The sequence below is a fragment of the Ochlerotatus camptorhynchus genome, unplaced genomic scaffold (assembly GCF_037179485.1).
Source record: "Ochlerotatus camptorhynchus isolate MF236.1 unplaced genomic scaffold, CSIRO-AGI_Acam_v1.1 ptg000021l, whole genome shotgun sequence".
NCBI lineage: Eukaryota > Metazoa > Arthropoda > Insecta > Diptera > Culicidae > Ochlerotatus > Ochlerotatus camptorhynchus.
Window position 1 is genome coordinate 1,380,979 of NW_027040513.1, and position 288,358 is coordinate 1,669,336.

Sequence of the window (288,358 nt, forward strand, 5' to 3'; positions counted from 1 at the left end):
ACCGGTGATGTTCTCCAGTACACAACGAAAGGATCCCCGAACGCAGCTAGCTATCAAGGCTGCCCTCAACCGCTGATTGGATTTAGTAGCTCTTCTTTTTTTCGCTTTGGGCCACCTATGCCAAGCGCGTCACCCTCCAAACCAATCGTTAAATGCGCAAACGATGATCCAGAATGAAGAGGTACGTCTGTTTGTCTGTGCTTTCATCTTAAATCAATATGTAAATCTCAAAGTCATCTGAGAATCCATCATTCGATCGAAGTCCCAATTATTTTTAAAATATTCACTGAGAATTCCAATCTCACTGAATACCTGACTTTAAGAACTTCAATTATTCAGATCGATAATCTAAATTACTTTATCTAATATTCATCTTTATTTAAAAAAAATGTCATTGTAAGCAGTCGAAACATATCCAATTACATCTAAATTTATGTTCAATACTCAAATTCGTCTGATTACCCTCCATTTGAAAATCGTATCAATTATAAATTCTCATTGAGTAGCATTTTTTTGCGTACCAGCTTCATAAACGCGCAATGAAAAGCCATAGCTTCAATTATTAGGTATATCATCCAATTCTTATACTTCTAAAATGTCACTCTTGACTGTCTATTACATGCTTCAATCACAGACAAACAGACGTAACACTTTGAAAAAGTTTTTCTTGAAAACATAGTAGCTCAAAACATAGGTCCTCAGTAACGACATCTCTCTGGTTTCTCGCGGAAAACAAGCTTGCTCGCTAACTCGCAAACAATATTGCATAAAAGTTCTATAGAATGTATAGAAACGTCCTAGTGATCCGATGCCAGCGCTGCGGCGAGTAGTTCGCGGAACTGATAATATTCAAATTAACCGTTAAATACGTGAACGAAGATACACAATGAAGTGTTACGTCTGTTTGTCTGTGCTTCAATTGTTCAGAAAGATCATTTAATTGTGATACTTGTATTTCATTTCAAGTCTTCTATTCAAAATTTACTCTAGACCAGCTGGTAAATATAAATTGTTACTGCAAAGATGTTATAACTTAAATTAATGGGGGATAAAAATATCCCGACATTTTCCTTGTAACATTTTCAAGGCAAGCTCTAGACACACACGTCAATGTTAATCAAAGTACATACCCAAAGTCAAAAAATCCTCTATGAGAATGTTCCAATTCTTAATAATCAATGAGTAGCTTATCTTCCTAGCTAGAATTTTACTGCACCAGGTGGGTCAAGATTATATGGCGGATCAAAACCCCTGGTTCCCACTGACCTTTCAATGGGTCCCCATGGTCGATTGTTCAACACAGGCGAGTTAGAGTCAGTGTATAAGAGTCACGTCAAGAGTAAAAAAGATTGGAACTCGGTTTTAGAAAGATTCCCTTCCCTTTCAACTGGCAACAGAGGAATGCTACATCAACTTCAAATGACTTCTACTGTGTTACCTGACTTAAAACGAATATACGTTGTATACGACTACCCCGAATACAACGTATGACTCGTCTAATTTTGCATAACATTTGCAATGTAAAATTAGACGAACTATACGTTGTATTCGGGGTATGGTACAATAAGCTGATTGTACCTTTTGAGTTACCTCTATGGTACAACGGTACTAATTTGTATGTCTGTCTGTGGTATAACACATCTCAATCATTTATTCGTATATCGTAATGACGTTTGGTAGTGAATGAATCTTATTCGAAAGCATCAACAAAAGTAAATGAACGAGCTTCTGATTCTTATTTGGCGATCTTTTGTGAACCGATTGCAATCAGCATTTTCAATCATTCTCGTTTATTTTAAGCAATCATTGAAGGTATGTAGTGATAAACATTTTCAACTTTCTTTAAGTTATAATGAAAACTCTTTTTAAGATGAAGCGGACAAAATCTTGGTGCAAGCCAACCCAGAAGGCACTGCTAAGACTGATTTTTCCGGAGCAGGACGGTCAGCTGCAGTGCATTGCTGCAAGCAACTGCAGTTACGAGCAGTGTACATACAATCCCGGGAACTTTAAGCGGCATGTGCATGCTCAGCATCCGGCTGTTTACGAAAGGTTGGGGTTCGGCACTCCAGTAGCAGACGGTGTAGATTCAGTGCCGCTAAAGAAAAAAAAAAATCAAAAAAGCTGCTCGTGGAATCGGACAGACGTTCTATTATTCTGGGTACCCTTCAGCTACTAACGACAAGCAATACCGCTGGTATTACAGCGAACCGGAAGAATATCGGTGAAATTATTGAGAAATCATCGGAGTTGGCACGGCGACAAATAAAAAAAAACGTGGCAAAAGGCCTAGTAAGCCTTAAAATTGACAGCGCCTCACAGCGACACATCTTTGCCATCAACTTACAACACTACTGCGACGGCAAGGTTGTGATTAGAAATCTCGGTAAGTGGGAGTATGTGGGAGTTATCCTTAAAACAGCAAGCTGAGAAAAACGCTATTGAAGATTCTTTTCTCCTTGGGTTCTTGTGGATCGGATAACATAGTTTTGTTATTTTTCGCAACATTTTCTGAACAGTAGGAATTTTTTGTGTAGATTGTAAAGTGATGGTTCTTCAAAATCAAGCCCAATGTACAGCTCATTTTCCCAAAATGCTAATGGAACTGTAATGCCGCACAGGCTATGATAGGTCTTCTATTTTCTCATCATCCTGACCTTTTGATGGAATATCACAAGGACCTCTAGTCCACTTGCAGCAATATCTGAAAAACTTTATTTTAATTTTTTATCAGTTGTAGATCTTCAGTCTACATTCGGTATTATTTTAGTATTAGGATATTACGAAGGACCGCCTTTGATTTTTTTTTATGAAAAAATGTAGATCTTCTAATCAGTTGTAGTCAATTACTGATCATTTTGACAGTACATCGTGCAAATCTTAATTCATATATTTATTTACTACAGCCGTTAAAGAAATGCACTGCCGCCAGACAAAAGAGAACATGAAAAATGTTATTCTGGAGGTTCTCAATCAGTATGGCATTGACATCAAACAATTATATTCGGTTGCTCATGGCAACGACAGCAATTTGGTGGCTCAAGGAAATACTGGAGAAGTGCAGCCTTGAGAATGATCTAACCATAAAATTTATTATTAAATTTATTATTTAGGCTGTGAACCATTTGCCGAGTTAAATTTAACTCGTAGTTAAAAGTGACATTTCGAAAGTTATTTCTGATGTTCGAAAATCCCCGTGCTGTCGATCGACCGGTTTTCGAGCCATGGTCGTCAAAATTTAACTTCTTGTCTGTCAGAAATAACCATGCTCGGATAGCAGGGTTAATCGATAACTTTCCATCTGTCAAATTTTAACCAAAAGTTAAAAAAAAATTGCCAAATGGTTCAGAGCCTTAATATGCAGCTCGTCAATCCATAAGTGCAACGTGTGTTCGAATATGCTGACGAAGGAGGCTGCAGCGGTGATTACGAAGGCGAAAAATTGGACATTGCAGAAAATTGTGACAATACGGACGAAGTAGATGATGATGATTTCTCGGATGGGAAGAACGGCGATGACAGCTTAAACGTACAAGCTGATGTTAAGAACTACAGGGGTTCGAAGGTATCCTCGACAGCATCCGTTGTGCTGCCCACACTGCGCAACTAGCAGTTTGGTACGTAATGAACCCATACAAAAACCGAATTGCCAAAATTCAAAAGTTGGTAGTCAAGCTGCGTCGTGTTGATTACCACTCAATGTTCAATGAACCACACCACCACTGGAACTGCCAGTACAACCTTTGCTACTACTCCCTTTATTCAACGCCCAGTGCCAACGACATCCCGAATCATCGTTCCATCTGTACCATTCACATCCATCAGCCAACCGATCCAGTATCCAGTTGATCGACCTGTAGTTAATAATCCGACGTCAGGTGAGAACACTAACGGTTCTTCACAAGTTTGTAGCATTAACACTCGATTAAGTTTGGCATACGCAGCGACACCACCGTCAGCAATGACGCTTATTAATAGTAGTAGGAATTGGTATTACCTTACAAAGTTTCAACCTCACGAAACAGAAGCAAACATAATCAATTATATTGCTCACTATACCCATTGTGAACCTACTCTAATAGCTTGCCATCGACTTATCCGCAGTGGTGAAGATAGACCATTGTCATTCTTGTCGTTCAAACTCAATATTTCTTCTAATATTGAGCAAACTTTGCTTTCGGATAGCTTTTGGCCAAATGGAGTATCCATAACTCCTTTTTTAGACCGGAGATCCAAAAGTCACAAACCGGTTGGCACTCGAAAACAGGCTCGTTCGAACCGCCCTATGCCTATCGGCTACAATCAATCAACTCCTTCATTCCGACTACAAGATGCTCCACGTTTTCAACCCCCAAGGCCTACCACAACATCAACTCCACGACAAGAGCTTCAACGTCTTCAACCCCCAAAACCCACCACAGCTCCACAGCAAACTCTACCACGTCCTCCAAAGCCTCTGCTTCCCAATATCAGAGCCACTCTGGTATAAATGGATTACTATGTTACTATCAAAATCTTGGTCAATACGAAACTAACGATTTTAAATTGGCTCACTACTTGACTAGCCTATTGGTCCCAAGCAAACGATTAACGTACCCCATTCTAGTTGAAATTCTAGTACTACGCAATGTTTGTTTTGATTCGCTATGAAAGTTTGACAGATAAAATGAGGGGTTATTGGATTTTACTATGTTTCGAGGGGTGAATCGATTAGCTTGGGACCGAAGAGAGTACCAGAGCTTAGCCAAAAAATTTTGCACGTTTCTTCGGGACCTTCTAGTCTTCTTTCGTCGTAGCTTACGCCATAGATCAGTTCACCCCCAACATAGTGTGTAAAAGTCCTGTGTACCCACCCTGGTCCAACAACCTTCTTAAGCGCCTGAAGTCGGTTAAAAGATCGGCTCTTAAAAAACTGTCCAAGAATCGTAACTCCTACATACGGTCGTATTACCTCGCCTGCAACAGTAGATACAAACGGCTAAACAAGAGACTGTTTCATACTTATCTGCGTCGAATTCAACGTAATTTAAAAGACAATCCTAAGAAGATCTGGTCATATATCGACGAACAGCGGAAGGAAATAGGACTACCTTCAACCATGAAGCTCGGCCATAAAGAGGCTTCTTCTCTTCCGACCATAACTGACCTTTTCAAAGAACAATTCTCATCAGTATTTACTGACGAATCATTTGACCTACATCTGGTGACTGATGCTGCAGCTAATGTACCTCCCCGCTCTGCCATTGGTCCTCATCCACGGATATCACATAATACTGTTGAATCAGCTTGCGCTCGGTTGAAATGCTCACCAAACCCCGGTCCGGACGGCATACCATCTATCATCTTGAAGAAGTGTAGTTCTGCTCTCTCGCATCCTCTAGCTATTATTTTCAACCGCTCGCTCTCATCCGGATCTTTTCCTAAAACATGGAAGATATCATTCGTTTTTCCCGTGTACAAAAAAGGCGATAAACGAGAGGTTTCAAACTACAGAGGAATCGCTGCACTACGTCGCTACGTCTAAACTATTTGAGCTGATTGTCCTCGACTTCCTCAAGCATCATTGTCTCAACTACGTTTCCGCGACACAACATGGGTTCATGCCGAAGAGATCCACCTGCACCAATCTGGTTCCATACACGTCCTTTATCATCAAGACTATAGAAGCTCACAAGCAGGTCGATGTCATTTATACTGATTTTTCAGCTGCTTTCGATAAAATCAACCATGAAATCTTGATCGCAAAGCTTGAACGGCTTGGTTTCTCTGGTTCGTTGCTAGATTGGCTAAACTCTTATCTGGTTGGTCGTTCAATGTCGGTCAAAATTGGCAATACTATATCAGAACCATTCCATGTCACATCTGGTGTTGGCAGTCATATTGGACCATTCTTATTCTTGCTGTACCTGAATGACGTCAACCTAGTGCTCAAATGTTTTAAGCTCTCGTATGCCGATGACTTCAAACTCTATTATGTAATAACCTGTGAAGAATATGCACATTTCCTTCAGAAAGAACTTAACCTTTTTTTTCAAATGGTGCGCAACTAATCGTATGAGCTTGAATGCCAACAAATGCTCAGTAATTTCCTTTGGACGTAAACGTTCTGTCATTTCATTTGATTACACCATTGCCGGAATATCTCTAAAGAGAGAATCTACTGTTGAGGATTTGGGTGTTCTCTTAGATTCGAAACTTACTTTTAAAGATCATGTGGGATATATAACCTCCAAAGCTTCTAAATGCCTGGGCTTTATTTTTCGTGCTGCAAAATAATTCTCGAATATTCTCTGTTTGAAGACCCTGTATTGTTCTTTAGTTCGATCTACATTGGAGTATGCAGTTGTGGTCTGGGCTCATTACTATCAGAACAACGTACAGCAAGTAGAAGCTATCCAACATACACACCTAAAAATTTTCGCCGAGATTCCAACAGCCGAGTAGTTCTGCAATTTGTTTTGCTGAGATTCAGTAAAACAATTGCCGAGACTCAGCTAACAAATAACTAATTGCTGAAATATCAGCTAACAAACAGATATTTTGCAGATATATCAGCCGAGGTAATCGGCTGTTGGAGATTTTACCGAGCTAGATTAAGTGTGTAAGTTTATTCGCTTTGCTCTTCGACGTTTGCCTTGGAATGATCCATATAATCTCCCTAGATATGAAGATCGTTGTAAATTAATTGAACTTGACCTTCTGGAGGTTCGTAGGAATGTCACTAAAGCTTGTTTCATATCTGATGTGGTTCAATCTCACATTGATTGTCCTACCACAAACGAAGTGACAGACGGAGCGGCTCGAAAACTTTGGTGACTAACCTGCTATTGTAATTTTTCAGTGTACCACATGGCAACACCACTACTACTGGATTGTACCACATGGCAACACTACTACTGGATTGAACTAGCATTTTCACCAAATGTACTAGAATGTTTTGGTTCTATCTCTTTCACTCTACTCAAAACTGAAATGCATAAAAAAATGACAAAATGATACGCACTCTTTGCACACTGTCAAAGAATCATTGTACACAAAATCAACTTTGTGCAAAACCAAAACAAAAATACTATCCCATCTGGTGGATGATGGCAGAAGCTTCTAGGAAAATTCTCTTACAGCTAACCACATTATTTTAATTGATTTCTTCGCCAGTTAGTCGTCTGTCACTTCGTTTGTGGTCCTACAGTGGTACGTGAGTTGAATTTTGATATTCGTCGTCGTACTCTCAGTTCTCATCAATGTATGCGTATATCGACATTCCGTACTAATTATGGCTATAATGAGCCTTTAAGTAGTATGTGTCGTGTGTTCAACCGTTGTTACCATGTCTTCGACTTTCATCTGTCACGTCCCATTAATAAAAATAGGTTCCGTGAAGTGCTCAGTTAGTAAAATATAGGTAGCAGTAAGAATTAGAATAAGGTCGTATTTTGTTTAGTCTTAAGTTAATAATGTATCATTTGGAATGTACTGTTCTGTTGATGCGAAAAGATGAGGAGGTTTTATGCCTATTTGAGAAAAAAAGCTTTTAAAAGCTCCACTCAAATGGGCTTTTCCTTGCTCCCAATAAAGAATAAATAATAAAGAATAAAACACATGACGCCCATCTGCCTCCAATTGCAAACAATACCAGATGGACAAGTACGTATACCTCATGCTGAAATCGCTACCAGAAACCATTTTTCAATTTATTGAAAAGTAGCTTTCCGGAAACAGGTGACATTGAAATTCAAACATTATCATATAAATATCTATATGATAAACCTAAACATTAACTAATTTCAGATTTGACTAGACACTGGCAGCACCGACAAACCGACATGACACTTAATTCTGACTTATGCCCGAATATCATAAACGGCCTATTTAAATGTGCAGTGATCCGAACTGTCAAAACCATAGGATTTTTTTATCTAGATAAAAATAATTTGTCCAGAATAGATCAGACACGAACGAATTCATAACTTTTGCATGCGGGGTCATGGCTTGGCTAAATATTTCCCACGAACACGGAGCCAGATGTCATTAGTGTGCGTTGGTGAGAAATTTTATTGTTTTTGCTATGGTCATTCATGTCGGTTTGTCGGTGCTGGCAGTTCATCGCTAATTTCTGCGAAGCGTTTGAACCCGCATTCTTGCTTACTTTAAAACTGCAAAAAGAGCATGTTCTTCTGTCAGAGTTTTATGCATGTTGGCTGTTATGCCAAGCACAGCTTTCCAAGCATACTACCAAGGTGCTTGCAAAACGTTTACTGGAGGCTTTTAAAATGCGAGCGAAGAAATTGATCTGTTCCATGCAGTTCAAATCCTATATTTACCTTGACCCAAGGTTCAATTTTCTTAAATCACAACGAATTTCATCAGAGGACAAAGAAAAGATGATTTTCGGCAGTATTTTTGTTTTAAAATCAATTTCAAAAAGTCTTAAACATCCAAAGTGTTTAAAAAAAAATATGAAATAAATATAATATTTCAATTGAATGTAGTTTGCTTCCGATTTGGAAGTTCTCGACTCCATTACCGAATGTATCGGATTCGGTTCTCGGGTCGGTCCGGAGTACGTGAGCTCCTAATTTCGAAGCAAATTAGATTCAAATGACATATGTTATTTCATGTATCAATCCCACACATTTTAAATTTCGTTTGGGTGTTTAAGGCTTTTTAAAATTTATTTAAAAAAATATAAACCGGCTAGTACTGAATGTAACGAAAATCAGCCCCAATGCATTTAATTTCATCAACATCAGATACTTGAAAGCTCAACGGCGCCGGTGGTGTAGTGGTAAGCGTGATTACCTCTCACCCCAGCAGGCCTGGGTTCAATCCCAGTCGGCGCCGCCGGGATGTTCTGAGGCATAACATCGCTGATCACGCCTTCCTTCGGATGGGAAGTAAAGCCGTTGGTCCCCGGTTCATGAGTTGATGGGTCGATAGGTAGGGTCCAGGTGTGGGAGCTGCCTTCCTGGCACGTCGGTAGCATTGGTGCTCAGCACGGAAAACAATATCGACGGAAAAAACAAACCAAAGGAAAAAAAAAAAAGATACTTGAAAGAGAATCATTAAAGTTAATGCGAATGAATGATTTTTCCCACCCTTGCACTGGGGTTTTGAAGTCAATGGAATACAATTTTCGTCCGAGCATACCATGGCTGGATATTTCAGTGTTTAACGATTCAATCGCTGTGAAATTTTTCGGAGATAAGCTTGCAGGCAAATTGCACCACTGCTTTTGACCATATTACGCATGACGAAATTTTGCTACGATACGAATACGAATTTAATCAAACGTAAAATTTGACGTTCTACAACTTTTCCGCCGACAGCACAGTTGTTATTATTTTATTTCTAACACGATTTCATTTCTGGCTCACTGTGAACTGCTTTAAAGTGTGTCTGGTGTAATTAATTTAATTACAGCGAATTTCTTAAAAGCTAAATTTCTATTTTTGTTTTACCAAAAGAGTGATGCGACCGTTTATGACGTTTCCATTCATGTTTACTCCTGCAATCAAACTTCCATTTCAAATTCCAACACTTTCAGCTATAGCTCAAAGCACTGCTGGAATTTGGGTAGCACCCGTCGTAAATCATCAAGAGGGTTCGCTTTTCGACTTGAATCGATCGCAGCGCTCCACCGGTGGCTGTCAAAATCAGATCATTTCGGTCGAAATTTTCAACCACTTTCGAGAAATGAAATCACTCAAAAGTGGCCTTTCCCGATCAGTTTTGATTGCTTTGCATGCCTAATTCGATCGATCGGGCTTCGATGCATGTGAATCAAAGGAAATTGATTGCTGTGCGGTGCTATTAAGGCTCAATTGATGGTAGCCCGATTGTCCGGTTCTCGAATGGATCCCATCGGGTACCACCTGAATGCGATTCGAGCAGGTACAACGACAGAGCATGCTCGAAATGCGTTCGGTTCCGATCGGCATCGTTCGGGTCGTGATCGGCAAAATATGCCCTATCGGAAGGTGGGATTTGGTGTGAAGTTGACAGAAATATTGGAAAATTAGCTTGGAATTTTAGATTTTAATGTCTAGAGATGTTTTGGTTCTATTGGGGCGATGTTTGATGTTTAAGTGAGAGGATGAAATTGAAGTCTATGTCAATTGATTGTTTTTCTTACGCTTTTAGCGCTTCAGATCAAGTTAATTAGGATTGTTTGTGCGGAAGCAATAATCGAGTTTCCTCTAAAGATGTGAAACTTTAGCGAGACTTATGAATGGAAAGTAGTAAATCAATGAAGTTTGCGTGGTTTGGAATCAACTTTGGCCCAAAAATGTTCAAATTTTGCATGATTTAATTGAAAACAGCTGTTTTAGACTCCGCCCCTTTTGAGGAAATTCGTTCGTGCCGGTTCGGTGCCAAACTGCCGATAGGGCACAGCAGGAAAGTTACCAGGGAGGGGATCCTTCAGTTCTAAATTTACCATTTGGAATATTTCTTGAATACAAGTAACGACGATGTGCGATGTGATTATGTGTTGCAACAATAAAATAAAAATGTTCTCTCTGAATCAAATTGCACATGGCGGCCATAAAACACCATGGAAGAAACTCTCCGTAGAAAATAGACCAAAAACAGGTAAAATATTGCCGTTTCCGGACTGATTCCGGGCTTGGATTGGCGCTAAAGTGTCGCGCTAGCGGAGAAATGTGAAGTTTAGTGAAAATTTCGGCGAATTTCGGTGAAATGTGGCGAATTAATTTTTCACTTTCGGAAAGCGAAATTAATCATGATTTTCCTGTTCCCATTTTTTTTCGTTGTGTGCTGTTGCGCTACTAATATGAGGGGCCGTGCGGAGCGCTACCGAGCGATTCTTCCGGGTCCAATGATTTCCATGGAGATTTAATTCATAGTTTAGTCAGTATTTTTAATTGAAAACTGTTGATCCGAAACTTAACTAACTCGTTAAATCTGTTTATTGGATTTAATTTCGGATATATTATGAATTTAGGGACAATTAATGACTCATTAAACTAAATTGCATGAAATTATGGCGGAATTCATTGGAAATACCATGGAAACGGGTGGAAAAGGGTCGCAAAAATCGCTCATGTTCTAGTAATATCGAGTGATGCTCCGCCACCAATCGGCATCGTAACAGAGAGCGCCTCGCACTGTGTGCTGTAGAGTGATTTTTGAAAACCAGCAGACACATGAACTCTCGGGATATCGAAGAGCATAGTGTGGATAGTGGAAGAGTGTGTACGGACGGAAGGAAGACAAGAGTCGATGTCTCGCGTGCGTGTATTGTAATGGTGGTACGGCGTCGGACATACGAGTGTGCTTTGCGGGACGCGTGTTGGCCGGCCACTGCCGCCAGAGAGGGCACGTCGAAATACCGAAACCGATGACGACGGAATACGGTGGTTGCTTGATGTTCGTTCTCTCGTTTTCTCTTGATATGACTCTTTTCGGTGTGATTTTTTTTTGAGTTTGAGCATTCGGGTGAATACACAAAGTATTACGTTGAGTGGAGTGGATATATGGGATATATGGACGATTATCAACGCTGTTTCGGATAAAGTATAGAACAATTATAAATTTATTTGATTTTTAAAAATCTTGGTTGTAAAAAGTGTCACTTTCAGAAGTGAATTAAATAGTAGTAGTATTTTTAAACTATCAATTAGAACAGGTTTTTTTCAAATGTTTATGAAAGGTTACAAACGATTATTCAAGTATAATTAGCTAACACATTTTGAGTTTTGAATACTCCTAATCCTTTGTAATATTTGTATATTACAATTTGTAACTCTGAAAATAATACACTTTACTAATATTCCAGTGAGGTATTTAAAAGTTCTCAAGTTGAAAATAGTTATATTAACCGTTCAGCTCAGTGTATGAATGTTCAACTGAACGGTATTACGACGCACATGTGTTGAATCATTGCCCTAATACTACGATATCCGACTCGCTTCTTATGCCATCCGAGACAGCCGTCTGGTTAAATGCCGCAGTACCGATTCCATGGCATAAACTCTGGTTGGCCCGGTATGACTAGGCATGTAAGAAAGGGAGCTTACAGCAACGGTAACTTTTATGCGTTTAAAAAATGGTGAATACCTTTTCTTCGCTAATCGTTACTCTAATAACTGCGCAATGGAAAGTGAATATGTGATGATATCGATGAGACACAGTGAAATTTGACACCCCCGTTCTTTTGTGTGGTGTGGTATCGGTGTATGGTGGAGAACGAGCGAAATGGGATAAAGCTATTTGGCGTATCACGTCAGCAGCGTGCCTGCAAATGGGGTCGCATCCGCTATGGCGATTTAAATTGCGAATTGAAATAGGGCATGGTGAAAACCGGTGCAGCTGATCGGCTTTGCCAAATTTGGTTTCGTTTTCTGTAGGCTTACTTCAGGAGATAATTGTGACTGCGGGACAGTGTTGGGTGTGCAATTTGAAAAAAAGTTTTGCATTGAATTATGAAACCAACTTGATTATTTTACGGTTTTCGATGGATGAACCATGTATTTTAAAGGGCAAGACAGTTCTTGCTTATATAAGTGGATTAACCTGCATTGTATAAAAAGCTGAATTAATCCACCTATGGTGAGATTTGACCCTTCTTACATCATCACTCACAAAACCATAAAGGCACTACGTAGAAAGATGGGCGCTGCCACAAGGGCAGTCTCCCTGTGGACATCACTGACTGGCTTCCAACTGTCAGCCGAAAAATGCACACTAGTGCACTTCTGCTCTCACCATCTTGCCGTCCTTAACACTCCTGTCTATATCAATGGTACAGCTATTCCCATCAGGAGGTCAGCCCGTATCCTCGGAGTTCGAATTGACCGATATTTGACCTTTTTCTATTTTTCGAAATTCTAGTACTACACTATGTTTGTTATGATTCGCTATGAAAATTTGACAGATAAAATGAGGGGTTCGTGGATTTTCCTATGTTTCGAAGGGTGCATCGAAAAGCTTGGGACCGAAGAGAGTACCAGAGCTGAGCCAAAAAGTTGAGCACGTTTCTTCGGGACCTTCTAGTCTTAGAGTTACCTCTATGGTACTACATGGTACTACCAACAATCAATACGAAACTAACAATTTTAAATTGGCTCACCACTTTAGTAGCCTATTGGTCCCAAGCAAACGATTAACGTACCCTATTCTAGTTGAAATTCTATTACTACACTATGTTTGTTTTGATTCGCTATGAAAGTTTGACAGATAACATCAGGGGTGTGTGGATTCATGCAGAACATGCAGGGGTGAGCGAAATAGCTTGGGACTGCTTGGGACCGTTGTTCTGGTACTGAGTGAGCCAAAAATAATAATGATTTTCTTCGGGACCTACTAGTCTTAGAGTTACCTCTATGGTACTACCATAGAGGTAACTCTAAGACTTGAAGGTCCCGAAATAACGTGCTCAACTTTTTGGCTCAGCTCTGGTACTCTCTTCGGTCCCAAGCTAATCGATTCACCCCTCGAAACATAGGAAAAACCAATAACCCCTCATTTTATCTGTCAAACTTTCATAGCGAATCAAAACAAACATTGCGTAGTACTAGATTTCGACTAGAATGGGGTACGTTAATCGTTTGCTTGGGACCAATAGGCTAGTCAAGTAGTGAGCCAATTTAAAATCGTTAGTTTCGTATTGATTGTTGGTACTACCATAGAGGTAACTCCAAGACCGAAGGTCCCGAAGAAATGTGCTCAACTTTTTGGCTCAGCTCTAGTACTCTCTTCGGTCCCAAGCAATTCGATGTACCCCTCGAAACATTGGAAAATCCACGAGCCCCTCATTTTATCTGTCAAACTTTCATAGCGAATCAAAACAAACATAGTGTAGTACTAGAATTTCGACTAGAATAGGGTACGTTAATCGATTTGCTTGGGACCCATTAGTGAGCCAAGTAGTGAGCCAATTTAAAATCGCTAGTTTCCACCGGTTGGTACTACCATTCAACCTTCTAGTTACTCAGACCATCTGCAACCGATCAATTAACTTCAAGGAGAAGACAGCTGGCTCAGATGAAGGAGTTTTCCTCCAACTCCTTTCAGCCATCGCCAATCTGGAGCTCCCCCCGGTGTCTAGCATACATTGGTGTGGAGCCAGAGATTGGAACCTGCCCTGGCTTATTATCGACATGGAGATGAAGAAAAAGTTCAAGGCAGGATCCAACTCTACGGCACTTGTGAGATCCGTTGCAGAACTCCAGAGAACCAGATACTGCTACCACACTATCCGTTACTTCGATGGATCGGTTTCCCGTGAAGGGGTTGGCATCGACACAACGGGCCCCCAAATGTCCGTACTTCATCGACTTCCAGACCAGTATCTGCTTTAATTGCTGCTACCACTCGCTCAAACAAGCCTATTGCCGTATCTACGGCCTCCGCAAGTGTAGTTCTAGCCCTCAACTCAGACTCTATCAAGCACTCATGGATCCAAGCCATTCAGCGGTATGCCCCCAGAAACACTACATTTGTATGGATTCCGGATCACTGCGGCATTCGTGGTAATACGGAGGTGGATCATCCAGTGGCTTCTGGAAGACAAGCCGAACTGTTTACCAATTGGTTGCCAACAAAATCTGGGACTTATGGTCACATACATGGTCCCAATCAACAAGCATTTTCCTTAGAAAAGTGAAGGCTGACACACGAAGATGGGAAGACCCCCCTGGCCACCGAACTCAGGTTGTCCAGAACAGGCCATACCCGAGTCTCGCATATCATTTCAAGGAGCGGCCCGTTCCGGAAATTTTGCGAGCTCTGCCGCACCAACCGTTCGGTGGAACATATAATCTGCCACTGTACTCAATACGAAGGCTCACGAGAGCTGTACGGCATAACGGGCAGCACTGAGTAACAACCCGACTAGAATCACAGCATTAAGTACTGAGGTTGCCAATGTGCTGTCTTTCTTCGGAGTTTTGATTGCTAAGTTGCTGAGGATCTTGCTTTGTTTTGCGATGTTGGGTGATAAGAGAAAGTCCATTTCTAGATAGAGCTGGACTTAGGGCCTAACAGCTTTTGTAAACAATGGCTTCTCTTGATGATTTCTAGAAATTTAAGGCTGGGCCACGCAAACCAACATCCTCATCGGGTAGAGAAAGACTTCCCCCATCCGACGGTTAGGTTGGTCTGCGTGGACGTGCCTTGAATTCCTAGAAATCATCGATAGAAGTCATTATTTACAAAAGCTGTTACGCCCTAAATCATGCTCTATCTAGATTTGTATTGCGGTGGTCGGGATTTTGGCAGGTTTCATATTTGATCGAAGAGGCCGGCCTCGCGGAGGAAGCCCATTAAACTAGAGGAAGCCTCTTATAGACCTCCTAACATGATAAAAAAGGAGAAAAAAAAACTTTGTAACTAGATGAGGTCCCTTCTGGATCCCACACTATCTTTTCAGAGACGAACCAGCCAACGGCTGAAAGTCTCTATAATAAAGAAATGAATCAACCTTTCTTCCATATTGATGTAATGTGTTCTATGATGGGTTTTGTTCCTTGAAAGGGAACTGAAAACTTCCCAAGGTGCACCCGGAACATGTCCAGGTGTGTCTAATGTGAACCTGACCTTTTAATATAACCACAATTGCACTTGTTTTTGAATTTTCATAAGAATTTAGGTGCCGCATGATGGGTTTTGATCCAAGTCAGAAACTGGTGGTCCTGGGCACTTGATATAATCATCATTGCAATTCTTGTTGAGTTCTCATGTGATTTGAGGTGTCGCATGATGGGTTTTGGTCCAAACCAAAAACTGGCCACTTCCCCTGGGGTACCCGGAAAATATCCGTATGTGTCAAATTTCTTCCTGAACGCTCAATATGCTAACCATTGATCTTCTTTTTAAGTTCTCATGTGATTTTAGATGCCACATGATGGGTTTAACATGATTCAGGCCGTTTCTAGACTCTCGACACATATTCACCGGAACATGTTCCGGCCATATCTCCGGAATCAGATAACTGATTACAAAAATATTCTTCTATTGAACCACAATACTTTTCACTTGGCGATTGTTGCGTCCTATTCGGTTCAGAGGTCGACCGGAAGTGGAAAACGAAGGCTTTGTACGAGGATCTTTTCATTGAAGATCTCCGTGTGGATAGGGGCCCCGCGGATCTGAACGCGGACGAGCTGACGTTAGGGAGAGCATGTTGCACGACTATGCCGACGAAATTGGAGCCAAATAACAGACTGGTGGAACGAGGCACATAGCACCCTCCCTAGTTGTCTCAGAATCTGATGACGTGTTCTGCGAGCAAGAACAGAAGCAGATAGAGAGGAACGTAGAGGAGTAATCCATGCGGCCAGGGCCGTACTTGAATGAGAGATAACGCAGAGCAAGTCAAACTGTTCTAACGAGCTGTGTCGAGACGCCAATGCCAACCACTGGGGCGACGCATACCGTGTCAGAGGTCCAACGACGCTCGCTTGAATGTGCACAGAGAAGCTAAAAGTCATCGTGGAAGGACTTTTCCCGAAGGACGACCCAACGACCAGACGGAGAGGGAGATAACGTAGAAACCACAAACGATGAACTCGTAGCAGTGGCGAATGGATTGAAGGTGAAGAAAGCTCCCGGTTTGGAAGGAATCCACAACGTGGCGTTGAAAGCGGTGATGGTACTGCTGAAATGCCTGGACGAGGTTCACTTCCTTGACAGGTGGAAGATACAGAAGCACTGGGGGGCCAGTGTTGCTGCCGAAACCAGGAAAACCGCCGGGGAATCCAGCATCGTATAGGTATATATGCCTGCTGGATACACCCGGAAAACTATTGTAGAAGATCATCCTAAACAGGATGACGAAATGCAAGGAAAGTGAACACGGATTGATGTAGTTCGGATTCCGGAAAGGGAGATCAACGGTGGATGCAATTCGGACAGCAGTCGAGAGAGCCGAGGAGGCATCCAAACAAAAGCGGAGAGAAGATCGATATTGCGCCGTGATAACAATCGACGTCAAAAATGCGTTCAACAGCGCCAGCTGGGAGGCCATCGCCGAAGCGCTGCATAGAAGAAGGGTCCCTGAGTACCTGTTCCAGGATCCTGAGGAGTTACTTTCAGAATCGGGTTTTGGTCTACGAGACGGACATGGAACAGAGATCGATTAGGATCACGGCGGGAGTTCCAGAACGCTCTGGAACGGGATGTACAACGGCGTGCTAACTAACGCTGAAGTTGCACAAAGGAGTTGAGACCTTTGACTTTGCGGACGACGTCGTCTTGACGGTAATACATGAGTAAACCGATGTTCGGTTATTCCAGCTTGAATTCATTTTTTGTCAACCGAGTTTTTTCGGTAAGTTTGACAGATTGTTTGAAATGAAAATTTAACAAAAGCTCGGTTGTTCCTTCTTGAACCAAACAGACTAGCGAGCGTTCAGCAAATAAAAATTCGGTTGAATTGAACCGAGTTTGGTATTATTTTAGGTGTGTACCATAGGAAAAGTGGACAGAATCTGTCTTGAGTCAAATCTCATGATGCGATATGTTATCTAACATTCTAAATTGTTTAGAAACAATCATAAAAATATAGCTGTGACCTTGTGTTATAGTTTATTTAATGAAGTCATCATTATTATTCTAATGGGACTGATTTGCCATTCCTTTCCGTTGTCAAGTGTCGATAATCGGTTGCTGTACGTGACGAATAAGCATGGAATCATTGTCCGGTGGGGCCTGGCCAAGCGAGAACGGTTGGTGGTGACAATAAAGGCGCAGAACACGGTCGTTATTTCGCAGGGCATTTCGAAGGATCTGAAGTTTTTGGCGGTGGCCGATGAGATCAAGAGGTGGACGGAGCGACACTGGAGACACTTTGAGTGGACAAAAGATAGAACTGTCTCGAAAACGCTGCATTATTTCCGAGGGAAGTGATTACTCTATATGCATTGGGAAAATTGTGGAAGAATCGCAGTTGGTGTGCAACTGTCTTCCCAGCTTGAGTGTGTTACGGTTACGAATATTTCGTATTCTCTCACTGGTAATCATACCTTAAAAATGTTGCTATTGATAAAAAAAAATCATCTGGATAACACTGGATGAATTAATCAAAATTTCAAACATTTACTGTTTGATTGGAAGCGTCCAAAACAACTGGAAGAATCTAGTTTAAACGGGAATGTTGGCATCACTGCATTCATCACGAAACGGTTGCTTTCCAAAGTCGACGACGCATCGATCGAAAGAACTGCTGATGAAGAAAAATGAGGAGAACCACACAATAAATGGTTGCTGCCGAGTAAACAGACGATCGCGTGACACACATTGAGAGTGGCCTGCTTCTGTCGACAGCCGAGTGAACACTGTTTTTAAGGATTAGTGTCACAGGTGTCACATGACTTTTAACTTAAAATACGTTTGAATAAATCTAGCTTATTTTTGTGAATAGAGCAAACTATGTTACGTTTATAATTACTGTATTGTATAATAATACTAATTCAAAATTGATAAAAATGCAGATGGTACTGTTCTGGAGTTCTGGACTGACTTGCGTTCAATTTTGGGCAGTATTTTTATTTGATATTCGCAGTGTGCCTCATTTTGCATGTGTGTGGGTGTGTTCGGTCGTTTAGTTAAAGCCGCGGCATGACGTCAGTTGACAGCTCATTGTTGTGTGCGCGTTTCTTCTGTTTCCTTCGGACCGAATTCCTCCGCTCCGCAGCGTGTTCATAAAAGTGCGTTCGATCCTTGCTATTTTCCGGATTTTTTCCCCCTATATTTTCCAATCGAAAAACAAAAAACTCATCCCACTTCCTTCCGCAGATATCCCGCCATCAGAGCATCGCAAAAGCAGAAGAAGGAAACACCAGAACGCACCTGATTTTGGGGGCTTCTACCGGGAGCTACCTCGGAACGCCGTGTTCGTTTTCTCCGGCGGCCGTTCCAGCCCCAGTAGCCAGATCATCCGACGGTGAATAGACTGCGTAAGTTGCAAGCAGCCAGCACAATGACCACAACCCGGGAGGACGTCCTTTTGCAGATGGGCGAGGTACGCTTCAAGAAGGGCGACGGAACGCTCTACGTGATGAACGAGCGTATCGCCTGGATAGCGGAGCACCGGGATACGGTCGCAGTGTCCCACCGGTTTCAGGATATTAAAAGTAAGTTTTGCTTGTTGTCCGATTGTTTTTGGATGGTTCTGATTATTTCGGACACTTTGATTGCAGTGCAAAAAATCTCCCCGGAGGGCAAGCCCAAAATTCAGCTGCAGGTGGTTCTGCACGATGGCAACAGCTCGACGTTCCACTTCGTCAACCGGAACGGCCCCGCTGCACAGATGGCCGATCGCGACAAAGTGAAGGAATTGCTGCAGCAGTTGCTGCCGAATTTCAAGCGTAAGGTCGACAAGGAGCTGGAGGAGAAGAACCGGGTTCTGACGGAGAATCCGCAGCTGCTACAGCTGTACAAGGATCTCGTCATCACACAAGTGCTGCCTAGCGATGAGTTCTGGGCATCCTACGCGAAGCAATACACGGCCAAGGATCAGAGCAGCAAGCAGGATATCGGAGTGTCCGGAGCATTCCTGGCAGACATCAAGCCCCAGACGGATGGCTGCAATGGGCTGAGGTACAATCTCACATCGGACATCATCGAGTGCATCTTCAAGACGTATCCGGCCGTCAAGCGGAAACACGCAGAGAACGTTCCGGCCAAGCTGACCGAGTCGGAATTTTGGACCAAATTTTTTCAATCGCACTACTTCCATCGGGATCGAATCGCCGCCGGTACCAAAGATATCTTCACCGAGTGCAGCAAGATTGACGATCAGCAGTTGAAGCAGTCGGTGCAGGAGAATCTCGGCGATCCACTGTTGGATATTCGGTCCTTCGAGGACAACACCCTGGAGGAGGGTTTCTGCAGCAGTGCCGCCTCCAGTAGTAAGCAAACTGTGAATAGTGGCAACATTGTCCACCAGAGCATGATCAAACGGTTCAATCAGCACTCGTTCATGGTGCTGAAAACGTGCACAGATGTGAAGACGCTCAACCGGGGGATTGGATCGATTCTGAATGCCACTCCCGGGGTAAATCCAATGGTCAATGGAGAAATCAATGGCATGAAGGATAAATCCAAAGGAGTCTTGAACAACAACAACAATCTTATCAATGGATTTAGCAAGAAGGAGAAACGAGCTCACGAAAAAAATCACATTGCCAATGGGGACACCAATGGGACTATTTACCATGGCCCGGAGGAACCCTTCATAGAACCAACGATGAAACGTGCCCGTATTCTGGAAAAGATCCACTACGACGATCTGGAAGACGATGATGAAGCGAGCAACCAACCCAAGCAGCTGAACCTTACAAAAATCGAACGCTACCTGCATGGCCCGGTCCCGTCGTCCGGGGCGGCCAGCAGTGGTAGTTTTCACGATACTCAATCGGACTACGGTCTGCACGATATGGAATCGGTCAATGCGTACATTATGCAAGCTACCGAATCGTGGAACAATCGGACGCCGCACAAGGTGTTGGTCAGCGCCAAATCGGCTGTGAATGCCCTCGGAGAACTCAGCCCCGGTGGGGCACTGATGAGGGGCTTCCAGGAGCAGAGCTTAGCTCGTAAGTATCCTCTTTGTTCGGTTTTAAAGATAACCCTTGCTATTAAGTGTTCAATCGTGATTATAAGCTACCCCAGATCACGGTTGGTCAAAGGCAAGGCACAGCAAACTTCAGCTTCCACGCGGACTGTGCTTTCACATGTTGCCAGGATCCGTACTCAAAAAAAAAAGACAAATCACTATGAAGACATTATCTCCCATTCCTTTTATTATTAAACCATTCACTGTGACAAAACGGATTCAGAAAATTAATAGCTATTATTTCTCGCCGCCTCCCCGCAGAACTTGTGCCTCCCGATATCGAGAAGGAAATCCGTAATCTCTACCTATCGCTGCTGGAACTGTTGAAGCACTTTTGGAAGTGCTTCCCGCCGACGACGCCGCAGCTCGAGGCGCAAGCCGTGCGGATGCACGAAACGTTGCAGCGATTTTCGATGGCGAAACTGAAGCCGTTTGAGGTGAGTTTTTTTCCTTCCCCTTGGTTTAAGGTAGGGATTTTTTTCCCTTGATTTGTTTTCCGTGCTGAGCACCAATGCTACCGATGCCAGGGAGCCAACTCCCACCACCTGGACCCTAACCCTATCGACCCATCAAACTCATGAATAGGGGACCAACGGCTTTTTACTTCCCTTCCGAAGGAAGGCGTGATCAGAGATGTGATGTCTCAGAATATCCCGGCGGCGCCGGCTGGGATTGAAGCCAGGCCTGCTGGGGTGAGAGATAATCACGCTTACCACTACACTACCGGCGCCGCTGAGGGTAGGGATGATCTCGTTTTTTGAATTGTTTTTTTAAGCATTTTAACCGTAGAACCGGTCATGCATCCTCCATCCCTTAAAAGTTTACTGTACACTGAGGCAAATAGACCTAAGAAGTTCATAAGGCTCGACTTGTCAACAACATATATGAATTCCATAAGCTTGACTTATGAATGATTTTCGGGCAACATGAGGTAGCTCTTATACGCCTTTAACCATTTCATTTTCCCAAGCGTTGAAAGACGAGTGATCAACACACGGGTCCCCTAACCTCAACGTCCATTTTCCGGTTCCAGTCTACGCCGGTTTATTATTTTTTGTCAATATTATTTTTTATAAGGCAAATAAATGAAGTTCACACTCATTTCTTATGGCTAAAATTCATATGGGTATTTCTTATTGAATTCTTACGTTCTTTTGCTTGCGTGTACAGTTCACCGTGATTCAGGCTATGAACCGCGTTTGACGGTTCGATTGGAACTTTTGACTTTATTTCTTGAATTTGTGTGGTTTACATGTATTCCCGCATAAACGCGAACCATAAATTGACCTTACCTAAAATGTTTAAAAATTGTTTATAATCCCTGCTAAACTTTAACGGAAATGGTTATGGAACTTTACATGAACGTTTAATGATAAAGTTTCAACCTTATGTATTATGGTTTTTTGGAACTGGACCTTACAAATAATGGGTTGTTAAGAACCATTACCGTTCAAAATTCTTGTTTTCTCCATACATTTTCGGAAAGAGAACTATATTAGAACCTTTTAACTTATGGTTTGAGAACTTTAATGGCAATGGTTATGGTAGTCAGTAAGGTCCACGAATGGTTTTGTAACATCGATCAACTTTATGTGGAATATATCGCGAATTGGTTGCCTGTAATTTACTGATTACTAATTCACGATATATTCCACGTAAAGTTGAGCGATAATTCAAAACCATTAATGGACCTTACTGACTACCATAACCATTACCATTAATGTTCTCAAATCATAAGTAAAAACGTTCTTATATAGTTCTCTTTCTGAAAATGTATGGAGAAAACAAGAATTTTGAACGGTAATGGTTCTTAACAACCCATTATTTGTAAGGTCCAGTTCCAAAAAACCATAATACATAAGGTTGAAACTTTATCATTAAACGTTCATGTAAAGTTCTATAACCATTTCAGTTAAAGTTTAGCAGGGATTATAAACAATTTTTAACCATTTTAGGTAAGGTCAATTTATGGTTCCAACTGCCTTTGGAAGTGTCTTACAGCTACCTGTGGAAGTGTCTTCAAACTGTTTTTGAAAGTGTCTTCCATCTGTCTTTGAAAGTGTCTTCCAACTTCCTTTGGAAGTGTCTTTCAGCTGCCTTTGGATCTGTATTCCAACTGCCTTTGGAAGTGTCTTCCAACTGCATTTTGAAGTGTCTTCCAACTGCCTTTGGAAGGGTCTCCCAACTGCCTTTGAAAGTGTCTTCCAACTGTCTTTGGAAGTGTCTACCAGCTGCCTTTGATGTGTCTTCCAGGCGCCAGTGGAAGTGTCTTCCAACTGCCTTTGAAAGTGTCCTCCAACTGCCTTTAGAAGTGTCTTCCAACTGCATTTGGAAGTGTCTACCAGCTGCCTTTGAAAATATCTTCCAACTACCTTTGGAAGTGTCTTCCAACTGCCTTTGAAAGTGTCTTCCAGCTGCCTTTGGATGTGTACTCCAACTGTCTTTAGAAGTGTCTTCCAACTGCATTTTGAAGTGTCTTCCAACTGCCTTTGGAAGTGTCTTCCAACTGCCTTTGGAAGTGTCTTCCAGCTGCCTTTGGATGTGTACTCCAACTGTCTTTAGAAGTATGTTCCAACTGCATTTTGAAGTGTCTTCCAACTGCCTGTGAAAGTGTCTTCCAACTGCCTTTGGATGTGTATTCCAACTGCCTTTGGAAGTATTTTCCAACTGCATTTTGAAGTGTCTACCAGCTGCCTTTGATGTGTCTTCCAGGCGCCAGTGGAAGTGTCTTCCAACTGCCTTTGAAAGTGTCCTCCAACTGCCTTTAGAAGTGTCTTCAAAATGCATTTGGAAGTGTCTACCAGCTGCCTTTGAAAATGTCTTCCTACTACCTTTGGAAGTGTCTTCCAACTGCCTTTGAAAGTGTCTTCCAGCTGTCTACTTTATCGACTTCTACTTTACCGACTCTAAAAATGAATCGACAAATATAGGGGGAGAGGTAGCTCATCGATTCTTCCGGTTCGCCTCCTAGCATCGTGCTATAAGGTACCAGGCGATAACCAGGATAGTTGATCGATAGCTCGATGACGTCATTTCGTTGACGTATGCAATGGGAAATTCTCATAGCAGGCGTTGACGATGGGACGTTGTCGAGTTGTTGAATAGCAACTATCGTGGTAACTCACCGATTACCTGTCGATCTGCCAAATTTGGAAAGACGTCTGCATTGAATTGTCTCATATAATAATATTCCACCCACTATATCACAAGAAATTGCGAGTAGCTGAGTGGAATGGAGATAAGTTAAGCATTGGGTACAGGACCAAGTCTCCCCTAGGTGGTGCCAAAAGATGAGCGCAATAGAATCATCAAGTTGCCATAAGGCACGAAATGAGACTATTGCATGGCTGGGTAGTCAAAGTCTTCCATTCGTTAGTCATTTCAGGTGGATTATAACAGGTTTAGGTTTAGGGTGGGCGTTGGCCAGATTTGGATTTTTCAGATATAATCCTGGATAGGACCCTGTCATTGAACGTCGCGTGAAAGTGGAACTTAATGAAGGCCTAAGTACTTTTTCGTAGTTTTTAGTTTTCGGATTTGAAAGATCGTCGGTTCCAGTGGCCTGCTTACTGAGCAGAAAAACGCGGTCCCAGGTCCTTACATATCAAAGAGATTTATGGTAAAATCGCTTGTGTATCGTGTATTTTGCGAAACTCGTTGTTGCCGTTGGTTCCGGGTTTGAATGGATACACAAATTTTAGCAACGGTATTATGTGATATGAGGGGCTCGGTGGCCTTAGAGCAACCGTTTTTGCTTACTGAGCAGAACATCATGAGTCTAATCTCAGGCCCATCTACATTCAAGATTCGTCAATCGTTTTATTTGTTAATATGACTACATGGTAATAACAGCAACTCGGTGATTAAAAAGGTGCTCGTCTGCCTAGTGGCAAACGTTTTTTCTTACTGAGCAGAAGACCGTGGGTTTAATCCCAAGCTCCTTCGCGTTATATGATCGTTAGGACATCAATTCAGCTTATCGTTTACCAAAACGAACCCTGCTGCAAACCCAACCCTCTTATCCAACATCCCAGTGATTCCTCGTGGAAGTGCAGAGGTGTTCTCGGCTTCCATCAAAGCGAGTGTCATGTCAACACAATCCTTCCCATTCCTTTCTTGACCTGTGTTCGGGCGCGGCCGGCGCTGGTATTGCCTAATTTAAGATCACCAGTTTTTACACATTGAGGATGATTGCTAGTTCCAAGCATCGTCTATTGGTTCTCTGTGTAATTACAGCTGATCTGGCAGTAACAGAGTAGCAACCGTGGGCGGTCAATCAAGCTCAAGCTCAAGCTCTAAAAATGAATTGACAAAACAAAACTGCCAGAGTCCAGAGCTTTCACTTATCTTTGGGGTTCGACTTGGGATTCGATCGTGGACTGTTGGGGTGTGCTGCTGCCGGAGTCTTCGTTCGATCTCACTGATGATGATGATTTCATTCTCCTGCGGTGGATAAATTAATCAGGAAAGGTGAAAATATTTTCCTCTTCCTATGCCTCACGGTGACAATTTTCACCCTCATCACTCTTTTGAGGGTTCCCATATTCACCGACAGAGGCTGATACAATCGCTTAGTTTCAATTGGATTCGCCAATTGTACCAGACTTATTTCTGATCAGGACAAACACCTTCTAGAAACTCGGAAGAGCAACAACAGAGGGATTTTCGAACATTATAATTTATTTTCGAAGTGTCAAATTTATGAGAAAATTCACCAAATTTCGAGTAACATTTGAAATGGGCCTATGTCCAAAACGTAAACAAATCGGATTTTGATACCATTCTTAAGCACCGCTTGATAGCTACTAATCGTGTAGGAAAGTTCAGCGTAATCGAGAAAAATCATTAAATCATAACTCGATTTTCAAAACGGTCGATCAACGAAATTTTTCGATTCATTATATTCACGATGAAACGGCCAACCATTAATTTATTTTATTTCATTAATAGCCTACACACTTAATTTTTTTTTTACAGAAATCTGGCTGTGTTCCTTTTGGTGAATTTTTACTTAAATTTGACAGATGGAAAATTTTCAAATAAACCTGCTATTCCAGCAGACTTTTTTCTGAAAGACAAGGAATCAATTTTGACAGATACTTTCTCGAACATCTTAATTTATTTTCAAAGTGTCAAATCTAAGTGATTTTTTTTTTCCAAATGGAATACAGCCTTAGGCTGTGTGTTGTAATTTCGGAATTTTCTCTAAAATTTGACACTTTGAAAATAAATTATAATGTTCGAAAATCCCGCTATTGTTGATCTTCTCATTTTCGAGAAGGTGTTTGTCAAAATTGATTCCTGTTCTGTTAGAAATAAGTCTGGTACAATAGCAAGTTTATTTGAAAAATTTTCATCCGTCAAATTTAAGTGAAAATTCACCAAATGGAACACTGCCCTTGACATTTCTTTTAAATCTTTTTATGCTAAAACTGTTCATTGTTGACACTTCATAAAGCCTCAATAGAACAGAATATTCTTACCGGATGTTTACAAGCGCGTTCATACCACACCGATAGGGTGCCCATTTTATCCCAACGATTTTATTTCTGTTTCAAAACGATCATTTCTTAAATCTTCTTTCATAAGATTCAAAAGTTTGATTTCAATGTTCAATATGTATTCATGATGTAAATAGGGCGTGAACCTATCCATTTGGTTAAAAAATCATTCGAATTTTCCACTGAATTTGGTATCATTAGTGCTTTAGTGCTGATTTGCTTAAGGTGACCAAACTGCCGACTTTCCCCTATATCGAACTCTCTTTATCCTGCGCCCTGCGGTTAATCTTTGTTGTTCTTTGTCGGAGTAGAAAGTTACGATGGTATCGGAATTTAAATATGTTTAGATGCATATTTATGAAGAAAACTAAAGTCCGAACTACCTATCGAAATTAAACGAAATTTAGTATGTATGTATGTATGCATGTATGTAAAGGATACCACTCGCTGTTGCAAGGCACAGCCCGAGGGGGAAGACGGCTTTTATTTGAGTAGCTCTCAAATTCTCTTTTACTCAGAGTCGCTCAGAGCTACTTCGGTTTGCTCTGGGATCTGATCTTATTTGCGACGAAAACAGAATTAGTATGGCATATAGACTTTGAAATCTGAACATGCAAATGTTAGTTCGGATGCAATATTTGAGGTTCATGGAATCCCTCTACTTCGCGTTTTCACTGGCACTTTCCATCCAGAAGTCATACAGGTGGGCAAATTTAATGAGATGCTTGTTTCTTTGCAGCAGACATGTAGCTTAATTTTGAACTTTGTCCATTAAGTAGATCGCCAGATGTGTGTCCGTGAAATTACGAAGTGGTTAAACCAAATTGTGTGGAAAATTGATTCCGTTAATACTGTCCTCGTTTTCTACCAGTTCATAGAGGTTTTGGCTATTTTCTTAAATCACTGTGGCGATGACTTTCTGCAGGACACTTTTCGTTTTACAATGGTAATGAAATTGTCCAGGATCTTGCCACCGTAATACTACTGAGCATCCAGATGCTTAGAATAAGCGAATAGATCGATAAACCCTTCGAGCAATCAGCTCCGGTGAAGACATATACTTGAGGATAAGTCCTGCGAGTTTCAAACTCCGATAAATGTAATTGCTTGGGCTGCGCTGTCAAAACAATCGAGATAATACAACCGTTCATCAGAGAGCAAGAGAGTTCCTCAGAGTTACTCTGGATTGCTCCGAGTTTCTCACTGTCTTCCTCCTCGGCACAGCCTTTAGACAGTGGACTGTCCACCTCGTATGACTTGATCAGGTAGATACCTGGTTGTATTCAATTTACCATTGTATGAAGGGTCAAAAACGGAGGGTTGAACCGTGAGCAGAGACACGTAAGTGTGATGCATAATAAAAAAGGTAGGTATGCATTCGACGCATACCTGCATTTCTACATTCTGCATTAGAATGAGTGAAGATTGCAAACTGGGATTTTGCATAGAATTTAGTCTATTTAGTCTACTTTTCATTTTAGAAATTAGACTGAGCTTGTTGAGCAATGGTTTCATCTTTTTTTTTGAAAACTGCATTAGAATTGAGTCATAAATTAATGTATTCATGCACACCCACTATTAGCAGCGTGTTGTAACCCGATTTCCATTTTCTCTCCCCTCCCTCCCAGGACCGTGCCATGAGAGAACTGTTGCCATTGGGCGCGTCACTGACGCAGCATTTAAATCAGCTCCTGCACTCGGCGAACCGGAAGTTTGGCACCTGGCAGGAACGACAGCGCCGTTCTCACAGGTAGCACTACTACTCGTCGTCCTGTCCGTCGCCGGCATCGTCCGGGTCGTCGGCTTCTTCATCACCGGCACACCACAACCACCAACACCACAACCATCATCAACCGTTGTCGTCGTCGTCGTCGTCCAATCATTACCACCACAACAATGTCCATCTATTTCTCTACGGTTCGTCGAAGCGGCGCCATCACAAATAGCAACCAAAATGCAGCAACAACGGTCCTCCTTGGGGAGATTCGTTCCGCATTATGTGTCATTATGATTCCAATGCTGGAGAAAGCGCAGAATGCGAGTAAAACCCAGAGTTAGATTTATATTTTTTCCAGGTATTCAGCGAAAACTATTCTGTTAAACAGTGGAAAAAGCAAGTGGGCGATTAAACAAAACATTCTTGGAAAAGTTGTACTGAAAGATAGTGATTTAATCATTACACAACACAAGTAGAAGAGATGAAAGGGAACGAAATACATATAATAGGAACATATGAAACAGAGCTAGGGAGACGAAGAAAGCATTAAAGGTTTAGTGATATTCAAAGGAAAATAATTACAAAATGGAAAATGTGATCAGTTCTCGAAGAATTGGCCTTTTAAACTGGTGTTTTGATTTTCCTAATCTCGTTAATAAGTTCGGTTTTTAGTTCTCCAAACATCCACTGTTTCCTGCTGCCTCACTCACTCTGATAAGGAAAAACTATTTAAAAAAAAAGTAATTAAACGGAAAAAAAAATCAAACGACTGAACCTGCCTTTCGAGTTAATCGGGGAAGAATTTAAAATTTCCTAAAAAAATTGGATCAATGAAGATTTGTTGAAAAATTCGAGTTGGAACAGGAGATCAATTACAATCCTCAAATTACCACTTCGTCCTTGTTTTAAACTCTGCGTTTAATTAATAGCTGATAGGATAATAATCGATTAACACTATATGTGAAGAATGTGTAGGGATTAAGGAGCTATTTCACAGCAGTTATTTTGTCGTAACTCTTATTTCGTCTTCGTTAAATAATTGGTTCGTTCCCTCGACTGGTTCCTATAATAGTAAATTTGCGGGATTTGTTTTTTCGTTATTTTTTTTATGTCAAAAGTGTTAAATTTTTCGGTTCGTTGAGATGAATAAAAGACGCAGATGTATATTTTTTTTTTGTAATAAATCAAAACAAAATAGCTTGAGATTTTGGGAAAGGAAAAGCGTACTACGGGAAATTTGAATAGTCTGAGGGTAAGAGGTGTGTGAAATCGAAGATAATAATCGATGATAGGCAACAAGTAAAAGAAATATGTTTGGTCTGGTTGATATTGAAGCAAATTGAAAAATGTTTGTACAGTGGGAAAGTTACTTGGGAAGGGGGTCCAGAGCAGAGAGTGATGAGAGATAGGAAGCAAATTAAATAGAAATAAACTGATCCGAATGGATGAAAGTAATTAACGCAAACAACACAATTACACAAACATGTATTCACCAGTATCGTTTATACGACAACTGAACACAACAAAATGAAGATGAAATTGATAGAACACAAAATATAAAACAAACTAAAATATTAAAATTGCGGGAATACTTTTTCGAAGATATCACACAGCCCCACAAAACGATGGGTTTCAAAATTTATCGGCAGAAGTGTGATGATAGGTCTGTCAGCATTATGTGTATCGCTTTATCGAAGTTTAATAAGTAACTTGAACGAAGAATTAATGCCCACAAAACTGTAGTGCAGAATGGTGTGCTGAGGTATTTCGAAACTGTCAATATCATGCGAAATAAGTCCGCGTCTTCACCAGTGTGTGTCGTTGTATTAATCTGATTGGTACAGTGTCTTTATATGAATAACCAAATTTGCTAAATGCGATATCAATGCGAATACTTCGAATAATTGTTTGTATTCTTTTTTCCTTTTATTTAACGTCGGTCTCTGTTCCGCAATCTACTACCAATCACCGACGGACATTCACGGCAATCGAATGTGCAGGATGGCAGCTTCCGCACCTGCGTAGGATATCGCACCCATTCAAACACACATGGGCCAGGACCAACGGCTTTACTTCCCTTCCGAAGGAAGACGAGACCAGAGATATTTATGCCTCAGAAAAATCCCACCGACCTTGGCTGGGATTGAACCCAGGGGCTTATTATGGATGTCACTTCACGGTGAAAACTTGTCACTTGTCATCACGGTGAAGTGATTCCCATTTGATTTGTACGGCAATCACGGCTCTTATTATGAGTATCACTTCCTTATCACCGTGTAGTGACATCGGTAATAAGGGCCCAGACTCATTGGGGTGAGAAAACAGTCACGCTTACCACTACACCACCGCCGCCGGCTAAATAATAATGGTTTGAAAAATATTAAGAGGTACGTCTCAAGCGCCTGCTCTCAACATAATGCGAGTACTTCCATAGTGCTTAGGGGTTAATCTACGATGCTAGAAATTACTGCTACGTATGACTAGAAAAACTTGCTCATGTAAGATAGAAGATGCAATCTGATACTGTAGAACGAGGAGAAGTTAATCACAAAACCGTTCAATTTTCCTTTCTCAGCAAACTTATTTGCTCATAAGAAATTCTTCAGTATTTTATTAAGTAGTTGTTAATAGTTCTCTTGCTACGAAAATCAGGGAATTCAATGTTTGGCCTGGAAACTCAGAGCATTTTCATTAAATTCAGGGAAATATTTCTCAATCCTTATTCATAACTGCATTACAAACTATATTGATATCACCAATCATGTAGGAAAGCGAAACAGACGGCTAAGTCCAGTTTGGTCCATCTCACCAGGTTTTGTACGTAGGAAGTTATTGAAGTTTGCGGGCTTAGCATTATATTCAAATTCAAGGTTTAAAAATTGATTTTGAATCAATTGAGTTTTGACGAATTCCGGATTTATTAGTATTTTTAATATTCTAATCCTGATAGATTATCAAGGTTTCGCGCTCATGAAATTTTTTATGATTTTGAATTTTGTTTTGTTTAAGCCCCCAGTCTTAAAACAAAAACCAAGTTTGCGGGTCATTTGAGATTTATCGAACTTTGGACTTGGAAACAAATTAATTAAGATCTTGGAATATGGAAAAAAAAATTAAAGGCTCAGAGCAAAACAAACTTTTAACTCAAGATCCCGGATTTAAAAACAAAATCACGGACTTTGAAAAAATATTAAGAAGATTCCAGACATAGCAACATCTCGAACTGGGAGCAATTTCAAAGATTTTCGAACATGTAAACAAATTCAATATCTCAAATTAAGAAGAATGTTCAATCTCCTCAATTTTCCTTTTTTTATGATCCTGAACTTTGAAAAAAATATAATAATCTCAGAGGTTCTAAACTAAGAATTATTTTCAAGATTCTAAATTAAGGCATTTATAATGTTTCTTTTGAAGTCCTAGGGTTTGAAAAATTACTTTAAATATAATAAATTGAGATCAGCTTAAAAAACTCAAACCAAAATTTGAGTTGTATGACTTGAGAAAATCGATCCCGGATTTGTGCAAATTTCCAATAAAGTCATTTAATATCTAGACGCACCAAAAAACGGATGTATTTCGGAACCATCTTAATGAAATAAAAATGTTGAGTACCGTAAAACGGGGCAACATTGATAGTTTTTTGAAGTTTATTCTAAATATTTTTTACATCAATTAATGTTTCTCAAATTTTATTTTTTTTTAAATAAGTACTGACGATCCTAGAGTCAATTCGTTAGTAATATATTTAACGAAACTTATTGCATTTGCACTATTTTTTTAGTTTTGTGACTGAACATCAGTATTTTGATTTGGGGTTACTTTGATAATGCTTGTTACTGTTGAGATTATTTAACGTAGATTTTGTAACATATTAATTAAATGTTTGTTTGTTAGTAGGTTAGTAAAGTAAATAATTATAAATGTTAGTAAATGTTAATGCTAAAAATTGATAAATACTCCGGAGTAGCTAATAATAAGGACATAATTTGTTAACACACTTCACACCACAACACACACTACACAACAGCATGAAGTGAGCCAAAAAGGGAAAACAAGAGTTGCCACAGATACCGGGACTGGACACGTCAAAAAGGGAACATGAACAAAGGGTATGGCAAAAGGAGGGTCAAGCTACCGGGTAATAACTTGATAAGCGTCTTTCTTATCGAGAGCTTCGAAGCGTTAAGTTTGCTATCCTCCATAAAAAACAAATCAGAGATAAAGTTAAAGATAAAGAAGTTTATTTGAAATCACCGTTACCAAATTTGATTTGGATGTTAAATAGGAATCAGGGCCCATTATTAACCGCCTGAATTGTCCAGAAAGTTATCCGCCATTCCGGCGTGCGATTGGACTTCTAGCGCCGACGTCTGAAGGAGTGTGATCCGCCAATCCGGCGTACGATCCGTCCCTCTAGGATTCAGCGTAGGCATTACCCCGAGCCTCAAGGCAAAGGCGACATTCCCGCAATTCGAGCTTGCATCCGGCCGCATCGTGAGACACTACCCACATACACACACACAGTAAGTCGAAATAAAAGAACTAATTAAAAAGAGAGAAAGTGCTTTCAATTCCTTGATCGAACATTCTGTATATACCTACAGCCGACCCTGAAGGATCTTCTTTCATGCTCGAGCTAAAGCCACCACAAAAGAGGTTGTTGTAGAACCCACCCTCAGTGATCCCCGTTGGCTAGACCAGGGATCGAGGGCCTAGCGAAGTGTTCCGTCTGACCGCTTTTAACATGCTCGATGAATGTAGAAAAACATGCGTGAATCTCAAACAATTTAGTTAAATAAATATGAAACATTGAATGAGTATATAATCAGAAACACCATTAGCAATAATAAGACAACATTGCATTTGTGATGGCTGCATCAGAAATACATTTCATACGTGATGGTTTGAGTGCTTTTTTAAACAGACAAAAAGCAAGAAAATTGTTTTTCAATATGTTTGGCAAACATGTAACACAAACTATATAAACATTATATGCGATATCAAGGGAAACGCCCTAAGCTACAATATGGAACCGATGTTTCTAATTCAGAAAAAAAAGGTAGATAGTAAATTAAATAATTATATTCTACTATCAAAGTTATCCGCATAATCAAAGATACCCCGTTTTACGGTACCTAAAATGAAGGGCATTTATTACACTTTAAAGGAAAAATAGCGAACAAAATTATTCCGATTTGGTTTAGATGAAATCTCGAAATCTCTCTTCGAATACCACTCATCAAATTTTGGACACTCTGTTGGCTAACCTGAGCGGCCGTTTTGTTTCATCTCTGTCGCATCCCGAGCTACCCTTCCACTTTTCCTCAACTTCTGTTTGACAATTGCCCAATATTTCTCAATTGGGTGGAATTGAGGGCAGTTGGGTGGATTGATGTCCTTTTCGAAGAAATCCACCCCGTTGTCTCGATACCACTGTAGAACTTCTCCGCTGTAGTGGCAGCTTGCCAAATCAGACCAAAACTTTACAGGTCCATTGTGAGCCTTAATGTATAGAATAATACGTTTTTTCAGGCACTCCTGCTTGTACATTTTGGAATCCTTAGTCTTGTTTTTCAGGAAAACATGCTAGGGACATCACCTCGACCAGTGGCTTTATAGAACTTTTGTCCGGGAAGCCGAGGGGGGCGACACATCTAAATCTCAATTCTAGGTGCTCAACATATCTCACACTAGCGAATCAATCTTCGAAAAATTTCTTTCATTTCTCACATCTACTTGCATCGCACATCATCTTTTTGCAACAAATCTTCAGAATCGTCATCAATCTTCTTTCTATGTACTCAGCGTGCGCGCAGCTAACCACAGAAAAATACAATTTTTCCTACATCGTAGATAGAGTCGCCCCCCTCGCGGGAAGCTGCCCATATAATCCATGTTTACGTCCGTTTCGTCGTCCATGAGGATGCATCCTTCGTACTTTGTAAGAACCTTATTGTACAACTTCCGGGCACGTCTTTTGGTAACTAGATTCTGCTTCAGTGTCCTGTTTGGTTGCTTACTGGCCCGAAAAGATCGAAATCCTTCTCGCTGACGAATCTTTCTGACGGTGCTTTGGCTGGCATTGCATTTTTTGGCGATATCATAATCCGACAGCCCTGGGCTGCCCTAACCGTTCTCAACACCTTCAAATGCAGCTTCCGATTATAGTTCCACTACGACGCTTGCTATGATCCTGCCGATCGATAGTATGCCGCTCACGCAAACGTTTTAGAACACTGCACACGGCGAGGCACACGGTCTTACTTACTTACTTAAGGGTCCTGTGCACCACCAGCGGTGCAAAGGGCCAACGTGAAAGACTTCCATCCTGGGCGTCTGCTCGCTTTTGCCTTGACCTGGGCCCAGGTCAGATTCCTATCGACTTGTTTAATTTCTTTATTGAGGCTCCGCCGCCATGAGCCCCTGGGTCTGCCTCTGCTGCGATCCAGCGCTTGCTTGCAGATTTCGTTTCCACCCCGTCGAAGTGTGTGGCCGACCGACCTCCACTTTTGCTCTCGAATTTCTGTTGTTATCGGCTTCTGATGACATCGACGATGGAGCTCGGCATTCAAGATCCAGTTGTGAGGCCACCAGGCACGAATTATATACCGCAGGCATCGCTGATACACACCACGTCTCGCTGGCGTATAACAACACAGATTTCACGATCGAGTTGAAAATTCGGATTTTGGTGGGTTGATTTATCTGGTTGGATCTCCATACGTTTCGTAAACTCGCAAAGGCAGCCCTATAGCCTTCTTGATTCGTGCACGTATGTCGCTCTTGGTCCTGCCGTGCGACGCTATTTGGCTGCCAAGATATTGGAAACTTTCGACCTTCTCCACTGCTTGCCCCGCTACCATAAAGTTGGAAGGGTTGCCCGTGTTGATATCCAACGATTTGGTCTGGTTGACGTTGATGATGAGACCCGCCGCAGAGCAGCGTTCGGCTAGGTCATTGAGCTTACTCTGCATATCAGAGCGCCGTTGTGCTAGTAGAGCAACATCATCAGCCAAATCGAAGTCGTTGAGATGCTCCATGGTGATAGCATAGAGATAACTCTAAGACCACTGGGTCCCGAAGAAAATCATTATTATTTTTGGCTCACTCAGTACCAGAACAACGGTCCCAAGCAGTCCCAAGCTATTTCACTCATCCCTGCATGTTCTGCATGAATCCACACACCCCTGATGTTATCTGTCAAACTTTCATAGCGAATCAAAACAAACATAGTGTAGTAATAGAATTTCAACTAGAATAGGGTACGTTAATCGTTTGCTTGGGACCAATAGGCTACTAAAGTGGTGAGCCAATTTAAAATCGTTAGTTTCGTATTGATTGTTGGTGATAGGCTGCCAAAGCAGCCCACGGTTCGGTACACGGTCAATTGCACCTACCATGATCTCGTCGATTACGATGAGAAACAGTAGCGGTGATAGTATACATCCTTGTCTCATACCAGCGACTACCCGGATAGGGTCGGACAAGGCTCCGTTATGCAGAACTCTGCACGTGAAAGCCTCATACTGCGCTTCGATGAGGTTGACGATTTAATCCGGGACTCCCTTGCGTCTCAGGGCGCCCCACAGATTCTCGTGATTGAGACGGTCGAAAGCTTTTTCGTAGTGAATGAATACCAAATAAAGGGACTCTTGGAATTCATTGACCTGCTCCAGGATGATGCGGAGCGTGACAATATGATCCACACAAGATCTTTCGGCACAGAATTCTGCCTGCTGCCGTCGGAGAGTCGCGTCAATCTTCTCCTGTATCCGATTCAGGATAACTTTGCACAGAACTTTGAGAACAATACACAGTAACATGATGCCTCGCCAATTGTCGCACACAGTCAGATCCCCCTTCTTTGGGACCTTCACTAAGACGCCCTGCATCCAGTCGGCCGGAAAAGTCGTGGTGTCCCAGATATTACGGAATAGTTTATGCAACATTTGTGCGGATAGCATGGGGTCAGCTTTGAGCATCTCTGCTGATATGCGATCGACCCCTGGAGCCTTGTTGGATTTCATGCTTAGGATAGCTGCTTCAATCTCCTGCAGTGATGGGGCCTCGGAATTGGCGCGAGTGATGCGCCGCACCCTAGGCGGATCATGCCGAGATGTTGATGGCTGGTTGGCCGTCGAAACTTAAAGAAGTTGTTCGAAGTGCTCAAACCAGCGTTTCAGCTGGTCAGTGGGGTCGGTAAGCAATTGTCCAGTCGTGTCCTTCACTGGCATCCTCGGGATCATCCTTGCTCCACTCAGGTGTCGTGAGATATCGTAAAGGAGGCGTATATCGCCAGTGTTTGTGGCTTTCTCCCCTTCGTCGGCCAGGGAGTTCACGCACGGTCAATCTAGTCAATTTCAACGACTTCACTATTTTTGAACCTGACCTCGTTGGATTTTCCAAGATGGTGTCCAAAATTAATTTTCAGTTCGCGGCTTCCATCATGTATAGCTTTTTTTAAACAAAATTAATCATGACGATCTGAAAGAGGAAAAAAATTTCAAAACAAACTGCTATCAAAACATTCCAGATCCGACCACAAGGAGCACTGCAGTAAAATGAACAGTGCGTCCAGATATTAAATGACTCAGGCTGTGTTCCATTTGGAAATTTTTCACTTAAATTTGACACTTCGAAAATAAATTAAGATGTTTGAAAATCCCTCTGTTGTTGATCGGCCGATTTTCGAGAAAACGTCTGTCAAAGTTGATGCCTTGTCTGTCAGAAATAAGTCTGCTGGAATGGCAGGTTTGTTTGAAAATTATCCATCTGTCAAATTTAAGTGAAAATTCACCAAATAGACCTTTTTGACGTTTACTCGTCTTTCTCTCAAAGTTAGCCTCATACCCTGGACAGACTATGGCTTATATCATGTAATATAGGCTGTCTTGCAATGAGCACTCATACATAGGATTTCCAGCGAAAACTAGATGTATGAGTGCTCATTGCAAGACAGCTTATATTACATGAAATGAGCCATAGTCTGTCCAGGGTATCAGGCTGTGTTCCATTTGGTGAATTTTTACTTAAATTTGACATATGGAAATTTTTCAAATAAACCTGCTATTCCAGCAGACTTATCTCTGACAGATCAGGACTCAATTTTGACAAACACCTTTTCGAAAATCGGACGATCAACAAGAGAGGGATTTTCGAAGAGTATAATTCGACAGTGAGCATGCATAAGGGCCTATACGCGATGATCGATTCTCTTCGTCGATTTTCTCTTTTGTTAATAACTCGCTAGATTTAACGTTTCTCGGTGCGTTTGCTGTTGCTTTTGATAGCCAATACAACCTGTTACTACTCTGCATTGAACAAATTCTTGAAAATAGTTTCGCTTAGCTATAGCAATGCAAAGAGAAAATCGATGAAGAGAATCGATCATCGCGTATTCGCCCTTATGAATGCTCACTGTCGATTTTATTTTCGAAGCGTCAAATTTAAGTGAAAATTCACCAAGTGGAACACAGCCTCAATAAACTTTATTCGTACACGGTAAGAAACAAGTACCCAACGGCCAGTTCACTTTTAGTTACTTTTGAGTTTGTCTCCTTTCCTGTTGTCAAAAACGGAGGAGCAAAACCACTCGCAAAACCACCCAAAGAGGGGTAGTGAAGTGTGGGAACTCAACATTGAGTATAATTTATAATTGATGTACACTGGAGTCGCTTTTTACGCGGTTTTTTTACACGGTTTTTTTTACACGGTTTTTTTTACGCGGATTTCGGAATTTACGCGGTTTTTTTTACGCGGATTCCGGAATTTACGCGGTTTTTTTTTTACGCGGATTTTGTTTTTTTTTACGCGGATTTCAGAATTGACGCGGTATATCGCTTTTTACGCGGTTTTTTCTTACACGGTCTTTTTTTACGCGTTTTTTTTACGCGGATTTCGGAATTTACGCGGTTTTTTTTACGCGGATTCCGGAATTTACGCGGTTTTTTTTTACGCGGTTTTTTTTTACGCGGGACATATCACCCGCGTAAAAAGCGACTCCAGTGTAATATACAAATAGAAACAACTACACTACGATTAAACCCAATAAACATTTTAAGCGGAATAAGAGCTTTTTCAGGCAAAAATATGCTTTTTCAGCTATAAGATCAACCGGTGAACACGAGGGGGACGACTCTATCTACGATGCAAAAAAGATTGTGTTTTGCTGTGGCTAGCTGCGCCAACGCTGAGTAGATAGAAAGAAGATTTATGACGATTCTGAAGATTTCCTGCAAAAAATTGATGAGCGATGCAAGTAGATGCGACAAATGAAAGAAGATTGTTCGAAGATTGATTCGCTAGTGTGAGATTTGTTGACCATCTAAACTTGAGATTTAGATGTGTCGCCCCCCTCGGGTGAACACTCGTGTTGATTTCAGTTACCGTGTGGACGTAATTTGTGATTAGCCCGGGACATGGGAGGGTTAAATCTCGGATGCAATACAACCTCCACTTAAGCGCCAGGCAAGCTTTATCTTGCCGCGAAGGAGCACGTTTCTCAAACAAGAATCCCGTACCCGGCTGCGAGACCTCAGGGCGAGTCCTTAATTGTTGCCTTAACCCACGGCCGAAACTTCAATACCCGAACTTCAACGAATAATGGACCTACCAAACCAATTCAACTTCCAGGGTAGGTAGGTTTCCTTTGAAGGTTTGCCTACCCAGAGCCTATTCTACTCGTCCCGACACCGAAAACTGTAACGAACGTTCTCTCTCCACCAAACTTAAGAAGGTCATACGTCTGAGGGAACCTACGCTACATGTGGGTCATAATTATTCTTCGCTAATGTGCCAAATCAAAAAAAAGCCGCACTGGTGTAAAACTTATATAATTGGTACAACGTCCAGGCGTTCTAGTAGTAGGGTTAGTATGGTACAAATGTTGGATCGATCTTACTTGTTCTTCTTTTCTGCTACGGAATTCCGGCACCTATATTCGTCCCACGACGTCCTACGGTGTCCACGGGGCCTCCTGCGAGTGCACCTACCGACGATATCACACGTGCGAATTCAATTTTTCGGTTGGCCTCCTGTCGGCAACTAGCCGCAACGTATGTTGCTCGAGCAATGGATAGCGAGTGTGACGCTTAGGTTGCCACCTGTCGGTCACTAGGAGAGACCATGTGGTGAATGTGTGATGACAATGGTGACAGCTGTTCGAGGCGGTGATTCCCGACAATGATGGTGCAAGGTTGTGCATTATTTATGTACAGTCTAAAGAGCCTGAATTTATAAAGAGGCAACATCTTATCTATTTGACAGGTCTTCTGCTCGATTGGAATGACTTTTCCTATGACTTTGACAGACAATCGATTTTTCCAATTTTGACATGTCGTCTCTTTATAAATCCAGGCTCTTTAGTACAGTCCATATATTTGAAATGACGTTTCAAACATGTGCTGCACTCTCATTGGTGGAAAAATGGCAGCACAGCGATAAAAAAATCGATTAGTTGTTAATCGAGTAATTAAAAAATGGGACATCTCTGATTTGGGTGTGATTGTTTTGATCAAAATTTGCGCAAAATTTCATCTCTACCGAGGGGGCAGCAAAACCACAAAATTACCTCGAATACGGGGGGTATTCATTGGATGAAAGGGACCGTGAAAGAGGACACTAAAATAGAAAGTTTTTCTTCCAACAGTTTCATCTTAGTATTCATCTTTGGTTATATTACACAACCGATGGATTGACCTGGTTGCAGCAGTTTGGATGTAACACAGACAAACAGACATAACACTCGTAAGTTGTTCATCGAACAAGCATTTAACGGACAATTTAAAAGTATCGCAGTTGGTAGTACCGCCACCTGTGGCGCGCATAGTCAATTCCGTTGCATTTGACGTTTACACACTACCGCCATCTGTTCAGTGTACTACCCACCACAGTGTGCTCAACAGATGGCGGTAATGTTTTAGCGACGATGTTTTACAGTGAGAATTATTCAATGTGTTATGTCTGTTTGTCTGTGGATGTAATATTCAACAACTTTTTTTTCTGTGTACTATTATACAGTAAACAAATAGGATCATATTTTTTTTAACTTCCTGAAGTGTATTAAATTTTCCCTTGGAAGTTTCTTCCAACTTTCCCCGTAAGTTATTTTCCGGCAGGTGCCGGAAAGTTAGTTTGACTTTCCTCGGCTTCGCTCAAAATGTTCTTCTTCTTCTCCGGACAGTTTTTTTTTTTCAAATTTCCCCGGAATATTGTGCCAACTATCCTTAGAAGATGCTACCGGTTTCCACCGGAAATTTCTTTCGACATCCCTCAGAAATCTCTTTCTTCCGAATTTTTTCCCCAACTTCTCCTAGAAGTTTCTATCGACTGCCCCGTAAATCCTCTGGCTTCCGACTTTCTCCAGAAGTTACTTCCAAACTATCTTATAATGTCTCCAGGAAGCTTTTTTTTTCCAATGTCTCCACGTATTTACTTTAAACTTCTACCGGAACTATCGATCGAATTCTCCCAGAAGTCTCTTTCGTCTTCCTCTGGAAGCTTCCTCCGGAGGTTTTTCCGACTTCTATTGGATGGTATTCCTAGCTTCTTCTGACTTCCCCTTGAAATGACTACTCCTGGAATTTTCCAGTTCCGAAAGTTTGTCCGACTCTTCATAAAAATTTCATCATCCAGAAGGGTTCCTTCTTCTTTCTCTGGAAGTTTTTTTTTTTCCAGCTTCCTTCTAATTCAAACATTTCCCGAAAATTCCTTCTGATTTCTGCTGGAAGTAGATTTTCCGTTCTTAGTCCAAAAGTTCACCTTAAAAAGGCAAAAATGGAAACATATTATAAAAATAGGAAATACACACTTAATCTAGCTCGGTAAAATCTCCAACAGCCGATTACTTCGGCATTTACTTTTGCTGATATCTCTGCAAAATATCTGTTTGTTAGCTGATATCTCAGCAAAATTTTATTTGTTAGCTGAGTCTCGGCAATTGTTTTACTGAATCTCAGCAAAATAAATTGCAGAACTATACTCGGCTGTTGAAATCTCGGCGAAAAAAATTAAGTGTGTACCGATAAATACCGATTTTTTAAAACCTTTATTACCGATACCCTAATAAATAAATACCATATACGAACTGTATCCCGGATGGGTAAACTATCTCTCAAATGGTTTGGATGATATCCCGAACACGTCGTTAAGCTCTCTTTTATGAATCCTTTAAATTTGTCGAACCTCTTAACGGAATCCCTTTATGAAAAGCTTTGAGTGTGTTGTTTATTTCCTTTAAATTCCGTTATTAATTGCTTATCTTTTGACAGATATGCGTATTTCGTCTACTACTTGCAGACTTCATCAGTGCCAAGTACTCAACACCACCGCAATTATAACGGAATTTAAAGGAAATAAACCAACACACTCAAAGCTCTCTTTTATGGTTATTTTTATTAGGGTAAGCTTGGAAACTATCTGACAACGCTGAGCTGAAGAATATTGATGAATCGACAAATTAGTTTCCCAGCTTTGCAAGGGGTGGTTACCAAAATGCTGCCAGCCACAGCATGCAGGCTGGGTAACCTTTGGACAGATGTGGTGCGTAGGTGTGTGTGAGGAGGGAGCGAAATTTATTTGAGTGATCCATAAAATAGAGAGAAATATAGAATGAGAAACTCTCTCTGTTAAATCCAGGGTTGCCATTATTTCATGAATATTGAAAGTGAATACACGATGAAGACTTATGTCGTTTTCGTTTTTGCGGCGTAGCTACACCGGTGCTACACTGCCGTACACCGAAATATTTTAGGGTGTAGATATAGGATGCACCTTTGTTAACAAACAAATTGTGTTGAGCTGTCAAAGACTCGCGCTTATTCCTGCTTACACTACACCAGTGCTACACCGCAAAAACGAAAACGACATTAGTCATGGATGAAAATCAGAGGCCGAACGAAGCGATAATATATTATGTTTGTATGAGAGAGAGAGAGAGCTGTACCGCTTCCAACTTGTATGAACATGAACATGTGCCCAAATGATTGAACCATTCCACAAATAGTTTGGATGATACCTCAAACGTCGATATGCTTATTAACCATACATTGTTTTATTAGGAAAAGTCAGTCGTTTCGTCTTCCAAAATTAAGCCTCATGTTTAAAAAAATCTCAATCGAATAAATGTCATTAAGTTTGCAGATTTGGGGGTACAGGGATTCATTAAAAATCATGGAACATGAAGTTTTGATAGTTTTATCAGGAAAGAGAAAAAATATTGTGTAATTAGTCCTAATTCAGGATATATGGCAACCCTGTCAAACGAATGACGATTCTCTTCTCTAGCAATCCCTTCTTTTTCTGTTTACAACTCGCGAGTCGCGGTTTTCTCTAGCAAATCGAGCGAGCTCCGTTGGCCGCCAGTCTCCCGTTCGAACCAGCCAGTGCTGCATGTGTCTAGTGGATAGTTCTGAGATCGTTGTCGGTGGAGTGTTTCGGCCGCGCCGTGTGTGGGTTTTATATGGTGGAATATTGTAAAGCAGCAACAACAACAACAACGAACAGTAGCAGCTGGAAAGAAGAAGCAGCAGTGCAAAGACTCGAAGCAAAGGTTAGCATAAGCATAGAGCACAAGCTCCATCCGGATTCTAACTAACGGTACTGCGGTGGGCGCGCGGAGGTGGTCAATCTGGATGTCTCGTCGATCGTAGTGATTTTTGGGCGGTGAAAAAAATGTCATCGGAAATTTTTCGTCGATCTGGCTTGTGAATATTCTACGGTGGTGGTAGGCAAGGGAGTGCGGCACGAACGAAGAGGATGTTCCAGAGATTTTCCTCGCACTCTCGGTTTGAGTCAGTGTGTGTGTGTGTGTGTGTGCATGGTGGTGAAGAAAACTGCGGTTGCTTCGGGAGATTCCCTGGATGTTCGTTGGTGTGCATGAGTATTAGTGCGTGAGGTTACCAGTCCGATCCAGCTTATAGAACAATAATAACAAAATAACACCAAGGTCTGTGTACGAGTCGACAGCATAAAACTGGATTATTTTATATGGTAGATATCATGTATCTACGATATACAATAATCCAGTTTGGTACTTTTAGTATTATTTTTGTCATCGTGGACAATATCGGTCTGTTGAAGTTGCTGCAACAATGTTGATTATGACAACGAGTGAATGAAAATAATTTTTTTGACAGTTTTTGCCGTGAAGCGGAAGTGTATATCCATGTACCTAGTGCTGTTTGTGGGTTTCTTTTTCCTCTCTGGTTCGGTTGTTGGCATATTCTTATGCTGCGGGATGGTGAACATTGAGCAGTGTGCCTGTTCGTATGCGTGAGAATTATTTAGTCCGTGGCCCATTCAATTATCTGACTTGGATCTCGGATCAGCATCAGACATTCTAGGGGCTAACAAAGGGTAAGGATATAGTGAAAACTGTCTAAAGTCCTGGAATGTAAAAAAAAATGCAGTAATTAGAATTTAATCTTAGAACTACTACGCCATACCTCGATATAACGTAACTTACTTTTTCATTTCGCTACGTTATTATACGTATCGAAATTACGTTATATCGAAGCTATGCAATATTTAGGAATAATAATAAATAAATGGGTTCATAGCTACCTGAGGAGTAACGAATGCCAATTTTGTTTACCTTGTAGGTCAATTAAACTTTCATGCGTAAATTTGATTCAATGAAAAAATACTCATACATTTTGATCAATTCGACAGTGAGCATGCATAAGGGCGAATACGCGATGATCGATTCTCTTCATCGATTTTCTCATTGCATTGCTACAGCTAAGCGAAATTTTTTTTCTAGAATTTGTTCAATGCAGAGTGGTAATAGGTTGTATTGTCTATCAAAAGCAACAGCAAACGCAGCGAGAAACGTTAAATCTAGCGAGTATTAACAAAAGAGAAAATTGACGAAGAGAATCGATCATCGCGTATACGCCCTTATGCATGCTTAATGTCGAATTGTATGTTTCTTTGCAAAGATATCTTGGTGAATCAACCATAAAGGTAACAGCCGCAAAAGGCTGTCTTCAAAGAAAAGTTGTATCTTCTCTTCTATGGTTTCTAGCAGTATATGAACTTCTCATTTATTTTGCATCGCTAGGATTTAACGTTATTGAATTTGCGGATGATATAGTTAATTATAACTATTAAATCCGCTGAAAATTTGATGCAACCGTTCCAAACAGAATGCAGACGGCATTGCATGTAACTACGTTATGGTGTAAAAGGGAAGGACTACACTGAAACAAAGACCATAGTTAGGTATACTATTTTGCAGAAAACACTTATTTTCAGTATAACTACGCTTAATGCCGTTAAATCTACCATGATTTCAGTATAGTTGACTAAAAATATAATCAAATTTACTACCATTCTGTCAAAACTACTATGCTTACTCAAACGGCATAGTAGTTTTGATAGAAAAAATAGTAAAATTAAATGAATTTCGTTTCTGCACAAATCTATTGGTGGGAGTATTTAATTTAAACCATCAATATAGTATTTTTGCCAATGGATTTTGTTTCTGTGTACAAATAAAGCCATCAAAAACAACAATTGTATCTTTTACAAAAAACGAAGTCTTATTAAAAAAAACCTTTGGAAGGAATAGAATCACAATTTATGTGAGAAGTTAAATATTTAGGTATAACTTTAGATAGTAAACTCTATAGGAATGTACATTTAAAGCAAGTTCAAAAGAAAGCAACCAGTGCTTTTTGTATTAGTAAGAGGACGTTTGGTAAGACATGGGGACTCAAACCGAAAAACGTTGGATATAAACCAAGAATAAATTATGCTTCACTAATTGACCACTTTGTCAAGCAGTTTTGACGTGACGTTCTACCAGCGATTTCACAAAACTAGACCAACTAATTTCTATTTTTTGTGAAACGCAATAATGTTGGCTACTTTTCTCGTGGTTCTAGAAGGAAAAATCTCAAAATATTAAATAACATTTAAGTGTTCCATAGCGTCAGTTTCACGTTATTTTAAAAGTACTCAAATTTGGGTAGAATGCACCCAGTTCGGCCCCACACTGAATCTTCCCAAAAAAATGGGTAAACTAAGTTGGGATTGGCAAGTTGACAAATGAACAACATCGACCTAGATCGATGAATGCCTAATCTTAATAAATTCCCCTTCTCTTGCAAAACTTATCCAATTTCCTTTCGAAACGAATAAAATCTCAATAAAGCATAGAACCACGACTAAGAGAGCACCTATTCAAGTGTGGGAAATAACAATCTGCCTCTCGGAGAACAGCGGGTCAACAAATATAGCAACGCGATAGCATCCGACAAGCGTTGCTATCTGTGAAATGACAGTTTTATTTTTTTCATTTTAAAATTTTTTAAAATCACATGAAATGATGATACCTATATGAATGAATTTGGAAGTGTTCACTCAGCTGTCGAAAGAAGCAGACTAAAGAGGCTGAATTTATAGAGAGACGACATGTAAAAATTGGAACAAGTGTCGAAGTCATAGGAAAAGTTATTCCAATCGAGCAGAAGATCTGTCAAATGGATAAGATGTCGCCTCTTTACCCAATTCAGTCTCTTTAAAGCAGACCACTCTCGATGTGTGTCACGCGATCGTCTGCTTACTCGGCAGCAACCGTTGTGTGGTCTTCCTCATTGTTCTTCATCAGCAGTTCTTCCGGTCGATGCGTCGTCGACTTTGGAAAGGAATCGTTTAGTGATGAGTGTGTGAGTGCTGACCACGTTCTGCGTTCATTTCTGCAAAGGAAGCGCTCTGCTCCCCGTTGGCGATACTGTTATACAATAAAACCACTGGAAGCGGATCCCGTTTTGATGGAGGAGACTTATTGGACAGCGGAAGATAAAGTGTTTGTTGTGTTGTACCTATTGACTGTAGTTTTAGGATGTTTGTTATATAGTGAACAAGAATCCTCGGCTCTGTAAAGTCTCATAAAAGATCCTAGAAATTTTCTTAAGTTCTCTGGAGTTCTCTGAGCTTCCCTAAAAATCTTGGATTCTCTTAAAGATTTTCGATGTTTTTTTCTGATGTTTATGGAATTTCCCTGAATTTATCGGAATTTACTCTTACAGATCTTCAAACTTCCATGAACGTCTGAACTTTCTTGAAGTTCTTTGAGCTTCGCTGAAGTTATTGCAACTACCCTTAAGATCTCTGAAATTCCCTAAAGCTCTCTAGCCCTAGCTTCATTGAGGAACTTGAAACTTCTTTAAAGTGTGCACAATTTTCCTCACTTACCTAAAGTTTTCTGGATATCTATGTAATTGTTTGTTCACCATCTTCGACTACGTACTAAAAAACTAATTTAATCTGAACATTTTTCGTTTATTTGTTTATTTGTATATTGAAAAATTCAACTGACAATTATTGTCTAAATGAATAAAACTTAAACTAAATAGTTACGATCAACGGTACGGAAAAGGCCGAGTAACCGATGACGAAACACGCCAGCTGATACATCGAAGTTGAACATATAAAAGAAGTTGTTGAATTGCCGGCTGATTGCTCGAATTTGCTCGTGTTGTGTATAATTTCGGTGCCGTGGTTCCAAAAACAGAAAGTCGCGTTGACGAAGAGGTCTCTCAGGGGCATACATATTTCGCTGAGCCAGCAGTGTTGGACAGTCAATGTCACCCGTAAGCAGCTTTCCAGCGAACATAGCTTGAGCGACCGTCCGTCTCATCTCTAATGGTTCGATTCCCAGGAGACGGCATTAGAGGTGAGACGGATTCGTTGGGTCACGCCAGTTGAGGAAACGAAGAGCATATCTCACAAACTTGCGTTAGACGGATTCAATTCTAGTGATCCAGCTAGCATGGAAAGGGCACCAAACAACTCAACTTGACTCCAATAAGGATCGTACAAGCGAGCAGTAGAGTGACCTGAGGCAAAGCGGGTCACGGAACTCGTCAGCAATTTTGAAAATAAATCCCAATTGTCGATTAGCTCTGGAGATGATGTCATTGTAGTGGATTCTGAAAGTGAGTCTGCTGTCCAAGGTAACCCCGAGATCCTTTATGTGCTCTACACGAGCAAGACAGCGTCCGTAGAGAACATAGTCAAACATGATTGGTTCGATTTTTCGGTGATAGGAAATAATGTTACATTTTTCGATGCTTAGACTCATCAAATTTCTTGAGCACCAGTCAGCAAACATACCTAACATATTCTGGAGATCCCAACAGTCCGAGAGACTTTTAATAATTTTGTAGATTTTCGTATCGTCTGCATACAAAAGGTGTCATCCTGATGGTATCAGAAAGGCGACGTCGTTTTAAAAGATCGAAAACCTGTCCTAGGTCCTAGGTTACTGCCTTGCGGAACTTCCGAGTTGTTTGAGAAAACATCCGATTCCGACGCGCCAATCTTAATCCATACATATCGATTCACCAAGCAAGATCTGAACCAATCCACAGCCGTTGACGGGACGCCAAGTATCTCCAGCTTGGCAAGCAAGATATTATGGTCCACCGTGTCAAATGCAGCTTTTAGATCCATATACGCAGCATCGACTTGCCATCCTGAATCCATGGATTGCAAACAGTTAGAAGTAAACTGCACCAGGTTCGTGGACACGGAGCGCTTCGGGTAAAAGTCGTGTTGTTCTGTATCGATTTCATTTTTGCAACACGCGAACAGAGCATCATCTATGATAATCTCGAACAGTTTTAAACAGGCACACAGGGAGGTGATTCCACGATAATTTGCGACATTCCGTTTATCTCCTTTTTTGTAGACTGGGAACAGACTATACTTGCCTGAAATGACGAGCAAACAAGTCGCCTTTTTCGCCGAGTCATTCCCGAGAAACATGGAACAAGGCAACCTGGATTCCTTCCGCTTAGAGTTGACAAACGACCAAAAACTTTTCGGATTCGTGCGAAGTTTCGCTTCAGTGCGTCTCACGTGTCGATTATAGAGAAAACGATTGTAATTAATATTCTAGCACTAAACTTATTTTTGGTCAAAATAAAGTCAAATTCGCAGGGTAACCCTATCCTTGTCAACCACATATAGATGCACCGTAGCTAACGTGATTTTGACATTTTTGGACAATCTGACACTTCGAGGCATACTGACAGCGGTAAAACTGAAGGAGGTACGACAGAACAAAACAGCTTACTCTTTCACACTTGCATCGCAGTGCTGAATGCTAGAAAGAGTAGTGAGCTACGACGAAATTCTTGATTGCTGCCCTCGTCGTTACAAACATCATTAAAGGAACGCAAATAATAATTAAAACAATTATTGAATCCAAACTTCGTTCTGTGGAAATGGAATTGTCAGTAACGGGGGATTACGGAATCGTCGTAGAGGAGTCTTGCCCGGAATCAGTTCCAGAAGTTCGGAACAGTCCACGTTGCCTGTGATGAGACCGAAGATAAACAGTCGTTGCAATTAATCATATTGTCGAGCAGTTTTGAGACGACCTTCTACCAGCGATTTTACGGAAATGAAACAATAAATTCCAGATTTTTCAAGCATATTACAAATAAGACCCTATTTTCTCGAGGTTGTAGAAGAAAAAATATCAAAATATTGTTCCACGTTAAAGTTCGAGTGGTAAGAAACGTCATTTTAAACTGCTCGAATGATATAATCCATTTGAGGCGTCTGGCATGGACGAGAGGGATGCCAAATCAATCAGCCTGCATCGGTCGGGATAACTAGGAAGATTGAAAGGTCCTTTACACCGGAGCTGACGCAAGGCAAATCTTATAAAACTTTTCTGAATCCGTTCAATCGCAAGGATATGTGTAGCGTAAAATGGAGACCGAAGCATATTCTAAGATGCTGCGATAGAATAGCATCTCTTCTTCTTTTCCTTTATTTAACGTCGGTCTCTGTTCCGCAATCTAGTGCCAATCACCGACGGACATCGATTACCATCCATTGACGGCAATCGAATGTGCAGGAAGGCAGCTTCTACACCTGCGTAGGATATCGCACCCATTCACCATTCAACACACATGGGCCGGGACCAACGGCTTTACTTCCCTTCCGAAGGAAGACGTGACCAGAGATTTTTATGCCTCAGAAAAATCCCACCGACCTCGACGGGGATTGAACCCAGACCCATTGCGGTGTTGGAAAGCAGTCACGCTTACCTCTACACCACCGGCGCCGGCTAGAATAGCATCTTGAGACAATAAACATCGGTGAAACCAGAAACATGACGACAAATGCCTTAGCAGTTACGATGCTTATGTGTTCGTTAAACCTTAGTTTCTAATCGATCGTAACACCTAGATCACAGATTGAATTTGCACGTTCTAGAGAATCCGGTACAATTACTAAATTTCAAAGATTTTCTTAAAAGTTTATGCAGTTTTCATGAAGCTATTTCAATCACTTTGAATATCCTGAAGTTCACAAACATTTCCAGAAGTTTCCCTTATGTTCCCGCAGTTTGTTTATGAAACTTACCTAAGATTCTCAGTATTTCTTTTCATTCCTCAGCCTTTCTTGGAGATCTCTAATGTTTCCTAAAGTTCACGGAGAGGGAACGACACACTGCCTCATCCATCCTCATTCCACATCTATTTTGTCCTACCATAATTCATGGTGTCTATGCGCATTAATTAAGATCGAATTCTATGGAAAAAAAATATATTCAAGGAACTTCAAATCTCGCCATCGATTCCAGATCACATTATCTACTAACAGTCCCCATTCAACGCACAAACATTTACCATATGGGTCAGATGCAGTATCAGCTAGCTTCAAGACTACATCCCTGCCAACACTGCCCGCAATTGCTCAATCAGCGTACGTACTGACCACTGAATATATCAAAGTTATCCCCATCCGACTGCCCCCATCGCTCTCCGCTCTCCAGAGTTTCATCCCCATTCAAAGTCTCCTCATCCAACAAAACAATCCAACATCGGCGAAGGAAATTGAGAGAACGAGAGTGAACCAGTTCGGATAAATAATAATGCTCCCGTGAGCATCATCGCCAGAATCATACACCACCAACCAATCAACCAACTAACCAACCAAGTCTTCCTAATGGTATTCGTTGAGGAGCAGGGAGATGCGATCTTGTTAATAGTGATGTGAGCGGAACAGTTTAGAGCAGAGAGCGGGCAAACGACTGATTCGACTGAGGAAAGATTTAACCCCTACACACAAAAGGCAGGGCTCCTATTGGTACGTAGGTTAGATACGGTTATTATGGTTTATATTTTCACTGTTCCCTACTGAGTGAGAAGGGACTCGGGAAATAGTATTCTAAATTAGGAAGAATGTAGGTGAAATATTTGAGATTTTCGGTGCCGTCTCCCGGTGCGGTGTGGTACACAGGGATCCGTCCCGTTTCTCTGTGTGAGTGTCGCGGTAGACTGGTCTAGTGAATGAAATTGATTACTTTTTCAAAATGACCTATCAGCTTTTGTAAACATTGTATCGTTAATTTGGCGTAACTGGCAGCTCGCTCACGCATACCAACACTACCATCAGACAGGGGAAGTTTCCCCTACCTGTTAGTATGCGTGTGCAGCTCGCACACAGTTACGCCAAACTGACGATCAAATGCATTGTTTACAAAAGCTGATACGTCCCATTGAAAAAGTAATGGAGAAATATCAAGGAATTCATTTTTGAACCTGCAAAATTAGGGAATCTCAGGAAATTGAATTAAATTCAGGAAAATATTTATATATTACAGAAACTTATTAATATGTATGACTGACTTCGTTAGTTTCAAGCAACTTAATTGCTCGGTATAGTTTGAGGATGGTTTTTCATTTCAAGTTTTAAATAGAGTTGCGAAATTGTGGTTGTTCAATGATTGATGTTGCACTTTTGCTTTATGTTGAACTTTTGCAACTGGGAGCTTTCCTGAAATAAAAATCCATTTCCGTAGACGCCAGACGCTGTTAGTTGTTGCAAAATTTAAGCTGCTAATGGGTGTATGCGTCTCTTTATAGATGTTACACCTGATTGCGTCTGACAAAATTTAACTTTTGGGTAAATGCAAGAATGACAAAGAGTTAAGCTGGGTTTAGACAAGGCAAGTAATTAATCAACTCAGTTGAATTTAATTTGCTTGAAGAGTTGAGCCTGCTTCAACTTTTTTCAATTCGAGTGAGTTGATCAAGTCAGTTGAATGGCGAAACCATGCCTGAGTTGATCAATTGACTTGCCTTGTCTAAACCCAGCTTTAAGAGGAGATGCTGATTTTTTTTTTCTGAATACTTCTAGTTATTGTTTCTTATTGTGTTCTTAAAGGCTTGATTAGCTCAGAGAACTAACTTAATGAGAATTTAGGAGAATGGTCTTGCTTGGGAGGATTTTTTTCATTACTTGGAGTAGCACTTTTATGATTGAATAATGATTCAAATATGCGTAGACAAGTATTGCCTTGACAGCTAGAGTGGCTTTATTGAGTATTCTAGGTCTTCATTTGAAACCTGCTAGCTCGTAAAATAAGCTGCTTAGAGAAGTTGTCGTATTACTTTAGTTGCTGTTATTGCAATTTAGATGTAATTAACTTGCAGAATTTTAGAGGTGAAAGCGCTGTTTTTACGATTTCGCACTGGGGGAATCCGCCCGCGAATTAGCTTTTGGTTAAGCGTATTATTCGGAATATTTTACTTGCAGAGCTGGGTCTCAAAATGTGCTCAGGGCAAAACAAATATAATGGAAGTGAAAACAAGTGTTTCATATGTAAAATGCAGAGTGACCAGTGAACCGGGAAAACCGGAAAAAGCTGGGAATTTGAAGTCACCGGGTAAAAAAGCGAAAGAATAAAAAATTTGGAAAAATATACCTCGTCCTCTTTTCAAAAACAATAAGATTTCAAGACCCTTGGACTGGACTAGATTTTCTGGATACAGTCACTTTGAAGAACTAAAGATTGTACTCGAAAAAATGCAACACTTTCTTTTGTGTATAACTTGTTATTGCATAGATAAAACATTGATGAAATTTTGAGTAAAACTAGTTTAGAGTGAAATGTTACAAATCTCGTCACAATCTGTCAAGTGGTTATCGAGATGGCTTCCAAGCAAGAAGTGCTTCGACAAAAAATTATGGGAGCGTTGGTGAAAAATCCAGGCCAGTCCCACAGGTGGATCGTGAAACAGTTTGGAACTTGGGCAAGACACCTTTCGATCATGAGTATAATCGGAGTTAATTTTGAGTAACTCTGAGTAACTCGCATTGCTCAACAACATTTACACATAGCAACCTGGTTGTTGTGTTGAAACCGATGCTTGTCAAGCAAAGATAATTCAGTGGCAACATTTCAAAGGAGCGTAGTTGCATTTGTAAGTTTGTAATACATATTTCAACATTTTAAGCGGTGTCCTTTCAAACTAAAGCTTCACCGAGAAGATATTTCGGCAATGGAAAGACAATTGCACTTTCGTATAGCACGCTGGGAATAAAACGGATTCTGATGGACAATGACAAGAAGGATTCAGAACAGTCCCAGAGGGATTCTGGACAATCCCTGGAAGACTTCGGACAATCTCTGGAAGGATTCCAGTCAATCAAAAGAGGATTTATGACAGTCTCCGGAGGGATTCCGAACTAGCCTAGGGGTGATTCCAGACAATTATCAGAAAAGATTTCATACACTCTCAGTACGGCTTCCGGGCAATATCAGAGGGGACTTCGGGCAAACCCAATAGGGATTTTGGACAGTCGAAAGGACGATTTCAGTAAAAATTTAGGGGCATTCATGACAGTCCAGAGAGGACAATCGCAGAAAGGATTCCGGATTCCAGACAATCTCAGGGAGGACTACAGTCATCCCAAACGGAGGATTCTGAACAATTCTAAGTAGCATGACAAAAAAGAGACGTGGCCAAGAAGGTCAATTCTTCCGGCTGATTCGTCCAGCAGACAATGAAGCGGGTCAGACTTCATGCCTTCAAGGTAAGAAAGGCGCCTAACCGAACCGATAAACAGAATACGGTGGCCAAATCCCGCGCCAGGAAGCTGTACCGCGAGTTGTTGGTGCAGCCGAAATGCATAGTAATGGACGACGAGACGTACATTAAAGCGGCCGCCAAGCAGATCCCCGGCTTGGAGTTTTTCATCGGCAAGTCCCGCCTGGATGTTCCGGAGAAGTTCCGGAAGAAAAAGGTCGACAAATTTGCCAAGAAGTACTTAGTATGGGTGTGGCAAATTCAGCAAGCCGCACATAACGACCGGCACCATCAACGGCCAAATATATATAGAAGAATGCCTCCAGAAGCTGTCCTTCCTCCGGTCCCACGAAGGTGACACTCTGTTTTGGTCGGATCTGGCATCGTGCCATTACGTGAAACTGGTGATGGAGTGGCACAAAGCCAACGATGTTGTTTTTGTGCCGAAGGAGGCAAATACGCCAAACTCGCCAGAACTTCGCCCAATAGAAAAATTCTGAGCGATTATGAAGGGCAAGCTCCGGAAAACAGGGATGTCTTCAAAAACGAAAAGGATTTGAAGAAAGGGTGGATGAAAGTGTGTAAGAAAGATGGCGCAAATGTTGCACAGGATTTGATGGGTAGGTGCGGGCATTTAGCCTAGGAAAGGAGGTTGAATAAACCAACTTTGCATAAACATAGCTAATATGTGTTTATTTATTCCCTGAGAGTTTCAAAAGTATCCGACCTTAAATGAATTTTTGATGATCATTTTTGTCTGTTGCATTTTTTTCGAGTACAGTCTTTATGTATATCTGAGGAAAGTAATAGCTGATAAGGGTTGTGTTGTCAAAAAGGGTAGATACTGCACCTGGATTTTTTTTTTAAATTGCTAGACAATCAGGGAATTTTGTTTTCTTCATTGAGTCGACACCCTGTAAGATTCATGTTCAGTACAGTGGACCCCCGGTAATTACATCGTTTTTAATCTGAACACTTTTTAATTTAAACCCCGTTAATCTGCACGCCCTGAAAACTAAAAATTGCTCAAACGTCATTTAGTACATGGAATGGAGTAAAACGACATGAAACGATGTAAAACGGAACGCAGAATCAAAAGAAAACAGAAATACTATGGTTATACCATAGACGTAACTCTAAGACCAGATGGTCCCGAAGAAACGTGCTCAACTTTTTGGCTCAGCTCTGGTACTCTCTTCGGTCCCAAGCTAATCGATTCACCCCTCGAAACATAGGAAAATCCACTAACCCCTCATTTTATCTGTCAAACTTTCATAGCGAATCAAAACAAACATTGAGTAGTACTAGAATTTCGACTAGAATGGGGTACGTTAATCGTTTGCTTGGGACCAATAGACTAGTCAAGTAGTGAGCCAATTTAAAATCGTTAGTTTCGTATTGATTGTTGGTACCGTCGTATTGGACGATCTTACAGGAATTTGACCAACCGTTGCTGGAGGGAACCCATTTTAGCCATTTTGACTGTCGTATCGACCCTCTCAACCGACCATGGTGTGGAAGAACTCTGTGAAGCTATTCTGGACGAAACTACGAGCCGCTGGAATTTGCGCTACGAATCGGATGAGATAAACTTAGTTTCATGGTGCAGACAGGTGCAGGCAATACTCACAGCATTTTTCCTTGGAATCCGAACCCAATGTGAAGTCCAATGGAGTAAACAAAGAAGTCAACCTTAACAACGATTGGCAAAACGTCAACTCTCGACAGTGATACCGTTTTATATTATGTCGATTGTATCCTACTTATCAACGTTTTTCCTAAAGAGCCGAATAGTGTGCCATGCTGTGTTTCGGCACAGTGTGCAGAGTTGATTACCCCTTGCTTTAAACGCAAATTTCCCGAGAATCAAAAACACATCCAATCTAACACCAGAATTTAATAGAGCAAACTTCCTTTATCGAATGGCATCCCATCCCACAGTTGTGATCACTTGTATGCAACTTATTTCGTGTTGGATGGACGTGTGCTGTTTGGGATTGTTAATATGCGTGGGTGTGTTTTAATTCTCGAGAAAATTGCGTTCAAAGCCATCGCTTACGTTTAGTTGTTCCGCGCCTATTTCAATTGTTGGTCTAAAAATATAACGTTTGAGTTGTAACATTTGAGAAAATGGGACGATGCCTGATTTGAACAAATTTTATAAGCATTGAAATGTTTTTAAAATTTCGAACATACCAAGATCCCGAGATTGAAAAACTTTATTCGATCTAGAAGCTTAATTTAGCTCAAATCACTTTAATTTTTTTTTTCTTTAAAAACGAAACTTGATTGTAGCTTTTGGATGTGTACCATGTTCCTCAGAACTACTTGAATCTATTTAAATAATTATCAAATATATTATTTAAATTCGCCATTGGATCTGTTATTGGTTGTACTATGTATTCGCCATACCATATACCTATCAAATTTTAAATATCATTACGAACAACATGCTGCATGTTCTCGAAACTTTTCAGCTAGCTTTTAAAACTTATAAATTAAGAAAATGTGAATGGGAGTCTCTATAACCATACCACTTTAGCTCGAATAATGGTGGATTTACATAGGAGAAATGGCTCTAATGTTGGCCTATGGATCTAAGATTGGGCCCAACGCTAAAAATCTGCTATTTATCAGTTTTATCTAGATGAACGCGGCGGGACGGTACTAATGGATTGCTGAATTTATGTATGGGCCCAAATTAGGGGTATTTAGGCCGACATTACATCCAATTCACCTATTGAATATTTAATATTTAATTTTATTATTTATTATATGCTCGGAAACGAATAAATAGTTGTTTCCTATAACAGAGGAAATCATTGCCAATTATTATAATTGCGATAGTGTTTTTAAAATAGTAGAATCCAGAGGAAAAAATGGTTTCCTTCTAGCTTTCAGAATCATAAGGATAAGGGCCTAACTGCGATGGTCGATTCACTTAATCGATCTTCTCTTTTGATAATAACTCCGCAGGATTAACATTTCTCAGTGCGTGTGATGCTCGGTGTGATGTTGCTTTTGCTAGCTAATACAACAATTTACTACACTGTATTGAAATAATTTCGGAAAATTGGTTCACTTAACTGTGGTTTTGCGAAGAGAAAATCAATCATTGCAGTTATGCCCTTATGATTCTGAACGCTTGACTTAGTAATCAAACCATAAAGTTATAATTTTCCAGAAAAGTGTAGTAGCAAAAATGTGGATGCACCTATTAAACTTTAATCAGGATGCTTCATTTATCTTTTGTTTAATTGATTAAACCCTAAATTTTTCAGAAAAGAAAACGACTGAAAAATCAGACAATATCAGGGAATTTATTTTGAATCATTGAGTCGACAGTCCGTTCTAGGAATCGTTAAGATATGCATAGGAAGCAGTTATTTTTAAAGTATGTCGTACAAGCGTTTACACGTCGAATTTCGACGCGATTTACGGACTGGCCCTCCCCCGGACCAGTCTGTCGCCCGGATGTATGCGTGTGCGTTCAATCCTCGTGCTCTCGGTCTGCTGGTTTGGTCTCTTCTATACACGCTGGCTGACTGACTGACTGACTGCTGGTGGTGAGCTCGCGCTGCTGAGCTACACTACTCTGACTAGAGTGCTCCATATATTGTCATCTTTTGGTGTGTCTCCGTCGGATGGTGATGCGTTGTGTGTTCCTTCGAGTTCGACTACCCGTCGTGATACGATAATTCGTGGTGGGATCTCAACCGGATCTGGACATTTAGAATAACGTTTCCGGGACTAAAAAGGGAACCGAAAGAAAGTTCATCGAATTGCAGTGGATTGGTGGTGGGTAGAATGAATTCGGGATGAAGAAATGCCTCACCAAAATCGACGACGACAGTGATTGCGACCTCCGCCCCACAGTGCGTACGTGAAAAATTTTCCTCTAATTTCTAGTGTTGCTCTTTTATCCGAATAGGTGGTGTATCCCGAAGCTGTGCGTTCCCAAGGATTAGCAGCAGTGTTTGATCGAAGTCGATCCTAGAACGTCTCTAGGAATACAAAACGAGAATGGAACCGCGAAGTTCCACAGCGAAAGTGCAAACGGGTGGATTTTTCAAAGTTGGAGGAAAATCGAATAGATTGTAGCAGTTTTTCCTCCCTTCCTACTGCCTCCTGCCGTCCTCTTCGTGTGGTCCTCCGGGTTCAGAGCGTAGTACAAGTGACAAGTGAGCCAGAGAGTTTTCTTCACTGCGAGTTGAGGAAAAATGTCTGTATGGTGAACGACGAAAAACGACTCACGAGATGTGTTGAAATGTGTGCGTGAGGGAAACAGGCAAACAACGGCGAGTGTGTAATAATAATCACGAAAAAAAAAAGTGCACGGAAAATTAGCAGGGTGTGTGTCGGGCAAGGAAAACCCATGTGTTGGATATGATTTAGAAGGAAGAACCAGACGAGACAGAGCACCGAATCTGACGACGAAAGCGAGCAGAAGTGAAAATTGGCAAGTTGGAGCAAAAGATAATCGAAAAGTGAAGAAGATTGACGTCCGAGAACGAAAAGAAGAAATTTCGGATGGTGGGAAGATGCTGGATTAAGCTGCTCAATTGGATGGGAGGTACGTACCATTGAATGGTGGGAAAACTGATTGAATGATGGGATTCGGTTTCTGGTTAGAATGTGGAACGAAATCGGTACCGTTGCGTTATGTGGGAATGTGCAACAAGTCGGTGGATTCCGGGGGGGGGGGGGGGGGGAGGAAACATCTGGTTGTTTTTTCTTTTCTTGATGGAATCCGCCTGTGGTGACGTTTGTTGAAAAGATTGTGTGCGGTGAAGTGAAATTTTAGACGTCACTCTAAATTGGGTTGGGCAGAATGTTCTACTGGGCGGGTGGTTTATATGAGTAATATCTTTTAATGTGAGGCTCGGCAAGTTTATGCTTTACAGCAGGACAGGAACACCGTATCATGAAAACTTTGATCTTCAAAATGTTAGGAATGTTTTTTTTTTAAATTATTTATAAAAAAAGTAAGAGGTTGTACCCAAGACACGACCATAGATTTGACGTAGGATTACGAAAGGTAGTTTTGATGTCACAGCAAAAGTAAAGCAAATATTGAATTGATTTCATACACTGATAGGCAAAATAAAGTGCCCACCCCATCATTTTTGAAATTTCTCTCATTTATTTGGTTCAAATTCAAATAAACACACCGTAGTCTGTTTCGATGTCTTACCTTTATTATTCTTTTAAAGTTACACCTATGGAATACTGAAAATATAAAGTTTTACTTGAAGTAAAAGAAAATCAATTTGGATTGAAAAAGAAAACAGTGACAAAAAAAAGTGCCCACTTCAAAAATCGGTATGTTTTCGATAAGTTTCCATCGGAAAACCCCTCGATTGTTTTTGTTTTGAAAGTTTGACATGTATTGAAGCAAACGGGTGGAACTGGTGCATTTGTACACGTGATCGCATTTGAATCAGTTGAAAAAAATGGAGGACGTAGTGATTTCGAAAGCAATTCCCGTGTGTATCCGAAAATTGGTTGTTCGTGATGTGCAAAACGGTGAATCGCACCGGTCTGTCGCTAGGAAGTACAATATCAGCAAAACAGCGGTCGGGAAAATTCTGCAGAAAATGAAATCGTTCGGATCAGTGGTGGATCGCCCTGGCAGAGGCAGGATGCGCAAAACGGATGCGAGAACGGACACCAAGATCATGCGTGAAGTGAAGAAGAACCCGAAGGTAACTGTCCGCGAGATCCAGGAGGCTCTTCAGCTAACAGTTTCCAGTCGAACTGTTCGTCGCCGTCTCGTAGCACAGGGGTTGAACAGCAAAGTTGCTCGGAAGCGCCCATTTATCAGCAAGGCAAACAAAGTCAAACGGCTTAAGTTTGCTAAGGAGCATGCTGATAAGCCCCTAGAGTTCTGGAAAACGGTTCTCTGGACGGACGAATCAAAATTCGAACTGTTCAACCGGAAGCGACGGGTTCGTGTGTGGTGTAGATCGGGTGAGGAGCTTCAGGAGCGCCACATACAAGGCACGGTGAAGCATGGAGGAGGAAATGTGATGGTCTGGGGGTGCTTTTCGTGGGGTGGAGTGGGAAGCCTGGTGAAAATCGACGGGATAATGACGGCAGATTCCTACATCGACATCCTGCGGGAAAATCTGGAAGTTTCGCTGATCCAGACGGGCCTTGAGGAGAAATTCGTATTCCAGCAGGACAACGATCCGAAGCATACTGCCAAGAAGACTAAGTCTTTCTTCCGGTCATGTCGAATTAAACCACTGGAATGGCCTCCACAAAGCCCGGACCTCAACCCCATCGAGAATTTGTGGGCGATTCTCGATGCCAGGGTTGACAAAACTGGTGTTACCAATAAAAATAACTATTTTGAAGCCCTGGAGCGCGCCTGGGAAGAACTAGATCCACAGCACCTGAAGAATCTAGTGGAGAGCATGCCGAAGCGCCTGCAGCTGGTCCTGAAGGCCAAAGGAGGACACATTAACTATTAGGCTGGTATTCTTTTACTTTATTTTATGTTTTCTGGAGTTAAAATGCAGTGGGCACTTTTTTTTGTCACTGTTCTTTTTTACACCCATTTTGATTTTTTTTTCTTCGAGTCAGTCTCTTCTTTTTATCTGGTATTCTATAAGTGAAACTTAAAAAGAATATAAAGAATAAGATATAAAAAATACTACAGTGTATTTACTTTAATTTGAACCAAATAAATGAGAGAAATTCAAAAAATGATGGGGTGGGCACTTTATTTTGCCTATCAGTGTATCTCGTTATCAGTGAAAAAGTGCAACTTCTTTCTCCTTCTTCAGCGAATGGACTGCTCAGTGGGCTGCAGCTTGCGCTTGCGGACAGTTTTTCGTCGTATAGTGGAGAACAATCTACAATGCCACGCGCCGAAAGCACTGCGACTGCTGCTTATCATAAACACAGTTCGGTTAGACCAGAGTGTGTGTTAGGGAAATCGCTTTTAGCAGTCAATCGGTGATAATTTTCATTATTATAGCATCAGTTGCACATTCGTGCAATTTTCAATAGTGACCTTTTGAATTGTGATAAAGTGTTCATTTTAGAAGATTCGTAGATGACATGTCAATCAATTGGCTTGTTTAGAATTAATATCCGTCCGCTATTGACAGAGTTATAAGTGGTCACTCTTCGTAACGCGGTCAATTTTGGTTTTTTTTTAAATTGCACCCCCAATATATACCCCCCTAAATGCATTTGGCATAAAGTCGTTTGACTTAAAAGTAATTTAGCATAATAGCAGAGGGTGGTCAGTGAACCGGAAACAATCGGGAATTCGACGAAAGCAGCGGGAAAAATCAGTAAACCTCAATATATGATCAAGTTATTACGCCAGAGTTTATTTATTCATTTATTTTTTATTCTCTACATCAGACTTTTGTTGCCTAAATGAAGGTTGATGGGGAAAAGTATATTACGCAAGTATTTGCGCAAATAGTCGTAAAAGCCCCATATCTTTTCGAAATACAGGTAACATTATCAAAAAAGACACAATAACAGACAAATTATAAAAAAAAACACCCAATAACAGGGCTGGTAGCGAGTCACTTTTTTTTCAAGTCAGTCACTCTTTTTTTTTAAGGCCAAGTCATCAAGCCACTAAAGTCACTTTTTCTTGTAATCAGTCACTATTTTCAACTTTTTTAGCGTGAATTTATTTCTAGATTGATTATTCTTTGCGTTGTGACGTTTAATCGTCTTTCTCTATATACATGATGTCTACTCATTTTTCTGGATAAAATTACCTGAGTATTCCAAGTAAGTAAGTTCAAGATCTAAAAATATGCAATGTCTTGAAGTTTCGTATTCCATGTATAAGATCAAAATTTTCAAAGTGCCAGAGTTAAGTAAACAAATAAATGATTTATTTCAAGCTCGTAATTAACTTTATGATAGATAAGAGATTTCCATTCAGTTCCATTAACTTTACAACAATTGTAGGCACTTTGAAGAAGTTCTGAGGAATGAAAGGAAATGCTGAGAATATCAGTGAAGCTCTATAAACAAACTACAGGAACATAAGGGAAGTTAACACGCTGAAAATATGGGAAACTTACTGGAAGCTGTAAGAACCTCAAAATGGTTCTTTTAGTATCCGAGACTTTTCAGGAACTTTTATGAAGTTCCTAGAATTTCAGAGAACTTCATAGGTGTCAAGCGAACTTGAGAAATTTAGAAAACTTAAGGAGTATTGTGCAGTTCTTAGCACCTCGGAAAAGCTAGATAGAATCAAAATCAATAATCATTAATTTAGATAAATTCAAGATAGTTCCATGATGTGCTGAAAAACAAATCGAGAACCCTTCAGATGTTCCGCGAATTTCAAGGAAGTACAGAGACCTTCAGAGAATTTATGAGTCCAATGAATTTCAAAAAGATGTTTACGGGAATTCTATTTATTTCCGAGCAGAACCGAGATCTTCAAAACAACTAAGAGCTTTATGGAGACTTCGAGAACATCAAGACAGGTCAGAGAATCAAAAGGCCGGTTCAAATAATTTCAAGGAAATATAAGAAACCTTAAAGAAGATTCGAGAAACTCAGTGAAATTCCGAAAACTTCAGCAAAGCTCCGAGAGAATTCTTGGAAATTTTATGAACATCATGGAGATTTCAAGAACTAAAAAAAATGCGAAATTAAGCTGAGTTGTTTAGAGAACATTAATGAAGAACTTTTAGCAAGCAGCGATATCTTTAAGACATTCCAGAGAACTAATTATAGATATTTCTAGATAGTTTAATGATATTCAGCGAAATTTTTAGTACTTCGAGGACGATCAGAATAATCCCATTAACTTAAGCAAATTTGCAGCGACTTGCAAGGAGTTCCGTGGAATTATAGGGTATTCCATGAATTCTATGATTGATCTGAATTGTCAGAAGCGTCAGGGATTTATCAATGTATATATATATATATATACTAAACTTCAGGTAAGCATAGATAAGTTCAGGGAAAATCGAGTGTTAATAATTGTTATAATACTTAAGGGACATTTTCGAAACTTCAAGACAATACTGATAAATTCAGGGCAGTCCAGAGAACTTTAATGAAATTCAGTAATCGTTTAGGCACCAGGAAAGTCTAGACTATTGAAGAAGTTTTAAATTAATGTCGATAATTATTATGAACTTCAGAAAAATCTGGAGAACTTCAGTGAAAATCATAGAACTATATTATTTATTTCGTTCTAATTCCATGAAAATTGCGGGAGCACAAAAGTTCCATAAATTTAGAAAAAAAAAAACTTAAGAAACTTCACAGAAAGTGGTCTTTAGAAACCAAAAAAAAAAGTTATTTTTTAAGTTTATTTCTTACTGAAGATTCATCCACTGTGAATTTTTAAAATTCAAAATGTGAATGAAAATAACGAGAAAAACTAAATGGTTGAATTTTAAAATTCATTATTTTCTTTAAGATATCCTTAGTAAGAAGTTTTTTTTAAATTCTTTGAGATTTCCAGGTATTTTGAGGAATCAAAAAATTTCCTGCGGATTCCCGGTTTTCCAGATTTTTGAAGTTAGTAGACACCGTGACTAATACCGTGGGTTTGGTTATAAACTTTCTATTGAATCTTTCGCTTTAAAGGTTCATATCGTACATAAGTGTTTATGAGATAGTAATTGAATAAGTCTAAAAAATTATGCGCCTTCTCTTAGGTCACTTTTCAGTCACTTTTAATCACTATTTTTACAACTATAAGTCACTATTTGATCACTTATTTATTCAAGATGGTCACTAAAATCACTATTTCTGACAGCAGTGATCGCTACCAGCCCTGCAATAATAATAATAATAATAATGGTCTTAAGCATAAACATTAATCTCGTCCTATGGCATGGAGTTGTCCTTAGATCCGTCAAGTCAAGGCAGTCATCGCATAATTATCGGGAACAAAAAAAAAAGGAATCAGGTAGCAAAATTGCAACAATTTTCTGATTGAAAGCAGTAGCATGTGTCGAACCGTATCGTCACCTATACAGCAGACTACGTTTAATCCGGTGACGAAAGGTTTCCGCTGTGCAGTTGAAGTCGAAAAAAGCATAGACTTAATTGAAACGTGAAGACATGAATTGTACTGGATCATGTAATCCGTAATAAGCTACTCGGGGTCCGAGATGCAGGAAACTCCTCGATCGTAGAACTCGTTCAGGTGCATAGATTTCCTGTTTAATCTTCCTCCTACGTTCAAGAGTTTCAATACCCAGGAGTTGGCAACGATCTTCGTAGGGTGAAAGGTTCGCTGGATCATTCCAAGGAAGGTGGCGAAGAGCGTAACGAACGCATTTTCTCTGAATAGATTCGATCCTCGCTATCCAAACTGTTTCATACGCACACCATGCTACGGGAAATGGCTCTAATATTGGCCTATGGATCTAAGATTGGGCCCATCGCTAAAAATCTGCTATTTATCAATTTGATCTAGATGGACGGTACTAATTGATATTTTTGGTTTGCATTTATATATGGGCCCAAATTAGGGGAATTAGGACCGACATTACATCCCTTTCCCCTACTACACCAAATTCCAAGATCGATCGCACTAGATATTGTATAGATCACAGGTAGGATCCCGAAACTCATCAGAGATCTTAAATATGAATCCGAGTTGCCTGTTAGCTTTGGCTATGATATTCGTGTAATGTAGTTTAAATGTCAAAGCAGAATCAAGTGTAATTCGTAGATCACGAACGTTGTCCACATGCTGCAGAGGTTGGTTATTGATCGTAAAATTGAATGCAATAGATTTTACCTTGCGATGGAAAGTGATGATATTGCATTTTTGAACACTCAACGTGAGAAAATTCCTAGAGCACCACTCTTCGAAACTATCGTTAAGGTGCTGCAACCGCAAGCAATCGGTGAAGCATCGGACAACCACGTACATCTTGGCATCATCTGCATGGCATGACCGGCAGCCAGTTGGAAGTATCGAATCGAGAATAGCAGCGGTTCCAAATTGCTCCCTTCAGGAACACCTGAGTTGTTTGAAAAATATTCCGATTGAGCCGATTTTCACACAAAGCTCTCGATTGGTAAGATACGATTCAAACCAACGAGTGAGTCTTTGAGAGGCACCGAGCTTTTCGAGTTTGGCAAGTAGAATTGCATGATCAACCCGGTCGAAAGCAGCCTTGAGATCCGTGTATACGACGACCATCTGTGCTCCTGCCTCCATGCTTCGTAGGCATAGGGAAATGAAAGGAGCGAGGTTTGTTTTGACCGAACGTTTAGGCATGTTGGTCAAGAGAAATGTAGTTTCAACAGCTGACAAATAAAGCATCGTTGATGATTATCTCGTATACTTTTGATCAGGCACAAAGTGAGGTAATCCTCCACATTTCGCTTATCTCCTTTCAGCTTCTTCTTTAGCATAATTTCAGCTTCTGGATGGCAGCGTCGACGAGGTCCAATGTGACCGAGGAAATATCAAAGCTGAACGCGTCTCTGGGAGTATCTCTGATCCCTTCGGCAAACTTGGCTTAACGATGCCGTTGAGTCGTTGAAAACACTCTTGAAATGCTCTGCCTGTAGATTAAACTTTTCTAAAGAAGTGTTGGCTTTTTAATCGCATAGATGAATCTCAATCGGTAGTTCATCCTCTTTCCTTTTTGTCTTCACAAACGTCCAGAATAGCTTGGGATTACGCCGGAGATTGGTCTGCATACGTCTTGAGTACGGTTGTACATTCGATAATCATTACTTGCTAACGAAAATAGTCGCTTGGTGAATGGATTACGGGACTGGCTGTATTTGCGAAGAGCCTTCGATCTCACACGCTTCAAGTGTCGTAATCGAGCATTAGATCATGCCGGTTTGGGAGCAGAGGCATACAATCCAATATTAATCGGCTCACAACTTCGTCGAAGTAGTTAACGGCTTCATCAACGGACGAACACAAGTAAAGCGACTGCCAATCTACCTGTGCCAGTAAGTGATTCAATGCAACGAAGTTAGTTCTGCGAAATTCCAGGCTTTGTACATCAACGGTGTCTTCATAGAGAACAGGAGCTGATCGATTGATGAAAGTTTCCCATGCTGGATAATCGGCGTCTGATGTATCAGAGACTCTGATTCCTCGGCAACACTGCATTCTAGTGCGGCGGCTTCGTCCAAACAAGTCCTTACTGGTTGTAAGTCGCCAAATGCCCATGGCTTGGCAAACTGCCGCTGGATGAAACTTCGAACCGAGCTCTGAATTACCACTGTTCCTTTCTCTTATGGTGCTTCTGCTGTGCCTTCCGGATGATCGTGATATGGTCCTGTTTCTGCGATACACCACCGTGATTATGCTGCGGCCGTCAACTGCAGTTTCCTTTAAAGTAGTACATCATTACATACGTGTGTTCTTCGGTTTCTCGTTGGCTAAGTCCATAGCGGCTCAGGTGTAGAATTTGTTAACATGGCCGTGGGAATGCAAAGAGAAAGTCGACGAAGATAATCCGTCAGCTTGATTTGTTCTTCGTCTTCCTGACTGGTTTTCACTTCGATTTCGTCCGGTTGATTGTTGATGGGTTTGAAGTCCGGACGAGGATCGCACTCACCGGAAACATTGGTAGTGGTTACTTCAGCGTCCTCCACCTCTTGGGCTTCGGAAATGACGGCGGCTGTTCTGGCTCAACATTCTGCGGGGGTAATGGTTGGTAGCGTTGCCGGAATTGGGTGTTAATCGGTTGTTGCCCCACCGGGGAGATGTTTTCTAAATCGGAAACTGTAGCGGTGGATTTTATTGGAGGGGCCACGGTTGGAATATTGCTCACCACGCTATGTTTGATGTGCTGTGATGGAATCTTCACGCTGTAGCTAACTTGCATGGTGCTAACGAGAAGGGGATCGGAGTTAGTTATTACCATTTTCAATGGGACTGCTGTTACGACTACTGGGATCGTTGCATTACAGGTGAAATTCCAGAGGTTTAGAAGAATACCTATTTGGAGAGCTTGTTTGATCACCGATGAGCTGTTGAGGAGGAAGGACAACTGCAGAAAGCTGGCTGGAACTGTAAGTTCTTGCTGGTAGTAAGCAGGCACCGGAACAGGTTCTTCCATAATATTCCAGCTATTCAAACGCCTCAGGATACACTTGAGCTTACTTTGTTTACAAACAAAACTGACGTCTAATATAAGAAGCATATCCATACAGGGAGTAAACGGAGTAAGCAGAGAAAAAAATCGATGATCGTCGATTAAATATTGAGGTACATTGAGCTACTCGTGAGATACTCGCTGCAAAAAAAGCAACTCAGAGTAATACATGTCTCACCCCTTGGTTCCGAGTCTATTAGCAGTTATCTGCTTGTTAGAATCAACACTAGTTCAGTTATTTTTTAGCATCCAAGCAGCCATATTTTAGCTTCCAATAAAAGTTAAAGTATGTGAAAGTCGTGCTATTTTCTGATCCTAAAGTAAATCAAAATTAAATAAAACAGCAAACAAGGTTATCTTCCATTTAATTCTACTTAATTAATTTTGGTATCCATGGTCGATACGTATTTCGACTACAATGTACAGTCTTCATCAGTGTCATTACTCATCAGTACTCATCCTCTATGTAAAAATGTCACGATCACCGATATAAAAATGCAACTACTACGTGCAGAATTGGAATCTACCTAACTAATAAAAACCAAAGATTTAAGTAAACTAAAGGAAAAAAATCTAAACAACTCTCAAATAAGGAAAAATTCCAAACCTGAGCGAGGGGAATCTGGGGGATTATATTTGGCGCAGCGGTTTACTTTTACTTGCAGAAATCAGAGCTTTCCAAATAGTTGTCCTGATTTTTTTTTCTGGAAAACAAATATGCAAAGGGGCTTAATAAGTCTTCACACCCAATTAGTGTCATTTGGAATCTGAGAGAGTTAGTGTGAAATTCGTCTTGGGTATGTTGGACAACATCAACTTGGTTTTCTTCGGCTGAGTCCAAAACTGCGGACAGTCTCCGTGTCTGAGAATGATTTTATTGTTATATAATATGCAATCATGATAAATACTTTTTGTAACTGGACATCATGACTAACATTCGAAAAAGGTCTAAAATAATGGTAATTAGGGAATTAATAAAATTACCGATAACCTGAAACTAACTTAGGAAAAATACAAAATATTCCATTAAAAATGATGCGCAGAATCCATTTTCGGAATTTACTTACTTAAAAATACAAAATTTGAATATTTTTTCAAAATATGTTAAAAACAAATACTAATTTGAAAAAGGCTTGTGCATTTTACACCAAATTTGAGGGCATAACTTCAGTTTTCTTCACACAAAAAAAATTAAAATAGGGGTATTTTGAGAAAACATATAATTTAACAACTATACATGATTTCACAGTGATTTTTCTTTCAGTGTAATTTTACGATTTCTTCGTAGACGTCATTTTGATCAAATATACCGTTTTCAAGTTAAGATTCAAAGTATTTTTTTATGTTACTTCATACGCGAAGTTTGCGATTTTCAGAGTTGGTTGGAAATGCTATCTAACATGAAGCTTTAGTGTGATAATTTATTAGCTAGAGAATGGTCTTTAGAAAAGGGTAGGTAGATAGTTCCGTTAAAGTACGGCAGTATGAAAATTGAATAGAAGTTGAACATAAGCGAAGGGTCATTAATGCGACAGTACAAAGTCAAACGCACACATTTTGCCTAACCCGTACGATGTACGTGGAGATTTGAAGTATGTCTTCAAATCTAAAGGCAAAAAGTGTGCGCTCGCCTTTGCTCATTATTGTCTGCGGCTGTGGAATAGTTCTAAGAAAGTGTATTCAAACGAATTCTAAGAAAATTTCCAATAAAGTTTATGAGACTGCTACAATCGGTATTATACTCGGATTAAATCCCGATCAAGAATGTCTGGCTGCATTGATGTCGACATCAGAGTTGATCAACACGACTCTAAGCAAACACTTTGCAGATCATCCAAACAGGGAAGGCACTTAACGTTAATCCGAGTTGAAGCTTACCGCAATTAGAGAATTCTGAGTGGAATTTAGAGGGAACTCCGAAGATAATTCCATGCGAATTTCAGAGGATACTAAATGTCAATTGTAATGAGAGTTTATTTAAGGAAAATTCTTTAAGAATTCATAGGTAATACATTTCCAGATATTTTTAACGAAATGTTTGAGAAACTCATAAAGAAATCCTGTGAAGAACTCCAAGAGTATCAAGATGATTCCAACATGGAAGTTTGTTCGCGATCACAGAGTAAAAATCAAGGTAAATAAAATTCAAAATTATGCGATTTCGAATTTCATGCTTATAAAAGTTCTCTTGATTCTGGATTTTAATAAATCAAATCTTTAAGATTAGGGGAGCTGTTTTGTGAGTTCTCAGACCAATATTCCAGGCTTGGAAAAATGTTCAAGATTCTGGACCACGAGAAGCTTTCAAGATTCAAAACTAATGGAAATATTCGAATAGCATATTTTTAACGTATTCTAGAAAAAGTGAGCCGTGAGTATTCGGCTCAACTCCTACTAGACATAGAAATAAGTGAATTTTGGTACCAACAAAGATCAATGATTTATTGGCTCCGTAAAGCTAACGCGATCCAAACGAACTAGATAAAAATAAAGATTTCATTGATAACCTGGAAATTTTCCGTGGAAGTCCTGGAAAAACCTGGGAAACTCAGGGAATTTTATTTAGTATAATGAGTAGACACCCTGCCAATCTTTTTTTTTTTGAAAAAAAGAAAGATTTTTGTCCATTACAAATTAGAACTATTGAAGAACTATTCAAAGTGAGTTTTCCAAGAGCCGTATGTTGATTCTTATGTAAACAAATATTCAAACGTCAATTTGTCGAAACTCTTTCCTACGCAAACTTACACCCCTTTCAGGTAGGGTATAGTATCCCCAACATTATGTTAGATACCGATCTTTTAAAATTCAATTTTGTATTAAGAGAATTTTAGAATGAATTTCCGGGGTAACACCAAGGTATTTCAGACAAAATAAAGGAAATTTTAGAAAGGACTCCAAGAGACTTCAAGCCAATTGTGTGAGTTAAGTGTAGAATTTTTAAGTAGTTCTGTAGAAAATTACAAGACGAAGAGGATTCCAGGATCCGTGAAAAATACCCATGGGGTCCCGAATGATGAGGGTACAACTTTTTAAACGATTCTTAGAATAATTTTAAGGAAATTCCGAGGATAATTTCTAGGGCATCTCGAAAGAAAATTCTAGAGAATTTTAAAGACATTTCCAAATAAATTTCAGAAGAATTTAGAGCATGATAATGCCGAACAAAATTTTAAGACAGTTCTGAGGTAATTGCTCGGAAATTCTAAAGAGAATTCAACCGAATTTTAAATAGAATTATGCAAGGAAGTTTCAGTGAATTCTTAGAAAAAGCTTTAAAATTCGAAGCAAAAAGATGAACTTCATGTTTTTTTTTTTTGATTTTTGGAAGCAAATGATTCTAAACGAAATGCTTGAGAATACTCCAATAATTTCCTGTAAAGAGTTTTGAGTGAATTTGCTAGGAACGCAGAGCCAAATTCAACCCTGAAAAAATGCTGCTGTTGATGAAATGCTGCTAGTGATCCCTTCGGCATTCGGTTTATACTTAATTTTAATGTTTATCGCACAACCGGGAAAATTACCGAAATTCCGGGTAATATTCGGGAAAAAATCGGGAAATTGCTAATTAGGTTTCACTGGTTACCATGTGTAACGACCGTCAGTTGCAATGGCTTGTTTAAATTAAAAGAGCTCGGTGGCCTAGTGGCGATCGTTTTCGCTTACTGAACAGAATGTCTTGGGTTCAATCCCAAGCCCCTTTACACTAGTGCTTTAAAAAAATCGCATCACTTTCTAAAGTGAAGAGTGTGAGTTCATAGAAGTTTTATTAATAGTTAGGGGGATCTTCGGAAGAAGTTCTGTTAAAGCGTAAGTAAATAGAGATGACATCACTTTGCTGAGTAGTAACATTTGTTCTCGTTGTTCAGTTGTTTGTACTTGATAAGGTTTTACGACTGGCGATCTGGGTTTTTGAATATTAAGTTACCACTGTAACGGTTTTCAACTTCAAAATTTGTTAGTTACTAGGGTTAACTACCCCATTTCCGACCTATTAAGCACAACCCGCACTTAGTCTTTCTTAATCTAGCGTAGTTTAGCACCAAACGGAATGTTATTATAACTGATGGCTTCCAAATTTATTTCCCTTTCCGTATGTACCGTAAGATTTGATAAAGATAAACCAATCGTTGAGATATTGTCAAAAGTCTAACACTGCTTCTTGACGCCAAACTCGGCCTAACACATTGAAACGCCAATGAATTCACTTCGGCCTATCGGATGAAGATAAAAATTGATTCGGTCCAAGCGCTTCTTTTGTTTTTGGGAATAATAAGTGCAAACCTTCATGTAACGCGTTCTCATTGGCTTCGTTCCGTAGCTTATTAACTAAAGCATTGTATTAAACGCATAATTGACTTGTTAACTCTGAAATCATGGATTTATTGAAGTTTTCTGCTCGATAGGCCCAAAATGGGCGATTTGGCCGAAGTAGTTTTCTACCCTATATTTAGTCAAATAGGGGCTTATGTGTTTATTCATATTTGATATTGATAACCATTTTATGTGAATGTGACTCGACGCTATGTCGATATTGGAATCATGTCTTGAATTTAAATCTTAAAGGAAAAGAAAATATGTTCTTATAGATACATACGCTAACGAGGTTCCTGTGAATCGTTCGCAATCTATTTATGAATTAAAGCCCCGCCGTAGTACTCCTAGAGCACTGTATTGATAACAATCGACTGACAAATATTTTCATTTCCTCTATTTACAGGCAAACCATCGCGCGCTAGTGTTGTGTAAATGCCCAAAGCAGAAGCAAAGGAAGAAGACGCAACAGAGGAGTAACAATAATTCCAAATGTGTACGAACGCAATCGGGCGTAGCTGGAACAGAAAACCGTAGTGAAAGTTTACACCCTTTCACTCCCTTTTTCCCCGCGGTGTTCTCGTAGTAGCCGTGGGTGTCCGTTGTGTCGTAGTCGTGATCGTCGGCGCTTATCGGCGTCGCGTTTTTGTTTCCCTTTAGTTGCTAGTTGTGCTTTTTTTTTGTTTTTCCTTTCGTCGTGTTCGGGTAACTTGAAACTGCAAACTGAAGCACAATGTCCAGCTGGGCGCAACGGATGCACCGGCGGGCAGCGACCCTGGGCAGCGTAGTCACATCGTGTGGCCACCCGGGATCGCCCTATCCGCACCGGTTAGAGAAGGTTAAGTTCGGCGTTCCGCTGGACGAGGTATGCAAGAACGACATTCCCGGCCCGCTTCTGGTGCTGATACTGAAGCTGAACAAGGAGGCACCGGTTCTGAAGGACGTGTTCCGAGCACCCGGTCATCAGGGTGCAATGAAGAAGCTGATCCACTTTCTGCAGCAAGGCCGGCTGGTCAACGTGGACAACTACTCGGTGTACACGATCGCTTCGGTGCTGAAAAAGTTCCTCCGGAAGATTCCCGGAGGGGTTTTTGGCCGAGAGGGCGAAGCCGAACTGTTCCAGATCGTGGACATCGACGATGAGCAGGTTCAGCAGGAGAAGATCCACAAGTGAGTAGATTCATTTTGTTGAATGAAGCTTATCAGTTGCTTCGAGTGGGGGCTAGAGGGTGAGGAGAGACTCAATAATTACCCACGCTTGGCTTAATCTATGGTGGCAAGATAAGCCGGCTCGTGACAAGAAGCAGATTTATGAATGGGTGTGGAGCGAATAAACGTGACTTGTAGGTATTTTGAGCTATATATGGAATTTAGATTTGAAGGTGCCGCCAAGATGAATTGACAAGAGTGATTGAACATCTATCAGTATAATGCAGGTTGCCTACGAATCACGTTGTTTATTCCAGCGTATTCGCATAGCTGCGAACCACGTCTACACCGTAAAACATCAGATGGAAGAAGCATTCAACCATTCAGTAACAGCTGTTATTTTTTTGCTCTCAAACGAATAATTTCTAACGTTCCAGCCACCACGGCTCCATAAGCATTGCAGCATTGGCAAATGGCAAAATCTAACGGTCGACCAATAAGTCCGACAACCAACTAAGGAGGTTTAATTTCCAGTTCGACGCGCGTGCAAACTGCTGCTTATAAATGCAAATGCTGGCTGCAGCAACGCTTCACTTCATCTTGCCTTGCCCTTACTTGAAGTTCCTTCAGGTCGAACAATACCGTCTCGGGGTGGTGGAGGCCTAGATTCTACACCGAAAACCTTCAACTTCAACAGTGCGCGCACGCTGCACAGAAAAAGGGGTCGTCGTTCGGAACACCATATTGCCCCCGAAGTCGAAGCCCATAAAGGCAGAGCTCTATAGAAGGAGGGTCTCGGTGTTCCTTGCGCGAGAGCCTAGTCAGTGCAGTGGGTCAGAAGACGGCGCGCTCGGCGGCGGGCGGGAGTATTCAATTTAACGAAACCATCGCGGGGTTATTGTTTGTGTGTATGTGCGCAATGCGATGGAATTGGATGTGACCAACGTCGATAGTTCGCCCCTACCAAGAACGATGGCAAACCGGCTGGCTTCATGCTGACTGCGCAATCAGCTGTGGTGCGTGTATGCAACACCACGAAGTACAACTCAAGGGAGCGAACGAGAAGTAAGCGAAAAATGAGGTTAAAAGTTTATACACGGTTCTATAAGACAGGGCACGGGGGGAGGGGGACGAAGCACCTCCAATGAAACAAGACACGATCGGAAAAAATAAACAATCAATTTTCCAAAAAACGCGCACCACTTTGAACGATTGAGCTGGGAATTGCAGCCTGTGCATAGATTCGGCTCCGGTTTAGACACAGACAGTGGGTACACTGCACTTTTGCCTAGGTGAGATATTTCGAAAACACACTATGTGCTACACTATGGCGAGAAAAAATGTTGCTCAATGACCTAAGTAGGGAAGAGATAGAAGAGCGCACGCGTCTTGTTTGCTTGCTTGCTTGTTTGCTGGTTGTTAACGTTGGCATACTTTTTGGGCCCGATTCACGATCATAGATATGGCCACAGGAGGAGGGTCTTCTCATTGAAATGGCACAGTCGTGATTGCAATATTGACGGCACACTCCGCTGCGATGCTGCAGCATGTGGTTTTGTGTGTTGTTCTTCGTGGGGACTCCTATTTTCAAAGAACAGTCCCAAATCGTCACGTTTACAAACATGCTTTGTTTAGAGTGCACTTTATGGTGGTGTAGTTTTATATTGTTTGGCGCGATTTGTTTGCATTTACTTCCCCCTACAATGCGGGTTGTAATGATAACAACGGGTGTAATTAGTTCAACGACTGTTTCCTAATTTATGTACGGCACGTAGGTGCTATCGTTTGCTAGATTATTAATAAATAATCGTTGGAAATTTAGACTTTCGAAATACTGCGTAGCCAACGCTTAAACTGTATTGAAAATAGACTCGAAGTCAGAAGCAACAAATCAAGAAGTTCGCAATCGGATGTCAAGTATCGTAAATAGGAAAGTAATAATCAACAAATCACAAATCAATCTGATAAGACATCATTGGAACAATAAAGCAATAACATAAAAGAGTCACGAAATCAAAAGGACACACATTTATGAAGTCAACAATTCACGAAATCAATCAATCCAGAAATCCCATGATTACACAATCTGAATTCCAAAGTTTAAAGGACAGTCCCAGAAGGTCCTATAAAATTCTAAAGTGCTCCTTTTTTGCATTTTAATTCCTAGGGACCACAATTTTGCTTTAACCATTCAACTGATACCAACTTTGCCGAAAGATGTACAGTGTTAGAAGGTTTCTAAAAAAAGTTATAGCTGTTCAAAGATCGATGTTTCGAATTCAATGCCAAAAATCACTTTTCTTGCTACACTGCCGGTGTACCAATGTAAGACCGATTTTTTTTTTTTTTTTTTTTTATTATAGTCACTTTAACACTCTTGGGTCATTCGTGACTTGTCCGGGGGTGAGATTTGAACTCGTGACTTTGGCGTGAGAGGTAAGGATGTTAACCACTACGCCGGGGTCGCCCCCGGTAAGCCCGATTTCAAGCTGAAATAATATCGGAGTTTCTTTTCTTATCGATTTGGTATTTTCAGATGATGAATAACTCTGTCTCATAAGCGTAGTTAGAAAGGAGGGCTTACTAAAACCACAGTCCCTCTCACTCAAGTCAATGGAAGTAAAGCTTCAAACTGAATTACATAGTTGAAGATGCTAATTTCAAATGACAGACTAAACTGGTAATTTTTATACGATAGATAAAGAGATGAAAGTATAGAGTTGATAGTTCCGTTAGAGTACGGCAGTGTGAAAATTGTATATAGAGAGTAGAAAGCGAGCAAGGACAACTTTTTAGGAAGGTACAAATCGATTTGATCATCTCTATTTACCAAACTCCCCCGTTGGAGAGGGATGGTGAGGGGTATTCCACACCGCCACCACTGGCAAAAAGAGATGATCACCGACACGCTCAAGTACCGACGATGCGTTTGAAACAGTTCTATCGATGTTTACCGCACGCAAGTTGTTATCTGAAGGAAGGCATCCAGTCGTAGGTTTGGAAATTGCAGCTATTGTTACCTCTACCAAAAAATTTGTTGAATCTAGCTGTTTTTTGTAAACAGGGACAATCGTTTACTGTAAATTTTTAATAGAGCAATTGAAGAAAATGCTCTGCATTGGTATTGTGGTAAGTGGCATTGGCCAAATTTGGATTTTTCAGATACAATCCTAAATAGGACCTCGATTATTCAATACTCTAGTAACCTCTGTCACCATATTTCATTATGATTAATAATCACTCAATGGGTAAAGTATAAAATTTGGAGTGAATTTGAAAGAAAGGGAACTTGGAGTGTAGAGCGCACTGCCCACTGGACGATCCTGAAGCCTGACCAAGTGAATGGGTTATCGATTTATTAGATTGTACCTACGTCATTTCCCGGAAAACTACATGGGCAATACAGCGCATATTGAAATAATTGCATTTAAATGGATCATTGATCACCGGAGGTTCTGAGAGCGGCCAATGATCCATTTGAAGTTTATGGTAAGTCTATTAATGAAAAACCACGAAGAAAGAGCTTTTGCACAACATGTTTTGATGTAGATTTGTAATTGTTCCCCCGAGGCATTCCTGTTGGTCCGAAAGCAGCCAATGTGGTCATTGAACCCTTTGATACTCCGAATACGATGCCTCCGAAAAACGTGTAACGGCAAGTTTGCAATGACATAACTTAGCCATTTCTTAATGAATTTCAAAAATTGTGGTATCTTTAGAATTCCTAGGGTTTGTAGATGATTTTGATTGAAATAGAGTCGTCTACTTTTTTTAAAAAGCGAAAAGAGTTGTTACACGTTTTTTTGAAAAGTGTGTTTGTAGGGTTTTGCAAGTGGTGCAAGATCTGTAATTTAGATTAATGGGCACAAATGTTCACAATTAGCCAGAAAACAGTGATGGTTCCTATGTATGGATCCTGGAGACAACGGAACGGTCCTCAAAAAATCCGGAACATCCGTAACAGTGGTCAATCCATGAACCTGATCCTAGAGCTCTGCGGTTTTTTTTTAAAACATTAGGAACTGTGATATAAATAAATATTTGGGGTCGTGACATAAACAAGTACCTGGATGGCCATGAGACCGTCCTCCGAAAGATCCGGAACATCCGTAAAAGTGGTCAATCCATGAAACTGATCCTAGGGCTCCGCAGTTTTTGAAAAACACTAAGAACTGAGATGATAGAATGAATTTGGGTCATGGAACCAGATGGTCATCGAACCGTCCAGCGGAAGATCTGGAACATCCGTAAAAGTGGTAAATCCACGATCCTGATCCTAGAGCTCCGCGTTTTTTAACATTAGGAACTGTGATGATAGATAGAATTTGGGGTTGGGACATAAACATGAAGCTGAATGTTTATGGGAACGTCCTCCGGAAGATCTGGAACATCCATGAAAGTGGAAAATTCACAAAACTGATCCTAGAGCTCCGTGGTTTTCTTGAAAACGTTAGGAACTGTGATATTAGAATGAATTTGGGATCGTGACATAATTAAGGACTCAGATGGCCATCGGACCGTCCTCCGGAAGATCCGAAAAATCAGGAAAAGTGGTCAATGTGTGGAACTGATCAAAGAGCTCCACGTTTTTTTCGAAAACACTTGGAACTGTCATATATAAATTAATTTGCGGTCTTGACATAAACATGTACCTAGAAGGCCATGGGACTGTCCCTTGCAAGATCTAGAACATCTTTTAAAATGGTCAATTCTCGAAACTGATCCTAGAGTTCTAGGTTTTTATTTTCGAAAGCATGTGGAACTGCGATATAAGAAAGAATTTGGGGTCATGACATAAACATGGACCCAAATGGCCATGGGGCCATCCTCTGGTAAGTCCAAAACATCCGTAAAAGAGGTCAATCAATGAAACTGATCCTAGAGCTCCACAGTTTTTTTTTCCAAAAACATTAGGAACTGTGATATAACCCGAAATTGCTTCTATTATCACAGTTCCTAATGTTTATAAAAAAACGCGGAGTTTTAGGCTCAGGATCGTGGATTTACTACTTTAACGGATGTATTGGATCTTCCGCTGGACGGTCCGATGGCCATCTGGGTCCATGACCCAAATTCAATCTTATATCACAGATCCTAATGTTAAAAAAAACGTGGAGCTCTGGGATCAGTTTCATGGATTGTCCACTTTTACGGATGTTCCGGATCTTCCGGAGGACGGTCCCATGGCCATCCAGGTACATGTTTATGTCACGAATTAAAATATTTTTTATATCACAGTTCCTAATGTTTTCAAAAAAAAAAACCGCAGGGCTCTAGGATCAGGTTCATGGATTGACCACTTTTACGGATGTTCCGGATTTTTTGAGGACCGTTCCGTTGTCTCCAGGATCCATACATAGGAACCATCACTGTTTTCTGGCTAATTGTGAACATTTGTGCCCATTAATCTAAATTACAGATCTTGCACCACTTGCAAAACCCTACAAACACACTTTTCAAAAAAACGTGTAACAACTCTTTTCGCTTTTTAAAAAAAGTAGACGACTCTATTTTCAATCTTGTTGCAATCAAAATCATTTACAAACCCTAGGAATTCTAAAGATACCACAATTTTTGAAATTCATTAAGAAATGGCTAAGTTATGACATTGCAAACTTGCCGTTACACGTTTTTCGGAGGCTTCGTAGTCGGCGTAAAGTTTTTTACCCACCGTATTCGGAGTGTTAATATCCATCAAAAGTCTATTGATGGAAAACCACGAAGAAAGAGCTGTTGCAAGGCATGATTTGGTGTTACAATGCAATTGTCCCCTGCTGAAGATTCCCCCGTGGGCATCCCGGAGGTTCCTAAAGCGGAAAATGTGGTCAATGTGCCATTTCAAGCCTATTCATGAAAAAACATTAAGAAAGAGGTGTCCTAAGGCATGTTTTGGTGTAAAAATGCAATTGTCCCCTTCTACAGGTTCCCCCGGGGTATCCAGAATTACATCTCAATATCAAACGCATTATTTTACTCTGCAAGCGCTGTAGTCTCGATATTTGTGTTTCATTGGCCAGACATAAAATGGAAGGACTAAAGTCTAGATGAGGAGAGATGATTGATTTGTATAGCTGTATTTTACTGGAAATAGTTAAATCGTTTTTCAGTCGACATAGAATTCCATACTTCTTGGCAATTTTCTTGATGACATTGTCAATGTAAGAGTTGAACGTTAGTGTGTCATCAATAATCACGCCAAGATATTTAATCTTCCGAACGCGTTCAATAGCCTCATCATCAATTACAACAGAGACGTGCTCATTTACTCGATTCCGCGAAATTACCATAAATTTAGTTTTACTTGTATTCAATTTCAACTGCTTATACTTCAACCATCTACTTAAAGAACGCAAATTTTCATTCAAGTGTAAAACAGCATCATATAAATCCTTAGCTGCAATAATAACACAGTATCATCTGCAAAAGGATTAATGTCGCAAAATCGTAAAACATGTCGCAAGTCATTGATATACTTAATAAATAACAGGGGCCCTAATACACTTCCCTGGGGCACTCCAAGGTTATTCCCGACGGGACTGGAAACAGAATCATTAAAAACAGTCCGTTGAGTTCTGTCAGACAAATAGCTTTCAAACCATTTATATGCAGTACACTGGAGTCGCTTTTTACGCGGGTGATACGTCCCGCGTAAAAAAAAACCGCGTAAAAAAAAACCGCGTAAATTCCGAAATCCGCGTAAAAAAAACTCCAGTGTACTCGTAATTCCAAAGCGCTTGATTGATCTCAACAATAAGGGCCTAGAAATTGTTTCAAAAGCGCGTTTAAGATCTAAAAAAACAGCAACAATCTTTACACTTCAAGTTATTTTTCCACTTCGCTAATACCAAATTCAACGCGGTTTCACAAGAATGACCTTCCCGATATTCCGATTGTTCTGGTATCAACAAACTAATCCTTATTAAATACTCCAACAGCTGGCCTTTAACAACAAGTTCTAAAATTTTCTCTAATGTGTGCAATATGTTGATGGGACGAAACTCTTCGGCTTTAGTCGTTCCAGCAACTTTTTGACTAGGGACCACTAAGGATTCCTTCCAAATTTGTGGCACATGTCCAGTTTGCAATGATTCATTAATAAGGTCCAGCAAGATGTGGCCAATGACATGAAAGCCATCTTGAATAACTCTAGCATTAACATTGTCTACTCCAGCCGATTTTCCTAATGAAAAACAAATAACTCTAAGTTCATCTAATGTAATTGGGTGAAAACCTTCAAACCTACAACTACTCTTAACTGGCTGTTTTATTTCGTCAGGTTCATCGGCCAATTCAATGGATTGATTAATCAATGAAACACTGTCTACAAAATAATCATTAAACTTAGATGCAATTACCTGTTCTGACTGCTCTAATGGTGTAAACTTGCAGTTGTCCCCTGCTACAGGTTCCCTCGGGGGCATCCCTGTGGTTCCAAAAGCGACGAATGTGGTCAATAAATCCATTTAAAACCTATCGAAAACCTATTGATGAAAACCCATGAAGAATGAGCTGTCGCAAGGCATGTTTTGGTGTTAAAAATCAATTGTCCCCTGTTACATGCTCCCCCGGAGACATCCCGGAGGTTTCGAGAGTGGCTAATGTGGTCAATGATGCACTTAAAGTCTATCAAAAGCTTATTGATTGAAAACCACGAAGAAAGAGCTGTCGCACGGCATGTTTTGGGTGATTAAAAGATCTGACCACATTCAGAACCCTCCATCAGAACCGATTCCAAGGAAGTGGCCATATCTCAGTTGATTATAGGCCAATTGTAGTTCTTGGCGTATCATTCGCTTTGGAAATGGTTCTTCTTTCTGTGTATCTACTGAAAATATCGATTTTTAACCGGTATCCTATGGAAAATCACATCACTAATTCAGCATGTTAGACAAGCCCTCCGGAAGCCTGGAATATCTCCGGCATCTGGTGGCCATGGTTATTTCCGTGACTACATCGACATATTAGTTTTCCAGTTGAATGCTTTTAGAGGCATTAAAATTGAACCAAATTTGACGAAGGTACAACACTCTGTATCTCCCAATTGAAGATCGATTTTTTTTTTTTCATAACCGGGAAAAATCGGAAATTTAAAAATTGTATTTGAATAGACACCCTACACTGCTGCCGTATTTCGGCCTAATGGTATTTGGTCAAATGGTCACTTTTTACAAGCCAGTCATTAAAAAGTCTCTTTTTTCAAGGCCAAGTCACTAAAGTCACTTCTTCTTGCAATAAGTCACTATTTTAAATGTGTTATTTCAAGATTAATCATTCTTCTGGATAGGCCTACATTTTGTTCTATTTTTGAAAAATAAGAAGTTTACGACGGTATAGAGTTTTTTTTTACGTTTAATCGTTCTTCTCTATCTACAGCGTGTCCAATCATTTGGCTAAATAAAGTTCCCTGCGCTTTTCAGGTTTTTCCATAACTTTGGCGGATGATTTCCGGGTTAATAATAAGAATGCTATTTATTAAATGCGTTAAATATATGTTTTTAACGCAAACGTTTTTAAGACATGAGTATCAGTTTTAAAGAAACAGCTTTACTATCAAATCCATTAAATGTTGAAGTTGAACACTTACTTCATTTTAGTAAGTCTAAGATCACAACATTATTAACGTCTTGACGTTAATGTGGAAACTTTAATGAAGTTCTATTGATCTCAGAAAACCTAGATCTAGAGATCTTTGGGGAGTTCCAGAAATCTTAAGGGGAAGTCCCTGAAACTTTAGCCCAGACTATTGAGTTGTTTTAAAAATCTATGAGCGCGAGTTTAGACAAATTCAGGATAGTTCCATGAGGTGCTGAAATAAAACCCATAAGATGTTCCGAAAGATTCAGTACAGAGACTTTCAGAAAATTTATGCAAACTTAAATATTTCAGGAATTTTACACAAATCCAGAGAATTCCAGGGAAGTTTAAAGGTGTTTACGAGAATTCCATTTATTTTAAAGCAAACCCGAGATCTTCATTCAGAGCTGGAAGCAGGTCACTTTTCAGTGACTTGGTCACTATTTTGAAGCCAGTCACTAAAAAGTAACTTTTTTACACCTAAAAGTCACTAAAGTCTCTATTTCCCTAAAAATAGTCACTAAAGTCACTTTTTCACAAAATGTTTAAATTGAGTACTTGGCACTAAGAAAGTCTACAGTAGTTTTAACAAAATATACATATCTGTTAAAAAATTGAAAATTTTAACCAGGGTGACCAGTGAACCACAAAACGTTAGAACACCAGAAAAAACTATTGGGAAATGCCTTCAATTTTGATTTAAAAGAGAATTTTAAAGGATTCTAGGGCAGACACCAAGATATATCAGAGAAGAATACCAAAGTACAGACTACGAAAGTCTTATGTAAAATTAACTGTTCTGAGGACCGATTTCTTCATATTCGCTTAAATCTTAAGCCAGGTTTACCTATATAGTAAAACTTGGCTTAAGACATACGGGCGTCGCTTTTGATTACTGTTTAAATTAATAGAGACTCAAAATTCAGCACCGAATCAATTTTGGAAATAATTCTAATGTAATTGAGAGTGCATTTTAACGAGAGTTCTGAGAAGAATTCTATGATGATTGGATGAGGATTCTAGGTCTAATTATAATAAGAATTCAAAATTAGTTCTGAAATGACTCTGATGAAAATTCCATGAAAATCCCGTGAACTCCAAAGATGGTCTCTGCGTATAGTTCTAAAAGAATTTTGGGGTAATTTCTGACGATACTAGAATTCTAAAGAGTTCAAAATAAATTCCGAGAAGAATTCAAATGGAATCGAATTTTGAGGAAGAAATTCTGAGAAGAGTTTCAAAGTTTGTGATGGATTTTTGTTTTGAGAATTCTGAGGTAATACTATGGGGATTCTAAGGAGAATACGAATTAAATGCAAGGGAGATGTCCAAGATTATTCTAAGCAGAAATTTATTAAACTTCTGAGGTTAATTGCATGGAAATTCTAAGGATGAATTTATGGAAGGAGCCTTCTACTTTAACTAATCATGTTTTATAACTTCATGTGTGAATTTAACGATTTACGTAGTCGGAGATGCTTAACGTCAAATATCAGACTTCAAATGGAGATTTTATACGACCGAGGAGGAGATTCAATTATAGAGTTGATAGTTCCGTTATAGTACGGCAGTGTGAAAATTGTTTATTAAAGTAGAAAGCGAGCAAAGGACAATTTTGAGGAAGGTATGAATCGGGTAGTTGTTTACGTCAGATGGCGACTTGAGTGTGAAACAATCAATAGAACTGTTTCCGCACATCAGAGGTACATGAGCAAATCGCTGATCATCCCTTTTGCCAGTGGTGGCAGAGGGAAACACCCACACCCCTCACCATTAACGGATGAGCTTGGTAAAGGAGATGCTCTACCCTATTCGTACCTTCCTCAAAATTATCCTTTGTTCGCTTTCTACTTTCTATATACACATTTTACGCTGCCACACTATAACGGAACTATCAACTCTTTACTTTCATCTCCTCATCTATCGTATAAAATGTCCACTTTAGTTCTGATATTTGATGTTAAGCGTTTCCAACTACGAAAATGATCTATTTCCAAGAATTTTGTTGATTGTTCTGCAAAGAATTTCAAGAATGCAATATTATGTTTGTAATAACTTATTTGCTTCTAAGTTTAAGAGAAGGGGAATTATTCTAAAAATGTTCTTGAGATCATTCTGAAGAAATTCTGTGAAAATTTCATAGCAAATTCTCAATGTTATTTACCTAGGTATATCAAATATTTAGAGATTTCGAACGCAGAATCAAATTCAAGATCATAAAAATGGGAATTACTATTTATTAGTCATCATGTATAACGTAAGCAAAAGTAAATTATTCAAATCACTTCAAATACTATTCACAGGAGTTTCCGTTGTGAGATTCGATTAAATTAGCGGAATTTATGAAATTTGATATTGAGTTCCATGACAAAAAAAGTTTATTTCAATATCAAACCGTATTTGAATTTCTATGGTACCATATAAATGGTTACTTATTTAGTATTTACAAGTCACTATTTGGTCACTATTTCCGTAATTTTAGTCACTAAAGTCACTACTATTATATCGCATCAGCGCTACCAGCCCTGTCATTAGAGTTGAGAGTTTTAAGGAAGCTCCGAGAACATCAAGACCGATCAGAGAATTAAAGGGCTGTCCAAAAAATGTCAAGTTAATTGCAGAAATCGGAATTTCCGGAAACTTTGGTTTGCTCAGAGAAAATTTCTGGAACGCAATAAAAATTGTATGAACATCGGGAAAATGTGAGAGTTTTTCAAGGGCGTTTTATCATGGAAATTTCAAGATCTAAAAACATCGAAAATTTAGATAGGTTAATTAGAGAACATCAACGAAGTTCCATTAATTAACAAAGGTCGAAAACTTTTAGCATGCACCGATATTTTTAAGAAATTCCAGAATACTTCTAAGAAATTTAAATATTTTTAGATTGTTGCGAGTTACAAGGAGTTCCAAAGAATTATGGGATATTCCGAGAATTCTATGATTGATCCGAAAACTTTTGAAGCTTGAACATTTGATTAATTTAGAGAAATTAAAGTAAGCATAGAAAACTTCTTCCAGGGAAAATTTGTGATTTGCGGAAAAGTTCCGTGAGCGTTTATAAACTTTATAAAACCTAAGGAAAATGGTAGAACTTAAAGGCAATAAAATCAATTCCAGTAAAATGGTTGATTCTTTTAAAAAGATACTAAGGCAAGGCAGAGAATTTAAAGGAAACTGAGAAATATTTTGGGCAGTTTTAAAAACATTAGGAAACTCTAGACTATTGAAGAAGTTATGAATTAGTTTCAATAATTTGAACTTCAGACAAATCTTGATTACTTCAGTGAAAATCCTAAAACTATATTAATTATTTCGTAGCGGAAGCCTAAAGAAGTTCCTGAAATTTCAGAATAACTTTGAAAACTTCACAGAAGTACAAAGATCTTCAGAAACATTTCGAGAACTTCATAAAAGTCTATGGAACTTAAGGAAAGATCCGAGAGCTTCAGGAACTTTTATGGACGTTTCGATAGCATCTCAAATAAGTTTAGTAAATCTCCAAAAAACGAAGGGAATTTCAGGGGAGTTCAGTTCTATTAGTTTCACTAAATTAGCGGGAAATTTCAAGAAGTGTCCAGGTTTTCAGAGAACTTTAGAGAAGTTAAAAAATTTATTGAGGTTTTCACTTAGGTTCAGAAGTTCACGCAAGCTTAAACATTTTTAGAACAGGTTTATTAAATTCATGGTCGTACAACAAGTTTCTTAAGATCTGCAAATACTTTAGAGAAGTTTCGAGAATTGATCTCGCTAATAAAGCTCTAAACAAAAAAAAAATCAAGGAAGGACAGATCTCCTTAGAGCAGAGATATTCCAGAGCAGGGAAATCACATAAATTAAAAAAAATATTTCGAGAAATTCAGTGAATTGTTAAAACTTTAGAAAAGAATTATGATCGTTTGGAAAATTGTGGAAACTTTAGGAAGTCCTAAATGGTTTAGAGAAGTTAAAAGTTGAAGGGTCTGTGCCTAGGGGCACGAACGGAAGCTTGACGTAGGAACGCTAGTGGACGGAACAAATGTGAACATTCAGTTCTTTTAATTATAATTTTATATTATAATTATATTAACTTTTTCCGTTTTTTATTTGTAAGCGGATCAAATTTGTAGTATTTATTTCAAAGAGAAAGTTGATGAAGAGAATCCAAGGGACTGTCAACTTCAGTATTTTCGATTCATCTACCCGACTTTAAAAGGTGTATTTTGATTTTTTTGTTATTTTTGAATTTTTAAGTTTTGTGCATTTTGGTATTAAAGAGTATTCAATTAACCCCTCACAGGATTTCCTTCCGAATTATATGAATGGGGCGGGGCGGAAAGTATCGTTTGTGCAGTATATGTAAAAAAGGAGGAACTTCGAGAGATTGAACTCGTGAGAGCTAATTTTCTCACAAATTTGATTTTATTGGCTTTCTGGGGACTGAATATACACCCAAAGCGAATTATTCCCAATTCTCTCACATTCTATAACACTTCCTACCAGCGTGTCCTGGAAAATGGTCGGACGATGATTAATCTCACCAATACATTCGGGCCTACAATTCCACACCTTCTATAGAGACCAGGTTGAGCCTTGATAGCTAGCTGCTTGTGGGAACTGATGACCTTGACCAATGTCCAAATAATACTCTTTAACAAATTTTTGGTGGCCCTGAAAAGGACCGACGCACTTGGCATAGATGACCGACCCACAGCGACTCACGAAGAGCTACTGATTCCGATCCATAGCATAGCGGTGCAGCTTCTTCCTCCTTTGATGGTTGCTTGTGTGGGCTCTGCAGCTCGCTGCTTGCAGGCAGCCTTTCGTTGTTACTGGAGAACAATTTTCAACGCCACACGCCGAAAGCACTGCTACTGCTGCTACTAATTTCGACGACCGAACACCACCACACAGTGATGTGGTCGTTGGGAGCGTGTGGTTCTGAGGATGGCGATGAGTGTGTAAAATATTACGCAATTCCATCCTCCCTATTCGCACGCGCCCGAGGATCGGAGGCGATTGCCACTTCGACTTGTTTCGTCTACTTACTACTCTCTGACGACTGTGCTGGGGAAGCAGCATATGCATGTAGGTAATTGGTGGATTTGTTAGTTAATTCGGCGCTTTTGGACAATGCTGGACATTTACCAGTTTTTCAATAGTTTCTTGTTGAAAATCAACATTTATCGATGCGTAGCCATATTTCTGATCGATTGGTGATAAAATTATTGAAATTGGACCAGGGGCAGCTGAGTTATTAACGTTCAAAATCTTTCTTAATTTGTTACATGTTCCATTTTCGGTTTTCACAAAGTGTACCCCCATATAGAAATCAAGCATCAAGTATTGCGAGCATCAGGTTAGATTTTCAAACTACAAAAGAACTTCAAGCCAGTTCAACTAACTTTAGGAATATTTTGGGAACTTTCAAGTAGTTATGAAGACCTTAGAATAGTCCATTCCATATTCAAAGGAGATTTCTCATGAACATTCGCTTGGAGTTTACTATCTTAGGCTTAGGCTTCACATGTAGTCTAAAATTTCTCAGAAGTACCATGAAATCAGATTGCAGTTGATGTTTTTCTCGTGGATTTTGTTTTTTCCCAAAACTCCCGTGGAAGCTGATGAGCCTTAAAACTTAACAAGGAATTTGACTCTAGATTCTTGAAAATTTCTTGAAGTACTATAACTTTCCAGTTCAGAATTTATAAAATTTGTGGGATGCATTTCTAGAATATGAGTTTTAAAAATGTATTTGTTACTGTGTGAATGAAAATAACTAGGACTATTAAATGGTTTTATTTTAAAATGCATTCTTAGTAAGAACATTATGAAATTTCATGAGTAATGATAAAATTCCCTGATACTTCCAGGTATTTTCAGGAAAAATAAAATTCCCTGCGAATTTACGGTTATTCAGGTTTTTTTCACGTAGTAGAAGCTTGCAGGTTTAGTCATGAACTTTCTATTGAATCTGTTGCTTTAAAGGTTCCTATCGTAGGTCACTTTTTAGTCACTTTTCTACAACTTTAAGTCACTATTTGGTCACTTATTTCTTCAACATGGTCACTAAAATCACTATTTTTGACAGCATTGCACAGTGGTCCAGAATGCAGATTTAGGTGGAATGATATGTTTTGAGCCTGAAATTGAAACTTTAGACTAAAAGTCTCTTCTACAAAGTTGTTCCTTATAGTTATGCCCTCATTTTTATGACAATGAATTCTAGGATGGTTCCTATTATCATTAAAATCAAAAATCTAACTTATTTGTTTGAATAAATTAAGGTATACATTCTTCGGCAAAGTTATAGCTGAGCTCGGCGAAAGATATTGACAAGCTTTGTGCGGCAAAAATGTGCGCCTTCTTAAGATCTAAAAGTTATTTGAAGACACCTTTGCTGAGAAATTCGACAGAAGCAAACTAGAGCAAAACAACTGCTTTTTAAGAGACACCCTAGCTCAATTTAAGAAAATAGCTCCAAATCGGCCAATTTAAGAGATACAAAAAAGTTGTTTTCTACAAAGTTGCTTGAAATTAGCTCAGCTATAACTTTGCCGAAGAATGTATACCTTAATTTATTCAAACAAATAAGTTAGATTTTTGATTTTAATGATAATAGGAACCACCCTAGAATTCATTGTCATAAAAATGAGGGCATAACTATAAGAAACAACTTTGTAGAAGAGACTTTTAGTCTAAAGTTTCAATTTCAGGTTCAAAACATATCATTCCACCTAAATCTGCATTCTGGACCACTGTGCATTGATCGCTACCAGCCCTGCATTCGGACTAACCCCCACCCGGATAAACGCGAACCATAACATGACCTTACCGAAAATGGTTAAACAATGTTTACAATCCCTGCTAAACTTTAACTGAAATGGTTATGGAACTTTACATGAACGTGTGTGATAAAGTTTTAACCTTATGTATTATGGTTCTTTGGAAGTTATTCTTACAAATAATGGGTCGTTAACAACCATTCCCAGTAAAAATTGTTGTTTTCTCCATTTTCGGAGAAATATGGTTTGAGAACTTTAATGGTAATGGTTAGGGTAGCCAGTAAGGTCCATTAAAGGTTTTGTATTATCGGTCAACTTTAACGTGGAATATATCGCGAATTGGTAATCAGTAATTTACAGGCAACCTATTCGCGAGATATTCCACATAAAGTTGATCGATGTTACAGAACCATCTATGAACCTTATCAACTATCATAACCATTACAATTAAAGTTAAAATGGTTTCTTTCCCAAAAATGTATGGAGAAAACAAGAATTTGGAATGGTAATGGTTCTTAACAACCCATTATTTGTACAATTCACTTCCAAAAAACCATAATACATAAGGTTAAAACACTATCACACAAACGTTCATGTAAAGTTCCATAACCATTTCAGTTAAAGTTTAGCAGGGATTATAAACCATTTTTAACCATTTTCGGTAAGGTCAAGTAATGGTTCGCATTCATGCGGGCAACCTTTTTTCCCCTTATTTCAATACCTTATTCGATTATTCAGGTGCCGCTCCAAAACCAAAATGAAACGTTCATTTGGAAGTTCCTATCTTCTAGATTAAACACAGAGTAAAGCAAATGGCTTGATAATTCTGCCAATCGATCATTCTTTCGCCAAATCGATAATAAACCGTCCAGAAATCCATCATATAACAATTGATCAAGCCCACCGCCACTACTGGCAACGACATCGTACTGTCACATGACGTGACATATTCCATTAAGAACCGACCCTAATATCGGCCCCCCGGACAAACTCTCAATTCAATCCTTCATTCAATTAGCCGCGAACCCCACACTCTAATGGAGCATAATTCAATTTCAAAACTTCTCTACCTCACAACATTCCATTTCGGGCAGTTGCACACAGGGAGGGCAACCCCTTTTCCGTGATGGAGTTCTATCGTCCGTTCTTACGCCCTGCCAGCCTCAGCGTTTTGTGCGCTGTTGACACATTAGTGCCATAGGGCAGCAAACTGCTTCGGCATAAGCGCCCATTTCCGTCATATCGCGCAGAAACATCAAATAACGGGTGTTCAATAAAAAATGAGAATGATTTCAGTGCCGTCCAGCGCTCTTGTGAGAGCATCGCGACTAAGTTGCGTCGTACGGCTGACCAGGGCCCCTTCTACAATATTCATTAACGTTTTTTTGAAGAATAAACATTATGTTTTTAATAATAAATACTAAATGCATGGAAAAAATTTTTTTTTACTAGCTATATGACTGGAAAAAATTTCATTTTTTATTGAACACCCATTGGAGAAGGGGCCCTGGTCAGCCGTACGACGCAAATTAGTCGCGATGCTCTCACAAAAGCGCTGGATGGCACTGAAATCATTCTCATCTTTTATTGAACTCCCGTTATATCAATAATTTTGATGTGAAGGAATGAAGCGGTTTGTTACGGTAGTTTAGTTCAAAAGCTACTTAACAAAGTCCATAAGAACGCATAGTATGAATATTTACATCCATTGGTCTCAAAAATAAAAGAAGCAAATCATTTCTTTCTGCCTTCATCCGAGTGCCGAAGTGAATTCAATGACGTTTCAATGTGTTTGGACGGGCTTGAAACTCGTCTGACGGATTTGGAATCAAGAAGCAGTGTTAGATTTTCAACAATATTTCAACAATTTGTGGCTCATTACCAAATCTAACGGTACGTATGGAATTAAGAGTCATATTTGATAGAAACAGTTAAACTGATTGTTGTACTTAGTACGACGGAAATGAGACCTTAACCCTATCTCCAGTTTTTCTCTGGCTCTGGTTCTCGATACGGACGGGGACCCCACGCACACAACCGTCCGAGCAAAAGTAGTTTTGATACAATTTATATCACATTACGCGACCAGAACGCACGGTTTCGCGTATGAGCGAGCACACAGGAGGTCAGTGCACTTAAAGGCGGCGGCTTGATGGTCGTCGTTGGATGGATTGTTGTTAGTTGTTGGCGTTTGTTATGGGACCCGCCCGGCATGACATTTGCGCCCCCTGGTTTGGCCCAGTTATTTCTCTTTTTTTTTCTGCCGTCGTATGCGAGCGTTCAGGTTTTGTTTTATCGTTTGTTTGTGTTCCTCCGCCTTTGCTAACATAACTGCTTTTATAGTGGAGGAGAGTCGACGGAATGCGCAATCATTCAATCTGTGTGTTTGGTTGTGATGACGACACGACCAATGGACGAGATATGCGAAGTGCTTTCACACTATCAGAGTGACAAAGTTTGCAGTAAACAATTTGATGGTTTGCTACATGATGCTCCCCGAGAAGAGCTAAATATTATAAAAATAACAGGAAAGTGTTTTGGCAACACTGCTAGTTTCCTAATATACCATTCGAAAATGATTATTATCTTTTACTTTCATGAAATCATAGTCATCGCTCTGCCAACACTGATTTCCCCGCTAAACTAATCGATTGATCGCTAGAAGAAAAAAAAACCCGGAATTTTCTCACCGCTGGACACCCGTCAACATCTTGACAGTCTCGGCCAATTTGTCGACAGCTCATCTCTCTTCGTGGTACACAGTATTAAAATAGCAATGCAACGCTGCCAACTGGATTACGACGACGACGACGACTCCGACGGCCGTACTTTTCATGGCGAAGGAGCATGTTTTACAATGTTGCCTTTAGCCAATAGCCATAAACAAATTCGCACACGATCCACACGCGTGTCGTCGTCTACCGTTGCCACCGCCGTCGACGTCGTCTCGCCCAAATCCAGACTAGACTAATTAATTTAGGAAATTTTAAATTCACACCCGGGCTATCCGCGATTTGCTGTTGCCTGGTTTGGTTGCTCGGTTCGAGTCTTCAATTGGGACGATGGCATATGTTTGGATTTGTGGTGTATAGATTTTGCACTTCGCATACCTACCAGGCAGCGGTATTATTCAATTAAGCAGATCTTGGTGCAACGTCAGCAGCAATCGAAAATGATCGAGAATGCTGCTCGTTTGATGGATGAAGTTTCACTTTTTTCGCTCGCGTAGCACTAATCTGGGGCCTCTCTGGCTGGTGTAATGAAGTGGAAAGTCCCTGACGATCGCGATGATGCTGATGGTGATGAACGTTGGAGGAAATGCTTAATTTGCTCTCCGGAGTCCGCGGCGATTGGTTATATGTTCTGGCGGTATGGGGAGAGACAGAGATAGGAACAGAGAGAAGAGTATCGTCCCACGGATTGCCAGAGCAAGGTTCAATTTGGATGTAGCGTTTCATGGGCGTATACGGCTGGAGGAGACTGAGAGCGAAAGTTTTTGCCGTGATGAAACTGCTTTTTTTCTGGATTGAAAGTGAATGTGAAATTCAGAATTCAAAGTTATATGAGCGATTATGATGCGCCATTCGTTTTGTTCGTGTATCGTTTTTCATTTATGGTTCAAAGATTAGCGCTGATAACACTGTGCAACACAACTTTCTAGGACCGATCAATTAACCGGAATTAACCGGGAAGCGAGAACAACCGGGCTGAGATGAACTAGCCTACGGTAAAAATCTCATAGATAAAAGCTTGTAAAAAAGAAAACAGCTGGGAAATAACCGGGAATTTAATTGGGACCATATGTTTTAATGTATTAATTAAATTATGCTGTATTAACAATTCGATGTACGACATCTAGAATATTTCACTTAGAATCTTAGATTGGAATTTTGAACTTTTTCTTAGTACGGGATACCAAAAAATTAAGTCTAAGATCTTAAATCAATTGCAATTTTCCAGAGTTTCGGAATTTCTTAAATGATTCCAGTTTTAGTAGACCAGGGTCTTCAAATTTGTTACCAATCAAAGTATCAGAATGTCATAAAAAAATATTGAATAATCTTGGACATGAATTTCTGTGTATTGGATCTTGTATAATTTCAATAACACATTCCATAACAGATTGGGAGTTCTGTTCTTAACACTTTAGGAATTCCATCCATAAATCTACGTTTATCTTCGTATTATTTATAATCCTTGCCGTAATTTCTTTCGAATCCTCTTGTACTATTCCTCAGAAATCCCTTTGGAATTGAGAATGTATGCTTCAAAAATTTCATTGGATTTCACCCCAGAGTTCCATGGGAATTTTCCCCAGAATTTCCTTGATATTCTTATTTATTGTTTATTTATTGTTTATTGTTTAGTAAATCATCTGACAAACAGTCTTAATGAATATCTAAATTATGTTCAATCTTCTTACTCTATTTACAAATTGAGGCGTTGACATACCAAAATTGAACGCGGATTCAACCGATACAAACAAACAAACCATTGCAGATATAGGCTGGTTATAACCATACAGAGTACGATGAAATCCCGGCTGCATCAGGGACCGCTGACTTAATATCCTACCTGTAGCACGATAGGAGGTGATGAAGGAGCGATAGAAGATAGGAGCAATCGACGTCACCGTTGGTTGAATAATTTAACGACAAACGTAGCTTGTTGTAATTTTCGTCTTCGATCAAGCGTTTCAAGACCAAGCTGGAAGGTTAGACGGACCACGCCATGGTAGATTCCTGAGAGCAAGCCGTATGAACCTTTTTTGGACTCGCTCGATTCATGGAACCTATGTAACGTCGTTTGGAGCCCATACGAGTAAAGTGTTTTCGAGAATCGGTTGCACGATGGAACAGTATAGCGCTTTTAGACAGTGTGGATCCGTGAAGTCCTTGGAAATTTTGGAGATAAAGCCAAGTTGACGGTTTGCCTTGGAAGTAATCGATGCGTAATGGGAATGGCAGGAGAGCTTTGAATCCAACACAACACCAAGATCGGTCACATGGTCCACCCTATCAAGCATAGTATATTTGATGTGGTTATTCATAAATTATCGGGTCTTTGGAACGATGGAAGGTCATCACGTGGCATTTTGCGATTCAAAGGACACCAGTGAACAAACATGTTGAGCAACATTTGCAGGTGAAGACAATCCTCGATGCAGCGTACAACCACATATATCTTTAGATCATCAGCATATATGAGCTTGCATCTATAGCCAAGTGAAGATGCAACGTCATTGAAAAATATGACAAATAGTAACGGCCCCAAATTGCTTCCTTGTGGGACGCCGGACGTGCTTGCAAATGGCGATGAAACACAAGATCCGTGCTTAATATGCAGCACCCTTCCAGTCAGATACGATGAAAACCATGACACCAGTCTATTCGAGGCTCCCAATCGTGATAATTTCCTGAGTAACATTTTGTCGAAAGCTGCCTTCAGGTCCGTATAGATTACGTCTACCTGCGCTTTTTCTTCCATAGCCGTAAAACAGGTGGTAGTTAGATCCAACAAATTAGTAGCTACGGACCTGCCGGGAATGAATCCGTGTTGATCGGTCGAGATGTGGGTCTTTGTATATGATCGCTATTATTAAAATGGGTTTGAGAGAATCGCTTGGAATTTTCTTGTCATTCTCTTTGGAATTCGCATGGAAAGCTCCTTTGAATTGAAAATTTGTTTAGGATTTCCTGAAACGCTACTTATTTTTTTTTGACAATAATTATCAACATTTTCTTGAAACTATCTTCAAACTGGCTTGAAATTCTGCATTTATTTTTGTTTAAAATTTTATTCAGAATTAAGTTCTTTTGGAATTATTACCGATATTCAATTGGGGCTTTCCTTAGAATGTTCTGATCAGGGGTCTACATTTTCGAAGCCCTAAAATGAACTCGAGATTTGTTTCTTTCATACAACGTGTTCAACGCATCATTTCTATAACGCCTAGCTAGACTATCAGCACGAAACGAAAATGAAAAAGAAGCACGCCAAGAACGAAAGGCTGGCTGTGGATTTTTTCGTCTTTGCTTTGCTCATCACTTTCAATGAAAGTAACGTCGATTTTATAGTTGAACGAAACCTCATTACGGATTTCAATTCCTTTCACCGACACTTCATCGCCGCTCTTTCCATTTGTTTAATATACGTTATACACCGTTTTGTTACTTTTCTATAGATAAATATGTGGATGGAAGATAAATTAAACGTATTACGTGTAATCTTCAAGTGTTTTCACGTGAAAAATGCTTTAAGTATATATTTTCATTTTCCGTCATATACGTCATGAATCCTCTGTTGATGCGTGAAAGACGAAACTATCAAAATAGAGCGGTCTTTCAGTCGTCCTCTTCATCGAAGCATGAAAGAAAGACCAATGAAGCGACGGGAGAAAGAGAGACAAGCGATAGAAAATTTGATTGTAGACGCCGACTTAAGTTTTAGAATGCTGCGAATCTGTTCGACTTCAGTCGAAAAAGAAAGCAAGCAGTCTCTTCGTCGCATCGATTTTGTCGATTGAAGCTGATATTGTGACACCCTGGCTTTGATTGTTTGATTTTTGGATTAACCTTTAAGAGATTTTCAGCTGTAGGTGATCGTTAAGGGTAGTGTTAGAATTGTATCCACATCATTAAGTTTGTCGAAATGCCTTCAAAGTAGCTTTAGAATTCCCTGGAATTCTACTTATAGTCCCTATAATAGTATCTTCAGGACTACTTTGAAACTAACCTTTAGTTCTTCTGACTATTATTTAGAAATGCTTCTCAAAATTTCCTAGAACTTCTTGTCAAATTTCATTACAATTGTCCTCATAATTCATAAAGAGAGTGAATTGAATTTTCAATTGAGATGATTTTCAGATTTTTTGCCTTAACAATTAAATCCTATAACTTTTTTTTTAGTGATACCTATTGCTATAATCAGCCGGTATTTTTTTGCCATATTTTGCTGTTTATAAAAATCCGGGAAAAAATTGGGCACGCGGGTAAAAACCAGGAATTTATTTTTTTTTAAATCCAGTGGTTATCCTATTAATACGTCACGTTTTTAGGGGACGACGGGATAAGACGGCTACCTTGTAGATTATTTAAACAATCAACTCTTTAAAAAAAATGATAGAGAGTTCTTTGCTATTGGCGTTGTAAAGCACATTTTAAATTGATAACAAGTGAAACGTCAACATGCACAACAAAAACAAACATTCTTTATAATATGCGGTATTACCAGTGGCGTTTCCTTAACCTCAATCTACCTGTGCAAAACTCTCAAAACATAAAAATTATCAAAATATTGCTTGCAATGGATAGATATCGAGTAAACTAGAAGATTAAGCGTATTTTTCAACCGATTCGAGTATGAATATGGCATTAAATCTGGTTTTGAAAGTTGGTGCACAGGTGAAAAGTTAGGTTACGGAACGCCACTGGCTATTACAGAAGCTGTTACAGTTTGACTTGTATCGGGTCTGGGATGGGTTGGAATGTGTTATGCCTGGTTGAAACTGAATGCAGTAAATAACAATATTTCGTTTCTGAAATATAGGGGGAATGGATGTAATGTCGGCCTAAATGTCCCTATTTTGGGCCCATACATAAATTTAGCAATCGACTAAATTTTCAAAAGCGACTAAAAATATCCATTAGTACCGTCCCAATGACGCGTTCATCTAGATAAAATTGATAAACAGCAGATTTTAGCGATGGGCCCAATCTTAGATCCATAGGCCAACATTAGAGCCATTTCCCCTATCAGACTTTTTCGAAAACATTTGTACATCTGTCATCAGTATGAATTCGTGATATGGGGGCCTCGGGAGATCCACCGAAAAATCCGGATCATCCGTGCAAGCAGTCAAATCATAAAACTAAGTTCTGGATTTCCAAGAAGATTATGTTTCCGGCATTATAAGTAAGACGATCAAGGCATTCCAAATGGTGATGGTGCACAGGTAAATTTGGAATTATCTCACTGCGCCAAATCGTCACCTTCTACAAGGTTAGGACATCTACGTGAAGTCCACCCACAGACTAATGTTGCGTAGTGAGAAAATTCTGAACGAACCAACTCACAAATTAGAAGACATTGGTCACCTGGACAACTTTTCCGAAGACGGAAACTTTCTAAATAGTAAAGACCTCAAAAGACAATTTGGATAATGGAACATATTTTGTTAATACAGATTTTTATATCACTTCATGTGATGAAGTCCCACGGAGCCTCATTGATTGGGACATCATATAACATTTTGTTGAGCCTACAGAAAATCAAGACCCAATCCGCAGTATAACTTGGTGACCCCATAATATTTTGTCATTACAACTGTTTATCATGAAGCATATGGGGCGCCACAAAGCTTTTTGGGTTCAAAAAATTTAGTCGAGACATTGTCCAATAGCTCGTTTAATCTGTAAAACGTCAAGATCTGAACTCCAGGACAATTTGGAGAATGGAACATATTTTGTTAACACCGGTATATGCCTCACATGATGTAATGGGGCTCTAATTTTTTAAACTGCTTTCCAAACCATCGCACTGTTTTGTAGGATGGGAATTCCCTAGTCCTGGAGTCCATTCCCTAAGCTTCTACGAAATGTCCTGAACTTCTACGAAGTTCGCTGAGCATGTACAAAATTGGCCGAACTATTTCAAATCCATTAATCTTTAGCGAAGTGCCCTGAAATTAACAGAAGGTCCCGGAACATTTTTATGAAGTGCCCTGAATTAACGAGGTTCCCCTAACTTGATTCCCACTTGTATGAAGTTTCCATAATTGTTACGAAGCTCCTTAAATTTCTGAGAAATTTTCTGAAGCTCTACGAAGTTCTCTGAACATTAAAGTTCGCTGAGATTTTACTAATTTAACTGAACTCCTATAAAATGCACTGCATTTCTAGAAAGTCTTCAGAACTTTTACGCAGTTACCTGAACTTCTACGAAGTATTTTTTAAAATTTTTTGGAAGTTTCCCGAAGATCTACGATGTTTCTTAACATTCTACAACGTCCCGTTGTAGATTCATGCCTCCCAAAGCATAGCTAAAATGGAAGAGTGATTGCTTGCGGCCAAATGAAATAACCGAACATTTGGACACGTTCAGTGACATTCGATTAATATGGCACCGTTCAGCGAAGGCTTCCAGTTGTTGTTGCAGAAAAAACGCGTCTTGTGGTTGCTTAATCATGTAGTAAAGCTTCAGGTCATCGGCATACGAGAGTTTTAGGCATTTCAAGATGAAATTGACATCGTTCATATACAGCAAGAATAGAAACGGCCCCAAGTGACTTCCTTGGGGAACACCGGACCAAACCGGAAAGGAGGGCGAAACTGTTTCGACCGGTTAGGTAGGATCGAAGCCAGGAAAGCAAGTTACTGTTCATGATTTGCGTTTGATGATTCATTTTATCAAACGCCGCGGATAAGTCTGTGTAAATAGCGTCTACTTGTTGACCATTTTCTATTTGGCGGATCACGAACGAAACGAAACAAGTCAAATTAGTTGTCGTCGAACGGTTAGGTATAAATTCGTGCTGATCAACCGAAATGTAGTGTGCGTAGTTCTGAACCAGCTTATGCAGAACGATCACCTCAAACAGCTTAGAAGTGGCGCTCAACGCAGCTATGCCCCGATAGTTCGAAACAATCCGCTTGCAGCCTTTCTTGAAAACTGGGAAAACATACGACTGCTTCCAGCAGTTTGGGAATACACCAGTAGCCAAAGATAGGTTGAATACTCTTGCTAGTGGTGTTGCAAGTGTATCCGCGCAGCATTTGAGGACAAGCGATGGAATCCCATCCGGACCACATCCCGTGGAGGATTTTAAATCCTTTCCGGCTGATATAACCATATCGTTCGTGATCACGAACTGTAGCCCAGAGGCCGACAGTCGAGGAACATTTCTGGTGGCGACGGCTACATCATGCGGGTCGATGTGTTCATTAGTGAAAACATTGCTGAATTGAGAACGGAACAGGTCGGCGATGTCAGTGGTGGAATCAGCTTCGAACAATCCGTTGGTCATCGTAGAGGGCAGTCCGGATTCCATCCGTTGGTCATTGACGTAACGCCAAAAACTTCTGGGATTTGTCTTGAAGCGCCTTTGCAGATGGTCCTGATATGCGTTGTACAAACGATTATTAAGTTGGTTGTATTCAGTGCTCGCCGCCATATATCTCGTTCTCGTGGAGTCCGTGCGATACTTGCTATGTCGTCTGAGAGCTGCCCGCTTCACGGTCTTAAGATGCTTGAGGTCAGCATTTGACCAGGCTGGCTTAGCCGGCTCGTGTCTAGACTTCACGGGAACGAACTGATCGATGGCATACCACAGGATACCAGATATGGTCGACGCAGGAACTCGTTCATGCTGTTGAAGTCAGCCTTTCTGAAATCATAGGCGATGCTTTCAGAGGTATCTTGGAAGCGTTGTTGTGGACTTATCTTGAATTCCATCAGTACAGGAGGATGATGCCTGCAGATTTTAACGAGCGGTGATGGAGCTTGCATAACTGTGCTGTGCTCGCAAAGTTCCTCACTGACGAAGCATAGATCAAGCGTACGATTGTTTTCATTTGCAATTCCACTCATTTGTCTGAGTCCAGCGGTGCTATACGCATCAACAGCTTCCGTGATGACAGGGTAATCGAGGATCGTGATGTAATCGGGTACAGGGAACCATGTGGACTACGCTGCCAAGAGATCGAGCTCAAGTTGAAATCGACTAGGATGATAACGTTGTCTCTTGGTCCTAACTGCGAAACCACCCAGTTAAGCGAATCGATATGCTTTTCGATCAAAGATTCATCGTTTACTCGATCAGGGGGAATATACACAACGCATAGGTAGAGTGTTGCATCGACAGTGGCAATTGCGATCCATATTTGCTGAACCGCCGAGCCATCAGGAGGGTCGAGCGTACGGGATTTAAAACTCGAGCGAACAGCCAGCAAAACACCACCTCCAGTGCTTTTGTTGCTATTCGAAGGCGACCGGTCTTGTCGATAAACGGAATATGATTCGCCAAACAACTGATTCGTTGAGGTAAAGGGTGATACGGTCAAAATTTGGTCAAGGGAAAACGCGTGTAAATCGGTGAAATCGTTTATTTAAAAAATCAAATTAAATTTCTTTTTCAAGTTCAATTAGTATAAAATTCAGGAAAAATATTCAGTTAGGCTTCCGCTTTTCCAAATCCGAATTGCCGGGCCTTACGCTTGACCCCTGCCATCAGATTTTGTACAGCCACCTTGTCCACCTTCTTCGCCGCAGAAAGCCAGTTTGCCTTGAACTGCTGCTCGCCCTTAGCAGTTTTTTTGGTCTTCTTTAGGTTCCGCTTGACAATAGCCCAGTATTTCTCAATTGGGCGGAGCTCTGGCGTGTTGGGAGGGTTCTTGTCCTTGGGAACCACCTGCACGTTGTTGGCGGCGTACCACTCCATGGCCTTTTTACCGTAATGGCAAGATGCCAAATCCGGCCAAAACAGTACGGAATAACCGTGTTTCTTCAGGAAAGGCAGCAGACGTTTATTCAAACACTCTTTCACGTAAATTTCTTGGTTGACATTCCCGGAAGCTATGAAAATGCTGCTTTTCAATCCACAGGTACAGATGGCTTGCCAAACCAGATATTTCTTTGCGAACTTTGACAGTTTCATGTGCTTGAAAACATCTGCTACCTTTCCCCTTCCTTTTGCCGTATAAAACTCCTGTCCCGGAAGCTGCTTGTAGTCGGCTTTGACGTAGGTTTCGTCGTCCATTACCACGCAGTCAAACTTCGTCAGCATCGTCGTGTACAGCCTCCGGGATCGCGCTTTGGCCGTCGTATTTTGTTTATCATCGCGATTTGGAGTCACTACCTTCTTGTAAGTCGATAGTCCGGCTCGTTTTTTGGCTCGATGCACGGTTGTAGACGATACACCCAGCTTATTTGCGGCATCTCGGAGAGAGAGGTTAGGGTTTCGCTTGAAACTACCGGCAACTCTCTTTGTCGTCTCAGCGGCTTCCGGTTTTCGATTTCCCCCCGATCCAGACTTCCTGGCTGTCGACAAACGTTCCCCAAACACTTTAATTACATTTGTAACGGTTGATTTGGCAACTTTTAGCGATTTTGCCAACTTTGCGTGCGAGTAGCTCGGATTTTCGCGATGCGCGAGCAAATTTTGATACGCTGCTCTTCTTGCTTGGACGGCATTTTGACAACTGAAGAGTGAATTCCAAAATCAAAATAGGAGCAACATTCTACACACACACACCTTCAAAATGAGGGGTGTTCAGGTTTTTTAAATGCAAAATTGAAAGAAATACGTCAAGTTGATATTGACCAAATTTTGACCGTATCACCCTTTATGTCCATTAAGCCAGGTTTCGGAAAGTGCGTAAACATCATAGGAACCGTCGCTGAAGGTCAATTGGTACTCGGCGAGAGAGCTGTTGATCCCACCAAAATTTTGGTAGGACATCAGGACATTCGAAGAAGCAGGTGCAGCATTACTTGCTAGAGGCGCAGTCCTAGGGATTGAAGATTCGTCAGAGCGGGGATTGCCGTTACTAATAGGATACTTGCCATGATAGGCAGCTTGGAAGACCCCATCGCCAGCGCTAGACTCAGGGTCGGGACGACTTGGATGGCAGGAACGAGAGAACTGCGACAGGTTTTCGATGATGGCTGGAGGCGCGACTGAGCTAGGCGGGTCAGGGGCTTCCGTACTGCTTTGTGTCAGGCGTTCCGGGTTCGATGGTGGTGATCTTGGTTTCGTTGGAGAATGGTGTGAAGACGAAGCGTAGAAAAGTGGTGGAGGACTAAGTGTCGGTGTATTGTAGCCAATAGTGTCCTCGACGAGACACACGTTGGAAACGGAATGTCGATCAGGTAGTGAAAGCATATGATATTGAACGTACTTGCCTGGAAGAGCAGGCTGAAGGACCTCAACTGGAGACTCGACAACAGGACCGCGACGACTAAGATGATGGATTTAAATAGGATTTACCACTTCCCCGGGGATACCCGGAACATGTCCGGGTGTGGCCTACATGGTGTTGGTCACTCATCTTGACTCTTATTGATCTTATTTTTTTAATTCTCATGTGAATTGATTTATCGCATGGTAAGTTTGGCACGTTTATGAAAAGCTTTGGTCTGATGAAGACCCATACTCACCGGAATATGTTCCGGTCATTGCTCTGGAACCAGCGGAACAAATCCAGAAACATTCAATAGCGTTATATGGAACCATGGTATCTTTCTACTGTTCAATACTGTGCTAAACTAATTCGTCATCGTCATGTGACTGACTTGCGGTTATTTTTCTCATTAATGTTAAATGTAATCGCAAGTCAGTCCCACTCAGATTTTGGCCATAAAATAAAAACTTCACGATGTTTGGGTAAACATAGATGCATTCTATCAAATTGTACGTTTATTTTTAAATTTATCCCTCCAAAATAAGTGTCAAATCAGAAAACTTGTAAAATCTTTGAACGCCGTTGGCTCATTTCCAGTTTTTTCACAGATGGGACTGACTTGCGATTATGGGCAGCGCATCCTCCGCAATCAATTTATCACCCCCGCACTCAGCTTCATGATTGATTTATCGAATGGAATTATCAAGCGAGGGAGGCACTTGAAACAGTTGCACATTCACCCTTTGCGTGGTGGCATTTTGCGCTTTGTTCGCATCGTCGTGAATCAACGCAATTTCAAGATTCCGAAATGTCAGTTAGTCAGCTGCTGGCTCTAACGACCGCGCGCTCCGACGAATACGGTCAAGCGCACAATAAATCCGAGCAGTGGCAGCAGTAGGAGAGAAGCAATCATAAAAGCAAAAGTGAAACAAACGGCTCCACCAAAATGAAGATAAGAAATTTAATAATTGCATCAGCATTAATAACAAACACAATATTGCACCGTCAGCCAGTCAATCAGCGAGTCAGTTCGGAGCTAAGGCGGCAGCCAACGGTCGTCGGTGGCGGTGAATGATAATTGTCTGAAGCAATTCGGATATACAAAAGATTATGCGCGCATGTAGTCCACTTTCGATTGCAAGATTGTGTGGTAGGTAGGCAGGTAGGTATTTGAAAATCGATTTCGATTTCGTTTGCACTTTCGGAATTTATGATGCTCGTTCGACGATCGGCGGCCGCGGCCTGGCGGCTCCTTTCACCCACTGACTGACGCCGAGAATGTATACACTGCCTGGGGTGGTGGATAATTACTTTGTTTATACGGGGTTGTGTGTCAATTGGTGTTAATTCGATTAACGACTTGTTTGAGTGACCCAGTTGATGATGGTGGATTTCGAGAAAGTGGATTGATTCGAACCCAGTTGGAGTGTCCTGCGACTTGAAATTTTTGACAAAGTTCAACAACCGACCTAGCCCGGAACCAACTAGACGCGCGCCTCCCGAACAAGTGGTTTCGCTCATGCAGTGCAATTGAGAAACCAACAAGTAAAATGAAAGGATGAAATTCGCATGATGCAGACACATCAGCTCTATCACCAGCTCGAAACCCCTTTTCCTCCGCGACCGAGCGCGAGCGCCATTCTGGCTCGGTCTCAAGAGCCGTCGTACAACAACAACCTGGTGGGATGGGATGTCAGCATCCGTCAATCAACAAATTCATCTACCCGACAGTGCACCGCCCCGCACCAACAGTGGTGAACCTGTTGATCTTTGCGATCCCTGCCTGCCCAGCGATGAAGGTGGCGAGCGGAACGGAGGACGAACACGAACGACGACGCGCGACTTAGACAAAGTACACATTGCCGATGATATGCTGATGACATGTAACAGAATATACTATACCCCCATACTAGCCAGGACGGCCGGGCAGCAAGGCTATATGGATTTAGTATGTTAGTGCCAAGTGGATTCAATCTGGCGCCAATCGGGGATGATGGTCCACGGGAAAAGTTTGACGACGCAGGCAGCTACCATCTTTCGCTATAGCAAATGGAGCAGTAGATTCGTTGTCATCAACGATTGGTTTCCATCATTCAGAAAAAAAAACCGGTATGATAGAGTTGTTAATGTCGGCTGACTGAGTTATACAGTGGGGATTTAGAGTGATGGTTGTATTTTCTGAAAGTTCGAAGCTTGAACAAATATTTGATCTCTAAAAAGTGTGTGATGCATCCGGAGAAAGTAACGTTTTGGATTATTAGACAGTGCCCTTTTAACGAGAAATCTGATAGTGATGGGACGTCCGCCGATGCTTCTTTCGCAAAGAAGGTTAGGGCTCAGGTCATTGAAGTCACGAATGACTCAAGGTGTAGGTGAGATATGATTACTCAAGATGACTGTAGGTGAGATAAACTCCATACTTAGGAGTGAAACCTGCCTTTTTCATAAAAATTACAAAGGAGTCTTGTCACTATCAACAAGGCATAAAAAGTAACAAGGACTAAGATGTGTTCCTTGGATTACTGAAAAATTCTGGTCCCCTAGTTTGAATTAGCCAGGACTAGGAATCGGTGGTAGATCTTACATCCCGTAACGTACAACGAAAAGGTGATCTACCCACGTTACGGGGCAGAAGCTGAAATACGTCGGTGAAGCAGCGGTCCCGAAAGCTGTATACGAATCTGCTCACAAAGCTCAACTGTGTCGTAATGGACGACGAAACTTATGTGAAGGCGGATTTCAAGTAGCTTCTAGGACAGGAGTTTTATACCGCATCAGGAAAAGGGAAGGTGGCTGAAATGTTCAAAACCATCAAACTATCGAAGTTCCCGAAAAAATATCTCGTCTGGCAGGACATATGCACGTGTGGTCTAAAAATCGGCATTTTCAATACTACGGGAACCATCAATCAAGAGATCTACGTCCAGGAGTGCATGGAAAAGCGGCTGCTATCATTCCTAAAGCAACATAATAGACCTGTGCTATTCTGGCCGGACTTGGCGAGCTGCCACTATGGGAAAAAGGCAATCGAGTGGTACGATGCGAACAACGTGGTTGTGGTACCCAAAGACCACAACCCTCCCAACAGCCCAGAACTCCGCCCTATCGAACGGTATTGGGCCTTGGTCAAACGGAATCCAAAAAAACTAAGTCCATGGAAAACAAGCAGCAGTTAAAATCTTACTGGTGTTCGGCGGCGAATAAGGTCGATGAGAGCACTGTGCAAAATTTAATGGACGGGGTTAAGCGGAAGGCACGGCAGTTGGGATTTGGCGAACCAAAAGAATAAACGAACAACAGCCCGGATTTATACACGTCACACTACTGCACAATAGACTATCTTTGAGAGATCTTCGAACGCCGATATCATTTTGGCAATGGGCGACTACAACCTTCCGTTTCTGAGTTGGACTTTCAACGAGGACGTGGAAATGGCTCTCACAGAACCGATGCTCGCTAGCGGGCTAATCCAAGTCAATTCACTGTCTAATTTGAATGGAAGACTGCTTGACTTAGCCTTCATCAGTGATCCGGATAACGTTAACCTTCTTGAGCCTCCGGTCCCTCTACTGGATATCGATCATCATCATAAGCCATTCATCTTACGACTTGATGCCAACTGCAATCCACCCATGATATCGGACTGTGATTCGTATCCACCTGAATTGGAATTCAGGCACTGCGATTTCGGCTCGTTGAATAATGAACTGTCCGCTATCAATTGGCAATATATTCTGTATGGTGTTTCTGTCAACGCTATTGCTAACCAATTCTACGACAATCTGTATGAAACACTCTATGCGCGAGTTCCTCTCCGGAGGCGTGTTACGAGGTTAACCTCAGTGCAACCCTGGTGGAGCCCTGGGCTACGTAATTTGCGGAACGTATTGCGTAAGTCGCGCAAATGCTATTTCAGTACCAGAACCAACGAGAGTAAAAATAGTCTCCGATTAATCGAAACGAGATACAACGGACTGTTGAAGTTTAGCTATGGGGAGTACGTCCAGCGAACGCAAGCGAATCTGAAGCAGCACCCATCGGCGTTTTGGAAGTTCGTGAAATCACAACGGTCTGATAATCGTATTCTGGACATAGTTGTGTTTAACGGGATCGCTGCTAGCTCCCCTGTCGATGTTGCTAACTTGTTTGCGAGCTTCTTCCAATCAGTTTACAACACAAATTCACCACCTCTAAATCCTTCAAGTTTCGATCGCATCCACGAGTACAACCTGAATATCCCAACGTTCCGCTTCTCACCGGACGACGTTATGAAAGCCTTGAATGACCTCGATGTTTCTAAAGGCCCTGGGGTAGATGGTATTCCCCCATCTCTGCTCAAATATTGCGCACGCTCACTCGCTTCTCCGATCTCCTGCATATTCAACCGTTCGCTGAGCGAAAGATCATTTCCCAATGTTTGGAAGACAGCTTCAATTGTGCCAATCCATAAAGCGGGTAATCGAAACCGAGCTGAAAACTACCGTGGAATATCAATTCTCTGTTGCATTAGCAAGGTCTTTGAAACCTTAGTGCACAATGCTCTGTACAATGTGGTTCATCCTATAATATCGGAGTTTCAGCATGGGTTTGGAATTGAGCACTCTTTAAACGGATTACTGTGAACGGAGCAAAAACAAACTGAACCGCCTTGGCGGAACGCTCGACTGAGAGTGATACCTAGGAGCAGCGTTGCCAGGTCATTTTCAGGAAAATCTGGACCAGTTAAAATATAAAATCTGGAAAAATTTGGAATGCTTTAAAAAATCCAGTTTTCAACATAATGCTATTGAAATCAAAGTGATGGGCCAATCTCCCGTAAAAATCGGTCAGAATGATCATCTGGAATTTATTTAAAGTACTAGAATGATTATGAATTACATGTTTAAATAATTTTCATAAAGCAAATGACTTGTTAGCATTGCTGAAATCATCCAAAAGTTGAAAAGTATTGACACAGTGTACCGAAAAAGTTCAAATATCCATTACGCAGTGTTTCAAAAATTGAGTCAAATGTGGGTAAAATACTGCAGAAAATATGTTAATAATTGTTTTTTATACAGTAACTTTTTTAAAAAGAATGAGAAGCAAAGAATCAAGCAAATTTGATGGGATGGATTTTTTGACTAATAGTCGATGTAGTCCTTAATATTCGATGCAGTACCAGAATTTAAAGATTTTATTAGTTCTAAATAGTTCTAATATTACCCTGAGGTTTATCAGATTTAAAATTTAATTCTTAACATCATACTACACACAACACCCAGTAGACCAGTAGGCCATTTTGATTTGAAGTAAAATCAACCTGGCTGAAGTGGGAATCAAAGTCTAACATCATGGTACTCACACACAGTTTACCTAATCATTTATGACATTTTTGGTTAGTCTGAATTTACTTGGCACTCTTCCATTGGAATCATCCTAGAATTCCATCATACTTCTTTTCTATATTCCCCTAAAATAATCTAAACTTTTCTAGCATTACCTCTTGGAATCTTTTATAAATCACTCTCCAATCCCACAATTCCCTCAAACTGGTAATAATTCCCAAGAATTGGCACAATTTTGCGTCCATTTTACTCTATGAAATTCTTAAAATATTCTCCATAATTTCCTTGGTACACTCTTCAGAATAACCGTCACGCTCTTCTCAGAATCATCCGATAATTCCCTTTGAACTGCTTTGTAGGTAAGGTTGGAATTGTTTTGAAATCCTACTCAGTATTTCCAATTACTCAAGTACTTTGCCAAAATGGTTTTCAAAGTTTCCAAGAAATTGCCCATAATTCCGTTTAAATGTCTTAAGACTTTATTAAAATGAATCTCCATAGAAACATTGGACAGAATTCCATTGAAATTATTCTCACGATTCGTATCAGCATACTCCTTAAGTTTCATCATAAGAATTTCCTATGATTTCTCTTCGGGATTGTGTTTCCTTTATCCACAAAATCTCCATGCAACTGTCATCAGAGTTGACAAGACAATTGACACCGTCTTCAAGCAGAGGTTGCACAGACTGAATATTTAACACTAGACAACGGACAACACATCACACCCAGTAGACCAGTAGGGAAATTTGCAGGTAGCCAAAATTTACAAAAGCGGAAATCGAACTCTCACTTCGTGGCACTCACAATACGCCTGAACGACGGGTGATGTCGCACGACCACGAAGCCCACAAGGATGGATGGAACTCTACTCAGAATTAGCTTGAAATTCTCGTTCGATTTCACAAGGAATTCACCTTACACTTCACTGTGAACTATTTTCAGAATTACCTTAAAATTCCAATAATGTCTAACGTTGATGGACTTTAATAAAGTAGCAAGATTGGCTTTTTATTTTATGATTAGATGGTAAATCAAGTGCAGTGATATTTTTAAAGCAGCATGCTTAAAAAATCTGGTAAAATCTGGAACATATTTTAAAAATCTGGAAATATACGTGGTCTGTCTGTGTATCTGGCAAGACGACTAAAAATCTGGAAAGTCAAGATAAATCTGGAATACTGGCAACGCGGCCTAGGAGTCAAACCCGCTTTTTTTTCATACTAATAACAAAGGATATTGTTTTGTCATATCACCGAAGCCGATTGTCGAAATCAGGGAAAATGTAATTTAGCAAAAAAGGGTGCGAGAAAGGTGAAAAAAAGTGTCCATCGTGTTTATTTCAGAAAATTTAGCCTTTTTGATAAGCTTTCAAATAAACAAATGTTTAAGACTCTTAAAAATGTTTTGTTAAATCCCACTATATTGAAGATTTTACATATTTTTTTTTAATTTTTGACGAAAATTTGTGATTTTTTTTTCAGTGTCTTTTAAAAAATGCTATTCAGTTTTAAACAACTTTGTTTCAGACGTCATTTCAATTATATAAGCCATTTTCGTGCTATGATTTATTGAAAAATGTCGAATACGCCATTTTGAAAAATTAGGCAAACTTAGTTCATTGCCACCAGGGAAAAATTATGCGAAGTTCAATGGAATGTGTAGCGGGGAATATGAAATCTATTGGACCAGTTGGCGTGGAACGATACGATCCCACGGGGTCATATATGACCCCCACACAAAATTGGCTGTCAAAATCACTGCATTGAATTTTATAGATTTTGCCTCACTGAATCCAAATATGTACTCAGATTTCATGTAACACGTACAGTTCTTGAGAAAAACGTATTTTGTATTTTCAAGGATTTTTTTTTCATCTGTTCTGCGAGTGAAGTTGGATTCAGGGCTGAATTTGAGGGGGGAAAGGGGGCGATTGCCTCATCGGCCATGGAGGCTAAGCAAATATTGTTGAGTTTGTTGGTCACCAATTGTTGAGTTGAGATAAAGGATCTTTCAGCAAATTAGCTTTGTTTAATTGAAAATTAAGGTCAATGTAGTCATCGATAACTGATGAATGGCTGAACATCAAAAGTAACTCTAAATTGGATACCGTTATTCTGGGGCAAATTCATCACATAAAACGTAAATATGGAAAATAATTCTTACAAAAATAAAGTTCTCTGAAGATACCGAGAACCTTTAAAAATTAAGACAAAAGCACTAGGACTTTTGTCCTGCTAAATTCCCATCCTACACCATAGTGCAATGGATTGGAAAGTAGTTTTGGGGGCTTTTGTTTGAGCTCATGGAACTAAGTTTAAATTCGTGAAACTTTGGGAAAGTACCGGAACCTTCGTAGAAGTTCAGGCAATTTCGTAGAATTTTAGAGAATTTCGTTGAGGTTCAAGGATTTTCAGTTAGATAATAATACAATTCTCTGGATATTTTTTAAGACTTGATTTAGGCTTTCAATGTTGATCATGTACTATACTATAGATCTGCACCTGTTAAAAAAATCAAATGTCTTTTTCAAAGATATTCTTTTCAATATAGGCAGGTTGATCAGGAAGTATTTAAAAGATCTCCATCTGATCGAAGATCTCAATAAAGTTCTCTGAATATTTCTTCAAGGTGTCAAGTATCAAGTATTATTATGAAGATCTTCAACTGTTCCAAAAATGTTAATGACGTCGTCATTATAATATATAATTTTTCAAGGCTTCAGGTTCATCAAGATGAAGATCTCAAACTGTTCTCTGGATATTTTTTCAATGCTTACTTTTAATCTTTTCAAAAATTTAAATAACATCCTCTGAATTTGCCCTGATCAAGAAGTATTTCCAGGAAGATCGTAGATTTCAATTAAGGTGATACGATACGTCACGCTTTTTTTTGCTTTTTTTTTCTCTCCTTTCTATGTGTCAGTGAATTGATTATCATTGATGCTGTAGTGGTGTGAGTGTACATCATGCACTACCGCAACTACCGTAAACATAGCTTCTAGAGTTCATTATTATCAGGTCGAATGTGTAAATGTTAATTAAAAAAATAGAAAGGTAAAGAATAGCCAATATTATCGACCTACCACTTCCCCTTCCTATAAAGAAAATAATTATGCGCCTAGCCACCAAGACCAACATGTCAAGTCATCATAGTAGTTAATTGATTCAACATCACACTTTGTACACTTTTGTTACATACGACCTGTCCAAAAGTGATTCCAGAGCTCAAACCTGCGGGTACACGGTAAGAAAAAAGATCCTAAAGTGACTCATTTTCACAAATCTCGGCACTATATTGCAGGAAGCCAAAAGTAGGTAATGTAGGTAAATTAGTATGGAATTGACAATTCTCTTCTACCCAAAAATAGTTAGTTGTACCCAAAAGTAGGTGTATATGATTATACTCAAAGTCAAAAGTAGGCAAAAATGAACTGGCCGTTGGATATTTTTTCTTATCGTGTATGTTTTTGTTTTAGAATCATCCTTTTGCCGCCTTTTGCATATCAGCTGATTGCTTCGAGCAGTGCACTCAGAACGACACATATGTTTTCTATAGAAGATTTCTAGATTTATTTACTTTCATTTTTTGTCTTGAGAAACAAAATTAGAAATTGTTTTAAACATTTATTAGTGATTGTTTCTAAATTGAACACATTTTAAGCACATTAAAAAGCAATAAAAGCATTGTTTTTACACAATTTGATTCAATTAAATCGACAACACTGGATACGATGATAAATGATTCGTACACACACCTTCGCAATGCGGTGTGTAGAAAAAAGGTAAACAAAACAGTTTCAGCTTGTAAAATTATTCGCGGCTCGCGTTTTTAACGATGCAAATGATATTATTTAAGCAAATATCGTCTTTAAAAGTTAATTAACTTGAAAGTGCTTGTAGAAGCACGTGTCGTAATTGTTTTAAGTGTGGTTCTGAGAAGTGAAAACTAGTGAAAACAGTTATTGAAATTTGATGCCCTGGGCAGAACAAAATCGACTGATCGTACATTTTAATGCAAATATTACCAATGCGTGAAGGAATTGGCAATATTTTGGTGGAAAAGTATCAAAATATGTATCCAGATCTTATTCATACAATTCAGGCCCATTTTTTAAGGTATGTAATTAGTAATTTACTGTTTTGTAGGAAGATGTCTTTCGTACGCATACCAAAACAAGTTTATTTAATGATTGTAGGGACAGCCATTGTGGAATGACGTGCCGTATCACCTTAAGTTCCCTGGCTGTTTTTCAAGGCTTCAGGTTGATCAAGTATTGCTGTTCGAAAATTGAAATGTCGGCCCGTCAAATATTCTGTCACTTTGATTAGAAAGTATTCGAATGATCTCCAACTAATACAAGACTTCAGTGAAGTCCTGTGGATATTCAGATTGATCAAGTATTATTTTGAAAAAAAAAACCGGTTTTGGTTGCTTTGTTTATAATCAATATTTTCAAATCGGAATATGAAGAGCCTACATCTTCATTTATATGGTAAATATCTTCACATGTCCGCTTAGTGATTAGTGAGAATTCAAATGACATTTCAAATTTGACCACATGACTCTCAATGAAGCGAGATTTATATGAAAGGTCAACTATGCGGGAATGATTTTCAAATTTCAGTTCTTCAAAAGTTAATGGCAATATCTGCCCGCTCACAAATAGAAAAGCACAACATCGACACTACACCTTGCAGTTCAATGACACCCGGTTGAATGTCGCAGTGAAGAAAGAAAATCACCGAACCCATCCGATAATCGTTCTTGCAATATATAGCCAGCCTTTCCCTTGAAACAGTATACCGACCGCTCTCCGTATGGGTGTATCTCTTCTCCATTGACCCTCGGACTTGGCTGCTCGTGTAGCTCCATATACGGAGAGTAGGTCGAGCCCATATACATGCATGCATGCATGCAAACAAGCATAAAACTATAAGCATGAATAATAAGACAACCGCACCAGTCACCACAGTGGCACGTACAGTGAAAGCCCCCGTCATCGTCCAAGAGTGTGACCATCGCTACCAACCGGCACTGCCGCCGCAGTCGTCGGTGTTTGGCAAGAAAAGTGAAACCGGAAAATTAGTCACTTTCATGGTTCACGGTTCCGATGAGCGTCTCCATCGTTGTCTTTGCCTTGTCCCGTACTCGAAAAGCTACTGCTCTTCTTAGAGGGTGTCGTCGATCACGATGGCGCTCTTTAGCATGGAGCCATCCATTGACTTGACCTGATTCCCTTTGCGGCCTATGATCACGCTACTGCGGCTTCTCGGCACCCAGGCAAGCTCCACTCGAAGCCGGCATCCGATTTCAGAATCCGATAGGCTGGCCTTTTTCGGAGAATGAATTGAATTGTGACCTTTCCCTTTCTTGGTTGGTTGGTACTTTCTCCCGGTGCGAGCATTTTCGATACAAGTGCTAATCAAAATCGATTGAGAAATCTTCGGCCTCTGTCGTTGGATGCTTCTGTTTGGTCGCGTCGATCTTTAAAGGTTAACAGTTCAATCTGTGTTAATTCCATTGATTCACTTTCTATTTCAGAGAGTAATTGTATGCATTATGTGTTGGGAGCCTATCGTGCCTCCATTTGCCACAAAACTACAGTTCCAGTTGCCTCAAATGGAGCAGTGAATCACATTAGCGAATTACTGGAAACAAATGATTCATGAAATGAGTGCGCTGCTTCTTTTATTATTTCCTTCAACGGCCCGAGAGGTACCAATTCAAATAGACAAGATTACCGTGTTTGAAATGTGTGAATAGGTCCAGCAAATATGAACAACCGAGTGAACGTGTGTCACTGTTTTGGCGCTATTACTGACGCCACCCGCGGCCGCCGTAAGTTATGTTATGTTATGAAATCTTTTCCGGCCGCCGGAAACGTGATTAACTCGCATTTTTGGGGGAGACGTGTAGTTTAGTAGTTTAGCCGAAGAGCGTCTAATGTGATGAGCACAAGTGGTTAACCTTGATTTTCAGTTCGCTAGTGTCAATACGATCGTTTGGCTGGGTGTATAATCTTATCAGTGACTGTTCTTGTTGTGATTTTTTGGTTTGACTACACCTACACCGGGCGAGTGGAATAGAGGCAATCTGGACATGGATTCGTCACGTTTTTGATGATATAAAGATATCGCGGGCACACCGTTGACGGGAACATGATGTTCGAATAAGTTTGTCCGTCTTGGAAGCGTTTGTTTTGCTGTCATATCTAGGAACAGGAAAAGATTTCAGTCTACGAGTTGAGTGTTTGGAACTGCCAATATTAAAATCAGTAGAATAATTCTCCTGCATTCTACTGCGGAAAATTGATGAAAGTTATTCATTTGGAATTTATTGGACTGTTTTCATCCATTAAACGAAGCGTTATTCAATTGAAAACAAAACAATTGGCAAAAAATAAAACAATAATGATCCATTGCCTTTGACGAAAGTCAATTAACGATCATGTTGCATAGAAGAGGTATAGCTACTCTTCAATTCAAGTTACTTGCGGACGAACGGAGCTTTGATATTCTGCAAACCAACATTCTAACAAAAACTTTCCCGAACACACCATTTACCTAAAACGAATGGTTCTAGTGCAAACATTTCTGTCGCACTCAATACGGCTTTGGGACCATTGTGCAGTTTCCGTCCATGTATAATCTCAACCGAACGACGACTAGGTATCATTATCACATTTGTCCGTGCAATCGATTCCGGTTGACCTCAAGCGCAATGCCACATCTCGACATTCCTTCGCCGTCAGACGCAACGCCACTCACACTTTTCTCTAATCTAGACCAATTTAGTTCCAATTTGTTCCCCTTCACCCGTTTGGTCATAAACGGTTAGCAGCGGAATTCCAACCGTGCTGAGAGACCGCAAAAGGTTCGAGTCATCAACGGCGGTACACTTGGAATCCAAAATTTACAATCGATTAAGGTGAGCCGCCGCCGGCGCAGCCGCCACTGCCTTACGCGGCGGTCGGTATTGGGCATCTTGGAGACGTGCGTCGTGAAAGAATTCTACCCAATAGATTCAGTCCAGCCGAATGAATCATAGCAATTCTCTTCCCAAAAGCAGCTCAATCAAACCGAGCACGTTCGCGCGACGGATTGTGAAATCTGTCGGAATGGCCGGGGAATTTCATGTGATCAATGTGTGTTATGCGAGTGTGGCTTCGTTGAATCTTGATCCAACACCGCTATTGTCTTGCGGTGGTGCGCCTTCATAATAAAGGATTGTCCTTTCTTAATAATTACTTTATTATAACTAAAGAGGTGGACGTTGTAATCGACGCAGCGATCCTTGATCTGCGATGCAGTCGGTATTTTCGGTTACTCATTCGCTTTTGATTGATTGCCATTGTCTTGGTTGGTGATTCAATTTGATTAAAATGTTAGTTCGACTATGTAACATTTTAGGATGTTGGAGAAATGCTTCCCAAGAAGAAAGCTAAGGGTAAGATTAATCCAGGTGTTATGTAACCAATTAACTGACTCGAAAGAATGTGTTGGCATTGATAACGCAGTCTAACTCATATTAAGATAAATTGCCTGTATAGTGGTTTTGTTTATGACTCTCTTGATAAGTTATATAACATATAGTCATCATCTTTACAGGTCATCAGAGGTCTATTGAAGTGTTTATAGGTTTACACTAAACAGTTTTTAAATAATAAAAAAAAAACAATTTAAGCATTCCGCTAACAGCCCTATTTCATTACTTCATTATTATGTCTACCAAGTCTTTGGGAGTTTTTCCTTATTAGAGAGTTGTATAGATTTTTCTCCTTTACTTTATTTAAATCTTTGTTTTTTTTAGTTAGGTAGGTTCCGATTCTACACATTGTAGTTTCATATTCAGCGCCATTAGATTTTTTCGCAAATTTTCTCACACACAAGTCTCTTACCGATGATTTGTGCTTACCTCTCAGTATCTTCTAACTTTCTTCTAGTTATTGTTCCTTATTGTGTTAACAGCTTGATTAGCTCAGATATCTAACTAAATGAAGATTTAGAATAATGGGGGCCTCGCTCGGGAGGATTTTTTTTTAAAATTATTTGGAGTAGCACTTTTATGATTGAATTTTGTTTCAAATATACGTAGACAAGCATTGCCTTGACAGCTAGAAAGGCTTTATTGAGTATTCTAGGTCTTCATTGTATACCTGGTTAGCTCGTAAAACCAGCTTATCAGTGATGTTTTAGTAGAGTAGTGTTGCTGCTATTGCAATTTAGATGGAATTACCATTTTGGAGGTGAAAGCGCTGTTTTTACGATTTACCACCGGAGGAATACGCCCGTGAAATAGCTTTTGGTTAAGCGTCAAAATATGCTCAAGGAATAACAACTATAATGGGACAAGTGTTTCATATGTAAAATGCAGGGTGACCAGTGAAAGCTGGAAATTTTAAGTCACCGGGAAAATCCCGTGAATTTAGATGACAAATCTGGAAAAATATACCTCGTCCTCTCTTCGAAAACTATAAGATTTCAAGACCCTTGGAATGGCCTAGATTGTCAGGATACAGTCACTTTGAAGAACTATTAAGAGAATTAAAGAATAATTCCAAAATAAATTTTAACCAGATTTTAGAATGAGTTCTAGAGATAACACCAAGGTATTTCAGAAAATATTTTCTAGGCAGCTTTAGGAAAAATCTCCAAGTGTGAAAAGGATTCCTGGATTTGTGAAAAATACCAAGAGAAGTGAGTTTTGATGGTACAATTCCAATATAATTCTGTGAATATCTTTAAGGAAATCCCTAGGATAATTCCAAGCGCAATTCCAATGGAACTGCTAACGAATTTCAATGAGAATTCCATGCAATTTCCAGAAGAATTTAGGCGAGAACGCCAAGATGTTTCTGAACAAAATTTGAAGACTATTCTCAGCGGGAGAATTTTCCCTGCACGATGGCGTTGGCAAGGAAGGGGGATTACAAGTCTTGCTCACAAAAACAAATGGACCCTTGTGAATTGCTGGTCGAGAATGTGAGATGAATTGCATAGGATTACTGCAAAGAATTTCAAGCAAATTAAAAAAATGGAAGCTCCAGTGAATTCTTAGGGACTTCCAAAGAGGATTTCAAATTTATTTTAGTTGAATTCTGAAAGAACTCTGTGAAAGGAAATTAATATAAAGGAAGCGCTTCAGAACAATCAAATAAAAGCCTGTAAAGTTTTGAGCGAATTTCCATATACAAAAAGACTTCGAACGTGTCGCAGATCCAAATTCAAATCCATCAAAGGTGCTGCTGTCTTAGAATTTACCCATTTAACCTTTCAATCGCATTTAGCTTTGTGCTCAATTCAAATGTATATCGCTAAACTGCGATGAGCGGGGAAAAATCGGGAAATTTTTATTCGAGATTTGCTGGTCACCATGAAACTGTAGGAGATCTGGATGAATTGATGCCCCTAGCCATGAGTTCGGAAGTATTCCGAAAATAACTTCTAAGGATGAGAAAATTCGAGCTAAGAAACGGATCATGAACCTGCTGAAAAGTTTGAGCGATTTGAGCCTTTTTGTAGATTTATATCGAGATGGTTGCAGTTTCCTTCACACATCGCTATCAATCATAGTAACTTCTCGGTTACTGCTTGAACTGCATACCTGGCGTTTACCACGTTTAAAATGAGTCAGTCTTTTTTGGATTCTATAAAATGAATTCGAACGCTTAATTCAATTTGAAATTGTGCTGGACCACTCTTCATGGTTTATTATTTCTTGAAAAAATGTCCAGAAAGCACTAATATATCTGAAGGAAAGTAATAGCTGATGGGGTTTGTGTTGCCAAAAACGGGTAGGCACTGCACTTGGAATTCTATTGAAATTACTAGAAAATCAGGGAATTTCAGAGAATTTTGTTTTCTTCATTGAATGTCGATCCCGCTATTGATCACCTTTGCATATTTCGGAAGGTTGAACTGCAACAAGGCTTGTAAGGTGTGTTTATACATTTGATGAATTTATGCTTGTCTTTGAAGTAGCTGGATGACATTAAGGATGACTGCAGATCACCTCCCAAAATTATGAAAGTTTGAACTGCAACAGTAGAGCGTTGAGATGCCTATGGAATTTTTTTTGATGACTTTGAAGTCGTAGGATGACTATAAATCTCATACTGAAATTATGGGCGGTTGATCTGCAACAACAGGGCGTTAGAGGAGTCTTAAGGAATGATTGTTTGGATAATTTTGAAGTAGAAACATCGCGTTAAGGGTGACTACACATCACCTTAACAAATTATGATAGTTTGATCTGCAACAGCAAGGCGTTTGAGGAGTCTATGGAAACTTGGACCAAGTTACTTTGGTGATTTTTTGATGATTCTGATTCTGATTAGGATTGTACTAATACTAGACTGTCGAACCACGGGTAAGGAAGACCATTGAATCGTAAATTATATACAGTCAGGAATCCTTATTGCCGGTATCCCTTATTGCCGGGCTATCCGCGAATAAGGATACCCACAGCTTATGGGATTTTCACTAATAGGGGCTGTGGTGGATTATCTCATTTGTTTCAATATATAGAGCTATTCTGTCTTCGGCAAAGTTGTTGTACTGGGATAGACCAACAAGCCTGTGTCATTGAATTCAGGTGGGAACTACGCCGCTAGAGGCACTTCACTTTTTTGTTACTTATAACGGGCGCTATAATATATGGATCTTAGGTCTAACATAGAATATTCTGTGATCCTGGCCATATAGAAAATTACTGTCTTGAGCAAAGTTGTTCAAGTGACCAAGTCCTTTCGGATGGTGACCATTTTAGTTCAGAACTCTCTCACTACGCAGCGATAGTGTGCACATCAGCTTGCTATATAAGCTGTATCTCAAAATACTGGCCATATAGAAGGTTACTGTCTTCAGCAAAGTTGTTCAAGTGATAATGTCCTTTTGTAATGTATGATATCTACACGTCGTTCCATATCCAAAATAAATACCCATATTTTGTAATTTAACAGTTTTTATTGAACCTATGCCCGCCAGCTTTGATCCCAAAATGGCGACTTGAATTGATATCCAACCTCTACACGTCATCCCCTCTCCGAAATACCCATTTTGTAGGGTATTTGACAGTTTTTCTTGAATCGATGACGCGCGGCATACAGCACTAGGGGGTGCTAATATGCCGTAAAGGTTCTTAATAAGCATTGCTTCCATAAAAATTGAACTTATTGTGTACTACAGTAACTATTTGTGTACTAACTGTAGACTGCCAATGAATATATGGGAAAAATTTGACCATCAAATTTCGCTAACAAACCATATACAAAATGTTTATTGCCTCGAAAAATGACCCTATGCAAAATTTGAGCTCAATCGGAAATGATTTAGGGGTGGCGCAAACGCGTCAAAGTTTGACTTTTTTCACTCTCAAAAATCTCATGAAATTTCGGAAATCAAAAAAACTTTTGATGCCAAATGTCTTAAAAATGCATAAAACGTCGAGATTTGGTGTTATCAAGAAAAAAATTTTTTTTTCAAAAATTGACTTTCTGGGACTTGAATTTTTTCATGATTTCTATATGGAATATAGAAGATTGATGAGTCGGCTCTTCTAAAACTGTTCACAATTGTCTCCAACCTGCTTATATATCGAATTAAACCACCATTTAGGATCTAATACGAAATAATTCACTAGGGTGGTCCAATTATTCTTCATTAGGGTGGTCCAAAAACCAAAATAGGTATGTAAAAACCATTACTTTTTACCAAACGCATGTATCTGAAAATATCATCATGTTGGGTTTTAGAATTTTTAAGAATCCAAACTTCAAAACATTTGATGATATTACTTTTCAGTATCGACCACGTAAAATAGAAGCATAGACAGACATAAATCGTAGAATAATTCCGAAAATTGTACAGGACAACCGTTAGTGCTGTTTAGTTTACAGTACAATCTGACGAATGTTCAATGACTTTTTAACATATCCACCTGATACGGGACAACCCTTTATTAAATTCCTACCCTATAGAGGTGCCAAAAAAGTACCCGTATAAATCATATTGTTTATCTGGCTTCCTTTTGGGTATTAATTAAAAAACACACACTAACAGTGTTCTCCTACAAGCAAACAACGGTCTTAAGTACTTATTTCTACGTAAACTTTTCCACCTTTGCTTTTTCTACCTATGCTTTAAAGGGTGATACGGTCAAAATTTGGTCAAGGGAAAACGCGTGTAAATCGGTGAAATCGTTTATTTAAAAAATCAAATTAAATTTCTTTTTCAAGTTCAATTAGTATAAAATTCAGGAAAAATATTCAGTTAGGCTTCCGCTTTTCCAAATCCGAATTGCCGGGCCTTACGCTTGACCCCTGCCATCAGATTTTGTACAGCCACCTTGTCCACCTTCTTCGCCGCAGAAAGCCAGTTTGCCTTGAACTGCTGCTCGCCCTTAGCAGTTTTTTTGGTCTTCTTTAGGTTCCGCTTGACAATAGCCCAGTATTTCTCAATTGGGCGGAGCTCTGGCGTGTTGGGAGGGTTCTTGTCCTTGGGAACCACCTGCACGTTGTTGGCGGCGTACCACTCCATGGCCTTTTTACCGTAATGGCAAGATGCCAAATCCGGACAAAACAGTACGGAACAACCGTGTTTCTTCAGGAAAGGCAGCAGACGTTTATTCAAACACTCTTTCACGTAAATTTCTTGGTTGACAGTCCCGGAAGCTATGAAAATGCTGCTTTTCAAGCCACAGGTACAGATGGCTTGCCAAACCAGATATTTCTTTGCGAACTTTGACAGTTTTATGTGCTTGAAAACATCTGCTACCTTTCCCCTTCCTTTTGCCGTATAAAACTCCTGTCCCGGAAGCTGCTTGTAGTCGGCTTTGACGTAGGTTTCGTCGTCCATTACCACGCAGTCAAACTTCGTCAGCATCGTCGTGTAAAGCCTCCGGGATCGCGGTTTGGCCGTCGTATTTTGTTTATCATCGCGATTTGGAGTCACTACCTTCTTGTAAGTCGATAGTCCGGCTCGTTTTTTGGCTCGATGCACGGTTGTAGACGATACACCCAGCTTATTTGCGGCATCTCGGAGAGAGAGGTTAGGGTTTCGCTTGAAACTACCGGCAACTCTCTTTGTCGTCTCAGCGGCTTCCGGTTTTCGATTTCCCCCCGATCCAGACTTCCTGGCTGTCGACAAACGTTCCCCAAACACTTTAATTACATTTGTAACGGTTGATTTGGCAACTTTTAGCGATTTTGCCAACTTTGCGTGCGAGTAGCTCGGATTTTCGCGATGCGCGAGCAAAATTTTGATACGCTGCTCTTCTTGCTTGGACGGCATTTTGATAACTGAAGAGTGAATTCCAAAATAAAAATAGGAGCAACATTCTACACACACACACCTTCAAAATGAGGGGTGTTCAGGTTTTTTAAATGCAAAATTGAAAGAAATACGTCAAGTTGATATTGACCAAATTTTGACCGTATCACCCTTTAGTATAAAAAAGGATGCGATCTGAGGATGTATGATCAATCAGTAGTGCGTTTGAAGAAGGCAACAAGCAGTGAACTGATAGAGAATAGTACGACAGTTTGTTAAAAATGGTTGACATTTGGCTAGTTATAGTATATCTGCTGTCGTTCGGCCATTCTGTTGACTTGCCGACGTATAGTGAAGTTTTTCGTAAATACATATTTCATTTGCGTGCTGAAAAAAAAGTTGTTAGCCTTCCTAACAATAAAGGAATTAAAGGATGCTTGGAAGAAAAAAAAACTCAACACATTTGGTAAATGACATAAGCATAAAGAAAAAACTGTTGCTATTTTTCAATACCTGGAAAGACTTATTAAAATGCAAACTTAGAATGGCTAAGAAAGACGTCGAAAAAAGGAAATTTTAATGCAAAAACCCGTGAAGGAAAAGCAGGTGATGCAATATTTGCAAAAAAAACAGCGGGTACAAGTTCATCTGTAAGAAGAAACTGAGGTTCATCATTGACGTGGAGACTGGAATCACAGAACTTCGAACGTAATCAAGGACGGACAGGAACAAAGTCGCAGCAACGAAAAGGAAATTCGCATTGAAAAGAAGTTCTATTACGTGAAAGGAGATAAAGACGATTACGACAATCAGATGACAACAAAGATCAAAAAATTTAGGAGATGAAACTACTCTGCATAGATACAAATTTAATAGAAAATTCAGAACAGAGGCTTAAACGTTAATTAAATGTTAACGAAAACAAAAAGTAATCAGACATAAGACCCATTTCAAGAGAGGTGGGAACTCTGTATGCTCTTCTGGGAACGAGTGCAGCTATTTATATGATCAAAATGGATGCCTAGGTACCATAAGTATCTTGTTCAGGTATATGTTGTATTGATACAATTACTAGGTATGAAAATAAGGGATTGTAAAGCTTCTTACCTAATCTAAAACAGGTAACGATGATTGAAACAGGTAGACGCAGGTGGTGCCTCTATATATGCATTTAGATTATTATTCGAAGTCCCTCCTTTTTTACACATTCTGCACACAAAATAGCTCACCCCTCACAGAATTTCCCGCCGAATTTTATGTATGGGGCCGGGCATAAAGTATCTTTTGCGCAGAATATGTAAAAAATGAGGGACTTCAAATGTTAAAGCGAATGCATATATAGAGGTACCAGACATGTTTTGTATTGTCAGGTACTCTATTTTGTAATCTGTGAAAGGGAAATCACAAATCGAGTGTCAACAAAATACATGGCATGTTGAGAGATTGAGGTCGTGAGAGCAAATTTTCTCTCTGAAATTTGAATTTTTTGACTCTCTGGGAGCTGGTAGTAAATCAGGTAAAACTGTACGGGGAAAAATCATTTTTATTTTATTGTAGCTTGTTTAACAATAATTTCCGGGAAAAAACTGAACGACAAAGTCCCTGATTCATTTCTTTAGGTTGTCGTTCACTTATTTTTTACCCGAAAGCGAATTATTTCCACTCCTCTAAATGTTTATATGGGGATTTTTATCACTTCCTACCAGCGGAACAGCGCCATCTCTGTGGAAAATGGTCGTACAAAATGATTAATTCGTTTTTCACTCGGCTTTCATTTTCAAAATCTCGAATTTATGATTGATCGCGAATATCTCGTGATTGGAAAAATTTAAGCAAGAAATTCCTCCAATCAATTTTCGCTTTTTTTATTATCTATTGAACAAACCAAAAATTCCGTGCATTTTGTGTACGTAAATGCGTAATTTTGTCATCAGGAAAACAAGGCGATTCCGTGATGGGGAAAGTGGTTTCCCTAACACAGTCGCCGAATATTGATACCAAACACTGAGCTTGCCAAACGGGACCGATATTTATGCCTGTTGGTGAAAATTTCGAGCCCCCTATTAAGAGCATTATGCCATTGCTTAAAAAAGCATAAACGTAGGTGTAGGTACCGTCCGGTACACAGTGGGACGAATTAAAAAAAGTGGGACATGCCTATTTGCGACGAAACTATTGAGTATAGCTTTTTGTTGTATTGTAGAATGTTTCTTTATTTTTTAAGTACTTTATTTTAGTAGTGAAAATTTTTGGTTAAGGAGGGTATACACTCAAATAAAAAAAATTAACTTTTTTATGTCTTGTTAAATTCGATGAACACCTATGTAAACATTGAAGATGAAGTCTTTTTAAGAAACTTTGTCCAAGGTGTAAACTTTCTATCTCTCAATTGGACGAAGTTATAGAGTGAAAATGGACTACAAACGGTAGTACCCCCTTAAAAAACGTTTTTTCACCATAACTTTTTTCTTTGAATTTTTTCGATTTTTGAATATTCTACAAAGTTGTAGGTGCTTAGAAAATGCACATTTTTGCAGAAGACGGTAAATCGTTATCTCTTTGTTGAAAGGATTTACGCCTGTTTTTACAATTTGTTTACACTATCTTTAAGGGGGTCTACCTTGCAGGTTAGCAGGTATTAGCCGCTAATGACAACGTCATTTCATTCAGCAACTTATACCCTACTGTTTCATATACAATTCATAGGGGGATCCAAGGGGATGCTTAATAATTTTTTTAAAAATGTACCTCAATGTTTTGTTACGTTTTGCTGTTTTCATGAAGATTTTTCCAAGTATGTACATACATGAAGACAAAAAACGTGTTGTTTACCGTTAATTATGACAAAAGGAATCATTATGATGAACATTTGCACTAGCTATCACTATTAAATGGCAATTAAGCAGGTGACAAAACATTTATTCAAACTCTTTTGATACTTGTTTGGTTACAATTTGTATTACAGTTGATCGTTCTCCTCCCAATCTTCATCGCTGGATGAACATGGCATCTCGTTTTTTAAAATACTCGGTTATTTCAAAAACTTCAATGCATCTCCCCTGAATGGAATGCTTTTCCTTCTTGGAATCTTTCGCATTGATGAAATCAATGGGTCTGAAGACACCATCAGTCGGCTTAAAATGTCTTAATTTGTGGCTACACTGTTGAATACAAAAACAAAACATAAAGCATAACTATGATTAGAAAATATAAAAATCACATATCTGTACCGTGAACATTTCCTTGCCTGATGTTCTCGAAAGTTTTCGATGTCCTTATTTCGGCATTCTCTTATAATGTCTGCGCCGTGAATCAGGAAAATTCCAGGATTCGTTAGTGTCAACATCAATTACGGGATTTAAACGCAAATAAGTTCAAATAAATGTGTTACCACCTACTGTATTGCCATTTAATATTGATAGCTAGTGCAAATGTTCATCATAATGATTTCTTTTGTCATAATTAACGGTAAACAACACGTTTTTTATCTTCATGTATGTACATACTTGGAAAAATCTTCATGAAAACAGCAAAACGTAGCAGCCAACGGCTGAAAGTCTCCTTAATAAAGATATAAAAAAAAAAGAAAAGCAAAACGTAACAAAACATTGAGGTACATTTTTTGAAAATTTATTAAGCATCCCCTTGGATCCCCCTATGAATTGTATATGAAACAGTAGGGTATAAGTTGCTGAATGAAATGACGTTGTCATTAGCTGCTAATACCTGCCAACCTGCAAGGTAGACCCCCTTAAAGATAGTGAAAACAAATTGTAAAAACAGGCGTAAATCCTTTCAACAAAGAGATAACGATTTACTGTCTTCTGCAAAAATATGCATTTTCTAAGCACCTACAACTTTGTAGAATATTTAAAAATCGAAAAAATTCAAAGAAAAAAGTTATGGCGAAAAAACGTTTTTTAAGGGGGTACTACCGTTTGTAGTCCATTTTCACCCTATAACTTCGTCCAATTGAGAGATAGAAAGTTTACACCTTGGACAAAGTTTCTTAAAAAGACTTCATCTTCAATGTTTTCATATGTGTTCATCAAATTTAACAAGACATAAAAAAGTTATTTTTTTATCTGAGTGTATACCCTCCTTAACCAAAAATTTTCACTACTAAAATAAAGTATTTAAAAAATAAAGAAACATTCTAGAAGACAACAAAAAGTTATACTCAATAGTTTCGTCGCAAATAGCCATGTCCCACTTTTTTTGAATTCGTCCCACTGTGCGGTAGGCTCAGATTATGTGATTGACGTGTTTTCCCTAATATATATTTCATTTCCGCACCGCTATCATCTCCAAGAACATCGACCAAAAATTTTCACAGTTCTGAACTAGCTTCCAAGCTTCCAACCCATCGGTCCTATTGAGGACCACAAATGACTGATAAAAGAGTGAACTAGCTTGTATCCAAGACATATCGTCCAGGATTGGCTTGTAATCATGGACATCGACAGAGCACCTCAAAAACAGAACTCTCAAATTGCTTCCGAATTTCAACCTATCGAAATTTTACACTGATAACGAGTTACGGAATCAATTTAATATTTACTATACTTTTTCTGTGACATCATAATTACCTTTCGTAATCTTGGATACAACCTGTTACCTTTTACCATGAAAATACATTATTTTAAATATATAATTAATTCCCCAAATTATCCCGGAGATAAGATTTAGAAGTTCAAAGCCGCCGTAGTCCAACAAATTCGTTGGACTGAAGAAAACCATCGCATTGCTTAGACAAAATGCCAAAAATATCACTGATAGCAGACGCAGAGTTTGCCCAGGAGTATTCAATTAAATTCCAACATTTTCTGTACAGCAGATCAATCGAATATGAAACGGAAACTACTCTGTATACCTTGTGATGTGACCAGTGATGTTGAGTACTTGGAACTGATTTTTTTTTTTTTTTTTTTTAATCTTTATTTTAGAGATTTTTAGCCTGAGGCTAGTTCATCTCTTACTTGGAACTGATGAAGTCTGCAAGTAGTAGACGAAATACGCGTATCCGTCAAAAAATAAGTAATTAAAACGGAATTAAAAGCAAATAAACCAACACACTCAATGCTCTTCATAAAGGGATTCCGTTAAGAGAATTTTTAAAAGAGAAATTTAAAAGATTATGCATAGATACAAATTTAATAGAAAATTCAGAACAAATAGAAGTTTAAAAAATTGTAACGAAAACAAAAAGTCGAGATATAATCAGACCCAGATGAAATCGTGCACAGAACAGACAACGAGTCTCAACCAAACGGATGACCACCACGACGCCATTCATCTTGGTTCAACAGCAGTCACGGAAGAATAATTGACACAAGAAACGTTTAACAAAACCACAAATACAAGGCGCAATGACAAAGATATTTCCAACATCATCACAGGACTTCGAACATAATCAAGGACGGACAGGAACAAAGTCACAACAACGAAAAGGAAATTCGCATTGTAAAAGACTTGAAAGCTAAAGCAGTATATTACGTGAAAGCAGATAAGGACAATTACAACAATCAAATGACAACAATGATCAACAGTGAACCCCTAAATAAAAACACCTCTGGATATATAAAAATTTAATAGAAAATTCAGAACAACTTAGAAGCTTAAACCAATGCTAACGAAAACAAAAAGTCAAGATGTATTCAGACATAAGACCCATTTCAAGAGAAGTTGGAACTCTGTATGTTGCTTTTGGTAACGAATCAGGCTATTTATATGATCAAAATGGCTGCCTAGGTACCATAAGCATCTTGTTCAGGTATATGTAGTATTGATACAATTACTAGGTATGAAAATAAGAGATTGTAAAACTTATTACCTATTATAAAGCAGGTACAGATGATTGAACAAGGTATACGGGCGTTAATGTATGTAGGTAGTAAAAATTATGTTTTTGAGTAGCCAACATCGAATAAAGCGATGACGACATGTGGAATTTTTTGAGTGTACGGGCGCTGAGCTTTTATCGCATCTGTATTGTTTACGATTCAATGGTCTTCCTTACCCGTGGAGTGAATTTATCTACGCCGTCCAATTTTAGCTCAAAGTCTCTCCCTCGCTCGCTCTCTGTCTCTCTTCCCCACTTGGAAATGCCCATCAAAACACCTATCGCACAACACGCGAACCCCTCCATGATGAGAGCATAGATTTCCGATTCGTTGTTTATTTATTGATTATGAATAGCGCAAAATGTGTTTATCCCAAACTCAAACATATTCCCTTCCGTTTTCCACAGATTACTTATGTCACTGCCAGGCCACACGCAGCGTCTGCTGGTGCTGCTGTTTGGCACCTTTCGGGTGATAGCCAGCAATTCGGAACGGGCCGGCACCGGAATGACCAGCGAGGCGCTCGGGGTCTCGGTGGCGCCCAGCTTTTTCCAGTCCTGCGTCAGCGACGGCAAAACCGCCCGGATGGAGGACGTACTGCGGTTTAAGGTAAGCGCGCCGTTTCTCATCCCCATACTCTTCTGTCCGTAACGTGTTGGTTGTTTCAAGTTTTTGTCTTTCTAACGTGATGAGTGTTGTTGTGAGTGTCGCTTAGATTGCATTCAACGGGAGGGAGTACGATTGATTCGACTTGCTATTTCGAATCTTCAGTCAGTCGCGAATCAGAATCGATGAATAGAATAGCCTCCATACATGACTGGTATGCTGGCCGTTGCAGTTACGTCGACAACGGCGAACAGTAAGAGGTGTCGCATTGGTCACACCTTCGCTTGCTCCACCGACGAGTGCCGGGCAACCTTTATGTAATAGATCTAGGTACTGACATTCCTACAATGCGTTGCAATCACCACTGGGTACGACTCAGGTTGCACGCAACCAATGAAGCGTTCGGCATAAATGAGATTCTTTTTTCATTCCAGTGAAATGGATTCTGTCTTAAAACTTCACGAAATTGCTCTAATTAGGCCGATAATCGAAGTGTTCAGATGTGTCTGCTAGCAAAACGCACAACCACCAAGTCGATTGGGAAATGTACGACTCAGCGCCCCCTAGGGGGGGAGGGGCACGGCACAGTAGTAAAGTGCACTCGTTTACACGCCTCTTGGCGAGATGTGGTGAGATGTTAGTTTTTTCGTTTTCAGCCGGTCCAATTTGTACTGCTCTGTTCGGTTTTTTCATCTATCTCGCGGTTAAGTTTGATTGTTTTTGCCGCGTGCAGTTGCTCGATTGGGTAACATATCATACACAACGCTTTTATGGTAGGTTGCGCTGTTGTTAACACAGATCAGGAGCCGGATGATTTAATAGATGATTTCTTTACACTTACACGATTGCGGTGGATTTGCAATACTTATTTAATAGGGTGATAGTGTCGTTGATAAAACGACGGAGATAGAAAGATTGGTATACGTTGGAAGATAACAACACTAGCATGAGATGAGAGGAAAGAGCTCACGTTTCACAATAATCAGTGCTATCTCAGAGAATAAGTCAGAAACTTAGGGAGGATAGTCCGAACCTGATTTGAAGTCTATTACGCTGGGTGGAAAACTAAGCAGTGATTGTCTTTCAATTAATTCGGAACGCGAACAAACGATTGAGGGACGAGTTGATGGCATATCCAATTGACAGAAATGTGGAGATGAGTAAATGCACTAAAGTCTGTTCCTGTTAGTATTTGGCCGCTTCTTTTTAATTACTGTAGCGCCTCTACACACTTAGAAAAATTCATGTAAATTTAGGTTCTCTGAGACTGACATATACGAGCGTCAATTCTCACATAAAAATGAGTTATAATAGACGCGAAATTCATCTTAATCGAACTTACTTTTCGTCGAGTAACAAACTTTTCAGTCTCGGAGCACTTAATTTTACATGACATGTTTGTTTACATCTCATTCTTTATGTCAAAGATGGATTCCGTCACTTGTAAAATTAGGTATTTCTAAGTGTGTAGTTGTCGTAGCAATCAGCGTTTTGATCCGGAAGGATTGTTTATTTAGAAGTGAAAATTTCATCAGGATTCATATACTTGTTCAAAAGTTATCGAATATGGAACGTGACAGACGTGAAAAAATTCTGCACACTCACGTGCAAAATCCTACGTGGTCAGGAGGAATGATTGCAAAGGCTGTCAAATTTTCAAAATCGACTGTAAATACCTGGGTATTGCGAAGTCTGTCGGTTTAATTTTTCAAGTGAGCAAGAAAACATCTTGAAAATCTTTCGAAGATTCAAATTGTTTTGCTGAAACAGCTCACGAAACCGTATATAAATGCTGTCAAATGAACTCTTAGCTCCTCCTCCTCTGCTCCACACATAACGTATACATTGTGTTGGAAGTGCACCTGCCCACAAAGCTCACATGACTCTTATAAAGTTTGATTAAATTCTTGCCGCAATTCGTAACCCAGTATTGGCATTATTATTAATATTAAATAAAAACACTTATCAGGGTTCTGAATTTACGAAATAAAGAAAAGAAAATGAACCCCCCCGCAGAATCGCTTCATTTCGAACAATATCATGTTCGTGTAAGTCATCGTGTTTTTTGTTATAGAGTCACGATGAACAAGTGCTTCAGTTCATTTCATTTGAAGCAAATACTTGTTTCAATTGACGCAATGAATGACTCGAAAACTGCTTCCTTCGTTTTTTCCACTTTCACTTCAATTCGGGGCTCATTCGACTTGTCACGACCTGATGACGCAGGCATCAACATATAGTATCCGCACAGGCAAACAGACATAACATCTCGCAAGTTGTTCATCGAACAAGCATTTAACGGTCAATTTAAAAGTATTGTAGTTGGTAGTACCGCCCAATATGGCGACCATCGGGTTTCACAAATAATGTCAAATACCCTAAGATCTGGGTATTTTCGGAACGGCGACGACGTGTAGATGCTGAAAATCGACATTCGATGCCATTTGTAGGCTATTTGACACTTCTTCTGAAATCTGAAGTCACCATCGATTTCTAGCTTCTAGATGTCACCCCGATTCCTAAATAGCCCACATTAATCGGTATTTGGCAAAATTTCACAGTTTGTCGGAACCAAAGCCGCCATCTTGGATTTAAAGACGTTGTGACATCAATTTTCGTCATCTATGTCTCATCCCCATTCTTAAAATAGCCATATTTTAGGGTATTTGACACTTCTGAAATCTGAAGCCGCCGTCTTGGATTACAAAATGGCGTCGGATATTGATTTCCAATTTCCAGACGTCACCCCGATTCCAAAAATACCCGTATTGGTGGGACGGCATCAGCATTTCCCATTTTTTCCGAAATAGGAAGCCACTATATTGGATTTCAAAATGACGTCGGAAATTGATTTCCGGCTTCTAGACGTTACCCTGATTCTAAAAAAAAAACGTTTGTATGATTATTTGATAGAATTTACAACTTTTTCTTGAACCGGAAGCCGCCATCATAAATTTCGAAATGGCGTCGGATATTGATTTCCAATCTCCAGACGTCACCTCGATTCCAAAAATACCCATATTGATGGGACGGCATCAGCATTTCACTTTTTTCTGAAATAGGAAGCCGCCATATTGGATTTCCAAATGGCGTCGGATATCGATTTTCGATCTGTAGACTTCATACCGACTACAAAAATTCCAATATTGATGTGTTTTGGACTGTATTTCCACTTATTCGTAAAACGGAAGCCACCATCTTCGATAACAAAATGGCGTCGGATATCGATTTTTATCCTCTAGTTGGGCAGTCCAAAAGAATCCTGGGATCTCCGGTCGTGATTTGGCGAAAAGGTTCAGTGCGGCACACAGTACAGTTCGGCGAATCTGTATGCGAGAAGGTTTCCGGTCGTACCTTGCCAGCAAACAGCCCGACAGGACGCTGAAACAAAATCTGGTTGCCAAAAACCGTGCAAGGAAGCTGTACGAGGAACGAGCAAAAATGGACTTTGGACAAATCCCTGGCCAAAATTTTTACTTTGCTAAACGTAAAGGGGATGCTCCGGATAAATTCGCTCGCAAGTTGATGATTTGGCAAGGCATCTGCAGTTGCGGGAAGAAAACAAAGGTTTTTTCATCACTGGAGCGACTATGAATGGACAACTTTACAAGGAGGCCAGACTTAGCCAGCTGCCATTACAGTCGCGATGTCATTGAATGGTATAAGCAGAATAATGTCGATTTTATTGAGAAAAGTATCAATCCAGATTTTCGTCCCATTGAAAAATTTTGGGCAATTATCAAGCGCAAATTGAAGAAATGTGGCAAAACAATCAAAACACCATCTGATTTGGAGAAGTGGTGGACAAGGATGGTAGATGAGGTTGAAAGTACTAGTGTGCAAGACATTATGAGAGGTATTGCACGAAAAGTTCGAAAATTCATCCGAAAAGCTGACGAATAATCCCTTAAAGCTAAATAAAAATCTAATCCTAAATGGAACAGACTTTGTATGGCACAGAAAATTGAAGCTAGCAATATTAATTTCCTAGAATGCAAATCGCCTCACAGCTTAAGGATCCTATCAATGAATAATTTTTTTTAGTTGTTAGAATGCTTGAAATGTTTTATTCGGGTCATTTGGCCGAATACTGATTGATTTCAAAAGAACTTCTAATAAGTAAAAAAATGAAAAGTCTGTAATTTTATAAGACCCTCCAACGCCCATAAATCACAGGGCTGGTAGCAGGTCACTTTTAAGAGACTAGGTCACTATTTTAAGGCCAGTCACACCAAGATATTTCAGAGAAGAATACCAAACTACACACTACGAAAGTCTCATGTAAATTTAGGTGCCTTGAGGGCCGATTTCTTCACCTTCGCTTAAATCTTTTTTTTTTTTTCCTTTGGTTTGTTTTTTTCCGTCGATCTTGTTTTCCGTGCTGAGCACCAATGCTACCGACGGCAGCTCCCACACCTGAACCCTACCTATCGACCCATCAACTCATGAACCGGGGACCAACGGCTTTACTTCCCATCCGAAGGAAGGCGTGATCAGAGATGTTATGCCTCAGAACATCCCGGGGGCGCCGACTGGGATTGCACCCAGGCCTGCTGGGGTGAGAGGTAATCACGCTTACCACTACACCACCGGCGCCGTTATCGCTTAAATCTTAAACCAGCTTTACCCATATTGTTAAAACTGGTTTAAGGCTTAGGCTAGGTCTGGTGAAGTCGTCACTCCAGACTACTCATTCATCATAGTAGTCTGGGATGCACTGGTATATGATCTCCAAGCAATAAATGACTGGTTCGATTGATTGGTTCGAAAACTAATACATCTTCGCCACACCTAGGGCTAAGCGGAGGTAAAAACATCGACCGCGAGACTGACAGTTTTGATTTTAAATTATTAAAAGCACAAAATTCAGCTCCAAAACCAGTTTTGAAGGAATCCCATTATAATTGAGCGACGGGCTCCAAATGCATTTTAACGGGTTTTCTGAGAAGTATTATATGACCATTGGATGAGGATTCTTGGTCCAAATTCTAATAAGTTTTGAGATTTTTTTTTTTAAATAGAGCTCTGATGAGAATTCTAAGGAAATCCCGTAATTTCCACATGTCTCCAAACGCTGCGGATAATTCTGAAGGAATTGGAGGAGAGAATGCTATAGAATACGAAATAAATTTCAGGAACAATTCAAATGGAATCAAATTTTGTGGGTACAAGCTTTATGCAATTTTTAGAATATGTATTCTGAGATGGATTGTTGTTTTAAGAATTCTGAGGAGAATACGACTTCAACAGAAAAGTGCACGATTATTCTGAGCAGAAATTTATGACATTTCCAAGGTCAATTGCAGGGGAACTCAAGTAACCAACAGGCCCGCTAATTCGCCTTTTTGCAATATAAGGCTAATATGCTGTAATATAAAGCTTAGCATGCCCTATGTTAGCCGTGTATCAGCCTTATATTGCAAAAAGGCGAATTAGCGGGCTTGTTGGTTACTTGGGCATTCTAAGGAGAATTCAACTAAATTTGAAATAGATTGATGGAAGGAACCTTCAAGATATTCCAGGAAGAATAATTGAAAAATCGAAGAGTTAAGCTTATTTCAGAGGCAATTTATAAAGAACGGAAAGGATTCTAAAAATGTTTGTGAGAACATTCCGAATAAAATTTGTACAAAGTTCGTAGCGAATTATCAAGGTCAACGTACCTAGATATCTACGAATATACGAATGTAAGTTTTTAGTTGTAGTAATGATCTATTTAACCTAGTGGCTCATTGGTTTATACATTAGTTTAAATACATATAGCACAAACAGTAAAATTTACAAAAGTCCGAGAAAATACGGAAGATTGCAAATTGCTATAACGTAATGAAAAGGAAATTATTCGAATCACTTCAAAAGCTCTTAGTATGATATTCCGTTGAGAGATTCGATATGACTAGAGGAATATATGACCATGCGGGGGTGGCTTGGTTCGATTCCCGGTCTGGTCTAGGAATTTCTCGGGTTGGAAAATTTCTCGACTTCCATGGGTATAGAGTATGAACGTACTTGGCTCAAGATTATACTCATGTAAAAATGGTACAGGCATCGAAAGCTCTCAATTAACAACTGTGGAAGTGCATTTAGAACACTAAGTTGCGAGCACGCAATAAGCTAATATGCGCTAAGCAATTAGCTTGAAATGCGAATAAGAGGAAGAAGAAGGAAGTGCATCTAGAACACCAAGTTTAAGAGCACGCAATAAGCTAATATGAGATAAGAGATACGCAATAAGCTTGAAATGCAAAGAAGAAGAAGAAGGAGGAGGATAAGGAATGTCTGAAAAGTAATTTTACTTTGCATGACAAAAAAATGAGTTTATTTAAATATCTAACCGTATTTTAATTTCTGAGTCTCCAAATAAATGTCGTGTATATATTATTTAAAAGTCATTAAAGTTCCTACTATTATATCGCATCAGCACTTCCAGCCCTGGAACCGTTAAAGTAAACTACTTTTGATTTATGGGAAATTGTTTGTGCAACTAAAAGATATGTTTATGTGAACCAGTTCATTTTGCCGATTCGGTTTGAACCGTTATATTCAATATGTTATGCATTGATTATGCTAATTTTGCTTTGTGTAATTTCCTAGAAAATACAGTTGAGCACTCATAATCCGATTTTTGAGTACCGGTTCCATTAACCGATTCAAATCTAAACCGAAAAAGTGTTTTTTTCATTATGTTTATCCCTCAAGCACATATCAGGGAACCGTTGAAGTAACCCATTTTATATTTATGGGACACTCAAACATGTTTGATTGAATCGGTTCATATTACCGATTCGTTTTTGAACCGGTAAAATCCATTCTATATGTTACGTATTTCTTATGCTTATTTAACTACATGTACATTCCCAGAAATTTCAGCTTATCATCTATAAACCGGTGCTCGTGAAACGGTTCATTTTATCGATTTAATCCTGAACCGGTAAAAACCACTCTATATGTAATGTATTCCTTATGCTTAACTTTTACATACTCGACCTGGGCTGTCGACAAAATAAAAAAAAATCTTGAAACAACATCTAAATGTCCATAAAAGGTTGGAAATTGCATAACAGCAGGTAGTCCACCCGGAACCCGCACCTTTCCGGACATATTCCGATATTAATCGGGGTCGTGCCGCGGGATTTAGTGGGAAAAGCGATATTTTTAAATATCTTGCGTTAAAACAGCAAGATTTTGATGAAAGATATTTGAATACCACTAAATTTAGCCTTGTGAGTCATTTTTGATTTTCGCCACCACACTAACGAAGCATACGCTACTTTCGGACGGATTATTAATGTATAAATCTACATTGTCATTTTTGGTTTCAAACCCCACTTTCTTTCAATAGTTTTGTAGCATGCCCACAGGGCACTGGTTGCTTTGTTAATTACAGAATCAAGCTGAGCATTCCAATTCAACTTGGCGTTCAAAATAACTCCTAGGTATTTGACCTGTTCACTAAGATGGATCTGCTCTCCTTCAAGATTGAATTCTTTTAGGTTAACCTTCCTCTTTCTAGTAAAGGGGATGATTACGACTTTTATGCACCAAAATTGGGTAAACTTTAGGGCCTCTTGCATTCTTTCAGAAATGATAACGTCAAACTTTCCTCTTACTATAATGACTATGTCATCCGCAAATCCCACAGCTTCGAAACCTTTTGCTTCCAGGCTTCTTAGAAGATCATCTACAACTAAAGACCACCACTGTTGTAGATGAGCTACCCAGCCCAGAAGTGATTTCCCTTTTTGCCAGCATAGTCTGAACCAAGTTGACGATGCGCCTATCGAAGTTAGAGGAATAGGATGTGTTATCAAAAGCTCCTTTTATGTCCAAGAAAGAGCAGAGTGCAATTTCTTTAAGGGGGTAGTACACTTTGAACGTCCAAAAAGTAAGGCATTTTCGTTAATTTTTTTAAACAATAAAACACTCAGGGAGGGCAAATATGTTATAACCCATTTATTAGTCATCCTTCGAACTACAATTTGTATTTTTTTTAACTCGTTTGGCGTCTCCCCGTGGCCGGTGCACCAGGTCGCGCGGGCGTCCTCGCGCGGAAGTCGGAAAACGGCGTGGGAAAATACTCCTTTCCTTTCCATGTGATCCTGGAACATAAATCGAACAAAAATTCTGATTAGTAATGAAATTTAGGTTAGAAATACCTAAAAACCTAGGCGATATCCAAATTTGATGATAACTGGTTAGAGTTATTTCCCACGCCAGTATGAAAAACCCCGTTTCGAGATAAACGCGTTAAAAGATTTCAATGCTCTCTCAGCGCGCCGGTACATGTTTTAGGAAATCGCTTCGTAAAGCGGTAAGGAATATTCTGGCGGACTTGGAGTCTTTTCTAAATTAAAGTATACATCCCAAGAAACATTTTAAACCAAAAAAAATGCATTTTTTTTGAAAAATCAAAGTGTACTCCCCCCTTAACTGATTTAACTGATTTTTCAATTTTTGTTACTAAGGTATGGAGAGCAGTAATTGGATTGATACGCAAACTGAAAATTAGATAATGGATGCGTGAACATGTAAGTTGAATTGATGAAATCATTCAACACCTTTTTCATAGTCTTTAACAACATTTATGAGAGACTGATGGGCCTGAATGATTTTGGATGCGTTTTGTCGCACCTCCCATTTTTTGTATGAGTATAGCTCTTACTAATCTCTATTTTGATGGAATATAATTTAACTTTATACTTGCCTTAAAAATCTTAGTTAGAGCCGGAATCAGCACTGCTTCACCCTTTTGAAGTAGCACCGGGAATATTCCGTCCACACCTGCAGATTTAAAGGGCTGAAAAGATCTCACCGCATTTTCTACTCTGGCCTCAGTGAAGATTCTGGTGTGGTGTCTACTGTTGTTTGAGACTCCGAAGATGGTTTTAAATGCTTCAAAAGCTTATGAGATTTTAAAAATGAAGACATAGGGGAAAGGGATGTAATGTCGGCCTAAACTCCCCTAATTTGGGCCCATACATAAATTCAGCAATCGACTAAATTTTCAATAGCGACCAAAAATATCCATTAGTACCATCCCAATGACGCGTTCATCTAGATAAAATTGATAAATAGCAGATTTTTAGCGATGGGCCCAATCTTAGACCCATAGGTCAACATTAGAGCCATTTCCCCTACTTATTGAGATATTTGAGTTTTCAACACTTTTTTGTAATTTTTACTCAAAATTACTTATCACAAAAAATACCATGCACAAAACTCCCGAAAGGAAGTCTGCCGAAACCTCAAGGAAAATTCAGCAGACGCTTCCACGGGATGCTAGAAAGCCTTGCAGAGGAATTCTGAAGAAAGTTCCAGTAGAAGTCGGGTACCAAAGCAAGTCAAAAGAAACTTCTGAGAGAGTTAGAAGACATTGACAGGGGTAGCCAGAAAGGCCTCGGAAGAAGCATCCGCAAACTTTCAAATGACGTCGAATGAAATTTTTGGGAATACTCGAAAGAGACTTCCGGTGGAAGTTGGAATGAGCTTCCTGTATAACATAAGCTTCTGGAAATAAACAATCGTTAAAATCTCCCGATGGAAGCCAGGTGAGTTTCCAGCGGTAGTCAGAATCTTCTAGAAGAAGTTGTATGAATTTTCTCGAAGTAAGCATGAAGAAACTAGCAAGACATTCCCGGGGGATGCCCGAAGGACCTGTGGGGGGTGTTGATAGAAACTTCCGGAACAAATCGGCCGAATCTTCCAGGGGAAGTTGGTAGAAAATTCAGGGGAAAAGTTGGATGTAAGCAATACAATATAATTTAAAAAATCTTCTAACGACCATATTACATTGATTAATTTCCTTTATTATAGAGACTTTCAGTCATTGACTGGTTCATCTCTGACCAACCACATTACAGAATTTCGTCATGCAGTGAAACATTACAAATTCTGTATGCAGCTATTCCATAGCAAAACGATAAAGTGGTTCCCAGAATTTCGTAAAAAATGGTAGTTTTGTTCCTTATCGCAAAATATTAGACCCGTATTTTTTTTAAATTTTGTTTTCGGGTGACCATTTACATGTTAGCGTGGTCCAAAAAATCGATGTTTTCAAAAATGATTTTTTTTTCAAAATTTCAAACTTTTGAACCACTGGGCGGATTTCAAAGATCAAAATATCAAATGGAAGTTAATTAAAAATACTTTTAGGAAAACTATAACGATAAAATTGGGATTTTGTATTGTAAAACATTGGTTGTATTTATTTGTATGGTTTTCATCGTTTGTAGACAGAGGGTGCAATACGTTTTTATATTTTTCCTTGAAAATTTAGGTCTTTTTACGCATCATTTAAAAAAAAAATCAGCGATTTGTAAGTTATGTTTAAGTTATCAAGTTTTGGGTTTTCCCTCAATACTCCTATGCGACTACCATTCGTCTCCATTGATTTATAGCGACTGTAACATGGTTTTCAACTTAGTTAAAATTAATTATATTTCTATGAATGTAGTTTTGCGAGCCCTGTACTCTCAATTAAACTTTGGCCACATTAATCATTTCCAATTTTACATGTTATGTAATTTTTATATCATAAAAACATATCGCATCGTGGTTAAACAGGACGTATATACATGCCCTTAATCGTGCGAATCTATCACTGTAATTATCGCTAAATTAGCTTTTCCTCGATGCGGGCATAATTAACCAATCACAACAAATCACCAACTAAATCCAATTAAAAATCCTGAAAAAAAATAACACCTTTCCATCGATGTATACACCGACCTTATTTGGCAGTCCGACGGCGGGTGGCTATCAATTATCACTTAGCGCCTGCTGGCCGTTCGCTGGCTGGTAAAGGTAATAATTTCTCCTGAAAATTTTATGCATCACTGCGAATCGATTACAACCTTTTCAAGTGCCAATCATCTTCACCATCACCGATGGTTCATGGATTGCAACGCTTTCTTCGATGGTTTTTAATGCAGCACTAAGAAGCCTGTGAATAATACAAATCAAAATTGAACACGTTTTCTGCAATTCAACAGCTGCGGCGGTGCGTTTAATAGCTTGAGATGGCAATAGATTTGATTTTTTTCTTATCTGTGGCAACAGGAAGTAGGTACAAGCCAGTGCAGTGATTTGGTTGTGCTGGTTTTGATTTCAAACTTGAACTATCGCTTTTCCCAAAATTTCGGTTTGTTCTAATTTTTTCTGTGTTGACTGATCTTGCTAAACAACGGTGCCGGTGGTGTAGTGGTAAGCGTGATTACCTCTCACCCCAGCAGGCCTGGGTTCAATCCCAGTCGGCGCCGCCGGGATGTTCTGAGGCATAACATCTCTGATCACGCCTTCCTTCGGATGGGAAGTAAAGCCGTTGGTCCCCGGTTCATGAGTTGATGGGTCGATAGGTAGGGTCCAGGTGTGGGAGCTGCCTTCCTGGCACGTCGGTAGCATTGGTGCTCAGCACGGAAAACAAGATCGACGGAAAAAACAAACCAAAGGAGATCTTGCTAAATGCCGTGGCGATCACGAGTAGTTTGTCGTGTTATAAAAGTTTGGTAATTTTCTTTCAAATTCATAATAAACTAGATGAACTAGATTCAATTCAGAACTTTCTTCTTCCCAGAAATCTTAGAATTTCTAAAAAAATAATCTCAAAATATTCATGAAGTGCTGCTCCGGACTATCTTAAATTTTTCTCCAGATTTTTTCCAGAATAGCATTGGAATGGACAGTGCAATTCCTTTAAAATTCCCGAAATCCTAAAACACTGAACATTCTTCGAGGCAAAATTTAGAATCTTGGAAAATTTTCACAATCCCTCATTTGAGTATTTTATCAGTTTCAGATTGATGAAAAAATCCAATTGAGCAGGTCTACGCTAAATGACGAAACGAAAAAACTCGTTCTTTTCCGATTTGCATAAAAAATTGCATAATTGTGTGTTATGGGTAATCATTCAAATTTTTACAAAAATTCGGTTATTTTGCATGTGATCAATAATCAATTATATGTGACCTGTCAACGATCGCAAATCAAATAGCAACCGTACATGATTTAAGATAAATTATCTATGAACAATGATTTTTAAACAATCATTAATGAACAACGAACAAATTAATCATCAGGCTACCACCATCAAAACACATCCAATGACTAACCCTCAACGATCACTGGTAGAAAATGAAATATTCGTAATAAGTAGTTACTGACTAATTGATCCAGTTTGGCAATGCCACCAAGTTGCTTAAACTGTTTGCTCTTTATTTGGCACTTTTGGCCATTTTAAAACAGCTTCTTTCTAATTTGAATCATTTAAGCAATGCGTTGCATCATGGTTGTTGGCACTCATTCGAACATAACTCATGCAAATGTGTCTACCATTTGCGAAAAAAAAAAAAAAAAACAGAATCCAGCAAACTTAACTAAGCATGACCAACGCCAACAAGCTCGTTTCAGCTCACATAATTTAAGCATTTTCTCTCAATAAGCCTTCTCGTCCCTTAAAATGCGCACCTACAACCTCCCACCCTCCCCGCACATATTTATAACATTTCCACATGGCTGTGTGTGTCAGTAATGTCGGCTCTAACGGACCGAACGAGAGTGAAACAATGCCCATTTTTCCTACACTTATCCACCCAACCAACGCGCGCGGGGTCGTGCGCTTGCATTCGCGGTTACGATTTGCAGTTTCCGGAATCAATTACGACGACGACCGAGAGCCAAAGAGGGTTGCCGTGGTTGAGTTCCTCCACCTCTCTCTGAAGCGCTATTTTTATTGCTGTTTGTTGTTGGCTATTACGAAAAGCCCTGGTCAGCTGTGCCGTCGTCGGTGGTTAGCTCATTCGCGAAAAACAAAACAACATCGGTTACGCGATATTTCCAATCATTTATTATTATTAAATGCCCTTTTTCGGACGGATGGGTATATATAGGTGATTGCGTGCATATAGACATATGGACGTGTAGGCAAATGATGCAATCGTAATGGCTCAGTGGGGAGATCTCCAATTCCGATAAAGAGAGCTCAACAAGCGAGTTTAATTTGGACCAACAACGAGCGTCGATTTAATCTTGATCTTCTCTGCTTCGTGGTGGCAAAGCGCAATGCAAGACAACTCAGCAACAAGTGGTCGAACAAACCGAACGAAGGAAGGAGGCAAATTTGTGCGTCAAATTGCCCATGATTAAGCTCGGGCCGAATTGGGCATTAGTTCTGGTTTCGGTGTCACGGTTGTTCCGTTGTCGGCAACGTCGTCATTAAGTGGATTAATTGATGATTTTGGTGGTAAATTGTAACTGGTCGATGTCTGAACCGGGGTCTATTCGAGCAGTTGTTTTGGAATTGTTAATCCTTCGCCGACGAGTGGGTACGTTGGTTAATCAAATAGCGGTCCACAATTGGTAAATTACAAATATTTCCCAACAGGTATAAATACGAATAGTGAAGTTGAGGACGTAGTTTTGTTAGCATACAATTTGCTCAAAAGAGATTAGCTGATTAATGTTATGACAGACTTAAAACATGTATATATTAAATTACGATACCCCGTTTGACATTGGACGTTTAGTCGAAATAATTTGTTTGAAATAATTTTGCAGCATGTTAATTTTGGCAAACATAATTTTGAATCGTAAATAATGAAATTTTATTCAATGGAGATCAATATCAGAGAAAAGATCTACAAAGACAATGAGAGAGAGAGAAGGATTAGTATTTTCCATTTAATTCCACTACTGTATTTGCTTATCCTTGACAGATACGCGTATTTCGTCTACAATGTGCAGACTTCTTCAGTGTCTTGTACTAATACTCGACTGTCAGTATTAGTACAAGACACTGAAGAAGTCTGCACATTGTAGACGAAATACGCGTATCTGTCAAGGATAAGCAAATAAAGTAGTGGAATTAAATGGAAAATACTAATCCTTCTCTCTCTCTCTCATTATACAGGTATTCCACTAAGACGCCCACATTCATCAGGATCTACAAAGATGTTTAACGGGAAATGTTTTGTTTTTTTTTTAATTGGAAAAAGACATCGGAAATCTTATAAAAATTTCATGTTAAGGAAGATGCACAAAAGACGTAGCATTTTAGGGCGGCTAGCCATACAGAAAAAATACGCTACTAGGGGGAGGTTTCATGTAGTACCAACTTATCTTCCTCTTCCCCTGGTAGCGTATTTTTCTTTTTTATTATTATAGTGGTTTTTAGCCATTTGTCATATTTGTTTGCCTAAGCCATTAGTCTGATATTTAACAAATATTTGACCAACAAATATTTGACCAACAAATATTTGACCAAATACTACAAAACGGTTATTTGACCAGCTATTTGTCAAGCTATTTGTTGACGTATTACATTATTTGCAGTTGATCAAGTTTATTTATTTGGCCATTGATTTGATATTTTATTGGTTTAATTTAAGTTGCGTAAAGAACGCGAATTTTGCTAATCTCAGGCCTAATCCCAGATTAAAGATCATGTGATCCATATCAGGTTCTGGGTCCACTGCAATCGGTTCTAGAACAAATTTTCTGGAGAAAAACTTTCATGTGACAAGTAAATAATGCTCATATCTGGTTTCTTCGTTTGCGGATATCGAATCAGCTCCTTCAGAATCAGTTCCGAACCATATTTACAGAAGATAATGGATTCATATGATGTGACGCAGCAAATGCATCATTTTTTACAGGAATTTGTTCACAACTTGGAAAAGGCCATACGTTCAAAGTTAAATTAAAACGGTGAGTACAGCACCGTAGTCATCAGGTGGTGACGGTGGCATTTGCCTCAAATTAAATACTTAGGTGCGGCAAAATTGCTCTAATGAACTTTGAACATTTACAAAATTTCATTTTGGGAAAGACTTTGAACCTGTTCTACGATTTTTTCGAAATATCTTGGCAAACAAAGTTCCCAAATCTTTCCAAATTAAACCATGCAATTTTAAGATGAAGCTCTCCATATAAATAAGGATAATAACAATTTAAAAACCTACTCGAACTGCGATCGATAATATTTAATCTAAAATATAATTGAAGTTGGCCCATGGGCATTTCCGAAAACTTGAAAACTTATTTTCAGATCTCAGAAATAGCAAGGTTTTGTGATTAATAAAACTATAATCTTTTAAAAAAAATACAGGATGAGATCATGGATATTTCACCTCAAATGTAAGTGAAGTTGGTTCATTGGCATTGTACATTGCAGGAATGACCAAATGATCCATTCAGCCTTGGTGAAGGTCACTTGTCCATATAAATAATCTCATAGATTAGATTAGGTTAGAATCTCAAATCATAGAAATAGGTCCAATGACGTTTCTCAAAAAAAAAAAAAGAATTTTTCTCAGATCTCAGGCATAGGAACCTTTCTACATGGTTCTGTACTGAGAAAAGTCAGTTCGTCATGATTTTTTTTTTATTAATTTCCTTGGCTAGAAATAACAAATATCTCACCACAAATATATTAACGACACGTCCAGAAGCACCATTGGTAATTTCGGAAACTTACACAAAATTTCCGGATCTGAGGTATGGTGATAGTAACCATAGTAACGGTGAAGTTACCAGTTACAATCCGTAAAAGCGGTGCCGGTGGTGTAGTGGTAAGCGTGATTACCTCTCACCTCAGCAGGCCTGGGTTCAATCCCAGTCGGCGCCACCGGGATGTTCTGAGGCATAACATCTCTGATCACGCTTTCCTTCGGAAGGGAAGTAAAGCCCGTCCCAAGTAACAAATCTAGAGCTGCTTGGCTATATTCAAAATTTATAAAGGTTTTATTGCAGCTGCAACCATTACCTACAGCTTTATGATGGTCATATAAAGGGTGATACGGTCAAAATTTGGTCAATATCAACTTGACGTATTTCTTTCAATTTTGCATTTAAAAAACCTGAACACCCCTCATTTTGAAGGTGTGTGTGTGTAGAATGTTGCTCCTATTTTGATTTTGGAATTCACTCTTCAGTTGTCAAAATGCCGTCCAAGCAAGAAGAGCAGCGTATCAAAATTTTGCTCGCGCATCGCGAAAATCCGAGCTACTCGCACGCAAAGTTGGCAAAATCGCTAAAAGTTGCCAAATCAACCGTTACAAATGTAATTTAAGTGTTTGGGGAACGTTTGTCGACAGCCAGGAAGTCTGGATCGGGGGGAAATCGAAAACCGGAGGCCGCTGAGACGACAAAGAGAGTTGCCGGTAGTTTCAAGCGAAACCCTAACCTCTCTCTCCGAGATGCCGCAAATAAGCTGGGTGTATCGTCTACAACCGTGCATCGAGCCAAAAAACGAGCCGGAATATCGACTTACAAGAAGGTAGTGACTCCAAATCGCGATGATAAACAAAATACGACGGCCAAAGCGCGATCCCGGAGGCTGTACACGACGATGCTGACGAAGTTTGACTGCGTGGTAATGGACGACGAAACCTACGTCAAAGCCGACTACAAGCAGCTTCCGGGACAGGAGTTTTATACGGCAAAAGGAAGGGGAAAGGTAGCAGATGTTTCAAGCACATAAAACTGTCAAAGTTCGCAAAGAAATATCTGGTTTGGCAAGCCATCTGTACCTGTGGCTTGAAAAGCAGCATTTTCATAGCTTCCGGGACTGTCAACCAAGAAATTTACGTGAAAGAGTGTTTGAATAAACGTCTGCTGCCTTTCCTGAAGAAACACGGTTGTTCCGTACTGTTTTGGCCGGATTTGGCATCTTGCCATTACGGTAAAAAGGCCATGGAGTGGTACGCCGCCAACAACGTGCAGGTGGTTCCCAAGGACAAGAACCCTCCCAACACGCCAGAGCTCCGCCCAATTGAGAAATACTGGGCTATTGTCAAGCGGAACCTAAAGAAGACCAAAAAAACTGCTAAGGGCGAGCAGCAGTTCAAGGCAAACTGGCTTTCTGCGGCGAAGAAGGTGGACAAGGTGGCTGTACAAAATCTGATGGCAGGGGTCAAGCGTAAGGCCCGGCAATTCGGATTTGGAAAAGCGGAAGCCTAACTGAATATTTTTCCTGAATTTTATACTAATTGAACTTGAAAAAGAAATTTAATTTGATTTTTTAAATAAACGATTTCACCGATTTACATGCGTTTTCCCTTGACCATATTTTGACCGTATCACCCTTTACAATGCAAGTCATGGAACATTTTATAGCTATCTACAGAACCTCTATAAAGCTTATAAAAAAACCAACTGATGCTTATGCTATTTTCACTTATTAAAGGTTTTATGATTGCTTTGAAGTATAAAAAAAGCAATATGAATTGCCATTATAAAACCCAAAAATAAATCCTTATATTGCTATATAAGTAAGCGCAATAAAGCTAATTGGCCATGAAACAGTTATTTTAAAACAATTATAATCATTCAGTTGCAACTTGTCAGAAGTGTAAATGTGCGGTTTATTTCTACAACATAGAAAATATTCAAAACATTCCGGTATTTCCAAGCAGAGCCTAAAGAAAATCAACAAGATTGTTAGCATGAGCCCATTTATTTGCTACAGTCAGCCGCAAACCTTCGTGAATAACTGCAACCAAGAAAAAAAAACGCCTTCTTTTTACAAGAGCAATCAATTTTTTATTTGAGGGCATATGTATATTCCTATCCTATGGGTGCAACCGATGAATTTTACAAACATTTGGAAAAGTGTTGAATGGTACATTAACCTTTATGAAAAGTTATGCGTGATTTCAACTTTTTTGTCCTAGAACTGTCACCATTCCTTGTATTTCGACCAATAGAATGGTGAGGAAGCACACTCTTTATAGCTTGTGAAATGCATAAAAAAAATTAAAGAAAAAAGAACATGTTCCACTAAAATGAAGAAATTTAAAAAAACAACAGAATATACCTCTCTCAAATGTTGATATTTTGTTTATCGAGTATTGCTTAATTTTTGCTGAAAATGTCAGGTTGCGATTTTTTGCGCTTTGGAAGATATTAAAGTTCAAAAATTGTGTTTTTTTCGCTTTTTCAACAATATCTTTGAAATTTGAAGCTTAATCCAGTATGTTTCTTCACAAAAGTTATTTATTTAATGCCTTTGCATAAGAGAAAAATACAACAATATATGGTTGTAAGCAGAAAAACCGAAACAGAAAGAAAAAACCCATATTTTCGACTTTTTTTTAACTTTATATAACTTGGAACCGGTAGGCTGTGGAAATTTCACGTCTTTGAAAGAGCTGTTCATTTTGTCAAGATAAACAACTTTGCCGAAGAGATCAAGTCTCCAAAACGTCAGAGAAAGAAGTTAGATTGCGGTGCCATATTTGCGGAAGAGTTTTGAACTATTTGTTTAAGTCAATAGATGGTCCTTATTATGATGAGAAACTTTGCCGAAGGCACCAAGTCGTGAAAATGATTCGTTTCGGAGTTATTAATTCTGCTCCGCTAGATTGCATTCCTGACCCAGTGTGCAATGTAAGCATTAGACATTTTAAGAAATTGCGCTTGATGTTTTTCTTTCCTGCTCTCCTCTGTCGCCATATTGTCATTATGAAAATGCCATTAGCCTTGGAATAAAGTCCAAGGAATTTCAATAAAATAATGGCTAAATTAGATATCCGAAATGATTTCCAGTGTGCATTGGTATGAATTTATTTATTGAGATCTATTTTCTGTAAAATTAAGATGATTCCATCAAATTAATTTGATTTCTGAAACAATATTTTTTGTTAACTTGAATTATTTTGGAGGCGCATTTATTTAACGCTCATATTATCCCAATATACACGATAAAATTTCAAGCGCATATGTTTTGGAACTTCTAAAAAGTCATATATTTTCTTTAAGATTTTCACTAATGTCGCCATAAAACAAAATTGATTACATGGTGATCTTGACACCAACACTCAAACCTATTTTTACCGCTAAAGATTTCCATATGGATAAAAAAGTTTCAGCAGAACAGAACAACAACAAGCTAAATGGCGGTTGCTTTGATGCAATAAAAATTAAATTGGATTTATAACTGATTTTTACCAAAGCATAATAAAACTGCTTGGATACAATATTACTCTTAAAGAGGCTATGAGAACCTTTTGTAGAGTATGAGGCTTTCTGACAAAAGGTTTTAAGACAGCTTTATTGTGATTCTTAAACATGCTTTATAAACCTTGTCAAGAGTGGTCCACTAAGCTGTAAGACGATCTTATAGCGGTTATCAAAAGGTTGTGCTGGAGATATTAATTTTATTGACGGTTTTATAAAATTGATCTCAAAAACCACTAATAGAGTGCAATAAAACAAGAAATGCTACTTGGGTTGGGTCCCCGGTTCATGAGTTGATGGGTAGATAGGTAGGGTCCAGGTGTGGGAGCTGCCTTCCTGGCGACGGAAAACAAATCAAGGAAAAAAAATACATTCCGTAAAGTATGATCCAAACGAACTTACAAGATCCGCAGAGGCACCAATTCTTCCTAGACGTTCCAGTAGCATTCCTTGATCAACTCTATCGAAAGCTGATTTCAAATCAGTGTATACGGTGACGATCTGAGCACCAGCATCAATGTTGCGTATGCAAAACGAAACGAACTCGACAAAATCTGTAGATGTTGATCATTTGGGCTAGAAACTGTGCTGATAGAAATGTAATTCTTGCCACACAACGCCAAGCGCACAACGAAGTTATTCTGTAATTCTTGATGTTCTGTCGATCCCCTTTTCAAATACGGGGAACATGACTGACGTTTCCAGCATGCAAAAAACTACGCTGCCGTAATGATGTGTTTAAAAGTGTCATTAGAGGGACAATCAACTCTTCGACACATTTGTTTACGTAGGATTACGTCTTTCGGCAACATATTGGGGGTGCAACCTAAAAAAAAACAAAATCGACCGCGTTAGAAAAAGTGGTCAACTTTTGACCATTTATAACTCTGTCAATAGAGGACATATTTTAATGCTAAACAAGCGAATCGATTGGAAATATTCCTACAAATCTGCTCAAATGAACACTTTATCAATTTTCAATAGGCCACTATTGAAAATTACACAAATGTCCAACTGTTGCAATGGTGATCAAAATTATTACCGATTGCCTGCTAAAAACGCTTTCCCTAACACAGATTTCAAAATCGATTTCCTGGTATAAGGTTCTTTACTGAAGAAGTTAATTTGTCCATGTAAAAAAAGTAAACTACATACAATTTAAATATTTTCTTGGGCTGCCATCATTGAAATTTCATTCCGAAAATAAATAAAAGAGATAATATGAGTGCTCGAAATTTTATACTTTTGAGCGAAGTCGGCCTTTGAGAGGGCCGATTGGAAATAAGGGTCTTACGCGGTGAACCATAGATTTCGGTCTAGTTGTCCAATTTTTGTTCCAAGGGGAATAATCTCACCTCCTTGGAACCTAGGGCCCCATATATGAGGATATTTTATGAGTCAATTGAACGAGGGTTCTCTTTGCACAAAACACATTTTTAAGGAGTATATCTAGATAGAGCTGGAATTAGGGTGTAACAGTTTTTGTAAACAATGGCTTCTCTCGATGATTTCTCGGAAGTCATGGCTATCCCTGGCAAATCGACATCACCATCGAGTAGAGGAAGACTTCTCCTACCCGATGGATATGTTTGTTTGTGTAGGCGTGCCTTTAATTCCGAGGAATCAACGAGAGAAGTCATTGTTTACAAAGGCTGTTACGCCCTAATTCCAGCTCTATCTAGATATGAGAGTTCTGATGACTTGCCACCAGGGTTACTTCCACTCACTTGCTATAAAAAAAATGTTTTTCGGAATTATGAAATCATGAAATAGAATAATGCAAATTAGTACTTGTAAGTTACAAGAAGAGGTCGTGAAGTATGTGTTTGACTCATAAAACCTGTCAATTTCGCTTTGAGGGCGTCACAATCAGCGGTCTTATGATTCGTGAGCGTTCACTCAGAGTGAGTGCTCACGAGTCGTAAAATCGCTGTTTGTGACGCACTGAAAGCAATATTGACAGATTTTATGTGTCAAACATATACTTCACGACCTCTTCTTGTAACATACAAGCACTAATTTGCATTATACTATTTCATGATTTCATAATTCCGAAAAACATTTTTTTATAGCAAGTGAGTGGAAGTAACCCTGCTTGCCACCTATATGAGCCATGCATAAAGAGCAGCGAGTTTGCTCCGTAGTAGTCGAGTACCTATCATGCGCATGCTGCTATCAAGTGGTCGAAAGAGAGGTAAATATGCTTCGACCATTTTGAAAATGCATAACCACAGGGTCATGCAGCTCAAAGTAGAGGAGGTTAGTATTGAGGAACTATTCCCGTTAATCATAGGAAGCCTCGGGTCCCTATGGACTTCCTTGAGAAGCCTAACGGATATCCCAGTAAAGTCAAAGGAACTATCCGAGAAGTCGTATAAACGCCTCCAAGCTCGTTTTGTTTGCATCAAATAAATCCTTTTCCACTTTATTTTTTCCCAAACAGATTTCAGGAGAACCGCTCCGGCATCCGGGAGGGACTTTGATCGATTTATAATATAAAATTCGTTTGAAATAGTATACCGTAATGCATCATTTTCCCCCTACTCGACCTTTTTTTTATTATTATAGTCACTTTAACACTCTTGGGTCATTCGTGACCTGTCCGAGGGTGAGATTTGAACTCGTGACTTCGGCGTGAGAGGTATGGATGTTAACCACTACGCCGGAGTCGCCCCCCCCCCCCCTACTCGACTTGATCCAGAACTGATTCTGATGGAACTTGTCAGGGAGATAAAAAGTCCATATGTATTGATGTGTCATATCACATAAATCGTCTATTCCAGTGGTCAAGTACGATCACAACAATCGACGATTATTTGATGTTGTTTGCTACTCAAGAATTTCAAGAGTATCAAATAAATTATTTGGCTGTTTTCAGCAAACATGTTTGACAAAAAATAAAATAGCCATCACACTATTTGACAAATTGCCAAATAAATTTGTTTTCAACCTAAAACCGAATAATCCTTCCGAAAAAAAGGAAAAACTTCTATTTTGAATCATCGGCAATGCTATTAACCGAAAAAAAACCCAAAGGCAATTATTATGGTAAAATAGAACGAGCAGCTTTCTAAAGAAGGACAGGATGTCGACTACCTGGAGAAACCTGGAAAATCAGGGTATCTCAAGGAATTCCATTTATGACGTAGAAACTCAGGGAATCACGGAATTTTCTTTACATTCAGGGAAATATTTCTTAATCTTCAAACTTTATTCACTTTTTTTTAGAAAGCTTAAACTTGAACGATATAAATCTAGGGAAAAGTGCAATTTACACATTCTAGAAAGATCCAAGACATGGACCATTTCTTAGAGGAAATGTATTTCAGTTTCAAGGATTCGTACTTGGGAAATTTTTGAAGATTGCGTACTTAGATTTTTAATAAAATCCAAGGCTTAACAACAAGTTTTTGAAATTGATAAAATGATCTGGAATTGCCACTAATCGGGGCAAAATGCGCCCTTGCTGGGGTAAAATGCAAGCTTAAAAAAATCTTTGATGCTGGGTAGCATTAGTATTCGTTCTAAGATCGAGCAAACATCATGTCGCAAAATCTTGAATTATTTTCATAGTCCATGTAGTTGTATTGTACTTTTTTTTGCGGACTTGTAATATGGAATCAAATCAATTCCAAGACCGGATATTAAAAAGAAAGAAAAATGTATGTCCAAGATCATAAAATGTTATTTACGTTTCAGAAGCATTTAAATCGTTCTAGGCTGTGAACTTACATTAAATATATTAATTTTGTTTCATTTCATTTGTTTGTCCGAGAGATCTAGAATTTTTAAGCGTTGAAAAATTGGTTCAAAATCCCTAAAATTTATCCCACATTCAGATTTTTAGTCAAAATTTTCTATTTTCCTCGTTCCAGAATTATAAGATTTTTTCTTAGACTGTTATCTAAAAAATTTGTGTAGGTTCCAGAGCTATGTAAATTTGAGCTGTTCCACAAGTTTCTATATCCGAAATCTTTAAAATTGATTGTCTAAAAATTGTCAAAATTTGCATAGTTGAAGATGCTAATTTCAAATAACAGACTAGAGTGGTAACTTTTATACGATAGATGAGGAGAAGAAAGTATAGAGTTGATTGTTCCGTTAGAGTACGGCGGTGTGCAAATTTTATATAGAGAGTAGAAAGCGAGCAAGGACAACTTTTATGAAGGTACAAATCGGTTTGATTATCTCTCTTTACCAAACTCCCCCGTTGGAGAGGGACGGTGAGGGGTATTCCACTCCCCCCCCCCCCAATGTTCTGCAAACAAATTTGGCACTGTATGAGCATGACCATGAGCATGAGGATGATAGCTTGGGACTAACAATCATCCTCAATATGTATAAACTGGTGATCTCAAACTAGGCAATACCAGCGCCGGCCGCACCCGAACGCAGGTTCAGCAAGGAAAGGGAAGGTATGTGTTGGTGTGATACCTTGGGTTGGGTTTGCTGATAAGCTGAATTGATATCCTAACGATCCTATAACGCGAAGGAGCTTGGGATTGAACCCACGGTCTTCTGATCAGTAAGCAAAAACGATTGCCACTAGGCCAAGGAACTCCTTTTATTACAACACAACAATGATTGATTTGTTGTTACTCCAATGTATTCACCTTAACAAATAAAAGGATTAACGAATATGGAGGGGCTTGGTATTTATCTCACGATGTTTTATCAAAAATGGTCGCTCTAATGCCACCTAGCCCCTCATATCACATCACCGTTGTTATTGCAACCATTCAAAACCGGCCCCGACGGTGGCGTTGATGACAATATTAAGTTTCGATAATCAAGCGATGTTACTATAAGTCTCATTAATAAGATAGAACCTGGGGGGATATATTCAAACTCAAAATCGACGGCGGTGCCCTTTCCATACGAGTAAACCTTTACGACCGATGATCTGTTAAACCTGGAGAAAAAAAAGCTACGAAAAAGCGCTTATGTCTTCATTAATTTCTTCTTTTACGTGACGTTCGTGTTTCGATTTGGTAACAGAATCCATAAAATTTCAAATTTTTTTGGCGACTGAACCCCTTACATTACAAAGTAATTTACGACTGTCTCTCGGCCAGAAAAAAAAATTGGGAATGTTTTAAGTAAAAATTACAAGGGAATGTCAGAAAGAATCTTCTGTTTATTTTAGGGAAAATCTGATAGGAGCTTGGTATTGGGGAATTGTTCAACGGACAATCATGATAACATTTTAGAGCAAATTCACGCCAACTGACAAACTGATTTTATTTTACTCTCTGAGTTCTGAGTAATTTATCAATGTAGATATAACATAGACAAAGGTTGAAGACTTTCAGAATCCAGAAAAACTGTTTTTTCATAGTAACTGGAACACATTTTAGGTCATTGTGACTTGGTTCAGGACGAGATAAGAACTCGTCACTTTTAGTGTGTGAGTACGTCGAGCAAGTCCTCAGAAAACATGCTGCCGTTGTAATCATGATCAATTTAACCTAGTAACCTCTTCGATATAAAATGGGAAGCAACCATGAAGTTTATAATCGGTATTTGCAGGTTACTATGAATTATTTAAGGAGAAGCTTACCGCCTTAAAAAAAATTGCTTTTTGATTTTTCTAAAAATGTTGGAAAAAGATATCGAAAATCTATAAAAACAACCATTTCCTTTTTTCTAAAGAAAATTTATGTACCTATTAAAACTTTTTTTCTATGTTATGGCACAAAGCTGGACTCAAGAAACCTCAAAAATTGACGTTTCGGTTTTGTGGACCCTAACAATTTGTTTTAATGATGAGATAGAAAAAATATTTTTCAAGAATCTATGAAAAAACTGAGTTTTTTTAAAATTTGGATCTTTTTCCAATATTTTTAGAAAAAATTAATCTAGCCAGAATATTTGTTTGTGGGTTGTAATCATTTCCTCAAAATCATTTCATTCCTGCTTTCTCAGAATAGAAAATAAACAAAAGGAAGATAAAAAAATAACAGTTTTTTTTTTTATATCATGACAAAAAAAAATGCTGGTTAACTGGTCAAGGTCAATTTGGCAGTGTTTGGCAGTATACATTTTAAATTTCGTCATGCGTTGTGTCCTCGATGAACGGAATTGATAAGAGTACTGATACACCTATTAACTAGTAATAGATGACGCATTTCTATTGTTGTTAGTCATCAATATTTGTCTAATCCTTTGATATTTTTGATATGCTAGATTTCTGATTGCTGATCTTCGGTTTCTTTCAAAATTTCAATACAGTTAACTGATGATTCATCAAATTAATGAGAACCTACGAATCCTTACATTGTGTTTACTGATAGATTGCCAATTTGGGATTTCCTTCATACAGATCAGTTACCAAACAATTGATACTACCGATGGTTCACTTTCGCACCATCCATAAAGCACCACAGTTAACAAATTTCATTTTTTCCCCCTGCAATCAAACCGAAACAATGTGCAATAATAAAAGTGACGGCGGCGGTGCATTAACTCACTCAACACTCGGTCACGCTTTTGCTTTCGATTGCAATGAAGCCCCTTCTCATGTGCGTGAATGTGTTTGATATGTGTATTCGATTTTCACATGCTTTTGATAGGATAATTTTCGGTGCTTTTATCGATTTGCTTCGTTGTTGGAAATCTTTTACTTTTTATTGCCGAAACTGCAAATTAGGGCCCAGCAAACTGTTTTTGGTTTTGTATTGTTTTTTTTTGAAGGATTAATGTTTCAGTTGAGGTGGAATTTCTGAGAAGGCTCGGCGTGTAATTTTATTCTTTGCAGCCCGAATTACTTCACATTTGTAATTTTTTTTCAGTGTGTATTTTTTTCTGAAAGGCAATCTAGTTTCCTATAATTTTGTCTCAGACGTCATTTCGTTTTAGGTGATCCGTTTTCGTGCAATGATTTGTTGAAAAACATCGAATACACCATTTTGAAAAATTAGGCGTGAGTCAAAATGGCCGAACTCCGGCACAAAGTTGGTTCATTACCCATAGTGAACAATTGTGCGAAGTTTCATGAAATTCGAAGAGGGAAAAATAAAATCGATTGTCAGTTGGCGTGAAACTGCTTTAACACGAGATAGGAATGTTTGGGTGTTCAAAATCTATAATAGCGTTTATCTCCAACAATACCGCATAATTCAAGATTTTAGGCGTGTTTTGGGGTGTGAAACCTTTAAATGGATACGTCTCCTTAAATAAGGCTTATTTCGAGATTTCAGCGTGTTCGGGCATTTAGAATTTGTAATCGTTTTTATTTCCGTAAATATGGCCTAAACCAAGATGTTATGGGTATTTATTAGGATTTCAAAATATTTAATTGCGTTCATCTTTAAAACTAACGCATAAATCAAGATTTTTTTTTTGTTCAAAATCTTTAATCGCATTTATCTCCGTAAATAAGGTCCTAAGTCGAGATTTTGAGGGTATTTTTGGGTGTTCAAAATCTTTAATCCGTTTATCTGGGAACGCATAATCAGGGTGTAGTTCTTCGGCAACAAATGTTTGCAATTTAGCAAAGTTTTTCCAAAAGTAACTGCTACCCACTTACCATCTAGTGCCCCACTACTGAGGAAATGATTTAAAAAAAAAAAAACCGGTTCGTAATTCATTACATAAATTCAACCCGGGCGCGACAGGTTCGCAATTCTGACGGAATTGGCTCTATCGTGCACGACCTACAATAGCGCGAAGCCATTCATCATCGCAAGCAACCCGGTCATATTATTTATTGCACAAAATTACACCGGGACACCGTGGTTGTAGTTTTCGGTTTGTACCGGGTGGCATTGATTTAGTGTGCCCTGCAAGTGAAAGTTTAAACGGTCGGTCTATAAAAGTCTCCAACCTAAATAGAGAAGCATCGTATCGTTGTTGGGACAGGTTGGGCCACACGACACTGATGTAAAAAAAGCAAACGACACTGATGTAAAAAAAGCAAACTAAACTAAACTAGCCGACGATACAAAAGCTGCACGTAGCACCTGTTTGTATTGGAAAATACGGTGCAGTGCACGCATCTTTGTTTGAAGAATGTATGACAGCGTGTCGCATTTCATTGTGGTGGGTTTAGTCAATGCGTGACTGAACAAATTATGCTACAAATAGCGAACAGAACTGCTATGCGGCGGAAAACAGTAGCAAAACAAAAGAAGCCGGCACATTATTCGAAAGAAAGTGAAGAGAAATGAAAACCACAGGCAGCGCCACCTACAATAACAACAACAACAACAGTAACGACGAAGTCATGCAATGGTAACACTAATTGCTGTATATGTTTATCCTCGCCCATCGTCATCGTCGTCGTGGTCGCGGTCGTTTTGGATTAAGGAAAATGCGATTCTCTGTTTACCGCCGTTAATACATTGTATGGATCCGGCGGACAGATCTATTCGTCCAAATAATGGCTAGGCAATTCGCTGTTCAATGAGTAGAAAACAAGATGTTTGGTTAATTTCATACTTCATTTGTGCTTGGGCTTTTGCAACTTGCGGAAGTGGTTTGAGGGAAACGTTTTTTATTTTGCAACACGGGATTTATTGAAGCTGAACCACTTTTACCTTAATTTGCTTACTACCGTAATGCACCCGAATTCGGACTAAGCCCTTAGATCCGAACACTTTTAAAAGTTGATTATCAATGCCTATCAAAAAGGCACGTAAATTTTTACTTACCGGATTAACGGACCGTCTGGTATTCGGAGCATTACGGTATTATCGTAACTGTTTAGCGATTGCTATTTCTACAATTTCTATTGTTATTAATTTTTCATTCTTTTTCACTTCTTTCTTCAAACCGCACCTAATTTGAATTTTGAACCCAACAAAAACAAACACGTATGTACCTACTTCCTGGAATCGGCCGAACGCGTTTGCCAAATACGAAATTGATACTAACATACCAAACCTACACTGACTCTAAAAAAACAAACAAACATCAACCACTGAACAGGCGGAAGTGAATGTAAGTTTATTGTTTGCATCGCTCCGAAGAGGAGCTTTTGCTAGTTTCACCTTCTCCCCTTGCATCTCCCGTGTAACGCCACTGGCTGTGTTGAAGAATGTTTTTGAATGTGTATAAGGAAGTACCTAGTCTGCTTGTATTGCTTGTCTTATCTGTCCTGTAGCTTCTTTTTTTTCTCCTAGATCGTAAACGGTGATAATCAGATATGAATATCAAAAAGACGTGAATATTACTCGTGACTTAGTCCCACTGTCATTTGCTTCACTATTAAACTTATGCATGGCTTTGATGATCTCATCACTTGAGAATAATACTGATACTTTATATCCGTCTGTGCTGTCTGTTCCGTTTATCAGTTTTGATGTGATTCTTTGCAAAATACTACTTCTGCATTATGCTTTATTTATGTTACGTATTATGGGTACAGTCTCCATATCTCGATATTGAAGGGACCATCGAGCTATAGAATTATCGACTTATAGAATTAGCAAAATATTTTTTTTATCGTCCATAATTTAAAGAGTAATACCGAAATACTCCATTAACTGGAATACCTAGCGTTATTTACTCATATGATTTCGAGAAATGGTGCAAGGATACATTTATGGAAGCTCTGAGAAGTTAATTCATGTTATTAAGTCAAAATACACAACACACATTTGATTTGTCAAGATAGCAAAGGTGCAGTTCATTTCTGGATGTGGCACTAACGCCCTGAGGGTGTCCGGCCATTAGACCGAATGGTCATTAGCCCAGACTTAAATAAATTTTGACGAGCTTCCCTACACAGTATTCTTTTTAAGATTTTAAACACTTAGATAGGGGATTGATGAACGCGTCATTGGGACGGTACTAATGGATACTTTTGGTCGCTATTGAAATTTTAGATTGCTGAATTTATGTATGGGCCCAAATTATTGGCATTTAGGCCGACATTACATCCATTTTCCCTATTTGTTCTGATTATTTGGACTTTTTGTTTTTGTTAATTACTTTATTTGTACAAGCTCAATCGAATAAACTTTACAGAGCCAAGTTATCATTGTTGTTATACATTATAAATGGCTTAGATCTAAAATTAAAGGATTTGAACCAATTACTCGCAGATTTGGACGTTCCAGAATTTTAGACTTTTCTCCATGTCCTGAATATTTTAAAATATACCTACTTGGGTCTTAATTTTTTTTTATCCAGGATCATACCATTTTCTAAACATGAAATCTCCAAATTTATGAATTTCTTAAATATGTCCTGGATATTGATTCATTCTTTTGGCCAATATATCGAAACCCAAAATCTTTGTTGGAATTATCCTGATACACTTGGAAATATTTACAGGATTTTTTCAGTATTTTCTGCAGAATTTGCTTGAATCATCTCAGAATACTCTTGAAAATCAACTGCTAAACACTCTTTGAGTTCAGCCTACAATTCTCTTTAAATTGTGAATAATTAATTCAGTATTACCTAGGAAAATTCACTTGGCGTTTTCCTCAATTTGTATTATCCAGAAATTCCTATGTAGTTTTTCTGTGAATTCCTTTTTAGTTTTGCCCAGGACTCCCATAAATTATTCGAAATGCATGGTTAAATCTTTTGGAACTCTCCTTTGAATTCTAAAAACTATCACCGGAACATGCTGGCAATTTCCTTGAAATTTCGTACAAATCATCCTCGGAATTCCATTCTCAGAATTTTCAATGAATTCATTTCCGGATACCCTTTGAATTTTACTCCTTCCCTTGAAACTCTGTTCACTTTGAAAGCTTCCTAAGAATTCGCTGGCAGTTAAGTAACAAATTTCCCATCAAAAGTGATTTTCAGATTTAATTGTAATCTTCCTTTTAGCATACTCCCGAAGTATTCTCCGAAAATTTGCATGGAATTATGCTCCGGATTCCTTTTCTCCCTGAAGCTTCTTAATATTATTCTCAGAATTTCTTCGGAATTCTCGCGTCAATTTTCAAAAGGTCCTAAGTAACAAATGTAAACAAATCGAGTTAAGCAATACAAACTACTGCTCTTCTGTCATTGTATATGATGCAAAAATACCCATCCAAATTTACTTTCATTTATTTAAGATAATCGTAGGTCAAAAAATGTCCAATGTATAATTTGAAATGATGGGTACATGATTGTTACTTCGGTCATTCGGACTGCCTAACATGATTGGTGCTCATTTATTAAAGGCGGGGCCAATTTAAAGTTAGGTACTCTATTCTGAAATCTGTTTAAGGGAATCTAGTATCATGTAGAACAAAACGTCCAATGTAACACTCATTGATTATGTCAATTGATTGTCAATTGAATTTTCTTTATTCTTTATTCTTTATTCTTTATTGGGAGCAGGGGAAAGCCCATTTGAGTGGAGCTTTTAAAAGCTTTTTTTTCTCAAATGGGCATAAAACCTCCTCATCTTTTCGCATCAACAGAACAGTACATTCCAAATGATACATTATTAACTTAAGACTAAACAAAATAAGACCTTATTCTATTTCTTACTACTACCTATAATTTACTAACTGAGCACTTCACGGAACGTATTTTTATTAATGGAACGTGACAGATGAAAGTCGAAGACATGGTAACAACGGTTGAACACACGACACATACTACTAAAAGGCTCATTATAGCCATAATTAGTACGGAATGTCGATATTCGCATAAATTGATGAGAACGGAGAGTACGACGACGAATATCAAAATTCAACTCACGTAACACTGTAGGACAATCTATGTGAGATTGAACAACATCAGATATGTAACAAGCTTTAGTGACATTCCTACAAACCTCCAGAAGGTCAAGGTCAATTAATTTACAACGATCTTCATATCTAGGGAGATTATATGGATCATTCCAAGGCAAACGTCGAAGAGCAAAGCGAATAAACTTCTGTTGAATAGCTTCTACTTGCTGTACGTTGTTCTAATAGTAAGGAACTCAGACCACAACTGCATACTCCAATGTAGAGCGAACTGAAGAACAATACAGGGTCTTCAAACAGTGAATATTTGAGAATTCTTTTGCAGCACGAAAAATAAAGCCCAGGCATTTAGAAGCTTTGGAGGTTATATATCCTACATGATCTTTAAAGGAAGTTTCTAATCTAAGAGAACACCCAAATCCTTAACAATAGATTCTCTCTTTAGAGATATTCCGGCAATGGTGTAATCAAATGAAATGACAGAACGTTTACGTCCAAAGGAAATTACTGAGCATTTGTTGGCATTCAAGCTCATACGATTAGTTGTGCACCATTTGGAAAAAAAGGTTAAGTTCTTTCTGAAAGAAAATGTGCATCTTCTTCACAGGTTATCGGCATACGAGACCTTAAAACATTTGAGCACTAGGTTGACGTCGTTCAGGTACAGCAAGAATAAGAATGGTCCAATATGACTGTCCTGTGGAACACCAGATGCGAAAAATCGTCCGATGTACAGCTTGACTAGTCAAAACATCCTATGAGGTTTTTTTTCTATATTGTTGCATGACATGCAATGTCAAATTGTAATGTTACCGTTTCTACTGAATTTTCAACGTTATTATTCACTGACTACATAAAAAATAGTATTGAAAAATGTATTGTTTTTGAACAGTTAAAATAATAATCTGTCGAACTTCAACTTCGATTTACTCAAAATATTGGATATGTTTATGTTACATTGGTCTATTTGAAAAGTGACGCGAGAATTCTTCTTTCAATTTCCTTCAGAATTCCTTAGGAATAAACTTCAGAAATTCGTAGAAATTCACAATGAAACTTCTTTCGAATATTTTACAGGGTTTACTTAGGTATGTTTTCCTCGCAGTTCTTTCCAGAACTGCCTTGGAATGAGTTCCTTATAAATTATCACACAACTATGCAAGGTTCTTAATCACGATGTTTTTTTTTGTTGAACTTGTGATTATTTGAAATACATAGGAAACAGGTTCTTAAAAATTTATCCATGTATAATTATTTTCAAGTCCAGAATTTAAAAAAAAAATGTTGAAATTAATGTTTTTTTTTAAATAATATCCATGTTTCAAAACTTGAAATTTGCCTTAGACGGTTTTGCTTGAGCTTACTTTTCATATTAAAAAAATAGAGTTACATTGCTTGCCTATCGTGTGTTTTACGTAAGTTGTTGTCGCAGTCGTCGGTACCGGATTTGAATGGTCAAAACAATACCTCAATCATAGGTGGTGTCTCGGTGGCCTTAGAGTGAACGGTTTTACTAAGCAAAATAACATGGAATTTAAGGCCCCTGCGCATTCAAAATTAGTTACGCCCTTTCTTTCTTAACACGAACGCACCAATTTGATACAGCGTACCGTTTGCCAAAACGAACTCTGCTGCAAACCCGACCCTTTTATCCAACATCCCAGTGATTGGTCGCGGAAATGCAGAGGATTTCTTGGCTACCTACCGAGCAAGTATCACGTCAGCACATTGTTACCCATCTCTTAATTAATATGCATTCGAACGTGGCCGGGGCTGGTATTGCCTATTATAAAGTTTGAGGGGCCTCCCCTAGCTCAGTCGGTAAAGGTGCAGCTACAAGACAAGACCACGCTGGAGGTGGCTGGGTTCGATTCTCGGTCGGGTCTAGGAATTTTTCGGGTTGGAAAATTTGTACTTGCCACACAATTATACTAATGCAAAAATAGTACAGGCATCGAAAGCTCTCCATTAATAACTGTGGAAGTGCATCTAGAACACTAAGTTGAGAGCACGCAGTAAGCTAATATGCAATAAGTAAATAAGCTTGAAATTCGAAGAAGAAGAATAAGAAGAAAGTTTGAGATCACCAGTTTTTACACTTGGAGGATGATAGCTCCCGACGAGAAGGAAATAACAATTATTTTACCCTGTGTTATTTTGTTATAGGGAGCGGGGCCTCATAGCCTAGTCAGTAAAGCCACGGTATTATCAAGCCGGAGGCGGCGGGTTCGATTCCCGGTCCGGTCGAAGGAATCTTTCGGATTGGAAATTTTCTCGACTTCCCTGGGCATAGAGTACCATTCCCATGTAACAATTTTGGTTTTATAAAGGTTCTGGAGGCCATGATTTCAACTTGTATCATGCTTTAAAACCTCGATAAAACTTGCAATGTTTCTTGGGCTGTGCTTGCCACACAATATACAAATTCATGCATTGGAATTGGCATCGAAAGCTCTCAATTAATAACTGTGGAAGTGCATTTAGAACACTAAGTTGAGAGCACGCAATAAGCTAATATGCGATAAGCAATAAGCTTGATATTCGAAGAAGAAGAAGAAGAAGAAGAAGAAGAAGAAAGTTATTTTGTTCCACAGGTTTATGTAACAACTGTTGTTACAATTTAGATCCCGGATGTAGTTCTTCTTTTACTTTGTTCAACGTCGGCCTCTGTTCCGCAATCTAGTGCCAATCACCGACGGACATCGATTGCCATCCATAGACGGCAATCGAATGTGCACGAAGGCAGCTTCCACACCTGCGTAGGATATCGCACCCATTCACAACACACATGGGCCGGGACCAACGGCTTTACTTCCCTTCCGAAGGAAGTCGTGACCAGAGATTTTTATACCTCAGAAAAATCCCACCGACCTCGGCTGGGATTGAACCCAGGCCCATTGGGGTGAGAAAGCAGTCACGCTTACCACTACACCACCGGCACCGAACGTAACGAACTTTTCAGTCTCGGAGCACTTAATTTTACATGACATGTTAGTTTACGGGGGTTATTCCGAGAGTCGAAGTGACTTTTCTCACTTCACCAGTGACAAAAGTCACTTCGACTCTCGGAATAACCCTCTACGTCTCATCCTTTGTGTCAAAGATGGATTCCGTCACTGATGTATGCAGGGTGACCAGTGAACCGGGAAAAAGCCAGGAACTCGAAGTCACCGGGAAAAAAACGGGAATTTCAATGACAAATCGTCCTCTCTTTGAAAAAAAAAATATGGACCTTGACAAAAAATCAAGACCATTGGACTGGACTACACACTTAGAAATACCTAATCTTACCCGTGACGGAATCCATTTTTGACATAAAGGATGAGACGTAAACAAACATGTCATGTAAAATTAAGTGCTCCGAGACTGAAAAGTTCGAAAGTACGTTTGATTAAGCTGACGTTCACGTCTATTATGACACAGTTTTATGTTAAAATTAACGCTAGATTTTCAGGATACAGTCACTTCAAAGATTCGAAAATTGTATGATTTTTATTCAAAGAAACTTTGAGCAGATTTTACAATGAATTCTAGAGATAACAACAAGGTATTTTAGGAAAATGTTTTTGGGAGTTTTGGGATGAGGTCTAAGAGAGTATTTATTATAATCCCAAGTCAATTGTGTGAGTTCAGCGCTGTGGAAAATTCCATGGCGATTATGAAGAGGATTCCAGGATCCGTGAAAAATGCTAAGGAAATCGTATTTTAACTATTAGGGGTTCAACTCAAAAGGAATTGTGTGAAGATTTTTTTTAGGAAATTCCGAGGATAATTTTAAGGGCTTCTCGAAAAGAATTTCTTGATAATTTCATGGAAGATTCCAAGTGAATTATCAAAAGAATTTAGAGGAGGACTTCAGAATAATCCTGAGCCTAATTTTAAGATAATTCTGAGGTGAATTTCATGAGAATTCTAAGGAGATCTCAAGCGAATCTATAAAAATGGAAAGATGCTTCAGTGACCTAATAGAAAAAGTTTAAAATTCAAAGTGAATCTAAGACGAATATCATGATTTTTTTAAGAAAAGTTTGCAATCATTTTTCAAAGTACTGAATAACTTCAAGAAAGTTCGGAAAATCTTTATACAAATTCGTAATCAACAAGAAAAGTACTGAATCATTGCGGACGGTTTGTAAACACTTTCAAGTACCGAATCACTTTTTATCAAAATTTGTAATCACATGTTCATGTACCGGATCACTTTAACACATTTTGTAATCACTTCAGAAAGTACTGAATAAGGGAAATGGATGTTATGTCGGCCTAAATGACCCTAATTTGGGCCCATACATAAATTCAGCAATCGACTAAATTTTCAATAGCGACCAAAAATATCCATAAGTACCGTTCCAATGACGCGTTCATCTAGATAAAATAGATGACTAGCAGATTTTTAGCGATGGGCCCAATCTTAAATCCATAGGTCAACATTAGAGCCATTGCCCCTACTCCATAAAAGTTTGGAATCACTTCAGAAAAGCTCGCAATCATTTCGCAAAGTATTAAATCACTTCAGAAAATTTCGGATTCACCTTGGAAAGTACTGAATCGCTCCGGAAAGTTTGTAATCACTTCCCCAAGAACTGCATCAGTTGGAAAACAATTTAATCACTTAGGAATGCACTGAATCACTTCAGAAATATTTGGAATTACTTCAGAAAGTACTGCATCACTTCATAAAAGTTTGGAAAATCAACCGGATGGTACGGCATCATCCCAGAATGTTTGTTATCGCTTCCAAAAGTACTGAATTAATTCGGAAAATTGTGAATTACTCTAGAAAACATTGAATTAACTGCAGAAAGTACTGAATCAATACAGGAAAGCTCCGAATCTCTTCGGATAGTAAATATAAAATCTCTTCAGAAAATTTTGGATTCACTTTGGAAAGTACTGAATCACTCCAGAATGTTTGTAATCACACCGCAGAACTAAATCATTTCGAAAAAAAAAAAAATTAATCACTTATAAATGCACTGAATCACTTCAGAAAAAGTCGGAATAGCTTTGGAAAGTACTGAATCACTACATAAAAAGTTTAAAAATTCACTCTGGATGGTACGGCTTCATTTCAGAATATTTGTTATCACTTCCGAAAGTACTGAATCAATTCGGAACATTCTGAATCACCCTATTTTTTTTTTTAATTAACTGCAGAAAGTACTGAATTAATGCAGGGAAGTTTCAAATCTCTTCGGATAGTATAAAATCTCTTCAGAAAATTTTGGATTCACTTTGAAAAGTACTGAATCAATCCAGAAAGTGTGTAGTCACTTCCGCAGAACTGAATCACTTGGAAAACAATTTAATCACCTAGGAATGCACTGAATCCTTCAGAAAAAGTCGGAATATTTTTGGAAAGTACTGAATCACTTCAGAAATATTCGGAATTACTTCAGAAAGTACTGAATCACTTAATAAAAGTTAGAAAAATCACTCCGGATGGTACGGCATCATTCCAGAATGTTTGTTATCACTTCCGAAAGTACCGAATCAATTCGGAAAATTCTGAATCACTCTAGAAAAGTTTGAATTGCCTTCATAAAGTACTGAATCATTACAGGGAAGCTTGGAATCTCTTCGGATAATATTAAATCTCTTCAGAAAATTTCGGATTCACTTTGGAAAGTACTGAATTGCTCCGGAAAGTTTGTTATTACTTTCGCAGAACTAAATCACTTCGAAAAAAAATTTAATCAATTATAAATGCACTGAATCACTTGGGAAAAAATCGGAATAACTTTGGAAAGTACTGAATCACTTCCGAAATATTTGGAATTACTTCAGAAAGTACTGCATCACTACATAAAAGTTTGAAAATTCACTCCGGATGGTACAGCATCATTCCAGAATATTTGTTATCACTTCCGAAAGTTCTGAATCAATTTGGAAAATTCTGAATCTCTATAGAAACGTTTGAATAACCTTCAGAAAGTACTGACTCATTTCAGAAAAGCTCGAAATCTCTTCGGATAATATTGAATCGCTTCAGGAAATTTCGGATTCACTTTGGAAAGTATTGAATCAATCCAAAAAGTTTGTAATCACTTCCGCAGAACTGAATCACTCCGAAAACAATTTAATCACTTAAAAATGCACTGAATCACTTCAGAAAAAGTCGGGATAACTTTGGAAAGTACTGAATCACTTCGGAAATATTTGAAATTACTTCAGAAAGCACTACATCACTTCTTAAAAGTTTGAAAAATCACTCCGGATGGTACGGTATCATTCCAAAATGATTGTTATCATTTCCGAAAGTACTGAATCAATTCGGAAAATTCTGAATTACTCTAGAAAAGTTTGAATTAACTTCAGAAAGTACTGAATTATTACAGAAAAGCTCGGAATCTCTTCGGATAGTATTAAATCTCTTCAGAAAATTTAGGATTCACTTTGGAAAGTACTGAATTGCTCCGGAAAGTTTGTTATTACTTTCGCAGAACTAAATCACTTCGAAAAAAATTTAATCAATTATAAATGCACTGAATCACTTAGGAAAAAATCGGAATAACTTTGGAAAGTACTGAATCACTTCCGAAATATTTGGAATTACTTCAGAAAGTACTGCATCACTACATAAAAGTTTGAAAATTCACTCCGGATGGTGCGGCATCATTCCAGAATATTTGTTATCACTTCCGAAAGTACTGAATCAATTTGGAAAATTCTGAATCACTCTAAAAACGTTTGAATAACCTTCAGAAAGTACTGACTCATTTCAGAAAAGCTCGGAATCTCTTCGGATAGTATAAAATCTCTTCAGAAAATTTTGGATTCACTTTGGAAAGTACTGAATCAATCCAAAAAGTTTGTAATCACTTCCGCAGAACTGAATCAATTCGAACTTTGTTAACTTTGGATAGCACTGAATCACTTCAGACAGTTACAGGGCTGGTAGCAGGTCACTTTTTAGTGACCTGGTCACTATTTTGAAGCCAGTCACTAAAAAGTCACCTTTTACACCATAGAGTCACTAAAGTAACTATTTCCCTAGAAATAGTCACTAAAGTAACTTTTTCACTACTAAAATAGAGTGAAGTTTAAAAATATCCACAAAATGTTAAAATTGAGTACTTGGCACTTAGAAAGTCTACAGTAGTTTTAAAAAAATATACATATCTGTTGAAATTTTGAAAATTTTAACCAGGGTGAACCGCAAAACGTTAGAACACCAGGAAAACTATTGGGAAATGCCTTCAATTTAGATTTAAAAGAGAATTCTAGGGATGACACCAAGATATATCAGAGAAGAATACCAAAGTACAGACTACGAAAGTCTCATGTGAAATTAAGTGTTCTGAGGATCGATTTCTTCATCTCCGCTTTAATCTTCAGCCAGGTTTACCTATATAGTTAAACTTGGCTTAACACATACGAGCATCGCTTTTGATTATTGTTTAAATTATTAGAGACGCAAAGTTCAGCTCCGAAACAATTTTGGAAATAATTCTAATGTAATTGAGAGTGCATTTTAACGAGAGTTCTGAGAAGAATTCAATGATGATTGGATGAGGATACTAAATAAGTCCAATTCTTATAAGAATCCGAAAATTAGTTCTGAAATTTCGGTTAAGGTAGCTCTGATGAAAATTCCATGAACATTTTGTGAACTCCAAAGATGGTCTCTGCGGATAGTTTTAAAATAATTCTGGGGTGATTTCTGACGATACTTCCAAGAGAATTCTAAAGAGTTCGAAATAAATTCAGAGAAGAATTCCAATGGAATCGAATTTTTAGGGTTCAATCTCAAAGGAATTCTGAGAAGAGTTGTTGTGTTGAGAATTCCGAGGAAATACTATGGGGATTTTAAGGAGAATACGAATTGAACTTCCAATTGAATGCAAGGGAGAAGTCCAAGATTATTCTAAGCAGAAATTTATGAACCTTCTGAGGTTAATTGCATGGAAGTTCTAAGGATGGATTTATGGAAGGAGTCTTCAGATAGTATCTAGAAGAATCAATAAAAAATCGAAAATAATCTACATTAACTAATCATGTGTTATTACTTCATTCGTGAATTTAACGATTTACATAGCTTCCTTAAAATTGTCCTTTGTTCGCTTTCTACTTTCTATATACAAATTTCACACTGCCATACTATAGCGGAACTATCAACTCTTTACTTTCATCTCCTCATCTATCGTCGACTTTAATTCTGATATTTGATGTTAAGCGTTTCCAACTACTATTTCCAAGAATTTTGTTGATTGTTCTGCAAAGAATTTCAAGTATGCAATATTATGTTTCTAAAAGCTTATTTGCCTCTAAGCTTAAGATAAGGGGAATTGTTCTAAAAAAGTTCGGCCAGCAAACCGGGAAAACCGGGAATACCGGGAAATATCCGGGAATTTGAAAAGAACTCAGCAATATTGCAAATTGATTTTTGTCGTCTCAATTTCAGATGTAAGGTGCATGGTCCTTAAAAGAAAATATTGAAGATGCTGGACTTTGGAAACAAATATTTGTTATAACCGAACCTGAATAATAATTCGGGGTTTTAATTTTTCGTTTTTCAAAAATCTCATGATATCAATTCCAGAATTAAGTTGGAATTCTGCTCTGAATTATCTTGAAATTGTTCAGAAATAAACCTAAAAACACTCCGCGTAATAATTACCGTTGAATTCTTTTTGGAATTGCATTGCAATCTCTTCCAAGAATATAATTGGAATCCTTTTTAGAATGCCCTTGAGCCTATCCAGAGACTTTTATTTCTTTGAAAATCTTTTCAAAAATTAATTTTAACTCTATTGAAAACAGCAGAAATCTTTCGAAAATTTATTTAGAAACCCCTTGGAGTATTTTAAAGAATTTCTTTATATTTATCAGCAAATTTTTTGCAATCAATTTTGTTGGAGTTCTGTGATGAATCTTTCGCACTAGGGTTGAAATTATTACCAGAACAATCTGAGAACTCTGTTTCTTGTTGAATTATGATCATAATTCTCTTCAAATTTCGTCATAATCGTAGGGATTTTCCGCAAAGTTTTGTTTTTCACAACTCCTTTTAAATCTTCTAAAATTACCTAACAATTTAATTTACAACTTGCATTCTTCTCCACAGAAATCCTTCTGAATTCATCTAACAATTTCTAAGGATTTCATGTCAAAATAATTCTGGAAATCTGCTCAGAACTTCTCCATCGAAAACTGTGTGGAAATCCTTCTCAATATTTGTTTGAAATCAACACTTTGTATTCTTTTAAATTTTACTAAAAACTCCAGGGTTTTCTATACGCTATTACGCTGGATTCTATTGATTGTTATGTAATATTTTATAACTCTTGAAATGCTTCCAAGTCTCAAAGCATGACAATTATGACTCCACGACTCATAAGTATGATTTTTTTTAAACTGTGATCTTGATTTTTTTTTCAAAATCTCACATTTTAATTAGTTTTTACTCCAAATCTTGCATCACAAAGATTGTTATTAATCACACATTTTGAAAAAAAAAGTTCTAGTGTCAGACTCTACACAAATTTTAATGCTCCAGAATCTTGGGAATCTTCTTTAATCACTTTTTTTTATCTTGTCAGTAAATTCCTTTCAGCACGTTCTTAAAAATGCGTTCATTTTCGTTTTGTTGTTGTTGTTGAATATTAACAACCCGGAATTTTTTAAGATTTAAACCGGGAAAACCGAGAAAAAACCGGGAATTTTCAAAATGAAAATTCACTGGCCACCCTGTTATTGAGATCATTCTGAAGAAATTCTGTGAAAAGTTCGTAGCAAATTATCAAAGTTATCTACCTAGATATATCAAATATTTTGAGATTTCGAACGCAGAATCAAGATCATAACAAAATGGGAATTACTATTTGCTAGTCATCATGCATAACGTAAGCAAAAGTAAATTATTCAAATCACATCAAATGCTCTTCACAGGAGATTCCGTTGTGATATTCAATTAAATTAGAGGAATTTATCAAATTTGATTTTAAGTTCCATGCGTATTGCAACGCTTTGCTAAGCGAGTCCATACTGATGACGGGTAGTGTACATTGTAATTGCCATATGGTTCATTTGATAGAGTTGATTATTTGATTTCGCAGTGTATTTTTCCATCGAACTTAAGGATGCGTATCTGAATCAGTAGAATTTGCAATCGTTCCTTTTCTCTGTGACAATGTGGGGCAAATGTGCTGCAACCGATGAACCGGAATCCAATCAACCTCAATGAAAACACTCTTCCTGCATTCCAGTCGCCAGTTTATAGAATGTTCTAATAATTGCGCGTTTTCCTACCTGTTCGTTTGTTTGTTTGTTTGTTTGTTCTTTAACTCGGTAGCAATCCTACATTGAAAATATTGTGAATGTCGTGTCTGTAGCGTGCATTCACCACGCTAAACTCTCGTAGTTGCTAAAACCAGTCACTCTTATTGAAGTTGTATCCGCCTACCTTCTACTATTAATTATCATACATGACACTATCCCCACAGCCAGTTGTAGTACACCACATACTATAGACTGTAACGGTGAAAGCAAACTACAACCTTTTAGCTTCACTTACCTTACTATGTACAACCACTCTCTGTGATTGCTTCTTTGTACCACATCATCACCGTCATCATTGCGAATTACCTCGTCATTGTTTCTTAGCGTGTAGATGCACCAGCCGGGGGTCGAAATGGTTCTAAATTTCGCCACCTCTAAAACCATCATTGTACTAATTACTGTTACTAATTTGTTCAACACTTCATTTTCTCCCCATTGCAGGTGGCGACCCGGATCATGAAGCAGATGATCGAACAGTTTGCGGCGTGCGATCTGTTCGGGCGCGACAACTACGAGTACTATGCCCGAGTGACCGGGCGGGTCCTGCGGGTTCAGGACGAGTGGATCTGCTCGTTCCGCTATCCACCGCCCCCGAGGGGGAAGACTGCCCAGCAGAACTATGCATGTGAGTTGCTTGCGAGAGTTTCGGTTTGGTTTCCATTTGTTTTTTTTTTCTTTTCGTTATTATGATTGTATTTATCAGTTTGGTTTGTTTTCGAATTATTCAAACAGTTATTTGTATTTTGTTTTGGTTTTTGATTTGTACATTTTTTCTATCATTTGATTGCTAGAGTGCTGCGTTTATCATAATGGTTTTATATTGATTTAGTTTTTTCGATATCCTTTGTAGAATTAATAATAACTCGTTTTGATCTGATCCAGTACATAACTAGAACAAGAGAAACAGCGTTCTAAGACTGCAGCAACAATACTAATGGTGATTTATTTGTTTTCTCTTTTTTCGTTTTTCTCTGTTTCCTGTTCCTGTATTCCTATCTTCTGTCACTGCTCTCTATGTTTCATTCTCACGCATTGTCTGGACTGCTCCGTAACATGTGTAAACTGCGCTTATCCCGAGTAGTAAAACTAGCTTTAGAAACCGAGAAAACCTGGCTGCAGTGTGAATGCGAGCGGTGGGGACTAAGTACGTTCGATAGCGTCTATCCTAAGCGATGATAACTTACACTTTAGTCGTACAAAAGTCGTAACAACTACTAAGCAACTCTATTAATAATAGCAGTTACTGTGTCGCTGTGTGCCACATTTGTTCAACTGTATGTCCATGCGGGTGATGTGCCTCTCTGTCTAATCGATTTGTTTTGTTTTCTTCTTTTTTCTCTTCCCCACAACGTTCCTTCCTAAATCGAATCAATCTGTTTCTGTTTATTCGCCTAACTTTGTGTGTGTGTATTCATGTTGCCTAACACCTGGGATCATCTTCGTCGTCTGCAAAATACATCACCACCATCATCATCACCATCATCATCGCGATCATGTCATCGCCGGCAGTCGCACAAGAGGAGTCCCATTCGACGCCGGCCCTGTTGACGACCGGCGGCCCAAACGTCGGCAACTCGGCCGTTTCCCTAGGAATCATTCCAGAGCACTCGTTGCTGGAGTCCTGCGCGCGACTTTCGGTGTCGCTCGAGGGCCCGGGCATCTTCAACGTGCAAAAATCCAGCTGCTCCTCGTCGTCGCACTCGTCGTCCTCGACGACGACCCGGTCCGGCTCGCAGCACCACATGACCCTGGACGAACTGCGGGCGGTCAACCGGTACGCCGAGAGCACCAAGAGCCTATCCTTCCTACCTCAGGTGAGGGTCATGCACTGATTTTGAGTACCTATATTCTACTTAACCATAACTGAGCATATATACAGTATATTTACAAGCAAAAAAAAAAAAAAAACAAGTACTGAACAATCTCCTCTACACACACCCACGCATAAATCAAAGTTGATATTTAGCGAGTAGCAATTAGGCTTGACAAGCACATAATGAACATTAAAATGTACAATACCGATTCACATCTGGGTTGATTCTGGAGAGAACGCGCTTGTACGGAAAGATCTCCCAACATAGTTTTGTTCTAAACTTAAATAATAAGATATTAGTCTGCTGCTTGACAGGGTCTTCTAACACACCATTCGGTTTTTATTCCACTGACAAGTTTGAGTTTCAGTATTCTCTGCTTTCGTTGCTAGCTTTTACCCACCTGATCCTAGTATCTACATAGGTTCGCTTTTAATTACGGGTGCCGAAGGAGACTGCGCTTACTGCTTAGCTTTTTTTTGTTTTCCTACATTGGCGTTCTTTTTGTATTTCGTTGGTTTTGGTTTGCGCGGCGCAATAATAGAGTTGTTGTAAATTTGTAATAACTAGATTAAGCATCACACGGAACCACCAGATTTGCTCACTAAACACCTTTTTTAAAAAATATAATAATAGTAGAAAAATGCAAGGTTTAAGTAGTGTAAGACCGGAGAACGATTGAACCAAAGCAGTTTGGCTGTAGTTTGGCGCACGTAGAAAGATTTCGAATTGATTCGTACGATAGGGTAAACCATTAGAAGGTGATCGCGAGCGAATGAGTAAAATTCGTAGAAATGCAGATTCAGTATTTTTTTTTTCTCTTGAATATTTTCAATGTACTTTAATTGGATTTTTTAATACTGCACAATAAAATTCCTGTGTTTGATCATGAAAGATAAAAAGATAAGCTTTTTCTTTGTTTTAGTTACGTTACATATTTTTTTTTTTGGTTTAATAACCGAATAACTTGTAGGTTGTACTAACATGCGATTTTGTGGCTAATGGTGCCATTCACATACAGAGGTCTCTGGATATCGGGTTGGGTTACGTAAGAATCTGGGAAATTGGTCAAAACAACTCTACGGGCAAATCAAATCTTCATGCTCAAACCGCTTTTAGATTACAAATAGGGGAAATGGATTTAATGTTGGCCTATGGATCTAAGATTGGGCCCATCGCTAAAAATCTACTACTTATCAATTTTATATAGATGAACGCGTCATTGGGACGGTACTAATGGATATTTTGGTCGCTATTGAAAATTTAGTCGATTGCTGAATTTATATATGGGCCCAAATTAGGAACATTTAGGCCGATATTACATCCATTTCCCCCTACATAAGCTGAATAAATTAGGCAGAAAAAACACTGATATGGGAATCCTGATAAATGAGGGCGTCTTAGTGGAATACCTGTATAATAAGAGAGAGAGAGAAGGATTAGTAATTTCCATTTAATTCCACTACCTTATTTGCTTACCCTTGACAGATACGCGTATTTCGTCTGCAATGTGCAGACTTCTTCAGTGTCTTGTACTAATACTCGATTAATTATAATAATTATTAAATATAATAATTATGATTCCTGATGAATGTGGCCATCTTTATTATGATGTACAGAACAGTGATGCCAACATTCCTGTTTAAACAGGAATCATCCAGTTTTTTTGGACGCATCCAGCCAAACAGTTAAGTTTGAAATCTGACAGTTTTTTTTTTTTTGGAATTCATTCAGCATAAGTTTTCCATTATTAGTAGCAAAATAGTTCGAAGTATGGCCTTCGATTTACGAAGAAAGGGCTTTAGAACGGTTTTTTTTTTCAAATGCTGATCGGTCCTTTTCTATGGTTGCTCCAGAGTTTACCTTTTCCCCTGGTTTTTTGTTTGTTTTCTATATCTTTTTCTCTTCCATTCTCTCTTATTCTCTCGTATTCTCATATTTACTCACGCTGCATAAAGCACTGCAAGACTGATTGTGATAGATCAATATGCAAGCGTAAGTCCATATGCGGGAACATCGCTATGCCATACATCTCGAGAACCAGTGAAGATATCGCAAAATGGATAAAAAAAATGTACTTATGGTTAACAAAATCACGTGTTTACTTATAGAAGCAAATGTTTTATTTGAAAAAGTTCATCGTTCGACATTTTGGACTTGGATTCCTTGATTCCTTCCACCTCTAAATGTCAACGAAAAAAGTTCAATTTTTGATATGTTGCTTAAATAGTCCCAATAATCATTTTCCACATGGGAAAACATGTCCCCTAACGATTTTGAAAAATAAACCCCACCCTAATGGGACAACCTCGTTTTGGCATTTTTTACGATGTTTTCTGAACAAAACATGTTACTTGTAGTGCACAGTGTAAACTGCCGATAGTTTACAATCGACTCTAATAGTCAGTGTTGGCAAAATCAGAAATCAATTGATATTTTTCCGCTCTCATGCGCTCGCAATATCACGCGTGATATTGGAACAAAATATCATGCTTGATACTGATTTTACAAGCTCCTTTGATATTGCGAGACTATTCGCAACGTGCAAAAATCAAGCTGAGAGTTGACTCGACACAAAAATGATTCCGTTGCACATCGTGTTCTTAGAAAGAGAAAGTATAGTTTGCTATCTCTTTTTACTCTTCACCAATGGCAGACACGAAGTGACTGCTGCCAGCCGTTATGAAAGTTTCGGTTGCATTCGGGTGTAAAGCAAAAATGATGAAACTCAATCTCACCACAGTTTGTTGAGATTTCCAGCTGATGAGTTTTGTTAGCTTGATATTCCGAGCTGCGATATCACAGCTTGTACAATCAACCGCAGTTGTTTGCTTGTTGAATTTTGTCCACGAAAATCAAGCGGTATCTTGGGCGTTGGTGAGATTTGATTTTTTGATATTTTACCAACACTGCTAATAGATAACTAATTTCTGACAAAAATCAATATGGGGCTGTAATGCTTTAGAGAACTACTTCGGCATAAGCGCCTTTTTCCGTCGTATGGAGCAGAAAACATAAAAAAATACCAATGATTTTGACGTGAGTCCATCACCAATGACGTGAGTCGAAGACTCGATCATGCGTTTGGTTCAAAAGCTACAATACACATAATATGAATATTTACATCCTTTCTGCTCAAAAGAAGTACTCCTAGCGAATCATTTTTTTCTGTCTTCATCCGTATGCCGAAGTAAATCCCATGGCATTTTAAAATGTTTGGACGAAATTAAATGTAATATGATGAATTTGGAATCAAAAAGTGGTGTTAAATTTTTATCAAATTGTAAACAATTTATCAAACGTTTCTATGTGTACCTTATAAAATTATAAGGTACACATAGAAACGTAAATCAATCTAGAAGTCATCTTTTGTCGAAACATTCATTCTGTTGTTCAAATCCGATCGAAAAAGAAAGTTGTAATTCGGGTTGTGCTAAGTATGACGGATATTAAATCTTAACCTTATGAGTTGTAAAACAGAGAATTCATTTAAACATTGATTTGAAAAACCGGCAATTGACCTGGTATTTTGATCATCCTATTATTTGCATCCACCAAAAGAAAGAAATTTTCAAGCACACGCAAGCTTCAACGAAGACACCAAGCGTGTAAAAATTGAAGCAAAAGTACTTGCACATTTTATTTAAATTTTTCGTGCCGCGCTGAAAGCTTTTTTATTTTGTATTTCCCATGAAAATTATCTAAAGAGACTTTTGAGCTTGTAAAGACGCATATTTTGTTAAAAATATCTGTAACTCTTTTTATAACGAAGTTATATCCAATTTGGCATACTATTTAAAAAAAATATTGAAGTCTAATTGATTTCATATGATTTTAACAAAAAACATGTCTCATTTTTTTTTGTTTAATTCAATTTATTTATTTGGAAGGCTCAATCGCGTTAGCTTTACGCAGGCAATATTTCATTATACTATTATTAAGTTGTGTTTTCTTTTAATTCTACTAAAATGGATAAAATTTACAGTAAGGTATTTAAAGTAGGATTTAAAGGAAAAACAACGTAATAAGGTATTTAATTATTCTATTAAAACACTCATTAATCAATTTAGAACATCTAGCAGTTTAACGAGAATTACTTGATACTACGTATATTAGGGATGGCGACACGCGGTTTATTCGAGATTAGAAAGTGTAATATTATTTTTGATGAAAGGATCAGGGAAGTAGAGTAACTGATGATGGTTGGACCTATTTAGGCCGGTTTCACACGACGTCAAAATTCATGTCGTATTTTTTTCTGGATTCAAAACATAATTATGAAAAATGCGTGCTTAGGGGAAAGATCTACTTTTCCTGTTTCTAATAATAACATAACAAGTTAAATATTATGAACAAATGATTTTATAAAACGTTTTTATTCAGCAAAGAATTATGATGTTGTGCTTGCCATAGATGGCCCACAGCGACTCACGAAGAGCTTCTGATTCCGATCAATAGCGGTGCGGCTTCTTCCTCTTTCTATGGATGTTCATGTGGGCTGCAGCTCGCTGCTTGCTTGCAGGCAGCCTTTCGTTGTGTACTGGAGAACAATGTTCTACGCCACGCGCCGAAAGCACTGCTGCTGCTGCTGCTGCTGCTGGTGGTGATCCGACGACCAGACACCACCACACACAGTGATTGGAACTGATTCCGATCAACGGTTGAGGTCAGCCTTGATAGCTAGCTGCTTGCGGGGAGCCTTTTGTTGTGTACTGGAGGACATCACCACTCACCTCGTGGTGATTGAATAAACATCGTTTGGTGAGACCGGATGGAATTCAACTTTGAAATCTGTGTTAGGGAAATCGCTTTTCGCAGGCAATTGGTGATAATTTTAATTATCTTAGCAACAGTTCCTCATTCGTGCAATAGTGACATTTCGAAAAATGATGAAGTCTTAAATTTAACAGATGTGTAGAAATATTTCTGATCGATTGGTGATAAAATTATTGAAATTGGTCCAGGGGCAGCTGAGTGATTAATGTTCGAAATCTTTCATAATTTTGTTACATGTTCCATTTTCGGTTTTCACAAAGTGTACCCTCATATAGAAATCACAGACGTAGTCCTACGTAAAAATGATAATTATTGGACCTATTTTTGCAAATGCTATGTTATCCCATATTTGTTCAAACATTTCGTTTAGAGCTTATTGGTATCAAAAAACAGTTTTTATGAATTAGTTATTTAAAAAATCAATAAATTTGACTTTCACTGCGTTTTTAAACAGTTCACTTTCTACGCATGGCTCATTTTTTCGGAAATCACTGACCCGATTTGGAAAATTTTTAACGTCAAACTATAGGTATTGTGGTCCCATTGAAGGCTATCGAATATGTCTGGAGTCGGTCAACTGGTTCCGGAGATATGGTCGGAACAAATTCCAGGATATGTTGACCATGGACCTAAATTTTACATGGAAGGAATAAAACCTATCATGCGACACTTCACATTACTTCCAAACTCGATAACAAGACCAATACCAATATTGAGTGCCTTGGACCACATTGGTCACTTCCGGGCATGTTCTGGGTGCCTCCGGAGAATTTAGGGGTTTAAAATGATAGAATATCAGAACTTACAGAAATATGAAGGGTCAGATCACACCACAGGTGAATTAGTTCCGATTTTTTCCTAAAGATTTTTTTTTTCGGAAATAATTTTCAGTTATCAATTTTTAGTTTGTTAACATTTTATTTCAAGTTAATTCACGCACAGAAGGAAGAGACATTTTATAACAAAGGAACAATTCAATGCGATTTGTATCTTATCTCAGACTTGAAAATACAGAAGTAGATAATGAAATCACCCTACCCTAGAAAAGAATGAATTGCATATTGTAGCAAGGAGTTTTGAAGATTTTTCATGCTTACCCTTTCAGCCAACGTGACGATAGAATCCTTCCTTTAAATCAACGCCCAACTAGTGACGCAAAGTCGTTAGCAGCTTCCTAGATCTCTTTGGTCGTCTTGGGACTGTCAGAAGCAGCGCACATACAGACCCAATCCCCAAGCTGGTTCTCCAAATCAACACTCAACTCTATTTCACTTCCATATTTTTTGAAGTGGCTTCCCTTATTTTTTCCGTGAAGTGTCGTTTTCGGAACATTGTACCTTTTATGCGTCTGGTACGCGGTAAGTGATTTATTACCTATCTCACTAAAAGAACAGCCCTAGAACTATTTTCTTTAGCCATTTTTTTCAATCGAAGAAACTGAACACTCGGCCAACGCGAAGTCGAATTTCAAATCAGCTGATCAGATTTATCTATTCGAATGTCGTCAATTATTCAAACATTTTAGTAAAACCAATGGATAAATGGCGTACTAACGTGTTGTTTACATCTTAAAGCAGTATTATACTATACTATAAATGTTAAAAATATTCCTTTTTGTGTGTTTGAGGCATGAAGATCAGCTAAAGCGTGGAAAGTAAACTGTTTTGAAAACACATTGAAATTCAATTGCTTTGAGGTTTTTTTTTGCAATAAAACATACATGTAAATTGAAGCAAAAGAGTTTTTTTTTATGACAGTAAAGCGATCTCTGAAAAAAAAAAAAAAAAAAATGTGACGATTGACTAAACTAGCGATTGAAAAAATAGGTGCAACCATCATCAGTTTTTGGATAGGTCCAACCAGAATCAATCACCCTATTTTTTGCATAATATAATTCAAGTTGTGCCCTGTCTAATGTTAATTTGAAAATGTATGTGTGTTTGCCCCATGCTGAGTAATTAACATTTGAAAAGGGCTATTTTATGGAGAAAGTTGTCCGCATGCTTCAAGAGATATCGATTTATGTGCATAAATGTGCATATTGCACGGAAACGAATCCGATTCCATTTTCATGAATAAAAAATCATGAAATGAAACAAACTTGCCTTTCCATGAAATCATAACAATGATTCATGATTTCGTGATGAAAATTCATAATTTCATAATTCAGCGGAATCATGACCGCTACAAGCGTAACACGTACCTGGCAAACAGTGTTCATAAAACGCACAGTCTTATACGTCTTTTGCCTTCCATCTTATACAAGTACTGATAGTCTAGTGGTTAAAGTATGGGTTTAATGATCGCAAGGTTCTTGGTTCGAATCCAGTCTGACCTGATGCTTTATTTTATTTTTGTTTTGGTTTAAAAACTAAAAGTTAAATTCATAGAATTAGCTCATGATTTCATCTAAGATGATGCATGATTTCTGGAATCTTAGCTGCGTTACGCAAAAATAGCTCATTTAATCAAGAATATTATTCATGGTGTATTTTCAAAACATGAAAATACGCTATGTTCATGAAATCATGAGTCATTTTTCTCATTTCGGAGATTGGATTTGTTCCCGTGTGACAAGTTCTTAAAAAAAAAGACGGCTTTCACGAGCAATTCGACACTGAGCATGCATAAGGGCGTAAACGCGATGATCGATTATTTTCGTCGATTTTCTCTTTTGTTAATAACTCGCTTGGATTAACGTTTCTCGGTGCGTTTGCTGTTGCATTTGATAGCCAATACAACCGGCTACAGCACTACTTTGAACAAATTCCAGAAAATTGTTTCGTATTGTATGTATTGTATCATTGTAAAGAGAAAATCGATGAAGAGAATCAATCATCGCGTTTACGCCCTTATGCATGCTCACTGTCTAATTTGAAATAAAATATTAAGCACTGTTTTTTTTCTTAGGTATACTATAATTCCATTCCTAAAAAAATCTCTAAAATTAAAATGTTTAAAGATAAAAAAAAATGTTTCCTAAAAGGTTCTTGAAATTAACACAGCTAAAACATTGCTCAGTAAAATATGTCTTTATTTTCAAAAATATGAAAGTTAGTTTTTTTTTTAATATCAATTAAATTTAAAACAACTGTAATGTTTACAGGGTTTTTAAAACCCAAAAACTTCACCGATGACACCAAACGTCTCAATAGAAAAGGAAAAGTTCTGGAACTACTTTCCTGTTAAATTCCCATCCTGGACCGCTGTTCAATGTAACAGTATTCGGTGTAAAATAATTCGGGGTAGTTACTTTGAGGGCAGCGAGAATATCAAATCAATAGCAAGCTTTGCTATTAAAATTGCGGAACAGTACATCAAAACTTGCTATTTGCTTGATTAATATAAGAGGTAAAATATCAAAAATAATATCAATATTCTATGGGACCATAACTGAGTAATAGTAAAGTTGGTTATTGCCGGTAAAATGTGTAACGGCAAACTTGCAATGTCAGCAATTTATTGCTTCTTCTTCTTCTTCTTCTTCTTCTTCTTCTTCTTCTTCTTCTTCTTCTTCTTCTTCTTCGTCTTCTTCTTATTCTTCTTCTTCTTCTTCTTCTTCTTCTTTTTATTCGCATTTTCAAACTTATTTCGTGCTCTCAACTTAGTATTCTAAATGTTCTTCCACAGTTATTAATTGAGAGCTTTCGATGCCAATACCAATGCATGAATTTTTTATATTGTTGCAACACAATGATATTCTATGCCCAGGGAAGTCGAGAAAATTTCCAACCCGAAAGATTCCCTCGACCGGATCGGGAATCGAACCCGCTGCCTCCGGTTTGGTAATACCGTGCCTTTACTGACTAGGCTATGAGCCATTTATTGACGAACTTCAAAATTTTTTTTGATCTTTAAAAATCTATCGATAAATTGTTGAGCAATGATTTTTCAAACATTGCCAATTTGCCGTTACACATTTTACCGGAGGCATCGTGTTCGGAGTGTTAATAGCTTCTCTGCTATCAGATCAATATTTAGCTATTGAATTCATGATACCAAAATATCATAACAATAGCTTTGATATCAGAGTAAGCTATTTACTTGTTATAGCGCACAACTTACCAATAACATAATAAGATATTGATAGAAAAATTGCTCTGGTTTTACTATTCCCTTCTATCCGGGAATGGTAAACCGTCAAATCAAATCATAATAATGAATGTATTCCCAAAGCGTTTATGAAGCTTTGTGGGCGTACATACTTTGCCTACTTAAGCAACATTGCAATTTAGAGGAAATCACTCCATTTGAAAGACTGTAAATCTAGACTGTACTCTTGCTATGATCACCATTAGCCGCAAAATTCCGTCGTATATAATATTCCTTAAACAAACCAAAATATCACAACTTAGAGTTAAAAGTGTACACCACTAATCATACATGTTAGGTAGAGATTGTTCTGTTTTTAGTTCTGGAATGGTATTAACCTTATCCGTTAGACGGGAAGTTCTCATAGTAACAGTAGATTACTCTCCTAGGATACTCTCCAACCAGTTTGTTCAAATAGTTAGATCCCGGTTTTCCCCGGTTTGAGTGTTAACATGTTTTCTTCCCCTCCCAAAACCCTATGCTCTGTATCCCCCGTAATATTGCCACCATCAGGGATGATCATAAGAAAAATCTCAATTTTGCCCTTCTGTCTCTTGTTTGCTCTGTTTCTTTCTCCCTCCACCCACATTGTGCTCCCCGGAAACATTACCGTGTTACGATACTGTATGCAAATACAAACAAAAAAACATCCACACCCACACCTGTACACGCCCCATGGGATGTCGCGCGCTTTAAAAAACTCAAAACAGGTCCACGAACGACAGGCGGCCCGAATGCGCACCCGATCCGAGTGGTTCCTGGGAGCCCGCGGTGGTTCCCTAGAGCTGTGCCATCCGCAGATCGTTACCTCGACGCCCATTCCGGGCAGCATCCTGGGTGGAATAGGCAGCGGGGGTGGAGGACCAGGACCCGGACCCGGACACCATCACCATGGCATTATCGGTACCTATTGTAACAGTATTGATGAGCATTTGAACGATATCGTTGTTGTTGATGTTGATGTTAACCACCACGAGTATCTTGGCACCGCCACGACCACTAATCATCATCCCAACCGACTTCATCACCATCACCACCACCACCACCACCACCTCCATCATCATCCTTATCATTTCGAGAATGGCACGACTGTCGGTGGTAGCAACAGACGTTCGCACGTGAACGGCGGTGGCGATGGGTGGTTCTTCGAGCACTGCGACTCGATCGAGATCGATCCGGAGGACGTCGATGTTGACATGCTGGACAATGGCGCCGACGATGAGGGGCGGTTGTATGACGAGCATGATTTTGCCCTCATACAGAGCCATCACTTTGACAATCGGTCCGAGAATCGACGTCGCCGGCGGCGTCAGTTGATCCGCCAGCGACGCCATTCGTACGATCAGCTCATGTCGACGGCTTCGATGTCGACGGTCAACTGTAGTCGTAGCGAACGGCCGTCGTCCGCTGCCGTCGCCATGGTCAGCGATCAGCACTCGACGGTTCCGGCGGTCGATCCGGTAAAGATGAACCATTCCAAGCATGATCACTCTTTGTCGTCACCATCGGCACGTGCTGCTGGTACTGCTGCTGATACTACTACTAATGCTACTACCACAACTACTACTGCAGCTACCACTAGATCTAGTACCAACTTGCATCCCAACCAGCGCAGCCAATCGCGAAACAATAGTAGCTCGGCCAACAGTACACGCCAGAGCAATCTATCCATACTCGTGTTTACCGTGTTGGATTTTTTGTTTTAGCTGAAAAAAAAATCATTATTTTAAATTTTTAAATCCACAGTGTTTGTGTTGTTCATTTGCCAATCAATAGTTGGAAGCAAAGCGAGGATCGAGGAAGGAAGGTGGTAGATTTCTAAAAATAAAATGACTGATTTGCTTCTAACTATGCACATAGATTTCCACGATTTTGTTTTGCTCTTGTGAAACTAAGCTTATTGTCTAATTTATTGTTAATTTAGTTTAGTAAGTAATCAACCTGAAAATAGCTATTTTTTTATACACTCGCACTCAGTATAATACATGCATTCATTTGGTCGATAATAACGATACATTGTAAACAATACTGTAACCATGAATCAAAAAACGCATATTAAGCACCCACACACATAAGAGCACAGTTACATATTTTCCTATTAACTAGTAAGTTTTTATTGCACGAAAACATTATAATCGAAGAGAATTCGACAGCAAAGTTTAAGGATCAAGTATTTTGATGAATCTCAGTATTTCATATGTTCTTTAACTGCTTATTTATTTGTAGTTTTGTATAGCCTTCACTAGGATTAATTGGAAATCGATCTAGAATTGGAAGATGTTTTTTTTTCTATAAAAAGGAAAATCATAGTTTGAGACTGAACTAAATCGGGACCGTTTGTGAATTTTATGATAAAGCTGTCGTCAACGCTAGTTTTGGTACCCGTGGATTTGGAAGTGATCTTTGAGGTAGGGTAGGTAGCACTGATTAAACACGATTAGAAAATGCATTTGTCCAATATTTGAATATTTAGCTTTTATTATGCTTCGAACAACCGAACAGGAGGATACTTTAGAGCAGAGCAGACCTGCCTAAGCTTGCTAAACTTGTTTTGTTTTTTTTTCAATGGCTTCATAAAGATATATCTATGATCGATATATTTAACTCTCAGAGCACTACCCGTGTAGACGAGAATATCAAATCAATAGCAAGATACACTATTAAAATTATGGAACAGAACATCAAAAATTGCTATTAGTTTGATTGATATAAGAGATAAAATATCAAAAATAACATCAAGAAATCTATGAGATCATAAATGAGTAATAACCAAATCTATGTGATATTATATCTTATCAAGCTATTGATGTGTTTTTTTATTAATCAATTTAATTGCATATTAATAGCTTATTCCGCTATCAGATCAAAATTAGCTTTTGAATTAATGATACTAAAATATTATAACAATAGCAAATTATACTTTGGTAGCAGAATAAGCTATTAACTTGTTGACCCTTATTACCGATGTCACGGTGATGTGACACCAAGTGACGTTTCCTTAACCTCAATCTACCTGTGCATTAACTCTCAAAACATAAACAATTATCAAAATATTGCTTGCAATTGATAGGTATCGAGTAAACTAGAAGATTAAGTGTATTTTTCAAACGATTCGAGTATATGGCATTAAATCTGGTTTTGAAAATTGGTGCACAGGTAAAAAGTGAGGCTACGGGACGCCACTGGTGACAACTTATCACTCACGGTGAAATAATTTCCATTTGATTCACACGGCAATCACTTCACCGTGAGTGACAAGTGGTCATTTTACTTAGTTTACGTGAAGTGACACTCGTAATAAGGGCCAGTGGTAAAATTTGATATTATTTTGCTCTGGTTTTGCTATTTCCCTCTACTCGGGTAAGCCTGCAAACTGCGTGTCGATGCTGTGAGCAACCTCGTATTACGGCAACGAAAGAGTGATGCTGATCCATCGGTGGTAGCAACGGGCGGTGTGTACAAAGGGCAGGGACGTAAAATGTCCGATCATATACACGGGAGATGGTGTGGGTAAGTCTCGGCTCCGAGGTTCCCAGCTTGACGGCTAATTTTCCCTATGGGGATGCCATGTTCGATAGCTCATTCTTGGAATGGACTACTTCATAGTCCTGAAAAGGACTGTTTTCTTTGGCTTCTTTTCGTAGAAAGAAAACGGATGCGATTCACGATACAACTATTTATTCGATGTGGACTGTATTGACCAATGCACGGAATGAACTCATGAAAAAAAATTGGCGTATGACGTAATGCTCGCGTAACTTTAACAAAGTGCCTATCAAAAGGTGATCGGTCCTTTTATAAAGTTACGTAAGCATCATTGTATATTGCCGCGGATACATTTGTATGACCTACTATTGACGAATCCAACTTAAACTAATGCGTGCCTGGTGACAGGAATAAGCACTATCCGAAGGTGATCAGATAGGACAGCCCTTGGAAATTTCATTATTTTTATGGAAATTTGTTAAATTACAGTGCTAGTTCGTGTAAATATGCTATTAAAATGAATGAATCTTGTACAAAACCTAAAAAACTACTGTGATATGTGCCTATCCTAAAATAAAAATTACCAGTTTTCAAATAAAATTGAAAAAACCTGCTAAGGTTACGAACATGGTTATGTTAACAGCCATACCACATCGATTAATGTTGATATGGAGACGCCCTAATAAAAATGTTATGGTTAATTTGCTTAACGACGTGTTCAAGGTATCATCCAAACCATTTGTGGAATAGTTCAATGATTTGGGTTATTGTTCGTTTATGGTAATGTTTTATTAGGGCGTGACCAACCAAATTAAATAAAAATAGAAGAGCGCCTTTGTTAAATGTATTCCAATGCAGGAACCCGATGATGGTTGTTAGTTTAATACGGTAGGATTGTATTCGGATACGATTTGCAAACAATGATCGAAGCATGCAGGCTTTAGCGAGGGGGGCGACACATCTAAATCTCAATTCTAGATGCTCCGAAAATCTCACACAAGCGAATGAATCTTCGAAAAAACTTCTATCATTTTTCGCATCTACTTGCATCGAGCATCATCTTTTGGCAGGAAATCGTCAGAATCGTCATCAATCTTCTTTCTAGTCAGCGTGTGCGCAGCTAATCAAAAACTTTCCTGCATCGCAGATAGAGTTGCCCCCCTTGGGGTTTAGTTGGTTTTATCATGTTTGTTCTACGATTTTTTTTTGTTTCAATGCTATTTCAATAATTTAGCACTTAAATATCTAATTTTACTTGTAACGTTCGCGTTGTGCACACAACGCACAGCAGCTTAAGCGCCACTCTCTGACTAGAGAGACTGCTGACGCGTTTTCCGGTCCGGCTATGAGACTCGGTCTGAGGGCGAGTTTAAGTGGCTCAAACAATTCGAATTCCCTAGCTGACCCAAACGGGAAACAAAATATGCGGAAAGGAAAGAACAAACTCTTGATATTAAAGTATTTAGGACGAATCTTCACTAGCCTTTATTTTTTCTTGGAACTTCTCATAGTTTGCCGAACTATTTACATTAGTCTGGGGAAGGATCCTAAATTTAAGCTCAAATCAACTATACTAGACTTACGGTTCCGATGCTACTCTCTTCTACCCTTACTACAGTACGGTGGGCGCCATTCCGCTGAACGAAGAATGTTGCGACGTTGCTCGATGCGACAAAGGCGATGTCGTACGACGAGGAAAAGTTGCAGAGCGATCGCAATGAGAAGCCGACGCTCAACCACACTGGGCTTGATGGGAGTCAACAAGATTCGGATTCGATCAATGGGTCGAATTTGTCTAGATTCACGTGGGTTGAATTCATTGACGAAAAAGGACGATTTTCCGATTCCAAATATGACCCTAATTCTTCAGCGAATCAAACGAGCGTGCTTCTTCTCCGTCATCGACTTAACCGAGTCATACTACCAGGTCGAACTTGGCGAAAATGCGAAAAATAAAACGACCTTCCGCACCAATAAGGGCCTGTATCGGTTCAAAGTCATGCCGTTCGGCCTGACCAACGCTCCGGCTACTATGTCTCGCCTAATGGTCAAAGTTCATGGGCATGACTTGGAACCTTTCGTCTACGTCTACTTAGACGATATTATATTTACCTCAGAGACGTTGGAAGAGCACCTCCGCCTCATAAAAATTGTTGGGGAACGATTGATTGTCCATGGACGCTGCCAAAATTCAGCCTATCTTGGATTACCTGGCAACTCGTACCGTGAAAGACGTACGACGGCTGCTCGGTAGCGCCGGATTTTACCAGAATTATTCAGAGATCACGGTACCAATTACCGAACTTTTGAAGAAAGGACGCAACAAGTTTGAATGGACAAAAGAGGCCAACGATGCGTTTCAATAGTTGAAGGAGGCCTTGGTGTTTTCTCCGATCTTAGCCAACCCGGATTTCTCTCAAGCCTTCATCATCGAGACTGATAGCTCTGACCTAGCTATTGGGGCTGTTCTGGTACAAATTCTCAACGGAGAACGAAAATGCATTGCATATTTTTCGAAAAAGTTGTCAAGCACGCAAAAAAGATATAGTGCCACGGAGCGAGAATGTCTTGCGGTGTTATTGAGCATCGAAAACTTCCGGCACTTCGTTGAAAGCCATCGCTACATAGTTCAGACGGATGACTTTCTTACAGACTATGAGTATCGAGTCAAAAAGTCCACGGATCACGCGATGGGCGTTAAAGCTTTCCAAATATGACGTAGAATTGCAGTATAAGAAGGGATCTGACAATATCTCGGCAGACGCTTTGAGTCGTAGTTTGTACCTAGTGCAAAAGGACCTTCCAGATCCATACATTGAGGGACTTAAACAACAAATTGAACTGCAACCGGATCAATACCGTGACTTCAAGATTGTGGATGGACGAGTCTTCAAATTTGTGACAAATTCAACATTAGCTGAAGACCCAGCCTTCCGCTGGAAAGAAGTTATGCCGTTGCGTGAAAGGAAACCTGTAATTGAAGCAACCCATAACATAGCTCACCTAGGTTTTATAAAAACGTTGGGGGAAATACGAGAACGCTACTATTGGCCACGAATGGCTACTGAAATAAAACGATTCTGTAGCGGTTGCCAAGTTTGCAAGGAATCTAAAGTTCCAAACTTCAATGTTAGGCCCCCCTGTGGGAAGCCTAAACTTTGCGGTCGATCATGGGAAGTTATCTCCATAGACTTTCTTGGACCCTACCCCAAGTCCCGGAAGGGAAATATTTGGATACTTGTCATTTACGACTTCTTTTCGAAGTTTGTGTTAGTACAGTGTATGAAATCCGCCACCGCCCTTGGAGTCTGCTCTGTGATGGAAAACCTAGTCTTCACTTCATAAGTTCGGAGCCCCATCTTTGTGCATTACAGATAATGCCAAGGTTTTCCAAAGCAACATGTTCAAAAACCTATTGGCCCACTACGGTGTGACACAGTGGAATCTTGCGGTGTACCACCCGAGTCCAAATCCTGCCGAGCGAGTGAATCGCGTTATTGTGACCGCTATTCGCTGTTCGTTAAATAAACAAACGGATCACCGCAATTGGGATGAGTCAGTACAGACAATTGCAGCTCAGCGATTCGAACCAGTGTTCACGAGAGCACTAATTTCACTCCGTATTTCATAAATTTCGGTCGGAACATGATCAGCACTGGGACTGAATACGATCACCTTAGGGATCTGGGTTCCGAATCCGATTACGATCCACCACATCGGAGCGAAGAAACGCGGAAACTGTACGACCTGGTTCGAAAAAATTTACATTCAGCTTATCAACGCTATTCACGACCGTATAGCTTGCGATCCAATGCCAAACACATCTTTATGCCCGGTGACAATGTTTATAAACGTGATGTCCATCTATCTGACAAGTCCAAGTATTTCGTAGGAAAGTTTGGAACAAAATACAGCCAAGCAAAAATTCGTACTACGTTAGGAACCAATACCTAAAGGGTGATACGGTCAAAATTTGGTCAATATCAACTTGACGTATTTCTTTCAATTTTGCATTTAAAAAACCTGAACACCCCTCATTTTGAAGGTGTGTGTGTGTAGAATGTTGCTCCTATTTTGATTTTGGAATTCACTCTTCAGTTGTCAAAATGCCGTCCAAGCAAGAAGAGCAGCGTATCAAAATTTTGCTCGCGCATCGCGAAAATCCGAGCTACTCGCACGCAAAGTTGGCAAAATCGCTAAAAGTTGCCAAATCAACCGTTACAAATGTAATTAAAGTGTTTGGGGAACGTTTGTCGACAGCCAGGAAGTCTGGATCGGGGGGAAATCGAAAACCGGAAACCGCTGAGACGACAAAGAGAGTTGCCGGTAGTTTCAAGCGAAACCCTAACCTCTCTCTCCGAGATGCCGCAAATAAGCTGGGTGTATCGTCTACAACCGTGCATCGAGCCAAAAAACGAGCTGGACTATCGACTTACAAGAAGGTAGTGACTCCAAATCGCGATGATAAACAAAATACGACGGCCAAAGCGCGATCCCGGAGGCTGTACACGACGATGCTGACGAAGTTTGACTGCGTGGTAATGGACGACGAAACCTACGTCAAAGCCGACTGCAAGCAGCTTCCGGGACAGGAGTTTTATACGGCAAAAGGAAGGGGAAAGGTAGCAGATGTTTTCAAGCACATGAAACTGTCAAAGTTCGCAAAGAAATATCTGGTTTGGCAAGCCATCTGTACCTGTGGCTTGAAAAGCAGCATTTTCATAGCTTCCGGGACTGTCAACCAAGAAATTTACGTGAAAGAGTGTTTGAATAAACGTCTGCTGCCTTTCCTGAAGAAACACGGTTGTTCCGTACTGTTTTGGCCGGATTTGGCATCTTGCCATTACGGTAAAAAGGCCATGGAGTGGTACGCCGCCAACAACGTGCAGGTGGTTCCCAAGGACAAGAACCCTCCCAACACGCCAGAGCTCCGCCCAATTGAGAAATACTGGGCTATTGTCAAGCGGAACCTAAAGAAGACCAAAAAAACTGCTAAGGGCGAGCAGCAATTCAAGGCAAACTGGCTTTCTGCGGCGAAGAAGGTGGACAAGGTGGCTGTACAAAATCTGATGGCAGGGGTCAAGCGTAAGGCCCGGCAATTCGGATTTGGAAAAGCGGAAGCCTAACTGAATATTTTTCCTGAATTTTATACTAATTGAACTTGAAAAAAAAAATTAATTTGATTTTTTAAATAAACGATTTCACCGATTTACACGCGTTTTCCCTTGACCAAATTTTGACCGTATCACCCTTTATGTCTTGGAGGATGCGAACGGACATAGAATCCCCGGCACTTTCCATGGGAAAATTAAGAAAACCTAGACCGAAAATGGAATCACTCCCCGTATAAGGGTTCGAACAAAAAACTTTAGCTATGACTGCACTTCGCCGGAAAGTGCATACACTATAAGATTGCTTAAACAAACACACTTCGTGGTGCACGGCTTCGTCCCGACTTGAGATGTCCTTTGGTTTCCTCAGTCGGTGACCCCTGTCAGTTGATACTGATATTGAGCTCTGAGCAAAACAACTCATAGAGCCACAAATCCGAGGGGGACGACTCTATCTACGATGCAGAAAAAATTGTATTATGCTGTGGCTAGCTGCACGCACGCTGAGTAGGTAGAAAGAAGATTGATGACGATTCTAAAGATTTCCTGCAAAAAGATGATGCGCGATGCAAGTAGATGCGACAAATGAAAGAAGATTTTTCCAAGATTGATTCGCTAGTGTGAGATTTGTTGAGCATCTAAACTTGAGATTTAGATGTGTCGCCCCCCTCGCACAAATCTACAGCTATGACGGTGCATCTGCCTGATGCACAAAAACAAAATAAAACTCCACTGACTAAAACAAAAAAAAAAAAACACTCAAGGAAATGCAACGGCAACCCGTCCAATGTTCGGAGTGGTCCTTGTGTTCCCTCACGTTGTTGACAAAATCGGCCTCAAAAACAACAGCAACACTTTGTCGTTGTTCTATACTCTGCTCGACCAGAAAGAGACCTTGAACGACCTTGAACCCGCAGGCCTAAACCACACCAGTTTAAAAGCTCTTCGCTGGATAATGGGGCTCTTTACAAAGAGAGTCAACCAGATTATCCCTCTGCATACTTACCAGAGAGATTCTATTTATGCCATAGAAGAAAGGGTTTCCGTTCGGCTATATTCCTTTAGCTATAGGACAGATGATATTCCTGCGGATGGAACATTGATTGGTTCAATATGTAAAATTGTTCTAACAACTCACCTCAAACAGCAAAACGAATTGATTTAATTCAATCTCCGATGGGATGATCCTGCAGGATTGCATTCTCAGTTTGAATCCTGTAAAAATATTGTTAACATTATTTGTTGATGTTTTGCTGGGAGCAACATATTTTTCATTTTGAAGAATAATTTTGCATTTAAAAATTAGGATTTACTTACCATTCTTACCGGCGGCACTTTTCTGTTCATATTTGCTTTCTGTTATCGAATAAAGTAATTACAATAACACGTAAAACATAGTTTTCTTATCACAAACTTGAAAATATATGCAGTTTGACAGATGATCTCAAGTTCATCACCGCTACGATTACAGCGCCGCGGTGGCCGGCATAAACTTGGATTTGTCAATAAACATGAGCATTATTTGTATAATAATTATGAGCACTATACAACAACTATACACAAACTATACATGTGTAACCAATAGATGTGCTTGTAGTTTATTATACAAATAATGCTCATGCTCATACTTGGTCACCCAAGTTTGTCCGCGGCATATGGGTTATCATCGTTAACATGTTTTAATTTTTAGTAAATGAAATGCCGGTACAATTCTGATGTTCTGATAACCTGTTAAATCGTTGTCAATTTTGAAACTTGAATATGCTTTAAGTTTCCAGCTAATTGGTAAAACGGTACTAGAGAGTGAGAATAGTGCTTCCTACCCGGGACATCCCGGGAAACCATATCTGGGAAATTTTACAAAATTCACATTTCCCGTTTCCCTGGTTTCCCGGGAAGCACTTTTTCTGGGTACAGAAGCCATACTATAAACAAGTTGCATCCGGGAAATTCATTTATTTGATAAACTAGCGGGAAGAAAGAATCTATTCGGGAAGAGTCGAAAGCAATTCCCGGGGAAACTTTGATCATTTTTATGATACCCTGATCAAGGTTGCTATAAAACAATGTTTTTCGGAATTATGGAATCATTCGATGATATAATGTTGTACTTGTAAATAACAAGAAGAGGGTGTAAAGTATGTGTTTGACTCATAAAACCTGTCAATTTCGCTTTCAGAGCATTACAATCTGCAATCTTATGATTCGCGAGCGTTCACTCTGAGTGAGCGCTCACGAATCGTTAATTCACTGATTGTGACGCACTGAAAGCAATATTGACAGGTGTCAAACACATACTTCACGACCTCTTCTTGTAACTTTAATTATCATTATAACATCTAATGTTTTCATAATTAGGAAAAATATTTTTTTATAGCAAGTGAGTGGAAGTTACCCTGACTCTGATAGGGTCACCCTTTAAAAAACATGTAATTGTTTTTTGCTCATACCTCTGCATTTTTACGACCGATTTTCGATCTTTATAGGTCATTTGAAAGGTATTGACTAAAATTTAGTTCCTAAGTAGCTGCTTTAATACATTTTGTAATTTTTGTATTCTAAAATTTATCCTAATGTTACAAAATATTCTAAATTCATACTGAATATTCATGACTAATTTTCTCAGAATTTGGTCGGTCAAATTTTGAAATGAAAGTAGAAGTAGAACCCTTAGTCTATACCCATCGAGATACGTTTGGTCGCATGAGCAAAAAACATTAACATATTTTTTAAAGGGTGATCCCAAAGTTATGATCGGGAGTGTTAGAAAAATTCGGGGATGTCAAAAGACACAGACGTCGGATGTTTCTTGTAGGAACGTTGCATGAGATTTTCGAATAAAATTGGATGAACCTAGAAACCGAAGAAACATTCGTGCGAAGTCAGAAGAAGCTTCCTGGTGAACTCGGAAGGAGCTTCCGGGGAAATCAGATGAACCCCTCAAGAGAAGCCGATAGCAACCTCCCTCCGGGTTGTGGTGACAGAAATTTCCAAAGGAAGTTGGAAAATACTTCGAGGAAAAGTTAGAAGGAATTCCTGTTGGAAGCCCGTGGAAGTCGAAAGACACATGGCCAGGGCAGTAGAGAACATTTTCAACTCGAAAGATGTTCTACACCAGACCGGGAATCTAACCCGCCGCCTCAGACTTGGTAATACCGTGCCTTTTCTTACAAGGCTATCAGATATTCTCCAAAATCCAAAGGAGCTGAAAAACTTCTCCAGAGACTAAGTGGATTGCGTCCGTAATCAAAAATGGGTTCCGCTGGAAATTAATTTGTTTCCTCTGTTCGGGACATAAATCAACTACGACCTGTTATTTGATCTATTGTCCCAGTGTCCTTAGTTTAGTGTATGTCGTATTACTCCATCACTATTGAGAAATGACGAACTATTCGATTTTAATACAGTTGTCATTTTTGCCCCTTCACTCTTTCGAAATTGTAGAGACATAAAACAACGCCAGTGCTCTTGGCGACGGGATAACATTGAACTGCAGCGTTGAAAAAATCTCGAGAGAAAACACATAGGGTAAACGCTCCTATAGTTGCGGTACGTTAGAAGCGTTAGGTTCCTATAGTTGTGTATGGAGACTCCATACACAACTATAGGAACCTAACGCTTCTAACGTACCGCCACTATAGGAGCATTTCCCCTACACGCACCAACATCTATGCATGTATGAACCCACAGCACCGAGCGAAGCTGACTGTAATCGCTGGAATCAAAACACGAAGCGGTGTCATCATCCATGATTTAGCTTCGGCAGCCTTCTGCATGCAGATTTAGCTTAAATTCGGGCGACTCCAGCGTAGTGGTTTTGACGGTACATTTGAGTACGTTTGCTTAACAATGCCATGTTTTCAATTCGTTGCACTGCCAGTGGCTGGGCTACTGGAACAAGTCTTTCGGAAGAGACAATTTCTACTCCATGTCCTAGAAGATTATTTTATTCAGCTTCCCAAATTACTATTGAACATTTGAATCTTGCCACTGAGTCAAAAGAATGTAAGAATTCCATAAGAACCACTTATTAATTTTAGCCACAACTAACCAATCGGTATGAATTTCATTGATTTGCCTTATGAAAATAAAGTTGACAAAAAATAATAAAACGGAGCAAACTTGAGATTACGGGACCCAAGTGTTGACCAGTCGTCTTGCAACTCTAGGGAAAATTAAATGGTTAAAGGTGCATAATAGCTACATCGTGTTACACGAAAATAATTCATAAGTCACTCTTATGTAAAGTTGTGTTCAATAATAATAGCAGCGCATGCCGATTTTCGTACAAAATGGTCAACTTTGACATGATGTAACTTTGTTAACTTATGATCAATTGAGCTGAAACGTTAGCCACAGAACTAAAAATATGTTCAACAAAATACCACATTTTTGAAAGCACCTGTTGGAAAGTGAGACACTAGGTAAAATTGTTCAAAATATAACGTTGTAATGATTGAAAAACGAAACAATTCCAAAAAGATTTCAATCTTGCTATCGCAATTTGAGGGGGTTAGAACGAAAGGGGTGTAAGTGACTTTGATCTCGATTCTCTTCATCGACTTTCTCTTTTGATAACCACGGTTTTTTAAACAGATTTCGCGCTATTTCTGCCACACAGTTTGTTAAAGGAGGTTCTCATCTAGCATCCAGAATAGCAAACGCATCAAGGAATATGTTTGCAGCTGAGTTATTAACGAAAGAGAAAGTCGATGAAGAGACTCGATCAAAGTCACTTACACCCCTTTCCTTCTAACGCCCTCAATTCTACACATATAATGATGATGAAGTCGTCTTCTTCCCTCAGTCGGTCACCGACGTCTACGCTGGCATCTGTCAAGCTGATACCTGTCAGATATTGAGCCCTGGTGGTTTGATGGTGGCAGAGTACTTTGATCGGCTTAAAACTTGCCATAGCACAATTCACAATTCTAATTGTCTAACTATGTATTGCTTCCAAGAGGCATCCTGCCTACTCGGAAGAGGAACGAATAAATTAAAACTATTTTTCAAATTGTTTCCGTTAAATATTAGCACCAGATAATAAAATCCAATTTCAATAATATTTACAACAGAAAAACAACTATAGACAACGTAAACAAAGCATAACGATTCATTCAAAACACGGTGAATGTAGTGCACTGTACCAAATCACCGCCCTCTGTTCGAATGAAACCTCCGATCATTCAAATCGAAACATTGAAATTGCTTTTTCGAACGATAGCTGCAACCGGATGGCGGTTGTATTGGAATCAGATGATTGTCCGCTCGAATACAGGATGAACATTATTATGAGAAGGGATAAGGCCTTCAGTTGGAATGCGTAATGCTCTCTGCAGAATGATAGTCATCTTAAATTAAAATGCGTTTGGTATTGGTTCAGCCCCTTAACGTAAATCATTCAAAACGATGATGTAAATAATTCTATCGAACGTCATTTGATGCCCTGAGCAGACAAACGAGGTGGAAGCATAGCCATCGCTATCAGGGGTGGTACAAACATCGGTAAAGCGTGGAAACCGTAAATTGTCTATTCGTGGTGGAGGAAGTTTCCTCTACCCGCAAGTTCAGGGCTATTCTATGTGTCGGTTTCATAATCTAATGCATTTGCAAGTGATCCTATCCTTAAATTGTTGTCCTCGGAGCCCTGTATGTGTTGCAGACAATTTTCTAATTAATATCATCTTTTATTTGGAGGACAGTCATATGGCTCATCAGTTCATGACGAAATCAACCATAAGGAAATCGTCCGAAATTCGACAGCATATTGTTAAGGGGCTCGAGCAATACAATAATCAGTCGAAGTATTGGGGATGTTTTCGTTCAGTGTGGTAAGCTAGCATTATTATGGCAGCTATTCTATTATGGTTCTCACGCGTCGAGGGGCATTTGTTGACAAAGAACATCTTATGAACGACACATATGAATTTCATAAGCACAACTTATTAAAGATTTTCGTCTAACACGAGTTAGCCGTTCTACGCCATTAGCCATTCCATTTTCCCAAGCGTTGGCAGAGGAGAGTGGTCTAGACACAGGACCCGTAACCTCAACGTCCATGGTTCGGTTCCAGTATGCTCAGTTTGATGATTTTTTGTCGACATTATTTTTCATGAGGCAAATCTTTGAAATTCACTCCGATTTCTTGTGGCCAGTGTTGGAAAAGTTCACGATATTTCACGAAGTTCACCAAGGGAAAAGTTCGCGAGTCATAGGGAACTTTGATGAACTTTTCCATCACTGCTTGTGGCTAAAATAAATAAGTGATTTTTGTGGAATTCTTACGTTATTTTGCCTCAGTGTCTGTGATTTGAACCACCTACGAATTAGTGCCACTTGCTGAAATTATTAATATTATTAATTATGATTGACCATAACAAACAATTTCGGCAAGTTTCATGCAAATCGGGAAGGTCGCATCATATCGATTCGGCATTTGACATAGAACTGCTCTTATAGATAGTCCAGGATCTTGCTTTGTCTAAACCGTTTGTTGTGATAGGTCTTTTTAATGCACCACCAACGTAGAGTGCGCCACGCGAGTTCGAGAAGAAACGTCAACCAAACCATTTGTTTACATGAGACTAACTATTTTTCACAACGCAAATTAAAGCATTTTTCATTGAACATCTTGCCAATTTCCATCAGTTATTGTCTTATTGTACGATTTTCCACTGATATGAACTGATTTGTACTTCAACTGATTTGTAATCATAACCACTAAGGCACTCTTCTAATTTTCCATTTTTCTCAACAAAAATATTCCTGAACACCAGCAGGATCTTTGCAAAAACGATACAGAATTACATTCTTCAACTGTAGATTAAGTTTTGAAGCATCTCAGATCAATCAATTTATCAGGGAAAATGAAAAAGTGACGTTCTTCTATTCACCACCAGAGGTTGAATCGATCGCTTATAGCGAATTCGTTTATTATTCAGTTCCAACCTGGATCGGGTATCAATATTGGATCTGCTTGTTTTCTGACAAACGTCAGACTGATCGTTTGTTTTAAAAACCCCGCTCAGGTTGAGATTCGCACTGACAAAAAGATCGGTTTCGCACTGGGTTGGAGCTGGTTCCAACCCCGATAATAAACGAATTCGCTATTAGTTTCTATTAAAAAGGCCTATATTTTGTCTGTGTTGTTGGATCTTGAAAATCTTTCATACACTGAATCGAAACATCTTCCTACAATTGAATGAAATATGGTTAGCTTATCTACCGGGTTGTTAAAAAAATCAAAAAGCTGCTAACAGAGTATTACCAACAATCAATACGAAACTAACGATTTTAAATTGGCTCACCACTTTAGTAGCCTATTGGTCCCAAGCAAACGATTAACGTACCCTATTCTAGTCGAAATTTTAGTACTACGCAATGTTTGTTTTGATTCGCTATGAAAGTTTGACAGATAAAATGAGGGGTTATTGGTTTTTCCATAACTCTAAGACTAGAAGGTCCCGAAAAAACGTGCTCAACTTTTTGGCTCAGCTCCGGTACTCTCTTCGGTCCCAAGCTAATCGATGCACCCCTCGAAACATAGGAAAATCCACGAACCCCTCATGTTGTCTGTCAAACTTTCATAACGAACCAAAACAAACATAGTGTAGTACTAGAATGGGGTACGTTAATCGATTTGCTTGGGACCAATAGGCTAGTCAAGTAGTGAGCCAATTTAAAATCGTTAGTTTCCACCGGTTGGTATTACTTTACCGATGTTTTTGAAACTTTGGGAGTAGGTTCACTTTATATTAAAGTTTCTAAATATGGTTAAAAGAAAAATTGTTTTGGGACCCTGTGGCCGCATTTATTCCGGTAGGTTTCTTTCTGGGTCAGGAGCGGTAAAAATCATGCTACCTTCCTATTAAACAAAAACTGGTGTGCTAATTAAATCATAATCAACAACGATGGTCTGAGGTTTTTCTGATCAGCTAGGTTACCGGAGGAACGGATCCGGTGCCGTTGAAAAAGTTGTCATTTCCGGAATTTAGGGATCCTTTGATGATGCTTTGCAAAGCTCAGGATTATGCATTTCTTGTTCGAAATATATCCAAACAGATTCATTGCGTCTGTTTGGATCTTACATGACCTCCTTCCAATGAATATCAGATGTTCTAGGTTCTCCAAATTATCTTGGAGTTCAGATGATGCATTCTACTAGATCAACCAGACTGGGACAATTTCTGTATTATCGAAATATATCCAAACAGATTCATAGTGGCTGTGTGGATCATGCATAGCCCATTGCCAAGTATACCATTTGTTCTAGGTTCTCCAAAGCGTCCAGGAATTCACTACATCATCCAATGCTCTACTAAATCATCTACTACATCATCCAAGGCTGGGATAATGTCCGTAGTATCGAAAACAGATTCAACGTGTCAAGTGGCGTTTCCTTAACCTCAATCTACCTGTGCACCAACTCTCAAAACATAAACAAATATCAAAATATTGCTTGCCAATAGATAGATATCGAGTAAACTAGAAGATTAAGTGTATTTTTCAACCGATTCGTGTACGAATATGGCATTAAATCTGGTTTTGAAAGTTGGTGCACAGGGAAAAAGTGAGGTTACGCGACGCCACTGAAAGTGTCTGTGGATTATACACAACCCATTGCCATGTATACCAGATGTTCTAGGTTCTCCAAATCATCCTGGAATTCACATGATGTGTTCTACTAAGTCAATCAAGACTGGGACAATGCCTGTAGTATCGGAATATGTCCAAACAAATTCAAAATGTCTATGTGGATCATGCACGATCTATTGTCATGGTAGGTTCTCCAAACCGTCATGAAGTTCAGCTAATTTTTTCAACTACATCATCGAATCCTGGGAAAATGTCTGTAGTATCGGAATATGTCCAACCAAATTCAAATCTTCTATGTTGATCATGCACGATCTATTGCCAGGATGGTAGTCCAGAGGAGACCAAACACTGTAAAGCAAAATCTAATGAGCATTTTGGCAAAGTTGTGTTGCAATCGGAGACATACACCACAACTTTCAGACAGTTTAAATGTTTGAGTAATCATGTTGAACTTTACGCCGAAAACAGCTAAATTCTAATCAAAGATCACTTCCAAACAACCACAAACGAAACAGCGATTTACAATAGGAAACTGCTCGAATACACACCAAATTAAAAAAAAATCAAACGAACACTTTTTGCTCGCAAAACTCCACTAAAACCGTGTAACAATTCATCCTGTGATGAACTAAAACCACCACAAACTCAGACCTTCATGTGGCCGATAACATTTAGCGAAACAATGTAAATAATGAATAGTCAATAATAAAATAGCCAACGATCGTTGTTTGTACTACCGTCTCAGTACAAAGTGTTTATTTGTCTTTATTTCTCTCTTTCTTTCTCTTTCTTTCTCTATTTTCTTTTTCGTTTTTGATTTGTTTTGTTTCCCTTCTCACCCATGTTTTAATCATCGTGTTACGCTCAACCCACGTGTCACGTTGCGCGTCAGTCCTAATAATCGTAATTATGCTACTGTTTGTCCTTGTTTTGCACCTTGTGGCACCATACTGTCTGGTGAGCGTAATCGTACAAGTGATTCGATGATGACAACCTAACCTAAATTAGCCGGAGGTTTTCGCCATTTTGTTATTTTTTTCATCTTGGTAGCGCTGTTGTTGTTTTGTGTTTTGCCTCATAATATTACTGGCCTATTGCTCGAGATTTGTATTTGTATCATATTTGGCGCGTGGCAGGTGTTTGATACCTACATATATCTGTGTCTTGTAAATTTGTTAATACCAAGTTTTGATCTCGTTGACCCGCACCTCAAATGAAACCCCTTTTCTTTTTTCATCTCAAATCCCCCTCTTGTGTATGTGTGTACGTATTTTTTAAGTGGGAAACGTCGGTCTAAGTGCGTCGGCCGAGTCGGTCCACCATGCGAAGCGACCCAGCCGCCGGGGTTCCCGCCATGGTCACGTACATCGGAGCTCGTCCCGGCGGAACAAGGAAAACGGCTCATCCCGGTCCAACAGCTTCCGGAATAAGACTTCCAATGCCAAGGGTAACAGCAACGCTATTGGTGGCGGCGGTGGCGGCAATGGCAGTGGTGCCAACGATGCCAACAATCTCGGCAACAGCGGTGCTGCCAACAAGGATCACATCCGGATCCGAAAGCAGCGAGCGGTGTCGTTTGAACAGACGTCGGTTCTGGCGGGGACCACGATGACAACGTCGGCCTCCGGTTGTCCGATGTTGGTGGTCGGACCGATTAATCCGAAATGGCGCGATCACGCGTCGAAATCGTTGGACGAGAAGAAATTGCTCAGCAAACAGAACAACATCGGTGGCGGTGGGCCCCTGATGGACGGAGACGCGGACCTTGCTGGGGAGGATAGTGCCAGCGGTAGTGGTGGTCCACCGGCGATGGCAGTAGATGCCGATAGCGACGGAGATTGGCACATGATGGACCAAAGCCAGCCGAGTCAACAACAGACGGCACCGGCGGTCGGGCAGCCGCAACAAGCGGCACCCAGTTCGGTCGGAACGGCACCCAGTTCGATGCTGCATCACTTCAAGCCACCGCGGATATGAATCTAAGGTATAGGTATAGGCTTAAAATGGGTTACGACGGAGGGCAGGTCGCCCGGAAGTCCGGTCGGACCGGGGGACGGATAATTCGATTTCATTCTTTTTATTTAATTTTAGTGTCTATTATTATAGCTGGGTATACATGTGTGTGCGAGTGCGCGTTGAATTTGTAGAAGGATCGAGCGAGCGCGTTTGACGTTTAGTTAGACAATTACGTAAATTTTTTACTATATATATACGTCTTTTGTGTAACAAAGAACTGATTCATTACTCTTCGCGGAAAATGGTAATAAATTTCCAGACGTGAATCTGGATCGGTCTGTATCGGATGTTTACTGTGCTGTAGTGCTGTCTGATCAATGTGGTTGGTTAGTGGCATTAGTATGGTTCGTTCACGACGTTTTTTTTATAGTGATAGTTGCGATTTTGTTTAGTTTCAGAAGTTTTATAGACCACCAAACCTTTTCCAGGCTTTTAGGCTTTCATTAAATATAAAGAAATAGGGGAAGGATCAGCTATTTCCATTTAATTCCTCTACCTTAATTGCTTATCCTTGACAGATACGCGTATCTGTCATGGATAAGCTATGAAGGTAGTGGAATTAAATGGACATTTCAAATCCTTCTCTTTTTCATCATCAGGATTCTTTCATTCAATTCAAATTCAAACAATTCAAACAAATATATTCGATTTTTCTTAACGACTGTAATGTATTCATTAAACTTGCACAAACGACTATTATTAGTCTGCATGTCGTTCACGCACAAAACCCTGTTTGTCACGGCAGCATGCATGGCGCTTCCTGGTAAAAATCCAACATCCTCTATCACAGCACAGTAAACACACCTCTACTAACGGCCAGATCCTGGATTGATCGAACGTTAATCATCCGAACATCACTGAATAAACATAACAAAAAACCAAATGGGGATAATCACAACATTTCCGCTACCTAGTTTACTATACAAAAGAGAACGTACTAAAACGCAAAGCCAGTGGTATTCACTGTGTTGGTATTATAGTTAAGTATGAAGAACGATTTTTCAGCGAAAGCCTACACCAAAAAAATAATAATAAAATTGAAACAAGGAAGCATAACTACAATTGATATAAACAAATTGAGATCCAGAGAGATCCCTCACGAGAAGCCAAATTTCAAACTGATAAAACCAGAGACTACAAATTTTAGCTAAACTAATTGAATGAACAAAAAAAAAGTAGGTGTCGTAAATTATTAGGATGAAAATATGAAACGATTTTGTTTATGTCGGTTTAATGATACCTATGTACTGTTGTCGTCGGATCGCAGTGCCGGTCCAATCTAAAGTGTATATTTTCGTTGAATTTTTCTCCGTTAGTAGGGCTTAATCGAGAAATAGAATTATAAGAATGAAATGGAAAAAGTATTACTAATCGTTTTTTACGAAGTTCACTCATATGGTAATCACACTGAAATGAAACTATTTAAGAAATCAAATCGAAGCTGCAACGGACGATGTTTGGAAGAAGTGTCCAGCTGGAGGATAGGAAATAACAACCATTTTTTACTAAGAACAATCCATTTTCTAAAAAAAAAAACAGTATAAGCAAATTACTCAACCACCAGAGAAGAAAACAAAGATGAAACCACGACCGAACCAGCAAACAGTCCTAAACCTACTAAATTAATAGGAAATATTCGTTTTTTTATAAGTTTCTCCACGTGACAGATAAGAATATATAACCGAAGAAAAACCAACACAACATTCCTTAATTGTACGGCAAACGGAAGGGCTCGACGGGCTTGACTTTAGAACACATTAAAACCACGAGTGATTGCTCAACCAGTGTAGTAGTAGAACGTGGCGATGAAACGCAAAGAAATGTAAAACTGCGACCATAAATTACCAGAAAATACGATTAGGCACAAAGCGCAGGATATGCATACACGGAGAAACGCAGATCAAACGGAAAACGGTTCCTACAGCATTATTAGCCCCGGTTACCCGGATTCCCAACACCACGTGTAAAGTTAGATGTTACAAAATTAATTTGCTAGAATTACACCAAAGAGGCATTTTGTTCGCCCGCTCGCGATAAATTTGCACCCGAAAGCGGTTCCTAGCGGCAGCTGCTGGAAACACTCGACTATCCAATAAACCCACCGTATTTACTCTAGCCAGGTCGCAAACCTGGTTGGCGTCAGACGTTTGAATTGAGGCAGTGCTGCCGTTATTCTATTGAGGAAATTTATCATAATTTTGTTTTATCATAAAGTGATCACATGGACGTTATTCAAATTTGGAACAAGTTCAACGATTTACCTGCGATAGAATCTGAGGAACGGCAGAGGAAAATAGAAATTGTTGTGAGGTGTATTGAACTTTTGATGTGAATTCAATCAATTTTCCAATTGGCGTACCGTAAACCGCCATAATTCTGCGCACTGTCTGATTCCGCGCATTCGGAATAAAACGGAGGATTTGTGTAAATCAAATGGTGAATTGAGTCTTAATTAGTTACGCGTTTCATTGTTTGTAATTTCAAAATGAGTGCTGCATAAATATAAACAAAGTGGTTACGTACTTGCCTGAATAATTCCGCACTCCAGTTATAAATTTCTAATTTTTCTAATTCATTTAATTTGTAGCAGGTTCAATAGCTTCATTGCAATGATGATTAGCCAATTAATTTGTTTCAAACCCATAAGAAATCCAAGGCTAAAGCACAGCACTATGCCCCACCTGTTCACTATGTCCCTTCTTCCCCTACTTACTAGTGGTATTGCATACGTCTCTAGACAGGGTGTCGACTACCTGGAAAAACCTAGAGAGTCAGGGAATATCAGGGAATTCCTTTTTGGACCTGGAAAATCAGGGATTGTCAGGGAATTTCATTCAAAGTCAGGGAAGTATTTCTTTATAACAGAAACATATTAATAAGCATGGCTGACTACGCTAGTTTCAAACAACTTAATTACTCGTTGAAGTTTGAGGTTGGTTTTAAATTTCAAATTTTAAATAGAGTTGCGAAGTTGTGGTTGTTTAATGCTTGCTGTTGTATTTTTGCAAGTGGAGCAAAAGTAACGCAAATAAGAGGGTATTCCGATGATTTTGAGCCTATTATAAATTCAGCCCTCACTGGGTGTTGTCACATTCCTGAGTTGAATCGAGATAAAAATTCAGTTCCGTAGAGAGGTTAGACGTTGTTAGATGTTGCAATTTTAAGCTGCTTATGGAAATGTGCGTTCCTTAATAGATGTTATACCCAATTTCGTCTGACAAAATTTAACTTTCAAGTAGATTCTGCGTCTGCTCTATCCAGCTGTGTCCAACAAAAATCAATCCCTTGAGTGCATTGGAGCACTTTAGAGTAAATGCAAGAATGATTAAGAGTTAAGCTGGGCTTATACAAGGCAAGTCATTGATTAACTCAGTTGAATTCAATTGGCTTGAAAAGTTGAGCCTGGTTCAACTTTTTTCAATTCAAGTCAGTTAAATGGCATAGTTTACACGTTCAAGTCAGTTGAATTCAACTGAGTTGATCAATTGACTTGCCTTGTTGAAACCCAGTTTTAAGAGAAGATAATGATTTTTTTTCTTCTAAATACTTCTAGTTCTTGTTCCTTATTGTGTTCCTAACAGCTTGATTAGCTCAGAGAAACAAATAAATGAGAATTTAGGATAATGGTCTTGCTTGGGAGGTTTTTTTTTTATTGCTTGGAGTAGCACTTTTATGATTGAATAATGATTCAAAGATACGTAGACAAGAATTGCTTTGACAGCATAGAGTGGCTGTGTTAAGTATTCTAGGTCTTCATTGAAAACCTGGTTAGCTCGTAAAATTAGCTTCGCAGTAAAGTTTTAGTATGGTAATGTTGCTTCTATTGCAATTTAGATGGAATTAACTCAAAGAATTTTTCGAGATCATTTTTACTTTTTCCCACCGGAGGAGCTACTAACTAGCTTTTGGTTAAACATATTATCCGGTATAATTTTTTTATGAAGCTGAGTCTCAAAATGTGCTCAAGGCAAAACAAATATAATGGGATTAAAAACAAGTGTTTCAGATGTGAAATGCAGAAATGCAAATCTGGAAAAAAAATACCTCGTTCTTTCTTCGAAAACAATAAGATTTCAAGACCCTTGGACTGGTCTAGATTTTCAGGATAGCTACAGTCACTTTAAGGAGATAATACCAAGATATTTCTGAGAATATTTTCTAGGGAGCTTTAGGAAAACCTCTACCAGGGTTTTTACTAGATCTCCCAAGAGTGAAGAGTATTCCAGGATTCTTGAAAAATACCAAGGAACGCGAATTTCGATGGTACAATTCCAATATAATTATGCGAAGATCTATAAGGATAGTACAAGTATAATTCCAAGCACATTTCGAAAGGAATTTCTAGAGAATGTTAATGAGAATTCCATGCAATTTTCAGAATAATGTAGAGGAGAACTCCAAGATAATTCTGAGCAAAATTTGGAGACAACTCTCGGCGTGAGAATTTCGCCTGCCAGATGGTGTTGGTGGGGAAGGGGGATTACAAGTTTTGCTCAAAAACGCTAATAGGCTCTTTTGAATTGATGGTCTGAGGTGAATTCTACGGAGAATTACATTCAAATATAACAAAATTTAAGCTCCAGCGAATTCTTAGAAAGAGTCTAAAATTCGTAGAAAGAATGAAATTTAAATTTTTTTTTGAGTGTTCTACAGAGAATTTCTGTACTATTATAAAAAAATCAAGGGCTTTCCAGAGAGAATTTCAAATTTATTTTAGAAGAATTCTGGAATGATCTATGTGAAAGGAAATTAATCTGAAGGAAAGGCTTGAGAACAATGAAATAAAAGCCTGTCAAGTTTTGAGCGAAATTTTCAAACACAAATTGTGAAGACTTTAAACCTGTCGCAGATCCAAATTCAAGATCCAACAAAGGTGTAGAAATTACCCATTTAACCTTAGGTTTAATCGCATTCAGATTTGTGCTTAATTAAAATACCTAAACCGCGATAATTTCCAAAATTCCGGGAGAAAAACGGGAAAATTGCTAATCGAGATTTGCTGGTCACCATGAAGATGAAGGAGATTTGGATGAATGTATGTCTCTAGGGTAGAATGCGGATCCTTTCCGTTCTTGGTAACACGAGATTTCTGCCTTTTTTGCATTCTATAAAATGTATGGAACGCTTTATTTAATTTGAAATTGTGCTGGACCACTCTTCATGGGTTAGAGGTCCTTGCGGTATTTCATGAAAAAAAATGTCCATAAAGCACTAATATATTCTGAGGAAAGTTATAGCTGAGGCGTTTTGTTGCCAAAACCGGGTAGGTACTGTACCTGGATTTTTTTTGAAAATTACTGGAAAATCAGGGAATATCATGTTTTCGTAGTTAAGTCGACACCCTGCTAGAGTCTTAATTGACCATGCTATCTTTTTACCAGGCTTGCCTAAACTCCTCGAACTCAGATTATGCCGTAGAGATGCTCATTCATCGTGAGCTAGTTCATCCCTCACATATAAAGAGCCAAGGTGTCAAATCCAAAGAGCGCAAAAGAGCTCGAGCTCAGATTGATGCTCAAGCTGGACTTCCACAAACACGCATCACGATGAGTGATGTGGGGTTCGTTCTTGAGTGAGGCGTGATTTACATCGGCTCTGCTCACCAAACAACATTTTGAACTTCGGGATGAACTCGGTGAAACTGTAAATATAGAGCTTCGTTATGCATTCGGAGAGAGCACGCACGGCCTTTGATTTATGCACGGTTTTTCCATTCAATATTATGATACACAACAATACTATACTAATACTATAGGATCATTCCCAGAGAACGTAACGTTTTGAGAGATTGATGTTTTTTTTAACTCGCGGACCACTTTTTGGATTACTCAAACTCAGTCACAAAAATCTTTGATCATTTTTTCCGCTAAGTGCTTTATGAGTGCATAAACGAAATTATATTTCTGACCTAGAATGTACGAGGGAAAAACTAGTAAAAGCACTAATTACTCCGTTTATGGATTATCCCTTGGTGCTGTCTTCGTATTCTCCTGTTGCCTTTTAGGGAGTATCCATAAATGACGTAGCACATTTTTGATCAATTTTAGACCCCTCCTCCCCCTTCGTAGCGTATTTTGCTATACCCAATACATGGCCGGTCACAAATTCTGAAACCCCCACCTCCCTCTCAAATGCTACGTCATTTATGCATGTTCCCTTAACATGTTCATTCATTCAATTCGCTACCCTCGCTGCACACACGGTAGCTCGGAAATCTTTCTGGACCAACAATTGAAATATGCAGAACAACCAAACGTAAGAAATGGCTTTAAACACAAACTTCTTGAGAATCAAAACACTACCACGTAAACAAAAATTTCCATTTGATAAAGGAAGTTTACTCTATCAGATGATGGCGTTAGATTGTTTGGATGTGCTTTGATTTTCGAAGAATTTATGTTTAAAGCCATTGTTTACATTTTGTTGTTCCGCCTATTTGAATTGTTGGTCTAGCGTTGTTTAAATCAGGTGGAGTCTGAATCGATTTATTCATAACCTTCAGTTGGTTGCAAGATGTCGCAGAAACGCATTCGGAAAAAGTTGCCCCAGCTATGCTCAACTTAACAGAAAACGGCCCGAAAATGACACAATCGGCGGAACCCCACTGTATCAACTTCACCCCGACTGGTCCCCGCATACATAAATACGAAAAAATGCAAAATACACATTTTCAAGTCGGGTAGCTGAATCGAAAATACTCAAGTTGACAGCCCCTCGCCGAAAATAAGCAGGGATTTAGATGCCCTGCCCGAAGATCTTTTTTATTTTCATTTCTTTGCAATCCGTTTTATTTTGCTTGACCCTGCACTCAAATACTAAAATAATTTCAAAATATGTTTATTTTGTTCGCATAGGTGTCAAACCAAACAAAAACCAATACATTTATTTTCAACACGAATATATAGAATAGAATATAGACAGTTACCCTATGAATCCATTTCCCACTTTTGCGTGACGGAATGTATGCATACGTTCCATAATGTTTTTTTTTCATTTCTTGGTTGTGCACTTCTTTCTCGAATACAATACAAAATCACTCATTCATGCGCTCTGGGAGATGCCATCAAGAGCCATGCTCTCTACGAATACATCACGAAGCTCCAAGTTTACTGCTTTGCGCGAGCGCATCAAAATTTCTGCTCGGCAGGCAGAGTCGATGTACACCCGAGAACGAGCTCCGCATCCCTCACAAAGATGCGGGTTGGTAAGAGCCCAGCTTGAGCATCAAGTATAGCTCCGTGAGAGCAAAATATTTCATCATCAAAATATGCTGGAGCTCAGCTTATTGATGACTCTTGATGGAGCTTTTGGCAAGCCTGCTTTTTACCTTTTTGAATAATCACGGCTTGTCTTACCTTTGAGATGGAGGGTACCTCAGCAATATCTTAAGCAAGGATGTTGAAAATAAATGAAGACGAATTATTCAAAGTAAGATCTTACTAAGGCCGTTTGCAATGCTGTTGTATTTTATATGGGCTGTTTCAATTTGAAACTAGAACAGAAACGCACCCCTCGCAATCAGTGATGGAAAAAATCAAGAAAATCGAAAATCAGGAACGGTCGAAAATCACTGCTGATCTTGGGATCAGCAAAATCACAAACAGAAAATCACGGCTGATTTTATCTTAGAGTAGCCAGACCTCCTTCACTCTTTGGAATTTATAGAGACAGATAACAGCGCCAAAAGGATTGTGACGAGACAACATTGAACTGCAGCGTGTTTGCACACCAACATCTATGCATTCACGAACCCACACACTGAGCGGACGGTACAGCGCAAATCAAAACACGAAGCGGTGTCATCAATTATCGTCATCACTCAGCTTCGGCAGCTTCCGATTGCGTTTGTATTCGCAGGCGTTGACTAATACCTTCCTATGTTATACAATAGGAAAGCATTCATTATCCAACATAATTTTTGAATTGAATGTGTGCTGCGTTGACTAAGGAAGACGGCATTTCCAATGGCTTGTGTGTGTAATTCTTCATGGAGAGTAAATGTTTTTCCATGTCTACGTCGCAAATAATCAATTACTTTTAGAGATTTGCTTCTTACCGGTAATGATATTGGAAACTCTTTCACTCCAAAGCACAACATATTACAAGCCCATCATGATGCGAGCTTGGATGTGTGATTGTTTTCTCAAATGTTTCTGTTGCGTATAAAGCGGTAATGCATGAAAATCGGAGCAATCACAAAAGAGTGAGAGCCTTGCTATCGCAATATAATGATGATGACATCGATGATGATATCGTCCTCTTATTCTTCTTCGGCTGACCATCAACGTCCGCGCTGGCACATGTCATGCTGACACCTGTCAGTTATTAAGCCCTGTTGGTGAAGTTTGTGGGGAACTTCCAACTTGTTTGTCACAACTTAAAGATATTCGTCATTATTGGGGATATTTATGGTGTGTAAAATCTCCACAGATTCTTACACCAGAGCTCCACACGAAACGAAAATTAATTATTTTATCCATGTGTTTCACTTATACATTTTTGCCAAAACATCAGCCTTATACATTCCATAAGACAAATCACATAGGTCCTAGAAGAATGCATAAAAGGCATGTGTGACCGCTTATACATTTCATTTGACACATGATCTTCATTAACTTTTTGCAAGGCGTCTGCTTATTAGTTGACTTATACATTTGATGAATAATCAGCAATAGAAATTTGCCAAAAGGAGATTTCTATCCGTGGCAGGAACCCGGGACTTTGAATTTGAAAAAACAAACAATTTCTGAAATCCTTCAGAGTGTTCCAGTAGTACCCTGGTCTATGATTTTTTTATCTCTGTTCGGGACCTAACACCACTGCGACCAGTAATTTGATCTATTGTAGTTTATCCCATGTTCTTAGTTTAGTGCATGTCGTATTACTCCATCACTATTGAGAAATGAAGAAGTATTAGATTTTTTTACAGTTGTCATTCTCGCATTTTTTGCAAGAATTTGACTCTAATTGAAAGGTCCCGCTATTTGTACCCTTCAAAGTGCTGAAACACCCTCCAAAGGCGCGCCCTCTGTCAGTCAAAATTTGATTCCTTAGCAATAAAATTTAGGAATGACACCGATAATGACCATGCATCAGAACCCTAGTCTTAACCACTTCAAACTAGAGAACAATGAATAGAAGATTAGGAATCACATAGATGAAGACTAACTAACTCATTTTTTCCTTGTTTCAAGATCATCCTCGGTACAGGCAACCCGAGGACTTATCACTATCAACAAGGCATAAAAAGTAACAAGGATTAAGATGTGTTCCTTTGATTACTGAAAAATCCTTTTTCCCTAGTTTGAAGTAGTTAGGACTAGGAATAGGTAGTAGATCTTACATTCTGTAACGTACCACGAAAAGGTGATCGGCACACGTTAAGATGATCTCAAAGTTTTGTTAGCTTCAAAGGCTCCACAGCTTTTAGAAGTTTCTAGATTTTCCAAACTTTATGATACCCTGGAATTTCCTAGAATTTCTACTTTTGTGTAAGTTTGCAATTATCGGTTATACGGTTTAATCTTCAATTATCAGAGTTTATTGGGGATTATCTTCAGTTCTCAAACCTACTCGGGTACGCAATCGATGCATTGTCGTGAATTCTACAAGCGGGTGTTTGGTAAAATTCGTAAAAATTACCAAGTTATGACGTCGTGGCGCTCTAGGACAGTTTCGATGAACAAGTTCCAAAATTACGCGAATGTAAAATGTTTTTTTTTTTTATAAAACTTTTATTACCTTAAATGAATATTGTTTGAGATTCTGCTGCTTCCTATTAAGAATTGAGAATTTTATATTTTTCAATTTTAGAACAAATTTAAGGATCCTAGGCGAAAATTTCAAAATTCAATCCCGTTCTAAGAAAACATTTATTCATCCCAGACAATCTGGGACGTTTCCAATTCTGGGTGGACATTAAATTTTTAATAATTCTGGACTTAAAAAAAACAAAATTTCATATTCCTTGCAGATTTAAAGAAAAAAAGGTCAACATTCTTTTCACAGTTTAAGGCTGAAGAGCTTTTGGAGTAAGTTGAGTAATTTCCCTGTAGTTCCGTCATGATTGCCTATCTTTTGACTGATACGCGTGTTTTGTTCACTGCATGTAGACTAAGTAGTGTCAAGTACTTAAGCTCCCCTACTTAGGCTATAAGATTTTGAGGTTGGATATGAAAATTGTCGGCTGTTTTAAAAATTGTTGAGTGGACTCCTAATAGTTTGTGGGTATTTGAGTTATAAATTCAATGTCCTGGTGCAGATATCAGGGATTTCTGTGCCAATCGTGCAATGCTTACCAACCCAATCCAAGTCCAACTATCATTTTTTATACCTACGCATCCTGGTCAAGTTTTTGTCAGATCTTTAACTTTGCCATGGTGTTTAACTGGTGGATGGTGTTCAATGGGATGTTGAATCTGTTTCTACCTTTTAGTTTTAGTTTGGAATAGTTCTTTCATTTGAGTTATCGTTCGTTTATGATATTTGTTTATTTGGTTAGATATTGGTGACCAAACATTTGAATTAACAAATTGAATCACGTGATCAAAATCCATGCATCTGGCAGCACTCTCATTCAAACGTCTGATCAAGCGCCCTATTACCATCGGTAAGCGATCTTTGCGCCACCAACATGTCACTATTCGAAACCATCGCGTCGGCGCACATCTGAACTGAGGAAACCATTCTCCCTCGCCTCTCTCTCTCTCTCTGTATATATCGAAACAAAAATCTCCCCAACATCACCAGACGGCCATCAGCAAATCCAAAACGTGGAGAATTCGTTTTATTTAAGCGTTTATTTAAATAAAACTGAAATTATGCCATGATACTTTGAATCTTACCAGAATCACTCTTAAAATTACTGAAATAACAAACATTCACATTCTAATGAAATAAGCATACACATACGTAACTGTCCGTAATAAGGAAAAACAATCGAACGTAAAACCGAAGAAAAAGCAAGACTACATTTGTTTAGCTAAATTTTAATATTTATCAGTAGTAGAGTCATGATTGGTTTAGATACTTTTTTTTTCTAGTACGAAAATTATCGAACAAATCGCGTAAGATACTAATCATAGCAAAGAAAGCAAACAAAAATTAACTCAAATAGAGACTACTACAACGACTTGAATCCGTTTAGTAGAAATAAAACCAGAATTGAAAGCAAAAAATGAAAACCTCCAAACCAGAGAAGGTATAATCATCATTACACAAAAGAAAGGAGTAAATATTCTTATGATCGTGCAACTCATTTTATGTCAATGAAAAAAAAGAAAAGAAAATCGAATCGAATAAATCTCATCAAACAACAAAGCATTTACTCAAAATCGTGTTTATTTTCCCATCGAATTATACACACCATCACCTTCATGGCAGCGAATAACCGCTGCGAATCTGTCCATAGCACACAATCGCGGATAAACAAAACAAAATGATCGATCTAGGTTTTTTAAAAGCATATTAAAGATTTCAACCGTAAGCTTTTTCGAAACAAATTGTTGTTTAATGCAATTTAATTTTCCACACGTGACCGAATCACTCGAAGTATTTACATCTACCCACAAGTTTAGTAGCCGGAAACCGAGAAAAGTCAATCACCTAAACTGGATTGAATCGAAGCAAAACAGACAACAACATCGCAGGAACGAAAACCCCGATTTAGCAGAGCAGTTTTACGTATGGCATAATAAACATGTGTTCAATGTACAATTGACTACTTGGAAAACCAAGGAAAATAAATTTCATTGTTTTTTTTACTACAATTACAACAAGGGAATACCAATATTGATTACCTAACAAATGACGATGCGGTCAAGCGGAAAACCGAAAAACGAGAAACAAAGAAAAAATAAGAAATAAATTTTATTACTTTACTATCAACGATGCGGTGTGGAGTGGTTATTTTTTCTGAGTTGATGACAAATCCTTTTCTCATTTCTGCTGTCAAATAATAAAGGCTGACTAAAAGCAAACTGGTTGGAGTGTTGGACCAGCGGTACGGGAAGTGGCCGGAATCGGTAGTGATCTTGACCTTACGTTTCACAAATCAGCAGTATCCATAATGACCTAAATAACTTCATTCTGCGCACAAAAATCCTACCAAACAGTTCGAATGACCGATAACTATTAAATTTATTTTTCTACTGGAGGCGACTTGAAGCATAATAGCTTTTGTTTCTTACATGTATATGTATGTGCGGACAGTGCAATCTTCTCTTGAGATGGATTCTACAGCTTTAGCTACTACCGTTACACAACAATAAGTCCATTAATGGTTGCTTTACAGTATTTTTATTGAAACTTCAAAGTTACAGCATTAGATGGTTACATGTCTCCAGTTCGAACAAAATCTCGAACCTTCCTCTTGATGGAGCCCATCAGCGCAAATCGATCTCCAGAACCACCTTGGAGTAGTAGCAGCTGGCCAAATCGGGCCAAAAGATGACTTTGCCCCTATGCTTGTGGATGAACGGCAATACACGCTCTTTCAGGCATTTTTCGATGTAAACTCTTGGGATGTCATCATCGAGGATGTGACGAATGGTTCTGCAAATCGCTTGCCAAATCATGGCCTTCCTTGCGAACTTGTCGGCAAACACAAACTTGAATCTTCCCGGCACATCCCCACGTCTAGTCGCGATGTAAAACTTTTGTTTCGTTATCGATCAAAGTGCAGGCCTTGTGTTTCGTCAAAACACGGTCGTACAAGAGGCTTGCACGCTTTTTTGCCACGGAATTCTGCTTCATGTGCCGGTTTGGATGTTTACTGGCTTTGTACGACTTGTATCCTTCCCTGGCAAGGATGTTCTGCACTGGTTGAAAGTTGGCTTTATACTTTCTGGCCACATCTCGAATCGAAAGACCGGGGTTGGCTTTAACGCACCTCAACGCCTTGCTGCGCAGCTGACGATCCCTGGTTTCAGTTTTTTCGTAGGTCCACTTATTCCTTATTCCACACTTAGGGTTTCCTTGTAGGTTTTTAGCACTCGACAAACTGTTGCTTTCGGCATCTTCAGCACTTTAGCCAGGTTGGAACCGGACCACTCCGGATTTTCCGGGTGTGTGTGCACAGTATGTTTTCTTCTTTCGAGTTCCATTTGACGTTATTTCTGAACGCGATCGACTACTTTGATCAAACTTGCACCAGTTGTTGTCTATAGAAGTGTAAACAAACCACTTTCAAAGATTTTCGATTCCCAACACTAGAGGCGTGCGAGGGGCGTACCAATTTACTTTTAGTTAGCCTTTAGATTAAGCTGGGCTTTGAAATTTTAATTTTTACTAATCCCAGTGGCGTCCCGTAACCTCACTTTTTACCTGTGCACCAACTTTCAAAACCAGATTTAATGCCATATTCATACTCGAATCGGTTGAAAAATACACTTAAGTAATATTTTGATATTTTTTTTATGTTTTGAGAGTTGGTGTACAGGTAGATTGAGGTTAAGGAAGCGCCACTGAGTCAAATTCAAAACATGCATATCTGTACTTTTATTTCTAATAAAAAAAAGTAATCATGCCTATTCTGCGCGGCGTGTGAGGAGAGGTGCCTCGCTATCACTAGTGGAGTGACAATTTTCACCTCGGGTGAGGTGACTCTCCGTGCAAATCTTTTTTTTTATTAGAGAAACGCATGTAGAAGCATCGATGTTTGTGCTTAATTAATTTTGAATAAAAGCACTTATGAGGGTGTCGCTAAGTCGGTGGCCTCTCGTTAAGTAAGTACTACATCAACATTTCCTTCCCTATCCCTAGTTATGGTAAAGATGGGCGTTGCCGGGAATAGCGACAGTCATGCTTCTGTTACTCTTGTTTAGATTGGAACCAATGTTTACTCCCCAGCATTATTCCTGAAAGTAGTCTAACTGAGAATATTAGAAGAGACGTGAGTGTCGCTAGTATCCAATCTACGAAGTATATCATAACAACGCTAACGCTAACGCTAATTAATTTTGAATAAAAAAACAAATCGGTTTTCAGATCTGGTTACTCATTGAGTAACCACCATGACAGGCCTGGTTGATTGATAATGATTTCAAAATTTTAATGTTTTTGTTTTTAAGGAATTTTGATGAAATGTGAAGTGTTTATGAAATTGTGCTATAGTGGATTGCCTCCCGGGCGCCCAGTTCTCCGAGTTCGGATGCCACACTTTAGGCGTGTAGTTCTATCGAGAGTCTCGTCACCGTGGGCGTGTTTGAACCCGGTTGGCGAATTAGTCCGGGAAAGTGCTGATAATGTATCCGTCGTTAGTTTTGGTGGTGATTCGGTGGCCGACGTTGCCGTGAACCAGTAAGTTTTTCGCTTGCTAAAGTGCTCGGCTGTTGGTCTCTCGCCGGTGTCGGAGATTGCGAGCAATCTGAAGGATGCCACGCTGGGTACCGCCAAGACTGGACGGACGGTAGCTGCAGCCCGCGAACGGTTCCTGGGGAAAGCACTAGACGCGAACCTCCTCCCAGATTACCATGGCAATGCAAGAAAATTTGTTTTCGTTAAAGGAAGTATTACGACAAAGGTAATTGCTAATAGATATTTTTGCAAACAGTGACAGATAGCGGACATGAAGATCCAGTGGAGGTGCCGGCAAAAGGTGTTATATCCTTGACAAATGGGTCCACGGAATACCACGTAATGTACAGAAAAAATTGAGTTGCCCCCCTCGCATAACCGCTGGATCCCCGATCAAGTGATTACGAAAAAATAAATATCCATAAAACCTCCAACATCCAACCGTCCGATGCAGTTAGATCAATAAGAAGCGACCTAAGGAGGTCTCCGTTTGGGACACTTCATAGCAGTTTTTCAAAACCCGAGAAAGTTGACCAGTTTTGGTGCGATCATCCCATATTTCTTATCTAATCTAATCTAATCTAATCTAATCTAATCTAATCTAACACCAACACAGCCATTTCTTGAAAGCATCCTGGAAAATGATACACATACCTACATAATTTTTCTTGTCTATTTGATATATGTTTCACATCGAAGATGCGTCACACATATCAAAACGGCCAGGCCTACTGTGCAGCATTTAAGGGGCAAGATGATTCAGGAAACATCGGGCCTGCTTAAATCGAAGATTTAAACACGATGCTTCAGAATCCAATAAATGGATAAAACGTGGACATCTCGTACCGTACGTTTTGATTTTGGTAATTATTTGATTGGTTGGTCGTTGATTTGAAATATACAATATAGAAATGCATAACGGTGCGGTGGTCTACCCGAGTCTTGTCACTATTATCAAGTCATAAAAAGTAACAAGGACTAAAATGTGATCCTTTGATTACTGGAAAATCCTGATTCCCTAGTTTGAAGTTGTCACGACTAGGGTTCGGTGGTGGATCGTATACCAGTAACGCACCACAAAAATGTGATCTCCCAACGTTACTGGTTTGAAAAGATAAAAATTTACAAATTGGAACGAACTCACCAAGTTTAGCCAATTGAACTTGAAGGCTGCCTGACATGTGTTGATGTAGAAGTTCAAACTGTAGACGAAGCTTGACGAAGATCAACATGAACTAGTCCGGTTTATGGTAGTTGCGCGGAATGTCTTCCTTCACATCACGTAACCCTATTAGTTTTTTTATATCCAGAAATTCGAATAAGTTTAAGTCTCAGAATCGTTCTAAAAGCTAAAAAATTCGTTGGCAACTGGCAACTGTCATGTATCTGGCAACTGTCATGTATATACTTTAACGTTCTTATTCTAATTTCTTAAGGAAAACTATTTGGGAGTGAACAGCTTTCCATTCAGAATTCAGAACAGGAAAAGCATGACAATAGCCATTGCCGGCCAGCCCCATCTTCTTCGTTACGGGGAAATGCAAGGATATTATTGGTGTACTATCTACTTAACGAGAGGCCAGCGACTCACTGACGCCCCCATATATGCTACAGAGTTGGGTCAACATTCGCTTAGGCATTCGCATTGTCGATTGCAGCATTGTCGATGAACCTCCAGATGTTGGCTCACGATCCCCGTTCCGATCAGCTCTAACTGTTCCACTCTCAGATTCAAACATTCCAATACGCAAAAACACATGTTCGCAAGAAACTTCAAAATTTGATAAACACGGGAGCAAAATTCAAACACATCACTTCTTCTGCGCGACCTACTTCGATCTCTTTGGTGCGATCATCCCATATTTATCTATAAATTAGAAATTTGGCTAACATTGGAGGCGAGATCTTTCCATTACACTATATTATATAAACCATTAATTTCATCACATATTATTGTTACATTAATTCTTCCATAGCTTGGAGCGTTTGGTACGGTATGTCCACGCATCCTTCCACCCCTGTAGATTCACGAAATGCATCGCTGTTTAAATAGATTAATTTAAACCCGAATCATTTCACACTACACACTTAGAAAAATTCATGTAAATTTAGGTGCCCTGAGATTTTGACATAAATTTGAGTCATAAGAGACCTGAAATACAGCTCAATCAAACGTACTTTCGTCGAGCAACGATTTTTTTCAGTGCTGTAAATTCTCAAAATCATTTGAACATTTTTGAAGCAAATGAGAAAATTAGCTATTCGCTATCAAAGGGGACCTCCTCCGAATGGGTGATATCAGTTGCTTAGTCATTTGACGAAGACATGGATCATTCTCATTTGAGAAACGCTATATATCATTCAATTGAGTGTAACCTACACATAATCAGAGCTCTGGTCGACATCCCGGCGAAAAAGCCTGATTTCCTGATTTCTACCAAACCCCACCCTGATGTTGACCCGACATTGACCCGACATAAACCCAAAATTGACCCGACAACAATACGACATTGGGTCGACATCGACCTTAAATTAGCCTTACATTGATCCGACATCGGGTCATCTTGTCTGTTCGGGACCATTTTGCTGGATTTCTTCCATACTCCACTGTCGTATATCAAATGATAGTGAGTGACTCAATTGACAGTGACAATGAGCTTGGAGTGAGAAAGGGGCTCTTCAAATTATGGTCATATGAGAATTCGTTTACACAGAATTGATTGAATGGTTTTTTTTTTTATCTAGTTCGTTTATTTGGAAGGCTCAATCGTGTTAGCTTTACGGAGCCGATAATTCATTGTTCACTGTGTGTAACAAAATTCACTTAATTCTATGTCTAGTAAGAGTTGGGCCGATTACTCGCGGCTTACTCGAGGTTAGAAGGGTACATTTTCGAAGGATAGGATCAGGGGAGGAGCTTGGGGTAGGGTAACGTTGTCTCATCAGAGCGTTGTCGCCAGTATGAACGGTAGTGCTGTTCTAGCTTCGTCCGGAGTTCGACCGGCTATGGTGGGTGACCAGTGGGCGACGATGAGACTCATCGAGACGGGGGGACAAGACAAACAAAAACTAATAAAGAGAGACAAAAGACAAAAGGAATTAAATTCTTATACTAGACATTTGAAGAAAAACATAAACGGACTGCATATAGCAGAGATCACGGGTTGCCAACACGTCTCTGATAGGAACATAGGGTTGTCTTCCTTGGGCCTCGAGGGTATTCAAAAGTCGCTCTCTGGCGGCGTCATTATCCGTACATTGCCAAACTGCGTGTTCGATGTCATCGTAACCGTTTCCACACCGACAGATGTTGCTGTCCACGAGGTTTATTCTATTGAGATGAGCATCTAGCGAGTAGTGGTTGGACATAAGTCTACTCATCACGCGAATGAAGTCACGACTTAAGCCCAAGCCTTTAAACCACGCTCTCGAAGAAACATTAGGAATAATTGAATGTAACCACCGTCCGAGATTTCCATTGTCCCAATCGGTTTGCCAACTCGAAAAAGTACTCTGACGCACTAAATGGTAAAATTCATCGTGTGAAATTTGCCTGTCATACAATTCGCCTTCCTGCGCGCCCACCTTTGCGAGAGAGTCCGCCTTCTCATTGCCTGGGATTGAGCAATGTGAGGGGACCCATACAAAGGTAATCATATATGATCTTTCGACCAGCACACACATATGCTCCCTTACCTTTGAAAGGAAATAAGATGAGTGCCTACCTTGTTTCATCGACCGAATAGCCTCAATCGAACTGAGACTATCCGTGAAGATGAAGTAATGGTCTGCGGGCATGTTGGAAATCATCCCCAATGCGAAGTTGATTGCTGCCAGCTCAGCAACAAAAACGGAACAAGGTTCCTGAAGTTTGCGGAAGGCGCTAGAGTTTTCATTGAAGACACCGAAGCCAGTGGATCCATTGAGACGGGACCCGTCTGTAAAATATCTTTTCATGCAATTGACTTGTTGGTACTTTTCAGTAAAAATACGCGGAATAATAATAGGTCGAAGTTGATCGGGATCCCATGAGTTGCTTGTTTCATGGTCAGATCATATTCAATTGAGGAACTGCGATTGGTGAAGTGAACACGGTCTGGAGTATAACAAGGAAGACACATATCTGATGATATGTAGTGGTGGTAGATTCTCATAAATCGAGATTGCAGCCCAAGAATTTCTTCAAAATTAGCAATTATAAGTGTGTTTGTCACTCCGCATTTGATTAGTATTCTGAGAGAGAGCTCCCAGAAACGGTTCTGGAGGGGTGTTACTCCTGCCAGAACCTCGAGACTCATGTTATGCGTTGAGTGCATACAGCCTAGAGCAATACGCAGACAACGATATTGAATTCGTTCCAATTTTATTAGGTGACTTTTTCTTGCCGAGAGAAAGCAGAAAGAGCCGTACTCTAGAACAGAGAGAATAGTTGTTTTATAAAGCGTTATGAGGTCTCCCGGATGAGCACCCCACCATGTGCCGCAAATTGAACGGAGAAAGTTGATCCTCTGCTGACATTTTTGCTTCAAATACGTAATATGGGTATTCCAAGTGCACTTTGAATCAAACCAGACCCCAAGGTACTTGAAAGACAATGATTGAGTAATGTTTCTGCCCAAAAGATTAAGATGCATTTGGGCTGGGTACCGCTTTCGAGTAAACACTACCAGTTCAGTTTTCTGCGGCGAGAATTCGATCCCTAGATTCCTAGCCCAAGAAGACAAGTTATCTAAAGAACTTTGCAATGGTCCTTGCAAGTCCACGGCATGTGGACCTCTTACGGAAACCACACCGTCATCTGCAAGTTGTCTAAGCGTGCATTGTTCTGCCAAACAGTTGTCGATATCTTTGACATAAAAGTTATAAAGAAGAGGGCTGAGACATGAGCCTTGGGGCAGGCCCATGTAACTAATTCTGGAAGTTGTCAGTTTTCCAAGAGAAAAGTTCATTTGCTTTTCTGACAACAAATTGTACAAGAAATTATTTAAAATTCCAGAAAGTCCACATCTGTGCAGATTGTCTGACAGAATTTCAATGGAAACTGAATCAAAAGCCCCCTTAATGTCCAAGAATACTGAAGCCAATTGCTCCTTGTGTGCAAAGGCCAGTTGAATATCTGTGGAAAGCAGCGCTAGACAATCGTTTGTTCCTTTGCTCTTGCGGAACCCAAACTGTGTATTTGATAGCAAGTTATTTGATTCGACCCAATGATCGAGTCTCCGAAGGATCATTTTCTCCAACAATTTCCTAATGCACGAAAGCATAGCAATCGGACGGTATGAGTTATGGTCAGACGCTGATTTGCCAGGTTTTTTAATGGCTATTACTTTGACCTGTCTCCATTCAGGCGGTAATTGGATTGAATGGTTGTATTGGCTCATCTTCAATCGAATGATATGAAAATTTACAGCACTGCTTGGAGCACTTAATGACATGTTTGTTTACTGTACACTTAATTACATCATTTGCCAGGATGCTTTCTCGTACTAGCTGCGTTTGTATTAGATTAGATTTGATCCTCTTGTCATTATGACGTTATAGTACTTACGGAAACATGGCTTAATGACAAAATATTTTCGCCACAGCTTTTCGGAGATTCCTACACCATTTACAGAATAGATCGCAGCAATGTTAACAGTCATAAACAGTGCTGCAAAATATCAATATCAATACGTACAAAATACTGAATTTCACTAGCCACCTAAAGTCAGTATCAGTTCACGCGATTAGAATATCAATGTCATTCCCCTCAATATTAATGCGCAAATGGTATTGAATCGTAAATGGTGATATTCAAAGTTCTCCCGAAAATTTGTCTTATAATCGCCAATTAATCGAGTACCGATCTTTAGAAAACTCATCAATAATATTAAAACAATGCAACGGTTTTACAAAACAGTTGATTTATTGAGATAAAAGTAAGATTTCCACTTTTCCCTAGTGATATTCATAAGGATAGTAATGTCAAAGCCGTACTGCTTGACATATTGCTTACAACGAATATCAGTGTCGGAAGTGAAATTCAGTGCTAGACCAATATCTTACGTCAATTGACATTGTTGACAGCACGCAGCACTGGTCTTAAATCACGTGGCGTTAGAGTGTTGATAGCAGTTTCAACTAATTTCAACGGGTTCATTGATCCCACTCCGGTAAATGTTTATCTAGAACATTTCTGGGTTAAGTTGAAACTACACCACTGTTCAGTTAGTATTGATCGCAAGTACCTGATCGCAAGAATGATTTACTTAGAGTGAATAATCACATCGAGTCTATAGAAGCGATTCATTCACACCTTGGGGATAATAATCATGCTATTTTGCCTGGCGATTATAACCAATCGGGACTTGTCTGGTACACACCAAGCAACGATCGCCCTTCGGTAGATGCATTGTAGTCTCACGTCTCTGTTGCTTGCGCCTCGTTACTCGATGGCTTCATTTCAAGCAAGGGGTGGTCACTCTACACACTTATTTTGCGCCAAATTTTTTCTCAGTGTGCCTTGTGTGTGCCGCAGCTGTGGTGACAGTGACAGTGCTGATTAGCAAAAACCGCATTTAAATCTACAGCCGCTACGAACAGCTGCTGTTAATGTTGAAATCACTCTTCCGGAGACCGAAATCGGCTGCGGGGATCAACGATGGCTATCTGCAAAGAATCGTAACTACACGAATGCACGCTTTGAGGTGACCAAAGTCATGTTTACCAACTGGATGTGAAGGAACGGAATGAAGAGGCTATATTACTTGATCGGCGGATTTGAAGACGGTGACACAGAAGAATGCGACGAATGCGTTCCGCTACTAAAGGCTGACTTCTTCAGTGGTGTCACTGAAAAAATCGATTCCTGCTGGAGATTGTTTTCACCGATGTCGGATTTTATCCCGCAGCCACATTAAAATAAAAGCCAATTAAAACTAGCCTACTCGATTTCGAAGTGTTCAATCCGCAAACCGACATAGTAAATAGCTAAGTAGTGAAAGACCGTTTCTCTGCCTTTTTTCTGCCACACAAAACTGTAGTGAAACGTACCTCATTTTTGCATTTTTTTTTATATCAACCGGTGCATCTATGCGATGCCTAGTGGGGTGTAATTGTGCATACGATGTTGATAATTTGTGATTGCCCTGAACTGGTTTGCACGGATTGAATTATTGATTCCGACAGGCATTAGTACAGTGTTGTAATTAATAATTTCTAACCATGGGTGCCAAAGAGTGACAATGAGTGTGCCATGGTACACTGTGCGGAGTAACCAACTCCATGGTCTCAGGTTAACTATATTACTAATCAGAACATGCGAATCTTGGATTTCGCTTTGGTGCAACGCTCTCTCGATGCCAGATTGAAGAAGCTGTAGAACCACTCTCTATTATTGATGCCGATCATCCCGCTTTTGAAGTAACTTGAATCCGCTGAAGATATTGAAGCGTGTTGCAGAGCTACTTGGTTGATTTTGTTCCCCTTCGCAGGCCATCTTCGAAGCCACCTTGGGGAAATACACATTTACGACGATCTCAAACGACTAAGATCCAAAGTACTCCGGACCTTCTGCCAGTCTGGTTGTCCTTTTGCCAAGCAACATTTTGCACTTGCTAGCAACAATTATCGCACGTATAACCATTATCTGTAAAAACGCTACTGCAAACGAACTCAGGGAAATTCATGACATTTTTGGAAATTTGTCAACTCTAAACGGAAGGAGAATGGGTTACCCGTTGAGATGTTTCTGAGCAATGATGTCGGAAAAGGGAAATTTGTTTGCCACTCACTTTAGAAGCGCATCGTCGTCTGTACGTGGACTCGCAATACATAAGTTGAAATACTCTGTATCTTGTCCAGATAGCATACCGTCATGTATCCTGAAAAAATGTGTCGAAGAGTTGATTATCCCTCTAATGACACATTTTAACACATCATTACGGCAGAGTAGTTTTTCCGCATGCTGGAAAACGTCAGTCATGTTCCCCGTGTTTGAAAAAGGGGATCGACAGAACAACGAGAATTACAGAATAACTTCGTTGTGTGCTTGCTCAAAGGTAATAAATGATGTACTTTTCGACTACTGCAAGAATTACATTTCTACGGATCAGCACAGTTCCTAACCCAAAAGATCAGCATCTACAGATATTGTCCAGTTTGTTTCATTTTGCTTACGCAACATTGATGCTGGTGCTCAAATCGACACCGCATACACTGATTTGCTGATCAGCTTTCGATAGAGTTGATTGCGGAATACTACCAACCGGTGGAAACTAACGATTTTAAATTGGCTCACTACTTGGCTAGCCTATTCTAAAAATTCTAGTACTACACTATGTTTGTTTTGATTCGTTATGAAAGTTTGACAAATAACATGAGGGGTTCGTGGATTTTCCTATGTTTCGAGGGGCGCACCGATTAGCTTGGGACCGAACAGAGTACCAGAGCTGAGCCAAACAGTTGAGCAAGTTTCTTCGGGACGTTCTAGTCTTAGAGTTACCTCTATGATGCTACTGGAACGTCTAGGAAGAATTGGTGCCTCTGCGGATCTTGCAAGCTCGTTTGGATCATACTTTACGGATCGTAACTCGTAACTTCAACGTTAATATCAGATTTGAATCGTCGGAACAATTTTCAAACTTATCTGGCGTGCCACAAGGGAGCAACCCGGGTCGTTTGTTATTATTACCCTTCATCAACGAGCTGTCTCTCGTACTACCTTGTTGTTGCGACCGTCCATTATTTCTCCCTCCATATAGAAGGTTTGATACTGGCTTGATTGATGGGCGCTACTGTTGAGCAGTCCCGGTCAGCCCTTCAAAAGCCCTCACTGTGGATGCCAGTGAAGCTGTGGTTGCTGGATGGGCACTACTGTTGATGGAGGCCCGCTGCTGCTGTATTTGCTATTTGCTGCTGGTTCTTGGTTTGCCGCTTCAAAGTCTTCCGTATATGTTTTGAATGAGCTTATATAGGCACATATGCTTCTTCTTATTTTCTTTTTTTCTTTCGTAACAGCAGGCGCTCGGCAGCCGTTCGGGAGCAGTCTCACTAACACTTGTGCTTCAAACTTCCACCTTTGATTGACAGAGGCGCTGTTATCAGTGACGTAATGTATGGGAGAAGGGAACAGTTGCCAGTCTTCTTGATTTGTTGTCTTCGGTTTTACGCTGATGACGTCAAAATATGCTATGCTCTACAATTGCTGCTGAGCAGTTTTGCTTGGTGCACCCAGAACATGCTGACGTTGAGCATTAACAAATGTAACATTATATCGTTTCATCGGAAGCTCAATCCAATTACGTACGATTATTCAATTAATGGTCAGTCCCTTGAGGGTGTTCTTCAGGTTTGTGATTTTGGTGTCATCCTGGATTCAGAACTGACCTTCCGATCGCACTACAACGATATTCACCTATATTCTTGTTTTCGTTCGAACCGTATTTTCCATACAAAAAAACTTTTTTTTGTATGGAAAATACGGTTCGAACGAAAACGAGAATATGGGTGATTATCTGTTGAGTCAACCGACAGCTGGGATGTATGATCAAAATATCCTGCGAATTTACCGATCATCTCTGCCTCCGGTCTCAGTAGTACAGGATTTTGGAATCCACAATATGGAGATCGATGCAGATTATTGGGACTGCAGATGCTTGAGCAGAGACGGAATGATGCCCAAGCGGTGTTTGTTGCTAAAATTCTCACAGGAGTAACAGACGGACCGGAGTTGCTAGGTCAACTTAACCTTTACGCCTTTGCCTGAACGATGGAACATTTTGTTTCTTGAGGCCTAAAACTCCTTGTACGGCCTTCATGATCCTGTCCGCTTCATGTCGGCTACACTAGCAGCACAATTGTGGCAAATCGGTTGTAGCAACCCCTATATGTGACTTATTCATGTCACAATCAAGTTGCCGCATCTTTTTGAGACATAAATGTGTTGCTTGGGTAGGTTCAACGAAGTCTACATCCTCTTCGACTTCCAACTCTACTGAGGCAACATTTAAGCGTAGGTTGACTGCATTGCAATGACGGATTGAGCGAGATTCGTTATTGTGGAAGGTTGAGTAATATTCCATTGCTCCTAAATAGTAAGGATTATGTTACCTGTATTTTTATTTCTCGTTTCACCACTGCCGTCGAGGATTGCTTCGGATGATGGATGTCCTATCGAGCTGATTCAATTATAGTGTTTATGCCTTGACTACAGTTGCTATTTGATGCCATGTTTACTTTATGTTTTATTCACGGATGTGCTGTTTTGTAATGTTTGTACTGTTTTGTGAAAAGATGTGGGGTTGTCCCCATCACATTCATTAAGACAAAGTCAATTGAATAAATAAATAAATAAATAAACAGTTTGAAAATTTCATCCCTTGCCTATTCATCTATTGCATAAAAAATCCTAGGCAAATCTACAAAAATCACCACAATATGCTTTTTTAGCATGTGTATCAAAAAGCCCCGTACCGTACGACAGCAAGAATGAAAAGTCACCGGTTTCGTTTCCTTTGTTTGGGGCACCTATTTTTACGAGAATGTTCACCACAAGTCCCCCCACCCGTACTATTCAACTGAAGCGCTGGCTGGGAAGCCAAGCCTCACACCCTACCCACACCATATTCTAGGATCTGAATATCATATCTGCTGTTGGTTTTCCCAAAGTTACACTTCCTTCGACGTCGCTCCGTTTGCCACGAACAACGGAGAAAGTGGTTACATACAACAACAACAACCGGTACAGAGGCGACGTCCTTAATAAAAGATTGTAAAGTTTCACTTACTAAGTCGACCGACCGGCAACATTCGCCAGAAAAGGTGCTGCAGCTGGTTGGATGTGTTAAATAGAAGGCAGGTGCAACACACAGCAAGTGCATAACGGGTTTGCCGGTGTTTGTGCTTATTTTTGGTGTCGTGTGGTGCAGCTTTTGTCATTCCAGTTCAGCGTTGAAAGTTTCTTTGTTTCAGTACCCCCTCCCCGCCCTTTGCTGTGTTTTTGCAGCTCACCACCCGTTCACGATGTAAGCTAGAGAGCTACTTTGTAGTGTGGGGTGGTGTGGTTGTTTTGCATTTTTCTTGCAGGATGGCTTAGAAAAGTGAAAAAGTTGCAGATAGTCGGTGAAGGTAATATTCTTACAAAAACAAATTTGCTTAGAAAGTAGGAAAACAACCAAATGATTTTTGTTGTTGTGTTGTCGGTATGAGAATATCAATTTAATTCATGATTCACATTACGAGGAGGAGTTCTCGCCTTGATTACTAACTAAATATCAACAGACATCCAGATCGGCATTAACAGATCTTCGGAAGACATAATCATTTTCTTAAAAACAACCACTTCAACGTAGCAGATGAAACAGATAAAGGTGCATTCAACTTTGTTTACAACCTTATAAACAACTTCTCCCGCCAAGTGATGAGCACACACACCAACAGGCAACGGAACGAAACAGCAGACAAAGAGCAGACCACTCCAACCACTTCCCACGCTCTTTTCGATATTTTTTCCACATGTAAATAGGTACAACCCAAGTAACATTGCAAGTTTTATTGAAGTTTTAAAGCACTCTGCAATTCTAACTCATGGTCTACTGAACCCTCTTAAAACCAAAATTGTTACTTGGGAAGCGACCTCGACCCACTCCGACCGACTGATGTTGCTGTTGCTGTTATTGTAGTGCTGCTGCAGCTGCCACTACCGGCCGCCAAAATCAATGTTTATTTATTCACCAGCTTGGTAAAATCTAGTTTTCTCCTGAGTCCAAACATTGTGATTCAATGAGAGTAAATCAAAATTGAGTCGAATTATACTAAAAATTGCAAAAAGTGGGGTTACTTCATTTCTCCACAAAAAAAATCTACTTGAATATCAGGAAAATCGTTTACATTTTTATTCACACGACGAATGAGAACGACCCAAATTTGTGTTTAGTTTATTCATAATTGTCAAACGTGCAGAAACTCAGCGATGAGTTAATTCGCCTCATGTTTTTTCTGTGGAAAACCTACAAAATCTGCCGGAAAATGAGGAAAATTGACGAAAAATTTACACAGTCTAGGAGTAGTACCAATAGACTGAGGGAATCCAATCTTTACTTTTCTCATTTTCGGGAATTTGTTCCTGGACAAAGCTGGTAAAAACATGAGGCAAATTTACTCATTGCTTCCTGCATTTTGTGATTTATGAGTAAGCCAAACACTAATTTGATCGTTCTCATTCGCCGTGCAGTCTAGTAGTATACTCCTAGACTGAGTGAAATATCTTTAGGTTTTCCTCACATTCCAGAAGTTTTTTCCATGAAAACCAATTTTGATTCAATTTTGACTCAATTTTGGGTTACTCTCATTGGCCGCGTTGTTCGCACCGCTATGCCTACACGGCGAATGAGAACGACTCAAATTTGAGTTTAGTTCACTCATAATCGCCAAAAGTGCAGGAACTCAGCGATGAGTAAAATTTGTCTCATGGTTTCCTGTGGAAAACCTAAAAAATCTGCCGGAAAATGAGGAAATTGACGAAAATTTTATTCAGTCTCGGAGTAGTACCAATAGACTGAGTGAATCCAATCTTTACTTTTCTCAAATTCGGGAATTTTTCCCTGGAAAAACCTGGGAAAGATGAGGCAAATTAACTCATCGCTGAGTTCCTGCTCTTTTGGCGATTATGAGCGAACTAAACTCAAATTTGAGTCGTTCTCATTCGCCGTGTATTGTTTCGAGTCTTTTTTTCAGTGCAAGCGTTTGACTTGATAAGCCGCACCAGACGTCCGTTTTTACGATTGAATCCAATGGAGACGCACGTTAGTTTGTTGTTCTTTATTGGATGAAAAATTAATTCCATTGCACTCTTGGGCTTATCCCGTACGAACACACGCGCTCTTTTTGTGCTGCCTAGGAGATCCAAGCCGGCAAATTTCCAAATTCCACAGTGCAAGTGTTAACCGCATCGGGAGGAATTTGCCGCCGTGTGGTGTGTGGCAGTGGCACACAGAGTGGAATTTCCGAATACGTATCGCTTTTGGGGGGACATAGCAAACAGCAGTGTTACTAGGTATGGAGCTTTTCCAGCTCAAATCGTTAAAAAAAATGTCAATTTTGTCTCGACCCCTTCTGATTTGAATGAAACATTTCTCACGTGTTCGCTGCTACTAATGGTTGCATATTTCATTTAAATATGATTTTTTCCTCCAGAGTAACTTTTGAAAAGGGCGTATAAAAAAATGGATTATTTTTTTTTCAAAAAATCAAGTTATTACTATTAATCTGATCAAAATGGCATATGAGAAGAAGTTTTAGGTAGTCAAATTATCTTTGCGGAAAAAATACACTGAAAGAAAAACTTAGTAAATTAGTACATAAACAAATATGTTATTAAACCTGTAATTGAGATAAATTCTCTAGGTACTTCTCTGACGTATACCATATTGTGCCTTAAGAGCTCATCCCGCGATATCACAACTACAACAACATATATATATATATAAGTTATTAGTTCGGGCCTTCGGGGGGCGTTTAAAAAAAATAAAATTAGAACTACGGACTTACTCGACTGAAGGTCTGAACTAGAATGAATTTATTCTTCTAAAGCAAAAAGTTACAATGTGCTATATACTAAAGGGTTTAATGGAAAACGCCTAGTGCGCGAATTATTACTTATATGCTATCTATGTTTTGTCTGCTGCTAACCGGCTCGGTGTCGCTGATGGATGGTCGCCTCGTGGAAAGGAATGGGAATGCTGATATACAGAAATATGATTATGCATTGGGATGCAGTTCTGCTGTTGTTGTTGTTGTTGTTGTTTCTGTTGTGTCTTATTATTGCTGATATCGACTGAAGTTCCTGTCGATAGTGTCGTTGAATTGCTTGTAATTGGGTTCTGGTATGATTCCAGGAAAGTGCTGTACTTAACTCGTCCCTCCTTCAAGTTCGAATCGTCCCGATTCAATTTCTGAGGCTGAATGACCGTCGGCTTTTTTGTAGAGGATAGTGGATGCATCTAACGGTTGTTGTCTAGCAACACTGTTGAGCTTCCGGCTGAGTTTTTTCCTAGCTACGTATGTCATGATAATGACGATAATCATGATGCTTATGGTTGACATGATTAGGGATGTGATGGTTCGAATTTCATGATGATTAGTGAAATTCTCCAACGCATGTCTGTTTATTATGTCGACATCTTTCACCCTCAATAGTGGTTCGAAATTACTTTCTGCAATTATGAGACCATCCAAAGGTAACATTATTGGAGGCTCGGCTTGAAAAAAATTCGGCATTCTCAAATTTTGATCCGTTTGTGCTCAGTGAACAATTATGGAATTCAATGAGATATGATCCCGTTAGGTTCCTGCTCGTAATTCCACAGGTGGATTTAATTTCCAATGATTGGACTTCCTTCAGTACTAGCAAATTTCCTGTGATCAGTTTAATTTCTGTAGGGTTCTTGCAATTTGTAAAAGAGCAATTTGCTGAATGTCCTTGAAGTAGGTTTGGTAGACATTTATCTTGGGTAATATTTTGTACGTTATCCCGGGTGCATAAAGATAATTTCTGTATACGTTTGCATTTGTTGATGATGATGAAAGTAGTCTTGTCGTTCCTCATGGCGTGGGTCTCCGGAAGTTTTAGAATCTTATTTCCTAATGGCAATGGTTCTAGATAGTATTTTTCATAAACAGAATCCTCTATCAGAGGGATCAAAATAACAAAAATGATCTTCGAATTATTATGAAAAGCTGATAAATCTAAATAATCATATGTTTCTTCGAGACTGGTGAGTACAACTCCCTTCTCTTCTAATTTCTTAGCTGCAAAATCTAATTCTTGGGGTGACAAAATGTTTTTTGACAGAATTCCTATTTTTGCTAATTTAATTGACTCAAAAATATCTTCTAAATGATCCTTTAAATAATCTAGGTTGAAATGTATTTTAAAAATTTCCTTAAAAACAGTAAAGTTTTTTCCTGCGTTATTATTTCTAGCTAGTATCAAATTTTGACTAATTTGTGTTTGTTCTCTTGATAATTGATTGATTATTTTGTTTATTCTGTCTTGAAATTGAAAATTGATTTTCCTCTGCTCATTATTTTCGTTTATAAGAATTTTATTGTTTATAGATAAATCTTGAATACTTTTTGAAATTTCAATTAAATCATTTTCATCAAGGTTGCCAGTGAGAGCTTTAATTCCGCTCCCTACAAAATTGAACAGTCCTCGCTTGGCTCTAAATCTAGGCTGTAGCTCAGTGAATAGTTGCAAGGTATTGCTCAGTTTTGTGCTTAGGAGGTCCGTCATTTCGGTAAAATTGCCAAAAGAGTTAATTCCGTTAATATTTATCCGTAGCTTCCTGAAGATAGGGTTATAATTATCTAAGTTGATCGTATGGAAGAGTTTGTGTTCTCCTATCTTCAAAAAGCTAAATCCCTCTTGGAGTGTGATTAGACCAGGGTTTGGATTTAAATTTGTAATTTTTATGGATTGGGTATGGACATGGGATTTTGAAAGAAGGAAGGATAGGATGCCGATACATACTGTGATGCGTACTTCCATCGCGACGTCAAGTTGGGTTTTTCTTCTTCTCCCTTCGTTGGGTTTCCTAAAAGGAATGCCTTATTAGTATGGTTTGAATAATATAGATTAATGATTTAAGACAACTATTTACGATGAAGTTTGTCAAGGTCTTACAACTGCTGGTGTTGACATTTTAAGAGCGGGTGTTCCACTCAAACCTGTGTCTATTTCCTTATGCGATGCATTTTATTTTTATGAAATTTTGTTTCATTTTCGTCGTAGAATGTTTGAACTCTGTCATTCTGTACGTTTTTCGGTTCAAACCGTTGTCTGCGTTTAGCTTTTATGCCTTGACTTTTTACGAAAGCTGGTTGTCCTATTTCAAGTGCGGGTGGTGTTTCCCTGTTAGTATTATGATAGGTGTGCTGGTTGGTCTGCGTTTTAGTATTTGTCAATAAAATTTCATCGTAGAGCTTATCTCGGGCTAGAAATAATTGTTCTCTGTTGAGAGGTCTCTCCTCCCCATCCTTTACTCCAAAAAACGCTTCACGTGGTTTTAGGTTGGTGGAAGTGTGGATTGCGTTGTTATATAATGTGCAGGCAAGTAAAAACATCTCTTTAAGTGAAAGGTTGGCAATTTGTGCCTATTACACCTAAATATTTCAATCAAGGTTGAATGAAAGCATTCCACTATGCCATTGGTTTCGCTATTATTCACTGGTGTGAAATATTGTTGAATCCTTAAGTCGGCGAGCATTCCTCGAACCTCAATAGACTTTAGGGCTGGCTCATTGTCAGAAACGATGAGACGCGGTTGTCCGTAAAGAGAAAAGTATTTAATTAACGCTTTCCTTATGTCTGGTTATGGACTTAATTGGAATCAAAGATGCAAATCTTAAGAATTTGTCAACAGCCGAGAGAAATATACTTGGCTGTGATATAAAAATATCCATGTGGATCTCTCATTTTACGTTCAATTTTCGATCTCCAAAGGTTATTTGAATGGTATGAATGGTATGAATGGTATAGCATAAGTGTTCTACTACTACTTTTATTTCAAAATTTGGCCAACCCAATTCTGAGAAAATCAATCATTTTGAAAAATATTGTAACTTTGGGTGAACTTTTAGCACACAAAATTTGAAAATTATATTGAACAATTTACCTACGAGGAAAGTTCCATTCAATACCTTTCAATTGATCTAAAGAGAACGTAAACTGGACGTAACATGACAGAGATATGAACATAACAAATTTGTCATGTTTTTTGGGGGTGTCCTTAAACTTATGATCGGGAGTGTACTTCGAAAACACAGTCGGTTTTGAAGAGTTTGGAACAGATTACTCCTGAGAGACTGCCACAGCAAACTTCAACCCCGGTAACAGTTAGTCGCAATCCGTTAAATGGTTTGATTTCCCCTACTACTATATCCTCCCATCCACTTGGACAAACGGAAAAGTCCTATGCATGGTCAACACAAACATCTCTATATGTTGGTTTGCCGGCCACTACAACTCATTCTGGAACAAATCCTATACCTGGTCAGTGCGTTACGGCTCTGGGGCAGGACAATGTGTCGTCAATCGATGGAATGCTAAAAACCACAATACAGCCATATTCGAAGTGTTCACAAGTCCCGTTAGGGAGTGTGACGGCTCCGGATAATGCCCGTGGAGCCAACACGATGCTCGCGTTTACATCCAGTGGTCCCGCCCATTGTGTGCTAGCAGGGCAGGTATCTAGCAGTCTGAGTAATCCTCCCTCATCGGTACAGTTGGGGCAATTATGGCCCCCAAGTGTTCCGTATACTATGCCGAGTCAGCCACCATTATCGATGATACCCCCAGTATCAAGTCTACCGTGGGGAAGTGGAATCGCACCCGATTTCCCACATGTACCCAATACAAAATCCACGCACTTCTCTAACATGAGGCCTGATCCTAGTATACCAGCAGGTCTCGTCCCAAGCAGTCAAGGAAGTCATCCGTTATCGCTACCATATGGACAACCATTACCTCCAACTTTCCCGTGGATGGTACCGAACCAGTTAAATTTATCAACACCTCCCAACGTATCGGGTCAAGCATTTATTCCAACATGGACACAAACAAGTGGTATGACACAACCCATCAGTCATCAGCCTGGATACGGAAGTCATTTCGTAGAAAAGATCCGAAAGTTTAGCGATTGTTTTGAAATCATTTATTTTAATGTTACATTAATGAACTTGAATCTGGGACCAGCATACGCACTCTGCTGGCCACGGACTTGTCCTCCGGGACATCTGGACCATGCGTAAATGTTGTCAATTCGTAAAAAAGATCATAGGGACCGTCCATAAATAACGTAGCATATTTATTACCAATTTTAGACCCCCTCTCTCTCGTAGATATTTTTCAATACATAATACATGGCTAGTCCCAACTTCTGCAGACCTCTTCCCGCTAAAATGTTACGGCATTTATGGATCGTCTCCTAGAGCCTCTACCAGTTTCCTCTACATGTATTCTTGAGCCGGAAAGAATCATCTGTCTTCGAACAGAAGTTTATACCGATTTTTTTCGGAAGCTACTTTAACTACACACGGAAGGTTCTTCCAACACCTCTCAGAAGACTCTTCAAACTTAATTTTAAAGATTCTTCTGGCTTCCCTCTTCTAGGGTGTCTGCAGAAATCGCTGAATTTGTTTTTCCTATTTTTCTTCTGTATTACCTGACTATTACTATAAAAATCACTGTAAATTTCAAGGAAACCATTGATTTATCAATAAAGGGTGTCCCACATCAAATTGTAGCACGGAAAAAAACACTGTAGAAAATTACCCATTGGTCTCTTGAAAATTTGGGTAGAAGTAGTTGAGAGTGTATTGTTTACACTGTACTTTTATCGCTGTCAGTTTTTCGAAAGTTGGAAAAATGGCGTCACCCGAAAAGCAACGTCGCGAATTGATTGAAACCTGGAAAATCCTCAACTATCTCATCGGGACATCGGAAAACAACTCGGAATCATGCAGTCAACGATGAGTTGTGTGATTAAACGTTACACAGCAAAAAAAGTTGTTGAATATTACATCGAAACTGCTGCAACCAGGTCAATCCATCGGTTGTGTAATATCACATTGTACGATGTACATCGATTTTGCGAACAAAATTACATCCATTGATGTAATATTGTATCTGCTTTTTGCTATAACATCATTATTTCATACATCAGCTTGAATTACGTTGATCGATATTACATTTTTTTTTGCTGTGTACTACGAAACTCTGAGCATCGAACGGAAGGAGAAATGCTGTCAGAATGGTTGTTCTATTAGTGATCAGGATCACAAGCGTGTCGTGAAAGCGTTTAAGCGGAATCCCAATGCTTCGGTCAGAGATGTGGCCAAAAAGTTGAAACTGTCCAAGTCTTTCGTTCAGAGAGCCAAGGACCGGGAGGGACTGCATACGTACAAAGTGCAGAAGGCTCCAAATCGTGACGAACGGCAAAATACGGTGGGAAAGTCACGGGCCCGGAAACTGTACACCCAGATGCTGACGAAGCCTCATTGTCTCATCATGGATAATGAGACTTACGTCAAGGCGGACTTTCGGCAGCTTCCGGGGCTACTGTTCTTCACCGCCCAGCACAAGTTTGATGTTCCGGAGGAAGTGAGGAAGCAGAAAATTTCAAAGTTTGCCAATAAATAATGATTTGGGAAGCGATCTGCTCATGTGGCAAACAGAGTGCGCCGTTCGTGACTACCGGGACTGTAAACGGGGAGATCTACCTCAACGAGTGTCTACAAAAGCGTCTACTTCCTCTGTTGAAGCAAAACGAGGGCCCCACGATCTTCTGGCCGGATCAAGCTACGTGCCACTATTAAAATGTTGTCCTGGAGTGGTACGAAGCCAACGGGGTCACTTTCGTACCCAAGGACAACGCTCCTACTGATTTACTGAGTTTAATTGTTTTATCAGCAAAATGCTGCCAAATGTCAGAAATTTGGATTGCTAAAAAATCAGTAACTATATATTGCTGAAATTATTACTGATTTTCAGTAAAATGTTGTCATTTTGACAGATGTTGAAATTGCTGGAAAAGTCAACAGCATTATTTTGCTGGCATTTTTCCCCCCCAAAAAAAAAATCAAGTTTAAAATCAGCAACATTTTGCTGATTTTCAGCGATTTAAATTTGGTGCGTAGCTCACTCGGGCCGGTCGAAGGAAACGACCGAATTGTTGGCTAACTGCTTCACGAAGTAACGCCGAAGATGATACACGTATATGTTAATGATTACAAAGAGAGTTTATCGTGGTAGCAGTAGCAAGCGTTTTGTCTTTATCGTTGGTTGCTTTATGTGTTTGGATTCGCTGTTCTGTGCTGCCATTAGCTGGGTACGCCTCTGACTGCCCTTTCATTGGTATCATATGCTAACTGTGGTATGTTGCACTCTGTCCAACAGCGCTAACCACGATTTATTAGATCTTTCCCTCGGTGCGGTACCGGGTCGAGACACACCGTGGGTTGCTCTAGAAGATTAAACCGATATATTTTACGACGTATTGTTGTGGAGCACACCGGCGAACGAGCGACCAACCGACCAGCCGAGAAGAATGGTAAGCGTGCCAAACGTCTATATGTGAAAGTTACTCTCGAAAGTCGTGAGTAAGGGAGCGTTTATGTTGATTGATGAACTTGGGGAAGTTTTACGGACAGGATTCATAGGATTTCCGTATTTTAACATTTATAAAATCTAGTATACATTCCATCTCTAAACTCCAGACTTACATTCCACCTCGCAGTACAAGACCTTCCCTAATAGTAGCTCAAAATTGCTTTGTAATCTTCTCCAGATAAATTTTTAACACCCATTTTACGGCTGTCCAACACACTTGAATACAATTTCTTTTCAACGCCGAAGGAAAGCACAAACTGTAGGACTAGGCACGTCGGACGGAAGTGATGAACGAAACGTCTCGGCTAGTCGATCTATTTTATACAGACAGTGAGTGTTGCACATCGTACGTCATCCGAACCAGTGTTGAAGTGTCATTTATACGCTTTCCTATTTCCTGCGGGAAAAACCGGGCGGCGGGCAGGCAGGATTTTTATTGCACACTTTTATGGCACCAACGGACACTCCTGCGGTAATTGAATTGCGGATTTTGAGCGGTTGAGCGGTGCCAAGTGCTGATTGGGATTACCAGGGGAGGTGTTGGTTTCCTTTTGTATCCGGAGTAGAGATTACATTTTTAATGCGCTGAAAATAACAAACAAGAGGATGAAAAGTTCGGTTGAAGACCAAATTCTCATCGTAAAAACAACAAAGGTAAAAGAATTTTTTCTCTCTTCTTACTACACGTTCCTTATTAACGGTACGGTAATGGAGCTACACATACAGACAACAAGTACTTCTTGTTCCATCGTGCTTCTCACGGAGCGCCTTGGCCGGTATGCCTTACATATCTACGACGGGGGCAATGGTTGATAAACGTTTGAGCATCGCTGCAGTGAGCTTTTCTTGCTCAGAAAGCGTATGAGAGATGCGCCGAGATAAGAACTCATGATTTATCATAAAATATTTCCCTTAGAACAAAAATCTATCAACCCAGAAGCTCTTCGTTCATTTATTGTTCATTTTCTCTCGACAACTATCGATCAACATATTTCAGAGCCAACCAAATTCCTATACTCCTACAGTCGAAACGAATCGGTGCCGACATAAGCCTAGTCTATGTTCAGTGTATAAAGCACTGTTCCGGAAGTTCTGCGTTGCACGAAAGCCACTTCTGAAGCGAGGATTAGCATAACTATTTGCTTTTATTAATTTTAATGAGTTTTCCCTTCTGTTATCTCCTATTCCATCCGTCCATTTCACCCAACAGGGGAACCCGGTAGCGATTGAGGTCAAGGGGTTTACGGGCATTTCCAGAGGCGGAATGATAGCTTTTGTGTCCGTACTCAGTCAGTCATTGCTCCTGCGAGGGGAGATTCATTGAAGTGGAATTAATCTTAAGGTTCATTGAATATGCAGTTGATTGTTATGCTTCTCGTGCGACTTCTTTGGATGAAAAAAAAATTCTCTTAGATATTTATTGCCATTTCGAACGATTCACAAACGTGGTACGAGTAAAAGTTTGGTTTAATCATAGTAGGCCATTTAAGCTCTATGACGTTCATTCACTATGGAAATATGATGAACCGTATTTTAAGTTCCATCAACAGGATGTCGCTATAACAGTACTTATATACACTCTAATTAGTTGTATTAATTCACATGTTATCAAATAAAAGTCAAAATTAAGCCCGAATAAAAAAAAAAGCTTTAATTCAGCATATATATGCCATCTGAAAAAGATCCGAATTCTTGACAATGCCCAATTAAAACAACTAGATTGTATTAAGAAACTCACAAAAATCCCGGGCAATCGCTCGAATTGATCAAGCTTGAATTTAGCATATTTACACGAATTTAAGACAATTACCCACATATAAGACAGGGCCCGAATTGAACAACAAACTTGAATTCATCAATTTACTCAAATTCAAGACAATGGATCACATCATTCGAGTAGCTTAACATAATGATTCCAATCACTCGAACTTTGCCGTGGAACTATGTTCAGGAAAATTACTTCTATAATCTCTAGGAAATAGTGTCTTATTTATGCTAAGCTTGAAAAATATGGAAATCATTGCTTAATTTCCTTAACATTGCTTGAAAGTCATCTGGAAACTGCTCGACAATATGATTAATTGCCAGAATAAAGCAACTAACGTGAATTCACCAATTAACACAAATTCGAGGCAATCACCCGAATTGAACAACAAGCTTGAATTTAACCATTTGGCAGTAATAAATAAAAATAATAATAACATGTGCAGTGCGGTCGGCCAGCATATGAAAACGTGTGATTCACAAGCGCACGCGACAATAACAGGCATCAACGAATCAAATTCGTTGATGTCACAAAAAATTACAAAATTACTTGACGAACGGGTATCAAGTTTATCAAATGACATGGCACTTTCAATAAAAGGGGCCGAATCATCACCTCATCATCATCATCCAGAGTCTAAACTTCTGAAAATTCTTGAGGAAGTGAAATTTGTATCTGGGGCAGCTTCTAGTCTTCAGATAAATGCTGCAGAACCTCATCAGAAGACCTTGGAGTAAGAATTAGCTGAAAGTCCTCCAGTACACAAAAATACAATATCTCCAAAAACTGACCATTCATCTCCTGGATGGTGGTTTTTAGGCAACAAATGGCACTGGAAGCAGGACTGGTCTAAATTTGATGCAAAACAATGAACTCGCAGGTTGCAGGAAAAAGCTGCAGAAAAAGCCAAACGCAGCAGAAAACGACGAAAATAACAACAAATCCACACCAGCAGTACCATAAACATCATCCAAGAAAATGAATACAGCCGCTACAACAACAACAACAACAACAACAACAACAACAACAACAACAACAACAACAACAACAACAACAACAACAACAACAACAACAACAACAACAACAACAACAACAACAACAACAACAACAACAACAACAACAACAACAACAACAACAACAACAACAACAACAACAACAACAACAACAACAACAACAACAACAACAACAACAACAACAACAACAACAACAACAACAACAACAACAACAACAACAACAACAACAACAACAACAACAACAACAACAACAACAACAACAACAACAACAACAACAACAACAACAACAACAACAACAACAACAACAACAACAACAACAACAACAACAACAACAACAACAACAACAACAACAACAACAACAACAACAACAACAACAACAACAACAACAACAACAACAACAACAACAACAACAACAACAACAACAACAACAACAACAACAACAACAACAACAACAACAACAACAACAACAACAACAACAACAACAACAACAACAACAACAACAACAACAACAACAACAACAACAACAACAACAACAACAACAACAACAACAACAACAACAACAACAACAACAACAACAACAACAACAACAACAACAACAACAACAACAACAACAACAACAACAACAACAACAACAACAACAACAACAACAACAACAACAACAACAACAACAACAACAACAACAACAACAACAACAACAACAACAACAACAACAACAACAACAACAACAACAACAACAACAACAACAACAACAACAACAACAACAACAACAACAACAACAACAACAACAACAACAACAACAACAACAACAACAACAACAACAACAACAACAACAACAACAACAACAACAACAACAACAACAACAACAACAACAACAACAACAACAACAACAACAACAACAACAACAACAACAACAACAACAACAACAACAACAACAACAACAACAACAACAACAACAACAACAACAACAACAACAACAACAACAACAACAACAACAACAACAACAACAACAACAACAACAACAACAACAACAACAACAACAACAACAACAACAACAACAACAACAACAACAACAACAACAACAACAACAACAACAACAACAACAACAACAACAACAACAACAACAACAACAACAACAACAACAACAACAACAACAACAACAACAACAACAACAACAACAACAACAACAACAACAACAACAACAACAACAACAACAACAACAACAACAACAACAACAACAACAACAACAACAACAACAACAACAACAACAACAACAACAACAACAACAACAACAACAACAACAACAACAACAACAACAACAACAACAACAACAACAACAACAACAACAACAACAACAACAACAACAACAACAACAACAACAACAACAACAACAACAACAACAACAACAACAACAACAACAACAACAACAACAACAACAACAACAACAACAACAACAACAACAACAACAACAACAACAACAACAACAACAACAACAACAACAACAACAACAACAACAACAACAACAACAACAACAACAACAACAACAACAACAACAACAACAACAACAACAACAACAACAACAACAACAACAACAACAACAACAACAACAACAACAACAACAACAACAACAACAACAACAACAACAACAACAACAACAACAACAACAACAACAACAACAACAACAACAACAACAACAACAACAACAACAACAACAACAACAACAACAACAACAACAACAACAACAACAACAACAACAACAACAACAACAACAACAACAACAACAACAACAACAACAACAACAACAACAACAACAACAACAACAACAACAACAACAACAACAACAACAACAACAACAACAACAACAACAACAACAACAACAACAACAACAACAACAACAACAACAACAACAACAACAACAACAACAACAACAACAACAACAACAACAACAACAACAACAACAACAACAACAACAACAACAACAACAACAACAACAACAACAACAACAACAACAACAACAACAACAACAACAACAACAACAACAACAACAACAACAACAACAACAACAACAACAACAACAACAACAACAACAACAACAACAACAACAACAACGGAAATGGGAATATCACATGGACATCATTACCCTCGGACAAAGAATTATTAGCCGCAGCACGCATACAATTTTCTGGACCACCAAGTAAAGACAGTACACCGAAATTTATAAATTTTCAAAAAGGGGAAACTATTAACCCTTACCGCACAGAAAAACCTGACCCACCACTCCTGGACCCTATGCGCCCGCCTGTCGTAAGGCTTACGGAACAATCTGCAGCCGGCGATAGACGCTTTTTGAAGGCACGCCTGCGGGACCCTAAAATCATGGATACTGTGCGACCCTATCTGTGTTTCCTGCATAACCAACCGCCTTCAGTATGTGTCCGCGGAATAACGAAAACAAATTCAACTTTAATGCTAGCAGCCGAAGGATTACCAACGGACACACAACTTTTGCGCGAAATTTCCCTGGACGTCCACGAAGAACTTGGAATCCCACGCATTGACGCCCTGGCAGACCTGGAATCACACCGTGCGTTCTTATCTAGTGAACGCACATAACGACTGCAGCACACACGGGAAGCCGCATATAAATTCTACAGCACCCAAAATTTTCATCGACATTGACGCACACTTCGGAAGGAACCTTTTCATCATACGACAACACTCTTCGGACACTTTCAGAAGAAAATGGAAATGTAAGTGTAAATAATAATAATAATACTGAAAATATTTTATCAACCGACGTACTTCCAACAATTTCTTCACATAAACAGAATGCGACTGAAATTTTGATTTACTGTCAAAATTTCAATCGCATGAAAAGCCCAGTTAAAATGAACGAAATCTATCAAAATTTATTATACTCATCCTTCTCGGTCATTCTGGCAACTGAAACAAGCTGGGACGAAAGCGTGAAAAGTGAAGAAATCTTTGGAAATGCCTTTAATGTATTCAGAGACAACAGAAATTTTCATGCAACTCAGAAGAAGTCAGACGGTGGAGTCCTTATAGCTCTTGCGACCAATTTTAACTCAGAACTCATCATTACACCAAAATTTACAGAATTTGAGCATATTTGGGTAAAATCACACATAACCGGTGAAACGCACGTGTTCGCCTCAGTGTATTTTCCACCAGACCATGCTCATAAAAGCACTTATGAAGCCTTCTTCCAAACTACTACGTTTGTGATATTAGGAAGTATCACTGGTTATTTTACTGCAGTGCTCCTGTAACGTTCCCTGTGTTACGCTAAGCTGACGGCTTAAGCGCCACCTTCCAAAGAAGGACCGTCAACTCGTTCTTAATTTACCCGGCAAGAAACTTCCCTTCTCAGGGCAGGTCACTCTGATGTTGACACAAACAAACTTACTTTTTTTTGACCCAAACGCCTAAAGCCAACCAATCAGATTAGGATACTCAAATTTAAAAACACCAATTCAAACCGCGAAAATTAAATAATTCTTTAAAATCAACCAAGGGGAAATATGCAATAGTTATTTAAACCCAAACCAATCTAACAAATATAAACATATACAAATAACGTGACGCAAAATATGTGTGGAGTAACTAATCTAAACTAGAAGTAATTTTTATTTTATTCAATTCAATTGGACGAAACACGAATATACTAAACTTAAATTTATCGAGCTAGTGATTTATTAATTAAAAATTCAAGGGAAATAGAAATTTATTCAATTAAGGCAAACCTAACAGTTTCCTACTATGACGTCACGTTTCTAGTTTATGTTTGTTGGCATAGCCATTCAAGATCCATTTAAACTAATGTGAGCAGTTTTCGGACAGATCTGACCTTATTTCTTCAGCGTATCCGGTCCCTCGTCGGAAGTCCCGCGACGTTCTAGTAGGCGAACTCGATCAGGATCAGTTGGTCACCGAAAGCTTACGCGCCAAGATGACTCGCGCGTGGGCAAGTAAGGGGTATAGGCGTCCCCAAGCGTAGTGGAGTGCTGAGCTGTAGTAGCGGTACGCAGCTCAAGCCGCACGACTTGGCGAGACGAGTCGTTCCAACAAAGGCTACCAATTGCGCAGTAGCTGTGATAATGCGTCGTAGCCGAACGGTTGTGCTACAAGACAATGCGCAGTAGCAGTAACGGGTGGGCGTAATTGCCGTCTGACCAACAGCCAGCATAAGACGGTGGATGTCCTAGCTGCTCGAACGGTCCGCTCCAGTTTCGACTATATGTGCCGATTCTAGCACTAGCCAATACAAGCCGGTACAAGCCGCCCGCGTTGACTGGGCAAGGAGGGCCTGAATTTCAAACTTCACAAAATTCACAATAATTCAATATTGTATTTTGATCAAAATGTGATCCTGCACTCGACAAATTCAAAAATTCGAGTTTAGATGTTGCGCAGTAAATTTCAATATATTGTCTTCAACCTTAATCAGCAGTTAATTACTTCTTTTAACTTCAAAGCACTCCACTCAAAATGATTCGATAGACGCTTAGTAGCTTGGGTTGTGCCTAAAAACTACTGCGTAATTTCTTCCTATTGGCCGATTCGAGAGAATAAACGAAGTCGTACAAGGTTTTATGCATAATAGCCAAAATCTATTGAATTCTCTACGACGCAATGGTTTTAAATTTTAAAAATGGTATCTTAACTGCCGTGTCAACAACTAGGTGGCGTCTACAAAGGTGGATGTCTAAGATAGCATACAAACTGACAGCATGCTCTGAAAATTCATGGACATCCAAAGCTTTCATGAAACTTATCTTTACTTGTATGGGTAGCACGAACGAACGGGTAAACATTAATACAAAAATAATAGGGTTCAAATTAACGTTACACTCCTAGTGGTCGGATCTGGAATGTTTTGACTGCAGTTTGTTCTGAAATGTTTCCTCTTTCAGTGCTAAAAAGTTCGTCACGGTTCATTTTGTTTAAAAGAAGTTATACACTTGGAAAATCCGACGTGGTCAGGTTCAAAAATCGCGAAGTCGTTGAAATTGGCTAAATCGACCGTATGTAGTGTTCTCAAACGTTTCCGTGAGCGGCATACTATCGTTCGCAGGATAATAGCAAGCGTCGTAGTGGAACTAAGGATCGGAAGCTGCATTTGAAGGTGTTAAGAACGGTTAGGGCAACCCAGGGCTGTCGGATTATGATATCGCCAAAAAAGTCAATGCCAGCCAAAGCACCGTCAGAAGGATTCGTCAGTGAGAAAGATTTCGATCTTTTCGGGCCAGTAAGCAACCAAACAGGACACTGAAGTAGAATCTAGTGGCCAAAAGACGTGCCCGGAAGTTGTACAATGAGGTACTTACAAAGTACGAAGGATGCATCCATGAAGGACGACGAAACGTACGTGAAGATGGATTATGGGCAGCGTCCCGGACAAAAGTTCTATGTAGCCAGTAGTCGAGGTGATGTCCCTACCCAACAAACAATTCAGAGCCACAAATAATATAATATATATTGAATAAATGCTTTATAACAGTGTACAATGCTGAATAAAACTGGTTGTCAAATTATAAGCTGAAAAAACCTCATTGAGATCGATAGATGCGCCTTTATTCCGCTGTTTGCTCTGATTTGATTAATATACTTATTAAAAGCTATACAAACGATGACTGTCTTCCTGATTCAACATTAGAAGTTTGATCTAATAACATACTGAATAAGTGTAATTTGCACATACATTGACGCTTTAATTCGACTGTTTTCAATTGATTTAAAAACATGCTTTATTATACGTTTAATAATTGTTTTCTAGCTCCATTATTAGATTCCATTACATTGCTGAACAATATTGCTGAATAAAGGTGAATACAGTCAGCATAATAGCTCTTATACCACTATGCGTCCATGTTTTAATTGTATGCTTTGTAAATGTTTTACAAACGGCGTATTCATTCATTATTCCACAACACACAACAAAACAACAAAACGAAATTGGTAGCATAGTGGTTACCGTTTCCGCTTTCCTAGTAGAAGGTGGCGAGCTCAATCCTACCTCAAACCTTTTTTTATTTATTGTCTACGCCCACTTAATTTAAATCGTAATCATAGATCGTATCACTCACGACAACCAATTCATCGATCTATCGAAAAGAATAGTCCGAAATCCATCGAAATTAGAGAGATGGAGAGGTAACATTGGTCTCATGTAAAACAACTACGCATGAATTAATCATTCTCACATCTCCTTGCATTAGCTAGAGCTACGGATGGGAGTGCTGATAGGTATTCAGATTCAAGCTTTTATTGCTTATTTAGCTGCCCATATGATGTATTCTAGGATAGCTCAGAAGGCAAGGCAAGCGGCTGGTGATCGGAAGGTCATGGTTCGAATCCCATCTAACGACATGTGAATGTGTATGTTTGTATGTAATAAATTTTCTAGTATCTGTGTGGTGGGTGCGTGGTTCGACAGAAATAATGACATTAACAATCACTAACGAGAAACAACCCCCCCCCCCCCTCCCTGCTCTATGCCGTTCTTATTTTCGGATTAATTATCCCATAGTTAAATAATCGTTTAATAAATGTATAATAGTGTTTAATTAAACATTATTTCACATGAGAATCAAGCGTCTATATACACATTTATACGAGGAAGTAATGATGTCTAATAAACGTTGAATAATTAAAAATTTGATCGAATAAGCTCTGTTATAACTCTTGTAAGTCGAATAAAAGCTTCTTGACATACCTTATTCAACACCAAATATTTCGACGTTGTGGTTGAATAAATTCTGCAGATTTGTGTGAACAAAGCCTGAACAGAAGTTATTATTACAAATAGTACAAGTATTATTAAGCATGCAGTTGAATACAATCGTTAAGAAGTCGTTTCTTCAATAGGCGATTGTTTGTTAGGTAGTAAGTTCAAATTCGTTTTTGCCGATACATTTGCAAGAAACCTTATGATCTGGCAAGGCATTTGCAGCTGCGGACAAAAAACCCAGATCTTCGTGACAAACAAGACTACACACTTAGAAAAAATCACCGACTTCGGTAATTCATTTACCGAATTCTCAACAGCTGAACGGTCGGTAATGTTTTCGGTAATCGAGAACATTACCGAAAAATCTGTAAACTGGATCAGCAAAATTAGCTGTCAAATTTACCGAACGATCGGTAACGTTTACCGATGTGCATTGCTTGATTTGTAGTCGACTTTACCGGAGAACTGTAATTTTGAGGACAATATGCAAATCGAAAATTACCGAGAGATCTGTCAGTCCGCATCGTGCTCTCTTGCCGTGCGGATCTATTTGCTTTTTGCTGAAGGAAGTGTTACTACTACCTAAAGCTACAACAAATTTTAACAGCACTTTTCAGTGCTCAACCTGTAAAAATTTTCTACCTTGTTCAACTCTTATTCCTCTTCGATCCTTGTTTGGACCCTACCCGAGGTAATCCTTCTTGGATATCGATTTGGAAAATTCCTCTTCGATCCTTCAGATTCTTATAGTAATCTGCTTGGAAGTCGATTTGGATAAAAAATTACTGCCGCCATGGCGCCTAAACGCAAAAGAAAGGGGCAAACTCTTGACCCCCCTTCTGGTGAAATTAATTTGAGTAATCAATTTGATTTGCTCACGGATGATGAGAATGATCCATCATCCAAGAAAAATTCTAGTAAACTTTCCCGGCTTAATGCCAAGAAGGAAAAGATTCCCCCTATTGTGATAACCACTACCGATTTCCATGCTCTTCGCATGGAACTTTTGAATTTCGTGAAAGTTAAGTTTTCACTACAAATTGGACGTCGGGGTGAATGCCGTGTATTGGCTGAAACCTTGGACGGATTTAAATGTCTTCTCAAGTATCTTACTGAGAAGAAGCACAAATTTTTTACTTACGACACCAAAACTGAACGTGTGTTCAAGGTTGTCATGAAAGGACTGCCCAGTGGTGAATCCCTGGATCAGATCAAAGATGAACTGGCAAAATTACTTGGAGTTGTGCCACTCCAAGTAATCAAAATGAAAATGAAATCCCGTCCTGGCGATTCGCGCAACGGGATTTCTAATGATTTTTATTTAGTTCACTTCAAGTCAAGTGAACTAAACAACCTTAAGGCCTTAGAAAAAGCTAGCCTTATGCTCCATGTCCGAGTGAAGTGGGAACACTTCAGGAAGACTGGAGGAAATTTCCAAAACCTCACCCAGTGCCGTAAGTGCCAGGTATGGGGTCACGGAACTAAAAATTGCTACATGCCAGCTAAATGCATGAATTGTGGTGATTCCTCTCACGCAAAGGACGACTGTCCTGTGAAGGAAGATCCTAAGAAATTTAAATGTTCAAATTGTGGTGAAAACCACAAATCCAATTTTTGGGAATGTAAGACTCGCAAAGCGATCCTACAATCTCGTTCTAACCGACAGGTAAGAAACGCTCCACGTTTCCGACCAGGTACAAACTCCTCTGCTGTTAACAACGGTCAGCGAGGAACAAATTCTACATTCGTACCCGTAGGTACAAATATCTCCCCTGCTTCAAATGTTTCATCTGTACCTACTCCCCTCGCTGCTAACAATGTTCAGCGAGTTAATGGAGCTACCTATGCTGCTATTGCAGCGGGTAGAAATCAAAATACTAACCAACGTTCTAATGGAAATTTTGACAATTTTGACTTAGGAAGCATTACTGCCCCCAAAATGGAATTTTTACAGAATTCATTAATTGACATGATTTCTGATATGCTTAAATCTAACTCCATGTTTGATGCTATTCAAACTGGAGTAAAATTTGCAAATAATATTGTCATGACTTTAAAATTCAGTAATGGATTTTAAAGCATTAAATATTGTAAATTGGAATGCTCGATCTCTTAAAGATAATGAAGACGAGCTATTTAACTTTTTAAGAGTTCATAACGTGCATATTGCCGTTATAACTGAAACGTTCCTTAAACCTGCCCATAAGGTTAAGAAGGACGCAAACTACTTGATTTATAGAAATGATCGTCTTGATGGACCCTGTGGTGGCGTTGCCATCATTATTCATAGACGAATCAAGCATAAAATTCTTTCTTCATTTGAAACCAAAGTTTTTGAAACTTTGGGGGTTTCTGTTGAAACAAAATTTGGACAACTTACGTTTATAGCTGCCTATTTGCCATTCCAATGCGTAGGCCAGCAAAAGAATTTTCTCAAGGGTGACCTCCAGAAACTTACCCGTCATAGGTCTAAATTCTTCATTATTGGTGATTTTAATGCAAAACACCGCTCATGGAATAATGCTCAAAGCAATTCCAATGGTAATATTCTGTTTGATGATTGTTCTGCAGGTTATTACACTATTCAATATCCAAACAGCCCAACATGCTTTTCTTCTGCAAGAAATCCCTCCACTATTGATTTGGTCTTAACTGATTCATGTCAACTTTGTAGCCAATTGGTTACCCATGCTGACTTCGGTTCTGATCACCTTCCAGTAACTTGTGAAATATCCCAAGAAATAATTTCTAATCCCAACAGCTCTACTTTCAATTACCATAGGGCTGATTGGGAGCAATATCGAACATTTATGGAATATAACTTCGATCCAAACATTCCTTTGCAAACCAAAGATGAAATTAATTATGCTCTTGAATCTCTGACTACTTCTATAGTTGAAGCAAGAGCTGCCTCAGTACCAAAATGCGAGGTTAAATTCGATTCAATTATAATAGACGATGATCTTCAGCTCTTGATCCGTCTTAAAAATGTCCGTAGGAGACAATATCAAAGAACACGCGATCCTGCCATGAAAGTTATCTGGCGGGATTTGCAAAAACAAATTAAAAAGCGATTCTCTGCCCTGAGGAACAAAACTTTTGAAAATAATATTTCTAAATTAGACCCGAGTTCCAAACCCTTTTGGAAACTCACAAAAATTTTGAAAAAACCTCAAAAGCCTATTCCAGCGCTTAAAGAAGGTGGTAAAATTTTGATCACAAATTTGGAAAAAGCTCAGAAACTTGCTAAGCAATTCGAGAGTTCCCATAATTTCAGTTTGGGTCTTACTAGTCCTATTGAGAATCAGGTTGCTCGGGATTTTCTGAATATTTTCTCTCGGGAAAATATTTTTGATGATTCCTGGGGGACTGATTTGGACGAAGTAAGGTCTATAACTAAAAAATTTCAAAATATGAAAGCTCCAGGTGATGATGGAATTTTCTATATCCTCATCAAAAAACTCCCAGAGAGTACCTTGTCTTTCTTGGTAAAATTATTTAACAGATGTTTCCATTTGGCATACTTTCCTGATAAATGGAAAAATGCAAAAGTTGTTCCAATTTTGAAGCCGGATAAAAATCCAGTTGAAGCTTTTAGCTACCGTCCAATAAGTTTGCTTTCTTCAATAAGTAAACTTTTTGAAAAGATAATTTTGAATAGAATGATGCTTCACATCAATACGAACTCATTTTTTGCAGATGAGCAGCTTGGATTTTGCCATGGGCATTCAACTACTCATCAACTCTTAAGAGTTACCAATTTAATTCGTTCAAACAAATCTGAAGGCCACTCAACTGGAGTTGCTCTTCTAGACATAGAAAAAGCATTCGACAGTGTTTGGCATGAAGGTTTGATTGCTAAATTGAAAAAGTTTAATTTTCCGCTTTATATTATGAAATTAGTTCAAAATTATTTAACTGACAGAACTCTGCAGGTAAATTATCAAAATCCCAAATCTAATCGACTACCTGTTAGAGCAGGAGTTCTTCAGGGTAGCATTTTTGGGCCTATATTGTATAACATTTTCACTTCGGACCTCTCTGATTTGCCTCAGGGATGCCACAAATCTTTGTTCGCTGATGACACAGGCATTTCCGCTAAAGGAAGAAGTCTTCGTGTTATTTGCAGCAGACTGCAGAAAAGTTTAGATATTTTCTCTTCTTATTTACAAAAATGGAAGATTTCTCCCAACGCTTCCAAAACTCAACTTATAATATTTCCACATAAGCCTAGAGCTTCGTTTTTGAAACCTAGTAGTAGTCACATAGTCACTATGAACGGAGTTCCAATTTCCTGGTCAAACCAAGTGAAATATCTTGGATTAATACTTGACCAAAAATTAACTTTTAAAGATCACATTGAGGGCATTCAAGCCAAATGTAACAAATATATTAAATGTTTGTATCCTCTTATAAACAGGAAATCCAAACTTTGCCTGACGAATAAACTTCTAATATTTAAACAAGTTTTTAGACCGGCCATGCTTTACGCTGTACCAATATGGTCTAGTTGCTGCACTACCAGGAAAAAAACACTTCAAAGGATTCAGAACAAAATTCTGAAAATGATTTTGAAGTTGCCTCCCTGGTACAGTACAACCGAAGTACATAGAATTTCGAATGTTGAGACTTTAGCACAAATGTCCAACAAAATAATGAATAATTTCAGGCAAAAATCGTTGCAATCCTCAATTGCAACGATTAATTCCCTTTATACTTAGATAAGATTTAGTTTTAGTTTTTAGTTTTAAGATATCAATTGTTATACTGACATGCAGGTTAAAAAACCTGTTTAAAATACTGAATTGCCAAGACATGAACAATGTAAAAACACTTAGATATATATCATAACAATTAAGGCTGGTAAGTTACTGTAGTAACTGGAGCACCTAGGTTAAAATGAAATGTAATTTATTTTGAATTTGGAACAAATAAAGAGTAACATAACCTGCATGCGAAATTCGAGCTGTTGATGAAACTAGGAGATGAAGAGGACAAGAAGAGCTGTAAGAGTGGAGTAAGTGCTGGAACCAAAAGGGAAAGGTTGGAAAGATGGCTAATTGAGGGAGCTTTAGCCGGATACCTACAAATCAGTTGGAGGTGGCTCTCGTAAGACTCCAGCAGTTCTGGAGCTGGACAGAAACGGGAGGAGAAAAAATCATTGATTCCTACACTACTGATCATAAGTTTAAGGACACCCCTAAAAACCATGCAAATCTGTTTTGTTCAATTTTCGATCTCCAAAGGTTATTTGAATGGTATGAATGGTATGAATGGTATAGCATAAGTGTTCTACTACTACTTTTATTTCAAAATTTGGCCAACCCAATTCTGAGAAAATCAGTCACGATTCTCAGAGTAAATTTTGATAAATATTGTAACTTTGGGTGAACTTTTAGCACACAAAATTTGAAAATTATATTGAACAATTTACCTACGAGGAAAGTTCCATTCAATACCTTTCAATTGATCTAAAGAGAACGTAAATTGGACGTAACATGACAGAGATATGAACATAACAAATTTGTCATGTTTTTTTGGGGGTGTCCTTAAACTTATGATACACAGTCGGTTTTGAAGAGTTTGGAATAGATTACTCCTGAGAGACTGCCACAGCAAACTTCAACCCCGGTAACAGTTAGTCGCAATCCGTTAAATGGTTTGATTTCCCCTACTACTATATCCTCCCATCCACTTGGACAAACGGAAAAGTCCTATGCATGGTCAACAAAAACATCTCTATATGTTGGTTTGCCGGCCACTACAACTCATTCTGGAACAAATCCTATACCTGGTCAGTGCGTTACGGCTCTGGGGCAAGATAATGTGTCGTCAATCGATGGAATGCTAAAAACCACAATACAGCCATATTCGAAGTGTTCACAAGTCCCGTTAGGGAGTGTGACGGCTCCGGATAATGCCCGTCGAGCCAAGACGATGCTCGCGTTTACATCCAGTGGTCCCGCCCATTGTGTGCTAGCAGGGCAGGTATCTAGCAGTCTGAGTAATCCTCCCTCATCGGTACAGTTGGGGCAATTATGGCCGCCAAGTGTTCCGTATACTATGCCGAGTCAGCCACCATTATCGATGATACCCCCAGTATCAAGTCTACCGTGGGGAAGTGGAATCGCACCCGATTTCCCACATGTACCCAATACAAAATCCACGCACTCCTCTAACATGAGGCCTGATCCTAGTATACCAGCAGGTCTCGTCCCAAGCAGTCAAGGAAGTCATCCGTTATCGCTACCATATGGACAACCATTACATCCAACTTTCCCGTGGATGGTACCGAACCAGTTAAATTTATCAACACCTCCCACCGTATCAGGTCAAGCATTCATTCTAACATGGACACAAACAAGTGGTATGACACAACCCATCAGTCATCAGCCTGGATACGGAAGTCATTTCGTAGAAAATATGCGAAAGTTTAGCGATTGTTTTGAAATAATTTATTTTAATGTTACATTAATGAACTTGAATCTGGGACCAGCATACGCACTCTGCTGGCCACGGACTTGTCCTCCGGGACATCCGGACCGTGCGTAAATGTTGTCAATTCGTAAAAAAGATCATAGACGGTCCATAAATAACGTAGCATATTTATTACCAATTTTAGACCCCCTCTCTCTCGTAGATATTTTTCAATACATAATACATGCCTAGTCCCAACTTCTGCAGACCTCTTCCTGCTAAAATGTTACGTCATTTATGGATCGTCTCCTAGAGCTTCTACCAGTTTCCTCTACATGTATTCTTGAGCCGGAAAGAATCATCTGTCTTCGAACAGAAGTTTATACCGATTTTTTTCGGAAGCTACTTTGACTACACACGGAAGGTTCTTCCAACATCTTGGAGGCGAACCAGCCCAAGGCTGAAAGCCTCATTAATAAAGTTAAATAATAATAATAATTCTTCCAACACCTCTCAGAAGACTCTTCAAACTTAATTTTAAAGATTTTTCTGGCTTCCCGCTTGTATTACCTGACTATTACTATAAAAATCACTGTAAATTTCAAGGAAACCATTGATTTATCAATAAAGGGTGTCCCACATCAAATTGTATCACGGAAAAAACACTGTAGAAAATTACCCATTGGTCTCTTGAAAATTTGGGTAGAAGTAGTTAAGAGTGTATTGTTTACACTGTATTTTTATCGCTGTCAGTTTTTCGAAAGTTGGAAAAAATGGCGTCACCCGAAAGCAACGTCGCGAATTGATTTTGCGCAAGCACCTGGAAAATCCTCAACTCTCTCATCGGGATATCGAAAAACAACTCGGAATCATGCAGTCAACGATGAGTTGTGTGATTAAACGTTACACAGCAAAAAAAGTTGTTGAATATTACATCGAAACTGCTGCAACCAGGTCAATCCATCGGTTGTGTAATATCACATTGTACGATGTACATCGATTTTGCGAACAAAATTACATCCATTGATGTAATATTGTATCTGCTTTTTGCTATAACATCATTATTTCATACATCAGCTTGAATTACGTTGATCGATATTACATTTTTTTTTTGCTGTGTACTACGAAACTCTGAGCATCGAACGGAAGGAGAAATGCGAACAGAATGGATGTTCTATTAATGATCAGGATCACAAGCGTGTCGTGAAAGCGTTTATGCAAAATCCTAATGCTTCGGTCAGAGATGTGGCCAAAAAGTTGAAACTGTCCAAGTCTTTCGTTCAGAGAGCCAAGGACCGGGAGGGACTGCATACACGTACAAAGTGCAGAAGGCTCCAAATCGTGACGAACGGCAAAATACGGTGGGAAAGTCACGGGCCCGGAAACTGTACACCTAGATGCTGACGAAGCCTCATTGTCTCATCATGGATCATGAGACTTACGTCAAGGCGGACTTTCGGCAGCTTCCGGGGCTACTGTTCTTCACCGCCCAGCACAAGTTTGATGTTCCGGAGGAAGTGAGGAAGCAGAAGCTTTCAAAGTTTGCCAAGAAATAATGATTTGGGAAGCGATCTGCTCATGTGGCAAACGGAGTGCGCCGTTCGTGACTACCGGGACTGTAAACGGGGAGATCTACCTCAACGAGTGTCTACAAAAGCATCTACTTCCTCTGTTGAAGCAAAACGAGGGCCCTACGATCTTCTGGCCGGATCAAGCTACGTGCCACTATTAAAATGTTGTCCTGGAGTGGTACGAAGCCAACGGGGTCACTTTCGTACCCAAGGACAACGCTCCTACTGATTTACTGAGTTTAATTGTTTTATCAGCAAAATGCTGCCAAATGTCAGAAATTTGGATTGCTAAAAAATCAGTAACTATATATTGCTGAAATTATTACTGATTTTCAGTAAAATGTTGTCATTTTGACAGATGTTGAAATTGCTGGAAAAGTCAACAGCATTATTTTGCTGGCATTTTTCCCCCCCAAAAAAAAAATCAAGTTTAAAATCAGCAACATTTTGCTGATTTTCAGCGATTTAAATTTGGTGCGTAGCTCACTCGGGCCGGTCGAAGGAAACGACCGAATTGTTGGCTAACTGCTTCACGAAGTAACGCCGAAGATGATACACGTATATGTTAATGATTACAGAGAGAGAGTTTATCGTGATAGCAGTAGCAAGCGTTTTGTCTTTATCGTTGGTTGCTTTATGTGTTTGGATTCGCTGTTCTGTGCTGCCATTAGCTGGGTACGCCTCTGACTGCCATTTCACTGGTATCATATGCTAGTTGTGGTATGTTGCACTCTGTCCAACCGCGCTAACCACGATTTATTAGATCTTTCCCTCGGCGCGGTACTGGGTCGAGACACTCCGTGGGTTGCTCTAGAAGATTAAACCGATATATTTTACGACATATTGTTGTGGAGCACACCGGCGAACGAGCGATCAACCGACCAGCCGAGAAGAATGGTAAGCGTGCCAAACGTCTATATGTGAAAGTTACTCTCGAAAGTCGTGAGTAAGGGAGCGTTTATGTTGATTGATGAACTTGGGGAAGTTTTACGGACTACTTAGAAGTGAACTTTTCAACATAGGATTTCCGTTTTTTAACATTTATAAAACCTAGTATACATTCCATAATCCAAACTCCAGACTTACATTCCACCTCGCAGTACAAGACCTTCCCTAATAGTAGCTTTTGCTTTGTAATCTTCTTCAGATAAATTTTTAACACCCATTTTACGGCTGTCCAACACACTTGAATACAATGATGAACGAAACGTCTCGGCTAGTCAATCTATTTTATACAAACAGTGAGTGTTGCACATCGTACGTCACAGCGTTGCCAGACATACCGATTTATCGGTATTTATACCGATTTTCAGACTTGATACCGATATACAGATAAGGTTTCTCAGAATACCGATTTTTGAGTTACAATGCCGATTTATACCGATTTTTTATTAATAGTCAAAATGGTTACTGCCTGCCCGCACTGAATTTTCAGAGGAAACTATTGTGAGAGACTTTTATCTTTTTGAAAAATACAATTTTTGAGCCTGCTCTAAAAAGAAATTAATCTTCAAAAATATCTTATGCTTTATACTCTTTCGACTAATGCTTCCATTTCCTCGCCGATTTTGGTAACCAAAGAGCCGAAAAACAGCTGATGGCTCCATCCCAGTAATTTCTGGAAATCGAGAAATAATTTTATTCAGTGGAAAAACAGGTCCATAAAAACGTTAATTTTTGAACTTCCTGAAATTTCTTTAATCTTCGCTTCGAAGTTTCTACCAACTTTCCCTAGGAATTTCCGTTCACCTTACCCTGTAAATTATTTTCCGATTCCTTATGGAAGCTATTACGACTTCCCTTGGATGCTTCTTCTGCCTTCGCTCGAAAGGCTATTCCGTCACCTCCCGTCAGTTTTTTCAACTTCTCCGGAACTTCAGAAATGCTTCCAGAGTTTTATTTTGGTTCCATTAGTTTCAGGAAAACTTCAGGAACTTTTCAGAAGTTCTGAAACTTCAGAATAGTTCGGACTATTGGGTAGGTTCAGATAAATTAAAGACAGTTTCATCAAATTTTGTTCAAATCCAAGAACCCGGGAATCTCAGGAAAACCCAGAGAACTCCAATGATAAGTTCTGAAACTGAAATATTTTGGAAACTTCACAAGTCCAAAGAATTTCAAAGAAATATAATGGTTTTCAGGATAGTTCCATTTGTTTCAGGAGAATTGAGATAACTTTACGGAAGCATTAGTATATATAAATGCAAGGAAATTTTTGAACCTTTAAATAAGTTCCGAAAACTTCAGTTAAGATCCGAGAGGTTCATGAAAATTTTGGTAACGTAAGGGAAGTTATATGAACATTATAAAATTGTTAGAACATTTTAAGGAAAGTTCTGTGTTTTTTATCGGCTGTTTCGAAAACTTAAAAAAAAATAGTGGGAAGTTCAGAGAACTTTAATGTTGATGTTCATTAATTTGAAAAAAATTAATTGAAAGTCCTAAAGAAGATCCAGGGACTTTTACAGAAGATAAGAGATTTTCCAGTAGTTCCATAATAATCAAAGAAGTTACGAGTACTTCGAGAATGATCAGATAACTTTAAAACAGCCCCATTAAATTTAGGGAAATTGTGAGAACTTTCAAGGAGTTCCGAGTATGAGATATTCCGAAGTGCAAACATTCCTGAGTTCCGAAAACTTTAGGAACATTGTGAAATTTTCAGGGATGTTTTAAGAATATCAGGAAAATTGCTGGATCAATAGAGCATGTGAGGAACTTCAGAGAATTTTCATCCAAACTACCTTAGGAAGATTCTTCCAGTGTCTCCTGGAAGTTTCTTCCGTCTTCTCCAAGAAGTTCAATGAAAGTTCTACCGGATGTATCTATCGAGTTTTCCCAGAAGTTTATTTCGTCTTCCTCTGGAAGTTTCTCCATAAGTCACTCTCCGTAGGTTTTTTTCTGCCTTATTGGAAGTTTTTTCCGAGCTTCTATTAACTTCCCCAGGAATTGGCTCCTCCGGGATTGACTTCCGATTTCCAAACTTTTCTGGCTTCTGTATTTTTTTCCGAAAGTTTCTAAAAAATGTTACCAAAAGTTTTTCAATATTTGTTTTGGAAGATCTCCATTGGATGTTTGTTACACATTTTTTAGCACTTCCTTCAAGCTTCCTCCACAAGATCTTCTTTATTCTTCCTTTGGAAGTTTTGTTGGTACCATTAAGAGACTAATTCAAATATTTCCCAGAAGTTTCTTCCGACTTACATAAAAAGTACATCTTTCATTTTAGTCAAAAAAAAAAAAAAAAAAAAAATAGTGAATACCGATAAATCCGATTTCTTAATCATTTGATACCGATAATCATGAAAACAATCTGGAAACGCTGGTACGTCATCCGAACCAGTGTTGAAGTGTCATTTATACGCTTTCCTATTTCCTGCGGGAAAAACCGGGCGGCGGGCAGGCAGGATTTTTATTGCACACTTTTATGGCACCGACGGACACTCCTGCGGTAATTGAATTGCGGATTTTGTGTGGTTGAGCGGTGCCAAGTGCTGATTGGGATTACCAGGGGAGGTGTTGGTTTCCTTTTGTATCCGGAGTAGAGATTACATTTTTAATGCGCTGAAAATAACAAATAAGAGGATGAAAAGTTGGGTTGAAAACCAAATTCTCATCGTAAAAACAACAAAGGTAAAAGAAATTTTTCTCTCTTCTTACTACACGTTCCTTATTAACGGTACGGTAATGGAGCTACACATACAGACAACAAGTACTTCTTGTTCCATCGTGCTTCTCACGGAGCGCCTTGGCCGGTATGCCTTACATATCTACGACGGGGGCAATGGTTGATAAACTTTTGAGCATCGCTGCAGTGAGCTTTTCTTGCTCAGAAAGCGTATGCGAGATGCGCCGAGATAAGAACTCATGATTTATCATAAAACATTTTCCTTAGAACAAAAATCTATCAACCCAGAAGCTCTTCGTTCATTCATTGTTTAATTTTCTCTCGACAACTATCGATCAACATATTTCAGAGCCAGCCAAATTCCTATACTCCTACAGTCGAAACGAATCGGTGCCTATATAGGCCTAGTCTATGTTCAGTGTATAAAGCACTGTTCCGGAAGTTCTGCGTTGCACGAAAGCCACTTCTGAAGCGAGGATTAGCATAACTATTTGCTTTTATTAATTTTAATGAGTTTTCCCTTCTGTTATCTCCTATTGGCGTCTTGCAGTGAAACTTTAAAAGCTTTCGCCACCTACATTTCGAAGTGAGAACTACTAGAAGGAGGATAGTTTCCAAATTTTCCAAGTAAAACAGACGATTTTTGGGGCAAATCGGTCCATAAAGAAAAACTAATAATTTTCCGTGGAAACTTTTGCATGAATCGTGTAAGAAAACGTGTTTGAAAACTATTTGTTTTTATTTCGGTATGGATCCGAGATGTTTTCATGGCAAATTATGCATAACAAGTTTGCACCCACAGGGAGAGGTTACCTCCTGCGCAGCTGCATTTTTCAGAAAATGGTAAATATGTGCGATTTTCACTAAGATGAAAGTGGAAATAAAGTGAATTTACTTAGGAAAGATTGTATCATGCTGGTGGTAATAGAGAATTAGTTGTATAGGACGCCAATATTCAATAAATGTTCATTTTGGCCTTTTTTAAGCAAAAATATTGATACTCACAATTTTCGACGGAAAACGCACCGGAACTTGATTTACTCAACACGCACCATACTATAAAATGGTGCTAGATGGTCTTCAAAGTGATAACAAGATGACAAATCATCTTTATTTTGAGTAATTGAGCAATTTACTTCTGTTTACCATCATATTGATGGAGCCGTGAAATGAAATGAATATATCTTATGAAAGTTCACCTGGAAAAGTCAAAGATGCACATCAGTCTGATCGTAAAAACGTTTTCTTCTTCAATTCAAATGTCATATTGGAAGGATTTCACGCAGGCTTGATGAAAATTATGATTTAATGCTAATTTTCACAAATTTTATATGCAGTCTGTCAACATTATCATCATCATGCAGTGGCGACATCTGCGTTGAGCTTTTGCGGCAATCTTCCAATTCCATCCGTCCATTTCACCCAACAGGGGAACCCGGTAGCGATTGAGGTCAAGGGGTTTACGGGCATTTCCAGAGGCGGAATGATAGCTTTTGTGTCCGTACTCAGTCAGTCATTGCTCCTGCGAGGGGAGATTCATTGAAGTGGAATTAATCTTAAGGTTCATTGAATATGCAGTTGATTGTTATGCTTCTCGTGCGACTTCTTTGGATGAAAAAAAATTCTCTTAGATATTTATTGCCATTTCGAACGATTCACAAACGTGGTACGAGTAAAAGTTTGGTTTAGTCATAGTAGGTCATTGAAGCTCTATGACGTTCATTCACTATGGAAATATGATGAACCGTATTTTAAGTTCCATCAACAGGATGTCGCTATAACAGTACTTATATACACTCTAATTAGTTGTATTAATTCACATGTTATCAAATAAAAGTCAAAATTAAGCCCGAATTAAAAACCCTAATAAAAATTGTATGGTTAATTTGCTTAACGACGTGTTCTGGGTATCATCCAAACCATTTATGGAATAGTTCAATGATTTGGGTTATCGTTCGTTTATGGCTATTTTTTATTAGGGAAACAAGCTTTAATTCAGCATTTTTATGTCATCTGAAAAAGGTCCGAATTCTTGACAATGCCCAAATAAAACAACTAGATAGTATTAAGCAACTTACACACTCGAATTGATCAAGCTTGAAATTAGCAATCTATACGAATTTTAAACTATTGCCCAAATATAAGACAGGGCCCGAATTGAACAACAAACTTGAATTCATCAATTTACTCGAATTCAAGACAATGGATCACATCATTCGAGTAGTTTAAAATAACGATTCCAATTACTCGAACTTTGCCGTGGAACTATGTTTAGGAAAATTACTTCTATAACCTCTAGAAAGAAGTGTCTTATTTATGCTAAGCTTGAAAAATCTGGAAATCATTGCATAATTTCCTTAAAATCGCTCGAAGGTCGTCTCAAAACTGCTCGACAGTATGATTAATTGCCCGAATTAAGCAACTAACGTGAATTCACCAATTCATACAAATTTGAGACAATCGCCCGAAATGAACAACAAGCTTGAATTTAACAATTTACACGATTTAAGGACAATTGACCAAAGTTGGGACAGTACCCGAATTGAACAACAAACTTGAATTCAGAAATTTACACGAAGTTCAGGTCTTTTGCCCGAATTCGGGTCATTGCCTGAATTGAACATCAAGCTCGAATGAATTCGGAATAGTTGCCCTAATTCTGGACAATGTCCGAATTGAACTACACACTTGAATTCAGCAACTTACACTAATTCGAAACAATTTCTTGAATTTGGAACAATCTTCTTCTTCTTCTTCAACGCATTTCAAGCTTATTGCTTATCGCATATAAGCTTATTACTCTCAACTTAGTGTTCTAGATGCACTTCTACACTTGTTTATGGAGAGCTTTAGATGCTTGCTACCATTTTTGCATTAGTATAATTGTGTGGCAAGTACAAATCATACTCTATGTCCGGGGAAGCTAAGAAATTTTTCAACCCAAAAAATTCCTAGACCGGGCCGGGAATCGAACCCAGCCAGCTCCAGCATGATCTTACTTTGTAGCTGCGCCTCTACCGACTGAGCTAAATGAGGCCCTGAAACAATGCCTGAATTGAACAACTTTGTCTGAATTGAACATTAAGCTTGTATTCAGCAACGCACATGAATTCTGGAAAATTGCCCAAATTTGGGACAGCACCCGATTTTTTGAAAACTGTTTAAAATGTTTTTAGCTAAAAATGCCCGAATTGAACAAATAGCTTAAATTCATAAATTTACACAAATTCGTGACAATTGCTCGAAGTCGGACAGCCTTCTATAGTTTGCTTGAAAATATTATTTCTTCCACGCTTAGCGGAGCCAGGCTGTCACTCATATTCTTGTTTTCGTTCGAACCATATTTTCCATACAAAAAAAAAAGTTCCATAAAAAAAAAGATGATGACGACGATTATGATGTTTACGATGATGACGACGATTATGAGGACGGTATTAACGTTACGAGGAAATTTATGGAAGTAAGAAGATGCGAAAGGAGTTCAATGCTCCTACGGCAGTTGCTGCTGCTATTGATGCTAATGCTGCTACTGATGACAATTCTGCTCAGTTCAATTCCAAGGGCCTTGGAACACCCACGGAGGTTGTGACCCTATCCGATAAAAAGGCTAAACGCCTCAATGGAGCCGGAAAAAAGAGGTTCAAATACTTGATATCTCATGGTCATAGCCATGATGAGGCTCGGGTACTGGCTGCGAAGCCTTTTAAAGTACCATATTCTGATCCGAACAAGCGTCGTAGAAATGCGGAGCTGAGCGAGTCTAACTCGAGCGAAACCAATCCACCGAAAAGGGTTGCTCTCGATTCTGATAGAGGAAATGCATCTCAAGCGAAGTCCTCGGTACAGTCAAGGCTGGACACAGCTAGAAGAGGAGATGTTAGACAATCGTCTACTCCTAAGCAGGCCACTAATGTCTCCAATAAAGCATCTTATAGCGAGGTATTAAACTCTATCAGGATTGGAATTTTGCCCAATGGTTATCCTCATGTAGAACTTACAACACAACAATTTATTGCTACCCAAAAGGCAATACTACGAAAAGTAGCAGAACAAAGGAAGGAAAAAACCAAACCAAAGTTTGGCAATTGCTTTTTCAGACCAGGGCTTATGATCATCATTTGTAAAAACCAGGATACGGTTGACTGGTTGAAGGCTACAACTCCCAGCATTAAGCCATGGGAAGAAGCATGCCTCATTGCAATTGAAGAAAAAGACATACCTAGGCCGGAAATTTTACTGGGTTTCTTCCCACGAAGTGTAGAGGATACAAATGAGGATATCCTTGCCTTCGTGGAAAGCCAAAATGAAGGATTAATGGTTGACGCTTGGAAGATCCTTAAAAGATATACAGTTAAACAGTATCACGTTGAACTTGTCTTGACTGTTGATGCTGTTTCCATGGAGACTTTAGAAAAATGCGATTTCACTTTGGATTATAAATTCGGAGTTGCTTATCTAAGAAAAAAATCCTCAAGGAAATCAGGAAATAATGAAGAATCACAACAACTCGGTGGCAAAAAGGAAAAGGGCGATTCAGAACAGTCCAATACAAGTTCTAGAATTCACGAAATTTTCGAGGATGCTGAGATGCGTAAGACAAATCAACGAGGTACAGAAGCTAGCGGCATCACTAACAGTGAACCTGATGAAAGCTGCAATGCTACTGCAAATGTTGAGGGATGTTTTCACAATGCTCATGAGTGTCCTCAAGAAAGTAGTGGAACAAAGAATATTGGAAAATCTGCGTTGCCCGCCTTATGCTCCGAATCAAATACGAGTTTGAATAAAGATGATCGTCTTGGACATCGACCGAAACTAGAATAAAGGCAGTTAGAAATGCCCTTCAAGATATATCAAGCTCAAAAAAATGACTGGTACAAGCATTAAGTTTATACAAGAAAACCTTCATCACGCAAAGGCAGCTTCAGCTATTCTCAGCAAAACATTTATCAAAGGAAAACTGGATGTAGCCTTACTTCAAGAGCCTTGGACTTATAAAAGCAGGATCTTAGGAATGCCTACACAACCGTGTAAGTTAATATATGACAATTCTCAGCTCATGCCAAGAGCTGCAATTCTTGTCAATATTAATGCCAAAATTACACCAATTACAGAATTCATCAATAGAGATATTGCTGCAGTTTCACTAGAGGTGCCAACGACAAAAGGAAAAACGATGCTCTACGTGGCATCCGCATATTTTCCTGGCGATATTGAAGATGCACCTCCTCCAGAAGTTGCAGCGTTCGTCTCTCATTGCAGAAACCAAAATAAGGCTTTTATCATCGGATGTGATGCAAACGCCCATCATACGATATGGAGCAGCTCCGGAATCAACAAAAGGGGTGAGTGTCTATTTGATTTCATTTCACAACATAATATTGACATATGTAACAAAGGGAACTCCCCGACATTTGTTAATGCGATAAGGGAAGAAGTTTTGGACCTTACTCTTTGTAGTTCAATACTTTCTGATCGAATAGTAAATTGGCATGTATCAGACGAAATTTTTTTATCTGATCATAAACAAATTATGTTTGAATTTAAGGCTAATGATATACTGAAGGAGGTTTATAAAGATCCTCGTAAAACAAATTGGGAACTATATAGCACAATTATGAAGAGTCAACATGAACCCATTTTCAATAATATTGATACCATTACAAAGCTAGAAAAAGTTGCTAATGACTTAATAACTAACATGAATCAGGCTTACAATGCCAGTTGTCCTACAAAGGAGGGCTCGACTAATAGAGATGTTTCCTGGTGGAATGATAGATTAGAAAAATTACGGAAAAAAGCTAGGAAACTATTCAACCGTGCAAAATTTACTTCAAACTGGTCTCAATATAAAGAGGCGTTAACTGAATATAACAGAGAAATAAGAAGATCCAAGCGGAAAGATTGGAGACACATGTGTGAAAACATAGAAAACACTCCTGAAACTGCAAGACTTCAAAAAGTTCTCTCAAAAGATCATTCTAACGGTCTTGGAACTCTCAAAAAGACTGACGGACATTTTACTGAAAACTCAAAAGAAACTCTGGAACTGATGATGCAAACCCATTATCCAGGGTCCCTTCCTACTGATGATCAACTACAAAATCATGATTGCATGCAAAATGCCACATCTTCAGACCGTGGTGAACGTGATAGATCTACCGAAACAAATGTCTCACTATGTGGGCTAGAAATGTCAAATGAAGAGGCTGAAAACTTTGCCATTAGAATATTTACAAACTCAAGAATTGAATGGGCGATAGATTCTTTTAGTTCTTTCAAATCCCCTGGCCCAGATGGAATTTTTCCAGCACATATTCAAAATTGTAAATCTATAATAATTCCTGTTTTAGTTAAATTGTTCAAGTCTAGTTTCTTATTGAGATACATCCCAAAAAAATGGAGACAAGTCCGAGTGGTATTCATACCAAAGGCGAACAAAAGAGATAACACCAAAATCATTTAGACCAATAAGCCTGTCATCAATATTTTTGAAATTAATGGAAAAACTCATAGATGAATATGTCAAATCAGAAATCTTTCTTAATAAACCATTATGTAAGACACAATTTGCTTACCAGTCAGGCAAGTCAACAATAACAGCTCTTCATACTCTTATTAATAAAATAGAAAAATCCTTTGCGGCTAAGGACATTCTACTAGCAACGTTTCTTGATATTGAAGGTGCATTTGATAATGCATCTTTCACGTCGGTGATAAGCGCCATGAGAAATCGTGGTTTTAATAAAAACATAATCAACTGGGTTGTAGAAATGCTATCCAAAAGAGAAATATCAGCTAATCTAGGAGATTCAGTAGTGAAAGTAACAGCTGTAAAAGGCTGTCCTCAAGGAGGTGTTCTTTCTCCCCTTCTGTGGTCCCTAGTTGTTGATGACCTTCTTATAAAACTAAAGCACCAAGGATTCGAAATAATTGGGCTTGCGGATGACATTGTCATTATAGTCCGTGGAAAATTCGATAAAGTTGTTTCCGAAAGAATGCAAAAAGCATTAAAATTCACACTACCGTGGTGCAAAGATGAGGGATTGAATATCAATCCTACAAAAACAACTATTGTACCTTTTACTAAAAGACGTAAAATCTCTATCAATGATCTTAAACTAGGAGACGTAAAGCTGTCACTATCTTTAGAAGTAAAGTTTTTAGGAGTAACTTTAGATAGTAAACTCTGCTGGAACAAACATATTGATCAACAAATAGGAAAAGCAACAAATGCTTTTTGGACCTGCAAAAGAACGTTTGGAAAAAAATGGGGTCTGAAGCCAAATATGATACACTGGATATACTCGGCTATAGTTAAACCCAGGATTACCTACGCCTCACTTATATGGTGGCCGAAAACTAAGCAACAAACGGCACAAGTCAAACTAAACAAGCTACAAAGGCTTGCTACTACTGGAGCAATGCGTAGTACTCCCTCTACAGCCTTGGATGCTCTACTCAATATCCTTCCTCTTCATCAATTTATTCAACTGGATGCAGAGAAAAGTGCTCTAAGGCTCAAACGGTCCATGAATTTCTTCGATGGAGATCTTATTGGACATTTGAGCATTCTAAAAGAGTTTAAGATAAGTCCATTAATATTGATGAACGAAGATTGCATGCTAAAGCGACATAATTTCCAAGTTCCTGGTGTGACTCGCGTTGACTGGGATTCAGGAAGACTGAATATTAGTCCTGGATCATTAATCTTTTATACAGATGGCTCGAAACAAGATAATATGGTCGGGGCTGGTATTACCGGCCCTGGGGTTAACTTTTCGGTGTCCATGGGAAATTGGCCGACAGTATTTCAAGCTGAAATATATGCCATCTTAGAATGTGCATATATATATGCATTTGTTCAGATAGTCAAGCGGCGCTGAATGCTTTGGAATCGAAAACTTACACGTCAAAGCTGGTGTGGGAATGTACTAAACTATTACAGCAACTGTCCTGTCGAAATACGGTTAACCTTTATTGGGTTCCTGGTCATTGTGGAATCGAAGGAAACGAAAAAGCTGATCAATTGGCAAAAATAGGGTCATCCACGAAATTCATCGGTCCTGAACCATTCTTTGGACATTCTTTTTGTGCTTTAAAAATGGAGCTAAAAAACTGGGAAAAAACAAAGGTACAGTACAACTGGACCAGTACCTTAAATTCTCGGCAATCTAAACGTTTTATAAAGCCGAACGCTTTGCATACACAAAAATTACTTAATCTTTCTAAAAAAGATTTGAGTACATACGCTGGTTTGATAACAGGACACTGTCCTTGTGAATATCACCTGCAAATCATTGGTAAACTTCATGAAGATAAATGTCGCTTTTGTAACTTAAAGGGTGAAAGCTCTGAACATTTGCTGTGTGACTGTGTTGCACTATTTCATAAACGATGCAGATATCTTGATAAGGGTCTGATGAGACCTTGGTAAATCTGAGCTGCTGCTCACAATCAGGTAATAAATTTCATAAGGAATGTATTACCTACTTGGGATGATTGCTTACAACAGCTACCACTACTACTCAAACAATAGTGGCTTACCGCTACGTTATGGCATAAATAAAAAGAGGATACACCACAATAGATCAAAGTAATGGTCGCGGTGGTATTATGTCCCCAACATAGGAAAAAAAAATGGGTGTGCGTGTCTGGAGGGGTTGTAAAAATGACGTAATTGAAAAAACAAAAGTTCTATGGAAGCTATTTCGATGTAAAGAGGAAACAGTCATGCTTTATCATCAGTATTTCCAGAAAAAAATCCCGGGAAATTAACTCTGTGATTAACGATCAATAAAGTAAAAGAAATTCCGAATGGATGCTGATGGAAACTTTTTTGGAGAGGTTGAAAAGAACTTTCAGAGCAGTTCGAAAAAACTTCCGGAGAAATTTAGAAGAAACTTCCAGACTCCCGACATCCAAGATGGTTGAGATTTCCGGGGCAAGTAGGAAGAATTTATAGAATTTTTCCGGGGCAAGTAGGAACAAGCAGTCGGCAGACATTTTCGGGGCATGTCACTATGTCAGTAGAACTTCTGGGGGACCTCAAAAGGAGCTTTCAAGATATATCGTTAGAATTGGCCAATGTCGGTCAGAAGAAACTTTCAGAATCAAATGTGTATATTCATTTCAAATTCAATGAAAACTGTCACCGAATGGTTTAAGCTTGCGGTATTAGGAAGTATCACTGGTTATTTTACTGCAGTGCTCCTAGCGGTCGGATCTGGAATGTTTTGACTGCAGTTTGTTTTGAAATGTTTCCTCTATCAGTGCTGAAAAGTTCGTCACGATTGATTTTGTTTAAAAGAAGTTATACTTGATGGAAGCCGCCACGAACCGAAAATTAATTTTGGACACCCAATTGGAAAATCTGACGTGATCAGGTTCAAAAATCGCGAAATCGTTGAAATTGGCTAAATCGACCGTGTGCAGTGTTCTCAAACGTTTCCGTGAGCGGCATACTCTCGGGCATACTATTGATCGGCAGGATCATAGCAAGCGTCGTAGTGGAACGAAAGGTCAAAAGCTGCATTTGAAGGTGTTGAGAACGGTTAGGGCAAATCCAGGTTGTTGGATCATGATATCGCCAATAAATTCAAGTTCAGTCAAAGCACCGTCAGAAGGACTCGACAGCGAGAGAGATTGCGATCTCTTCGGGCCAGTAAGCAACCAAACAGGACACTGGAGCCGAATCTAGTGGCCAAAAGACGTGCCCGGTGTAGTATATAGCTAGTATTGAGTATTCTACATTTGCAGTGTGCTGTCAGCCACTCACAGACACACTATCATAACATATTGTACACTCCTGGTGAGAACCGATCGAAAACATAAATACGAAATACAGATAGGCTATTGCTTTAGTTTCAGTTCAGACTTCACAAGTGGTGTTTTTCGTTCGCTCCCTTACATCGGACACTTCAGTTTGGCGACGAACAAAACTAAAAAGTGGTTGAAATAGTTTTCGTGCGTGCAAGGTTACTGCAGGAGGCATCATACTAGCAAGTAGTAAGGAGAAAGAAACGGGTATTCCACGCCACGAAGCAGAAACCATTTTCCGGCTGGAAGTGGAAGCCATCGTTCCGGCTGCTGGTCTTTTGTCGGAGATTTGCTGGTGGTTTGGTGTTACATTCCTGGTGGCAGTAGGCCGTAAGTAGAGTGTGAAAGAAAAAAAAACGCATTGATCGTTGCTCAAGGGCGTCATTTCGACGACGCAGTGCGTTGTTCTTTATTTTTTTTCTCTACCTTTCGCTCTTCCCTCAACTCGTAGAGAGAGAGACAGAATCGGCTTTGTACGGGAGAGACAGCCTGGTACGCAGCTGAAAAGTAATGACGTTTTTATGTGCTACCGGATAGGACACGGAATGCAAAAGAAATTACTTTTCCTGAGCATTTCTTGACCCAGTACGCAGTTCAAAAGAAATCGGTAAAGGAAAGATCGATTACATTAGTATCGTGATCGACATGAAGGTGGCGCATTCTGAATGCAATTTCACTTTCCTTGCGGAATAATGGTCTGATCAATTATTCCGTTAGGTAATGTTGGCGTTTATTGCAAAACTGATGTTTTGGATGCATTTAAAAAACATAAACACTAATAAGTGTTGATTTTACAATTTGACGACATCTCCCTATAATCTCAAAATTTAGTAGACTATAGCTGTCAAATTTTCTTTTGGGAAAAATCCTCAAAAATTACTTTTCCGTTTTCTTTTCAGCTGCGTACCAGGCTATAATCGGTACGGAATTGTTCTCTAATGGAGAATTTTACCGTACGGTGGTGACAATTGACAATGATTAATAAGAGTGTTATTCCTTTTTGATTGCTGTTGAATTAATGAGACAAGGGACGGATTGCAATAAGGTTTTAAAAAAATTGGTAACCTTTTTTGCCCGATTTGGCTTGCCGGACGTTTTAGTATCGGACAACGGTCCTCCCTTTAATTCTCATGGATTTGTCAGTTTTCTTGAAAGGCAAGGTATTAACATAGAGGTAACTCTAAGACCACTGGGTCCCGAAGAAAATCATTATTATTTTTGGCTCACTCAGTACCAGAACAACGGTCCCAAGCAGTTCCAAGCTATTTCACTCACCCCTGCATGTTCTGCATGAATCCACACACCCCTGATGTTATCTGTCAAACTTTCATAGCGAATCAAAACAAACATAGTGTAGTAATAGAATTTCAACTAGAATAGGGTACGTTAATCGTTTGCTTGGGACCAATAGGCTACTAAAGTGGTGAGCCAATTTAAAATCGTTAGTTTCGTATTGATTGTTGGTATTAAGGTGATGAAGAGTCCACCGTATCATCCTCGAAGTAATGGGCAAGCAGAGAAACTAGTCAAAACGACGAAGGAAGTTCTGAAGAGATTCCTAATGGAACCAGAGGTTGCGGCATTAGATCTGGAAGACCAGATAAATCTATTCCTTTTCAATTATAGGAACAACAATCTGACAAAAGATGGGCAATTGCCTTCTGAGAGAATATTCTTCTACACACCAAAGACGCTTTTAGACCTGGTTAATCCTAAAAAGCACTTTAAGAGACAGTTAGCCACACCACCACCAGATGACGAAGTTAATCAACAACCTCAGGTCGGGAAAATCCTGAAACACTCAAATGAGTCGGTTGATAATCTGATGGCTGGGGATGAGGTGTGGTATAAAAACCATAATCCACACCAACACGCAAGATGGGTGAAAGCCACTTTTATTAAAAAGTACTCTCACCATATATTTCAGGTACAAATTGGAAACGTTAGCCTAATGGCCCACCGGTCACAAATAAGGTGGGTCGTCGAATGGCGGTACCCCAACATCATAATCACCTTACGTAAACCCGAAGACGAAGCGCAAGAACCTGATAGCACCGTTATAGATCAGCCAAATGGTGATACAGAGGACGAGGCGTCGTACGAAGCCACAGAAAGAGCCTACGAAGGTAGACGAGAAAATCCAAATCGATCTTCAGAAGTGAAGGTAAGACAGATGCGGAAGAGAAAACACGAAGGAAATAAGCAGGATCCGTTGAAGAGGCTGCGTAGATCAAAACGCATGCGAAAAGAAAATTATATCGAAGATTATATTTATGATTAAACAGGTTAATTTTGTGGTGTCGAGTTAGTTGCATTGTTTCATTTTGAAGTTTTTTTTTCCGGATAAATTATGAATTGTACTAAATTACTTGAATTACTACTGTCGGTTAAAACCGAATCGAAGACTTAAAGGGACGAGGAATTGTAGTATATAGCTAGTATTGAGTATTCTACATTTGCAGTGTGCTGTCAGTCACTCACAGACACACTACCATAACATATTGTACACTCCTGGTGAGAACCGGTCGAAAACATAAATACGAAATACAGAGAGGCTATTGCTTCAGTTTCAGTTCAGACTTCACAAGTGGTGTTTTTCGTTCGCTCCCTTACATCGGACACTTCACCCGGAAGTTGTACAATAAGGTTCTTACTCAGTACGAAGGTTGCATCTTCATGGACAACTAAACTTACGTGAAGATGGATTATGGGCAGCGTCCCGGAGAAACGTTATATATAGCCACTAGAAGAGGTGATGTCCTTAGCAAGTTCAAATTCGTTTTTGCCGATAAATTTGCAAGATAGCTTATGATTTAGCAAGGTATTTGCAGCTGCGGTCAAAAAAATCTGCTCCCAGACTCCTGAGAAGATAACTCAGGGTGTGGGGATGGGAGAAATAGCTCTCCCGACCCACTAAACCTTACCCTGTGCTCTAGGCCCTTGCCCTCCCCGGAACCGCCCGAAAGCATTACGTCATGGGAGGGGGCCGGTTGCGCTATGGCGCATCACTTGGTGTTGTGTCCGACGTGACACTCGCTACTGCACAGTGAGCAGCTGTGCAGGGCCTTCCTCTTGTTGTTCGCTGTTCGTTGTTCGCCCGAGTTTAGAGCAGACGTGATAGCCAGCCAACTGTCCAACAGGGCAGCTTAGGACAGATGTGACCGCTTACCAGCTGCGTGTGCTAAGCACTCTAAGAACCCGGCGTCACTCCTGCCTTTGCACAACGAGGGTTTGTGCAGGGCTTCTCAACCTCCTGGGACGAGCTGGATGGGGTTTCAGCGTCCCTACTCTGCGGTAGTTCGTTTAGCCGCAATATCTCTCCCTTGGGTTCGATAATTAGCGTTTCCAGGGCACACCACGAGGAGGCGAACTACTTCATGCCCCTAGTAGTGCCTGAAAAAACGTATTCTTCCGTACATTAAGGCTCACAATGGACCTGTATAGTTTTGGCCTGATTTGGCAAGCTGCCGCTACAGCGGATCGGGACAAAGGGGTAGATTTCTTCGAAAAGGACATCAATCCACCCAACTTCCCTCAATTCCACCCAATTGAGAAATATTGGGCAATTGTCAAACAGAAGTTGAAGAAGAGTGGAAAGGTTACTCGGGATTCTACAGAGATGAAGATATGGTGGAACAAAACGGCCGCTCAGGTTGGCCAGCAGAGGGTCTAAAATATAATGAGTGGTATTCGAAGAAAAGTTCGATGTTTCCTTCAAAGTGCAATAAATCAAGAGCAAATTTTCATTACGTCGAATGTAACAAAGGTAAACAAAGTCGAGCTATCAGTGTCAATCGATGCTCCTGCTATTACACTATATACTGTCCGAATATAGGATCACATCCCATTTTTAAAATTATTTACCAGTCAAATTGCTTTTTGACGTAATCACCTACCGATCAAAATAGTTTTCGATGTTACTTAAGTCACCCGATTTCTATGGAGATGCCGTTTGCCTTAAGTAACAGCGCAGAGAAACCAGTGAAAAGTGTACGTTCGTCGTTTCGCTTTCTCATTATTAAAGTGAATAAATAGAACTGTTTGTTGCTAAGATGATTTCGGTGGTCCTAAAATGATAAATGGGCTGCACGTAAGGAGACGTAATTGATAATTCTCCCGAATATCCTGGTAAATACACTTTGACTTGAGTAACAATAGGGGCCACCAAACGACGTATAATAGCTTTTGACTCAAAAACCAGTATTTTTTAGCATGAAAGCTAGCGATTTGCATTTGTATGATTAAAACCCGGCTAAATATGTTAAACATTGCTATCACTATGAGATTATATGTGTTTAATTGGAAATAGGAATAACTTTTCGGTCATCAAAACAAAACTTTATTTTTCTCGGATCGGTGCGAATGTTACTTACGACATAATGAAAATTTGCTCTTGAAATGACCTTCATTTTGAGTACTTAAAATTTTTATTTCATTAAGATGGTTCCGAGATACATCCGTTTTTTTCCGTCCAGATATGAAATGCTCAAGCTTTAAATGTTACGTAAAGGGTGGAACGGTCAAAAATCGGTCGACTCAAATTTGGTGTATTTTTTTAAATCGTGCACTTAAAAAACTTGAACACCCCTGATTTTGTAGGTGTGTGTGTGTGTGTACGGAATGTTGCCTCTATTTTGTTTTTGTCATTTTCCATTCAGTTGTCAAAATGGTATCATCAACTACAAGAGAATCATGATTTTGACGACTTCAGTGTACTAATCACATGTTCATCTACACGCTAATGTTGAGAATGTAAACTGGAATACTGCAAGGAAACTACTGATTTACATAATTGTTGAGCTTGGTGGGATTTTTCTGATGCACAAAAATCTCTGGCAACGTCTTCCTTCGGAAGGGAAGTATAATCGCTGGTCCTGACCCATGTGTGTTTGAATGGGTGCGATATCCTACGCAGATGTGGAAGCTGCCTTCCTGCCTTCAACGGATGGCAATCGATGTCCGTCGGTGATTGGCACTAGATTGCGGAACAGAGAATAAAGGAATGAAAAAAAAAGTAGATAAAAAATAACGATTTAGATATAAAATAATGATCTATGTCCAGTAATACCACAGAGGTAACTAACTCTAAGACTAGAAGGTCCCGAAGAAACGTGCTCAACTTTTTGGCTCAGCTCTGGTACTATCTTCCGTCCCAACCTAATCGATTCACCCCTCGAAACATAGGAAAATCCACGAACCCCTCATTTTATCTGTCAAACTTTCATAGCGAATCAAAACAAACATAGTGTAGTACTAGAATTTCGGCTAGAGATGTACTTGGGACCAATAGGCTAGTCAAGTAGTGAGCCAATTTTTAATCATTAATTTCCACCGGTTGGTAATACTGAAGGGTGTGCTTCGATAAAATGCTTCTACCAAAAGAAAGTTGATCTAGAGCAAAATTAAGTTAGCAGGGTCAGTTTTAATGGTTTCAAAAGATAGATTTCTGGACAACTTTACTGAAGGTTTTGTTCAAACTTGGAACTTCTTTCAAAAGATAGGGCTGATATAGATCAAAATATAGTGATCTAGATCAAAGCAGAAGATGTCAAATGATAGACTGAAGGGTGAAACCGGTGTAACCAATAGTTTGGGTTGATGGTAACGTAATTGAGGCGGTAGATGAGATCGTGTATCTGGGCCCACTGGTGACCGACGATAATGATACCAGGAGAGAAATTCAAAGACGCATTGTGGCAGTGAATCGTTCCTAATTTGGGCTTCGGAGGACGGAGCAGCCGAAAAAAGTTCACTAGCTACATCACACTGATTAAACCGGTGGTCCTCTACGGCCATGAGACCTGGACTATGCTCGTGGAGGAGCAACGCATCACAAATATCGGGGGCTGGGCGAATGTCACAATACTAGTAGAAGGCGAAGGGTAGATATATTCTTCTCTACTGGTACTTTTCGATTCGACTTCTGCTTGTCTGGGTTATATTTATCCGCGGACACCGTTCAAATAATTATTTAAGTCCTTATAATATATGTAACACGATTCATAACGTCAACGTGGATTGAAAAGGAAACTCTGTAAAGCACAAATGACGTTCAGTTAACTAGTACCGTCCGAGCTTTAGCTACTGCCGAATGGTTTCAGTCTTTCAAACGTCAGTTATAATTCATTGCCGATCATTCTAATCGAATCCGGCATCAGAAAGCAGCTCTCCGTTGAATTGAATAGAATTCTATGTACTCATTAGCGACGTGATTGGCTCTTTATGGACACCATGCGATTTACATGCCTAGCTAGATGCTTTCACCAGCTATAGAGTCACAACATTTATTACTTTCCTACACGAGCACGTATCCAACCAATCAAATCGTACGAGCATCCTTTCCATTATCCTTTCCGCTGTGTGCTCTATGTTTGTTCAGGGAGCTTTGCTCAAATTACCTCAATTAATATATGGCCAGGGACCGGAGGGGGGGGGGGGGGTGAGGTGCATTCGGCCTTCCCAAGAGTGGCGTTCCCGATCGATTTTCAGGTTAATCCACTCGGAAAAAAAACAAAAACCAAATTCCACCGGACCATGTCGACGACGGCTCTGCCGACACACCCAAACACATTGGAGCTCAATTGATTGTTTATAATATTCCCCCCCCTGAGTGGACTCTGCTGAAGCTCGCTCTCGTTATAGTAGAATCGAGTGCGCTGCAGCAAGTACGATCGTAGGTTTATGGCATTAGGGTGTTTCGTTTTGAAAAAAAAAGTATTTGCATTTTTTTTGTTAATAGGGGAAATTGATGTAATGTCGGCCTAAATGCCCCTAATTTGGGCCCATACAGAAATTCAGCAATCAACTTAATATTCAATAGCGACCAAAATACCCATTAGTACCGTCCCAATGACGCGTTCATCTAGATAAAATTGATAAATATCAGATTTTTAGCGATGGGTCCAATCTTAGATCCTTAGGCCAACATTAGAGCCATTTTCCCTGCTTTCTTTTTCCAAATGAAGCACCCTAGGGGATGTAGGGAGAACAGTGTATAATTCACCTCAGGGGCAAAATGGCAAATCTTGCGATGCTAGTTTAAGAACTGAACTATCAATGCTGCACCATTCATTAACGAATTGATAAGCTATGAAAGCTATGAAAAACTGCCAACAACTGGTCCATTTTACCCCAGGGGTGCGTTTTGGCCTGTCCAGCCCCCTACATGAGAAAATATGATTCGCCGGTATTAACGGACGAGCAGCCGCATCGTACGGCGCACCATGTGGCTTATGTTATTTGGCTATTCGGATTTTTTCAAACCTAGATTTCACGATCGTTACTTTTTTGTTCCAGTACCCTCGCTCTACTGGGAAATGCTTCCTGCTGTTTTCGCTAAATACCCACATGTATGCGCATTATGCCGTACTCGAACGGGGATTTAGTAGCGTTTTTTGTTTGGTTTTGTGGAACGAAAATTGGTGTTTCAATCGTGATAGCATGGGGAAAAAAAGTGTGAATCCATCAATTTTTGCGGGGATCGCAATCGGTCAAAGTTGTCTAGAATGGTTTAGGTTGCATTGCAGCCCGGGTTGGGGATATTTATCTGCGTGGGAGAGAGTTGTGATCTATTTAGATTGGATTTTGCTTGCGTCATCAATCAACATTTTATATTTTAGCAGTCTAGGTTTGCTTTACCTAAGTGTCGGTACAGAAAGCGCACTTGTACTGATTATGTTAGAATTTGTTTCATGAAAGTGCTTCCAAATTACATTCTTGGGCTCCATCAACAAGTAAAAAAAATCAGTTTTGTTACGACTCTTTTCGATTTCAATGAAACTTTGCTCATATGTTGACTTCTAAGCTTCTAATCAAGGTTGCATTTTTATTTTAAATATTATTTTTCTTTTCTCAACAGTTACTTTAAGAAAAGGCTTTATTTAAAAAAGGATTGAATCATAACATGACAACGACTTATCTGATCAAAATGACAAAAAAGGTCGAAAGGACGACAAAGGTCAGTAAAGACTCCTCCCATTATGAGTAGTTTGCTATCAAGTAGCGACACTGGCTCTTTTCGTTTTGCGTACATGGCGAATGAGAACGACGCAAATTTGAGTTTAGTTCACTCATAATCGCCAAAAGTGCAGGAACTCAGCGATGAGTAAAATTGTCTCATGGTTTCCTGTGGAAAACCTAAAAAATCTGCCAGAAAATGAGGAAATTGACGAAAATTTTATTCAGTCTCGGAGTAGTACCAATAGACTGAGTGAATCCAAACTTTACTTTTCTCAAATTCGGGAATTTTTCCCTGGAAAATCTTGGAAAATCCTGGAAAAAACTGGGAAAACATGAGGTAAATTTACTCATCGCTGAGTTCCTGCACTTTATTTTTTATTTCTGAGATAACTAAACTCAAATTTGGGTCGAGCTCATTCGCCGTGATATCACCTTGAAAGATATCGGTGCCGGTGGTAAGCGTGATTACCTCTAACCCCAGCAGGCCTGGTTCCAATATCAGTCGGCGCCACCGGCATTATGTTAAGGCATAACATCTCTGATCACGCCTTCCTTCGGGAAGTAAAGCCGTTGGTCCTCGGTTGAGTTGATGGGTCGATTGGTAGGGTCCAGGTGTGGGAGCTGCCTCCCTGGCGTCGGTAGCATTAGAGCTCAGTACGGAAAACAAATCTCGCGTCACTTTTCAATAGGTCCTATCTACATTGATCGATTCTCTTCATCGACACTCTCTTTCGTAAATAACTCGGCTTCACAAATGTTTCCTGCCGTCTTCGTCGAATTAGATGCTAGATTGTTGCTTTTTCCATCGAAAATATCCGGCCGTGGCGATTCAAAGTTGATCAAGGTTGATCAAAATAATTTGTACCCCTGCTTCCAGTTTGATTACATGAGCATTTTGTGTGATCGTTGGTTCTGAATATGGACAAACAGGCAGATGAATTCTATTCCTACTCTTTACTGTAATAAGCTTGGTGGCCCTGAAAAGAGCCATTTTGTTGCCAAAGTTGGTGATGATTTAAGGTTCTACAAAGGGTAAGTAATTTTGTGTTCTTCTTCTTTTTTAAATATCATAAAATCATCATCATTAGTTTACACATACATTCGTATATTATGAATACGAAAATTTAAAACATGTATTTCGTGGGTAAAACACGAAAATTTCCTGGGGAAAACACATTCACTGTGTTTACTTACTTGTGTTCTTGGAAGTATAGCACAATTAAACGCAATCGAATACACGAAACTCAAAACAACTGCTTCACAAAACTCTTGGTGAACAAAATTCATCACAAAGAAAACCATTTCTACTTTACTGTTTTGCTAGCAATCGTGAAAGTATCATTGAAACAGCGGTGCCAGATGTATTGCCTCTAGGAATGAATTTAAGTTTATTAAAACAATTAATTGCGAAGTCTGCCTTATTAACATAGATGAGTGGATGTATTTAATGATGGATAAATATCAAAAACTGATTAAATAAAGTATAAATGACCATTTTAAACATTTTACCGGTCTAATTAAAAAAGTCACAGAAGATTGAATTCAACACTAACAGGGTTGATGGCAGCAGTGCACGTAGCCTGTTATACACTTTCCCGCTCAGGGGTGTAAACAAACTTGCATATAGCGCAGTCTGGCAGTGCTTATGTTTTGTCTGCTACATGCTTATCCACTAGATAGTGTGACATCACATTTGCTGTTGTATTGAAATGAAGGAAGAAAAGAGATGGTTAAGTTTTCCTTACCATACCAGTTGATATTTATGAAAAATGGGCAGTTTTGGCGTGGGGACATGCACTTCCAATGAATTTTACCAATACATTTAGAAAATGATGATCGAAGAATATTTCAAAAAGAAGAAGTAAACAAAATAATGACCCTTTGTAGAACCTTAACCTCAAAACCAAACAGAGTGCGTCTCTGTCACTTCAAAACGTAGATGACATCCATGGGCTCTTACGCTTGGCGTGTTTAGTGTAGGTGACAGCATTACGGATCTCGTTTTTCAGGAGCACCTTCAGCACACCTCGTAAATCAGACCGGAGATACGTCAGACACCGCCACGGCGAGTCAGACGACGGATGGTGGTTATCTCGAAGAATTTGCGTTCGGTTCTGAATATGGCGATGAGTGTGTAAAATATTACGCAATTCCATCCTCCCTATTCGTACGCGCTCGAGGATCCGAGGCGAATGCCACTTCGACTTGGTTCGTCTACTTACTACTCTCTGACGACTGTGCTGGGGAAGCAGCATATGCATGTTGGTAATTGGTGGATTTTTTAGTTAATTCGACGCTTTTGAACAATGCTGGACATTTACCAGTTTTTCAATAGTTTCTTGTTGAAAATCAGCATTCGGAAGCGTAGCCATATTTCTGATCGATTGGTGATAAAACTATTGAAATTGGACCAGAGCCAGCTGAGTTATTAACGTTCAAAATCTTTCTTAATTTGTTACATGTTCCATTTTCGGTTTTCACAAAGTGTACCCCCATATAGAAATAAAAGACGTAGTCCAACGTCAAAATAAGTCCACCCTCGTAAAGCGTCAATTTGACTAATTATTTTACATAAAAAAAAATCATTAGATCGAGCTCGTCCGAGATTTCTTTTTATGATTTTCGCATTAACCCTCCGTTACTTACGCCAACTTTTGTAACACGAGCACTCGCGCGTTGTACTTTGTACAACAGTGCGAGTTTTCCATTGCCATTTTGCAGCCGAGCTACCAATCGATATGAAACCAAGGGGTATTTCTTAAAAAACTTGTTTTTAACTAAACAAGCTAAACTTTTATCACAGTTAACCCCCAAACAATGCGGATAATAGAGAAAATGTGAATGGAAACCGCGTAAACGGTGTCCGTACTAGGTGAGATTGATGAAAACCTTTTTTTTTTCTGGTGGAGAGTAGTTCAGAAAATTCTCACTACGTGACGCTAGTATATACGTGCAATTGTCGCCTATACAACAGCTCGAGTTCCCAACCAGATAGAAAGGTACTGTCTTCGGCATAGTTGTTCAGGAGGTCAAGGCCTTTTCGCAGGTAGACAGTAGTGCAGCATTTTCTCACTACGCAGCGCCTGTGTACATGTGAGATTCTCATATTTTATATCTCGAGATCCTGACTAGATAGAAAGTTACTGTCTTCGGCAAAGCTGTTCAGGAGATCAGTAGTTCAGAATCTTCATACACGCCTATATGGGCGCCCAAAATAGTATGCCGCAAGTAAGTATATCACCAACACAACTCATGATCCAGAAATAAAAACCGATGGCGCTGCAGAATAATGAGGTAACTTCTACAATGTACTGTTATTTGTACAATAATACTCATATTATTCATATTACTTTAAACAATCGTCACGTCGGCCATAGCTTGTTATGATTGCCTGAACAATGCGTAAAGAGCAAATCGAAACATTGAACGTCGCGTGATAGTGCCATTTAATTGCCATTTAAATGATCTTTATTTCTTGTGATTGTGTGGTTTACATGTATGAATTTGTTAAGTGACACAGATGCGTCTTTTCAACTTTGGTACATTTGAGATTTTAATTATTATTTACAGTTCCTAGTCCTATCAGGCCTATTTTAAAGTATGACCACCTTGGTGGGATTGGTTTGATTTGAATTGGAAAAATGAGACTACTTATAACTACTATTTACAACTACAACTAACCTACAACTACTATGTACACCTAACCTACTATATACAAATTGCTTATCAAAGCATGTTCTGATAAATTACATTTTTCTGCAAATTTAGTCTTAATTTCGTTAATTTTGGAATCTATTTTGGCAATGCCGGCCTCTTCATGTAAATTTGTTATTCTAGTGTCGAAAGGACGATCAAGAACCATCCTCAGCACTCTATTCTGTGCGACCTGAATTTTGTTCCTGTGAGTCTGTGCACATGATTCCCACACCGGAGCTGCGTAGAGGATCGCAGGTGCTATGATTTGTTTGTAGACGGCCAGTTTGTTCACCCTTGAGAGGCGGGATCTGCGGCAAATCAGCGGATACAGACACCTAACCAAGACAGAACACTTGACTACTGTTTTCTCTACATGCGAACGGAAGAGGAGCTTTTCATCGAACAACATCCCGAGATAGGTTACTTCGGCGGACCACTCAACCCTTGTGCCATCCATGATTACAGCACAAGAGGGAGCCGGTTTTAGTTTGGGTGATTGCCGATGGAGGAACATGATTGTTTGTGTTTTGGAAGCATTGATTTTGATTTTCCACGTGGTGGCATAATCAGCAAAGGCGTTAAGGCATCGTTGAAGTTTGTTCGTTATTTCGCGAGGCATCCTTCCTTTGACGGCTATTGCGGTATCATCTGCGAACAGGAAAAACACGCAACCGTCTCCAAGGGGAGGAATGTCGGAAGTATAAATGCTGTAAAGCAAGGGTCCCAGCAGACTGCCTTGCGGGACTCCTGCTGGGATGGAAAACGTGTCTGAAAGACAACCATTCAACGATACCTTAAACGACCTTTGCTGGAGGTAGCTACGGGTGATTTTAACCAGATGTAATGGAAAGTTGAAGTTACAAAGCTTGTATACAAGCCCATTGTGCCAGACATTATCAAACGCTTTCTCAACGTCTAACAAGGCCATGGCTGTGGACTTGGATACAGCTTTGTTACTTCGGATGTTATTCATCACCCGCACTAGCTGGTGATTGGTGGAGTGTCCCTTTCTGAACCCAAACTGTTCCGGAAGGAGAATGTTATTTTCCTCGACAAACTTGAGCAAACGATTGAGAATGAGTTTCTCGAACAATTTGCTCAGCGCTGAAAGGAGGCTGATTGGTCTGTAGCTTGAAGCTAGCGTTGGGTCCTTCCCGGGTTTGCGGATAGGTATGATTTTCGCTGTCTTCCAGATACTTGGAAAGTAGTGCAGTTCCAAGCATCTGTTGAAGACAGCAGCCAGCAGAGAGTGAACCTTCATGCTGAGATTTTTCAACACTAGGTTGAATATTCCATCAAACCCGGGGGCCTTCATGTTTTTGGTGCATTTCAGCGCTGAGCAAATCTGTTCCACTGTGATTCTATCCTCCGGAGGGATGGCACAAGGGGAGGAATCAAGGTTGAGTACGCATTGCTCAACCTGAACTTCGAGCGGACTTTGGATGTTGGAGCCAAGCAAGTGCGATTTGGCAATATGCTCACCAATCGCATTTGTTTTCTCCTGAGGGGTGATTATGAGCCGATCGTCATCATTTTCATCTTTTAGTGGCGGAATGGGTTTAGGGTGCGTCTTTAAGACCTTGGCAACTTTCCAGAATGGTCTGGAGCGGTCGTCCAGATTCTGGACAAGCCGCCCGAAACTTTAGTTCCGGAGTGAGACCATTCTGGAAGCAATCTCCTTGTTCAGATCGGCCATTTCACGTTTCCTCGCTTGATCTCCAGTCCTCTGAAACTGGCGTCTACGAACATTTCTCAGGCGAATTAAGAGTTGGGTGTGGGAATCAATAGCAATAAACTTACCCCTCACAGGAACTCGTCGGACGCACGTCTCGTCAGCCACGGTTATGGCTTGGTGGAGTCCCTCCAACGCTCGGTCGATGTCCTCCACGGTGTCAAGCGGTGGGTTGTCGATGATGTGCCTGTCTACCACGCGTCCAAACTGGGCCCAGTTTACGTGATGATAGTCCTTGCGCAGGCTTGAAGCAGGAGAAACGTTGCAGCCCAGCTCAGACACCACCGGTTGGTGGTCGGAGCTGAGTTCGTTCAAGGCTACCGGCTTGGACAAGCCGATATTTGTCAGGAACAGGTCTAGCGTCGATAGGTTGCCCGCCGGTGAGATGAATGTTGGTTCATCCGAAAACCAAACGGAGTACAGCCCATGCTGTGAGTGGTCGAACAGGAGACGACCGTTCTGGTTCTGCTGGTAGTTCCGCCAGGCCTCATGGCGAGCATTCAGATCTCCTCCAACTACGAAGCGGGAACCGGTACGGGTGATGGTGGACAGGTCCTTCTTAAATTTAGCCGCTAGTCCACTGCTGGCGGCACACTGTCGAGGGCAGTAGACGGCGATGAACTGGACGTATCCAGTCGACGACTCCACCTCCACACCAAGGGCCTCGATGATGGAGGTGCGGATATGGGACAGAGTGTGGTATTTTATTCCTTTCTTGACGACGACCGCAACACCACCCCCTCTGGAGCTGGTGCGATCAAGCCGGATAATGTTGTGGTCAGGCAACCAGAAGCTGTCGCCGGACTTTAGATGGGTCTCGGTTAGAAGACCCACGTCGATGCTGTGCTTGCGGAGGAAGTCGGCAAGCTCAATCCTTTTTGCTCTTACGGAGCAAGCATTCCAGGTGACGATAGTTAGCGGTTTAGACGCCATACTGGATGATGAACTTACCGAGCACTTGGATCTGTTCGGGCACCGCTGGCACTGCGTTACGTCACGATGACCGCCACGGTATGGCTCCCACCGTACGATGATGGAGTAGATCGATCGGATGGCTTGCAGCGCATTGAGAGTCACCGTCCCTTTCTGGAAGTGCACCAGGAAGAGGCAATCCGGGTACGTCTTCACGTTTTCGTCTCTCCTTGTCATTCGGAATACAGCGATTGGGGCTAGCTTGTACCGGTTGATTTCAGCTTCGACCATCTTGGGGTCGAAATTTGGTAGACCCCTGATGACTACCTTGAAGGGCTTCTCACCGGGGATGTCGTGCGTGAAGAATTCCGCCTTGGAATCCTTCAGATATTTCACGGCCACTTCGTACTCCGCTTTTGTTCGCAGCATCACCTTGGTGCCGATCCTGCCGAGCTTAAATTCAGCGGCAACGCCCAGCGATGAGAGATCGCCAATCAGCGTGTTGAGTGGTACTTGCTTCACCACCAGTGGAGGAAGCTTGATTTTCACCGCACTCGGGCCGGCAGAATTCTCGGTTTCGACGGCGTCGCCGAAATCACCGATGTCGCTGGCGTTCGTCGCGGTAACATCGTCGCGTCCGCTCGTACCATCGGACTGTCCTTGATTCTTCTTCCTCTTTTTCGTCCGCTTCACCGGGACTGGGTTGGTATTTCCAACATCGGTGGGCAGAGTAGCGTACCTATTTGAGGTAGGTACCGAGCTACCCTCACCACTGTTCTTCTTCTCCGCTTGGTCACGAAGTCTGCTCCGAGAGCGCTGTCTTCCCATCACGCTATGCGACCGACACTACTGACGACGCGACGTGCAGTATATCTGCGAACGTTTGTAACAAACTATAGGTTAATCGAACAACTCGACAGAGCGAGCAAAGACCGAACTATACTGCTTGACGTTCAAGCAGCTAATGATCTGATCTGACTCGCGTGATAGTGGAATTTAATCAAGGCCTAAATACTTTTTCGTAGCCTTTTGTTTTCGGATTTGAAAGATCGTCGCTTGCAGTGGCTTGCTTACTGAGCAGAAAAATGTATGGTAAGATCGCTTGTTTATCGTGTATTTTGCTAAACCTTTCATTGTCGTCGGTGCCGGGTTTGAATAGTTATAACAACTTGAGTAACGGTATGATGTGATATGAGGGACTCAGTGGCCTTAGAGCAACCGTTTTTGCTTACTGAGCAGAACATCCTGAGTCTAATCTCAAGCCCATCCACATTAAGATTCGTCAATCGTTTTATTTGTTAATATGACTACATGGTAATAACAGCAACTCGATGATTAAAAAGGAGCTCGTCTGCCTAGTGGCAAACGTTTTTGCTTACTGAGTAGAAGACCGTGGGTTCAATCCCAAGCTCTTTCGCGTTATACGATTGTTAGGACATCAATTCAGCTTATCGTTTACCAAAACGAACCCTGCTGCAAACCCAACCCTCTTACCCAACATCCCTGTGATTCCTCGTGGAAGTGCAGAGGACTCCTCGGCTTCCATCAAAGCGAGTGTAACGTCTACACATTCCTACCCATTACTTTCTTGACCTCCGTTCAGGCGCAGCTGGCGCTGGTATTGTCTAATTCGAGATCACCAGTTTTTACACATTGAGGATGATTGCTAGTCACAAGCATCGTCTATTGGTTCTCTGTGTAATTACAGCTGGTCTGGCAATAACAGAGTAGCAACCGTGGGCGGTCAATCATGCTCATGCTCATGCAACAGTAGTGCAGAATCTTCTCACTATGTAGCGCTCGTATACATGTTAAGTTCTCGCATGTGATACATCCTGACCAGATAGAGAGTAAATGTCTTTGACAAAGTTGTTCAGGAAGTCAAGATCTTTTCGTTGGTGGACAGTTGTTCAGAATTTTCTCACTACGCGGTGCTAGTAAACACATGCAATTTTCGCATATACAATAGCTCAAGATCCTGAGCAGATAGAAAGTTACTGGATTGGGCAGGGTGTACTTGTTCAGGGTAGGGGCCTCATAGCCTAGTCAGTAAAGGCACGGAATTACCAAGCCGGAGGTGGTGGGTTCGATTCCCGGTCCGGTCGAGGGAATCTTTCGGGTTGGAAATTTTCTCGATTTTTCTGGGCATAGAGTATCATTGTGCTTGCCACACAATATACAAATTCATGCATTGGTATTGGCATCGAAAGCTCTCAATTAATAACTGTGGAAGTGCATTTAGAACACTAAGTTGAGAGCACGCAATAAGCTAATATGCACAAAGCAATAAGCTTGAAATGCGAATAAGAAGAAGAAGAAGTACTCGTTCAGGGGGTCAAGATATTTTGGCTGGTGGACAGTAGCCCAGAATTTTCTCTTCCACGTGGCACTAGTAATCGTATACAATTCTCGCGTACGCGTATGGTAGAAAGTTACTATCTTCGAAAAAATTGTTCATGAGGTCAATGCCTATTGCTTGGTGCACAATAGTTCAGAATTTACACACTACGTGGCGTTAGTATACAAGCGAAATTCTCGCATGTAAAATATCTCGAGATTTTGATCAGATTGAAAGTTACTGTCGTCGACAAAGTTGTTCAAGAGGGCATAACTTTTTCGCTAGTGGACATTAGTTCAAAATTGCCACGTGGTGAGATAATTCTTAACCAGCCACTTGGGAACAATAGGCTAGTCAAGTAGTGAGCCAATTTAAAATCGTTAGTTTCCACCGGTTGGTTGCACTGCCAATGTTGCCTTAAAAATATATGGTATGATAGATTTTAACATATGGGAACAGACATCCGATTGATGACCTTGAAAAATGTTCAAAAAATACTCTTTATCAAATTTAAAGTGGTCCTGAAAAGGGCCGTTTTGTCCTGATGGTTGAGTAATGCTGATCTATTAGGGTGTTCAACATGGATTAGGCTGGCGAGCTGTACGTTATTTCAAACTCACAAACAGGCTGCTTTTTCATGGTATACACAGTATGGTATTCAATAATCATTTAATTATCTCAACATTTAGTGGCATTGGTAACATACAAAAATTCTATAATTCATATTAAATTTCCAATGCCGATCGAAGCAAACGTTATGGCGTCACTACAAGGGTGATTGAGTAAACGAAAGAAACGAATCGTGCGAAGCGGAATGAAAGCCGAGTGAAAACCGAATTGCACCAATACATTCAGGCATATAATTCCACACCTTCTATAGACCAGGTTGAGTCTTGATGGCTAGCTGCTTGCGGGAACTGACATCCGATTGATGACCTTTGCAAATGTCCAAAACATACTCTAAAGGGTGTCCACGATGAAATTGCCACACTATGAAATTGCTCTAACTTTTTAACCGTTGGGTAGAATTTAATGAAAATTTTGGTGGATTTAGTTCATAGTGCATTATTTACATCCTGCAAGTTTTAAAGTCAAAACTCGCGGAAATGGAGTCGAAAGAACAGCTCGTGCGTGATAAAATCTTGCGCATTCATCACGAGAACAAGGATCTCTCGCATCGTTCCATCGCTAAAACGTTGGGAATCGCGAATTCCACGGTGTCGCGAGTGATTAAGCGGTTCGAGGAAGGGTTGACCACCGATCGGAAGCCCAGAAGTGAAGGAAAAAGTATTCCGTACAACACCAAAAATCACAACCGCGTAGTTGGGGCCTTCAACCGAAATCCGAACGCCTCCGTTAGGGATGTGGCTAAGAAGCTGCACCTAAGCCGAAGTTTTGTCCAGAAGGCCAAAACTAAGGCTGGGCTTCGAACGTTCAAGGTACAAAAGGCCCCTAATCGCGACGAGAAGCAGAACAAGTCCGCCAAAACCCGTGCCAGGAAGTTGTACCTCAACATGCTGACGAAAGTTGAATGCTGCATCATGGACGACGAAACATATGTGAAGGCCGACTTCAAACAGATCCCCGGCAACCTGTTTTTCACGGCCAAGGATAAGCTGTAATAATAATAATGATAAGTTCAGCGTTCCGGAGCATGTCCGCACTCAGAAGATGTCCAAATTTGCGAAAAAATTCCTGGTTTGGCAAGCCATCTGCACGTGCGGGAAGCGGAGTGCACCTTTCGTGACCCAGGACACGATGAACGGACAGGTGTACATAAAAGAGTGCCTCCAGAAGCGGCTGCTTCCTCTCCTGAAGGCCCACAACGTCCCAACAATCTTCTGGCCGGATTTGGCCTCATGCCACTACTCCAAGGACGTGCTGAAGTAGTATGCGGACAATAAGGTCAATTTCGTGCCGAAAATGTTCAACCCTCCCAACACTCCGGAGCTCCGCCCCATCGAGAAGTACTGGGCGATTATGAAGCAGCACCTTCTTAAACGACCTAAGGTAGTGAAGACAGTCGAGGAACTGAAGAAAGTATGGGTTTACATGCAAAAAACGGTTGATTCACAGGTTGTGCAAAATCTTATGGCCGGGGTTAAGGCCAAGGTGCGGGCATTTGCGTATGGACTGTAAATAAAATACGAGTAAAATGGTAAAATGAAGTTTAATAGTTATTTCTCAATCCCTGAAAATTTGATGGCAATCGGATGAAAACTCGAATTTTGCGAATCAATTTTGTGTGTGGCAATTTCATCGTGGACACCCTTTATAACAAATTTAAGGCTGAGCTATTAGGATGTTCAAGACGGATGAGGCCCCCCGCTGTACTAACGTTAGTTTTAAGTAATTTTGCTATCTTAACAATGAATATCGGCTCCGCAAAGCTACAGCAAATGAGTCTGGAAAAATAAACGCATTATTAAAAAAAGACGGATGCGGCTGGCGAGCTGTATGTTGTTTGGAGTAAGGGTAACGCGCTTGGCATAGATGACCCTCAGCGACTCATGAAGAAACTGATTTCGATCCATAGCTGTGCGGCTTCTTCCTCCTTCTATGGACGCTCATGTGGGCTCTGCAGCTCGCTGCTTGCAGGTTGCCTTTTGTTGTGTACTGGAGAACAATGTTCAACGTCACACGCCGAAAGCACTGCTGCTGCTGACACCGACGACCGGACACCACCACACACGGTGATTGAATGAGCGAGCACCGTTCAGTGAGACCGCATTGAATTCGATTTTTAAATCTGTGTTAGGGAAAGCGCTTTTTACAGGCAATCGGTGATATTTTTGGTCACCATTTGTGTAATTTTCAATAGTGACCTATTGAAAATTAATGAAGTGTTCATTTTAGCAAATTCGTAGATAAATGTCCAAACGATTGGCTTGTTTACAATTAAAATCCATCTGCTATTGATAGAGATATATGTGATCAAAACCTGACCACTTTTCGTAATGCGGTCGATTTTGGTTTCTTGAAATTGCACCACCAATATGTTGCTGAAAGACGTAATCCTACGTCAAAAGTACGTGAACTGGCCGAAGCTACGGAAAATTAAATGAGTTGTTATTTTATTGGTTTCTTGGATACTTAATAAAGAATATTAATGAATTTGTATACCAAAATAAACAAAACATTCATAAATATATCACTTTTTTGGTGCAATTAACTATACAGTACTTAGCGCCATCTACTGAATACATTGCAAACTGATTTATCATCTAAGAGATCTGATCCTCTTGGACAACTTAGCCGAAGGCACGATTGTGAGGTCCAGTATGGAGCAATGTATTAATTTTTTGTGTTATCGTCTACTAGTGAATTTCGCAATTTACTTCAATCAAGTCCAATCTCAATTTGAACGTTTGGGTCTGATTACTTTGTTTGCTAAAATTCAGGAACCCATATCTCCCTTTTCCTATTCGGACGGTTACCTGATACTAGCATCCAGTTTCTGGCGAAGCCAACAACATAGTGCTTCTATTAAACTGTCATAATTGTAAAAGAGAATAATACGTACAAAAATTAACCAAATCTGAGATCAATCCCATTCGAACGAGTTGATCAAATCTCACATTTTACTACTTTCTAATTTCCAATTCCGTGCTCAATAGTGCTTAACTTCCAAAGTGCACCGGATCATAATGTGTTTATTTTCCTTTCCCATTGATCCTCTCAGTCAAAATTCCTGCTCATCGCCAACTGACTGTTCAATCTAACAGCACTAATCTGTTTTCCAGACACATTCACATACGCATGAGGGGCCGTATTGGCATTGCTTTAAAACTGGTGCATGCGTTTTCTAGTCCGTGATGTACTGACTGCCAGGGTTGCCACATTTAATTCTTTTTTTCTGAAACAAATCTGAAATTTGTATTTTGATGCGAAAAAATTGGATTTAAAATTTGTAGCAATTGATAAGAAAAGGTCATAAAAAAATGCTTTCGTAAAAGGAACGTTATTGTGAATATTACTTTTTAGAGTATATATTTCCAATTCATCAAAAATTAGTATCGCAACTAAAAACCCGCATCATGCTATTAATGCTGCTGTTGTTGAATTCATCAATAGGGGAAATTGCTGTAATATTGGCCTAAATTCCCCTAATTTGGGCCGATACAGAAATTCAGCAATCGACTATATAAATTTTCAATGGCGACCAAAAATATCCATTAATACCGTCCCAATGACGCGTTCATTTACATAAAATTGATAAATAGCAGATTTTTAGCGATGGTCCCAATCTTAGATCCATAGGCCAACATAGCTGGGTAAGTCGGAGTAATTTGATTGACTGCGTTCGAGGCTTTGTTGAAACACTTGGAATTTCCATAAAGCTAATTTTTGCCGTTAGTATCCAAAGGTCGTTCAAGACGTTCCCTGAGGCAAAGTCTCAATTCGACGGTCAAAGTTTAATCACGTCCAGTAAAATCAGTATAATCTGTATTTTACCTAAATTATGTATATCCGAAAACAGATTCTTGGTCCTGAAATGATACAGAAAATCTGTATATGTGCCAACCCTGCTGACTGCATCCAATTCCAACCGGACCAGATGGTCGACTGATCGATAGCGATTGTATGTGTATGTGGTAGGTAAACAGACATTGCATTCATGACGAAGGCAGTAGCAATCACTATCAGGTTAGAGTAATGATGTAAACCCTCGTCGGAGTACCACTTTTCATCATCAGCTGAGTGCGATAGAATGTTTCCAGCCGCATCGAACTGACCTACAAATGAAGGGGTGATGGGGTTAAAATGCCCATGTCCAAGTCCGTTCAATCCACAAAGTTAATCGATATTGTAGTGCAATTTCTTTTATGTGTTGGATTAGGCTATTGGCAAGATATTACACTTGATATGCTTAACGAATTTTTTTGTTTAAATTAGAAAAATAAAAATTAATAGGCACCTGTTTTCGAAAAACTGCGCATACTGATTTCATGCAACGGAAGCATACATTTAGGTTTATCTATGTTCGTTCTCTATCGACCACTTTGTCAAGCAGTTTTGGCGTGACTTTCTACCAGCGATTTCACAAAACTGGACCAACAAATTTCTATTTTTATATGAAAAGCACAAATGTTGGCTACTTTTCTCGTGGTTCTAGAAGAAAAAATCTCAAAATAAGGTTTTATTTCAAAGTTCGAGTGGTAGTAAACGTCATTTTAACTGCTCGAATGAAGTGGTTAGTTAAATTTTTAAAGCTTCACGCCTGATGGTTATGCTTTTCACACTGCAATTCATGATGTAACACCTGGTTTTGTTGAAAATATTGCACATTTTGCCCCCAATTAGACTCCTAGCAAAATAATTTTGCCACACCACACCGTTTTCAGCATACATTGGATCGTTTCGTTGCTACAGTTTCTAGTGCATGTGGTGTATCGAATAATAGGTTTGTTTACATTGTACGTTGACGTGTGAACATTGTGAGTCGAAAAACCAAAGCAACCCGCAATAACTACTATTTTCCGAATCAACATGCCATTCCAGTTACTCCGAAGTACCAAAGCTGTTTCCATTTTCAGCCATTTTTTGGCATCCCGGGAAGTGGGAAACAGCTGATGGCACTTCACGGGAATCGGGAACAAATTTGATTAGAGACCAGAAAAGTATTCAGTCAAATTCATGACAGCAATTGTGTAATTTATTTTTTAACTTCTGTAGAATATTTTTGTTTTCATCGAGAAAAAAAATCTAAGTTGCCCCTGATTTTGCTTCCAACTTCTTGCAATTTTTTACGAAAATTTACTTCAGAACGACTCTGAAGGTCTCCTCAGAACTACTCTGAAGTTCTCCTCAGAATTACTTTGAACTTCTCCTCAAATCTACTCTGAAGTTCTTCTCAGAACTACTCTGAAGCTCTCTTCAGAATTACTTTGAACTTCTCCTCAAAACTACTCTGAAGTTCTTCTCAGAACTACTCTGAAGCTCTCTTCAGAATCACTTTGAACTTCTCCTCAAAACTACTCTGAAGTTCTTCTCAGAAATACTCTGAAGCGGTCTTCAGAATTACTTTGAACTTCTCCTCAAAACTAATCTGAAGTTCTCCTCAGAACTACTCTGAAGCTCTCTTCAGAATTAGTTTGAACTTCTCCTCAAAACTACTCTGAAGTTCTCCTTAGAACTACTCTGAAGCTTTCTTCAGAATTAATTTGAACTTCTCTTCAAAACTACTCTGAACTTCTCTTCAAAACTACTCTGAAGTTCTCCTTAGAACTATTCTGAAGATCTCTTCAGAATTAGTTTGAACTTCTCCTTAAAACTACTCTGAAGATCTTCTCAGAACTACTCTGAAGTTTTCTTCAGAATTAATTTGAACTTCTCCTCAAAACTACTCTAAAGTTCTTCTCAGAACTACTCTGAAGCTTTCTTCAGAATCACTTTGAACTTCTCCTCAGATCTACTCTGAAGTTCTCCTCAGAATTACTCTGAAGCTCTCTTCAGAATTACTTTGAAATTCTCCTCAAAACTACTCTGAAGTTCTTCTCAGAACTACTCTGAAGCTCTCTTCAGAATTACTTTGAACTTCTCCTCAAAACTGATCTGAAGTTCTCCTAAGAACTACTCTGAAGCTCTCTTCAGAATTAGTTTGAACTTCTCCTCAAAACTACTCTGAAGTTCTCCTTAGAACTACTCTGAAGCTTTCTTCAGAATTAATTTGAACTTCTCTTCAAAACTACTCTGAACTTCTCTTCAAAACTACTCTGAAGTTCTCCTTAGAACTACTCTGAAGATCTTCTCAGAACTACTCTGAAGCTCTCTTCAGAATTACTTTGAACTTCTCCTAAAAACTAATCTGAAGTTCTCCTCAGAACTACTCTGAAGCTCTCTTCAGAATTAGTTTGAACTTCTCCTCAAAGCTACTCTGAAGTTCTCCTTAGAACTATTCTGAAGCTCTCTTCAGAATTACTTTGAACTTCTCCTCAAACTACTCTGAAGTTCTCCTCAGAATTACTCGGCAGCTCTCTTCAGAATTACTTTGAACTTCTCCTCAAAACTACTCTAAAGTTCTCCTCAGAATTACTCTGGAGCTCTCTTCAGAATTACTTCGAACTTCTCCTCAAAACTACTCTGAAGCTCTCCTTAGAACTATTCTGAAGCTCTCATCAGAATTACTTTGAACTTCTCCTAAAAATTACTCTGAAGTTCTCCTCAGAACTACTCTGAAGATCTCTTCAGAATTAGTTTGAACTTCTCCAAGTTCTCCTCAGAATTACTCTGAAGTTCTCCTCAGAATTAATTTGAACTTCTTCTTAAAACTACTCTAAAGTTCACCTCAGAACTACTCTGAAGCTCTCTTCAGAATCACTTTGAACTTCTCCTCAAAACTACTCTGAAGTTCTCCTCAGAATTACTCTGAAGCTCTCTTCAGAATTACTTTGAACTTCTCCTCAAAACTACTCTGAAGTGCTCCTCAGAACTACTCTGAAGCTCTCTTCAGAATTACTTTGAACTTCTTCTCAAAACTACTCTGAAGTTCTTCTCAGAACTACTCTGAAGCTTTCTTCAGAATCACTTTGAACTTCTCCTCAGATCTACTCTGAAGTTCTCCTCAGAATTACTTTGAACTTCTCCTCAAAACTACTTTGAAGTTCTCCTCAGAATTACTCTGAAGCTCTCTTCAGAACTACTTTGAACTTCTCCTCAAAACTACTCTGAAGTTCTCCTCAGAATTACTCTGAAGCTCGCTTCAGAATTACTTTGAACTTCTCCTCAACACTACTCTGAAGTTCTCCTCAGAATTACTCTGAAGCTCTCTTCAGAATTACTTTGAACTTCTCCTCAAAACTACTCTGAAGTGCTCCTCAGAACTACTCTGAAGCTCTCTTCAGAATTACTTTGAACTTCTCATCAAAACTACTCTGAAGTTCTCCTCAGAATTACTCTGAAGCTCTCTTCAGAATTACTTTGAACTTCTCCTCAAAACTACTCTGAAGTTCTTCTCAGAACTACTCTGAAGCTCTCTTCAGAATCACTTTGAACTTCTCCTCAAAACTACTCTGAAGTTCTCCTTAGAATTACTCTGAAGCTCTCTTCAGAATTACTTTGAACTTCTCCTCAAAACTACTCTGAAGTGCTCCTCAGAACTACTCTGAAGCTCTCTTCAGAATAACTTTGAACTTCTCCTCAAAACTACTCTGAAGTGCTCCTCAGAACTACTCTGAAGCTCTCTTCAGAATCACTTTGAACTTCTCCTCAAAACTACTCTGAAGTTCTCCTCAGAATTACTCTGAAGGTCTCTTCAGAATTACTTTGAACTTCTCCTCAAAACTACTCTGAAGTTCTTCTCAGAATTACTCTGAAGCTCTCTTCAGAATCACTTTGAACTTCTCCTGAAAACTACTCTGAAGTTCTCCTCAGAATTACTCTGAAGCTCTCTTCAGAATTACTTTGAACTTCTCCTCAAAACTACTCTGAAGTTCTCCTCAGAACTACTCTGACTCTCTCTTCAGAATTACTTTGAACTTCTCCTCAAAACTACTCTGAAGTTCTTCTCAGAATTACTCTGTAGCTCTCTTCAGAATTACTTTGAACTTCTCCTCAAAACTTCTCTGAAGTTCTCCACAGAATTAATCTGAAGCTCTCTTCAGAATCACTTTGAACTTCTTCTCAAAACTACTCTGAAGTTCTCCTCAGAACTACTCTGAAGCTCTCTTCAGAATCACTTTGAACTTCTCCTCAAAACTACTTTTAAGTTCTCCTCAGAATTACTCTGAAGCTCTCTTCAGAATTACTTTGAACTTCTCCTCAAAACTTCTCTGAAGTTCTCCACAGAATTAATCTGAAGCTCTCTTCAGAATTACTTTGAACTTCTCCTTAAAACTACTCTGAAGTTCTTCTCAGAACTACTCTGAAGCTCTCTTCAGAATCACTTTGAACTTCTCCTCAAAACTACTCTGAAGTTCTTCTCAGAACTACTCTGAAGTTTCTTCAGAATCACTTTGAACTTCTTCTCAAAACTACTCTGAAGTTCTCCTCAGAACTACTCTGAAGCTCTCTTCAGAATCACTTTGAACTTCTCCTCAAAACTACTCTGAAGTTCTTCTCAGAACTACTCTGAAGTTTCTTCAGAATCACTTTGAACTTCTTCTCAAAACTACTCTGAAGTTCTTCTCAGAATTACTCTGAAGGTCTCTTCAAAATTACTTTGAACTTCTCCTCAAAACTACTCTGAAGTTCTTCTCAGAATTACTCTGAAGCTCTCTTCAGAATCACTTTGAACTTCTCCTGAAAACTACTCTGAAGTTTTCCTCAGAATTACTCTGAAGTTCTCCTCAGAACTACTCTGAAGTTCTCCTCAGAACTACTCTGAAGCTCTCTTCAGAATCACTTTGAACTTCTCCTCAAAACTACTTTTAAGTTCTCCTCAGAATTACTCTGGGACTGGGATTGAAACCAAGCCTGCTGGGGTGAGAGGTAATCACGCTTACCACTACACCACCGGCGCCGCTAGCTAACAATTTGCATCAATCAAATCGTTAATTTTGGTAGTGTTCAGAGATACCAACTGTTTCAAGAAATAATTATTCTTGCGTGGTTATCAGTCAAAATTGATTTATATTTTAATGATTTTCAAATTACTTTCTATCAGTAGTTTTTTACTTCCATCCATATAGTACACTTGGACACAGACAAACAGACATAAATCTTTAATTTTTTTTCTTAAAAATGTCGTGGAACTCTCTAACGACATCTTGCCAAGTCTCAAACAATGTTGCATACAAGTTCAATAGAATGTATTGAAACGTCAAAGTCATCCGATGCCAGCGCTTTGGTGAGGGATTCGCAAAACTAATAATATTTAAATTGAACGTTAAATGTGTGTATGGCGATGGAGGAGAAAGAGCTACGTCCGTTTGCCTGTCTTTTAGACTTCAACGCCATCATATCAACTAGCAGCTGAGTTAGAAAGGGGTGCATTTTGCCCGGCATGGAAAGTTTACCCCCATTTCCCCAATATGGTAGAGGGGGAAAGTGGGCAGTAGATTCCAACACTACCGGCCCACTATCTGACACAGAACGGGGCTGGTCTGGTCGAAGTGACTATCTGACTCTAACGCAAAACCACCCACTACCCGGGGAGGATCTGCATTCCATGCCATTATAGTAAGGCGCATCGGCAGATAACAGTTTACCCGTAATGCAAATTGTGAGGAGGTGTGTGTGTGTGTAAAAAAAATCCTGCTGATAATTTCGCAATATGTAAGTGGGCGAACGCCTACCGCTAGGAATGATGTGGGTACGTGGTGTACGCAGTGGAAGGAGCTATGCATGGAGTGATGAATTATTCAAATCAAACTCGCCTGGCTTGTGACGTAGTGATTTTTCCCGTCGATGGGGGTGGTGATGTAAAGCATTTGAATGTTAGTAGACAACAATGGTAAGTTGGAAGTTAGAACGGCCATGTGGAGAGGTGCATAGTCGTTACCACTTGACGGCGATGGCGCTGAGAATATGAAAAGATCAACGATGCAGCATACTCCCTAGGCGGAACGTGAAAATAGTTTTCAAATGGAGGCGCTTGGTTCTTTGTCTTCTTTACATTTGACTGTGAATTTCATAGTTGAAGATGCTAAGCGTCAAATAACAGACTTGAAGTGGCAATTTTATACGATCGATGAGGAGATGAAAGTATAGAGTTGATAGTTTCGTCAGAGTACGGCAGTGTGAAAATTGTATATAGAGTAGAAAGCGAGCAAGGACAACTTTGAGGAAGGTACGAATCCGGTTGATCATCTCTCGTTACCAACATATCAAAGACTACACTGCAAATACAATTCACGTTATATTCACCTGAAAAGGTACGTAGATATTTTCCATCGTACTTTTCTGGTGTATATTATGTGTTTTGGGAATTAAATGCTGCTTCAAGCGATTCATGTGAAAATCAAGTGATTTTCACGTAATTTTTTTAAATTTATTTATTTATTTATTACACCATCTTCTACTTAGTCGTACAGACTGAATAACTTATAATTAAACATAAACCTTATCTTTAATCCTATTACTAAACACATTTTTAGACAAATTCAAATCGAACTCATCGAATGCTCGAAGACACGAGTC

The 288,358-nt window shown here is 39.3% G+C and overlaps 2 protein-coding genes across 9 annotated transcripts; both read left to right on the forward strand.

Moving 5' to 3' along the window:
• Window positions 1–10,452: 10,452 nt before the first annotated feature.
• On the forward strand, window positions 10,453–29,368 carry Tfb1 (transcription factor B1). Of its 2 annotated transcripts, none has more exons than XM_065225279.1 (5): window positions 10,453–10,590; window positions 18,757–19,094; window positions 19,161–20,558; window positions 20,840–21,015; window positions 27,708–29,368. In XM_065225279.1, exons 2-5 carry the CDS (start codon window positions 18,941–18,943, stop codon window positions 27,831–27,833), a joined length of 1,854 nt encoding a protein of 617 aa, XP_065081351.1. In that variant the 5' UTR covers window positions 10,453–10,590; window positions 18,757–18,940; the 3' UTR covers window positions 27,834–29,368. The 2 variants fall into 2 exon arrangements, with proteins under 2 accessions (XP_065081351.1, XP_065081359.1); XM_065225287.1 differs by lacking the exon at window positions 10,453–10,590 and adding an exon at window positions 18,609–18,668.
• A 12,812-nt stretch (window positions 29,369–42,180) lies between these two features.
• RhoGAP71E (Rho GTPase activating protein at 71E) lies at window positions 42,181–198,277 on the forward strand. 7 transcript variants are annotated; one of them, XM_065225231.1, is made up of 9 exons: window positions 42,181–42,347; window positions 56,570–57,211; window positions 70,447–71,210; window positions 124,275–124,476; window positions 165,792–165,975; window positions 166,432–166,494; window positions 166,860–167,164; window positions 176,740–176,932; window positions 194,501–198,277. In XM_065225231.1, exons 3-9 carry the CDS (start codon window positions 70,774–70,776, stop codon window positions 195,196–195,198), a joined length of 2,082 nt encoding a protein of 693 aa, XP_065081303.1. In that variant the 5' UTR covers window positions 42,181–42,347; window positions 56,570–57,211; window positions 70,447–70,773; the 3' UTR covers window positions 195,199–198,277. The 7 variants fall into 7 exon arrangements, with proteins under 7 accessions (XP_065081303.1, XP_065081312.1, XP_065081320.1 ...); XM_065225240.1 differs by lacking the exon at window positions 194,501–198,277 and adding an exon at window positions 194,114–194,417; XM_065225248.1 differs by lacking the exon at window positions 176,740–176,932 and having other exon boundaries at window positions 194,501–194,618.
• Window positions 198,278–288,358: the final 90,081 nt, after the last annotated feature.

Bases quoted from the DNA above. Each gene is read 5' to 3' on its own strand.
- Tfb1 (XM_065225279.1), top strand. From the start codon at position 18,941: ATGACCACAACCCGGGAGGACGTCCTTTTGCAGATGGGCGAGGTACGC. The intron at 20,559-20,839 runs GTAAGTATCCTC...GCCTCCCCGCAG, and splicing joins CCAGGAGCAGAGCTTAGCTC to AACTTGTGCCTCCCGATATC. The intron at 21,016-27,707 runs GTGAGTTTTTTT...CCTCCCTCCCAG, and splicing joins CGAAACTGAAGCCGTTTGAG to GACCGTGCCATGAGAGAACT.
- RhoGAP71E (XM_065225197.1), top strand. From the start codon at position 70,774: ATGTCCAGCTGGGCGCAACGGATGCACCGGCGGGCAGCGACCCTGGGC. The intron at 165,976-166,431 runs GTGAGTTGCTTG...TATCCCGAGTAG, and splicing joins TGCCCAGCAGAACTATGCAT to TAAAACTAGCTTTAGAAACC. The intron at 167,165-176,739 runs GTGAGGGTCATG...AACTCAAAACAG, and splicing joins GCCTATCCTTCCTACCTCAG to GTCCACGAACGACAGGCGGC.